The 284,279-nt window shown below is 40.3% G+C and overlaps 37 protein-coding genes and 2 long non-coding RNA genes across 48 annotated transcripts in view; 16 read left to right on the top strand and 23 right to left on the bottom strand.

Moving 5' to 3' along the window:
- Positions 1 to 4,856, bottom strand: part of LOC311272445 (centrosomal protein of 95 kDa-like) — a 13,624-nt gene extending 8,768 nt beyond the window's left edge. For both annotated transcript variants that reach the window (XM_084378853.1, XM_084378854.1), the window contains exons 1-5: positions 4,663 to 4,856; positions 3,798 to 3,926; positions 2,611 to 2,718; positions 2,262 to 2,372; positions 1,120 to 1,240 (exon numbers count right to left, since the gene is read on the bottom strand). In XM_084378853.1, coding sequence (XP_084234979.1) covers positions 1,120 to 1,240; positions 2,262 to 2,372; positions 2,611 to 2,718; positions 3,798 to 3,926; positions 4,663 to 4,687 — 494 coding nt within the window. In that variant the 5' untranslated portion in view covers positions 4,688 to 4,856. The remainder of the gene's footprint in view (positions 1 to 1,119; positions 1,241 to 2,261; positions 2,373 to 2,610; positions 2,719 to 3,797; positions 3,927 to 4,662) is intronic.
- A 3,086-nt stretch (positions 4,857 to 7,942) lies between these two features.
- Positions 7,943 to 35,596, bottom strand: LOC311249917 (uncharacterized protein). 8 transcript variants are annotated; one of them, XM_084341327.1, is made up of 11 exons: positions 23,154 to 23,838; positions 22,619 to 22,636; positions 19,835 to 19,874; positions 18,921 to 18,996; positions 16,544 to 18,730; positions 11,271 to 11,339; positions 11,008 to 11,119; positions 10,818 to 10,874; positions 10,137 to 10,227; positions 8,842 to 8,920; positions 7,943 to 8,708 (listed from the first exon to the last, which is right to left on the bottom strand). In XM_084341327.1, exons 1-5 carry the CDS (start codon positions 23,535 to 23,537, stop codon positions 18,412 to 18,414), a joined length of 837 nt encoding a protein of 278 aa, XP_084197453.1. In that variant the 5' UTR covers positions 23,538 to 23,838; the 3' UTR covers positions 7,943 to 8,708; positions 8,842 to 8,920; positions 10,137 to 10,227; positions 10,818 to 10,874; positions 11,008 to 11,119; positions 11,271 to 11,339; positions 16,544 to 18,411. The 8 variants fall into 8 exon arrangements, with proteins under 8 accessions (XP_084197453.1, XP_084197452.1, XP_084197457.1 ...); XM_084341326.1 differs by lacking the exon at positions 10,818 to 10,874; XM_084341331.1 differs by lacking the exons at positions 10,818 to 10,874; positions 22,619 to 22,636; positions 23,154 to 23,838 and adding an exon at positions 24,225 to 24,638 and having other exon boundaries at positions 19,835 to 19,871.
- Positions 35,597 to 45,842: 10,246 nt separating this feature from the next.
- LOC311249310 (CD209 antigen-like protein C) lies at positions 45,843 to 51,594 on the bottom strand (the record flags this gene model as incomplete). The annotated part of the gene is made up of 5 exons (XM_084340240.1): positions 45,843 to 46,123; positions 46,219 to 46,319; positions 46,460 to 46,584; positions 46,777 to 46,845; positions 51,387 to 51,594. The coding sequence occupies 5 exons, from the start codon at positions 51,592 to 51,594 to the stop codon at positions 45,973 to 45,975; spliced, it is 654 nt and encodes a 217-aa protein (XP_084196366.1). The 3' UTR covers positions 45,843 to 45,972.
- A 5,186-nt stretch (positions 51,595 to 56,780) lies between these two features.
- LOC311249302 (uncharacterized protein) lies at positions 56,781 to 58,384 on the bottom strand (the record flags this gene model as incomplete). Its single annotated transcript, XM_084340227.1, has 5 exons — positions 56,781 to 56,922; positions 57,069 to 57,169; positions 57,331 to 57,452; positions 57,617 to 57,685; positions 57,988 to 58,384. The coding sequence occupies 5 exons, from the start codon at positions 58,382 to 58,384 to the stop codon at positions 56,781 to 56,783; spliced, it is 831 nt and encodes a 276-aa protein (XP_084196353.1).
- Positions 58,385 to 65,141: 6,757 nt separating this feature from the next.
- On the bottom strand, positions 65,142 to 68,656 carry LOC311249292 (uncharacterized protein; the record flags this gene model as incomplete). Its single annotated transcript, XM_084340218.1, has 4 exons — positions 65,142 to 65,886; positions 66,361 to 66,453; positions 67,723 to 67,812; positions 68,626 to 68,656. The coding sequence occupies 4 exons, from the start codon at positions 68,654 to 68,656 to the stop codon at positions 65,633 to 65,635; spliced, it is 468 nt and encodes a 155-aa protein (XP_084196344.1). The 3' UTR covers positions 65,142 to 65,632.
- Positions 68,657 to 68,987: 331 nt separating this feature from the next.
- On the bottom strand, positions 68,988 to 73,212 carry LOC311249284 (CD209 antigen-like protein A; the record flags this gene model as incomplete). Its single annotated transcript, XM_084340206.1, has 7 exons — positions 68,988 to 69,688; positions 69,900 to 70,000; positions 70,313 to 70,455; positions 71,844 to 71,912; positions 72,027 to 72,101; positions 72,283 to 72,372; positions 73,032 to 73,212. 7 exons carry the CDS (start codon positions 73,210 to 73,212, stop codon positions 69,541 to 69,543), a joined length of 807 nt encoding a protein of 268 aa, XP_084196332.1. The 3' UTR covers positions 68,988 to 69,540.
- A 4,168-nt stretch (positions 73,213 to 77,380) lies between these two features.
- Positions 77,381 to 104,488, bottom strand: LOC311271271 (CD209 antigen-like protein A; the record flags this gene model as incomplete). The annotated part of the gene is made up of 5 exons (XM_084376873.1): positions 77,381 to 77,603; positions 77,745 to 77,845; positions 77,989 to 78,131; positions 102,731 to 102,814; positions 104,371 to 104,488. The coding sequence occupies 5 exons, from the start codon at positions 104,486 to 104,488 to the stop codon at positions 77,453 to 77,455; spliced, it is 597 nt and encodes a 198-aa protein (XP_084232999.1). The 3' UTR covers positions 77,381 to 77,452.
- Positions 87,694 to 93,277, bottom strand: LOC311269150. Its single transcript, XR_014624047.1, has 2 exons — positions 93,014 to 93,277; positions 87,694 to 88,161 (listed from the first exon to the last, which is right to left on the bottom strand). It is a non-coding gene; the product is annotated as an uncharacterized lncRNA (long non-coding RNA).
- Positions 104,489 to 111,699: 7,211 nt separating the features above from the next.
- LOC311268899 lies at positions 111,700 to 113,008 on the bottom strand. Its single transcript, XR_014624028.1, has 3 exons — positions 112,919 to 113,008; positions 112,635 to 112,748; positions 111,700 to 111,772 (listed from the first exon to the last, which is right to left on the bottom strand). It is a non-coding gene; the product is annotated as an uncharacterized lncRNA (long non-coding RNA).
- A 4,719-nt stretch (positions 113,009 to 117,727) lies between these two features.
- LOC311251223 (CD209 antigen-like) lies at positions 117,728 to 120,938 on the bottom strand. Its single transcript, XM_084343589.1, has 6 exons — positions 120,903 to 120,938; positions 120,620 to 120,733; positions 118,715 to 118,783; positions 118,398 to 118,522; positions 118,130 to 118,230; positions 117,728 to 118,004 (listed from the first exon to the last, which is right to left on the bottom strand). Exons 1-6 carry the CDS (start codon positions 120,904 to 120,906, stop codon positions 117,863 to 117,865), a joined length of 555 nt encoding a protein of 184 aa, XP_084199715.1. The 5' UTR covers positions 120,907 to 120,938; the 3' UTR covers positions 117,728 to 117,862.
- A 19,249-nt stretch (positions 120,939 to 140,187) lies between these two features.
- Positions 140,188 to 143,625, bottom strand: LOC311249269 (CD209 antigen-like protein C; the record flags this gene model as incomplete). Its single annotated transcript, XM_084340177.1, has 6 exons — positions 140,188 to 141,332; positions 141,526 to 141,626; positions 141,752 to 141,894; positions 142,224 to 142,310; positions 142,959 to 143,048; positions 143,532 to 143,625. The coding sequence occupies 6 exons, from the start codon at positions 143,623 to 143,625 to the stop codon at positions 141,185 to 141,187; spliced, it is 663 nt and encodes a 220-aa protein (XP_084196303.1). The 3' UTR covers positions 140,188 to 141,184.
- Positions 143,626 to 145,031: 1,406 nt separating this feature from the next.
- On the top strand, positions 145,032 to 148,601 carry LOC311249249 (C-type lectin domain family 10 member A-like; the record flags this gene model as incomplete). The annotated part of the gene is made up of 6 exons (XM_084340141.1): positions 145,032 to 145,113; positions 146,506 to 146,592; positions 146,814 to 147,062; positions 147,471 to 147,634; positions 147,745 to 147,851; positions 148,298 to 148,601. 6 exons carry the CDS (start codon positions 145,032 to 145,034, stop codon positions 148,452 to 148,454), a joined length of 846 nt encoding a protein of 281 aa, XP_084196267.1. The 3' UTR covers positions 148,455 to 148,601.
- A 1,217-nt stretch (positions 148,602 to 149,818) lies between these two features.
- LOC311264411 (histone H3.2) lies at positions 149,819 to 150,289 on the bottom strand (the record flags this gene model as incomplete). Its single annotated transcript, XM_084365258.1, has 1 exon — positions 149,819 to 150,289. One exon carries the CDS (start codon positions 150,287 to 150,289, stop codon positions 149,879 to 149,881), a length of 411 nt encoding a protein of 136 aa, XP_084221384.1. The 3' UTR covers positions 149,819 to 149,878.
- A 365-nt stretch (positions 150,290 to 150,654) lies between these two features.
- LOC311249220 (histone H2A-like) lies at positions 150,655 to 154,955 on the top strand. The gene is made up of 2 exons (XM_084340096.1): positions 150,655 to 150,860; positions 154,670 to 154,955. The coding sequence occupies exons 1-2, from the start codon at positions 150,657 to 150,659 to the stop codon at positions 154,937 to 154,939; spliced, it is 474 nt and encodes a 157-aa protein (XP_084196222.1). The 5' UTR covers positions 150,655 to 150,656; the 3' UTR covers positions 154,940 to 154,955.
- Positions 154,956 to 156,450: 1,495 nt separating this feature from the next.
- On the bottom strand, positions 156,451 to 157,269 carry LOC311249386 (histone H1-like). The gene has a single exon (XM_084340392.1). The coding sequence runs from the start codon at positions 157,259 to 157,261 to the stop codon at positions 156,662 to 156,664; it is 600 nt and encodes a 199-aa protein (XP_084196518.1). The 5' UTR covers positions 157,262 to 157,269; the 3' UTR covers positions 156,451 to 156,661.
- Positions 157,270 to 159,094: 1,825 nt separating this feature from the next.
- LOC311249511 (histone H4) lies at positions 159,095 to 159,461 on the bottom strand. The gene has a single exon (XM_084340584.1). It carries the CDS (start codon positions 159,421 to 159,423, stop codon positions 159,112 to 159,114), a length of 312 nt encoding a protein of 103 aa, XP_084196710.1. The 5' UTR covers positions 159,424 to 159,461; the 3' UTR covers positions 159,095 to 159,111.
- Positions 159,462 to 167,710: 8,249 nt separating this feature from the next.
- LOC311249401 (histone H1-like) lies at positions 167,711 to 169,943 on the top strand. Its single transcript, XM_084340413.1, has one exon. It carries the CDS (start codon positions 169,217 to 169,219, stop codon positions 169,814 to 169,816), a length of 600 nt encoding a protein of 199 aa, XP_084196539.1. The 5' UTR covers positions 167,711 to 169,216; the 3' UTR covers positions 169,817 to 169,943.
- A 544-nt stretch (positions 169,944 to 170,487) lies between these two features.
- On the bottom strand, positions 170,488 to 171,311 carry LOC311249443 (histone H2A-like). The gene has a single exon (XM_084340479.1). It carries the CDS (start codon positions 171,151 to 171,153, stop codon positions 170,770 to 170,772), a length of 384 nt encoding a protein of 127 aa, XP_084196605.1. The 5' UTR covers positions 171,154 to 171,311; the 3' UTR covers positions 170,488 to 170,769.
- Positions 171,312 to 171,423: 112 nt separating this feature from the next.
- LOC311251159 (histone H3.2) lies at positions 171,424 to 172,396 on the top strand. The gene has a single exon (XM_084343493.1). The coding sequence runs from the start codon at positions 171,510 to 171,512 to the stop codon at positions 171,918 to 171,920; it is 411 nt and encodes a 136-aa protein (XP_084199619.1). The 5' UTR covers positions 171,424 to 171,509; the 3' UTR covers positions 171,921 to 172,396.
- Positions 172,397 to 174,429: 2,033 nt separating this feature from the next.
- LOC311270354 (histone H4) lies at positions 174,430 to 175,154 on the top strand (the record flags this gene model as incomplete). The annotated part of the gene is made up of 1 exon (XM_084375168.1): positions 174,430 to 175,154. The coding sequence occupies one exon, from the start codon at positions 174,430 to 174,432 to the stop codon at positions 174,739 to 174,741; it is 312 nt and encodes a 103-aa protein (XP_084231294.1). The 3' UTR covers positions 174,742 to 175,154.
- Positions 175,155 to 178,632: 3,478 nt separating this feature from the next.
- On the top strand, positions 178,633 to 179,171 carry LOC311249495 (histone H2B 3-like). Its single transcript, XM_084340558.1, has one exon. The coding sequence runs from the start codon at positions 178,645 to 178,647 to the stop codon at positions 179,011 to 179,013; it is 369 nt and encodes a 122-aa protein (XP_084196684.1). The 5' UTR covers positions 178,633 to 178,644; the 3' UTR covers positions 179,014 to 179,171.
- A 1,011-nt stretch (positions 179,172 to 180,182) lies between these two features.
- Positions 180,183 to 180,502, top strand: LOC311264971 (histone H4; the record flags this gene model as incomplete). Its single annotated transcript, XM_084366239.1, has 1 exon — positions 180,183 to 180,502. The coding sequence occupies exon 1, from the start codon at positions 180,191 to 180,193 to the stop codon at positions 180,500 to 180,502; it is 312 nt and encodes a 103-aa protein (XP_084222365.1). The 5' UTR covers positions 180,183 to 180,190.
- An 11,561-nt stretch (positions 180,503 to 192,063) lies between these two features.
- LOC311249465 (histone H2B 1/2) lies at positions 192,064 to 192,578 on the bottom strand (the record flags this gene model as incomplete). Its single annotated transcript, XM_084340529.1, has 1 exon — positions 192,064 to 192,578. One exon carries the CDS (start codon positions 192,576 to 192,578, stop codon positions 192,204 to 192,206), a length of 375 nt encoding a protein of 124 aa, XP_084196655.1. The 3' UTR covers positions 192,064 to 192,203.
- Positions 192,579 to 194,389: 1,811 nt separating this feature from the next.
- On the bottom strand, positions 194,390 to 194,868 carry LOC311269389 (histone H2A-like). Its single transcript, XM_084373521.1, has one exon. It carries the CDS (start codon positions 194,848 to 194,850, stop codon positions 194,467 to 194,469), a length of 384 nt encoding a protein of 127 aa, XP_084229647.1. The 5' UTR covers positions 194,851 to 194,868; the 3' UTR covers positions 194,390 to 194,466.
- Positions 194,869 to 195,188: 320 nt separating this feature from the next.
- On the top strand, positions 195,189 to 195,659 carry LOC311269239 (histone H3.2). Its single transcript, XM_084373290.1, has one exon. The coding sequence runs from the start codon at positions 195,207 to 195,209 to the stop codon at positions 195,615 to 195,617; it is 411 nt and encodes a 136-aa protein (XP_084229416.1). The 5' UTR covers positions 195,189 to 195,206; the 3' UTR covers positions 195,618 to 195,659.
- An 11,191-nt stretch (positions 195,660 to 206,850) lies between these two features.
- LOC311249530 (histone H4) lies at positions 206,851 to 207,330 on the top strand. The gene has a single exon (XM_084340623.1). The coding sequence runs from the start codon at positions 206,864 to 206,866 to the stop codon at positions 207,173 to 207,175; it is 312 nt and encodes a 103-aa protein (XP_084196749.1). The 5' UTR covers positions 206,851 to 206,863; the 3' UTR covers positions 207,176 to 207,330.
- A 343-nt stretch (positions 207,331 to 207,673) lies between these two features.
- On the bottom strand, positions 207,674 to 208,394 carry LOC311249451 (histone H2B 1/2). Its single transcript, XM_084340503.1, has one exon. The coding sequence runs from the start codon at positions 208,259 to 208,261 to the stop codon at positions 207,887 to 207,889; it is 375 nt and encodes a 124-aa protein (XP_084196629.1). The 5' UTR covers positions 208,262 to 208,394; the 3' UTR covers positions 207,674 to 207,886.
- Positions 208,395 to 210,701: 2,307 nt separating this feature from the next.
- Positions 210,702 to 211,317, top strand: LOC311249430 (histone H1-like; the record flags this gene model as incomplete). Its single annotated transcript, XM_084340450.1, has 1 exon — positions 210,702 to 211,317. The coding sequence occupies one exon, from the start codon at positions 210,702 to 210,704 to the stop codon at positions 211,299 to 211,301; it is 600 nt and encodes a 199-aa protein (XP_084196576.1). The 3' UTR covers positions 211,302 to 211,317.
- A 5,567-nt stretch (positions 211,318 to 216,884) lies between these two features.
- Positions 216,885 to 217,364, bottom strand: LOC311269503 (histone H3.2). Its single transcript, XM_084373688.1, has one exon. The coding sequence runs from the start codon at positions 217,353 to 217,355 to the stop codon at positions 216,945 to 216,947; it is 411 nt and encodes a 136-aa protein (XP_084229814.1). The 5' UTR covers positions 217,356 to 217,364; the 3' UTR covers positions 216,885 to 216,944.
- Positions 217,365 to 217,703: 339 nt separating this feature from the next.
- Positions 217,704 to 218,106, top strand: LOC311266160 (histone H2A-like). The gene has a single exon (XM_084368365.1). It carries the CDS (start codon positions 217,712 to 217,714, stop codon positions 218,093 to 218,095), a length of 384 nt encoding a protein of 127 aa, XP_084224491.1. The 5' UTR covers positions 217,704 to 217,711; the 3' UTR covers positions 218,096 to 218,106.
- A 5,219-nt stretch (positions 218,107 to 223,325) lies between these two features.
- LOC311266154 (histone H2A-like) lies at positions 223,326 to 223,737 on the bottom strand. The gene has a single exon (XM_084368355.1). It carries the CDS (start codon positions 223,723 to 223,725, stop codon positions 223,342 to 223,344), a length of 384 nt encoding a protein of 127 aa, XP_084224481.1. The 5' UTR covers positions 223,726 to 223,737; the 3' UTR covers positions 223,326 to 223,341.
- A 348-nt stretch (positions 223,738 to 224,085) lies between these two features.
- LOC311267515 (histone H3.2) lies at positions 224,086 to 224,801 on the top strand. Its single transcript, XM_084370608.1, has one exon. It carries the CDS (start codon positions 224,093 to 224,095, stop codon positions 224,501 to 224,503), a length of 411 nt encoding a protein of 136 aa, XP_084226734.1. The 5' UTR covers positions 224,086 to 224,092; the 3' UTR covers positions 224,504 to 224,801.
- A 2,009-nt stretch (positions 224,802 to 226,810) lies between these two features.
- On the bottom strand, positions 226,811 to 227,432 carry LOC311249394 (histone H1-like; the record flags this gene model as incomplete). The annotated part of the gene is made up of 1 exon (XM_084340404.1): positions 226,811 to 227,432. One exon carries the CDS (start codon positions 227,430 to 227,432, stop codon positions 226,833 to 226,835), a length of 600 nt encoding a protein of 199 aa, XP_084196530.1. The 3' UTR covers positions 226,811 to 226,832.
- Positions 227,433 to 229,072: 1,640 nt separating this feature from the next.
- On the top strand, positions 229,073 to 229,629 carry LOC311249474 (histone H2B 1/2). Its single transcript, XM_084340539.1, has one exon. The coding sequence runs from the start codon at positions 229,079 to 229,081 to the stop codon at positions 229,451 to 229,453; it is 375 nt and encodes a 124-aa protein (XP_084196665.1). The 5' UTR covers positions 229,073 to 229,078; the 3' UTR covers positions 229,454 to 229,629.
- A 184-nt stretch (positions 229,630 to 229,813) lies between these two features.
- Positions 229,814 to 230,934, bottom strand: LOC311249521 (histone H4). Its single transcript, XM_084340609.1, has one exon. The coding sequence runs from the start codon at positions 230,474 to 230,476 to the stop codon at positions 230,165 to 230,167; it is 312 nt and encodes a 103-aa protein (XP_084196735.1). The 5' UTR covers positions 230,477 to 230,934; the 3' UTR covers positions 229,814 to 230,164.
- Positions 230,935 to 234,084: 3,150 nt separating this feature from the next.
- Positions 234,085 to 242,539, top strand: LOC311271123 (mitochondrial glycine transporter B-like). Of its 2 annotated transcripts, XM_084376618.1 has the most exons (9): positions 234,085 to 234,561; positions 234,922 to 235,020; positions 235,793 to 235,876; positions 237,064 to 237,188; positions 237,571 to 237,655; positions 238,423 to 238,602; positions 239,424 to 239,592; positions 240,540 to 240,703; positions 240,800 to 242,539. In XM_084376618.1, the coding sequence occupies exons 2-9, from the start codon at positions 235,009 to 235,011 to the stop codon at positions 240,920 to 240,922; spliced, it is 942 nt and encodes a 313-aa protein (XP_084232744.1). In that variant the 5' UTR covers positions 234,085 to 234,561; positions 234,922 to 235,008; the 3' UTR covers positions 240,923 to 242,539. The 2 variants fall into 2 exon arrangements, with proteins under 2 accessions (XP_084232744.1, XP_084232745.1); XM_084376619.1 differs by lacking the exon at positions 235,793 to 235,876 and having other exon boundaries at positions 234,090 to 234,561.
- Positions 242,540 to 244,683: 2,144 nt separating this feature from the next.
- On the bottom strand, positions 244,684 to 245,013 carry LOC311249122 (snaclec VP12 subunit B-like; the record flags this gene model as incomplete). The annotated part of the gene is made up of 1 exon (XM_084339875.1): positions 244,684 to 245,013. The coding sequence occupies one exon, from the start codon at positions 245,011 to 245,013 to the stop codon at positions 244,684 to 244,686; it is 330 nt and encodes a 109-aa protein (XP_084196001.1).
- A 3,196-nt stretch (positions 245,014 to 248,209) lies between these two features.
- On the top strand, positions 248,210 to 259,042 carry ift56 (intraflagellar transport 56). The gene is made up of 18 exons (XM_084379344.1): positions 248,210 to 248,653; positions 248,817 to 248,960; positions 250,071 to 250,163; positions 250,331 to 250,445; positions 251,288 to 251,337; positions 251,635 to 251,780; positions 253,107 to 253,278; positions 253,791 to 253,865; positions 253,986 to 254,088; positions 254,934 to 254,989; positions 255,612 to 255,665; positions 255,759 to 255,822; positions 255,908 to 255,996; positions 256,294 to 256,377; positions 257,276 to 257,345; positions 257,655 to 257,761; positions 258,349 to 258,482; positions 258,695 to 259,042. Exons 1-18 carry the CDS (start codon positions 248,651 to 248,653, stop codon positions 258,807 to 258,809), a joined length of 1,674 nt encoding a protein of 557 aa, XP_084235470.1. The 5' UTR covers positions 248,210 to 248,650; the 3' UTR covers positions 258,810 to 259,042.
- A 1,645-nt stretch (positions 259,043 to 260,687) lies between these two features.
- On the top strand, positions 260,688 to 283,338 carry LOC311274594 (uncharacterized protein). The gene is made up of 17 exons (XM_084382399.1): positions 260,688 to 261,264; positions 262,171 to 262,305; positions 263,240 to 263,341; positions 264,153 to 264,263; positions 265,881 to 265,984; positions 267,079 to 267,664; positions 269,449 to 269,519; positions 269,907 to 270,036; positions 272,406 to 272,512; positions 272,643 to 272,753; positions 274,047 to 274,190; positions 274,573 to 274,623; positions 274,746 to 274,788; positions 274,976 to 276,691; positions 276,781 to 276,988; positions 279,893 to 279,961; positions 280,696 to 283,338. Exons 1-17 carry the CDS (start codon positions 260,962 to 260,964, stop codon positions 280,740 to 280,742), a joined length of 4,038 nt encoding a protein of 1,345 aa, XP_084238525.1. The 5' UTR covers positions 260,688 to 260,961; the 3' UTR covers positions 280,743 to 283,338.
- Positions 283,339 to 284,279: the final 941 nt, after the last annotated feature.

Here is a 284,279-nt window from a genome sequence, read left to right as displayed (position 1 = left end):
TTGTTAATAACTCGCAGTTTTCCTCGTACACAGGAACGTCATATTGTTGAAATAATCACAGCAAGAGTCGACTCCCTGATTACACAAAAGCTACAAAGACACAGGCTGTAGCAGTGGACCTTCTGGTACTTACAGCACCACCACAATACAAAATGTATTTATACATTAGAGTTGCTTTAAGTGCCTCCAAGATGTAAATGTTAACAGATATTTTCAAAAATTCACTTTTAATAGTATGACTTCGCACACCAGCAGTGCCACAACCTACACCCATACAAACAAATAATAAAATGTTATTTGGAAGCACACCCAGCTGCAGGAGCCTGTGTCACTCCTGAGTTAATGTGTTTGACACACACCTCAACACACCTTTTTACTATTTACACTCCTGCTGGGAAATTAGCCTGGCTAGCTGTTGTTCCAGCAGGATGTACAGGCCGGACCTGCACTACAGTTGAATGATATAGTCAACAAACGGGTTGATTTGTTTTGGTCTATGGGAAAGAAAGCAGAGTTGGTATTCTTTTATTTTGAGGTTTCTATTCATTCTACAATGTGGTGTGTTCTCATGATAAAAGAGCAATGGGTGTGTGACTGATGTCTCCTGTTTTATTTGTCATACACCGTTTATCACATATCATTCCCCCATTATTGCTTTGTCAGTGAAGTTTTAAACACTCTGGTGCAGTCCTCCACTTTCAAAATAATAAATATGACACAGACTTAAACCAGCTGGAGTAAAAAAATGACCGTATGGCCTTTTGCTATCGGAAACACCTGTTGTCTGTCATGTCTTCCCAAAGAAAATGTTCTTGTACACAGGAATTAGTGGATTTTTACATTTTAAGGAGTCACAACAGTACCATGTTTAGAACTAACAGAATAACTGCACAGCTGGCACAAACTGTGACAACCTAAGCAGAAATAAAAAAATAAATAAAATATCAAACTTTATCAAGAAGATCTCTGGGGAGAGAATTGCAAAATCACCACTGCAATTAAAAGGATAGCATCCAAGTTATAACCATGATTACAACATTAAAAAAAGTTCCAATGTGACCAATATGTGTTTTTTAGTTTTGGGAGAGTATGTGAAGTGCATCTAGTAGAAAATCTTACTCTCCACTGGAGGACGAAGATGCTCCATCCAGTTCAGCTGCCTTGTTATCTGTGGCATCGCAATTTGCCGTCTCCTTGGTTTCACCAGGCGCATCCTCATTCGGACTGTCATTCAGATCCTCTGCAAAAAGTCATGAACAGTACAAATGACCCAGAGGAAGTGACAAAAAAAAAAAAACTTTAGAAGAATTATGAGAAAACAGAACTGGTGACAAAGAGAAAGCAACAATTGTGATTACAACATGAAATGACCTCCGTGGAATTTAAAGAGGAACAAAATCATATGAACTCATCAATTGCAATTCTCTGTTTGAAAAGATAGAGACAAACCTAAAAGACTCACAGCCGAAAAAAGTCGGACAAACAGCCATTTTGTAGCTTTTAGCACAGACATAAACTCGGACCAGTACAGCAACTACTAACTAAACTAAGTACTAACAGCAGACGCACAACTTGTACAGTGTCACCACAGCTCAGATTAATGAACCTTTCAGCCCCAACGATCTGTATTCACAGCAAACAGACCACTGTTAGCTTCTATTGTACTCGTTACCAATTTCATTATTGTACATGCAGGAAGTTTGATTAAGCCTTTTAGAAACTCTCATCATTGTGGAGACACAGTCATTAACTACTAATTGGTGTTTGGCAGCAGTATGAGGGACGGCCCACTGACACAAAGGCATGCTCAGTTCTGCCCAACGAAGAGGCCCGACTGTTCTCTATACAGTCCTGCACCAGCTGGTCTTAAACTGGGTTTAGGACACATTATGTCCAGTTCACGGTGAGGGACAGACACGCAATATCACCTCAATGAGCACTTATGTCTCAGTCAGTAAAAAAAAGAAAGAAAAAAAAGAAGTAGTAGTAGTGGATTCAGGCCCTCTGGAAACTGCTCTAATATTCTGGCTTTTGGAGTGACTAAAGCAGAAATCTTCCTGAAAAATCTGTCTGGCAGTTTTGATAAACGATGAAGCTTTAAATTATGTGGTTAAACATGAGAATGGGCCAATTTGTCACATGAAACACAGATAGTGTGTGTAAAAGTACAGTTCAAAATCTATATCTTCACAAATACCTAATAATATAAAAGGCATATCTGGAAAGTTGATGAGGAAAAAGTGACTAATGAATCTGCCTACCACCATTCTGTGACTCCTCATTTATCTCCTCCTTGAGATATTCCAGGAGGCCATCAAAGATTTCCAGGAGGTTGTTGATAGACTCTTTGTCCCCTCTGACAACATTTTCTCCTGCGAACACACAGCCATCCTCAGCATTACACTCGGTACTCATTAATTTTACTGCTGAATAAAAAAGGGGGATTGTTTTGCCCTCGTGTTTCAGCAAACCCCCCCAGGAAGTGAAGAAATTGGGCCATGAAGCCCAAAATAAAGTGATTTGGTGGAGAAATTTTCCAACATCTCCAGTTGGTCCAAGTGAAAGTTAAGTTTACCTTCTCTTACACAAGCAATGTGTTAATTATTATACCTGTAATGTGTGAGAGACTGATCTGAAGGTAATCCAGAGAGAGGGAATCGATCACAGACTGAACGTTATGGACGTCATCTTCTTGACTGCATGGTGCTGCGATGTAATCTAGGAACACACAGAGCACGTATGGGACCACAGAATCAGTGAAATGCACACATCACAAACTTAAAAAAACATGTGTTCACAGACTTCCTGCAACATTTTGGAACTTCACTTAACAAACATGCCATCACGAGGCTGTTAATGTCGCTGAGCTCTTTCCTGCTCTGTTAAGTACAGGAAAAGGCTCAGCGACATTAACAGTCTTGTGATGGCATGTTTGATGGTCTTAGGAAGCATTCCTGACATACTAAGCACACTCATGAGATCATACTCTGAACTAAAACCTCACAGCTTGTTAACCATCAGCATTTGTGGCCCTACGATTAAAGTTTAAGCAACCTTGTTAGGGCTAAAAATAATGGCTATTTTCATAATCAATTTTTCACTGATCATTTGCTGAATGGATTAATTAACCACGCAGTCTATAAATGTCTGGTGATGAAACTTTAAAAAGCTGTTATTGCTCATACAATAAAACATTTGTTTTTGATCTGTCTGACTTTGAAATCTTAAGATGTTCAGTTCATTATTTCATAAAACAAGAAAAGCAGCCAATCATCACAAGGTAGAAGCTGAAACTACAGAATATTTATTATTTTTGCTTGAAAAATAATCTAAAAGATACATTTCTCATTAAAGTAGTTGCCTGTAGTTGCTATTGTTGATCGACTAATCTGGAGCTGCAATGATTGCATTTCTTTGTCATTTTTGACAGCTTTTTTTTGTCCAACCAATTGTTCAAAACTGAAAGCCTCTTCATTTACTGTCACACTTTGGGATAATATTTGTGATGAGCATTGTTCACAATTTTTGGGGGGACATTCTATAAACTAAACAATTCATCGGTTAATTGAGAAATAATCTGCATATTAATGAATAATTACAAGTACACTCGTCTGAAAATCTTTTGCTTCGAGACTCCACTAAAGAAATGGTAGATATTCATTTGTAAATAAAACATATAGAACAACAATAAAATACATAATAATTAAGTTAAACAAAAACAGAGCATGCAGAGCAACAATATGGACAGCAGGGATACGGCGGATGACTTTCGTATGATCTCCAGTTTGTTTCCTTACCTGGAACTTTCTCCCCCAGGATGTTCTCATACAGGGAAATGAAAACATTTGCATCACAGTCCGTCAGTTTCCTCAGCCTCAAGTTTATGTGACACTTGCTGAGTAGATCATTTGCCACATCTACCCAATCTGTACAAAAGAAGGGAAATGGTTCATGTAAAGTCCTTAAGTGGAAATGTCTATAGAGTGATACAGGCAGAGAGTCGTGAAAGAGTTAAACAAGCAAAATTTTGCATCTTTGGCATGTTGACTTAATGAATACAGTCAGGGGACATTGTACCGTGAATTAATTCACATTTAGGGTTCTCATAGTGTGACATCCACTTGCTATTCATTCACAAGTCAGTTTCAGTACCTCCTCTCAGTGTGATAATGTTAATTCAATCATGAATACCCATCCGCGGCAAACTTCAGTTAGAGAGCGGGGAGTCATCTCTCCCTCATACACACTGCACTACTACACAAGCTACTGTTACAGACCACCCCTCCGGATCACATACATTACGCTTTTAACAAGTAATACCGGTGGCCATGGATTTGAGAAGAATAAACAGCAAGCAAACGTGTGTCTTAAGTTACCTGCCACCTTGACGTCAGCTCTAACGTGTTGTGACACAACTTTACCGGTTAACTCAAATGTAGCTAGCTAACGTTGCTAATTCTGCGTGCTTGCTAACGGGAACATGATAAGAGGACGTTGTACTGTGAGCTGTCATACTTCAATTAAAACGTGTCTCTAAAATGTATAATTAACGTCAAAAGCTGTGGTAACAGGAAAGCGACAACAGCTAACGTTAGCAGTTCACTATTAACGTTACGTGTCGTTAGCTTTCTCAGGACAGGAGCGCAGTATCGGCTGTCTTACCTCTCTCTCCCTCCTGGGTTCCCATGAAACAGCTGTCGACGAGAGGCGGCTGGAGCTCAAAATCCACTAAATAGCAACAAAAGGGTCTCGTATAACCCGGAACCCCGAGCCTGGCCTGAGAATGTGGGTCCGTTTTGTTGTTGTGGGTTTCAGTACCAGGGAGAAGGAACTATCGGCTCTTATTTAAAATTGAAGTCTTGTTTGATTGGACGATACGCTCGCTCTTTGTTTCCGGAAGTTCACGTTGATGGGTGCGTACCGCCCTCTGCTGGTCACTGTGTGCAATGCAGGCAATAATAATGTGTACAGCGTCAACCACAACTGGATGTGTGCTATAAATACTAAGGTCTCCCAGCATGTATGGCTATTTTATCCTTGCTAAAACCCACATATATTTTAAAATGATTGTATTCTCTCTCTCTCTCTCTCTCTCCCGTACACAAAATAAGAAATGTGTATTTATTCTTTGAAATGTATGTAGCCCTTTATATACTAATGGGTACAAACATGGCTTAAGATAAAGTAGAAAATGTAGATTTAAATATAAATACAAATAAGTGAGAACTGTATAGACACTGCAGTCTCCCTCTCTCTCTTTGCAGCTTTTTAATCAAAGTTACTGAACTCTTTTTTCAATCAACTCAAGAGATAATACAATGGTGCCCAAACTTTTTTTCCCTTGGATTGCCAAAACTGAAAGGAAGCACATGTGTACTGTATTGTTAATGCATAATGGTGCTAGGAACCCAAGTTTCCTTAATTGTCTGATTTCCTGTGCAAAGGGTCACTGTAAATCGCCGTGCTCAGATTACAATGAATAAATAATAATTATGGATCCTACATATTCAAAGAGCACTTGTACCTCACAGAAATAAAACAACACAACAAATGTTACTTTTTTTTTTTTTTATTCTTCACATCTGGAGGACCAAATTGAACCTAATGGTGGTCCAACTTTGGCAACCCTGAGAAAATATCAAGGCTGGAAAGCTTCACACCCACTGCTCAGTTCATCTCCAGAGGGTTAAGGGGTATTACAAATATATTATAGCCCAACACCACCAGGATGAGCAACACCTGCTGAACTCCTTACCTCCACCCTAATTTTGTATTCATTTATCTATTGTCTATAGATGATAATTTTATCAAATAAAACCTTTAACTCTTTTGAGTAAATAAGAAAACAGTGTGTAGAATTATTTTCAGCTTTAAGGTAAATTAAATTTATGTTTCAATGTTATCCTTTGAGAGGGGATTTTTCATTTGCATTAGCCCAGCATAAATTTGTACTTCCCCTCCACATTGTCTTCTATATTAGTTTTACTACAACTCATACACCACAATATTCAGGGATTAAATGTGGAGTTCTCATTGCTGTACAGTGCACACAGCAAACTACACATGGTGGCTCAGCAGGCCTTTTTGACTTGTCATTGTAGGAAAAAAACATTGGTGTTACTACTAACATTAACAATATATGTGTTCTGATAAGTGTCCCAGTAAGTAAAGACAGTGTGACAGTGAGTGAGCATGAGCAATACCCTGAAACTAAAGCAGCGAAAAGGAATTCAGCCATCATCAATAATATATTTACACCTTCTCCACTGCCCTTGACTTATTAAATAAAAACCCTTTGAGGTCCATTTGAATAAGCCTGAAGAGATATAGCAGGTAAAGCTGTAATAGTGTGAACAGTTTCTCAATAAACATCCATTTCCCTAAAGCAGAGGTGAGATTATAAGATCATGACTGTAGCTCTACATACAGGATATCTAATTAAAGGCTAACTACACCTAGCTCTTGCACTTATCAGATATACATTTGTGTGCAAGCAGTTTTCTCTTAGCAACAACAACACAGCAACAAAAAGTGCTGAAGATGTTAGAGAAGGTATAAAACAGCGGCCCAGTAGGCCTACAGTAAATGTGATGTACATGACAGATAATAACCTGTTGATACTCATCTAGCATCAGAAACAAAGCTGGATGTGAAACTGTTGTTTAGATGAGGAACATATATAAATAGAAATAAGCAACAACATGAAATAGGGAAGCTGAAATGAGATGAATCTACGCTTTAGTGTTTTTACAGTGAACTCCAAATACAGCAGCCTTGTCAGTGGCTTAACGACAAGTTTGAATCCCACCCCACTCTCCCCATTTCCTGTCACTCTTTGCCTGTCCTACACAAATAAAGCCATCAAAAGACAAAAAAATAAATCCCAACAGGTGATATGGGGTTAGAATGTTTTAAAGTGGCTCCCTCTTCCTGTTCTTCCTTTTGCCAGAGTCCACAGATGCAAAGTTAATAGGTATCAATGTCACACTGACTGATTCTTAACCTCCTTTTGTCCCTTATATGTGCTTTGTCTTTCTTTAATATTTTAACCATTCTAGTGGATTATTTATTTTTTAACTTTTAACCTGGTGTCCTGCTGTCTGATCACCAGGGGCGATGATAATCAGTCTGTCACGACTTCTTTCAGGCAGAACTTAAGACATGGTTGTTTTAAACCAATACACAAAGAGCTGCAATGTTGAAACACTGTGTACTGATATTGTGCATTTTATGTAATGACCACACACATGCCCCACCATCATCACAAATTAACATGAAGGACAAAGGCTTACATTTGTATCAAAAAATACTCTGATTAGATAATGGATGATAAGGACAGGAGCAACAAAATGGTTATCCTATTTTTTTTTTTTTTAAAACATTATTTTCTTGGCTCACATGTGGCGTATTTGTGGTTTAACTGGAATCTTGAACTTTGAGCCCCTAGCATTAAGATCCTTCCAGAGAGATCTGATCAAAAGTTGACATCTCTTAGTACAGGTGTTAAGGCCTCAAGACACATTTGAGATTTGATCACTAAATTTATGAAAGAAGACAGAATGTCAGATTTTACAAATAGAAAATAGTAGCCAATATAGGTAACTTCTTTGTTGCCTGTAGAAATACACTCCAGACTCCCGTAAAAAAAAAAAGTGCAATTTTGTGTGAGTTAGAAGTAACTATTAACTGTGTGATCACTGTCTGAAAGATTCTCAATTATTTGGGCCTTCTTGCAACTTCTGCAAATGTTATATATAAAGTTCTCTTTGTGCAAAACACATTGTGCCTGTCATAATGTAAGTGTTTATTTGTGGAAGGAGTTGGCACAACGCGACAACAGCACCACTGAGCATCTAGCTGAGATCCAATCATAATGCATCCTGATAGCATGTTAACAGGGAGGTGTACGTGTGGTCTTGAAATTTACTGCCAACAGTGAAAAGAGTCACTTTAACATCGTTTATTACTTGAAAACATGACAACAAATCTTGTTTGAGTGAATTGAGTGCATTTTGAAAATACATATTGGCACAAGGATGGCACAGCATCATAAGATTAATGAGTTCAGGCATCTGAACAAAATAAAATCACACGTTTTTCCTGGAAAGTGAAAAGGACTTTCGTTACCTTCTTTCCTTTACTTACCTGCCAATCAAAACCAAGCATTCTCCCTCCCGCTCACTTTGCTGTATGCATATTAACAGACAAATGTGGCAAGCTGAGAAAACCACCCTCTCGCTTGCATCAGGAAAAACTGAACACATACAGAGAAGTTGATGACTTCATGATATTCTGGAGACGAATAACCAAACTCCACAGAGGCAGCATAGTAGCCTCAAGTCCAGCAGCCCAGTCTAACATCTCACAGATAAGTAAATGGGACATATTCATCGTTTATCGAAATCTCCATACAATCACTGTCCACTTGAAGCGTCATTTAAGACATGATGCTACCTAAAATGGTAGTACTGCTTTGTGACATCGCCGAGTTGGTCCATGGTGCATCTTTTACTTTCGCCTAGGAACAATCATCGTCTTCATCTGGCAGGTTAGTCCATTTACTGCTGCTTTCACAGAAACAGCACTTCTGGGAGACCACAAGTTTTAGTCCTTTGACTTGTTTTCTAACTGTACATTGTCTGTTGCATTCCCGACATGACTTGAACAGCTGAAGGATGCACTCTTCATCAATGATGAACTCTGATGAGCTGAGGGAATCAGAAAAGATGCATGAATAGAATGATGACTTCTTGTTGTGACTTGCGTATATGTTCAGATGGGGGTAGTATTTAACGACGGAAGCCTCAACCTGGATTGCGATTATTGATAATAACAACATACCTCCCCAAATCCACCAGATGGCGTCCGTCCCCCACACTTAATGAGACGCTGACTTCGTCATCCTCATCTTCTGGCATATCTGTGTGTGGATCCATTTTAGCGTATCAGTCATTACTTCACTTATCCTGTAAACAATTAGCTTGCAATCTTAAAGGAGCAAAAAGCGAAATCATTTCACCGCTAGGTTTGCTGTTGAGCACTGCCTGTAGACCAAAACAAAGTGTGCCATTAGCCACACCTCCCTCTGCCTCTGCTCGACAATGACAAATGACAATGACAATATTTCCTTCTTAGCAACGACTTTTTAGCAAACCCCCAGCTGGATTGGAGGTTCAGTGATCAAGTTGTTAGAGCTGGTAGAAGCACTGCATAGCTGTGAGTTGCTCCAGTTGCCGATCGCAGCTGACTGCTATCGGCTGATTGGGCTAGAGCCATGGCCGGATCCTGGCTAGTGCTAGCACCGGGAGCTAATGCTAACGTTCCTACTCTTCTCCGTGAGTGAGACCGATGTTTCAGCCTGGTGTGACAGCCCGTGAGCCCCCCAGGTTGTCCGCCAGGCAAAATTTTACAATGCTAATTGAAATGTTAGCTGCCTGTCGGGCTACTCACCAAACACAACCGTAACGCCTGACCCATTGCTGAGGACCGAGCTGGTAACAACTCCAGCTCCGGACATTAACCCATGCTACATACTCATGCAATATAGCGGCAAGTGTGTAAAGTTACTGTAACACAGACAATAAAACAGACATTTGACTTTATGGTGTTACTTGCCTGTCAAGAAGAAGAAGAGCCAGCTCCGAGTCCGACTGTAGCCCCATTAGCTCTCGTAGCTCCCTCCACCTCGGAAACGCCAGGCCAATGTTAATTCTGGTTTTATCCCTTTCTTTATCGGACAATTTCTTTGCCAATGACCATTTTTTTTTTTTAGTCTGCTCCTGCTCGTCTTCATTGGAAGGTTTTGTTCCGCTGTCTGCCACTGCAGTTCGAAAATGCTGCCGCTGTCCCTGTCACTACTCACTGGCTGTCGCGTTTGATAGGGAGGGAGGAGGAGAGGAGGGAGGAGGCGGAGTTTCACATGAACGCACATGAACGCGCGGCCAGACCGGCTTGTAAACCTGAGGCTGGAGATCAACACAGAGAGAGGGTGTGTGACGTCATCCTATACTCCAGATGAAATTACACCTCTCGTTCTCCATGTAGCGATTTTTTAATTCCTTCAGTCTTAAATAATGCATTTCCGCTTATTGCTCCTTTAAGGATTTGTTTTCTCTGCTAATGTGAAGAAGACTCACCACTATCTTCATTATTTTCTGTCCGGTTGATTATCATCGACTCGTCTTGACTGTTCAATATTTGAGAAGCAGCATCTTCTGTCTGTGGTTCCTTTAAATAGGACAAGAAACAGCAACCCGTCAGCACAAAGCTTAGTTAAAACAGGCAACATCATTTAATTTATTGAGCACATTTCATAAACTGCAGCTCAACAAATACAGGTTAATATAGTTTAAAGATAATACATTTAAATCTGTAACAAAAGAACCAGTTTGTATTATAAATGCATGCAGTAAATTGTAAAACTAAAGCAGATTGCAGCTGGAATGTTGAAAGAGATGGAAGCAGAACCTGCAGCTCAAATCTTTTGTTAGTGTAACACAAGACCAAAAACATTTTCAATGGTATTTTTTATGTGTCTGCAGGAGAAACGCTCTGAAAACTGTAAATCAAAGCCCACAAATGCCCCTGACATTTACTTAAATTACAAGGCCAGTGCTGTTAGGTTGTTATGTTTAACTGCTTTATTGCTTTGGAGCTGGAGACAATACATGAATCATTTTCAGTCAGAACAACTGCTTTTATCAATCTTCAGGATTTTATCAATGATATTTATACTGTCACTTCGCAAATGATTTTCATGATTGAAATGTTTTTCAGATGAATGGGTAAGACTGTAAAATATCAGAAAATGGTTTCACCAGGAGGTAAGGAGATGTATTCAAACTTCTTGTTTTACGGCAGGTCCAGAACCAAAGCTTTTTAGTTTACAAAGATAACAAAGACAGACGATAAAGTGAGTGTCAAAATAGTTGCTGATTGATTTTCTGTCAGTTTTATTAAGTGGCTTATTGTTTCAGCTCTTGTGGGAGATGTGTCAGTCACATTTACCTTGCAGTTTTCAGATGACTGGACAGAAGGAGAAGGAGGAGGAGAATCTTCCTGCTTCACTTCAATTGGTGAATTCATCATCATCATTGGATATTCATCACCCATGCTTGCCCTAAATATACAAAACAAGAAGCACAAGAGTGTAAATTAACGTCACCTTTGTGCAAGTCTTTTTCAGTGGGTTGTGTGATTAACATGTTATACTATTATTCATCATTACTTCATGGTTTAAAAAGACAGCAGTAACACTCAGGCCTTCTCACCTGGATTCAGATGAACTTGTTTCACAGGCTGGTGGATCCGCTTGATTCTCTGACTTGGTCTGAAGATAACTACAGTTATAACACATGGCAATTAGCTTGCTGGTCAGTCAGTAAGGACTCAAACAGTTGTATTTATGGAACCACTGACGGAGAATAACAACACGTTTGCACTACATTAACGCAAGTGGTGTTACATACGACAGTATGTCAAGATGATACACACCTAACCTACCTGTCCAGTAGTATAAAAGCCATCTTTGAGTCCATTTTAATACCACATTTTTTCTTAACTTGTTGCCACTTCGTAGTTGCAGCGCCGATAGTTATTCTCGCCTTACTGCGCCGTTTATCACTGTCTCTTTTTGCTCGCTGGCCTTTCTCAGATCTAACCCTCTTCTTCTTACCGGTAGAGTCTGCAACAGCTGTTTTTTGAGGCTCTTTAGGCGCCATATTTGTTCATCACTGATTCATGACATCACGTCCAGTGCGCTGGGTCACAGAATATGGTGCAATACCTGTGCACTGGTTTATTAATGATAACTAAATATATTATTTAGCGTCATTTAATTAACACGAATTAATTCTGATGCATGAATTATAATTAATTCATTCTGTGAAACAGCAACACTGTCCATAGACATACATATGCTCATGTCAACCACAGCGGAACTTCGACAACAATAACCGCTTTATGGTAGCCCTACGGCAACTTTCAGGGGACACACTACGTCAAATAGATAAACACAGGGCAGTCTGTTCTACTAGTTATGTGCTAAAGCCGTTAGAGGAGGTGTCGGAGATGTAGCAAAAGTTGCACTTATATATAACGGGAAAAAGGTGTAAATGCTAAGAATAATAAAACAACGTATAACGCTAAAGTAAACAATTACCCCCACATGCATGGGCTATCAGAGACAACCACTTTATTCAGACACTTTCCTTTCACCGTAACCTGAAAATAAATAATAACTGTCACATCCATATTTACACGACACGCATCCTCTGTATGTCGTGTATATATAACGGTATTGACAATACATTTGACGTTGACTTTGGCTCTGACTTGCTTGTAGCCAGAGCCGGCTGGAGGCATAAGCCGAAATTCTTTTTTATTTAAAAAAAAAAAAAGTATTTATTTTTTACTTTACATTTTTACAGGTGAACAAGAGACCACGACTGTTTTCAGACTGTTAAGACAGTGTTTTATTATTCTGTAGGGAATTATTACTGTATTAGCAGTTTCTTTTTGTTTAAGTGACACTGTCACTTTGAGAGCGTTGCAGCGGTAGGTTGCGCAAGATCGCGGGAAATCATGGGAGATCACTGCGTTCCGTGCAGAATTAGTTACACGGAAGTAGCAGTAGTGGGAGTGAAAGACGGACTGCTGAGGTGTGTATTTTGATGTCGCTTGTGAAAAATATCCCCATAGATAAAGCACAAGAATAACTGTTTGCATAAACTGTGTCCATTTTTATGTGTTTGATGAATTTAGAGGGGAGATAGAGCGCATTGAGGTCAAGGTATGTGACTTGGCGCACGAGCTGCACACAGGAGTGAGAGTGAGTTTAAAACTATTCATAAAATCTGTTTTAAGCTCATGCAAGAATGTTTACTTGAAAATGTATTTTTGTTCATTAGTGTAATTTATTTACAGTATGTTTTCTGTGAACTTAAGAATATGCTGTAATGTGACTATGAGTTATGTAGCTGGGGAAATGTATTTATTTGTTTTTCTGTTTTTTATTTTATTTATTCAGAAAGAGCCACTACTGTTTTCTAGTCAAGTCTAGAGTCACTTTTAACTAGAGCAAATGTCTAGGACACAGAGATAAGTGTTTGAAGTTCATAAGCTAACTGAGGTTTACCGTCAGTGTGACGTAGCCTACAGTGAGGAAAAATATTTTGTTTGTTTGATATTGATTACCTCAAATCCTCAAAATTGCAGTGTTAATGCTGTTTCTTTTATAAATTGCAGTCGGGGAATAAAAGACCCACAATAATTATTCTACCGTGTCCGGTCTCCTCATGCAATCTCTGCTGTTGTATTTTGTTATTTTTCAATTCAAGTTCAATAAACCACACTTAGTGCTTCACTTTGAATATGAAAGTTAAAAATACATTTGTGATTTTAGTACCCTCTAAGGTTAAAAGGTGACTGATTTGGTGTAAATAACAACTATATTAATACAGGGGTCTACCAAGCCCAGGGGGCCAGAGGTCTAGAGGAGCCAGGAGCCCCAAAACATTTGTGGCATGTGAGCAAGGATGGATTACTGAATAAGCCTACCGGGCCCAAGAGGTCAAGGGGCCCTGAAGCCCAAGTTGTTGCATGAAGTAACTACCTCAATAAGTCAAAAAGCAAAAGGCTATGAATCTGAACAAATTTAGGTATTGGCCTTCTCCAGCTGGCCATCCCAAAAATGCACCAGAATACAGGAAATCACATCTACCAAATTCAGAATTTTCTGGGGGAGGACCCCCAGACCCCCCTTCCCCCATTTGCACCCACTTTCATACAAATAAGGTGGTGGTGGGGGGGTCCTTATGCATCTGTGCCCAGGAGGACAGTAGTTCATAATCCGTCACTGTATTAATACAATTTATAATGTGACATTATAGTGTGAGATTTGTGTCAATAATTGTCAAGCACAGGTGACTCTGCAGAGGTGGGAGGAGGGCCCCAAATCAAATTCTGCTTAGGGCCCCCAAAAGGCTTGGGCCGGCACTGCCTGTAGCTGTTGTGAGCCTTTGGCTACAGTTAGCATAAAGCTAATCAACTCACAACATTACTCGTCAATTGTGACCACAAACCGCCTGCTTTATTAGATTCACGGTCATTTCAACTACACAGCCAATTACTACCACACCTTTAGATTGTCAGCTAAGTAAAACTTACATTGGAGGCTCACCTGTCCAGGAGAAGAACAGCAAGCTCAGAGTCCAACTTCAGCCCGATGCTATCGCGAAGCTCTCTCCACCTCGGATATGCTTGTCCAATGTTTACACGCGATTTATTCCGTCTATTATCACTCTCCCTCTTAGACTCTCGTTTATCTACATCGGTCTTCCTTTTTTTGGCTTGCTTAGCCGTGTATACTTTTGCTGGTAATGCCGGGATAGCGACTTTTCCTGCCGGGACATCCGCCATTGCACCTTCACGGAACGTGAACGCGCATCGACTTTGGTCGAGCAACCAATAGGAACGCCCAAAACAGCTTGCTCTGTAAAATGAGCTGTGATTGGCTGAACGCTGCCGTCACGGCACTGATTTTTTAAGGCCTGAATACAGAGGCAAGAGGAGACACACAAGTCCAGTGTTCTGTCATAACACTGTGAATTACAATATGCTAAAAGGTTGTTATTGATTTTTGACCAAATGACGCCAGAAATAACTTACACGCTCCAGCTCCAGGAAGGATGGTCCTTGTTCTTTTGATTGACTTGCTCTACGCGTTAGCCAGCTTTGTTTTAGCCACCAACGATAAACGTTATTACATATATCAAATGTAAACCGACATCTCGCAGTGGGTTTCATAAATAACACATTACATACCCCTCAATGAGAAAGTGGGCGAACTGAGGGTCAGATTTGAATCCCTTTAATTCCCGCAATTCTCTCCATTTGTGAAATGACCGACCGATGTTCACTTGTGTTTTCGACCGTCTTCTATCACATTCCCTTTTCGCCTGCTGTTACTCGAATAATGACCGTACTCTCCTTTTTCTCTTTGCCAATAATGTATCAGTATCAGCCATAACCATAAAATAACGACAAATCCCCTCCTACATCCTTATAACTGGAGAATGTACTCACTGTCCAACTTTCTTCTTCTCTTCTTTTTGTTTAATGGCGGCCGACAGCCGACGTTTAGGTGCAACACCGCCACCCACTGTGTCCTTTCCGACTGGACGGAAAAAACGAAACTATTTGGTATTTAACTAAAATTCAAATAGGTTCAGTTATTGAAAATATCCTCAAGCATAGGTCCGGAACATCATAATGTCTAACTTGCGTCATGATTTAGTGCGATATATATTGAAGTAGCCTAATAGCTGTATCAACGTCAGCATGTAATCAACACCTGACTGTCAAATCAAATAAAGAAAGAACAATTCAAAAACATTTTGACAATATTTATTGTCACTTAACATTTAATTATACAGATATATAATAGGCTACTGTAGATATGTATCATTTGCTTCTCTCTAAGGAAAAGAAGGGCTGCATTTAAAAATAAAATGGTCAAAATAAATAAAATAGCTTTTTAAAAATTGTTCATCTTAAAATAAAGCACTTAATTTTAAAAAAAATAAAATAAAGTGCAGCAGCAGCTTGAGTTTCCCTTTTTCTTTGTTAATGTTTCACATCTTAACAGTCTCAACCAATTTTACAACAGATAGATACTGCATTGCTACATACCATCCTTACCATTGATCACTACTACTGTTATCACTAGTAATCACATTTCCATGTGCATTTCATCATTATTGCTGTAATACATCTTTGTGTACTTTCACTCCTGTCAACCATCGCTTATAATTGAATACATTGTGATCTCGTTGATCTGCTCTGTACATGCGACATCTATTGCACGTCTGTCCGTCCTGGGAGAGGGATCCCTCCTCTGTGGCTCTCCCTGAGGTTTCTTCCGCATTTTTTTTCCCTGTTAAAAGGGCCTTTTTTGGGGGGCAAGTTTTTCCTCACTCGAATCGAGGGTCGAAGGACAGAGGGTGTCGTCTCTGTACAGATTGTAAAGCCCTCTGAGGCAAACTGTGATTTGTGAATTTGGGCTATACAAATAAAATTTGATTTGATTTGATTTGATTTGATTCTCAACACATCTAAACAATTGAACAGTTTTACAGTTTCTCTTTCATTGAGCTCTAGCTTGTCCTGCCAGGATTTTAAATCTGGGCTGGAATAGTGTCAGGGCCATTCTCATACACATGTGCAGGTGCTCATTGGTGAGCCTGGAACGATATTTAGTTTGAAAAATGTTCATTGTGGAGAATGAATGAGTCCATTCTGGGTTGAAAGCTCTGTTTTCGCTGTCCACTTTTCGCCATGTGTGGTTATTTGTCTCTGTTGTCTCCGGCTACTCGTCTCTCTGTATCGCTCACTCGTCTGTCTGTATTCAGAGTCGCAATGTTTATCGCCTGGAATGCACATATTTGATTGGCTGAGTAGCATCACGTGGGATGGCTTAAAGAATAACTACCGTTTTTTACAACCTGGACCTTATTTCTAGCATAAAATATTATCATTTACTCACCCAGATAACTTTGGTGTCATTTGAAGTCGTTAGGACGAAATTAGATCCAGTGTAGCGCCGGTATATCCATATAATGCGAGTGACAGGGCACTGAAGCACAGCCTCTATATAACGCATTATCTGCCACGAAACTAGTTCATTTCACCAATATTTTGTCATGATACGCTAGCGCCATTCCCCTCTGAGTCCGGGCTTGTCTGTTATCAACATCCGAGTTCAAACTAGCAGTAGCAGCCACAGGTAAACAAGCCGTCTGGGTCCGGACTCGGACTGCGGTCCATCTGTGAGTGACCCATGATACCCATGTTTATTCAGTTCTTGAGATTAATTTTTATTCATTATTTTTCTCTATCCAATGCAATGCCATTGCAATAGCTAACATCTAAACTTAAACGTATACTGTTTGGAGATCTGGTCCAATCACTGCTCACTGCTGGGTGAACGCATCACTAACTGTGCGTGGCTTGTGATTTTTTCTGCGAAAGTTGCCACGACACCCAGTGTGCATCTTTGCTATTACAGCCAATGCAAGGGCTTTCTTCATTGGGCCCAATCATCATTGCCATTACCTCATTCAGCGATAGTCACTTAAATATGCAGTCTGGAGTTTTGAGAAAAGAGGGGACTTGGCAAGAATATTTGAATGATACAGCTCCCAGGTCCCTCCTTCTTCCTCTGTGCTGGGCTGCAGCCCTGCTTTCAAAGCCCCTCCCCACAGAGGAGCCTGCTGTGCACGAGCACGCCTGTAACGATGGTAATGGAGGACGCGAGATAACCAAGATGCCGCCACCATAGCCTTGTGGTAAAAACATAGAATGAAACATGTATCAAGCAATGGTACTTACTTATCCAGCAGAAAAGCGGCTAACTCTGCGTCGCTCTTCAGTCTTTTTAAATCCCGCAGCTCCCTCCACCTCTGAAAAGACTCTCCGATGTTGATCCTACTTTTATTTCGGGCACAGTCCCCTTTCCTTTTACAACGTTTTTATTCCTCAGCCTTCTTATTTTTTCCCTGTGATGTGAACAATGGTGGAGCCAACCGTGGGATAGGCATTTTTCCGAGCTGTTTTCTCTCTGCCATTATTCTCTGCCTTTGAACTAGCGATATCGGACTGGGAGTTAAAAACACAAACTTTAGGACACATTCTACAAATATGCATTTCAAAAATATTTTAATTTCAACTCATTCTTTTGTATGATGTCCTGGAAACTGAAGGAGAACTTGTCTCTAATCTGTAAACACCAATTTAACCCCAAAAGTTGGTATAAACGTGGTATCAAGTATCAAGTGGTGATTTCCAGACAACTATTTTAAAGTAGTCACTCTGGGTGGATTTGGTGACACCTGTTGTTACGGGGTAAAAAATAAATAAATAAAAACAAAACCTGTTGTTACTTGAGGTAACAGCAAATGCAGTTTAATACTACAGGTCACACAGTTCTGGGGGGAAAACAAACTATTTGTCATTTTAATAAAAAAAAAAATCAAGCAATAATTGGCCTTGTAACATCTTTCTGTTTATCGGATTGTACACTGAACATGGCAGGAGTCTGCAAATAGCACATCATGGTGAAAGTAGTGGGTTAGCTCCCCAAGAGGTCAGGGGGTGTGCAGCCTGGTGCCCACAGCTGCTCCTCCTTGTTCCATTAATCCCTGCAATATTTCAGATTGATCAGCTGTCCGAAAATGCATTAAATCACTGTTGTCTTGTTTTGTAGACACATCGCTGATAGATGACAGCAGCATATCCATCATTAAGCATATCCAGCTGCCTAATAATGCTCCACTTTAAGGCACATCTGACACTGGTTCTGCACCCAAATTCAGATTCATGTAAGCCAGAGTTAACACTGGGCTCCTCAAGTCTCTAATGGGTCGTGTAACTCTGAGACTGAAGATCGCCAATCTTATTTAGCTGCGATGACTGAGTCTTGGCATTTAGACACACCTTCTCCTTTGGCTGACGTTTCCTCTTGGGCGCTCTGTGTGCTTTATGAATGTTAATGTTTAGAGCTTCAGGCTGGCTGGCCCACTTGCGTTGATAATGGCAGAAGTAGCAGCTCTGGTAGACTATGAAGTAAGGACCTCGAGTGAATTTGGAGCAGCGGCACGCTCTGTCGCACATCGGGCAGTTCTTCATCAGCTGCAGGATGGCCTCCTTGTCAACAATGTGCTGCAGAGGTTCTCTGTTACAGGACAGGAAAGATATGACACACAGGTTATATGGAGCCGGCAAGAGGTGGAAACTTAAATCTCACCATGGATACATTTTTGCAGGTGGTAAACAATACGCTGTATCACAGAGTTCTCACTTTAAGCTACATAATTTACTTGGTACATTGGAAAGAATATGACAAATGTTATTTAAAGACTTACTTCTCCACTGTTGCAGTGGACGTCTCAGGTGTATTATTGGACAAACTGTCTTCAGCAGGCTGGACAACATCAGAAACTTAAGGGAAGAAAAATTACTTTCAAGCTGGATTCATGAACTGCATTATTTATATCATAGTAAAATAGCAAAGATGGAGACATTGACATTTACTCCTTCCAGTTGTATATAGTCTTTCCTATAAAGACTAATATATTTGCGTCGTTGAGGCGGCGATGAGGGAGAACTCTTTGTTCGGATGCGTGTTCTTGAAAAACAATAAACCAATGTCCAGTTGTTCTGTAACTTTCAGTGCAGTGACCCGTTTATTCATTTACCATTCATGCCAAAAAATTTAACTCAAAACGTTAATAATTTTTCTAATTTCTATATTAACACACTCTCTCTCTAACACGGTCAAAAAACTATATGCGGTTCCCTCTCACACACCTGCCGCTCATTACCTGGCGCATACCTACATGCCTTTTCTGGTGCTTGTGACACCTTGTGTTGGGACCAAAAACTACAAGTAAAATAAAAATAGAACAAACCAAAATATTGTTATATGGCTCCAACAAGTTGTTTCTTTGTTTTTTACCTTTCCCATCTACTTGTTTATGAGAATGCTGCAAAGCTAATTTGTCGGCATTTCCAGTAATTTTTTCCGGACCGCCCAACTTTCCATGGACATGGAGGCAAATAGAATTGAATTTTCGTTTTTGGGTGAACTTATCCTTTAACAACGTGGTTTACTGATCATCAGTGTTGCATCAACAATGTCCCAAACGGATAGCATAGCAGTCATCTTTACACACGACCATCACACACAGGTGTAGCTACTTGTAACACATATGTCATTAATGAATGCCACATGCACCTGTAAACTTAACTTGATAGTGAAAATCATTCACTGACTCACCTGTGTCTCCGATCTGGCCTGGTGGTTTGGTGTCCTGCTGCTGTAAAATAACACACAACACAGTCACACTCTTAACAGCTGATGGCAGACATGAGTTAAAGTATTTAGTATGACTAAAATAAACTATCCAACCAATCTACTCCGTGTTCCTCAGGACAGACATTACACACCCAGTGTGTAATCCTGTGTCATCGTCTGCCTACACAGTTTTAACACTTTGTGCCAGCCAAGCTAGCAGCTAACATTAGCTAGCCAGCACTGTCATAGAGAAAGCAACTGCCAAATTAATGGTAATACATCACCGCCTCATCAATCCGACTGAATGATGCATCTACTGTCACCTCCTGAATATCAGGATTTCCATGTCCTATAACACAACATCATGTTTTTTCTTCATATCACTTGCTGACACCCCGTTTGTTTATCCTCAGTGACTTAAAACCACAATCTCTATACCACATGAGCAAGAAAAAGTCCACAAGCTCACAAAGGTAACTTTAAAACTCACACACATAAGGAGCTTTAATCTCTGTGTTGAGCCACTTGTCTAGATTGTGGGAAAAGATATAATCAAAACACTGATCTTCATCAAGTGATTCTCTTACTTCGACCATATTTAAAGACCCAAAACATAGTCTTGACTAACATTTCTGAAACTACTTTGCACCAAAAATTGTATGTCTAGGTAGTGCTAGTAGTGGCATTAGTAGTAGTGATCAACCAATTTCACAACATGCTGAGCTTTGTGTAATCAAAATTACATTACTACTCTCCTTTTTGGCATCATGGGAATCCTGGTCAGCCGTCCCACATTGTTGGGCTCAGCATGGTCAAGAATAAGCACAGCCATACATCCCCCATCCCATTTCTAGAAGCTGTCGTCACTAACATTTCGGTAGAAGATAACCAGAAGTGCATCACCTCCACTCTTTCTGCAGCCACTTGTACAGCTCTTGGAGTAGCATTCTCCCTCATATACACTCTCTTTCGTTTTCCGCTTGTTGTAGGCACCCTGAAGGCGTCATGGTCAAAGTGCTCACTACAAACTCGGTAGTCCTTCTGCCTTAGCGTCTCGGTCGGCGTGTTGATGACGAGTTGCAAAACAATTAGCCACTGATTAAGGGTATCCCTACTGTACCGGAACGGCAGTCTGTGAAAAGTTTCTGTAATGTTACTTTTCATCTTCTTCTCACATCCGGGAAAAGCACAAAAACGAACCATCTTCATTTACGCTGTGACCGCTTAGGTGTCTCTTCTCTTCACTCAGGTCCATGGCATCCATGCTCAGGTCACCGATACCTACGTCTTCCGGCAACAACTATCCACGCGATATCTTACGTGACTTTTCCGGCTTTTGGTATGGATTTTGATGATTGGTCTCCGGTTGATGGAGGAAGTAAAACAAATGCGAGGCGAAGTATGGATGCAAGAGCATCTGCCATCCAAAATAATTAAAGAAGTTTAGAGGGAAATAGTTCAGAGGAGGATAACCGGATGGTTCATGGGAAGGTAGAAAGGGAGGAATTTAAAACAATAATTAAGTTCAGGAAGGAAGGTGAGCAGATCAAAGGAGAATTCCAATTATTTGACACCTGGACCTTATTTATAGGGGTGTGTGTGCTGGTATACTCACACAGACAATTGTAGCGCAGCTCGGAGTCCTTCGGAAGTTATTTACATCCAACCGATCGTGACCGCAGCTCACCGGGGCCACGGCAACGGAGCTTTTAAATATGAGTTATCTGCCGCGAAACTCGCTCATTTCACCTACATTTTTTCATGAATGGTCAGTGTTATCATCATGTTAGCTCAGCTAGCTTGTTGTCGTCTTCACCCAAACAAACTTTTGATGACGTCATAGGCATGCGCCGCCAAAACTCAGCTGTTTCACTTTGTTTTTGTCGGCTATTTCTGTGCAACATGGCAGAATATTTATCTGATGTAGAGGTGTCGGACGACGACGACTTTGAGTATGATGGGTGTCCGTACCGTTTTGAGCCAGAATACACCGACGAGGATTTCCATGAAAGGAGGACGCAGAGGCAGCGAGCCGAACAGCTGGCCCAAGAACAAGAAGCCGCTGCACGTCCACGAATAGCTGCTAACTGGTGGTGCGCGTGCGGACATTGCTCGCCGATGACAACAGAAGAGGAATGTATTTGCTGCTCAGAGTGGGACTTGAGACCAGGGGATACACGTATTGATGTCTCCATAAATATATGTCTGACTACTCTGGAGGATTTCTCGGCGATGATAAACCGGGCTGTGGTAGAGACTTTTTTCCGTGTCCCGAAAGTAAATTGGAAGACCCAGCCAAAGCCAGCAGGACCGAGCGGCCAACTTTCGATTGAGTAAGTACTCTATACATGCATAAAGGGTCTATTTTCCATGAATTTGTTTGCTTTATAAGTAAATAACTTGGCGAATTTGGATATCTGTACTTTATAGTAATGGCTTGTGTAGAATACAGACCACCGACTGAAGCTATTAGCTAGGAGAAATTAAAGAGAAACAGGGTTGACAGTTTCAGAGATATTATAAGGAGGTTGGCGTTTACGAAATTCCGTTTAGTGTGCGGGTCATTCTACAAAATCCATTTGATATTCATTCCTGAATATCTTTTCTAACTTCTCCATTTACTTTTTGCTAATCCTCTGTCCTATAGGCAGTACAGACTGCCAAATGATATCCAGACAATCCTGTTGGCTCCTTATCTGCTCTGTGTTGGGTTTTGATTGGAGTGGATTGTGGGAGTGCTTCAAACTGAACTTCTGGAAGATATACCTCACCACTGGCACTTCCCTAAAAAAAAAAAAAAAAAAAAAAAAAAAAAAATAATTATGTTACCCAGCATCATAACAAAAGCAGTCTTTACCGTACCAATGTACCCACATTTCGAATAAATAATATTAAAATTGCAGTGCAGTTTATTATACATTTTTGATTTTTCAGATGGTCATATAAGCACAATTGAGTGACGAACAGGGACTAAATCAGGTCCATACAACAGACTTATTAGTTTTTGAGTAAGCATATGAATTACTTGTAAATGTGGGGAAATAGTGCAGACCCCTAGTTACTGGACCCAGATTCACATGTTATTGTCTGCAGAGTAACATTTCAACAACGAGCATGGACTCGTGGGTTGAGTTACAGCACAGTATTATTTGCAGGAATGTATTTATAGTAGGCTACTCCCGCTTAGACATGGGCCGTGCAGATAATTATTCAAATGTTATTGTACTGTTTTTATACACTGGTCGACGTGCACTGGTTATAGCATAATAATATCATTATATCTTCAAAAGAAATGAATTACCTCCGCTGCATCTGTTTTCCCCTCCGAAACAATTGGGATGGCAGTCCTCTTGAGGTTCTGACGCTGGGGTTGCTTGCCTTTTTTCTTTGGCTTCGTGGGAATAAAGTCCTCCGCAGCGAAGTGAGCACTGCAGACCCGATGACTCGCCCGCTTCAATTCTTCCACTTCAATATTCGTATCCATTTTGAGCGCAACAAGCCAGAGCTTTAGTAACTCCGGGTAGTCCAAAGGAGGCCGGTGGAAGCTGAACTTTGACGAACTAGTCATTTTGTTTGGACAAAGTGGAAATACACAATGGCGAACCATGTTTGTAGCAGTGCAGCCGAGCGTAAAACAGCGTGGACGGCACGGTACAAGAGTATCAGCTGAGTTTTGGCGGCGCATGCCTATGACGTCATCAAAAGTTTGTTTGGGTGAAGACGACAACAAGCTAGCTGAGCTAACATGATGATAACACTGACCATTTATGACAAAATGTAGGTAAAATGAGCGAGTTTCGCGGCAGATAACTCATATTTAAAAGCTCCGTTGCCGTGGCCCCAGTGAGCTGCGGTCACGATCGGTTGGATGTAAATAACTTCCGAAGGACTCCGAGCTGCGCTACAATCGTCTGTGTGAGTATACCAGCACACACACCCCTATAAATAAGGTCCAGGTGTCAAATAACCGGAATTCTCCTTTAAATGGGAATTGCCGTTTTTTACAACCTTGACCTTATTTCTAGCATAACATATTATCATTTACTCACCCAGATAACTTTGGTGTCATTTGGAGTCGTTCGGACGAAATTAGATCCAGTGTAGCGCCGGTATATCCATATAATGCGAGTGATTGGGGCACTGAAGCGCAGCCTCTATGAGCATTATCTGTCATGAAACTAGTTCATTTCACCAATATTTTGTTACGATACGCTAGTGCTATTCCCCTCTGAGTCCGGGGTTGCCTGTTGCACTGAAATTTCCCAGCTTGGGATGTATAAAGTCTATCTATTTATCTATATTACACCGATCCATGTGCACAGGTTATAGCCTAATAAAATCATTACCCAAACCTGCATTAGAAATGCATTACCTCCGTTGTGTCTGTTGTGTCTTCTGCGACCATCGGGACAGCATTCTTCCTGAGGTTCAGACGCTGAATTTTCTGTCCTTCTTTCTTTGGCTTTGGAGGGAAAAAGTCATCCGGCGTGAAGTGAGCACTGCAAACCCGATTATTCCCACCTCTCAATGCTTCCACTTTAGTATTCGGGTCCATTTTCAGCGCAACTAGCCAGAGCTTGAGTAAGTCCAGGTCGCGGAGAGGAAGCCCGTGGAAGCTGAACCTCGTCCAACTGGTCATTTTGTTCGGACAATTTGGAAATACGCAGAAACGAACCATTGCAGTGCCAAACGAGCTAAACGAGCCGACCGCCGAAGAGTGGCTGTGTTGTGGCTGCGCGCGGCGCTCAGAGATGACATCATCCAGGCCAGAGGTTAGTAGGTCAACCTACAGAGACCCCGGATGTTGATAATAGGCAACTCAGAGGGAAATAGCACTAGCGTATCATAAAAACATATTGGTGAAATGACCTAGTTTCGTGGCAGATGATGCAATATTTAGAGGCTGCGCTTCGGTGCCCTAATCACTCGCATTATATGGATGCGAGATGAGGAAACTAAACAGATTGTTACAAACAGTAAATGGTGAGAGAGTAGAAAGTTTGTCAATCCTTCTTGAGTTCCAGGACTTGGTGCTCCTGGATAAAATAAAGATAGGATGTATGTATTTCCCAGTCAGGCCTTATAATTATGTTCCTTCTCCGCTTCGGTGTTACAAATGCCAGAGGTATGGGCATATAGCCATGGCTTTCAAAGGAAAGCAAAGGTGTGGTAAATGTGGAGGGGATCATAGATTCGAGGACTGTGGAGATAATGTGCAGGCTAAGTGTTGTAATTGTGGTGGCCAGCATAATGTGACATATGGGGGTTGTGAAGTCAGGAAAAAAGCAGTGGAAATGAGTGACGCCGAGATCGAAAAGTGGCCAAAGGTATGTCGATTGCTGCTCAGCGGCTTATACCGATCCCCAGACTCTTATACCGTTCCTCGGAGTGGTGTGCCGCTGTTATGCCGCTGATATTCCACCGACACATGACGGTGTGTGTCGTTAGAGACTGTTATGCTTCTGAGAGACTGTTGGATGAGTACCGTCCCCTGATGGATATGGTTTTACGACAAGTGCTGCCGTAAATGTATACTTTGTTTTAGTCTTTTTTGACAATGCTAACTTAACACATTGCCGTAAATAAAGGAACGTAGGCTATGTGTTTCTTTTGAATACATTGCCGGATATGAAAGATTTATCCTGGGAACAAATCAACAGAAGACTTGAGGAAGTTGGGAAACCAAGGGTTCCTAGGGACAAGACTTAGACTTAATAATTATTCTTCAATGGAACGCAAGGAGTTCAATAACAAATGGTCAGGAAATTAAAGGATTTATTAAAGGTCTTAGAAATAAACCAGAAATTATATGCATTCAAGAAACTTGGCTAAAAACAGCATTAGATTTTGTAATTAAAGGATATGATAGCATATGCAGAGATAGGGTGGAGGGAAGTGGAGGAGGCTGTATAATATTTATGAAACAGGAAATGCAATATAGAGTATTAAAGAAAGGAAAAGAGTGGGAAATTATAGTGATTGAAGTTTGGACAAAAGATGGTTTGGAAATTTAAAACCTAGTATGCCTCAATGATGGAAATGGTACGAGAATTGATGTTAGAAAGGGTACAGAATCTGCCATCTTACTTTATTGTCAGAAACAGTGGCAGGTATTTGTACTTGGGAAATTGGAAAAGAAACAACAGTGGGAAGTGACCATTATCCTATGATAACAGAAGTAGGAGTGAGATTGGAAGAGTATGATACTGGAGGAGTAGATACAGTAGATGGGTTTTCAGTAGGGGAAAATTTAAGCAGATTAGTGATAAGGACCACCATAGCCTTGTTGTTAAAACAGAATGAAACATGTATCAAGCAATGGTACTTACTTGTCCAGCAGAAAAGCGACTAACTCTGAGTCACTCTTCAGTCTTTTCAAATCCCGCAGCTCCCTCCACCTCTGAAAAGACTCTCCGATGTTGATCCTACTTTTATTTCGGGCACGGTCACCTCTCCTTTACAGCGTTTTTGTTTGTCAGCCTTCCTATTTTTCCCTGTGATGTGGGCAATGGTGGAGCCAACTGTGGGATAGGCATTTTTCCGAGCTGTTTTCTCTCTGCCATTGTTCTCTGCCTTTGATAGATGACAGCAGTGAATTAAAGTGTTAAGCTTACTAACAAATGCATTTCTTGTTAATTCTTCAAGATAAAAACGCTACTCATGAGTCGTCAGTTAAATGCATTTAATATAAAGCTGAGCAGTAGTAAATGCTTAAAAGACATTTATTTAAAGCAAAATTTACAGAGATTGTCACTTTAACAACCAAGGATATAAGGGTATTAACCTTAACAATAATGCGTCCTGCCCAGACAAAAGTGGGCATAAACATATCAAAGTGAAATACTAAGTGCTTGTGAATGTTAAACAATTCCTCCCAGTTTACTTAAGGTCCTGATACACAAGGACAACAGTCGGCTGTCAGTCAACATCATGGCCATCACTGAGCGTCTGTGGCCCCTCTGTTTGCTGTGTGTCTGCACTGTTGGCACCAGCTGGCAGCTTTTTGTCCAACTGAGTAAGTAGACTCAGGGGCGATTCTATGGGCGGAAATATGTGCCACTAGAAACTGAATTTAAACCATTTATATTGAATTTGAATTGCTAAACTTGAATAATTGCATTAAAAAACTGAATTTCAATCACATAATTTGAATTTGTATTGTTTAATTTGAATCATTGCATTGAAAAACTGAATCTGAATATTATAATTTCAAATCGAATTTATTAGTTTGGAACTGAATTCCAATAAACTTGAAACTGAATGTAAGATTATGAAATTTAATTCAGTTTTTTCTGAATCTATATTTGATCCTCACTGAAAATTCAACGCTATATACAGACCCTTTCCAAAAATTTAGAATATCATGGACAAGTTTATTTATTTCCATAATTCCATTCAAAAAGTTAAACTTTCATAGATTATAGATTCAGGGCCCACAATTTAAACGGTTTCAAGTATTTATTTGTTTATTTGTACATAATTTGGGCTTCCAGCTCATAAAACCCACGAAAACAGGAATTCAAAAAATTAGAATACTGTGAAGAAATCAGCCCAAATTTTGCAGGGCATGAATGTTTTAAACTGAGTGTCACACACTAATCATCTACTAAACTCAAAGCACCTGCACATTGCAGGGGGACAGTGAGAGAAGCTCACATTTGTTCAAATTTAAACCCAAACCAGATGCTCTGGAGAATATGGAGATTACGTTTAAGGCTTTTTCAATTATAGATTTATCTCGTAGAAAAAAAATACTGTATCATCAGCAAACTGACTGATGCAAATTCATAGTCAAAGAAGGTAATCTCTTTCATTTCCGAATGATTTACAATCAAATATGCCAGTATTTGAGTACGCAAAATGAAAAGTTTGGGTGATATGGGACAGCCTTGTCTAATTCCTCGATGAATTTTTTTTCCTTTCCATTCCTGGATTAAGAGAGATGTAGCTTCTCATGTCATTATAGAACATTTTAATGATCGCGCAGAATTTAACTCGAAACCCAAATTTTTCAAGTTTTTTGATCAGAAATGTATGTTCTTTGGAGTCAAATGCTTTGTTTCAGGGAGGGATTGATAGTCTAGCATATCTAATATAAGTCTGACTTTGTTATGAATATTCCTACCTTTAATGAAAGCAGACCGGTACTCATCCACTAATTCAGCCAAAACCTGTTTGAGTCAATTAGCGTTAACAAGAGCTAGTATTTTATAATCATTGCAAAGCCGAGTTATTGGTCTCCAATTGTCAAGTTTCAGTAGATCCTTATTTGATTTAGATAGTAGAGTTATCAACCCTGTTTTCATTGTTGGGGGTAAGCATCCTTTTCCTATGCATCCAATGAAGATGATGTCTTTGATGTCATTCCAAACATGTTTGTAGAAATCTATTGTTATACCATCAATTCCTGTTTGTGCTTTTCTAATCCAAAGAAGTAAGCTGATTTTTTTTTCTCCATGTTCGAGCCACCTGGCTCTTGATCTTACATACCGTTTGCCTTTTCCAAGTAGAGCTCATCTAACTGAACTTGAAGGGCATGTAATTGAGCCTTTTCCTCCACTAAAGGTTCTGATTTATTACATATTCTATTTATGTTTTCAATTAACTGTTTCTGTTTACATTTTCTTTTTTGTGATAATTCTTTTCCAGTTTCTATTGCTGTCTGTTTAAGTTTGAATTTGAACCATTCCCATTTATTTAGGTCTGACATTTCGAGCATGAGAACACTTTGATATAAGGCTTTGACCTGACTACAGAAACCCCTATTAAGTAGCAAACTGTTGTTAAATTTCCATATATTGTCTGATTTCCTATTTTGTTGAATAGTCACAACATGTATGTTAATCATACAGTGATCTGTGAGCGGGGATGCTGATATTTCACACTTCAAGAAATCTTTACGTAACATTTGAGAAATAAGCCAGTAGTCTAATCTTGAATAGTGCGTGTTGTTTGAAGAGCTGATCCATGTGTACTTTAAGGAGGTAGGATTTGACATTGTCCAGTAATCAACTGTGTTAGTTGTTACACATAAATTGGACAAGGTGTCATCATATTCTGGTTGTGGAACTCTATGAGGTATTCGATCCATCCAGGAGTTTGGTGCTATATTAAAATCTCCTCTTAATATCGTCTTTTCTGTCACAAATTTAGTTTTCCATTCATTTATGAGTATTCCCAAACTTTCCATCATGGCTCCGTTGTTAGTTCGATTATTGTAACCATATACACGTTAAAGTGAATCTTTGGTCATGAATCTCTACCACCACCATAAGCCAGTGTCCAACCGTATCACTTTTGTGCTCAATTATCTTACCAGGTAATCTGTTGAACAATATCATAACCCCTGCAGAGTGAGAAGTTCCATGTGAAAACAGTATTTTATCTCCCCACTGTTGTCTCCATAGTTTTTCATCTGTTGTTCCCGAATGAGTCTCTTAAAGGAAAATGCAATTTGCCTTCTGTTCTTTACAAAATAAAAAAATAGCTGTGTGTTTAACAATATTTTTCAATCCTCTAACATTAACAGAAACAAATAAAACAGACATTGTACTTTCAAAAGTCCTTGAATGCGCTTTATGTATTAACTGAGCGCAGGAATGAGCGTGTTGTCCTAAAATATTAGTTCCAATGATTCAACTTATTAGTGTTAGATAACTCTCTTAACAACCCACTTAACTTTTTTTTTCCTTTACCTCTAATTAGGTTCTCTCTTAAGGTGTACAAAAACATATTTCACCTCTTTATCCAACACAATAACTGACTCAAATTTATTTTCTTCTTCTATTTCTAAAGGTCTAACAGTTTAACCTGAGTTCTGTGTTGCCTCAAAATAAAAGACAATTTGACTTTTATCATGTCCACTTATTAAGGCTCAATTCTCTGTCCATCGATTACCGCATATCTCTCTTTTAGGAAGGCCTTTCTGCCGTTGCGTTGAGCTTCCTCCACTTTTGGCCACAGCTTTGCCCGAGCCTCTCTGTCCTCCTTTGAAAAGTCCCCCTTGAAGTGGATGTTAATTTCTTTGCAAACTCTTGCCTCTTTGGATTTCCTCCAGACTGCGTTTCAGGCCATCCGCGTTGCAAACTGTATGATGATGGGCCCTGGCATCTTGTTCTGTGCAGCATCATTTTTTTCCCCCAGGCGATGGATCGTGTCGACCATTTCTCTGAGTTTGTCAACCGCCGCTGGGATCACCCTTGTGAGAATGCAGACCACCGCGTCTTTTGTGTCCTTGTTTTCTCTTTCTTTCAAACCCCGAAAGTCTGAGATCCCACCGTCTTTTATATCTCGCATTTTCAAGGCACATTTCTTTGAGGGAGCGGTTTTCATTTGTCAGAGCTTCAATTTGTTTCTGTTTTTTTCCAATATTCTCCTTGTTCTCTTCGACTGATTTTGAATTGGCCTCTATGTGGGATTCAAAGATTTTGAGCCCTGCTCGTCAAATCTCATGAGAACTGCTTGAACAGCTTCGAAAATACTTTTATTGCTCACCTCCATTTCTTTTTCTTTCGTGTCGTTCTTCTTGATTTTCTTTGGGTTCGGACTCGGCAGTGGCGTGTGATCTTTAGTAGTCTCTTTTTTGTCTCTCCATCTCTTCTATCATGTCTTCATCGCATGCCTCTTGCAGAGCTAACATGTCATAGTTGTGGTCCAGCATGCTAATGTTTTTAGCGTTAGCCATTAGCCTTTTTCAGTTGATGCAAAGTTCAAAACTTCCTGGTGTAACTTAGTTGGAGGTGACATGGATGTGTTTTTTCCACTCACGCGTGCGATTTACTATCTCGCATGCGCAAGATACAGTAGGTCTCGCGCAATAGATACACATAGATGAACGCATCTATGTGAAATGGACTAAAAGAGCGGTCATGAGTCATGTCTAAGTATATTTGGCCTATACTTGTACTTAATGTTTTGATCGAGATATACTTAAGAAAAGTATTCTTGCCTTATATAGAAAGTTAAAGTATACTTGGCTTGTAGTTGTGCTTACTCTTATGATAGAGCCTATTTAATACTTTTGCACGCATATTGGCTTCTTTGAGGTAGTACTCCAGCATGTTTTACATACTATCTTATGACTCACATGTTAAAGTTTATAGTAACACATCAGCTTTGGGGTGGAATAGCTGAGAGTAAACAGTACACAAGTGGAACTGAAACTGATCCAGCGCTTTCCTGTTAAGGCGGCCGCCTTAACAACAAAGGGCTGCCGCCTAAACTAACGTCTTCAAAAAAAAAAAAAAAAATCTATATACTAGCGATATTCGCCGTGTTACTCTGTTATGTTTTCTCCCTTTCATTCCAAACCGTGTCCGACACTAGTCTCCCTTCTCTGCAGAACGTATTAAAATAATAATAATAAAAATAAAATAAACTTTTTAAAATGGGCCTATGCGTCCGAATGCCTCTGAATCGCGCGATGCGTCCGAACAGCGGCATTTGACGTTTCTTCTTCTTCTTCATGCGACAAAGCCGGCCTACTTCACCCTCTGCATCGCATGTATAAAGTGACTTAGTGTGACGTATTAGTTAACGGGGCAGAGCTGCCACCTCCAATATGGCGGTGACGTCGAGGTTTCGCAGCAGCGGGCCAACCTGCTCAATGAGGTGTCTATCAAAATATAGCCGTTTCTCAATATGCGTTCTTCTCTGTACTTCTGTTCTTGTGGACTTGAGAAACGTCATCAGCGCTGGACCAAGTACTGTTCCAATTCAAAGTTCGCATCTGGCCAAGTACGGTCGAATACCCCGGATGTGTTCTTGCCCCGCCCATTTCATCGAGGATGCATCGGTGGAGACTTGTGTGGACTTTGGAAAGTTACGTATCCCAGAATGCATTTCGTGATAGCAATGGCCGAGGAGCGGAGCGGACCGTCCTCCGGGAGTTCGTTCTTCCAACTGAACTCCGCAAGTCCAGACTCCCGGAGTTCACAAGTTCGAACTTGGCGTACTGGGTATTGAGAAACGGCTTATGTCTATGCTTCTTCCTCCGTTTCATGGCGGGTGGCAACCAGCCAGCGTAAATTTACCACTATGTTACGTGCTCAAAAACGTAGGTGCTGATTGGCCAAAGAGGAGTCCTGTGTATCTGCGCTCGATTGCTCTTCCTCAACTACCCAGATGTCTGTCACAGTAAATTGAAATTGAATTTTGAGAACTGAATGTGAAAATATATATAGAGTTGAATTTTCAGTAAGGATCAAATATAGTTTCAGAGAAACTGAATTAAATTTCATAATCTTACATTCAGTTTCAAGTTTATTGGAATTTAGTTCCAAACTAATAAATTAAATTTCAAATTATAATATTCAGATTCAGTTTTTCAATGCAATGATTCAAATTAATCAATACAAATTCAAATTATGTGATTCAAATCTAGTTTTTTAATGCAATTATTCGATTCTTCTTTAAAGAATTGTTTGTCATCATTAAGCATATCCAGCTGCCTAATAATGCTCCACTTTAAGGCACATCTGACACTGGTTCTGTGCCCAAATTCAGATTCATGTAAGCCAGAGTTAACACTGGGCTTCTCAAGTCTCTAATGGGTCGTGTAACTCTGAGACTGAAGATCGCCAATCTTATTTAGCTGCGATGACTAAGCCTTGGCATTTACACACACCTTCTCCTTTAGCCGATGTTTCCTCTTGGGTGCGGTGAATGCTTTATTAATGTTCATGTTTAGAGCTTCAGGCTGGCTGGCCCACTTGCGTTGATAATGGCAGAAGTAGCAGCTCTGGTAGACTATGAAGTAAGGACCTCGATTGCGTTTGGCACAGCGGCACTCTCTGTCGCACATCGGGCAGTTCTTCATCAGCTGCAGGATGGCCTCCTCGTCAACAATGTGCTGCAGAGGTGCTCTGTTACAGGACAGGAAAGATATGACACACAGGTTATATGGAGCCGGCAAGAAGTGGAAACTTAAATCTCAACATGGATACATTTTTGCAGGTGGTAAACAATACGCTGTATCACAGAGTTCTCACTTTAAGCTACATAATTTTCTTGGTACATTGGAAAGAATATGACAAATGTTATTTAAAGACTTACTTCTCCACTGTTGCAGTGGACGTCTCAGGTGTATTATTGGACAAACTGTCTTCACCAGGCTGGACAACATCAGAAACTTAAGGGAAGAAAAAATTTTTTCAAGCTGGATACACAAACTGCATTATTTATATCATAGTAAAATAGCAAAGATGGAGACTTTGAGCAATCCCAATTGATGCCAGTTAAAAGTTCAAGACACACAGTAAATGTGGCAGATTTGTGTCACATCTGTTTTGGGGTAAAAATGTCCTTTTTACTCCTTCCAGTTGTTTCTTTGTTTTTTACCTTTCCCATCTACTTGTTTATGAGAATGCTGCAACGCTAATTTGTCGGCATCTCCAGTAATATTTTCTGGACCGCCCAACTTTCCATCGGCATGGAGGCAAGTAGAATTGAATTTTCGTTTTTGGGTGAACTGGTTTACTGATCATCAGTGTTGCATCAACAATGTCCCAAATGGACACCATAGCAGTCATCTTTACACACAACCATCTCACACAGATATGGCTACTTGTAAGACATATGTCATTAACGAATGCCACATGCACCTGTAAACTTCACTTGATAGTGAAAATCATTCACTGACTCACCTGTGTCTCCGATCCGGCCTGGTGGTTTGGTGTCCTGCTGCTGTAAAATAACACACAACACAGACACACTCTTAACAGCTGATGGCAGACATGAGTTAAAGTATTTAGTATGACTAAAATAAACTATCCAACCAATCTACTCCGTGTTCCTCAGGACAGACATTACACACCCAGAGTGTAATCCTGTGTCATCATCTGCCCACACATAGTTTTAACACTTTGTGCCAGCCAAGCTAGCAGCTAACATTAGCTAGCCAGCACTGTCATAGAGAAAGCAACTGCCAAATTAATGGTAATACATCACCGCCTCATCAATCCGACTGAATGAAGCATCTACTGTCACCTCCTGAATATCAGGATTTCCATGTCCTATAACACAACATCATGTTTTTACTTCATATCACTTGCTGACACCCCGTTTGTTTATCCTCAGTGACTTAAAACCTCTTAAAATCTCTATACCACATGAGCAAGAAAAAGTCCACACACTCACAAAGGTAACTTTAAAACTCACACACATAATTAATCACTACTACTGTTATCACTAGTAATCACATTTCCATGTGCATTTCATTATTATTGCTGTAATACATCTTTATGTACTTTCACTCCTGTCAACCATCGCTTATAATTGAATACATTGTGATCTCGTTGATCTGCTCTGTACATGCGACATCTATTGCACGTCGTTCCGTCCTGGGAGAGGGATCCCTCCTCTGTGGCTCTCCCTGAGGTTTCTTCCGCATTTTTTTTCCCTGTTAAAAGGGCCTTTTTTGGGGCAAGTTTTTCCTCACTCGAATCGAGGGTCGAAGGACAGAGGGTGTCGTCTCTGTACAGATTGTAAAGCCCTCTGAGGCAAACTGTGATTTGTGAATTTGGGCTATACAAATAAAATTTGATTTGTATTGGATTTGATAAGGAGCTTTAATCTTTGTGTCAGAGCCACTTGTCTAGATTGTGGGAAAAGATATAATCAAAACACTGATCTTCATCAAGTGATTCTCTTACTTCGACCATATTTAAAGACCCAAAACATAGTCTTGACTAACATTTCTGAAACTACTTTGCACCAAAAATGGTATGTCTAAGTAGTGCTAGTAGTGGCATTAATTGTAGTGTTCAACCAGTTTCACAACATGCTGAGCTTTCTGTAATCAAAATTACATTACTACTCTTCTTTTTGGCATCATGGGAATCCTGGTCAGCCGTCCCACATTGTTGGGCTCAGCATGGTCAAGAATAAGCACAGCCATACATCCCCATCCCATTTCTAGAAGCTGGCGTCACTAACATTTCGGTAGAAGATAACCAGAGGTGCATCACCTCCACTCTTTCTGCAGCCACTTGTACAGCTCTTGGAGTAGCATTCTCCCTCATATACACTCTCTTTCGTTTTCCGCTTGTTGTAGGCACCCTGAAGGCGTCATGGTCAAAGTGCTCACTACAAACTCAGTTCACGAAGGTAACGTCAAAACTCGCACACGTAAGGAGCTTTAAAATGAAACTGCAACCTTGGCAGGTATACTAGCCTATGGAAGTGCATAGTTTTTAGTCAAGTAACATCAAACATCCTGTAACGTTAACACTTTTGTGAAAAAGGTATATAAATATACCAATAAGTTATATAAAAGGTCTGTAAAGTACATACCTCTGTCTTTTGTTGTGACTCGGTCGGCACAGCTGTAGTCTTCAACAAAGCTCTTCCTTTAGAAAATTTGAAATCCTCCGGTGAAAAGTGTTCACTACAGACCCGGAGTCCATCGACGTTGGCGGTGTTGATATCGCGACGAAGAGCATTCAGCCACAGCTGTAGTCTTTCAGGGTCCTGAAGTGGTAGTTTATGGAAAGTCACGGATCTCCTGTACGAAACCTTCATTTGATTGAAGCATCCAGGAAAGGAACACACTCGAACCATCTTCTTATATTAATTTACTCTGAAAAAAGAGTCAACCCTTGAGTGACAGGGAAAATAACAAAACATGTTGTTATACATCCAACTCGGAGAGAGAGGCTGACTTCGCTGTCGTGCATGGCTGTGCTCTCGTGTCTCTCACCAGCAGGATGTAAACACCGGTGTGTATTTATCGCGAGTTCTCGTTGATCTTGTCTGTGTCATCATATGTCTATGAAAACTACCCCTGACTGCAGTACGCAGATGGGGGCGGGGCTCAACGTGGGCGGATTTAAATATTTTAAATATTGCACGGGCGCCATCTGGTGGCCGAGACCAGGCAGCACATTCTCAAACGTCAATGCAGCAGCTACGGACAGAGCGGCGTAAACCCACGTATTTGATTGCATATGTGGAATAATGATACAATTTCAAATTCACCTGTTAGCTGGATTTCATTAAAATACACAGAGAGAGCCGATAATTAAGTTAAATGTATTAGGTGCCATTGTTTGATCATCTCTGTCCTGATATGTTCAGCTTATAATTAAATAAAAAGCTTTTGTATGGGGCATCTTTAATTATTATTTAAATCAGGATCAGGTCTGGTGCCAAAATGAAGTTCTTTGGGAAAACATGTTTCTTTTCATATCTTAAATGTAAATACCAGCCTACATTATAATAGTAATAATACATAATATTCAATATACATTCTTGTCTCATCCTAATAAAAAAAAGAATGGTATTACGTTTACATTTTCATGAGCCCTCACAACTTCACACACAACTTCTTACTGAGGTTCAGCTCCCACTGAACTCGAAACCTGTGTAACTAGGGCCAGCTGAACAGGAGTGAAATCAAGACTTAATATTAATCCGGGTACACGGACCTTTCTTTCATTTTCTTTCAAAAGCAGAAAACACCTGCCTTTTTCCTTGTGTCCATAATTACTTTACAACATGCTTCATAATCTTCCTGCAAACTAAAAAGGAACATGAACGATTCCCTTAGTTCATTCGTCTCCTCTTCATCCAGGCCATCAGACATACATAGCAGTTCCACTGCCCTCAAGCGATCTTCCTTGTCCATGGTGATGACTTGGGGAAGGGAAAGTTTTCCCTTGAATGTTTCTGTGCCACACCACCTTGCTGCCTCAATGGTGTCCCTAACCAGAGCATCCTCCTAATCAAAAATAAAGAGAACAATTATTAAAATGAAGGTTGGAGAAGGCATAAACAGTGAAATAAGAAAAGCCCACAGCAGGCAACATACCCCGTTCCCTGTTCCCAGTTCTGGCAAGTTCTCAGCTTCCTCTAGAAAGGAAACAGATTGTGGTTCTTATAGGCACAATAACAATGTAAAACAGATCAGTAGCTGATTTTAAGTATACTGGTTTAATGAAAATGGAGAAATGACTGCAAAACCAACTCTGTGACATCCCACCTCTACAACCTTGATGGATGTGTGTACAATAATACCGCTTTGAACAATACCTGATGCTTCAAGGACCGATTCTGACTGCAAGAACTTTTTTGGAGGGACCACTTCCAGATCCTGAACTAAGTGGAGGGATTATGCTTTAGTCTGCAAGCAATAGTTTGACTACAAGACTAAGTAATCACATGACCTCTCACCTGTTGTCCTTTTTGCTCTCGTTGCCTTTTTCTTCCCTGCAATCTGTCTTCTTCAGACCTTTGTGATTTAATGACAACATTCACTATGAAAACATTCATGTTGGTCTGTTGACAGTGAGTAAAACAGGTTATTTAAAAGGATGTATGAGGATGCATGTGCACAAAAGTGTGATATTGAGGGCACTTACAGCATGGGGAAGTTCTGCAGGAGAACAAGACACCACCATCTCCTAAAATGCAGCATGTTTTCCTTTGAAGAAGGAAATGCAGGAAGATTCAAATATGTTTCGATAAAATAATACCTTGTATACTAAGCGTAATGTGTCACAATTTAACCATACCTCTCTGAAATCGCAATTGGCCCCCATTACAATGCACAGAGCGTACTGTAAGTCAAGAGGTACTGGTAAATGTAATGTCATGCATATTCCCCCAGGATACAATTTTTTAATACAAATGTGTTTTGAATGTAGCAAGCAAACATTTTACAGATAACAGCAATGATATAACATACTGAATAGGTCTTACCATCAAAACAAACACGCTTTGTTAGGCCCTGAGGTGTGAACAAGGTATTTTAATAAAAGAATGGCAAGTAAATAGTAAATGTTAGCAAAAGCTATAAAGTAGTGTCTCACCTGAACATCATTAACGCCAAGCTTCCTCCAGGGGCCAGGGGCTATCACAAAAATGTAACAAAACACTGACAAATAAGTCGGATATAAATATTAATCTAAATCTCTCGGAAAAGGAGATTTGAAGTCCAGGTTTATATTCATGAAATGCACGTGAAAACTAAAAAAATAAAATGGTGTTACGTCCTTCCTTGTCTGTCACAAATATTGCAAAGTAGCACGTTAAAACAAAATAAAAAACCTTGCTTACTGTTATGCTTTACTGTCCAAAATATGATGCTGAGAGAAGGGAACTGATATTGAATCTTAAAGAAATTAAGTTGAATTATGATTTACGGGATCTTTTACAAAGAAGTTCTGGGGAGAAGTGTTATCCTTTTTTGTTTCAGTATCGTAGGAGAACAAACTTGATAGAGAGAATATAATTTTATCCATTATTATTTATTTATTTTCTTTCTTTTTTACATTTTTATTTTTTACATTCCTTTTTATTAATAGAAATCAGTAATGTATAAAGTCCCGATCCACACTCCATGCACCAAAGCGTTATTTGTCAACTGCCATAAAACATCAAGAAGACGAAGAAGAAGAAGAAGAAGAAGAAGAAGAGCTTTCCATCTTTACTCTCCTCCATGTTACGTCGCACTCGGGGATCGACGCTTCTCGACTGGCAGAACGGCGGCGAGCGGAACAAGCTACTGCTAGTGTGAGTTGTTCAAAAACCTTCTTTTTAGTTAACTCTGTGTACACAAACTGTTCTCAATGCTTGTCTTCATGTGTAGAGACCCTGGTGATACTACGAGCAAAGTTTCATGTTGTGTCGAGTCTTCTTAGTGTTTTAAAAATAGCGATTTTGATGCTACCGTAATGTTGCCCCTTGCACGCCACTGAAAATGATTTTGACCCGAAAACGAAAATAAGGTAAATCTGTGGCTTTTTCGTCGTAATTATGCTTTTACAAGAAGGTTTGACTCGGGTTCCTTCACAAAAAAAGCCTAGGTTGCATTTTGGTGAGAGTTACACTTTAAAGCAACCTTTTATTGGTGCAAAGCAATATTTTTGTTTCTTGTAATCAAAAAATAATAGGTGACATAATGAATTAAAGCAACATTATGTAACTGTTTTACCTTAAAATCACAGCTCAAAATCATTTTGATGGCACAGTGTCTTGTTATAGGGTGAATGGTGTCTCTGTCTCAGCCACTCTGCCCCCCTATCACTTGTTTCTGCACTATGTAACTTAAGTGAGAGGCTAGTATCACAGCGTTACATACATGTTTACTTAAACATACAAGTTTTCAACACATAACATTGTTATGATGTAATGAGTTTTGTCCGTAGTTAGCACCTACATTATGTCTGACACATTGTTACAGACCTGGGATTTGTATTTATGACAGTGGTGTTACACTCAGAAACTGTGGGGGGTGCCAAATCACACAAAATGCCCATTTCTACATAATGATGTTTTGACAGTGGAAATCCTCTGAGAAAGCGTCTGAGGTCTGGGACCACTATTTTATACTACAATGCAAGAATTAAAGGAGACACTCGTAGATTTTGAATTCAGTCAGTGCATGATGTCATTATTTTTTTGCAACTAAAACAGTAATTGGATTTTTGTCTCTTCCCTGCAGTGCAGCAATAACCAGGTTTAAATTATATCCACACTAAACTGAAAAATCTGAATAATTCTGTCTACACCTGAAAATAATGTGCATATAAACAAAACTGCAGAAACAGCTAAATGGCTTCTTCTTTTCAGCTGAAACTGAGAAAGGCAGTCCAGTGGGTTTGGATGCAGGGTCATGGAAACAGTTTCTTTTCACAGATCCAGAACAAAAAGGTGTCACAGGCAGCATCATTCCAGCTGTTTAGAGCATCATATTTCATTATTTGCCCACAGTTTTCTTGTCTCCCACCGTTGGGCTCCCCAGAATCCCAGTAGCTGAAATGAAAAATAAAAAAAACCTTTCACTGGAGAACACAACCCAAGAAGCATGAGGCAGTGATTTAATTTGAATTAAAGTCCCATCCACCCATTTCCATGTCCCCTCTGTCTCTGAGTCAGTCAGGCCAATCCACATTGGCTGCTTGAACTCGTTTACAAAGTTCTTGTTTAAAGAGAGAGACACAAACTAAAAACAGCACAATCAGAAATATAAGCTTTTTAATTGAAGTCATACCAATGTATCCTCCACCCTGATGTTTGCATACATTCAATTACTTTTAACTCGTTATTCTATAATACTTTGGTCCTACGTCTGTTTTACACACAGATACATGTATGCAGACCTGTTCTCCTTCGCTGTCGATAATCATCAGGTCTGCTCCTTTGTTACGACAGTCATCTCGACTTGATTTCCAGGTGCGTCTGAAAATGGAAACTTGATAGAAACTACGGCTATAGTACACCCAACCCTGTTGTGCATAGTGAGAAACAGAGAGAACGTTAGTATCTCATTCACAAGAATTAATAAATGATTCAGCTACAACACAAAAGGCCAGGATGGTTTCTATGAGAATTATGAATGTTTGCATTATCAAAATTACCGCTATCCATCGGCATCAGCTCCAGCTTAGCTCTCTCATCAATCAGCTTTTTCAGACTGGCTTCTGTATCTGAAACAGAATTCCGTGTGTGTGTTTCATTAATCTCTCAATGATACAGTGTTTGATGACTCTCTGTACACAGAAGATCATTTCAGTCCTTACGCTAAAATTCTAGTTTCAACACTTTTCATTGCTTACACTAAATTTTGCACCCTTATCTCTTTCCTACAATTTCAACTCTACATAAAGGAGTATGAAGAGCTGCTTCTTCAAATAAAGTTAAGCCATCTATGCAGTTCAGCTCCCAGCTCTTCATCATATTAAATGCCTTAACTAGCATGCTTCTACATTGCATCATGTTTGAAATTATACTTCCATTTTAGAGTGTTCAGATTATTGTACTTATTAGTATATGTGTGTGCGTCATGGCGAAATGTGTTCCTGGAGACACTAATGTAGTGAGAACTAACTGTAGCCCCATTCACACTGTCTTTTCAAGGCGGGAATCTTACGCCGCTATTCCACCTCGCCGCCTGTGTGAAAGTTACAGAGGCGTAATGGGGGACAGTTTCGTTTCGCCTCTGTGACGGTCTGATGGCGTTCACAGTCTGACAACTAAACAGATACTCCATTCATCAAATAAAAGAGAAATGTCCCACATTTCAATCCACAAAGCAAGGTTACAAGACCAAACATCAGTAATGTGGTCGCCAGGCAGCTCCTGCAGTTGACTGGTGGTGACAACTTGACGTGATTTAGCGCAAAAAACTTTAACTCACCATGTCTTTGTCTCCTTCCTGTAACTGTTGTAGTTACTGTCTCTGGCAACTTGTATGAAAGAAGTTAGTCGCGAGAGAGAGTCAGATGGGGCCTGCTATTTACTGATGGTGATTGTATATTATGTAATTTAGAGCAAAAAACATAACTCAATCAAGCTCAACCACAACACATAATAACAGCATCCATATGGTTATAAGCAGTCGGCCGATACATGTTTAGATTTACAGGTGGAAACCAGGGGAAACATAGATCGCAACGTCATGATGTGTACCGTCGCACCTCTTTTGGTTTCGGAATGCCGAACAAACAAATTTGACGTAAAAGCAAGCCTTCATTCTGCAAATAACGCGGAGTGTCTGTGTGAAAAGGGATACTGAAGCAGTTTTAAGTAGTTTTCCAGGTGTTTCGATCTCTGTCAGATTTTGTCTGGGGGTGGACAGAGCAAGGGGTCCAAATTAAGGGGGAGGCCCCCTCACACTTTACACACTTGCTCACATTCGTTTCAATGCAGTCATGAAACTTCACAGGTGTGTAATTCACATAAAAATGCAGGCTAACTTATAGAAGATGGATGTAGTTCGACCCACTGGAGTGCTGCTAAACCTAGTCTGATCACTGCAGTGTAGCAGCTGCACGTTCACAAAATATTATATATTATAATATAAGTTCACACACTTTTGACAAGATCAATAGCTTGCAAACTATTTTAGCACTTAAGGGGAAGAATGAATACAATTATGTTTGAACTGGAAGAGAAGTAAAGGTTGGGGCGGCATAAGTTGAAGACATGAAGCAAAACAGCTCAGAGTCAACTTTTTAAAAGCCAGAAAAGCCACTACAATCTCTTCACAAAGTTTGTCCTCTGGTTACCTTGAAGCTTCCTCTGATGATCATTTCTGCCTCTGGTCAAGGTGTCAAATCTTTCTTGCAGCCGGTTCTTCTCAGTAGCCAGATGGTTGTAACTGGTCTGTAACTGGTCTCTTTCTTTAGTCAGCATGTTGTAACTGGTCTGTAACTGGTCTCTTTCTGTAGTTAGCATGTTGTAACTGGTCTGTAACTGGTCTCTTTCTTTAGTCAGGTTGTTGTAACTGGTCTGTAACTGGTCTCTTTCTTTAGTCAGGTTGTTGTAACTGGTCTGTAGCTGGTCTCTTTCTTTAGTCAGCATGTTGTAACTGGTCTGTAACTGGTCTCTTTCTTTAGTTAGCATGTTGTAACTGGTCTGTAACTGGTCTCTTTCTTTAGTCAGGTTGTTGTAACTGGTCTGTAACTGGTCTCTTTCTTGAGTCAGGTTGTTGAAACTGGTGTGTAACAGGAACATATCCATTTCCCCAACTGTGTTTGACACATAAACAAACAAAGACTGTCAACCATTATTATCATTTAAGGTCTCAATGCAACTGTGTATTCCTACTCAAAATGAGCACACTTAAAGTAGCGTGCTCTGTTCTTACGGCCAGACAAAGCTGCCTATTCATGTAATTTTGAATGGAGAGGGAGGTGCATTACTCTGTCTCCACTCTCTGCTGTTTCACCCAAGTGAGAGAGCAACATGGGTTGACATTAGCTGACATTGACATAGCATTGCTTTCTAAATATAAGCTACATTACTTTATCAGCATGCTAACAAAGTACTCAAACATGACAACCAGAGTTATGAGTCCAGTCAGGAGGAGAAGACACAGCAGACCCAGAATCACTGCAGCAGCTCTGAGTGAGCTCTTCTGAACTCGTTCACTATCTCCAGCAGCTGGAATTAGAAGACAATATTTGTAATCTCCTTATTTTTCATTATCAATTCATAACTTTAAACAGATTTGGATGGCAGTCAGATGGAGCGAGACTGACAACTTCACCAGCTTCATGCTCTCATCAGTCAGCCTGAAGTGAGAACATCGAGTGGGTCTGAACTTCTCTTTCAAATTCACTTTTTTCATTCTGTGCAGAATTTCTCTCACATTTATTGCAACACTGTGCACTGTGAAGACCAGGAAATCCTCTCTCAATATGTGTGCTGTACCATATTTAAATGACTACTGCGTCTTTTTATGACAGCCATCTTTCACTTTGCCTTTGAGCGTAGCCTTTCTGAACAGTAACAAATACTTTCAAGAAGGCATAACCTGACCATGACATGACCTAGCCCTTAATTCTGTTTTGAAAGCTACTGACTGGCCACTGTCAGAGAACTACGGAAGTGTATTGAATTCACTTGGGATGAAAAAAAAATCTGCTCTGTTGTTAAGAATTAATAAGATAATGATCTTTGATAGGTGATAGGATGTGGGTGTGAAATAATTCATCTTTAATGAGGAAACAATTAATCACATAACCTGCAATGTTCCCCTGCCTTTTGTGTGTTTGCATGTGTTCATTACCAGAGAATGCAAGTTCAGGTCTCTTTTGCTCCGGAGTGTGGATCTTGTCTTCATTAGCATAAATATTTTTTGAACATTTTACCAAACTCTTCTGACAAGGCTTGCCTGATGGACTCTCTACATAGATATCCATTTGCTCCATGACGCTCAGCAGTATTGACAGTTCAGTTTGGTCCTGAGGGGCCTGAGGGCATCAGAGTCTGGAGAGTGAGCTTCTGAAATGATAAATGATAAACTATTGTGCTGACCTCCCTGAAATAGAAGGAGTTTCGACTCCAATTAACAGGAACCTGAATATTTTGGGTAGGTTACTTCTGCAAAATATGTTTAGAATATCACACTGCAGCCTCCAAAAAGGCTGTTAACCACCATAAAATGTATGACATTCACACAACTTAAACCTTTCTTCAATACAACTGACAATTCTCTGACAGCAGCACACTATTTTTAACACACACACACACACGCACGCACGCACGCGCACACACACACACACACACACACACACACACACACACACACACGCACACACACACACACACACACACCTTTACAAATAAGATAAACGGCAGATGATAACTGTTGAAGTGAAACACTTCTTCATTTGTACAACCATTTATAGTATATCAGAGGCCTCTATCACAGAGCAGCTTTTTAGTTAGCGAGGCAACTTCAGGGCAAACTCTAACTTTTCAGTGTTATAATGGTGGTTCACTTCTTACCAGGATATTTTGTTATGCTGCACACATAAAACATTACTGGAGCAGGCTATGTTTCATTAAAAGCACCACCTTCTGACCAATCAATTTTCTGGAAAATGGCATTATTATTGATAGAAGATCATGAGAGGTGTCACCTGTTGCCTGCATGTAATGTCACAGCCATTTCATTGTGCTTTTTATACAACAGTCATTTTATTACAGAGAAACAGATTGAAGCAATAAAGCCTTGTTAGAAGATATGAAAGAACTGCTTTGAATTTTGTTTCTATATCTATTTAATAATTTCCTCCCAAGTCCGTTTGACACCATGGGGGTTGCAGCTGAAAGAATAAGGCTAAAATTGTAATACACCGTATAAAAACACATCAGAGGAACATATTCATTTAATGCAATGCACAAATGTAATTATAATCAGATTATCTACTCGTGCCCTAATGATGGGGCAGTGACATTACTGTATAAGCCTGTTGATTTACACATTTACACAGTCGGCAGTGTTTGTGTCAGCTGTCCGTCCTGCATTTGTCGGCTGTAACTGTGTTGCTGTCCTTTAAGTCCTTTAAAGGAATAGTTCACTCTAAAACAAAATTCAGTCATTATCGACTCACCCAAATGCTGATGAGAAGTCCGGTGTAGTTTCTTATTCCTCAAAGTGCAGCTGGAGACCCGCGAGGGTACCCTCCAGCAACAATAATCCATATAACGAGCGTAAGTGGCGCCCGAGAGGAAAAGGTCCATAAAACTACACAAAAACGTTGTAATATTCCTCCATACTGCTCGTCCGCTGCAATCCAAGTGTCCTGAAGTGGCGACATCCAGAGATGAATGAGAATCGCGATAGATACACACCGGTATTTACTTCCTGCTTTGAGCGACCGAGCGACACACAAACACAAGAGGGATCTGCCTGACTAGTGATTTGAAACTTTGACACTCACAGCAGGATGTAAATACCGGTGTGTATCTATCGCAAGTCTCGTTGGTCTTGTCTGGCACGGCTTCCGTAGTGCAAACGGCTGTGAGAGAAACTCACGTGAACGCGGGAGCGTGCCTCTAGGCAAATGTAGTATAGTGACTGTTTAGAGTAAACTCTGGATGTCGCCACTTCAGGACACTTGGATTGCAGCGGACGAGCAGTATGGAGGAATATTACAACGTTTTTGTGTAGTTTTATGGACCTTTTCCTCCGCCACTTACGCTCGTTATATGGATTATTGTTGCTGGAGGGTACCCTCGCGGGTCTCCAGCTGCACTTTGAGGAATAAGAAACTACACCGGACTTCTCATCAGCATGTGGGTGAGTCGATAATGACTGAATTTCATTCTAGAGTGAACTATTCCTTTAACTCATGTCACCCTTGTCTTTGACAAAATCATGTATTACCGTAAAGTCACATAATGTGGAAATTAGCATTTTGTGTGATTTGGCGCCCCCCACAGTTTCTGAGTGCCACACCACTGTTGTAAATACAAATCCCAGGTCTGTAACAACTTGTCAGATGTAATATAGGTGCCAACTACAAACAAAACTCATTATGCCATAACAATGTTATTTGTTGATCACTTGTATCTTGAAGTAAAGGCTGTGATCCTACCCTCTCACTGAAGTTACATAGTGCAGAAACTCTATCTATCTATCTATCTATCTATATATCTATCTGAATTTGAATTAAAATAAAATAGATAAAAGAGCAATTGTTGGCTATATATTGTAAAGTAATATAATGCATTGTTCACCATAACATGAAAGCAACGTTTTAATGGTGCAGAGGCACCATGTTGTGGTGTCTAAATGCAATAAAAAAAACCAGGTAACATAACTGAATGGTGATCAAACACACAGTATTGAGGCTGTAATGACTTATTAAAACAACAACAAGGCCTCCTCAACTGTCACTTTTCACAAGTTTCTTTTCACAGACCCAGTAGAGTGAATGGGAACAGCTTTCATCATTCCAACTTTTTTCAGCATCATAATTCTTCATATCCCCGCAGTTTTCACGTGTTTCACCGTTAGGCTCCCCAGAAGACCAGAAGCTGCAATTTAAAAAAAATAAACTTTCATCAGAGAATGCAATCCAAGAATCACAAGGAAGTGACTTAATTACAAACAAACAAACAAACAAACAAACCTTTTGGTCAGCAGTGTCCCATCCACCCATTTCCAAGTCCCCTCTGTCTGTGAGTCAGTCAGGCCGATCCACATGTACTTCTGGAACTTGTTCGCGAAATCCTTTTTTAAAAAGAGAGACACAAACTTTAAACAACTTAACTGAAATTGAAATTCCATTAAACTCATTTCAGTGTCCACCTGATATAGACTTTAACTTCAAGCTTTAACACACACACACACACACACACACACACACACACCTGTTCTTCTTTGCTGTTGATAATCATCAGGTCTGCACCTTTTTGAAGACAGTCATCTCGACTCTGTTGCCAGGTTTTCTTGGTAGATGACACGTAATAGAAACTACCTCTAAAATATTCCCATCCTTGTTGAGCATGGTGAGAAACAGAAAGAACCTTAATATCTCAGCAACAACGAGAATTAAGACATGATTCAGCTACAAAACAAAGAGCCAAGATTTTATCTGTCAGAAATATGTATGTTTGCTGTATCATGGCTCACAGGCTGAGAACTGTGATGAGGGTTAATTTTTTCTTCACTGATTTAATCAGCTTACCACCGTCTTTCAGAATGCTCTTCAGGACCTCTTTCTCATTAGTCAGATCTTTCAGACTGGCCTCAGTATCTGAAACAGAATGACCATCATCTGTCGCGTTAGTCTATACAGTGTTTGTTTCAACCTAAAACAGAATCATTAGCTTTCTTGTAACGAGAATGAGAAACAGAGAGAATGTTAGTATCTCCTTCACAGCAAAAATGATAAAAGAGACAAAATGGTATCTAAGAAATTTACATGTTTGCTGTATCATGGCTCAAGAGTTTTATTTCACTTTAAAAATGTATTTGATCATCCCACTTACCAAAGTTTTCCAGAGACCTCTAAAGGGGAATCTTTCTATTATCTATTTCACAAATCTATCAGTGATGCAGTGTTTGCTTACTCTATCTTGGCCAGGGGCGGTTTCTCATATGGGCAGTATGGGCAGCCCTCCAGGGCGGCATTTGTGGAGGGTCGGCATGAGCGCCCGCAAAAAAAAAAATACTGAGCGGACAGTCGCCCACAGTAGGGCATTAATGACTTCAGATTTTTTCAAGTCGACTTATCTGTCAATAAAGTCGAAGTCGAGTCGACATGTCGTTTGATGACGTCATCACATTGACACAGCAGAGGAACACCTCCATACATGGGATGTGTGTCTGGCCCACAGCCAGAGAGTTTTAAAACCAGGAAACAGCTGATCACAGCAATCAGTCCATCACTTCAGCCGCGGACGTCAAGATGAGCAACTGGAAAGCCGCTGAGATCCAGGAGGTGCTAGCGTCTCCTCAGGCTGCCTTAAATATGTTTGCATTCATTTCATCCGGTTTTTGTAATGGTCATTTACACGTCAAGTCAACTATGTCATGTTGCCCTGTGGGGAGTGGACGGCTGGGCACCCTCTGTTTTGTAAAGGTGCGTCTGCTGCTGCTGAGAAAGTCTCATATACAGAGGTTGTAGAAGAAGGGGGAGGGTGATAGGTTCACCTCTGGACCTCAGCTCTCCCTACTGGTGCGGGGGAGCAGTGAGGCAGGGGATTCAGAATCAGAATTCCTTTATTAGTCCCGCAAACGGAGAAATTTGTGCATCACAGCAGCCAAAGGACAATTCAATATAACAATAAGCAATAACAATAGGAAAAAATAAACAATATAATAAAAAGGTAAGAAATAGAAATAGAATTGTATATACATAATATGTACAATATAAACAGTGTGTTGTTATTAATAAATAATAAATGAGTATGAAAATTGCCCAGTTAGTGCAAACCAAAATGACAAATGAGTTATGTATACATTCATATTAGATTCATCTTATAGTGCACAACTAAGGCAATTAGTAGGCTAAAGTCAATCACAGCAGGAATTGCTTCCAAATAAGCACATTTCAGTCATAATGATATTGTGAATATTAGTTTATAAAAAGGGTTGGGAGGGGGGTGAAGGTGAGGTTTGCCCAGGGTCATGCAAGCTAGGACCGCCACTGATCTTGGCCCTGACGCACCAGGCTGATGGTCGGCCGTTGGCTAATGTCGGAGCCATTCATGAGCGTCTGTGGCCCTGTTGTTGAAGCGTGTACCGCACCGTTGGCATTAGTCGGCCCTTGTCAAAGCTTTTAAGCAACTGAGCGTGTGAAATTGGTGGCGGAGCCCATCAGCGACAGAAATCACTCTGACTGGCTGCCCAGCTAAGTAAATCAGTGCATGAGAAGAGAAATGGAAAAAGGAAAAGGAAAGCTGCTTTATAATGTCGCTGTGTTATTATTTTTATCAGACATATTCTTGATTAGAAGTGGTTACGTTAGCAAGTGGTGTGAAAAAATCATCATGCTTTTCATGCTTCATCATCTTCGCTTTTTTAATGACAAATAGACTATTGCCACCTGGTGGTCTTGAACAGTATTTCCTCTTGGCTGTAGTCCTGGTTGTGGTGTGTTCAAGTGCAGCTTTTTGGATGGGACACAAGTGATGTGAGGGGACGCAAATGTCAGCCTTCATCGCCACTGCTCTTTGAAGTTGGTTTGGTGTGTCTGGGCTCATATTCTCCGTACACAGAAGCTCATTTAAGTCCTTATACTAAAGTCTCATTTTAACACTTTATGGAGTTATAATAACTAAGGTTCAGGAACTGGACCACGCCACTTCTCCTCGCTGATCTGCCACCCAGGCCCAGCCAATCAAACCACCTGTTCTCATCAACCTAACCACCTGTGCCGCATTAACTCAACCACCTTTGTCGCCCTGATTCAATCACCTGTGAAATCTATATATGCAAGCCTAACCATTTCTCTCCCGTTTGTCTCCAGTTCTGACATTCGTTTGAACTAAGACAAGCATTTTGAAAGCTAAAAAATTGAAAACCTTACCACCTTCCCGATGAACAAAGCTGTTTCTTAATCCTCCTGGCATAGATTTTTTTCGACGATCGTTCCGTCATCTCCGAATCTCTTCCACCTGTAATCACCTCCACTCCGGCACAGCCAGCCAGGCAGCCACCACGCCTGTGCTCCACCATCCACGTTGCCCGGCAGCGCATCGTCCACTACTCTGCATCCAGCGGCTCCAGCCAGATGGAGGTCGCGGTCTTCCACGCCGTACTCCAGGTGATAGCCGGTCTCCCAGACACCGCGTGTCCTACCGGCTGCCTCCTGGCGCCCAACCCGCAGCCACATCCCATTCCGTCGGACCGACAACAAAGTCTGGCTTTTCCCACCGCTCACGGCCTCCACCACCACCTCCACTCACGGTTGCCAACTCCTCAGTAAGGGAAGTTGCTATTGGCTGTCCTAAAAGTCGCTAGAAGTCACTAAATGACATCATCACCTAATTTGCATAACTGGCCATATGCATTTAACTGTAATGGATGCTGTAGGAGAGAGGAATAGCGTCGTGGGAGCGACAAAAAGTGAATAAAAAACACCCTTAAAGGAATAGTTCACTCTAAAACAAAATTCAGTCATTATCGACTCACCCTCATGCTGATGAGATCTCAAGTGTAGTTTCTTATTCCTCAAAGTGCAGCTGGAGACCCGCGGGTACCCTCTGGCTGGAATAATCCATATAACGAGCATAAGTGGCGACCGAGAGGAAAAGGTCCATAAAACTACACAAAAACTTTGTAATATTCCTCCATACTGCTCGTCCGCTGCAATCCAAGTGTCCTGAAGTGGTGACATCCAGAGTTTACTCGAAACGGGTAATTTAGTACATTTTTCTATGCTACATATGCCTGGAGGCACGCTCCGCGTTCACGCAAGTCTCCCTCACAGCCGATTGCAGTACGGAAGCAACGCCAGACAAGATGAACGAGACTCGCGATAGATACACACGGGTATTTACATCCCGCTGTGAGTGTCAAAGTTTCAAATCACGAGTGCAGGCAGATCCCTCTTGTGTTTGTGTGTCCCGCGGTCGCTCAAAGCAGGAAGAACATTTTTATCCCTCTCCCTCTTCCCGGTCGTCCGGACCCCCCTTTCCATTTTGTGCAACGCACTCAAATCCCCCTCTCCTACATCCACCTACCTTGAATCCCCCTCTCCTACATCCACCTACCTCGACCCCCCTCTCCTACATCCACCTACCTCGACCCCCCTCTCCTACATCCACCTATCTCGACCCCTCTGTCTTACATCCACCTACTTCGACCCCTCTCTCTTACATTCATCTACCTCAACCCCTCTCTCCTACCCTCATCAAGCCTTCTATCAATTCAAATCAAATTACCCTTGCGCTAAACCAAAACCCTTTCATCTTACTACACTGTCATTCCATACCCTTCACAACCTCCCTTTCCCCTCCATCGACATCGTGACAATAACCAGCTTCATCACATGTGCCCATACGGTTCTCAAACTGCTCTCCGGAGCTCCAGCCCCCTCCATGCTTATCAAAGGCCTACGTAAGGCAGAACCCCAGCTTGCACCGAAACTCTGATTCAATCACCTGTGAAATCTATCTATGCAGGCCTAAACATTTCTCTCCTGTTCGTCTCAGGTTCTTATAACCCTCCCCCCCAGACCCTCTCTGTCTCCACTATCCTCTCACACAGCATCAACGGCAGCCCAGCCTTTTACATCGCCATCCCATGGCAAGAAGATCCCACAGAAGAGGGACCCAGGCCATTCAAGCACAGGAACCACAGGGGGGATGATGAAGCCACGCCGATCAAGACGTGCGCCCATCGAGACGTACCCCCATTCCGAGTCTCAACCTCCCTGGTTGCTAGACGGTCCAGCCAATCTGCAACCCTACTCAAACCCCTCTCTTCATCCACCAACCTCAACCCCCTTTCCTTCATCCACCAACCTCGAAGCCCCTTTCCTTCATCCACCAACCTCGAAGCCCCCCATTTGTGCGTTGCACAAATCCAACAACCCAACCCCCTATCCTTTCCAAAATCTTCTACCAATTTGAATAAACTACCTTAATGTTAAACTGTGGCGTGGTCTTCTTAGTGAAACATTGCGTACACGGTATTTTGCACTCTTGATACCTTTCCTACTATTCTAAGTCTTCATAAAGTCAAAAAGACAGATGTACTGTTTAGCTCCCAGCTAAACATTAAAGCAATACAGCTATAGCAGCCAGCAATTGCATCACAGTCTCTTCAGTAATTGCATTCTCTGGTTACCTTCAACCTTTCTCTGAAGATCATTTCTCTCATTGGTCAGGGCTGTAATCAGTTGGTTGTAACTGGTCTGTAGCTGGTCTCTTTCTTCAGTCAGGTTGTTGAAATTGGTCTGTAGCTGGTTTCTTTCTTTAGTCAGGTTGTTGAAACTGGTCTGTAGCTGGTCTCTTTCTTCAGTCAGGTTGTTGTAACTAGTCTGTAACCTGACCATCTTCATTTCATGCATTTCATTGCTCCTGGTTACTGTGTTTAACATAAAAACAGATTTTAAAAAATTTGCCGAGAGAATTTAATTTTGGGTGATGTAATCATATGTGAACACATATGAACATAGACCACAATTAATAATAACAAACAAATACTGTTAGCCAGTATCACCTGTTGCTTCATCAGCATGTTAACAAAGTACTCACACATGAAAACCAGAGTTATGAGTCCAGTCAGGAGGAGAAGACACAGCAGACCCAGAATCACTGCAGCAGCTCTGAGTGAGCTCTTCTGAACTCGTGTATCTACAGCAGCTGGAATAAGAAGACAATATTTGTAATTTGTTTGTATTTCAATATCATTTCAAATATAGTAAATCAAGCCTTGTATTTGTGGTTTACACTCAATAGATTGCAATCATGAAGCAAGAAATAAAAAGACAAAACAGAGATTAATCCTAACATTTTTCTTATGAACTTTAAACAGATACAGATGCCTTTAGATGGAGTGAAACACCAACCTCACTCTGTGATCACTCACCAATCTAATGCTCTGAGTCAGCAGAAGATTCAGCAGGTCTGAACTTCTTTTTCAAACTCTTTTTTAAATGTATTTGTTTATTTTTTCAGAATTTCTCTCACATTTCTTGCAACACTGTGAAGACCTATCAGGATATCTTTTTCAAAGTGTGCACTGTTGCACGCTCCGGTTTGTTCTCTTTTCACACATTGCACCTCACAACAACAGCAAATTTAAAAGTTTAAATGTAAAATTTTGTCGAAGTGAAAAACTGAAGAGTCCCACCAAGAAAATTGAAAGTGAAATCCTCTCATCAGATGATATGGAAAAGTATTTCTGTGTGTCATCAGCACAATAATGAACAATCTAAAGATTGACTGGCACTATTTTCAGATTCAGTATTAGGTCTGATCTGCAGCATGTTGAAGCCAAATAAAAGTTTCCTCCAGAGGGATCAATAAAGTATATCAGAGAGTTGGTAGGCTCAGTGCTGTGGTTAACTTCTTTCCTCTCTGCCTCCTTCACATTATGGTTTCTCAAACACGTCATGTAAGTCTTTGTTTTACTTCAGACGTGTTCTTTCAGAACATGTAATATAATGTTTGTGTGTGGTGTTATGTAAGAAATGCAGTCAACCTCCGTTTTAGAGTGTTTACATGTTTGTGTTCATTACCTGAGAGTGCAGGTTCAGGTCTCTTTGGCTCCAGGGTGTGGATCCTGTTTTCATTTGCATAAATATTTTCTGAACATTTTCCCAAAGTCCTCCTCTTACCAGGATTACCTGATGGTCTCTCTACATTAGCATAGATATCGAATTCATCCATGACACTCAGCTGTATTGACGCTTCAGTTTGGTCCTGAGGGGCCTGAGGGCATCAAAGTCTGGAGAGTGAGCTTCTGAAATGATAAATGATAAACTATTGGGCTGATCTCTCTGAAATAGAAGGCGTTCCTAACACCTGTCAAATAGTCTGCAACATATTCACACACAAGACTGCATTTAACAGGAAACTGAATTATCTTAGGTAGGTTACTTCTGCAAAATATATTTAGAATATCATACTGCAGCCTCCAAAAAGGCTGTGTACTACCATAAAATGTAAAACTGACAATTCTCTGACAGCAGCACACTATTTTTAACACACACGCACGCACGCACGCACACACACACACACACACACACACACACACACACACACACACACACACCTTTTTTTCACTTCTGTTAACTCTGGCACTCTGTGATGTACAAATTACGTAAACAGCAGATGATAACTGTTGAAGTGAAACACTTCTTCATTTGTACAAACATTTATAGTATATCAGAGGCCTCTATCACAAAGCAGCTTTTTAGTTAGCGAGGCAACTTCAGGGTAAACTCTAACTTTTCAGTGTTATAATGGTGGTTCACTTCTTACCAGGATATATTGTTTTGCTGCACACATAAAACATTACTGGAGCAGGTTACATTTCATTAAAAGCACCACCTTCTGACCAATCCATTTTCTGGAAAAGGGCATTATTATTGATAGAAGTTCATGAGAGGTGTCACCTGTTGCCTGCATGCAATGTCACAGCCATTTCATTGTGCTTTTTATACAACAGAGAAACAGATTGAAGCAATAAAGCCTTGTTAGAAGATATGAAAGAACTGCATTGAATTACGTTTCTATATTTTTTTCGTAATTTGCTCCCTAGTCCGTTTGACACCATGGGGGTTGCGGCTGAAAGAATAAGGCTAAAATTTTCATACACGTCATAAAAATACATCAGAGGAACATATTCATTTAATGCAATGCACAAATGTAATTATAATCAGATTATCTACTCGTGCCCTAATGATGGGGCAGTGACATTACTGTATAAGCCTGTTGATTTACACATTTACACAGTTGGCAGTGTTTGTGTCAGCTGTCCGTCCTGCATTCGTCGGCTGTAACTGTGTTGCTTTAAGCCTGGATTATGTGTGTAACATTGTGTATTTGTCTAAAGGTTTGCACTTCTTTAATAACATATTCCTTCTCTCCTGCCAGAAGACTTTTCCATGTTTGTGGAAAACCTGGGCTGACTTATAGACATGATCACCTTCATGTGACCACTTAGGTATGTATGTATGTATGTATGTATGTATGTATCTATGTCTGTATATATGTACATACTTGGAGTGGTCACTGTACACAAGGGCGAAACTTTAGTTTCAGAAGTGGGGGGGACACAAGTAGGAACGGCAAATTTGTGCGCGCATGGTGCGCCTGATTTCTGCCTGCGTAGAGCTTAAATCATGCCATTTCTATTTAACCCTAGCCTACTATTTTGTCATTAGCCATACTGCCAGTGGCCAAGCGTGGGTCTCAGCACAGAGAGGGCGAAGCATTCTCGAAGGGCCCTTGTGATAGTTATTTAACATTGCATTTCTTCCATTATTTAAACATGCCAGTCACACTAAATATTTCTGCAGAAGACAATGCCACAGATCACCCCCTCTGACACACACACACACACACACACACACACACGCACACACACACACACACACACACACACACACACACACACACACACACACACACACACACACACACACACCTTTTTTCACTTCTGTTAACTCTAGCACTCTGTGATGTACAAATACATAAACAGCAGATGATAACTGTTGAAGTGAAACACTTCTTCATTTGTACAACCATTTATAGTATATCAGAGGCCTCTATCACAAAGCAGCTTTTTAGTTAGCGAGGCAACTTCAGGGCAAACTCTAACTTTTCAGTGTTATAATGGTGGTTCACTTCTTACCAGGATATATTGTTTTGCTGCACACATAAAACATAACTGGAGCATGTTTTGTTTCATTAAAAGCACCACCTTCTGACCAATCCATTTTCTGGAAAATGGCATTATTATTGATAGAAGATCATGAGAGGTGTCACCTGTTGCCTTTATGCAATGTCACAGCCATTTCAGTCATTTTATAACAGAGAAAAAGATTGAAGCAATAAAGCCTTGTTAGAAGATATGAAAGAACTGCTTTAATCATGTTTCTATATTTTTTTTGTAATTTGCTCCCTAGTCCGTTTGACACCATGGGGGTTGCAGCTGAAAGAATCAGGCTAAAATTTTCATACACTACATAAAAATACATCAGAGGAACATATTCATTTAATGCAATGCACAAATGTAATTATAATCAGATTATCTACTCGTGCCCTAATGATGGGGCAGTGACATTACTGTATAAGCCTGTTGATTTACACATTTACACAGTTGGCAGTGTTTGTGTCAGCTGTCCGTCCTGCATTTGTTGGCTGTAACTGTGTTGCTTTAAGCCTGGATTATGTGTGTAACATTGTGTATTTGTCTAAAGGTTTGCACTTCTTTAATAACATATTCCTTCTCTCCTGCCAGAAGACTTTTCCATGTTTGTGGAAAACCTGGGCTGACTTATAGACATGATCACCTTCATGTGACCACTTAGGCATGTATGTCTGTATGTATGTACGTATGTATATATATATACAAATCCCAGGTCTGTAACAACTTCTCAGATGTAACATATAGGTGCCAACCACAAACAAAACTCATTATGCCATAACAGTGTTATTTGTTGAACACTTGATCCTACCCTCTCATTGAAGTCACATAGTGCAGAAACAAGTGATAGTCATCAATATGATCTATCTAGGGCTATTCAATTGTTACAATGATTGTTGGTTGAAATGATATATATCAGATATGCAGGTATGATATCAGTGATAGATAGTTACAGGGTTTGCCAGTGATTTAAGTACATTAAGTACATTTCCTCAAGTACTTAAGTCCAAATTCAGGGAACTTGAGCTTTAGTTTAGTATTTACATTTTAAATGTTATACTTCTACTCCACTACATATCAGAGGCAAATATAATTTTTTATTCTTTTACTTTGTAAATTTGTCTAACAGCTTGAGTTACTACTTACTACTTTTAGATTAGTTGTTCGCTCCTATCCAGTGAGAACAATGTATCTCCAAATGTAGTAATTTTGGGTGTTTATGATAAATTGCAGGATGAAGGGTTCCTCTATGTGTTTTGAAAATGTTCCTACTTCTCAAGAAAACAAACTGTTTTTTCTGAGCTCATGAAAAGTTGACATTTGTGTGTCTCACAGGTTAGTGATGCCTCAAATATGATCTTCTGGATTATGATGCATTTCTATAGATTTAACTATCCAACAGTACATAAAGAGGTTAAAATGAGCTCAACCTTAAACATCTACAGCAGTAAAATGCAACATATTAATCCTAAAACAACTAAATATATAAATCACTTACAGGGACAATTCTACTGCAGAATATGTACTTTTACTTTTTAACTTTAATTAAAGTTGCTGATGATGATTTTGAAGACACATTTTGCATAAAAAGTGATTTAAATGAGTGCTTTGAAATAAAATAAAATAGATAAAAGAGCAGTTGTTGGCTATATATTGTAAAGTAATATAATGCATTGTTCACCATGTCATGAAAGCAACATTTTAATGTCGCAGAGGCACCATTTTGTGGTGTCTAAATGCTATAAAAAATAACAGGTAACATAACTGAATGGTGATCAAACACACAGTATTGAGGCTGTAATGACTTTAAAACAACAGCAAGGCCTCCTCAACTGTCACTTTGCTTTGCCTGTGCCAAAGCATTTATAGTAGGAGTTTCTTTTCACAGACCCAGTAGAGTGAATGGGAACAGCTTTCATCATTCCAACTTTTTTCAGCATCATAATTCTTTATATCTCCACAGTTTTCTTGTGTTCTACCGTTAGGCTCCCCAGAAGCCCAGTAGCTGAAATATGAAAAAATAAACTTCTATCAGAGAGTGCAATCCAAGAATCACAAGGAGATTGTTCAATTTGAAACAAACAAACAAGCAAGCAAACATTCAAACAAACAAACAAACAAACAAACAAACAAACAAACAAAAGCCTGAACCTTTTGGTCAGCAGAGTCCCATCCACCCATTTCCATGTCCCCTCTCTCTGTGAGTCAGTCAGGCCGATCCACATGTACTTCTTGAACCGGTTTGCAAAATCCTTTTTTAAAAAGAGACACAAACTTTAAACAACTTAATTGAAATTTAAGTTTCATTAAACTGATCTCATTGTCCACCTGATGTAGACTTGTACAATACTTCTCTGTGTTTAACACACACACACACACACACACACACACACACACACACACGCACACACACCTGTTCTTCTTTGCTGTTGATAATCATCAGGTCTGCACCTTTTTGAAGACAGTCATCTCGACTCTGTTGCCAGGTTTTCTTGGTAGTAGAAACATAATAGAAACTACCTCTGAAATATACCCCTTGTTGTTGAGCATGGTGAGAAACAGAAAAAAAAATGTCAGTGTCTCATTTACAACAACAAATAGCAAATGATTCACACAAAGAGAGGAGACAAGACGGTATTTTGAGAATTTTAAGGGGGGTTTAATTTCATTTTAACAATTTATTGTATCGTCTTGCTTACCAAAGATATTCAGAGTTCTCTTCAGGTTAGCCCTCTCATCAGTCAAGTTTTTCAGACTGGCCTCAGTATCTGAAAAGAGTGGTCACCATTATTTAAGCAATCAACACACTAATAAGAATAGATTTTGACAGACACATATTTAGAGAGAAGTCAGAGCAAATATTTAAGATGAGTGAGTGCACATTTGCAACAAATCCAAAATCTTATGTGCATAATCATATCTTCCATGTGGTTCCTAAATGGATATGATAATGTGGTACCATATGTGCAAAAACACATTTGGTCACTTGACCACATGTGTTTTGCACATGTGAAATTCATGTGGTTTTTCTGTAACAGGTTTTTCTCTTCAGAAATTTTATTTTACTTACCTTGAAGCTTTCCCTGAAGATTATTTCGGTCTTTGGTCAGGACTTCAGATCTTTCTTGCAGCTGGTCTTTCTCTGTAGTTAGGTTGTTGTAACTGGTCTGTAGCTGGTCTCTTTCTTTAGTCAGGTTGTTGTAACTGGTCTGTAGCTGGTCTCTGTCTTTAGTCAGGTTGTTGTAACTGGTCTGTAGCTGGTCTCTGTCTTTAGTCAGGTTGTTGTAACTAGTCTGTAACTGGTCTCTTTCTTCAGTCAGGTTGTTGTTACTGGTCTGTAACTGGTCTTTCTGTCTTGTCAGCTTGTCCGCAAACTGGTGTCTCTCACTGATGAGGTTGTCGTAACTGGTCTGTAACTGGTCTCTTTCTTTAGTCAGGTTGTTATATCTGGTCTGTAACAGGAACATATCCCTTTCCTGCTCAGATTTGCTTTTGTTATCTGTTTAAAACATAAACAAATAAACACTGTCAACCAGCATTATCTTCCTGGAGGTTATCAACATGCTAATAAAGTACTCACATTGGGAAACCAGAATTTTGAACCCAATCAGAAGGAGAAGACACAGCGCACCCAGGCACAATGCAGCCACACCGCAAGAACTGTTCTTTCCATCACCAGCACCTGAAACTAAAATGCAGGAGTCCATAGTCAACAAAAAACAGTAATGCAATATCAAAACCTACCTATTCACTACCTGTAGAGGGACATCCACAGATATTTTGAGCAGTTGTTGCTGTAGTCTGAAAAAAGTAAACCTAACCCTGCTGCTGCCTATACTGTATGTAAGCCAGCAGCACTCAGCTTGCTAAGCTGGTTCATAGGGTAGTTGAAATAGTTTTCAAAAATATTGAAGCTATTATACGAAAACACAACATTTGGTTCCATTCCTATGCTGATGAGACACAACTCTATCCACCCATCAAACCTAGTGATAAAACCTCCCTTCAACACCTCTGCAGACATTAAAAACTGGATGGCTGAAGACTGTCTCAAGCACAATGACACCAAAGCTGAAGTCGTCCTACCCCTCCCCACCAACCATATCAGGACTCATTTTGATAGTCACCTCCTCCACTGTCCACTGGCCTCTAACTCAAAGCACTCAGCCATAGATTTTAGAGTTTTATTTGACTGAGTTTTTAAATTAGACTTACACATGAAAATGGTTGTCCAACCTTGAAAGGTCATCCACACACCTCAATCACTGCATCTCCCTTAATACATGTCTCTCTCAAAAGTCCCTCCATTAGAATCTCTCCCTCCAACTTATACAATTGTGTCCACATCACACCATCACGTTTTGACATTTTTACATTGGTTACGAGGGTATTTTTGAATTGATTTAAAAATACTTTTAAGGCCCTCTCTGGTTTGGCACCTCCTTACATCTCAGACCTCTTCTCCTATGGCTAAACGCGCTGACTGAGATCATCAGAAAAAACTCTGCTCTTGCAGCTTAAAACCAAAGGTAATTACGCATTTGCTGTCAGAGCCCTCAATCTCAAGCTTGCTGAATCAGTGCCCCATTTTAAGTCACTTCTTAAAACACACTTGTATAAACTGAGTACACTTGTACTAAACCAAAGATATCTTTCTCACCAGGCACTGCAGCAGTCTTTTCATTTATTTCTTCATCAGAGTGGCTCTGTAATGAAACATCCTTCACTGAAGCCTCATTTACTATAGCGATGTCATCTTCCTCTTCAAAGAATACCATCTCCATATTTTATCCACTGAGAGTGATGACCTTGCTGGTCAAAGTGTTTTCTTTAAATGGTGCTGGTCTGTGATGTGATTCTTCTTTTATATCTCTCTCTGCTCATACAGCAACTCTCTCTGTCTCTTCTTCCTCATTTTTCACTAAGTTGTGTTTCTTTGTAAACTTACACTGCAGTAATCTTTATCCTCCAGGTTTATCATTCCTTAAGCTTTTATTGACATATACTGCATGATCATATGAGTTTGTCTACTTTGATCACAATAAACAATCTTGCAATACATTACAAGAGAATTCAACACCATAAACAAGAGTATCTTAAGTTGATGTAATGTTTAATCTGCATAGTGTGAACAATTTAATTTAAATATCTTCTTTAGTACATCAGCATTCTTATATCTTATACTAACTTTTTCTACAAATGCCGTACCAGAAGGTGATGAAGCCAGGAGTCAGGATGCAGGAGTCAGGATACTCCCATTAGTGCATCAGCGCTGTCTTTGTTATGTGTTGGTGAAGTGAGTTTAGGTCCTTAAATGTTGAACTCAAACATGATGGCATTTAAAAATTGACTATGTGGAGAATAAAAAAGCTGCAAAGACTTTCAGTATTTTTAAGGGAATCAATTTTATTTGAACTCTTTAAAGGCTCATAATGTAGGAGCTCCCTTGGCTCATACAAAATGTATCAGTAATTTTCGGTATTTTGGGACTTTTTTCAATGGCAATTGTTCTATGTCTTTGTTGTAAATAAGAAAAGTATTTTTTTTTTTTAAAAAGTCGAGGTCAGGTCCTCACTAATTTGAACCCCAGAGGATTTATCGTGAACTCATACTGGCCAAAAAATTTGATCTGAAATGTTCCCAGGGATCTGAAACTTGGAAATTGCTGACTAAAATATCAATAAAGCAAAGTTGAGTATTTCAAATGAGGAACTGAAACGGGCCAGCTTAAACTTGCAATGGACAAGTTTTCTGATTCAACGTTTAATTATTAAGTAAATGTTGATTGTGCAATGTAATGGAAACAGAAAAATGTAACCATCGGTTAACATTGGTTCCCTATAAACCTTGTCTTTACACTGGCACACGGTCACCCAGTTAAAGGAAGAATTACTGTGGATCCATTTCTATTATAGACTAGTGAACACGGTTTTATTTGTTTGACGTTATAAACAAGTCTGTTGTCTTGAACTGGACAGGAAAGCTATGTATTATAAGCTCATCAACTGCGTTAACCTGTTTGTTTAGCTAACTGTTTAATATCACCATATGGATGTTTCGGGCAAAACTCTCTTATTTAGCCTGTAGCCATATTGTGTCAATTTCCCAATCAACAGGTGGGATTAATTATACAGGTGTTTATGGTCACTTGTAATTAACCCCACCTGTGTATACTGACAGTGAATTGCCAGGATATACGCTGAAGAGTGCGTTTTTACAAGATGTCCTTGTGCCAAGTATTAAAAAGTTAAATTTGACTATTGTCCTCGTCTTCGTTTGAGGTCTAATTCACTAAGAAGACCACGCCAAATTTTAATGTTACGGTAGTTTACTTAAATTGGTAGAAGATTTTGGGAGGATGGGAAAGGAGGGGTTGAGGTTGGTGGATGAAGAAAAGGGGCTTCGAGGTAGGGTTGCAGATAGGCTGGACCGTCTAGGTACGCCTCGATGGGCGCACGTCTTGTCAGCGTGGCTTCAGCGTCCCCCCCATGGTTCCTGTTCTGGAGGATATTCCTGTCATGGGATGCCAATGGCTAAGGCTGGGCTGCCAGTGATCCTATGAGAGAGGATGGTGGAGAAGGAGAGGGTCTTGGGGGGAGGGTTGTAAGAACTTGAGACGAACGGGAGAGAAATGGTTAGGCTTGCATATATAGATTTCGCAGGTGATGAATCAAGGCGACGTAGGTGGTTGAGTTAATGCGGCACAGGTGGTTAGGTTGACGAGACGCAGGTGGTTTGATTGGCTCGGCCTGGGTGGCAGATCAGCGAGGAGGAGTGGCGTGGTCCAGTTCCTGAACCTTAGTTATATTAACTCCATTTATGATTTTAGCGCAATAATTTGTTTAACGTTTGTGTTTTGAAACCATAGCGCGATTTGGCGAGCCTAACTGTGTGTCTTATTTTAATTGCTGACTTAATGACTACTATAATGAATTCTAGCCAACTCCAAAGAATGATAAAAGCATGTCGATATGATCTGTGTCAGTCAACTATGTTTAATCAGAGGTAGCCTATTGTCGTCAGTGTTTTACCATTTTTATATATTATGAATAATCTGGTTTTCTCTTTCTCGCTCTCCCTCTCGCTCTAAGAGTCGTTGAGGCCTGATGGACTGGAAAATAGAGGAGACCAGACTTACAACTTCTGTTCATATTGTTTTCTCTAATCCCTAAGCATTGTTAATTTTTTCTATCATTGTTTATTTTTGCTTATTGTTTTTTGGCTGTGCATATACATTTTTAATCTGCCCCCACACAAAGCCCTATACTTGCTAGTTGGAAGAGGGTCACTATCAAGAGGACTGTTAGCCATTTAAAGTTTTTGAAGAAATTACCAATACTGCTGTTTTCTGTTGTGAACAGTCTCATATTTTGACTTGATGGTGTCGACATCACCAGGGAGCACCAACATTAAAATTAATCTTCTGGGGACCCCATTATATTAAAGATGTGGAGATGATTTTGATGATGGAGAACTTTTTATTCAAGCAAATTTGACACAATGTTCAAAAGGACAAATTAATATATGCTCATGATTTATGTGAGATAAACATTACACTGCAAATAACATGATTGGTTGTTAACAACAGCCATTCTCTTCTTTATTGCAAAGCCAGAACAGTCTCTTAGTCTCGAGACTTGAATTGTAATCTCCAGTCATGGAATGCACCTTAGTAAATTTACCAAACTACTGTAGGCCTACTTAAGTATAATTTTGAGGTATTTTTACCTTACTTGAATATTTCCATTTTCTGCTACTTTATACTTCCACTCCACTACAATTTGGAGGTGAGTAGTGTACCTTTAAGTCCCTACGTTTACTTTAGTTAACTTTTGTTAGTTAGTTGCTTTTCAGATTACATGCTGCATTTAATATTATAGTTATTTTTTTCTCAATTGACAATCAGATTTGAAAGAACAAACAAAAGAAAACACATTCTGATAATCAGAAAAATGCTGAATATTTGATTCAATGACCGTCCAGGCGGGAAATCAGTTGACCCAAAGTGTATCGTATCTCCAGTAAATATTGTAAATATTAATTACTTTTACTTGTACTCTTGTTATTTAATTACATCTGATATCAGATACTTTTACTCAAGTACTTTCATATTGGTGACTTTTACTTTTACTAAAGTAATATTTTATCACAATATCTTTACCTCTACTCAAGTATGACTATGGAGTAGTTTTAACAACACTGTCACATGCATTCATAGCTATGATATCATCAACCTATAATAAACAATATCAAATTATAAAAGCCTTGGTGTCATAACTCAATGAATTTGCCATTATCCGCAAACAAACAAGCATCTTTTGCCTAAAGCAGAGCAGTATATGTGTAGTCACAACTCCTCACTGGTTCACAGCTCCAGTTCGACACTGTTATTGTAATTTAACAAAGAAAATATATTTATACTGAAACTGTGCCAAAAAAATAAGGTTTTGCGTAATTTTAGCAGTATTTCGGTTACGATTTATCCATGTTCATGTATACTGTATTAAAAACAAGTATTCTTATGATGAAACCTCACAGGAACTGAATTTGAGTAGGAATACATTATATACTTTTACTTTTAGCAACCAGAGCAGTGAAACTGGTGGTAAATTAAGATACTTTGTAAAGGTGTATCTGTTTGTGTCCATGTCAATGAGTCACTTAATCTGCAGCTTGGGCATAATCAATGTTTCAGTTATGAGAGATTTGGTGCAGAGTTACAGAGCCACCGTCTTTTCACAGATCCAGATATGTCGAATTCCACACGGTGAATCATTCCAGCTGTTTTCATCATCAAAGAACATTATTTCTCCACAGTCTTCATCTCTGCCTTCATGACTGTTGGGCTCCTTGGCACCCCAGTAGCTGAAAACCCCAAAACAAAGAATATGCATTGTTACTTTTTGATATTGATGTAGATTTTTCAGAGCATGATTAAAATAATGTGTGTGAACCTTGTGGTGAGCGGAGTCCCATCCACCCATTTCCATGTTCCCTCTGTCTCCTGGTCCGTCAGTCCAATCCACATGTGCCTCCGAAAATGTTGTGTGAATTCCTTTTTACAGAGAGAAACAAACTGTCATCAGCATAAATAAAGCAGACAGTAACTGTAATCCTCCAGCTTGGTTACCTGACATTTAACTATGAAGCAAGGAATCTCTGTACGTCCATCTGTATGTTATCTGCATATCATGAAAACCGTTCTTGTGGTCGACTTCACACATGGCAGATTTATTGCTGTTGACCTAGGGAAGTGCAGTGTAAAATTTGGTGCAATATAAACATACGACATTTTTGAATATACAATGAACACCTCTTTATGCCTCTACAGACTGAAGCTGGGCTCACACGAGATCCCTCTCAAGTGATCTCATGAGGAAGCATTCTGGATGAGTGAGTAGATGTAGTCAACACAAGTTTTAAGTTTTATTCTTCCGCGAGAACTGTGGTTGAGATTTTAAGTTTCTGTCAACATGCTAGTGTAGGTTAGCACTCTATCTTGCGTTGTGTAGTTGAAATAATGGCGCGCACACAGCCACTGTCCAGCTCGACCCGCATTTAATGCTGATGAGAAACACAGAAAAATACAGTTCTTCACAGCCAGCTCTCAGCACAGTTCAGTACAGCAACGCTGAAATAAAACGACATGAAATAAATTCATCTTGCTGCTCAAACAGTTACACCACGAGGATTAGCCATGACGACATTAAGCTAACAAAGTTACCAACATGTACAGCAACTTGCTCTACATACATTTCAATCATCCAACATCATCACAAACACTAGCCTAGTTGTTGTCGCTGGGAACTTATCTCTACATGTACAGCTAACAAAACACACTTTTGTCGTAAAATTAGTAGTATTTTGGCAGAGTTCTGTACAACACAACCTACCACGGGGTCCGGTGGTCCGAGTGTGGCGTTCAAATACCATAGTAAATCTCACTGGCATGATACAAAATAATAGAAACAGTAATGGAGACAGCAAGACAGGTAATGGCAAGTTAGATCATTAACTATACTAACTCCGTTACACTAGCTAATGTTAGCCTCAAGGGCAACAATGTTTACCATTGCTTGGCAGCACTGTCAGAGAATAAACACCTGGATGTGGATTCTGTTTTGATCCAGAACCATTGACTGGCAGGAGGACAGCTCAGAGATTATTTTTAAACTTTTGGGATTAAAAAGTGGATTTATCTTCACTCCTGTTTGTCAACCTGACTCCAGCAGTGATCTGCAGAGCTGACCTCCATCTTCGGGTGTTTACGCTGTGTAATGTTGACTGCCGAATGGAGCTGGGGTAGAAATGTACTTTACTTAATGAACAACATTACAGAAAGGAGAGGGTAAAATAAGTACCGTGTGCCAGACTCTCCTGTGAGAACCAGTATTCACCAAGAGTTGTCCTGAATTCAACCACACAGACACACACCTATAGCGTGTGCTGCTAATGTTAGCTTATGGCTAGTGTACAGTGAAGTAAGCCGGCTGTTAAAGACTGCATGGGTAATGCAAACAAACAAATGTAAATCTATCTGAAGTCACTCACGCAGAAATGTTCACAGATGAGATAATGTTTTCAAGTTATTCATGTTAAGAAAGCATGACCTTTTTGAATTCCTACATAGTATATCTTTAAGACTGTCCGCAAACCCCTCACATTGCCAGATAACATTTACTGCACTAGTTTATAAATGTTTTCTCTATTTCTCTCTATCCCTCACACACATATTGATATGCATAAACACACACACACACACACACACACACACACACACACACACACACACACACACACACACACACCTGTTCTTCTTTGCTGTTGATAATCACCAGATCTGCACCTCTCTGCAGACAGTCACTTCTGCTCTCCTGCCAGGATTTCTCCCATGTAGAAATGTAATAGAAACTGTTGTTGAAATACATCCATCCTCGACGAGAATATTCATCTGTTAAGATAAAACATCAAAAGCATCTCAATAATGAAGTATGTACGTTTTCAGTCATTTGTCAATTGTGAATATGCTGCGTGTAAATGCTGAACAGGGGAACTGTGAGTGTATTACACACCGCAGTGTTTCAGGATAATTTCAGGAAAGATTTAGTTTGAACTAAATATGTGTATAATGTATAAAACATGTAATCTGTTTCTGTTTTTTCCCCTATTTTATTTTTTAAGTAATAGCTCTGATGTACAGGATGTGGTTGCTATCTATGTTGCACAACCGTAATTAGAGTTAATAATTTGATAAAAGTCTCAGTTTGCATGGTAACTTCCTTTCATCCACTCCTGATGTTATCACAGCAAGTCAGTACTTCCTTCTCTCGCTCTTAGTCACTGACAACTACATACACACCTCTCAGGGGCTTAAAGGAAAAGAAACGGTGTATGTCAAATAGTCTTTAATAAAGTCCATATCATTAGTTTCATCCTTACTCACCAAAGATGGTCAGCTTCCTCTTTAATTCATCTCTCTCTTTAGTCAACATTTTGAAATTAGTGTCGGTATCTGTTGTTTTGTCTTCAGAACCATCTGAGAGAGCACAAAGATTTACACATTTTATAACTGTAGTTCAACCCTGAGGTTTTCTCAGGTCGCCAGTGGAGATGTTAGCGTACAGCAGAGGAGGTCAATAGACACCCCGGTATCATTCAACTGTTTGACACCAATATAAAATAATATATAACAAAATCTAGTTGAGACATGAGACATGACAGCACTCTTTTTTTAATACTAACATTTTCTTTAAATTTCCCAATATACAATGCAAACTAAAACATAAAAAACAAAGACTCACAAGTTTAATGTCAAAGTAAAGACAAACAAACAAATAAATAACATCATCATCATCAACAATGACGACGACAACGACAACACACATTTCTACCACACATCAAACTAATAGGCTTCGCTCAACATCAATATGTCATATCTGGTCAACATTAATTAAATGTGTTCAAGATAAAATAAATAAATAAATATTAAAATAAAAAAATACATACTTTGTAGTTTTTTTCACCAATTAAAAATCAACCAGGTATTAAACAATCCTCTACACATTTCTTTTGTATTATTTAGAAATTATTTAACAAAAGCTCCTTTGAGGGAAGAGGATTTATTTCTATCAAGAGTGTTAGATATTAGTGTATTTAAAAAACTGTATTTCTAGAAACATTTTTAATGAAATTATGGGATTATTTGGAAGATTTTTTTCTATATTTAACCCCTTGTATTGGCTTAATCTTATATTTGTTTGAATTTGTTCCTGGGACAGAAAATGCCTCATTTTCAGAAAAATACAAATCCATTTATAAAATCATTTGAATGATTGCTAGTCATATTTATTATGCAAACACATTTTTTATATCTTTAAATTATAATAAAGTATGATGAAAGTAAATGTATGATTTTAACTTTGCTTGTCGGCCTATATTTTTTCTCAGTTTGACTTTGTTTTGTAATGAAGTGTTTCATGGCCAACTTGTGACAGGCAATTTATAACAGCCTGGCCTTTAACTATCATTCTTATCGATAATTAATATGTTGATAATAGCGTTGCATTGAATATAAATGTAATTTCATATTTAGTTGTAGAATGATAAGTTACAGAACAGTACTGTAGACTACTATGAGGGTTAGAAGGCAAACAGAATAATCTGATAATCTGTACAATGAGTCATAGCTCTTTTATTAAGCGAACTTCATACTGGTGAGAATATTTATACAAATCTCTGAGAATAGTAATGAGATAGCAACGTTTAGTGTTTGGGGAAACACAAGTTGAAACCAAACTAAACTTACAGAGAGCCAGGCGCAGTGAAATGTTGAGACCAGCTTGTAAGATACACAGGAGTCCAAAGCTCACAGCAACAAGTCTGTAGAGATGTCTCCCTGTGTGCAGAAATCATTTATATTATAAATTATTGACATTATTTATATTATAGGCAGTCAGGCCTGATGGTTGTTATGTGATGCAAGACAGATGACAAAAAGTAATAACTTCATCTTTGTAGTAAGTGTTATTTTAATTTGCACTTGATAAAAATGACTAAAATCAATCAGACAAATTATCCAGCACTGTGTTTATCTTGTGTAAATCCATACAAGTGGCATTTTTTTAAGGCTGTGACAAAAACACATGTAGAGTTCTGGAGCCTTGACAGAAATCCGGAAACTCAGCAAGATGATATTCACAATAATGATGAGGTAATAATATAAACTCAGAAATATGTATTATTTGCATAACTGAATAAACAAGCTGTTCTCAGAGGAAAAAAAAGGTCCTCAAAACTATGTTTAAAGCTACAAAGGTGGCAGGGTCTGCCAAATGTAAACAAACTAAAATCTGGTTGTCACTTAGAGTTTGTTTATTCAGTCAATTCAGTCATGAAAAAAAGCATGCTTTTTTTATTCTGATTAAAAATTCTTCCCAAAAACTACATAGTGCACCTTTAATGGTTTTTATCTTAGATACTGTGTTGTAACGATATTGCTCAATACAGTATGCAGCTCTTAAACGATGCGGTTACAGGTTACTTTGCATCAAACCTGACTTAGCTGATAAATATCTCTACATAAGACCAATCTTGTCTCTTAAAGAGAAAAATGTTGAGGGTTCAACAGAACAAAAAAAATCAGTACAACATGAAATTAAAGCATCACTGAGCCTTTTTTAAAGTCATTGTACTTCATGTATATCCTTACCTAAAGGTCTTTTTTGACTGTTGTTGAACATTCCAACGTTGTCACGAAAAGTCACAGCCGTATATTTCTGAAGTGACGGAGTGAACGAAACAATTTAATTTGTCTACACGCTTAAAATATTTCAGAAGATTTCCTGCCTTGTTACATTTGTTATGATGGACGTCTCTTCCTCACACTTTCAAAGGGGAGTGAACTCCAATCAACATTATCTTTGTGGCATCCTCCGTGGTTTACAGTCTTTAATCAGATAGCTTGTAGGTTGAGTCACGTGTATGTACATTTGAAACCTTCACTTCTGTTTTTTTTAAGAAATGGAGGTCATAAACTGGTTTGTCAATCTTGTACAATCTGTATGTTTTTAACATTTTTGCAAGTGTTTTAGTTAAGATTCTTCATAACTGATGGTTAGTTAAACAGAAAAAACAGGATTTCTGTATATAAACGATGCAGTTTTTAAAAGAAGAATAAAAGTGACAACGATGATAAAATACTTTTGACTTTTCAAGCCAGAAATGCAAAATGCTTAAAGATAGAAGAAACATCAAATGCAAAAACCAGACGTATACAACACAAAAGTAATAAACACAACAATATTTAGACCCAAATAATAAAACTACATCTGTATTTGCAGATTAAAAATGAAAGGAGAGAAAAGGGGGTTCTCTGACCACTCTTTGATTTTAACCGTGAGAGGAAATATAATTACCCAAAGAAACGTCTAAATTAATTTGTTTAAATTTTGTCATGCCCAAAAGCTACAAAAGTAGCAAGGTTTTAAATATGCTGCTGAAAATGTCTGCCTGTCAACATTTCCTGCTTATAAAATCTGACCCAATGTGCCACTTTGTTAAACATGTTTCAGTGTTGTCTTCACAGTCAATGTACAGTAGCTGTCATGGTGGTGTCAATGCTGAGTTACAGGGTAATTTTCTTTTCGCACATCCAGAAGTTTTCATATTCACATGTTTCATCATTCCAGTTGTTTACATCGCTAAAGTAATATATTATTACACAATCCTCATTTCTGCTTCCATAACTGTTTGGTTCCCCGGAGCCCCAGAAGCTGAAACCAAAGACAAATAAGCTTTAAACATAGAACACAAACCAACAAGCTCAAACAACAATTAAAATTCAACCAATGTGATTAGTCATTTCACAGAATTCCAGGATCTTTTCAGGTACTATGCACTTTAAGAAGAAGAGAAAGAGGCTTAAAGACCACGAGTTTCAACACTATGATTCATTTATTTTGAATAAAAGAGTAATGTGTGTACCTTGTTGTCAGATGAGTGCCATCCACCCATCTCCACACCCCCTCCATCCCTCTGTCCGTCAGTCCAATCCACATTACCTTCTGGTGCTGTGTTATGAAGTCCTTGTTTTTAAAGAGAAACATAAAGTAATTATTAAAGGTCATGTTGATAATATCTGTATGTAAACAAATTAAAAACAAAAAACATCTACAGAGCTTGTAAGGTGCTGAATAAAACATCTCTTTTCCTTAAAAACATGATTATGATTGTGAATTAATATTTCTAAAATGTTTGTCTGGTCCAAAATGATCGTTTTGTTTATCTCTGTGTAAGAATTCTGACGTTTGTCTCCAGCTTCTACCAACAGTCATGGTAGTTACACACACACACACACACACACACACACACACACACACACACACACACACACACACCTGTTCTTCTTTGCTGTTGATAATCACCAGGTCTGCATCTCTCTGCTGACAGTCATTTCTACTGTCTTGCCAGGTCTTCTTGGTTGTAGAAATGTAATAGACGCTGTCATTGAAATACAGCCATCCTTGTTGCAAGTAGTGTCCTGTTGAAAAAACAAAGAACCAAAATATTTCAATCCAAGACAGAAGGACATTTAAAACCTGCTGGTGATCATGGATTTATTAACAAGATTTTCGCTCATAAACTACTGTCGCAATAACTACTTTATTAATTATTAATTATATAGTAACTCAAAACATTGCATTGAATATTCCACTCCACATATTCGTATAATGAAACACATTTGGAGCAACAACTGCCATGGTTCAGTGTCCGTTTGTTCCTGTTTTACTTTTAAGTTTTACCCTTGTGTGTCTCATCGTGCTTGTCAGTTCCTCCTGTGTGTTTTTCCGTTAATTCCCTCGCCTGTCCGTGTCCCTCCTCACTGCACCTGTTACTCGTCCCGTCATTAGTGTGTATGTCTTTGTCTTTTGTCAGATCGTTTTCGTTTCCCTCTGTCTTGGTCCGTGTTCCGTATTCTGTGTTACTCCGTCATTCCTCTGTGATGTCCCGTTCCCGACCTTCTCCGTGTTAGCCTGTGTCCGTCTTGGTCTGTCTTCCTCTGTGTTCGTGAGTGTTTCCCCGTGACGTCACCCTGTGTTCTCCACCAGCTTCTTCCCATGCAGTGTCTCCTCCAGTGACTCCTCCTGTCTCCCGTTTTGGTATGTTTGTAGTTTTGGTTTCTGGTTTCTCTTTTGATTTGTACTTTGCTTTTGTTTGCACTTTGTTTTAGCCTTTAGTTGTTACTTTCTTTGTGTCTACTTGTCTCATTTTAGTCTTTCTGTATTTCCTCATTTTTTTTGTATTCAGCTTTAGTTATTAAAAACTCGCCCTTTGTTTCCCCCAATACTGCCTCCTGTGTGTGTGCCTGTGTGTCTGCACTTGGGTCCTCATTGAGCTAAAAACCACAACGTAACAACAACAGCATCACTACTTGTAATAAATTATATCGGTCATTTTAGATGCAACTGTTTTTTCTCTTAATTTGGCTATTAGAAACGAACAGTCAGGTTTTGATACATCAGACCTCTCTCATGCAACTTAAGCTTGTTTTAATTGTTGGATACAATGGAATGAGTTATAAACATTTTTTCATTTCTTTTGAACATTTTAGGGTGTTTATACTTGAGCATTTTGAATGCCACCTAAATGGTAAATGGAGATATTATCCAAAGCGCTTTACAAGATGCTTGTCATTCGTCTCTCATTTGAAATTGAGTGTGTTGCTGCAAGAACACATTGACAGATGGCAAAGCTGGGAATCAAACCCTCTCTACCCTCAGAGCCACGACCAAGGGCCGGTAATATATACACTGATACAATATATACAAAGCATGTATCAAATTGTCTAGATATAGTTTGACAAATATTTCACTTACACTCCATTTAATAACTGACTACTGGTATAAATATATTTATTCTCATACTTACTGAGAACATTCAGCTCTCTCTTCAGCTTGTCTCTCTCTTCAGTCAGGATTTTATAACGCTCCTCAATATCTAGTGGAGAAGTCAACATTATTTGCAACAGAATCAGATTATGTTCACAATGAAAGAGACAGTTCACTTTAAAACTAAATTAACACATTAGGTAATGGACTTTTCATCCCTTACCCAAGTTAATCCTCCTCAAGTTGTCCCTCTCATCTGTCAGATTTTTACAACTGCAGTCAATACCTGGTGGAGAGGCTTACATCATAAAAGATTTGGATTATGTCAACAACTGAAGGGACGAATACTTTAACACAGAATTTCCAAATTACATTGATATATTCTTAAAACTGCAGGTATTTTCAGAAGTTGAATATTGGTTAGTTAGAAAATTAATATATGATTATATAAAATAATGTAACAATTCAAGACAACTCACAGAGAGCAAGACGCAGGCAAATATTCAGACTGGCTTGTAGGATACACAAGAGACAAAAACTCAAAGCAATGCATCCATGCAGTTTTCCTCCTGTGTGCAGAAAACACACGCATGCATGTACGCGCGCGCGCGCACACACACACACACACACACACACACACACACACACACACACACACACACACACACACACACACACAAACACTGTATTTGTACAGTAATACTGTATACAACTTGCACTAAAGGGCGGGAAGATAAATGAGGCCATCTGTTGGTTGTCAGGCCCTTTTTTGACTTCATCAGATCAAACAGGTCACTTGAGTGATTGTGTTGGGACAAGGTGCCATGCAAGTATGTGATGGAAATTACAGTATTAAAAAACATTTTTTTTATGTCAGATATAATAAATTAAAACATTTGACTTAACAGTCAAATAAAAATAAATAATCACAATAATACGTAATAAATTAAATCAAGTAAAATGAGAAGATTACAAAAATGCTGAGATGTATACATGTAATTACATTAATAGATGTAATTAAACAAAAAATGTCAACCTAAAAAAAAAAAGACACTTTCACTTCTGCACTTACAAAATGCAGATTCCTTGGATTTCATTGTCTTAAACTTTTAGACAACAACATGTCTTCCAGGACCTTATACTTTACAATTCAATGCAAGATCATTTATTTAATTCTGGTTGCTTTTATGGTTAAAACAACGTAACAGAGAAAGCATTTCTGTCTCACCCGTTGCTGTAGTAGTCACCTCACTGCCTTCACCAGTGTAACTCATCCCGGCTGAAGTAGCAGGGAGGTTTACAATCTGGATAGTGATCTCTGATTCACCTTTGTGGACCACCATATTTGACCCGTGAGTGTGAAAGTCGTGTCGAGTGGTGGTTTCTTCTAAGAATGGTGCGGTCTGCATCTTTTCTGTTGCTTACTCAGCACAGCCCTCTTGTTCTTCCTTTTTCTTTAATAAACTGTGTTACTTCCTTGATTCAAACAGTTTAGTCGTGATACAGATTATGAATGCTGCTGCAGCTATAACATGTAACATGTTTTGAACCTTGACAAAATAAAATTAAAGTCACTTCCCAAGGTGGGTTGAGCTATAGGTTGATATTAGAACTGCTCAAGTGTTGACAGGGTAAAATTTAGACTGTTTATTATTTCATTTGATCTATTCTGCAAGCTGTTTAGATCCAATTAAACAAGGAGAAAGACACCAAAACAGACTGATCCTACAAACTAAATTTAACAAAAACAATATCATTGTACTCTAAGTACATTTATACTACTCTACAAAATACTTCATATTTCAAACTTCCTTTTGAACAGACCTCTCACACTCTTAACTTGTCTTCAGTATTGTTGCTTACAAGCCAGTCTGAAAATTACAAGCAGTCGTACACAATATGGCTATAACCACACATAGATACCAATACAAACTTAACTGATACGGGCTCAGTGAACACTAACTCAACATTCAGATGTACATATTAAAAGCACAGTTTCCTACAGAAGTGATAAGATGTGGTCACTCTGATAGTTGAGGAACCAAAATACACTTCCTGCTTCACTGTGAGAAGTGTTTTTCCCCGAAAGGACTGTGTCGATATCTGCTACTGAAAGACAAAATTAGTCGTCGCTGGTAAAGTTAGAGGTGTGAAATACCCTAAAACACAACAAATCTGTCTTTCATGTTTACAACACTGCTTTTAAAAAATATCATCATGAAATTGAAATGCCCCCGTTTAATTTATTCCTGCTACAGGACTGACCCTACGGTGGCCCTGAAGTGCAAATCAAAAAACACAATGGCAAATCAGAAAACACAACAACAAATCAAAAAACACAATGGCAAATCAGAAAACACAACAACAAATCAGAAAACACAACGGCAAATCTGCGCCTCTGATACTACCTCTGGAGGCGCATCAGAGGCGCAGGATCCCCGCATGCAAACGGCAGTGTGAATGGGGATAATGTGGCATCTCTGTGTGATTTCAGAGCTTCCCTGCTGGACGCCCGTTTCTCACAACTTTTCTGAGATCTCATGATATGTCACTCCATTCATAAACATTGATTATTGATCACTAATTAGAGACATGTATGGCTGGAGTGAGGCCATTAGAACTGGGACTCCAGTGGTCTACTGGGACTGGACCATAGACTGTACACTGTCAGTGGACTGGACCGCGGGACTTTTGGCGCTCAGACCGGTGTGTTGTTGCTCACCATGGATACCGAGCCACTATACATTGTGCATGCGCAAAGCGTGGCCACACAGCAGAAATGTACTGTGGGAAATGGTATAACAATAACGGAAAATGTAAATTAGATTCATTGTTTCGTTTTGGTTTCCTTGTTTATTATATTTTCCGTTTTGGGCTGAAAATAGGAAAACAAACAGCAGTTTTCAATGTTTGGTGCACACAGAAAAGCTAAATATTGACTTGTTTTTTCATTTTTCATTTGCCAGATTAAATGGAATAATTGAATGATCAGATGATACGAGGACCCATATCCATGTCCTACATCAAAATATTCTTTAATAGCAGCGCGTACGTCGTCACTGGCGGCGTTCTTGTTTTGAAAACATGTAAACCATGTCCTTCTGGTTCAAAGGACGGACGAGTCCAATCACTACGATTCATCTTGCCCGAGGGTACCTACCTTTTCCGGTTTGGTTAATGTAGTGTTTTCTGTTTTGTTGTTGTGTTTTCTGATTTGCCGTTGTGTTTTGCACTTCAGGGCCACCGTACTGACCAGACTAAAAAAGTATTTAAAAAAAAAAAAGAAAAAAAAGTGTAATGTGGGCAGATGTAAGACCAAAGTAGAAAATAAAGTTAGTTCACTTGTTGGCTTTTTGTGGGAGTCGTTCAGCTCATACTTGTATTGTCCTGAGTTAGACATCTGTTAGATGTGGAGTTATACAAGCAATTTCTTTTCACAGATCCCAAAACTTTTTAAATGACATGTAAACCGTCTGGCATCGCGCGCGGCGACGCTGTTGGTTCGCAGCGAGAATGTGCTGTATTGCAGCCATGGTTTCTCACACGCGCGGACCTTGGCAACGCCTTTATATAGAGTAGCAGGTGAAGCCTCTCTGGATGAGGTTCAGCTGAGTTTAATTACATCTGTTCCCTTGTTGTTTTTTTATGTGTAGTACTATAAACTCACATATGCAGATGTGTGTGGAAAACTTAAACGTGTAATTCAATAAAAAGTTTTTTTTTCTTCTACTATTAACCTATGTTTCTTGCACCAGTGGTCCGCAGCTATGAGCGCATTTCAACATTGAGCATTGTTTTATTATTTCGAAAAGTGGAGGATATAAATTTCCCTGACGCGGCTTGATCACTGAGCATTCGGTCGCTAAGAAGGCTGTTAAGAGTGGGTCAGATCGATCTTACATTTCCTTCTTATTGAAAGATCTTCTTAAGCTAAGAGCGACTCTGGGAAACACATCCTTCTTTCACAGCGTTCTTAAAGGATAATTACCGTTTTTTACAACCTGGACCTTATTTCTCGAAAAAAATATGATCGTTTACTCACCCAGATAACTTCGGGTCGTACGGATGAAAATCGATCCAGTTTGGCGCTGCAATATCCATATAATGGGAGTAAACGGGGCACCGAAGCGCAGCGTCTATATAACGTATTATCTGCCGCGAAAATTGTTTATTTCACCAATATTTTGTTACGATATGCTAGTGCTATTCCCCTCTGAGTCCGGGCTCGTCTATTGTCAACATCCGGGGTCTGTAGGTTGAGCTACTACCTCTGACCTGGAAGATGTCGTCTCTGAGCTGCGCACGCACCCGCGACAGCCCGGCTTGTTTACCTGTAGCTGCTACTGCTAGTTTGACCCCGGATGTTGATAACGGACGAGCCCGGACTCAGAGGGGAATAGCGCTAGCATTTCATAACAAAATATTAGTGAAATGAGCTAGTTTCGTGGCAGATAATGCGTTATATAGAGGCTGTGGAAATCTGGGAAACGCGGCCAATGTCTGTACAATTTTTTTTCCAAAACACGGAAACATATCTGGGGTATGTTGAACTTTCTTCATAGTACAGGCCTCTGGTGTTTTGACCATGTCGCTATTCTCTATATTGTGTTACAACTCCCCAAGTCCTTTAACTCATGTCACCCTTGCTTTTGACAAAATCATGTATTACCGTAAAGTCACATTATGTGGAAATTATCATTTTGTGTGATTTGGTGCCCCCCACAGTTTCTGAGTGCAACACCACTGTTGTAAATACAAATCCCAGGTCTGTAACAACTTGTCTGTTGAATATAGGTGCCAACTACAAACAAAACTCATTATGCCATAACAATGTTATTTGTTGAACACTTGTATCTTGAAGTAAACATGTATGTAACAGCAGTTCAAATGTCATTCCTCTTCCCTTCTTCTGCTTCCTCCTTTATATGGTCCGGGTTTGAAACCAAGAAAAGAATATCGGGTTGACACAGAGTTAAAGTGAGTGAAACTAAGGATAAGTTAAAGTTTATGAGACGTGAAAACATGGGGAACACATGCACCCACATTTTTGAGTCAGACTTTAATGCACAAACAAGTGTGATTCAGTTTGCTGTTCTAGTGCTTTATTACAATTATGACAGAAAAGACAATAAAAGATAAGCTATTTGCTATTTGTATTAATTCTGCAGTATACAGTATTCTCAAAAAGAGCCAGGTTGGAAGACGCATGCATGAAATGATGTATAATATTTTACAGTATTTCCCCTGAGCCCAGTCATATCCTGTGTCTCAGACTGGATCCACACTAAGCCAGCAAATCTGAAAATGCTGTTTGAACCTGAAAATGATGTGTCCATAAGATTTAGGCATCTGTGGTTAAGATGCAAGTCCATGTAACTCTAAAAATACATGTTTTTAATGCATATCTAAAATTCGGCCCATGAATTCCCCCGTTTAATTTATTCTTGCTTCAGGACTGGCCAGACTCTTCCGACTTATCTAATCTGAAAAGTATTTAAAAAAATAAATAAATAAATAAATGTGGGCGCAGTGTGGATGTAAGGCCAAAGTAGAAAATAAAGTTAGTTCACTAGTTGGCTTTGTGTGGGAGTCGTCCGGCTCATACTGGTATTGTCCTGAGTTAGACATCTGTTAAATATAGATGTGGAGTTATACAAGCACTTTCTTTTCACAGATCCAAAAACTTTTCACATCACATGATTTATCATTCCAGCTGTTTTCCTTTTCATGGAGTTTCACTTCACTCACTCCACAGTCTTCTGCTTGTCGAGCATTGTTAGGCTCCCCATCCAACCAGTAGCTGAAACCCAAAACCAAACAATATGTTTTTTGTAAAGAACACAAGAAATACTTTAACTGAAACATGCAGGATATTGTTGATTTCTTTATTCTAACAATGCAGTCTAAATCTAATATATGAGAAATATGAAGCTGTGTGAACCTTGTTTTGAGTGGAGTCCCATCAACCCATTTCCATGTCCCCTCTGTCTCTGTGTCAGTCAGTCCAATCCACAAGTCATCCTTCAATTGTCTTGTGAAACTCTTTATACAGAGACAAATATCATCAACATAACTGTGAAATTTAACTAATTTGAATCCAACTACTTCCTCATTGCATTCAATCTTTTTTTGTGTGTGTCATGTTTCTGTCTCACACATAGTTAAATATACATAAATACACCCACCTGTTCTTCTTTGCTGTTAATAATCATGAGGTCTGCACCTCTTTGCAGACAATCATCTCTACTCTCTTGCCAGGTTTTGGTGATAGAAGAAATGTAATAGAAACTGCCGCTGAAATACATCCATCCTTGTTGGGAATAATTAGCTTTAATTGAGGACAAAAACAGAGAGAAATCCTTAATATCTAAAAAAAAAACATTATGAATTAAATGAATCCCAACTTCACTCACTCACTCACTCACTCACTCACTCACTCACTCACTCACATTTAGTTTAATTTGCTAATATCAGTGTATAACTTGAACAACAAAAGTGCATAATTTTAGGTCATCTTAACACTTAATAATAAATAATAGGTTTAAAGAGAATCAAAGAGCTCTTCATTATAGTCACTTAATTATCAGATATATACAGCAGGCGATTTGTCCCCTTGTTAACCTGCCATCACGTCATCTGTGTGCTTCCTGGTTGGGCAACTACGGCTCACTATCTGCTGCATCAGCTCCACTGCTGGCTGTTTATCAAAAACCAACCGCAAGAAAAACACAAGCACAACCCATTAACACCCAGACAACCACTGAACATATTGAGGAAATAATAATGTGTCAGTTACGCCGACGGATATTTTCATGGCTCTGGTAAAGTCAGTCCACCGGACAACAAGAGGGGGAGAGATTAGTGGGACCTGCGCCAAAGCCTGAGTGCCTGTTCTCAGCTGTCTGTGCCACACTCTGCCACCTGGGTGCCCTGATAGTCTGCTAGACATCCAGCAATGAGACAAGAATTAGATATCTGGGGAAAATCTGAAGCCCCTCTAGTAGAGAAAGCACAGAAAATGTTTTGAGGAAACATATATCTAATCAATCAATCAATCAATCAATCAATCAAACCTCAAGGTGGCGCTAACAGAAAAGTTGGGATTTACCTCTTGGAACCATAAATGTCTGTACAAAATTTTGAGTCAAGTCACTCAGTGGATGTTGAAATATTTCACTGGATAAGTGAAAACTTTGACCTGCAGGTGGTGCTACAGGGAAAAGTAAGGGGATCACAGAAGTCATTAGGATTCATCATCTGAGCACTATGAATCCTCACACTTACCAAAGTCAACCAGCTTCGTCTTCAGTTCATCCCGCTCCTCTATTTACAGTTAGATTACAAAACAACAAGGAGCAAACTTTGCGTTTCGCATGTTGCTCCATCAGATCCGGATATGGAAATTGTGTTTTAATCCAGGGTTGCACGGAGCAGTAGTTGGCACTGTAGCCACAACCAAGTGATTGTCATAGCTTTAATTGTCATTATTCAGAATATGTTAGTAGACTGTTTGTCTTTCAGGTCCAACAATCACACATTGTACACAGAAGCTCATTTAAGTCCTCATACTAAAGTCACATACACTCTAGACATCTTTCATTGCGTACATGATAATTTTCACCGTACAAATTTTATACTGTACCTACTTTTCTAATTCTCCATTAAGTAAAAAAGACAGATGTACTGTTTAGCTCCCAGCTATACATTGAAACAATACAGCTCAGCATCACCTATAGCAGCCAGCAATCACATCACAGTCTCTTCAGAAATTGCATTCTCTGGTTACCTTCAACCAGTTGGTTGAACCAGAGCCCATCAGCGAGAGAAATCACTCTGACTGGCTGCCCAGCTAAATAAATCAGTGCATGAGAAGAGAAATGGAAAAGGAAAAGGAAGGCCGCTTCATAATTTCGCTGTGGTATTATTTTTATCAGACATATTCTTGATTAGAAGTGGCTATGTAAGCAAGTGGTGTGAAAAAAATCATCGTGCTTTATCATAACAGTTTGTTTATCCGCATTCCCATATCTTCTGTTTTCACTTTTTTTAATGACAAATACAGACTACTGCCACCTGGTGGTTTAGAGCAGTATTTCCTCTCGGCTGTAGTCTTAGCTGTGGTGTGTTCAAGTGCTTTTTGGCTGGGACACAGAGGCGACGCAACTGTCAACCTTCATCGCCACTGCTCTTTGAAGTGGGTTTGGTGTGTCTGGGCCTTTATTGACCGTACACAGAAGCTCATTTAAGTCCTCATACTAAAGTCTCATACACTCTCAACACCTTTCATTGCGTACACAATGTTTTGCACCCTTTATACTGTACCTACTCCACCTAAGTATTCATGAAGTAAAAAAGACAGATGTACTATTTAGCTCCCAGCTATACATTAAAGCAATACAGCTCAGCATCACCTATAGCAGCCAGCAATCACATCACAGTCTCTTCAGAAATTGCATTCTCTGGTTACCTAGTTGGTTGTAACTGGTCTGTAGCTGGTCTCTTTCTTTAGTCAGGTTGTTGTAACTGGTCTGTAGCTGGTCTCTTTCTTCAGTCAGGTTGTTGTAACTAGCCTGTAACCTGACCATCTTCATTTCATGCATTTCATTGCTCCTGGTTACTGTGTTTGACACAAAAACAAATACATAAAAAACATTGCTTTGAGAATTTAAATTTGGGTGATGAAATGAAATATAAACACATATGAACTTAGATTACAATTAATAATAACAAACAAATACTGTTAACCAGTATCACCTGTTGCTTCATCAGCATGCTAACAAAGTACTCACACATGACAACCAGAGTTATGAGTCCAGTCAGGAGGAGAAGACACAGCAGACCCAGAATCACTGCAGCAGCTCTGAGTGAGCTCTTCTGAACTCGTGTATCTACAGCAGCTGGAATAAGAAGACAATATTTGTAATTTGTTTGTGTTTCAATATCATTTCAAATATAGTAAATCAAGCCTCGTATTTGTGGTTTACACTCAATAGATTACACACATGAAGCGAGAAATAAAAAGACAAAACAGAGATTAATCATAGCATTTCTTATGAACTTTAAACAGACGCAGATGCCTTTAGATGGAGTGAAACACCAACCTCACTCTGTGCTCACTCACCAATCTAATGATCTGAGTCAGCAGAAGTGAGAAAATTCAGCAAGTCTGAATTTCTCTGAATTTCTCTCAAATTTCTTGCAACACTGTGAAGGCCTTCTAGGAAATCCTCTCTCAAAGTGTGCACTGTTGCACCCACATTAAAATGATTACTCAGTCTTTGTATGACTGAAAGCTTACTTCTATAGATGAGAGAGAGAGCATAGAACTGCAGCCCTCAGAGCACACACAGATAACATTATAAACATTTGTGGCCATCAACTGCAATTTGCCACATTGTAACTCACTCAAAACACTGAAGCTGCTGTCACAACTGTGGGAGCGCTTGAGTAAAAACACATAAATAATAACATAAACCCCCTTGAGACCATTAAACTTCTGGCCAACACTCGATAACCCAGCACCCTGCACATCTCGTTCCTGCTCTATCGACAGCACACATCTGAGCACAGACCCCACAAGTCTGCGCAAAACCCAATGAGCCATGCCACCAGCCCTCCTGGCCTCCAAGCAGCAGCCACAAAGCTCTTGGGAACCCCCGGTCCAGCCATGAAACAACCCGACTAATCAGCACATCCCTGCCACCAGTGATTCGAGGCAGTAGAATGACTCAGGAGTTGAGATCTGTAACATTTCTCTATTTCATCTCTCATTGAGAGAGTCGACCAAGTGTAAAGTCAAATATCATCTACAGCTGACAGAACAAAAAGCAATTAACGTTTTATTCATAATTCTTTGCGTCTGTGGCCAAGGCTTCAGTTTGTTCTCTTTTCACACATTGCACCTCACAACAACAGCAAATTTAAAAGTGCAAATGTAAAACTTTTGTTGAAGTGAAAAACTGAAGTCCCACCAAGAAAATTGAAAGTGAAATCCTCTCATCAGATGATATGGAAAAGTATTTCTGTGTGTCATCAGCACAATAATGAACAATCTAAAGATTGAGTGGCACTATTTTCAGATTCAGTACAATTAGGTCTGATCTACAGTTTGTTGAAGTCAAATAAAAGTTTCCTCCAGAGGGATCAATAAAGTATATCAGAGAGTTGGTAGGCTCAGTGCTGTGGTTAACTTCTTTCCTCTCTGCCTCCTTCACATTATGGTTTCTCAAACACGTCATGCAAGTCTTTGTTTTACTTCAGATGTGTTCTTTGAGAATATAGAATATAATGTTTGTGTGTGGTGTTATGTAAGAAATGCAGTCAACATCCTTTTAGAGTGTTTACATGTTTGTGTTCATTACCTGAGAGTGCAGGTTCAGGTCTCTCTGGCTCCAGAGTCTGGATCTTGTCTTCATTTGTATTAATATTTTCTGAATATTTTCCCAAAGTCTTCCTCTTACCAGGGTTACCTGATGGTCTCTCTACATTAACATATATATCGAATTGATCCATGACACTCAGCTGTATTGACAGTTCAGTTTGGTCCTGAGGGGCCTGAGGCCATCAAAGTCTGGAGAGTGAGCTTCTGAAATGATAAATGATAAACTATCGTGCTGATCTCTCTGAAATAGAAGGCGTTCCGACCCCAATGAACAGGAAACTGAATCTTTTGGGTAGGTTACTTCTGCAAAATATATTTAGAATATCACACTGCAGCCTCCAAAGAGGCTGTTTACTATCATAAAATCTATGCCATTCACACAACTTAAACCTTTGTTCAATGCAACTGACAACTCTCTGACAGCAGCACACTATTTTTAACACACACACACACACACACACACACACACACTTTTTCTCACTTCTGTTAACTCTGGCACTCTGTGGTGTACAAATAAGATAAACAGCAGATGATAACTGTTGAAGTGAAACACTTCTTCATTTGTACAACCATTTATGAAATATCAGAGGCCTCTATCACAGAGCAGCTTTTTAATTAGCGAGGCAACTTCAGGGTAAACTAACTTTTCAGTGTTATAATGGCGGTTCATTTCTTACCAGGATATATTGTTATGCTGCACACTTAAAACATAACTGGAGCAGGTTACATTTCATTAAAAGCACCACCTTCTGACCAATCAATTTTCTGGAAAATGGCATTATTATTGATAGAAGATCATGAGAGGTGTCACCTGTTGCCTGCATGCAGTGTCACAGCCATTTCATTGTGCTTTTTTATACAACAGTCATTTTATTAAATTTTTATTATTTTTTATTTTATTTATTTTTTTATTTTTTTAAGGCTAAAATTTTCATACACGTCATAAAAATACATCAGAGAAACATATTCATTTAATGCAATGCACAAGTGTAATTATAATCACATTATCTACTCGTGCCCTAATGATGGGGCAGTGACATTACTGTATAAGCCTGTTAATTTACACATTTACACAGTCGGCAGTGTTTGTGTCAGCTGTCCGTCCTGCATTTGTTGGCTGTAACTGTGTTGCTTTAAGCCTGGATTATGTGTGTAACATTGTGTATTCGTAGAATAGAAGTTTGCTCTTCTTTATTAACATATTCCTTCTCTCCTGCCAGAAGACTTTTCCATGTTTATGGAAAACCTGGGCTGACTTATAGACATGATCACCTTCATGTGACCACTTAGCATGATTGCAAGTGTGAAGCTTAGTGAAGCCAGATCACAGAAACATGTCTGGGGTATGTTGAACTTTCTTCATAGTACAGGCCTCTGGTGTTTTGACCATCTCGCTATTCTCTATATTTTGTTACAACTCCCCAAGTCCTTTAACTCATGTCACCCTTGCTTTTGACAAAATCATGTATTACCGTAAAGTCACATTATGTGGAAATTAGCATTTTGTGTGATTTGGTGCCCCCCACAGTTTCTGAGTGCAACACCACTGTTGTTAATACAAATCCCAGGTCTGTAACAACTTGTCTGTTGAATATAGGTGCCAACTACAAACAAAACTCATTACGCCATAACAATGTTAATTGTTGAAAACTTGTATCTTGAAGTAAACATGTATGTAACGCTGTGATCCTACCCTCTCACTGAAGTCACACGCGGACAGTTACTGTATATAGTATGTTTATTTTTATTCAAATAGTTTTTAATATATTTTTATTCAGCTTATTTTAATCTTTGCTACTTATTTCCCTCTTTACCGCTGTGTTACCCGTGAATTTCTTCCGAGGGGGATCAATAAAGGAACATATTATCTTATCTTATCTTATCTTATTTTAAGTTACATAGTGCAGAAACAATTGATTGGGGGGCAACGTGGCAGAGACACCATTCAAGACACTGTACCATCAACATGATTTTGAAGCTATTATTTTTAGCTAAAAGTTAGACAATGTTGCTTTAAACACAAACACAACAATCAGTCTTAGAAAATGTGCTGTATGTAAGAATTTCAGGAACATTTGCTCATATATGTATGTATATATATATATATATATATAACAGGTAAATGGACTGTATTTGTATCACACTTTTCTAGTCTATTCTCTCTCTCTCTCTCTCTCTCTCTCTCTCTATATATATATATATATATATATATATATAGTCTATATCTAGGGCTATTCAATTGTTACAATGACTGATGATAGATATCAGATCTGATGTCAGTGATAGATAGTTACAGGGTTTCTTTTCACAGACTCAGTAGAATGTTGTCTGTTGACTGTCTAGAGCTGGACTGCAGCTCTGTTCACTGCATGCTGCTGTAACATGTACGTCAAAATACAAAAGAAATATAAATTGTGGAAATAATGTATTCTGTGGGTAACGGGGGCGGGACTAGATAAGCATCTGCTTCTCCCGCTTTCCCTTTCGGCCATGTGTACTACCTGATTTTAACTAAGATGATGTGTGATGATGACTGTCTAATAACATGCCGAAATAAATAAATAAATAAATAAATAAATAAATAAATAAATAATGAATGGGAACAGCTTTCAATCATTCCAACTTTTTTCAGCATCATATTTCTTTATATCCCTGCAATTTTCAAGTGTTCCACTGTTCAGCTCCCGAGAGCTCTAGTAGCTGCAATTGAAAAAGACAACTTTTATCAGAGATTGCAATCCAAGAAGCACAAGGAAGTGATTTAATATGAAACAAACAAACAAACAAACAAACAAACAAACAACAGCCTGAAGCTTTTGGTCAGCAGTGTCCCATCCATCCATTTCGACGTCCCCTCTCTCTGTGAGTCAGTCAGGCCGATCCACATGTACTTCTGGAACCGGTTTGCAAAATCCTTTTTTAAAAAGAGGGACACAAAGTATAAACAACTCAATTGAAATTGAAGTTTTATTGAACTGATTTCACTGTCCACCTGATGTAGACTCGTACAGTACTTCAATATATATAACTCCAAACTTTAACACACACACACACACACACACACACACACACACACACACACACACAGATACAAAACAAACTTAACTGATACAGGCTCAGTGAACACTAACTCAACACTCAGACGTACATATTAAAAGCATAGTTTCCTACAGAAGTGATAAGATGTGGTCACTCTGAAAGTTGAGGTGCCAAAATACACTTCCTGCTTCACTGTGAGAAGTGTGACTGGCTGCTACTACAGAGAGAAATGAAGAGAGTAAGACAGAAATGAAAATAACAAAACCAATAGGCTACATGTCCAAGACACGTCATAACGTCCTCTTGAGGGTGAGGTGGTCTGGTTATATAAGGTTTTTTTTTTGTTTGTTTGTTTATTTATAATACATTAATTGATTATTAATTGTGGTAATTCGATTAGAATCGAGCGGGAGTCCTCATGCACCTACGAAGTGATCACGAGCAGAGCATGACCTGAGCAACTGATTAATACCAATAAAAAATCACCAAAAATATGCAAAAGCCTATCTATCCAAAACAGCTGTTGTAGTATGACCATGAGGAGACCCTTGGTGTGTGTGGTGATTTTGGAGTCTCAATACTGTATAAAAGTGCAGCTATTGATTAATATTGGTAGATATTAATGATTAATACCAATAAAAAATCACCAAAATTATGCAAAAGGCACATTTATCTAAAACAGCTGTTGTAGTATGACCATGAGGAGACCCTTGATGTGTGTAGTGATTTTGGAGTCTCAATACTGTATAACAGTGGAGTTATTGATTTTTGTTTGCAGCGTCTTGCTCTTGTATTGCAATTTGCAGACGGTCCCTGCGCACTCGCCCGGCGGCCGGCTGCGCATAGCGATCAGTGTTCTCCGTCCAGCTCGGAGGACGGCTTATTTTTGTAAAAAATCGGGGTTTTGGTCCTTGTAGCTCGTAGTCTATGCTATCACGGTGGGATAGAGGACTTCCAAGGGTCCCTTCTTCTGTCTCTGACAGGATGTAAAGTTGGCGGCCGACTTCTTCCAGACCGTCTAACACTGCTAGCTCAGTTTGCACATCCATATCCGCGTTGAGCTGAGCCAAGTCATCCATCAATCTATCCAGACGAAACTGAACGTAGTCGTTGGTTGCATGGTTCTCTAAATCGTTCGCTAATGATCGTAATTCATTCGCAATCGCTCGTACAAAAACTGCCATTACTAAACCAGAACTGCAGCTAAGGGTTAGCTGAGCGGGCGGGCTGGTAGCCAACAACATCAGCGCCGCTAGTAAGGCAGAAGTAGTCGACCGGCATCGAGCACACTCCTGTAACCAATCATGCTGTTGACTGAGGTTAGGACCTCCTACTTCATTAACATATGGACACAGAAATACAGAAATAAATAAATGTAGGTGAACAGAAATGTAGAAATAAATATAAAGCATTTATATATTTGTTTATTCTTTTATTTATTTATTTATTTATTTATTTATTTATACATTTATTTCAGCATTTATTTATTTATTTATTTATTTATGCATTTATTTATTTATTCCTGTATTTATTTATACATTTAGCCTAGCTATTTATGCATTTATTTATTTATACTTAAGTCATGTTTAGTCCTCCATAGAGCGCAGGGGATATGTTTCTTATTTAAGCAGCAGGAAGGTAACGTGCGGGGAGAGAACGAAGGCAGGGGACCCCAGTGGAGAGCCAGACGCGGAAAGAGACCACCACAAGCGGACAACCACACGACGACGCGAAGCAGTCTGTGTCCGTTGGCTATAACTCCAGCCCGGCGAGTAACGAGTGGTGGACCGCGGGACCGGAGGGTGGACAGCTGGCGGAAGCAGGTCATCGTCCGCAGTTGAGGGGAAGCAACGTGGAGAAGCAGAGGGGTGTAGTCACGATGCACCCCTCTTGCAGCTAAGTACCCTCTCTGTCTGTTTTAACCCATTTTTAATCGGGATTTTAACTGGCATTTTATACGATTTTAGTCTGCCTATTTACCTATTTTCCTTCTCTCTCTTTTATGTGTCTCCCACCCAGGAGTGGACTGGGACAAAAATTCAGCCCTGGCATTTTCTGTCCAGACCAGCCCACTACATTATCAGCGGACACCACGTAGAAGTCGGCTACACCCAGCTTTCCGAAACCCCGCTGTTCCGAAAATAGACTTCCATTCTTCGTAATGTTGTGGTTTCCCATTTTTTCTAAAGACCCCGCTATTCCGACAAGGCTGTGGGGGAACCCCTGACCCTAACTCTAACCCTATTGGGAAGTAATTGGAACTTGAAAGTCGGATTCGGAACAGCGGTGTTTCAGAGTGAAGGTGTTTCGGAATGGAGGGTTTTCGGAATGAAAAGGCCGTCCTGTAGAAGTCCACAAATCTCGCGGCGTCTTCTCTCACACATACTACAAAGGAGAGTCATATTCTTTGATAGCAGTTAACAAATAAAGCACGTAGCTATGAATTCAAGGACGAAAATTGACAGCTATAGCAATCAACCAATCAATCTTTATTCATTATAGTGTCAAATCACAACAGAAGTTATGTCATGACAAGGGGTGGGACGAGACTAACGGGAAGAACCCAAAACCAGACTCTGGGTGGGCGCTACCTCTACCAGTTGGGTGGAGGGGGGAGAAAGAGTGAGAGCGACAAAGAGACAGAGACAGGGCAATCAGGACAAACGGGGACAATAATAACAAAATATCCTGACAAATAATCTAAATAAAAACATATTACAGACAGTAGCAGCATTAGAGCTGGAACTCATTTGTATTAACGGTGACTCAGTCATTATGAAACCATAAGTACAGAATTGAAAAAAAAAAAATTATCTATAGCTGTGTGAAAAAGTCTAAGAATTACAGGTCTGAATAGATATGCATTCTCATATACGTGTATGTGCACAAGTATGTATTGCCCTACTTCCTCGTCCGCAGCCAGCTCCACTCTCGTGACCTGCAAGAAACGGCAAACAGAACTTGTACTCAGTATCTGTGTACTGACAAGTATATGTAGCCAAGTAGCCTTTTTGTGACGTGGTGACACCTTTAGTACAAACTGCAAAACCTTGTTGATAACCTGCAAAAGCATGTCACATGCTCAAAATAGAGGTCATTCCTCAAAACCAAGTATTCATATCAATGAAAGTGTGTGTCTCATAAAAAAAAAAAGTCCTGACACCATCATTTATGAACAAGATAGTCAAATGGCTTTGTCGTGTTTTCATTAGGACACTTTACTAGTGTTTTCCAATGCAAAAAAGCCAGATCTTTGTGACCTGAAAATGCTCAAGACAACACTATACACAGCCATTTGAAAACTACAGTAAAGGTAACACATTTACACACAAATTAAAGTTACACACAAATTATACCTATTAAATAGTTATCACCTCAGCAGTGATGGGCAAATTACTTTGAAAAAGTAACTAATTACAATTACAAATTACTTCTTAAAAAAGTAATTGAGTTAGTAACTCAATTACTCTATTATAAAAGTAACTAATTACTAGGAAAAGTAATTTTTGCGTTACTAAAACAAAGTAATATGTCAAAGAATTCGGCTTTTTAGAAGCATGTTTCACACGCCAGTTTCATAGAGTAGAACAGCATAGAGAGATAATTAACCTTAAACAAATATCCTTTGCCATGGGGGGGGGATATGAACTTCACTAATTCAATTTATTGCTCATCAACATAATATTTATTGAAACTGACACATCAGCAACTGGCATAACAATCCCTTTCAGACCTGATATCAAATGTAGCTACAGTAGAAATGTCTACTAAATCCTGACTGTTTTCTAAACACATACAGTATGGTTCTAAGTCAGTGGTGCTCAATCTTTTCACCTGGCTGTCAAGGACCCCAAAAGGTATTTAGTCTCTGACCCACATCTGAAAATATTATGTTTCAGTGCAAACAGTGCAAATTAAAGAAGAAACAAAAAGGCTTACATGTTCAGACAACTGTCTTCTATACATACAGTGAGTAGCCTACTTCAAGTACTTTCTTTGCACAAAACTAAACAGTTAAACAACATAAAGTGATTTAAATACTAGCATAAATTAAACAAATCAGCACTTTATCAGAACAATAACTGTTAGCTGGTGTATGCTAGACATAGTACAGCCTACTTCAAGGTGTTCCTTCATGAACAAAAATACAATTATGGTGCATTTAGAAGCAATAGGCATATTGGCCTGCAATGCTTTTAACACTAGTGCAAATGAAAGAAAACAATTTGTCTTGCAATTTCAGACAACTGATCTGGTAGACATACAGTAGCCTCCTTCAAGTATTTTCTTTAAGCAAAGTAAACCATTAATCAAAATAAAGTGCTGTTAACACTAGCATAAATAATAATAATAATAATAATAAAAAAATCCAACTGTCTGGTAGACATACTGAAGCCTCTTACAAGTTTTTCATGCATGTACAAAAAGTACAGTGAAACAAAATATGAGGTATTTGTAGTACTGAAAATGTAAACTCAAATTTTAGCAACTAGACATTCATCTTTGCATCCATGCACACTTATGTATTCCTTCATCTATCCAGGCAACCCAGTGATCTAACCATTCTACTCATTAAACCAGTGATTGTACCTTAGAAGCACAAGCTTTTCAAACTTCTGGTCTGACAACCTGTTTCTCTTTGGAGTAAAGACCAGCTTCCCTAGGCTAAACAGACGCTCTACGGGGGCACTGGACGGAGTTGCTGCATTGTATTTTAGTGAGAGGTGCTTTATCAGAGGAAATCTATTCAGATCCGCCATGCCTTTACCCGTCGATTTGACATAATCCAAAATTTGGGATTCGGCAGTATCAGTGGTATCATCCTCCTCTACAAAGCAGTAGAACGCATCGTCCTCATCCTCTTTGGCAGAGTCAGTGGCAGTGCTGAGGTCGTGTGTTGATGTGCTGGTACCTTGAAGCAGGACTTCATCTTGGACTTTACGGCACTCTGCCAGCAGACTTGCCTTGGCCTTGTCCCTTCTGTCCTCTGTCCGCAGCCAACGTAGTTTAAACCTGGGCAGCGTCACAGCAGCTAGTATGGCACTCTCGCTTTCCAGAATCTCTGCAAATCTGGTTTTCACTGCCTGAAATTAAACATGATTCAAATGACATTATTACACTGACTAACACACATGTGAGTGTGCATAGTGCACATTCACACTCACTCTCTCTCTCTCTCACACACACACACACACACACACACACACACACACACACACACACACACACACACTCTATTATATGCTAAAAATCCATTTGATGTAGCTTTTTTCAAAATGTAAGAACATATTTAAAGTTAGTAGGCTATTTCTTACCATGACAACTGCCGCTGGAAGGTGGACAAGGATTTGCAGGCCCCCCGTGTTTTCAGGGTCCAGGGTTTGGGAGATCATTGACTCCAGCGTGGGTAGGAGTGTGCCATGGAAGCACCTGTCTTCACCCTGAAGTTTGTCTAAGGCTACTGTCAGTGGTTTCATAACTTTGCAGTATTCCTTGAGGAGCAGAAGCTCCCGCTCTGTGATTGCTTTCACTCCAAACTTGGAGGAGAGCGTGGTCAGCTCGGTGATGGGGATCTCGCAGATTCGAGCTACAGCATCATAGAATGAGTTCCATCTGGTCGAACAAGGAACAAGCAGCTTCTTCTTGAGGACTTCATCAACGGTCTCCGCAGCCACTGTGGAACGACTAGCCTTGTTCCACAACGCTGTGCATTTTGCTGTTGCACTTCTGTAGGTAGATTTCACATCTGATGACTGTAGCCACTTCTCAACATCAGTACATGAAACCAGATTTAATGTGTGCGATGCACACCTGTGATGTGGTGGCAATGTCACCATCACAGCATCATCAACATCATCAACATCATCACCTCTGTTTTGTAAGACATTATCAACATCCACAAAAGACACAGCATCATCTGCACCGTCTTCATCATCTTCAGACTCGTCATCCTCAACAATGGGCTGGTAGACTTTAAATGATTTTCACAAAATTGGAACCATTGTCTGTGACTGTAGCTGTTGTTTTGTGTGAAATGCCAAATGAAGAATGAATATCGTCTAGTTCGGTTGCTATACTGTCATATGTATGACGGCCCATAAATCTTCTGCATGCCAGGGCAGCTTTTTTTCTTTTCAGGCTAGGTGGATGGATCCAGTGGGCAGTTACACCAAGATAACTTTTGTTATGTGCAGTCCAAATATCTGCAGTCGTAGACACATATTCTATCTCTTCAAAAGCCTTCAGTAGCTCTCTGTGCATATTGGCATACTCGTCATCCAGATATTTAGAGAAGGTCTTTCAGCATGGAATTTTGACATTTTCTCTGACGGGTATTTTTTTAATGATGGCTTTGAAGGAGTCTGACTCAACTGTTTTTATGGGCAACATGTTTTCAACGACATACCTGCCGATCAGCCCATTCAGTTCACGCTGTGTGACAGCAGGTTTTTGTGGGAGATCAAAATCCAGCTTTTGCTGCTTAGCCGCCGTGGCCCCGTCATGCCCTTCTTTGCTGGAGCTAGCTACTGATGTATTATTGCTGTCGTCGGTGTTTTTTGCCACTAGTTTTGTTGCTGCATGTGTTGTGGTCAGATGCTTCATTAGATTTGAGTTGCTCGCGGCCGATGTGGACAAACGCTTTCCTCCCGGGCATAACGTGCACTTCAAATAAAAGTTCTTCCCCTTTCTCTCAACGATGGTGAAGTAGTGTTTATATTTCCACTTGCTAAACGCCGACTTTCCCACTTTATCCTCCTCTTCTGTACTCGCCATTTCTTCTCTGTCTATCACTTTGGTTTTACCGGTCGAAAGTTGTGTGTGTGCGCCGCACAGAAGCTACGTCGGTTTGTGTGTAAAATAAACTCCTACAAGGATTCGTCAATGATGTCACGCAGCTATACATCGTCAAGTCAGTTACTTCCTTGTTCCATATCCGCAAAACATGACCTGTCTTATCCTTGGTATTTATCGAAACCGTGTTGTACTAGTGTGCTCTCTACTCTGCAGCCCGCTTATGAAGTGAGGAGGAGGAAAGGAAGAAAAGAAAAAACAATAGCCTAGAACTCATGCTGGCTGCAGGCTTTTTTTTTTTTTTACCATGATCGCGCTGGGGCCCCGATTTTAGTAACGGCAAAACAAGTCATGTTAGTAACGGAAACGGCGTTAGTAACGCTGGATAAAGTAATTAATTAGATTACAAATTACAGAGGAATGTAACGGCGTTACGTAATCGCGTTTATTCTAACGGCGTTAGTCTCAACACTGCACCTCAGTAAACAATAAATGAATTGAAAGACTACAATAAATTCAATATTGCAAAATTGCAAATTAAACTTATTATTTCCTATAGGTTTACTTGTATTTTGTGCTAAAATTCAAAGTATCTCAGCTTGATTCTGCATCTCTATTTACAGCTCATCAGTCCACATGAATGTTTACTGTTGCTATGGTAACAAGAGACCGCTGACGTTAGCATCTGTTAGCTAGCATAGCTAAATCATCTGAACAATAATAACCCATAATATCACAATTCGGCATATTTGAACAAAATAAACCACAACTACCAACAGTCACAGCCCCTCAACTCTGGGCTAATGTGCTGTCACATGTTAGATTGTCAAAGTTAGAAAAATAATGGCTTCAATCCCTGAGGAGCTACGTTAGCATTAGCGGCAGCTGCATTCATCAGTATGCAGTTAGTTAGGTCACATCACATTCAATGTAAAAACGTTGTTTACTTTGTTTTTGACATGTCTCAAAAATTTAGCCTATAGGCTAATGTTACTTACCATGTCTGCCTCCACTCGCTCATCATCATTAGGTCCTCCTCCTTCGTCTCCCGGCGCAGCAGCACCTGTGGCTGCTGGCTGGTTGGTGTCACTGGTCCTGGTGTTGTGCCAGAAAACGACTGCCTGCCAGAAAACGACTGCTTGCTTGAAAACGACTGACGACTAACTAACTCACGAGTAACCCTAACCCTAACCCCAACCCCATGGGGGTTCCCGTTGGGGAGTCGTTTTCTGGCACAACACCGGTATGCCAGATGGCCAGTCCACCCCTGCTCCCACCAGTAAATCACTGCTTGCCTGTCGTCGTCGTCGTCGTCAAGGCCTGGGGTCTGCCACTCTCAGCTTAGAGTAAACCAGTCCAGAGGAGGAGTGGACTGTTGGAAGAGACTTTGGGCTGGGGTTTTTATTTATTTTTTTTTAACAATTAAATACATTTACAACACAGCTTTTAAATCTGTTTTTCAGAACATGAACAGGAACCTAGTGCAGTTCAAATGTCATTCATCTTCCCTTCTTCTGCTTCCTCCTTTATATGGTCCGGGTTTGAAACCAAGAAAAGAATATCGGGTTGACAGAGTTTAAGGAAGTGAAACTAAGGATAAGTTAAAGCTTATGAGACGTGAAAACATGGGGAACACATGCACCCACATTTTTGAGTCAGACTTTAATGCACAAACAAGTGTGATTCAGTTTGCTGTTATAGTGCTTTATTACAATTATGACAGAAAAGACAATGAAAGATAAGCTATCAGATATTTGTATTAATTCTGCAGTAACCAGTATTCTCAAAAAGAGCCAGGTTGGAAGATGCATGCTTGTGAAGATGTATAATATTTTACAGTCTTTTCATTATTTTTCTGCAACCAAAGCAGTAGCTGGATATTTGTTTCTCTGTTAATGGCCCACCTTCCCCTCAGCCCAGTAATATCATGTGTCTCAGACTGGATCCACACTAAGCCAGCAAATCTGAAAATGATGTGTCCATATGATTTAGGCATCTTTAGTTAAGATGCAAGTCCACATGTAAGTCTAAAAATACACACACAAAAAAAAATTAAGGGTGGGCTCAGTGTGGATGTAAGGCCAAAGTAGAAAATAAAGTTAGTTCACTAGTTGGCTTTGTGTGGGAGTCGTCCGGCTCATACTGGTATTGTCCTGAGTTAGACATCTGTTAAATATAGATGTGGAGTTATACAAGCACTTTCTTTTCACAGATCCAAAAACTTTTCACATCACATGATTTATCATTCCAGCTGTTTTCCTTTTCATGGAGTTTCACTTCACTCACTCCACAGTCTTCTGCTTGTCGAGCGTTGTTAGGCTCACCATCCAACCAGTAGCTGAAACCCAAAACCAAACAATATGTTTTTTGTAAAGAACACAAGAAATACTTTAACTGAAACATGCAGGATATTGTTGATTTCTTTATTCTAACAATGTAGTCTAAATCTAATATATGAGAAATATGAAGCTGTGTGAACCTTGTTTTGAGTGGAGTCCCATCAACCCATTTCCATGTCCCCTCTGTCTCTGTGTCAGTCAGTCCAATCCACAAGTAATCCTTCAATTGTCTTGTGAAACTCTTTATACAGAGACAAATATCATCAACATAACTGTGAAATTTAACTAATTTGAATCCAACTACTTCCTCATTGCATTCAATCTTTTTTTGTGTGTTTCATGTTTCTGTCTCACACATAGTTAAACATACATAAATACACCCACCTGTTCTTCTTTGCTGTTAATAATCATGAGGTCTGCACCTCTTTGCAGACAATCATCTCTACTCTCTTGCCAGGTTTTGGTGGTAGAAGAAATGTAATAGAAACTGCCGCTGAAATACATCCATCCTTGTTGGGAATAGTTAGCTTTAATTGAGGACAAAAACAGAGAGAAATCCTCAATATTTCAAAAAACAATATTGATTAAATGAATCCCAACTTCACTCAATCACTCACATTTAGTTGAATTTGCTAATATCAGTGTATAACTTGAACAACAAAAGTGCATAATTTTAGGTCATCTTAACACTTCATAATAAATAATAAGTTTAAAGATAATCAAAGAGCTCTTCATTATAGTCACTTAATTATCAGGTATATACAGCAGGCGATTTGTCCCCTTGTTAACCTGCCATCACGTCGTCTGTGTGCTTCCTGGTTGGGCAACTACAGCTCACTATCTGCTGCATCAGCTCCACTGCTGGCTGTTTATCAAAAACCAACCACAACAAAAACACAAGCACAACCCATTAACACCCAGACAACCACTGAACATATTGAGGAAATAATAATGTGTCAGTCACGCTGACAGATATTTTCATGGCTCTGGTAAAGTCAGTCCACCGGACAACAAGAGGGGGAGATTAGTGGGACCTGCGCCAAAGCCTGAGTGCCTGTTCTCAGCTGTCTGTGCCACACTCTGCCACCTGGGTGCCCTGATAGTCTGCTAGACATCCAGCAATGACACAAGAATTAGATATCTGGGGAAAATGTGAAGTCCCTCTAGTAGAGAAAGCACAGAAAATGTTTTGAGGAAACGTAAATCTGATCAATCAATCAATCAATCAATCAATCAATCAATCAAACCTCAAGGTGGCGCTAACAGAAAAGTTGTGATTTACCTCTTGGAACCATAAATGTCTCTACAAAATTTTGAGTCAAGTCTTCAGTGGATGTTGAAATATTTCACTGGATAAGTGAAAACTTTGACCTGCAGGTGGTGCTACAGGGAAAAGTAAGGGGATCACAGAAGTCATTAGGATTCATCATCTGAGCACTATGAATCCTCACACTTACCAAAGTCAACCAGCTTCGTCTTCAGTTCATCCCGCTCCTCTATTTACAGTTAGATTACAAAACAACAAGGAGCAAACTTTGCGTTTCGCATGTTGCTCCATCAGATCCGGATATGGAAATTGTGTTTTAATCCAGGGTTGCACGGAGCAGTAGTTGGCACTGTAGCCACAACCAAGTGATTGTCATAGCTTTAATTGTCATTATTCAGAATATGTTAGTAGACTGTTTGTCTTTCAGGTCCAACAATCACACATTGTACACAGAAGCTCATTTAAGTCCTCATAATAAAGTCACATACACTCAGTAGTGACAACGGCAGCGGCAGCATTTTCGAACTGCAATGGCAGACAGCGGAACAAAACTTTCCAATGAAGACGAGCAGGAGCAGACTAAAAAAAAAAAACGGTCATTGGCAAAGAAATTGTCCGATAAAGAAAGGGATAAAACCAGAATTAACATTGGCCTGGCGTTTCCGAGGTGGAGGGAGCTACGAGAGCTAAAGGGGCTACAGTCGGACTCGGAGCTGGCCCTTCTTCTTCTTGACAGGCAAGTAACACCATAAAGTCAAATGTCTGTTTTATTGTCTGTGTTACAGTAACTTTACACACTTGCCGCTATATTGCATGAGTATGTAGCATAGGTTAATGTCCGGAGCTGGAGTTGTTACCAGCTCGGTCCTCAGCAATGGGTCAGGCGTTACAAGAGTTGGAACGTTAGTATTAGCTCCCGGTGCTAGCACTAGCCAGGATCCGGCCATGGCTCTAGCCCAATCACCCTAATGGGACACTTTGTTTTGGTCTACAGGCAGTGCTCAACAGCAAACCTAGCGGTGAAATGATTTCGCTTCTTGCTCCTTTAAGTAAAAAAGACAGATGTACTGTTTAGCTCCCAGCTATACATTGGAACAATACAGCATCACCTATAGCAGCCGGCAATCACATCACAGTCTCTTCAGAAATTGCATTCTCTGGTTACCTTCAACCAGTTGGTTGAACCAGAGCCCATCAGCGAGGGAAATCACTCTGACTGGCTGCCCAGCTAAGTAAATCAGTGCATGAGAAGAGAAATGGAAAAGGAAAAGGAAGGCCGCTTCATAATTCCGCTGTGGTATTATTTTTATCAGACATATTCTTGATTCGAAGTGGCTATGTTAGCAAGTGGTGTGAAAAAAATCATCGTGCTTTATCATAACAGTTTGTTTATCCGCATTCCCATATCTTCTGTTTTCACTTTTTTTAATGACAAATACAGACTACTGCCACCTGGTGGTTTAGAGCAGTATTTCCTCTCGGCTGTAGTCTTGGCTGTGGTGTGTTCAAGTGCTTTTTGGCTGGGACACAGAGGCGACCCAACTGTCAACCTTCATCGCCACTGCTCTTTGAAGTGGGTTTGGTGTGTCTGGGCCCTTATTCTCCGTACACAAGCTCATTTAAGTCCTCATACTAAAGTCTCATACACTCTCAACACCTTTCATTGCGTACACAATGTTTTGCACCCTTTATACTGTACCTACCCCACCTAAGTATTCATGAAGTAAAAAAGACAAATGTACTATTTAGCTCCCAGCTATACATTAAAGCAATACAGCTCAGCATCACCTATAGCAGCCAGCAATCACATCACAGTCTCTTCAGAAATTGCATTCTCTGGTTACCTAGTTGGTTGTAACTGGTCTGTAGCTGGTCTCTTTCTTCAGTCAGGTTGTTGTAACTGGTCTGTAGCTGGTCTCTCTCTTTAGTCAGGTTGTTGTAACTGGTCTGTAGCTGGTCTCTTTCTCCAGTCAGGATGTTGTAACTGGTCTGTAGCTGGTCTCTTTCTTCAGTCAGGATGTTGTTACTAGCCTGTAACCTGACCACCTTCATTTCATGCATTTCATTGCTCCTGGTTACTGTGTTTGACACAAAAACAAATACATAAAAAAAATTGCTTTGAGAATTTAATTTTGGGTGATGTAATCATATGTGAACACATATGAACATAGACCACAATTAATAATAACAAACAAATACTGTTAACCAGTATCACCTGTTGCTTCATCAGCATGCTAACAAAGTACTCACACATGACAACCAGAGTTATGAGTCCAGTCAGGAGGAGAAGACACAGCAGACCCAGAATCACTGCAGCAGCTCTGAGTGAGCTCTTCTGAACTCGTGTATCTACAGCAGCTGGAATAAGAAGACAATATTTGTAATTTGTTTGTGTTTCAATATCATTTCAAATATAGTAAATCAAGCCTTGTATTTGTGGTTTACACTCAATAGATTGCAACCATGAAGCAAGAAATTAAAAGACAAAACAGAGATTAATCATAACATTTTTCTTATGAACTTTAAACAGACACAGATGCCTTTAGATGGAGTGAAACACCAACCTCACTCTGTGCTCACTCACCAATCTAATGATCTGAGTCAGCAGAAGTGAGAAAATTCAGCAAGTCTGAATTTCTTTGAATTTCTCTCACATTTCTTGCAACACTGTGAAGACCTTCCGGGAAATCCTCTCTCAAAATGTGCACTGTTGCAAACACATTAAAATGATTATTCAGTCTTTGTATGACTGAAAGCTTACTTGTATAGATGAGAGAAGAGACTATAGAACTGCACCCCTCAGAGCACACACAGATAACATTATAAACATTTGTGGCCATCAACTACAATTTGCCACATTGTAACTCACTCAAAACACTTAAGCTGCTGTCACAACTGTGGGAGCGCTTGACTAAAACCCATAGATAATAACATAAACCCCCTGAGACCATTAAACTTCCGGCCAACACTCGATTACCCAGGACCCTGCACATCTCGTTCCTGCTCTATCGATAGCACACATCTGAGCACAGACCCCACAAGTCTGTGCAAAACCCAATGAGCCATGCCACCAGCCCTCCTGGCCTCCAAGCAGCAGCCACAAAGCTCTTGGGAATCCCCGGTCCAGCCATGAAACAACCCGACTAATCAGCAAATCCCTGCCACCAGTGATTCGAGGCAGTAGAATGACTCAGGAGTTGAGATTTGCAACATTTCTCTATTTCATCATCATTGAGAGAGTCGACCAAGTGTAAAGTCAAATATCATCTACAGCTGACAGAACAAGAAGCAATTAAAGTTTTATTCATAATTCTTTGCGTCTGTGGCCAAGGCTTCAGTTTGTTCTCTTTTCACACATTGAACCTCACAACAGCACATTTAAAAGTGTAAATGTAAAACTTTTGTTGAAGTGAAAAACTGAAGAGTCCCACCAAGAAAATTAAAATTGAAATCCATTCATCAGATGATATGGAAAAGTTTTTCTGTGTGTCATCAGCACAATAATGAACAATCTTTAACCCCTGGTATTATGGCAGAGGTTAAGATTGACTGGCACTATTTTCAGATTCAGTATTAGGTCTGATCTGCAGTTTGTTGAAGCCAAATAAAAGTTTCCTCCAGAGGGATCAATAAAGTATATCAGAGAGTTGGTAGGCTCAGTGCTGTGGTTAACTTCTTTCCTCTCTGCCTCCTTCACATTATGGTTTCTCAAACACGTCATGTAAGTCTTTGTTTTACTTCAGACGTGTTCTTTGAGAATATAGAATATAATGTTTGTGTGTGGTGTTATGTAAGAAATGCAGTCAACATCCTTTTAAAATGTGCTTACATGTTTGTGTTCATTACCTGAGAGTGCAGGTTCAGGTCTCTCTGGCTCCAGAGTCTGGATCTTGTCTTCATCTGCATTCATTTTTTCTGAACATTTTCCCAAAGTCCTCCTCTTACCAGGGTTACCTGAGGGTCCCTCTACATTAACATTGATATTGAATTGATCCATGACACTCAGCTGTATTGGCAGTTCAGTTTGGTCCTGAGGGGCCTGAGGCCATCGAAGTCTGGAGAGTGAGCTTCTGAAATAATAAATGATAAAGTATTTTGCTGACCTCTCTGAAATAGAAGGAGTTTCGACTTCAATTAACGGGAAACTGAATATTTTGGGTAGGTTGCTTCTGCAAAATATATTTAGAATATCATCCAGCAGTTAACTATCATAAAATGTATGCCATTCACACAACTTAACCTTTGTTTAATACCACTGACAATTCTCTGACAGCAGCACACTATTTTTAACACACACACACACACACACACACACACACACACACACGCACAGATACAATACAAACTTAACTGATACAGGCTCAGTGAACACTAACTCAACACTCAGACGTACATATTGAAAGCATAGTTTCCTGCAGAAGTGATAAGATGTGGTCACTCTGAGAGTTGAGGTAGCAAAATACACTTCCTGCTTCACTGTGAGAAGTGTTTTTCCCCCAAAGGACCGAGTCAATGATATCTGCTATTGGTAAAACACAACAAATCTGTCTTTCATGTTTACAACACTGCTTTTACATTTAATTTAGTCACATCTGTTATTCAGAACATGAACAGGAACCCAGTGCAGTTCAAATGTCATTCCTCTTCCCTTCTTCCGCTCACTCCTTTATATGGTCCGGGTTTGAAACCAAGAAAAGTGTGTGTAGTGTTATGTAAGAAACCTTAAACTCTGTGTTGGGTTGACACAGAGTTTAAGGAAGTGAAACTACAGATAAGTTAAAGCTTGGGGAACACATGCACCCACATTTTTGAGTCAGACTTTAATGCACAAACAAAGTGTGATTCAGTTTGCTGTTATAGTGCTTTATTACAATTATGTCAGAAGCGACAATAAAAGATAAGCTATCAGATATTTGTATTAATTCTGCAGTATACAGTATTCTCAAAAAGAGCCAGGTTGGAAGACGCATGCTTGAAATGATGTATAATATTTTAGTCTTTTCATTATTTTTCTGCAACTAAAGCAGTAGCTGGACTTTTCTTTCCCTGTTAATGGCCCGCCTTCCCCTCAGCCCAGTAATATCCTGTGTCTCAGACTAGATCAACACTCAGCCAGCAAATCTCAAAAATGCTGTTTAAACCTGAAAATGATGTGTCCATATGATTTAGGCATCTTTAGTTAAGATGCAAGTCCACATGTAAGTCTAAAAATACATGTTTTTAATGCATATCTAAAATTCAGACCTATGAATTCCCCCGTTTAATTTATTCTTGCTTCAGGACTGGCCAGACTCTTCTGACTTATCTAATCTGAAAAGTAGTTTAAAAAAAAAAAAAAAAAAATTAAGGGTGGGCTCAGTGTGGATGTAAGGCCAAAGTAGAAAATAAAGTTAGTTCACTAGTTGGCTTTGTGTGGGAGTCGTCCGGCTCATACTGGTATTGTCCTGAGTTAGACATCTGTTAAATATAGATGTGGAGTTATACAAGCACTTTCTTTTCACAGATCCAAAAACTTTTCACATCACATGATTTATCATTCCAGCTGTTTTCCTTTTCATGGTATCTCACTTCTCCACAGTCTTCTGCTTGTCGACCGTTGTTAGGCTCACCATCCAACCAGTAGCTGAAACCCAAAACCAAACAATAGGTTTTTTGCAAAGAACACAATAAATACTTCAGCTGAAACATGCAGGATATTGTTGATTTCTTTATTCTAACAATGTAGTCTGAATCTAATATATGAGAAATATGAAGCTGTGTGAACCTTGTTTTGAGTGGAGTCCCATCAACCCATTTCCATGTCCCCTCTGTCTCTGTGTCAGTCAGTCCAATCCACAAGTCATCCTTCAATTGTCTTGTGAAACTCTTTATACAGAGACAAATATCATCAATATAACTGTGAAATTTAACAAATTTGAATCCAACTACTTCCTCATTGCATTCATTATTTTTGTGTGTGTGTCATGTTTCTGTCTCACACATAGTTAAATATACATAAATACACCCACCTGTTCTTCTTTGCTGTTAATAATCATGAGGTCTGCACCTCTTTGCAGACAATCATCTCTACTCTCTTGCCAGGTTTTGGTGATAGAAGAAATGTAATAGAAACTGCCGCTGAAATACATCCATCCTTGTTGGGAATAGTTAGCTTTAATTGAGGACAAAAACAGAGAGAAATCCTTAATATCTAAAAAAAAAAATATTATGAATTAAATGAATCCCAACTTCACTCACTCACTCACTCACATTGAGTTTAATTTGCTAATTTCAGTGTATAACTTGAACAACAAAAGTGCGTAATTTTAGGTCATCTTAACACTTAATAATAAATAATAGGTTTAAAGAGAATCAAAGAGCTCTTCATTATAGTCACTTAATTATCCCTTATATACAGCAGGCGATTTGTCCCCTTGTTAACCTGCCATCACGTCGTCTGTGTGCTTCCTGGTTGGGCAACTACAGCTCACTATCTGCTGCATCAGCTCCACTGCTGGCTGTTTATCAAAAACCAACCGCAAGAAAAACACAAGCACAACCCATTAACACCCAGACAACCACTGAACATATTGAGGAAATAATAATGTGTCAGTTACGCCGACGGATATTTTCATGGCTCTGGTGAAGTCAGTCCACCGGACAACAAGAGGGGGAGATTAGTGGGACCTGCGCCAAAGCCTGAGTGCCTGTTCTCAGCTGTCTGTGCCACACTCTGCCACCTGGGTGCCCTGATAGTCTGCTAGACATCCAGCAATGACACAAGAATTAGATATCTGGGGAGAATCTGAAGCCCCTCTAGTAACGAAAAGCACAGAAAATGTTTTGAGTTAACGTAAATCTGATCAATCAATCAATCAATCAATCAATCAATCAATCAATCAATCAATCAAACAATCAATCCTCAAGGTGGCGCTAACAGAAAAGTTGTGATTTACCTCTTGGAACCATAAATGTCTGTACAAAATTTTGAGTCAAGTCACAGTGGATGTTGAAATATTTCACTGGATAAGTGAAAACTTTGACCTGCAGGTGGTGCTACAGGGAAAAGTAAGGGGATCACAGAAGTCATTAGGATTCATCATCTGAGCACTATGAATCCTCACACTTACCAAAGTCAACCAGCTTCGTCTTCAGTTCATCCCGCTCCTCAGTAAGGGCTTTAAATCTGGCCTCAATGTCGAGTGACTTCCTATCTGAGAAAGCAGAAAGACTAAATCATGGGAATATTCTGCAATTAAGCTGAAATGTTGATGGAAGGGCAAAAGAACATGCAAGTTAAGAGATATTCAATACAAACAATATGGAAATTGTAAAAAAAATTGAAGACACCCCGTGCACAGTCGTGCTTCTCTTCTGGGTGCAGCCGGTGGTTAAAAAATATCAATATTCCAGTGCACACCAGGTTACTATTGACACTACTCTATTAACAGTTACATTAAAAACAACAAGGAGCAAACTCTGTGTTATGAATGTTGCTTCATCAGATCCGGATATGGAAATTGTGTTTTCATCCAGGGTTGCACGGTGGGGCAGTAGTTGGCACTGTAGCCTCCCGTTTCCTCCCACAGTCCAAAGACAATGGATGGAAAAATGTCTTAATCTTTTGATAAAAGGTTTGAGTTTGTTCATTACTGGCATAAACCATTTCCTCATACAAAGCCATCACATTACATCCTCATCTCACTTGATCACATAGCATCACATTAACTTTGCTGCGATTACAGCAGTCAGACCAAGTGATTGTCATAGCTTTAATTGTCATTATTCAGAATATGTTAGTAGACTGTTTGTCTTTCAGGTCCAACAATCACACATTGTACACAGAAGCTCATTTAAGTCCTCATACTAAAGTCACATACACTCTCAACACCTTTCATTGCGTAGCCTACATGATATTTTTCACCGTACAAATTTTATACTGTGCCTACTTTTCTAATTCTCCATTAAGTAAAAAAGACAGATGTACTGTTTAGCTCCCAGCTATACATTGAAACAATACAGCTCAGCATCAGCTATAGCAGCCGGCAATCACATCACAGTCTCTTCAGAAATTGCATTCTCTGGTTACCTTCAACCAGTTGGTTGAACCAGAGCCCATCAGCGAGGGAAATCACTCTGACTGGCTGCCCAGCTAAGTAAATCAGTGCATGAGAAGAGAAATGGAAAAGGAAAAGGAAGACCGCTTCATAATTTCGCTGTGGTATTGATTTTATCAGACATATTCTTGATTAGAAGTGGCTGTATTAGCAAGTGGTGTGAAAAAAATCATCGTGCTTTATCGTAACAGTTTGTTTATCTGCATTCCCATATCTTCTGTTTTCACTTTTTTAAATGACAAATACAGACTACTGCCACCTGGTGGTTTAGAGCAGTATTTCCTCTCGGCTGTAGTCTTAGCTGTGGTGTGTTCAAGTGCTTTTTGGCTGGGACACAGAGTCTACGCAACTGTCAACCTTCATCGCCACTGCTCTTTGAAGTGGGTTTGGTGTGTCTGGGCCCTTATTCTCCGTACACAGGAGCTCATTTAAGTCCTCATACTAAAGTCTCATACACTCTCAACACCTTTCATTGCGTACACAATGTTTTGCACCCTTTATACCATACCTACCCCACCTAAGTATTCATGAAGTAAAAAAGACAGATGTACTGTTTAGCTCCCAGCTATACATTAAAGCAATACAGCTCAGCATCACCTATAGCAGCCAGCAATCACATCACAGTCTCTTCAGAAATTGCATTCTCTGGTTACCTAGTTGGTTGTAACTGGTCTGTAGCTGGTCTCTTTCTTTAGTCAGGATGTTGTAACTGGTCTGTAGCTGGTCTCTTTCTTCAGTCAGGTTGTTGTAACTAGCCTGTAACCTGACCATCTTCATTTCATGCATTTCATTGCTCCTGGTTACTGTGTTTGACACAAAAACAAATACATAAAAAACATTGCTTTGAGAATTTAAATTTGGGTGATGAAATGAAATATAAACACATATGAACTTAGATCACAATTAATAATAACAAACAAATACTGTTAACGAGTATCACCTGTTGCTTCATCAGCATGCTAACAAAGTACTCACACATGACAACCAGAGTTATGAGTCCAGTCAGGAGGAGAAGACACAGCAGACCCAGAATCACTGCAGCAGCTCTGAGTGAGCTCTTCTGAACTCGTGTATCTACAGCAGCTGGAATAAGAAGACAATATTTGTAATTTATTTGTGTTTCAATATCATTTCAAATATAGTAAATCAAGCCTCGTATTTGTGGTTTACACTCAATAGATTACAATCATGAAGCGAGAAATAAAAAGACAAAACAGAGATGAATCAAAACATTTTTCTCATGAACTTTAAACAGACACAGATGCCTTTAGATGGAGTGAAACACCAACCTCACTCTGTGCTCACTCACCAATCTAATGCTCTGAGTCAGCAGAAGTGAGAAAATTCAGCAAGTCTGAATTTCTCTGAATTTCTCTCAAATTTCTTGCAACACTGTGAAGACCTTCTAGGAAATCCTCTCTCAAAGTGTGCACTGTTGCACCCACATTAAAATGATTATTCAGTCTTTGTATGACTGAAAGCTTACTTGTATAGATGAGAGAAGAGAGCATACAACTGCAGCCCTCAGAGCACACAGATGCAAAATTATAAACATTTGTGGCCATCAACTGCAATTTGCCACATTGTAACTCACTCAAAACACTGAAGCTGCTGTCACAACTGTGGGAGCGCTTGAGTAAAACACATAAATAATAACATAAACCCCCTTGAGACCATTAAACTTCTGGCCAACACTCGATAACCCAGCACCCTGCACATCTCGTTCCTGCTCTATCGACAGCACACATCTGAGCATTGCCATCTGAGCTGGCACAGACCCCACAAGTCTGCGCAAAACCATGCCACCAGCCCTCCTGGCCCCAAGCAGCAGCCACAAAGCTCTTGGGAACCCCCGGTCCAGCCATGAAACAACCCGACTAATCAGCACATCCCAGCCACCAGTGATTCGAGGCAGTAGAATGACTCAGGAGTTGAGATCTGTAACAGTTCTCTATTTCATCTCTCATTGAGAGAGTCGACCAAGTGTAAAGTCAAATATCATCTACAGCTGACAGAACAAAAAGCAATTAACGTTTTATTCATAATTCTTTGCGTCTGTGGCCAAGGCTTCAGTTTGTTCTCTTTTCACACATTGCACCTCAAAACAACCGCAAATTTAAAAGTGGTAATGTAAAACTTTTGTTGAAGTGAAAAACTGAAGAGTCCCACCAAGAAAATTGAAAGTGAAATCCTCTCATCAGATGATATGGAAAAGTATTTCTGTGTGTCATCAGCACAATAATGAACAATCTAAAGATTGAGTGGCACTATTTTCAGATTCAGTACAATTAGGTCTGATCTACAGTTTGTTGAAGTCAAATTAAAGTTTCCTCCAGAGGGATCAATAAAGTATATCAGAGAGTTGGTAGGCTCAGTGCTGTGGTTAACTTCTTTCCTCTCTGCCTCCTTCACATTATGATTTCTCAAACACGTCATGTAAGTCTTTGTTTTACTTCAGATGAGTTCTTTGAGAATATAGAATGTAGTGTTTGTGTGTGGTGTTATGTAAGAAATGCAGTCAACATCCTTTTAGAGTGTTTACATGTTTGTGTTCATTACCTGAGAGTGCAGGTTCAGGTCTCTCTGGCTCCAGAGTGTGGATCTTGTCTTCATTTGTATTAATATTTTCTGAACATTTTCCCATTTTCTTCCTCTTACCAGGGTTACCTGATGGTCTCTCTACATTAACATATATATCGAATTGATCCATGACACTCAGCTGTATTGACAGTTCAGTTTGGTCCTGAGGGGCCTGAGGGCATCAAAGTCTGAAGAGTGAGCTTCTGAAATGATAAATGATAAACTATTGTGCTGACCTCTCTGAAATAGAAGGCGTTCCGACCTCAATTAACAGGAACCTGAATATTTTGGGTAGGTTACTTCTGCAAAATATATTTAGAATATCATACTGCAGCCTCCAAAAAGGCTGTTAACTACCATAAAATGTATGCCATTCACACAACTTAAACCTTTGTTTAATACAACTGACAATTCTCTGACAGCAGCACACTATTTTTAACACACACACACACAGAGCAGCTTTTTAGTTAGCGAGGCAATTTCAGGGTAAACTCTAACTTTTCAGTGTCATAATGGGTTTTTCACTTCCTACCAGGATATATTGTTATGCTGCACACATAAAACATAACTGGAGCAGGCTATGTTTCATTAAAAGCACCACCTTCTGACCAATCCATTTTCTGGAAAATGGCATTATTATTGATAGAAGATCATGAGAGGTGTCACCAGTTGCCTGCATGCAATGTCACAGCCATTTCAGTCATTTTATAACAGAGAAACAGATTGAAGCAATAAAGCCTTGTTAGAAGATATGAAAGAACTGCTTTGAATTATGTTTCTACATTTATTTTGTAATTTGCTCCCAAGTCCGTTTGACACCATGGGGGTTGCAGCTGAAAGAATAAGGCTAAAATTTTCATACACTGCATAAAAATACATCAGAGGAACATATTCATTTAATGCAATGCACAAATGTAATTATATTCAGATTTTCTACTCGTGTCCTAATGATGGGGCAGTGACATTACTGTATAAGCCTGTTGATTTACACATTTACACAGTCGGCAGTGTTTGTGTCAGCTGTCCGTCCTGCATTTGTTGGCTGTAACTGTGTTGCTTTAAGCCTGGATTATGTGTGTAACATTGTGTATTTGTATAAAAGTTTGCTCTTCTTTATTAACATATTCCTTCTCTCCTGCCAGAAGACTTTTCCATGTTTGTGGAAAACCTGGGCTGACTTTTAGACATGATCGCCTTCGTGTGACCCCACAGTTTCTGCGTGCAACACCACTGTTGTAAATACAAATCCCAGGTCTGTAACAACTTGTCAGATGTAATATAGGTGCCAACTACAAACAAAACTCATTATGCCATAACAATGTTATTTGTTGAAAACTTGTATCTTGAAGTAAACATGTATGTTACGCTGTGATCCTACCCTCTCACTGAAGTCACACAAGGACAGTTACTGTATATAGTATGTTTATTTTTATTCAAATAGTTTTTATTATATTTTTATTCAGATTGTTATTTTATTCTTTGCTACTTATTTCCCTCTTTACCGCTGTGTTACCTGTGAATTTCTTCCGAGGGGGATCAATAAAGGAACATATTATCTTATCTTATCTTATCTTATTTTAAGTTACATAGTGCAGAAACAAGTGATTGGGGGGCAACGTGGCAGAGACACCATTCAAGACACTGTACTATCAACATGATTTTGAAGCTGTTATTTTTTATTAAGTTAAAAGTTACAAAATGTTGCTTTCATCACAAACACAACAATCAGTCTTATAAATTGTGCTATCTATCTATCTATCTATCTATCTATCTATCTATAGCAGGCAAATGGACTGTACTTGTATCACACTTTTCTAGTCTATTCTCTCTCTCTCTCTCTCTCTCTCTCTCTCTCTATATATATATATATACACACACACACATATATAATTAAAAAACTAAAAAAAACCCTATACAACAAAAAACTTTTATCAGAGAATGCAATCCAAGAAGCACAAGGAAGTGATTTGATTTGAAACAAACAAACAAACAAACAAACAAACAAACAAACAAACAAACACAAGCCTGAACCTTTTGGTCAGCAGTGTCCCATCCACCCATTTCCACGTCCCCTCTCTCTGTGAGTCAGTCAGGCCGATCCACATGTACTTGAACCAGTTTCCAAAATCCTTTTTTAAAAAGAGACACACAAAGTATAAACAACTCAATTGAAATTTAAGTTTCATTGAACTGTTTTCACTGTCCACCTGATGTAGACTCGTACAGTACTTCAATATACATATATAACTCCGAACTTTAACACACACACACACACACACACACACACAGATACAATACAAACTTAACTGATACAGGCTCAGTGAATACTAACTCAACACTCAGACGTACATATTCGTACATATTCGACTCCAATTAACGGGAAACTGAATATTTTGGGTAGGTTGCTTCTGCAAAATATATTTAGAATATCATCCAGCAGTTAACTATCATAAAATGTATGCCATTCACACAACTTAACCTTTGTTTAATACCACTGACAATTCTCTGACAGCAGCACACTATTTTTAACACACACACACACACACACACACACACACACACGCACAGATACAATACAAACTTAACTGATACAGGCTCAGTGAACACTAACTCAACACTCAGACGTACATATTGAAAGCATAGTTTCCTGCAGAAGTGATAAGATGTGGTCACTCTGAGAGTTGAGGTAGCAAAATACACTTCCTGCTTCACTGTGAGAAGTGTTTTTCCCCCAAAGGACCGAGTCAATGATATCTGCTATTGGTAAAACACAACAAATCTGTCTTTCATGTTTACAACACTGCTTTTACATTTAATTTAGTCACATCTGTTATTCAGAACATGAACAGGAACCCAGTGCAGTTCAAATGTCATTCCTCTTCCCTTCTTCCGCTCACTCCTTTATATGGTCCGGGTTTGAAACCAAGAAAAGTGTGTGTAGTGTTATGTAAGAAACCTTAAACTCTGTGTTGGGTTGACACAGAGTTTAAGGAAGTGAAACTACAGATAAGTTAAAGCTTGGGGAACACATGCACCCACATTTTTGAGTCAGACTTTAATGCACAAACAAAGTGTGATTCAGTTTGCTGTTATAGTGCTTTATTACAATTATGTCAGAAGCGACAATAAAAGATAAGCTATCAGATATTTGTATTAATTCTGCAGTATACAGTATTCTCAAAAAGAGCCAGGTTGGAAGACGCATGCTTGAAATGATGTATAATATTTTACAGTCTTTTCATTATTTTTCTGCAACTAAAGCAGTAGCTGGACTTTTCTTTCCCTGTTAATGGCCCGCCTTCCCCTCAGCCCAGTAATATCCTGTGTCTCAGACTGGATCCACACTAAGCCAGCAAATCTCAAAAATGCTGTTTAAACCTGAAAATGATGTGTCCATATGATTTAGGCATCTTTAGTTAGGATGCAAGTCCACATGTAAGTCTAAAAATACATGTTTTTAATGCATGTCTAAAATTCAGACCTATGAATTCCCCCGTTTAATTTATTCTTGCTTCAGGACTGGCCAGACTCTTCTGACTTATCTAATCTGAAAAGTATTTAAAAAAAAAAAAAAAAAAAATTAAGGGTGGGCTCAGTGTGGATGTAAGGCCAAAGTAGAAAATAAAGTTAGTTCACTAGTTGGCTTTGTGTGGGAGTCGTCCGGCTCATACTGGTATTGTCCTGAGTTAGACATCTGTTAAATATAGATGTGGAGTTATACAAGCACTTTCTTTTCACAGATCCAAAAACTTTTCACATCACATGATTTATCATTCCAGCTGTTTTCCTTTTCATGGAGTTTCACTTCACTCACTCCACAGTCTTCTGCTTGTCGAGCATTGTTAGGCTCCCCATCCAACCAGTAGCTGAAACCCAAAACCAAACAATATGTTTTTTGTAAAGAACACAAGAAATACTTTAACTGAAACATGCAGGATATTGTTGATTTCTTTATTCTAACAATGCAGTCTAAATCTAATATATGAGAAATATGAAGCTGTGTGAACCTTGTTTTGAGTGGAGTCCCATCAACCCATTTCCATGTCCCCTCTGTCTCTGTGTCAGTCAGTCCAATCCACAAGTCATCCTTCAATTGTCTTGTGAAACTCTTTATACAGAGACAAATATCATCAACATAACTGTGAAATTTAACTAATTTGAATCCAACTACTTCCTCATTGCATTCAATCTTTTTTTGTGTGTGTCATGTTTCTGTCTCACACATAGTTAAATATACATAAATACACCCACCTGTTCTTCTTTGCTGTTAATAATCATGAGGTCTGCACCTCTTTGCAGACAATCATCTCTACTCTCTTGCCAGGTTTTGGTGATAGAAGAAATGTAATAGAAACTGCCGCTGAAATACATCCATCCTTGTTGGGAATAATTAGCTTTAATTGAGGACAAAAACAGAGAGAAATCCTTAATATCTAAAAAAAAAACATTATGAATTAAATGAATCCCAACTTCACTCACTCACTCACTCACTCACTCACTCACTCACTCACTCACTCACTCACTCACATTTAGTTTAATTTGCTAATATCAGTGTATAACTTGAACAACAAAAGTGCGTAATTTTAGGTCATCTTAACACTTAATAATAAATAATAGGTTTAAAGAGAATCAAAGAGCTCTTCATTATAGTCACTTAATTATCAGATATATACAGCAGGCGATTTGTCTCCTTGTTAACCTGCCATCACGTCGTCTGTGTGCTTCCTGGTTGGGCAACTACGGCTCACTATCTGCTGCATCAGCTCCACTGCTGGCTGTTTATCAAAAACCAACCACAACAAAAACACAAGCACAACCCATTAACACCCAGACAACCACTGAACATACTGAGGAAATAATAATGTGTCAGTTACGCCGACGGATATTTTCATGGCTCTGGTGAAGTCAGTCCACCGGACAACAAGAGGGGGAGATTAGTGGGACCTGCGCCAAAGCCTGAGTGCCTGTTCTCAGCTGTCTGTGCCACACTCTGCCACCTGGGTGCCCTGATAGTCTGCTAGACATCCAGCAATGAGACAAGAATTAGATATCTGGGGAAAATCTGAAGCCCCTCTAGTAACGAAAGCACAGAAAATGTTTTGAGTTAACGTAAATCTGATCAATCAATCAATCAATCAATCAATCAATCAATCAATCAATCAATCAAACAATCAATCAAACAATCAATCCTCAAGGTGGCGCTAACAGAAAAGTTGTGATTTACCTCTTGGAACCATAAATGTCTGTACAAAATTTTGAGTCAAGTCACTCAGTGGATGTTGAAATATTTCACTGGATAAGCGAAAACTTTGACCTGCAGGTGGTGCTACAGGGAAAAGTAAGGGGATCACAGAAGTCATTAGGATTCATCATCTGAGCACTATGAATCCTCACACTTACCAAAGTCAACCAGCTTCGTCTTCAGTTCATCAGTAAGGGCTTTAAATCTGGCCTCAATGTCGAGTGACTTCCTATCTGAGAAAGCAGAAAGACTAAATCATGGGAATAATCTGCAATAAAGCTGAAATGTTGATGGAAGGGCAAAAGAACATGCAAGTTAAGAGATATTCAATACAAACAATATGGAAATTGTAAAAAATGGAAGACACCCCGTGCACAGTCGTGCTTCTCTTCCGGGTGCAGCCGGTGGTTAAAATATATCAATATTCCAGTGCACACCAGGATACTATTGACACTACTCTATTACCAGTTACATTAAAAACAACAAGGAGCAAACTCTGTGTTATGAATGTTGCTTCATCAGATCCGGATATGGAAATTGTGTTTTAATCCAGGGTTGCACGGTGGGGCAGTAGCTGGCACTGTGGCCTCACAGCAAAAAATTTTGCTCCCGCTTCTTCCCACAGTCCAAAGACAATAGACAGATAAATGTCTTAATCTTTTGATAAAAGGTTTGAGTTTGTTTATTACCATTTCCTCATAAAAAGGAAACATCACATCCTCAGCTCACTTGATCACATAGCATCACATTATCTTTGCTGCGATAACTACAGCAGTCAGACAAAGTGATTGTCATAGTTGTAATTGTCATTATTCAGAATATGTTAGTAGACTGTTTGTCTTTCAGGTCCAACAATCACACATTGTACACAGAAGCTCATTTAAGTCCTCATACTAAAGTCACATACACTCTCAACATCTTTCATTGCGTACACGATATTTTGCACTGTACCTACTTTTCTAATTCTCCATTAAGTAAAAAAGACAGATGTACGGTTTAGCTCCCAGCTATACATTAAAGTAATACAGCTCAGCATCACCTATAGCAGCCAGCAATCACATCACAGTCTCTTCAGAATTTGCATTCTCTGGTTACCTTCAACCAGTTGGTTGAAACTGGTCTGTAGCTGGTCTCTTTCTTCAGTCAGGATGTTGTTACTAGCCTGTAACCTGACCATCTTCATTTCATGCATTTCATTGCTCCTGGTTACTGTGTTTGACACAAAAACAGATTAAAAAAAATTTCCGGAGAGAATTTAGTTTTGAGTGATGAAATCAAATATAAACACATATGAAATTAGGCCACAATTAATAATAACAAACAAATACTGTTAACCAGTATCACCTGTTGCTTCATCAGCATGCTAACAAAGTACTCACACATGACAACCAGAGTTATGAGTCCAGTCAGGAGGAGAAGACACAGCAGACCCAGAATCACTGCAGCAGCTCTGAGTGAGCTCTTCTGAACTCGTGTATCTACAGCAGCTGGAATAAGAAGACAATATTTGTAATTTGTTTGTGTTTCAATATCATTTCAAATATAGTAAATCAAGCCTTGTATTGGTGGTTTACACTCAATAGATTACAATCATGAAGCGAGAAATAAAAAGACAAAACAGATTAATCATAACATTTTTCTTATGAAGTTTAAACGGATACAGATGCCTTTAGATGGAGTGAAACACCAACCTCACTCTGTGATCACTCACCAATCTAATGCTCTGAGTCAGTAGAAGTGAGAAGATTCAGCAGGTCTGAACTTCTCTTTCAAACTGATAAATAATAACATGTAATCTTTAATAGATATACAGGGTTAAGACATTGTCATTAAAGAAATATTACGAGCAGCAGCCACAAAGCTCTTGGGAACCCCCGGTCCAGCCATGAAACAACCCGACTAATCAGCACATCCCTGCCACCAGTGATTCGAGGCAGTAGAATGACTCAGGAGTTGAGATCTGTAACAGTTCTCTATTTCATCTCTCATTGAGAGAGTCGACTAAGTGTAAAGTCAAATGTCATCTACAGCTGACAGAACAAGAAGCAATTAACGTTTTATTCATAATTCTTTGCGTCTGTGGCCAAGGCTTCAGTTTGTTCTCTTTTCACACATTGAACCTCACAACAACAGCAAATTAAAAGGGGAAATGTAAAACTTTTGTAGAAGTGAAAAACTGTTGAAACAAAAACCTTTAGAGTCCCACCAAGAAAGTTAAATTGAAATCCTCATCAGATGATATGGAAAAGTATTTATGTGTGTTATTCGTGTCAGCATGTTGAAGCCAAATAAAAGTTTCCTCCAGAGGGATCAATAAAGTATATCAGAGAGTTGGTAGGCTCAGTGCTGTGGTTAACTTCGTTCCTCTCTGCCTCCTTCACATTATGGTTTCTCAAACACGTCATGTAAGTCTTTGTTTTACTTCAGACGAGTTCTTAATGAGGAGGACGAGAATATAATGTTTGTGTGTGGTGTTATGTAAGAAATGCAGTCAACATCCTTTTAGAGTGTTTACATGTTTGTGCTCATTACCTGAGAGTGCAGGTTCAGGTCTCTCTGGCTCCAGAGTCTGGATCTTTTCTTCATTAGCATAAATATTTTCTGAACATTTTACCAAACTCTTCTGACAAGGCTTGCCTGATGGACTCTCTACATGGATATCCATTTGCTCCATGACGCTCAGCAGTATTGACAATTCAGTTTGGTCCTGAGGGGCCTGAGGGCATCAGAGTCTGGAGACAGAGCTTCTGAAATGATAAAAGATTGTAGTGAACTGTTTTGAATTGGTGTTCCTAACATCTGTCAAATAGTCAGCAGCATATACACACAGGTGCCTACATTTAACAGGAAACTGAATCATTTCGGGTAAATTATGTTATGTTATGTGTCCGATGAGCAAACTTGTAATTTTGCATTGGTGTCTCGTCACTTGCAATGCATGGATGTAACAATTCATATCTGGATACAGCACTGAAGATGGTGCCCTCGACTTTGCGGGTATAAAAATACCAGATGCTGGTATTGTGAAGCTCCAAAAAACGTATCCACAGTTTTACAGCCACTTCTTTCACAATGTAAGCTAATGGCAAGCTGCTGAGGTATCTAAGAGTATAGGTAAGAGGAACATAAGGTGCGAGAAGATAAGGTGCAGTATTTACAGTAATAATAATTTAAAGAGCATTATTTGTGTGTTATGGAGTGAGCTTTGTAAAGTCTGATGGCACCAGGTAGGAATGATTTCCTGTGCCGTTGCTTTAGGCAGCGGGGTTGAATGAGTCTGTGGCTGAAGCTGCTCTTAAGCTTGTCCAGAGTTTTGTGGAGGGGGTGAGAGACATTGTCCATGATAGCCAGCAGTTTTGCCAGCATCCTGTCCTCCGCCACCTCCTCCAGGTTGACAAGCTTAGAGCCAACAACTCTGCCTTCTTGAAGAGTTTGTCCAGTCTGTTGGCGTCCTTCGCTTTGATGCCTGCACCCCAGGACACCACAGCGAAGAAGATGGTGCTTGCAACTACAGACTGATATTATACAATATTATTGTGAATATTAGTTTAGCAAAAAGTTATTTTGGTGCTCAAGGTGAGGTTCGCCCAGGGCGTCATGCAAGCTTGGACCGCCACTGCTAATAAGAAGCAGGATGCATACTCTGGTAGGCATTTTCCACCTGGCCAGGTTATTATTCTGGTTTTTCACTAATTTCTAGTTTTTATACATTACTGACGCCTATGACGACTATCACCTTTTATGCACATGCATGAGGTTAAAAACACAAATTATTTTAAAACAATACACTGAAAAATGCTGAAGTGTGAACCGCTACATCCTGTTAAACCACAACCCATCCGGCCGAAGTGTCCATCAGGAAATACCAAACCGGTGTGCTGCCAAAAAGTGATCGTCCGCCAGAAGCTGATTCGCCCAGTTTATATGTCTACAGCTGCTTTACAATTGTGGCCAAGTGTTTGCAGTTTATATCGTAATCAGGGCATGACATTGACGTGATCACAGGCGATAGTATAGTATTGTTTCCAGCGGTAATATGTGTCTGTATGTCTAATATCCTTGATTAGGCCTGTATTTATTAACATGATTTACGGATGGGTTATGTATAAAATAAAGAATTGATCTCTATTGCAATTATCCTTATGACTCTCCATTATTTTACCTGCTCTGTGCCCTAGATTATAACCAATCCAGTCCTTTTTACCTGGTGAAATACCTTTAAAGGGCCAATACAACTCATAGAAGGCAATATCTCACCTGCCGAAAAGACGGAAATCAGTTTCTGGCGGACGGGACAAACTAACACAATATTTCTTTTTATATATACAGAGGAGGGAATTAATTAATAAAGCATGTTACATTTGCCGAATTTACAGGATAGGATAAGCGTCCAAAGTTTTGGCGACACAGCTCTATGATTTTCTTATCTCAGTGTCAAATAAAATGTTCTTTTTCCTCGATCGTCCACAATTAAATGATCTCCTACACATCAATAAGATTGTAAACAGTGTCCTCACTCTGCACTTCACATTTACTATTGTTAAAATGACAACTTACCGCTAACTTTCCCTCTCTGCTCCGCTTGTATCCACTTTCACTTTATCTGTCTCTCTCTCTCTCTCTCTCTCTCTCCACGCTCTCACACTCATTCATTCCTGCTCGATTCTTTAAAGGAGCCACTCTCAGAACAAATGTATCACTGTCCTCCATTTTGTGTCATTAGTCGTCATTATTCACTGGGTCCATGCACTACCATCTCGTGGGTGGACATTAATGCTATTTAAGATAATTTGACACAATGATACGGGTTGGTTGAAAGGACTAGATATCAGATATGTGCACATATGATGTCACTCATTTGTAGTTTGTGTTTGTCATTGGTGGAAAGTCCCAAGCAGCCTACATTTACTCAAGTGATGTTCAGTACAAATTCAAGGAGTAACATCTTTATACTTCTACTCCACTACATCTCACAGGCAAATGCTGTGCTTGTTACTCTTTTACATTCCTCCTATCCAACGAGAACAATGTATCTCCAAATGTAGTAATTTTGAGTATTTATGACAAACTGCAGGATGAAGGCTTCCTCTATGGATGTAGAAAAATGTCCTACTCTGTAAGAAAACAGACTGTTTTTCTGAGCTCATGAAAACGGACTCATCAGGACACATAGTTCTCGGAGGAAAGTGACACCTCAGATGTATGATGATCTTACACAATATGGTGCATTTCTGTAGATTAAACTATCCAACAGCAAATAAAGTAGTTGCATTGAACCCAACCCTTAAGCATACACAAATAAAATGCAACATCAATGCAGCAGTAATATTAATCCTATCATTTAACATTGACAGGGACCATTTTACTGCAGAATGAGTACTTTTACTTTAATACTTTTAGTACATTTAGCTGATGATAATTTTGCAGGCAATTTTTGAGCGCAAAAAGTGATTGAATTGCCATTACAATGGTGTAATGTAATTACAATAGAAAAGAGAATAATATCTAAATCAAACTTCAAATCTAACTTTAAAATGCAAATCAAAGAGCCGTGCTGCACCACGGGCTTGTGTTGTACAGTTCAATGTCCATTCAAAGTTCCTTTGGTTTTGATAGTTTATTTCTCAAAAAAGCAAGCAAGCAAAGAACAAAGGAATCCGGCATGCCTCTCCTGCTCTGGTAAAAAAAAACCATAGGCCCACCCAGGTGCATCATGGTCTTACGCCTATCCTTCTACCTATAAAATCCAGGGTGCCCTCAGTGTTGCCAAAATTCCCAAACTAAACAAAATACTAACTAGACAAAACTAAACAAAACAAAAGAAATAACTAGAAAAAAAATGCTATTAAACTCTTATCTGATTAACCTAAACATTTATAGTAATAATAATAATAATAATAATAATAACAACAATACCAATAATAATAATAATAATAATAACAATGATAAAAATAACAACAAACAAAACGCTCCAAATGCAATTGTGGGTTATATATTGTACAGTCATATAATGTATTGTTCACTATGTCATTAAAGCAAAGTTTTAATGTTGCCGAGGTGCCATTTTCTTATATTTAAATTGATAATTTCACAAAAATTAGCAGGTAACATAACATACAGATTAAGCGCACACTTTAACGGAAATCTGGAAATGCTGTCTACACTTGAAAATAATAAGCATGCTTTTGTGAAGGTCTGAGTTCATAATGAAATGTCACAACAACAACAACAAAAAAAACAGATACACCTTTTGTTCTGTTCAGATGAAACTGAGAGATGCATTTATTAATCTGAGTTTTCTGTAATGTCTGATGGGTTCTGGGTTATTGTGGGAGTTTCTTTTCACAGACCCAGTAGAGTGAATGGGAACAGCCTTCATCATTCCAACTGTTTTCAGCATCATATTTCTTTATATCCCCGCAGTTTTCTTTTTTTTCACCGTTAGGCTCCTTAGAGGCCCAGTAGCTGTAATTGAAACAAATGAACTTTTATCAGAGAATGTAATCCAAGAAGCACAAGGAAGTGATTTAATTTGAAACAAACAAACAAACAAACAAACAAACTAACAAACAAACAAACAAAGTCTGAACCTTTTGGTCAGCAGAGTCCCATCCACCCATTTCCACGTCCCCTCTGTCTGTGAGTCAGTCAGGCCGATCCACATGTACTTCTTGAACCGGTTTGCAAAATCCTTTTTTAAAAAGAGAGACACAAACTTTAAACAACTTAATTGAAATTTAAGTTGAATTTTTCCATCAAACGTATTTCAATGTCCACCTCACTGACTTTTACAGTACTTCAATATTTTAACTCCAAGCTTGAACACACACACACACACACACACACACACACACACACCTGTTCTTCTTTGCTGTTGATAATCATCAGGTCTGCACCTTTTTGAAGACAGTCATCTCGACTCTGTTGCCAGGTTTTGTTGGTAGATGACACGTAATAGGCATTACCTCTGAAATATACCCATCCTTGTTGAGCATGGTGAGAAACAGAAAGAACCTTAATATCTCAGCAACAACGAGAATTAAGACATGATTCAGCTACAAAACAAAGAGCCAAGATTTGATCTGTCAGAAATATGTATGTGTGCTGTATCATGGCTCACAGGCTGAGAACTGTGATGAGGGTTCATTTTTTCTTCACTGATTTAATCAGCTTACCAACGTCTTTCAGAATGCTCTTCAGGACCTCTTTCTCATTAGTCAGATTTTTCAGACTGGCCTCAGTATCTGAAACAGAATGACCATCATCTGTCGCGTTAGTCTATACAGTGTTTGTTTCAACCTAAAACAGAATCATTAGCTTTCTTGTAACGAGAATGAGAAACAGAGAGAATGTTAGTATCTCCTTCACAGCAAAAATGATAAAAGAGACAAAATGGTATCTAAGAAATGTACATGTTTGCTGTATCATGGCTCAAGAGTTTTATTTCACTTTAAAAATGTATTTGATCATTCCACTTACCAAAGTTTTTCAGAGACCTCTACAGGGGAATCTTTCTATTATCTATTTCACAAATCTATCAATGATGCAGTGTTTGCTTCCTGTATCTTGGCCCTGACGCACCAGGCCGATGGCCAGCCGTTGGCTAATGTCAAAGTCACTCTTGAGCGTCTGTGGCCCTGTTGTTGAAGCGTGTCCCGCACCGTTGGCTTTAGGCTGTGTCCAAATTCAGGGGCTGCAGCCTTCAATGACCTAGCCTTTGCGGTCCACGAGGGCCGGGTCCTTCGAACAGGTCTTTGAAAGCCTCGTCCACCGTTGTTAAATGGGACGGTCTAGCCTTCAGAGTTTTTCCTGGTTGCCTCACCAGATGGTCCCGCCCCTTACCCTTACGCCACGATTGTGAATGAAGAGATGCATTAAAGTCTGTTTTGGTTCAAATCTATCAAACGTATACATTTATTTGTGTGTGTACAAAAATTAACGACAAAATGTGTCAAATCTAAATTGAATCATCAACATTACAAAATAAACATTGGTGAATAACAACTATATTTACCATAGCATTACCAGCGTCACGTATTTTAACTGAAAGTTAACATCTGGAAGTTTTATAGTCCCGTAAAGTTTAACATGGCGTTGGATGTTCAGATGAGCCAGGCGCATGGATGTATGGTCTGCGCCACTTGATGTCGCCATTTTCTCTTGCTTCGTCTTCTGTTTCGGGACTTAGCAGCGGTTGCGCAAAGGATCTTGGGATATGGCAGGCCGCAAGGATAGTAGCGGTGCGTCCTCCAAAAAGAGGGAAGGCCAGGCTGCATTTGTGGGCTGCGTTTGGAGGAGCCTTTGAATTTGGACAGCCTTCGCGCAGCGTTGTGACGTAATTGGCCTTCAAATGCGCCCTTCGTGGGCTGCAGCCCCTGAATTTGGACACAGCCTTAGTCGGCCCTTGTCAAAGCTTTTAAGCTAACTGAGCGTGTGAAATTGGTGGGAGAGCCCATCAGTGAGAGAAATCACTCTGACTGGCTGCCCAGCTAAGTAAATCAGTGCATGAGAAGAGAAATGGAAAAGGAAAAGGAAGGCCGCTTCATAATTTCGCTGTGGTATTATTTTTATCAGACATATTCTTGATTAGAATTGGTTATGTTAGCAAGTGGTGTGAAAAAAATCATCATGCTTTATCATAACAGTTTGTTTATCCGCATTCCCATATCTTCTGTTTTCGCTTTTTTTAATGACAAATACAGACTACTGCCACCTGGTGGTATCGAGCAGTATTTCCTCTCGGCTGTAGTCTTGGCTGTGGTGTGTTCAAGTGCAGCTTTTTGGCTGGGACACAGGTGATGTGAGGCAACGCAACTGTCAACCTATCGCCACTGCTCTTTGAAGCCTGTTTGGTGTGTCTGGGCCCTTATGCTCCGTACACATAAGCTCATCTAAGTCCTCATACTAAAGTCTCATACACTTTCAACACCTTTCATTGCGTACACAATATTTTGCACCCTTTATACCATACCTAAAAAATGACAGATGTACTGTTTAGCTATACATTAAAGCATTACAGCTCAGCATCAGCTATAGCAGCCAGCAATCACATCACAGTCTCTTTCGCATTCTCTGGTTACCTTCAACCAGTTGGTTGTAACTGGTCTGTAGCTGGTCTCTTTCTTCAGTCAGGTTGTTGTTACTAGCCTGTAACCTGACCATCTTCATTTCCTGCATTTCATTGCTCCTGGTTACTGTGTTTGACACAAAAACAGATTTAAAAAATTTGCTGTGAGAATTTACTTTTGGGTGATGAAATCAAATACAAACACATATGAACATAGACCACAATTAATAATAACAAACAAATACTGTTAACCAGTATCACCTGTTGCTTCATCAGCATGCTAACAAAGTACTCACACATGACAACCAGAGTTATGAGTCCAGTCAGGAGGAGAAGACACAGCAGACCCAGAATCACTGCAGCAGCTCTGAGTGAGCTCTTCTGAACTCGTGTATCTACAGCAGCTGGAATAAGAAGACAATATTGTAATTTGTTTGTGTTTCAATATCATTTCAAATATAGTAAATCAAGCCTTGTATTTGTGGTTTACACTCAATAGATTACAATCATGAAGCAAGAAATAAAAAGACAAAACAGAGATTAATCCTAACATTTTTCTTATGAACTTTAAACAGACGCAGATGCCTTTAGATGGAGTGAAACACCAACCTCACTCTGTGATCACTCACCAATCTAATGCTCTGAGTCAGCAGAAGTGAGAAAATTCAGCAGGTCTGAACTTCTTTTTCAAACTCTTTATTTATTTATTTATCTATCTATTTATTTATTTGTTTTTTGTTGTTCCAGAATTTCTCTCACATTTCTTGCAACACTGTAAAGACCTTCCAGGATATCCTCTTTCAAAGTGTGCACTGTTGCACCCACATTAAAATGATTACTCAGTCTTTGTATGACTGAAAGCTTACTTGTATAGATGAGAGAAGAGAGTATAGAACTGCAGCCCTCAGAGCACACACAGACAACATTTTAAACATTAGCGGCCATCAACTACAATTTGTCACATTGTAACTCACTCAAAACACTTAAGCTGCTGTCACACCTGGGGGAGCGCTTGAGTAAAACACATAAATAATAACATGTAATCATTAATAGATATACAGGGATAAAACATTATCATTAAAGAAATATTACGAGCAGCAGCCACAAAGCTCTTGGGAACCCCCGGTCCAGCCATGAAACAACTCGACTAATCAGCACATCCCTGCCACCAGGCATTCGAGGCAGTAGAATGACTCAGGAGTTGAGTTCTATAACAGTTCTCTATTTCATCATCATTGAGAGAGTCGACCAAGTGTAAAGTCAAATATCATCTACAGCTGACAGAACAAAAAGCAATTAACGTTTTATTCATAATTCTTTGCGTCTGTGGCCAAGGCTTCAGTTTGTTCTCTTTTCACACATTGCACCTCACAACAACCACAAATTTAAAAGTGTAAATGTAAAACGTTTGTCGAGTGAAAAACTGTACAAGCAAAAACCAGAAGAGTCCCACCCTGAAAATTAAATTGAAATCCTCTCAGATGACATGGAAAAGTATTTATGTGTGTCATCAGCACAATAATGAACAATCTTTAACCCCTGATATTATGGCAGAGGCTAAAGATTGAGTGGCACTTTTTTCAGATTCAGTACAATTAGGTCTGATCTGCAGCATGTTGAAGCCAAATAAAAGTTTCCTCCAGAGGCATCAATAAAGTATATCAGAGAGTTGGTAGGCTCAGTGCTGTGGTTAACTTCTTTCCTCTCTGCCTCCTTCACATTATGGTTTCTCAAACATGTCATGTAAGTCTTTGTTTTACTTCAGACGAGTTCTTTGAGAATATAGAATATAATGTTTGTGTGTGATGTTATGTAAGAAATGCAGTCAACATCCTTTTAGAGTGTTTACATGTTTGTGTTCATTACCTGAGAGTGCAGGTTCAGGTCTCTCTGGCTCCAGAGGGTGGATCTTGTCTTCATTTGTATTAATATTTTCTGAACATTTTCCCATTTTCTTCCTCTTACCAGGGTTACCTGATGGTCTCTCTACATTAACATATATATCGAATTGATCCATGACACTCAGCTGTATTGACAGTTCAGTTTGGTCCTGAGGGGCCTGAGGGCATCAAAGTCTGGAGAGTGAGCTTCTGAAATGATAAATGATAAACTATTGTGCTAACCTCTCTGAAATAGAAGGCGTTCCGACCCCAATGAACAGGAACCGGAATCTTTTGGGTAGGTTACTTCTGCAAAATATATTTAGAATATCACACTGCAGCCTTCAGAAAGGCTGTTAACTATCATAAAATGTATGACATTCACACAACTTAAACCTTTGTTCAATGCAACTGACAATTCTCTGACAGCAGCACACTATTTTTAACACACACACACACACACACACACACACACACAAACACACACACACACACACACACGCACACACACACACACACACACACACACACACATAGCAGCTTTTTAGTTAGCGAGGCAACTTCAGGGTAAACTCTAACTTTTCAGTGTTATAATGGTGGTTCACTTCTTACCAGGATATTTTGTTATGCTGCACACATAAAACATTACTGGAGCAGGCTATGTTTCATTAAAAGCACCACCTTCTGACCAATCCATTTTCTGGAAAATGGCATTATTATTGATAGAAGATCATGAGAGGTGTCACCTGTTGCCTGTATGCAATGTCACAGCCATTTCATTGTGCTTTTTATACAACAGAGAAACAGATTGAAGCAATAAAGCCTTGTTAGAAGATATGAAAGAACTGCTTTGAATTATGCTTCTATATATTTTTCGTAATTTTCTCCCAAGTACGTTTGACACCATGGGGGTTGCAGCTGAAAGAATGAGGCTAAAATTTTCATACACTGCACAAAAATACATCAGAGGAACATATTCATTTAATGCAATGCACAAATATAATTATAATCAGATTATCTACTCGTGCCCTAATGATGGGGCAGTGACATTACTGTATAAGCCTGTTGATTTACACATTTACACAGTCGGCAGTGTTTGTGTCAGCTGTCCGTCCTGCATTTGTTGGCTGTAACTGTGTTGCTTTAAGCCTGGATTATGTGTGTAACATTGTGTATTTATCTAAAAGTTTGCTCTTCTTTAATAACATATTCCTTCTCTCCTGCCAGAAGACTTTTCCATGTTTGTGGAAAACCTGGGCTGACTTATAGACATGATCACCTTCATGTGACCACTTACCATGATTGCAATTGTGAAGCTTAGTGAAGCCAGATCACGGAAACATATCTGGGGTATGTTGAACTTTCTTCATAGTACAGGCCTCTGGTGTTTTGACCATCTAGCTATTCTCTATATTGTGTTACAACTCCCCAAGTCCTTTAACTCATGTCACCCTTGCCTTTGACAAAATCATGTATTACCGTAAAGTCACATTATGTGGAAATTAGCATTTTGTGTGATTTGGTGCCCCCCACAATTTCTGAGTGCAACACCACTGTTGTAAATACAAATCCCAGGTCTGTAACAACAATGTTATGTGTTGAAAACTTGTATCTTGAAGTAAACATGTATGTAACGCTGTGATCCTACCCTTTCACTGAAGTCACACAAGGACAGTTACTGTATATAGTATGTTTATTTTTATTCAAATAGTTTTTATTATATTTTTATTCAAATTGTTATTTTAATCTTTGCTCTGTACTGCTGTGTGATCTGTGAATTTCTCCCAAGGGGGATCAATAAAGGAACATCTTATCATATCTTATCCTATCTTATCTTAAGTCACACAGTGCAGAAACAAGTGATTGGGGGGCAGAGTGGCAGAACAGAGACATTCACTCTATTACAAGACACTGTACCATCAACATGATTTTGAAGCTGTTATTTTTTATTAAGTTAAAAGTTACATAATGTTGCTTCAAACACAAACACAACAATCAGTCCAAATTCAGGGAACTTGAGCTTTAGTTTAGTATTTACATTTTAAACAACGTTATACATCTACTCCACTACATATCAGAGGCAAATATTATTTTTTATTCTTTTACTTTTTAAGTTTGTCTAACAGCTTTAGTTACTACTTACTATTTCAAGATTAGTTTTTTACATCCCTCCTATCCAGTGAGAGCAATGTATCTCCAAATGTAGTAATTTTGAGTGTTTCCTACTTCTTGAGAAAACAAACTGTTTTTTCTGAGCTCATGAAAAGTTGACATTTGTGTGTCTCACAGGTTAGTGATGCCTCAAATATGATCTTATAGATTATGATGCATTTCTATAGATTACTATCCAACAGTACATAAAGAGGTTAAAATGAGCTCAACCTTAAACATCTACTGCAGTAAAATGCAACATATATGCAGAAGTGATATTAATCCTAAAACAACAAAATATATAAATCACTTACAGGGACAATTCTACTGCAGAATATGTACTTTTACTTTCTACTTTAATTAAAGTTGCTGATGATAATTTTGAAGACAAATTTAGCAAAAAAAAGGTGATTTAAATTAGTGCTTTGAAATAAAATAAAATAGATAAAAGAGCAGTTGTTGGCTATATATTGTAAAGTAATATAATGCATTGTTCACCATGTCATGAAAGCAACGTTTTAATGTCGCAGAGGAACCATTTTGTGGTGTCTAAATGCAAAAAAAAGTAACAGGTAACATAAATGGTGATCAAACACACAGTATTGAGGCTGTAATGACTTATTAAAACAACAACAAGGCCTCCTCAACTGTCACTTTGCTTTGCCTGTGCCAAAGCATTTATGGTAGGACTTTCTTTTCACAGACCCAGTAGAGTGAATGGGAACAACTTTCATCATTCCAAGTGTTTTCAGCACCATTATTCTTGATATCCCCGCAGTTTTCATGTGTTCCACCGTTAGGCTCCTTAGAGATCCAGTAGCTGCAATCAAACAAAAAAACTTTTATCAGAAGAAGCATAAGGAAGTGATTTAATTTGAAACAAACAAACAAACAAACAAACAAACAAACAAACAAACAAAAGCCAGAACCTTTTGGTCAGCAGAGTCCCATCCACCCATTTCCATGTCCCCTCTGTCTGTGAGTCAGTCAGGCCGATCCACATGTACTTCTGGAAGTGGTTTGCAAAATCCCTTTTTAAAGAGACACGCAAATTATAAACAACTTAATGGAAATTTAAGTTTCATTAAACTGATGTCAATGTCCACCTGATGTCTAACTCCAAGTTTTAACACATACACATACATACACACACACACACACACACACACACACACACACACACACACACACACACACACACGCGCGCACACACACACACACACACACACACACACACACACACACACACACACACACACACACACACACAATGGGTGCACATGGTGGAAAGTAAGCTGCACTGGACCTGCAGCACCTGCTGAGGGCTCCGGTGTGTAGGATTTATCGGCATCCAGCAGTTTAAAAGGCCGTCTCTAGAGCCAGTGTTGGGTTTGTCCATTCTAGTTCAAAGCTCAGACTGATCAGGGCTACTGGCAGAGGAGGTTAGACATGTATACTGTATTCGTACAGTAATACTGTATACAACTTGCACAAAAGGGCGGGAAGATAAATGAGGCCATCTGTTGGTTGTCAGGCTCTTTTTTGACTTCATCAGATCAAACAGATCACTTGAGTGTTTGTGTTGCGACAAGGTGCCATGTAAGTATGTGATGGAAATTACAGTATTAAATATCATCTTTGTTTGTCAGATATAATAAATTAAAACAAGTGACTTAACAGTCAAATAACAGTAAATAATCACAATAATACATACAAATTAAATCAAGTAAAATGAGAAGATTACAAAAATACTGAGATGTATACATGTAATTACATTAATAGATGTAATTAAACAAAAAAATGTCAACCTAAAAAACAAAAAGACACTTTCACTTCTGCACTTACAAAACTTTCAAACGCAGATTCCTTGGATTTTATTTTCTTAAACTTTTAGACAACAACATTTCTTCCATGACCTTATACTTATATAACTTATATACTTATACTTCTTATACAATTCAATGCAAAATAATTGATTTAATTCTGGTTGCTTTTACGGTTAAAACAACGTAACAGTGAAAGCATTTTTGTCTTATTGAGAATTCTGGCCTGACTAGATGATTAGTATTGACCTGTGAATGAATGTGTTATTCTGCTTTGGGGTCTGAGATAAACAATAGATTGGGAAATATGACTGACATCACACTTGATAAGAACACACACACATAACCGTATGGACACTCCAAATCAACACATAGGGCCAAGTCAACCAGGATAAACACACACACACACATGCACGAGCACACACGCACTCTCTCACACAAGACTCGGGAGTTCTTGGAAAGTACATGAAATACTAGGAAAGATATAGAACAATGGGACAAGGGTCATCGTGACATTTTGAAAATGGTGTAGGACATCACTACGCAAGTGTGATTGTAGAAGCAGATTTCGAAGCACATAAATGTCTGGTCAGTCCAGGAATAAACAGAACCCACTTTCTACAAACCTTGCCTCTGTGTCGTCTTTCTGAGAGTTTCGGCTTCAACAGATATTATTGTTGTATACACTCTCCACAACAGTCTCACCCGTTGCTGCAGTAGTCACCTCACCGCCTTCACCAGTGTAACTCATCCCGGCTGAAGTAGCAGGGAGGTTTACAATCTGGATAGTGATCTCTGATTCATCTTTGTGGACCACCATATTTTACCCGTGAATGTGAAAGTCGTGTCGAGTGGTGGTTTCTTCTTAGAATGGTGCGGTCTGCACTATTCTAAGAAGTTGCTTGCACAGCACAGCCCTCTTGTTCTTCCTTGTTCTCTAATAAACTGTGTTACTTCCTTGATTCAAACAGTTTAGTTGTGATACAGATTATGAATGCTGCTGCAGCTATAACATGTAACATGTTTTGAAACTTGACAAAATAAAATTAAAGTCACTTCCCAAGGTGGTTTGGGCTATAGGTTGATATCAGAACTGCTCAGGTGTTGACAGGGTAACATTTAGACTGTTTATTATTTCATTTAATCTATTCTGTAAGCTGTTTAGATACAATTGAACAAGGAGAAAGACACAACAGCCTGATCCTACAAACTAAATTTAACAAAAACAATATCATTGTACTCTACGTACATTTATACCACTCTACAAAATACTTCATATTTCAAACTTTCTTTTGAACAGACCTCTCACACTCTTAACTTGTCTTCAGTATTGTTGCTTACAAGCCAGTCTGAAAATTACAAGCAATCGTACACAATATGGCTATAACCACACATAGATACAATACAAACTTAACTGATACAGGCTCAGTGAACGCTAACTCGACATTCAGATGTACATATTAAAAGCATAGTTTCCTACAGAAGTGATAAGATGTGGTCACTCTGAGAGTTGAAGTGCCAAAATACACTTCCTGCTTCACTGTGAGAAGTGTTTTTCCCTGAAAGGACTGTGTTGATATCTGCTATTGAAAGAAAAAATGAGTCGTCGCTGGGAAAGTTAGAGGTGTGAAATACCCTAAAACACAACAAATCTGTCTTTCATATTTACAACAGTGCTTTTCCCGTTTAATTTATTCCTGCTACAGGACTGACCCTACGGTGGCCCTGAAGTGCAAATCAGAAAACACAACAACAAATCAAAAAACACAACGGCAAATCAGAAAACACAACAGCAAATCAGAAAACACAACAACAAATCAGAAAACACAATGGCAAACCTGCGCCTCCTCTGGAGGCGCATCAGAGGCGCAGGATCCCCGCATGCAAACGGCAGTGTGAATGGGGTTAATGCGGCGTCTCTGTGTGATTTGTGTCTTCTCCTCCTGACTGGACTCATAACTCTGGTTGTCATGTGTGAGTACTTTGTTAGCATGCTGATGAAGCAACAGGTGATACTGGTTAACAGTATTTGTTTGTTATTATTAATTGTGGTCTATGTTCATATGTGTTTATATTTGATTTCATCACTCAAAACTAAATTCTCTCCGCAGCTTCCCTGCTGGACGCCCGTTTCTCACAACTTTTCTGAGATCTCATGATACGTCACTCCATTCATAAACATTGATTATTGATCATTAATTAGAGACATGTATGACTCGAGTGAGGCCATTAGAACTGGGACTCCAGTGGTCTACTGGGACTGGACCATAGACTGTACACTGTCAACGGACTGGACCGCGGGACTTTTGGCGATCAGACCGGTGTGTTGTTGCTCACCATGGATGCCAAGCGACTATACATTGCATGCGCAAAGCGTGGCCACACAGCAGAAATGTACCGTGGGAAATGGTATAACAATAATGGAAAATGTAAATTAGATTTATTGTTTTGTGTTGGTTTCCTTGTTTATTATATTTTCCGTTTTGGGCTGAAAATAGGAAAACAAACACCATTTTTCAATGTTTGGTGCACATAGAAAAACAAAATATTGACTTGTTTTTTCATTTTTCGTTTGCCAGATTAAATGGAATAATTGAATGATCAGATGATACACGGACCCATATCCATGTCCTGCATCAAAATATTCTTTAATAGCAGCGCATACGTCGTCACTGGCGGCGTTCTTGTTTTGAAAACATGTAAACCATGTCCTTCCGGTACAAAGGACGGACGAGTCCAATCACTACGATTCATGTCGCCCGAGGGTACCTACCTTTTCCGGTTTGGTTAATGTAGTGTTTTCTGTTTTGTTGTTGTGTTTTCTGAATTGCTGTTGTGTTTTCTGATTTGCCATTGTGATTTGCACTTCAGGGCCACCGTACTGACCAGACTCTTCTGACTGATCCAATCTGAAAAGTATTTAAAAAAAAAAAAAAAAAAAAAAAAAAAAAAAAAAGTTTAATGTGGGCAGATGTAAGGCCAAAGTAGAAAATAAAGTTAGTTCACTAGTTGGCTTTGTGTGGGAGTCGTTCGGCTCATACTTGTATTGTCCTGAGTTGGACATCTGTTAAATATAGATGTGGAGTTATACAAGCAATTTCTTTTCACAGATCCAAAAACTTTTTAAATGACATGGTTTATCATTCCAGCTGTTTTCCATTCCATGGTATCTCACTTCTCCACAGTCTTCTTCTGCTTGTTCAAAGCTGTTAGGCTCACCATCCAACCAGTAGCTGAAACAAGAAATACTTGCAGGATATTGTTGATTTCTTTATTCTAACAATGCAGTCTAAATCTAATATATGAGAAATATGAAGCTGTGTGAACCTTGTTTTGAGTGGAGTCCCATCAACCCATTTCCATGTCCCCTCTGTCTCTGTGTCGGTCAGTCCAATCCACAAGTCATCCTTCAATTGTCTTGTGAAACTCTTTATACAGAGACAAATATCATCAACATAACTGTGAAATTTAACAAATTTGAATCCAACTACTACCTCATTGCATTCATTCTTTTTTTTTTTTTTTGGTCATGTTTCTGTCTCACACATAGTTAAATATACATAAATACAACTACCTGTTCTTCTTTGCTGTTAATAATCATGAGGTCTGCACCTCTTTGCAGACAATCATCTCTACTCTCTTGCCAGGTTTTGGTGATAGAAGAAATGTAATAGAAACTGCCGCTGAAATACATCCATCCTTGTTGGGAATAGTTAGCTTTAACTGAGGAGAAAAACAGAGAGAAATCCTCAATATGTCAAAAAACAATATTAATTAAATGAAACCCAACTTCACTCACTCACTCACATTTAGTTTAATTTGCTAATATCAGTGTATAACTTGAACAACAAAAGTGCGTAATTTTAGGTCATCTTAACACTTAATAATTAATAATAGGTTTAAAGAGAATCAAAGAGCTCTTCATTATAGTCACTTAATTATCCCTTATATACAGCAGGCGATTTGTCCCCTTGTTAACCTGCCATCACATCGTCTGTGTGCTTCCTGGTTGGGCAACTACGGCTCACTATCTGCTGCATCAGCTCCACTGCTGGCTGTTTATCAAAAACCAACCGCAAGAAAAACACAAGCACAACCCATTAACACCCAGACAACCACTGAACATACTGAGGAAATAATAATGTGTCAGTTATGCTGACGGATATTTTCATGGCTCTGGTAAAGTCAGTCCACCGGACAACAAGAGGGAGAGATTAGTGGGACCTGCGCCAAAGCCTGAGTGCCTGTTCTCAGCTGTCCTCCTGTGCCACACTCTGCCACCTGGGTGCCCTGATAGTCTACTAGACATCCAGCAATGACACAAGAATTAGATATCTGGGGAAAATCTGAAGCCCCTCTAGTAAGGAAAGCACAGAAAATGTTTTGAGTAAACGTAAATCTGATCAATCAATCAATCAATCAATCAATCCTCAAGGTGGCGCTAACAGAAAAGTTGTGATTTACCTCTTGGAACCATAAATGTCTGTACAAAATTTTGAATCAAGTCACTCAGTGGATTTTGAAATATTTCACTGTATAAGTGAAAACTTTGACCTGCAGGTGGTGCTACAGGGAAAAGTAAGGGGATCACAGAAGTCATTAGGATTCATCTGAGCACTATGAATTCTCACACTTACCAAAGTCAACCAGCTTCGTCTTCAGTTCATCCCGCTCCTCAGTAAGGGCTTTAAATCTGGCCTCAATGTCGAGTGACTTCCTATCTGAGAAAGCAGAAAGACTAAATCATGGGAATAATCTGCAATTAAGCTGAAATGTTGATGGAAGGGCAAAAGAACATGCAAGTTAAGAGATATTCAATACAAACAATATGGAAATTGTAAAAAAAATGGAAGACACCCCGTGCACAGTCGTGCTTCTCCTCTGGGTGCAGCCGGTGGTTAAAAAATATCAATATTCCAGTGCATACCAGGATACTATTGACACTACTGACAGTTACATTAAAAACAACAAGGAGCAAACTTTCCATTTCGCATGTTGCTTCATCAGATTCAGATATGGAAATTGTGTTTTAATCCAGGGTTGCACGGTGGGGCAGTAGTTGGCACTGTAGCCTCACAGCAAAAAAGTTTTGCTCCCGCTTCCTCCCAAAGTCCGAAGACAATGGACGGATAAATATCTTAATCTTTTGATAAAAGGTTTGAGTTTTTTTATTACTGGCATAAACCATTTCCTCATACAAAGCCATCACATCACATCACATCCTCATCTCACTTGATCTCATAGCATCACATTAACTTTGCTGCGATAACTACAGCAGTCAGACCAAGTGATTGTCATAGCTTTAATTTTCATTGGTCAGAATATGTTTGTAGACGCTTTGTCTTTCAGGTCCAACAATCACATGCTGTTGATCTTCAGGCATAAAGTAATTGCGCTTAACCAACCAGCAGTGTTGTTTTCAAAATGTTGCACATGCTCTGTCAAATTGATAGAGATGTTTTCTCCGTTCGCTTGTGATTTCTTAAGTTGCAGCATGTGTTTCATGGCCACCATATATAATAACCAGATAGGGAAGTTAAACAGAGGTCAGTCAACACAAGTTTAAAGTTCAAAGACAATTTAAAAGGACTCACAGAGGGTAAGACGCAGTGAAATGTTGACAGCAGCTTGGAGGACACACAGGAGGCCAAAACTCAGAACAACCAGTCTGTAGAGTCTGTAGAGTTTTCTCTCTGTGTGCAGAATCCAAACACATACGTGCAAAATCAGTACTATTAACAGAAAGGCCTGATACTGAATTCTTTGAAACAGGAAACTGGTAAGCTATTTTTTATTTCACCTCTGGTACTGTTTATAGACAAGACAAAATGAACCTTATGATGTCGAATTAAGTTATTACTAAAGCAAAGCCCTCACGGTTCTGACAAAAGCAATGCCTTCCATGTTGGGTCATCCCAAACTCATGGTTTGCACACAAACAGAACAAGATACATCATATTGTCAGACAACCTTAAAGTTACTTACTCCTGGATGAAGCATCGGGCAGGTCTTCATCGTCCAAAGTCATCTCAGACTCCTTTTTCCAACAGAAAATGACAGAATTATGTGATGGTGTTTCCGAGAACTGGACTGGTTAATAGCTGCCTCTTCTTTTCTGCTCACCACATGAACTCACTTCTCTTTCTTGTCTTTCAGCAACTTATCACCATCCCCCCTCGCTCTTATTTGACTATGCTCTCTGTCTCATCCATATCATGGCTGTTGTAATATTGTACCATTAAACACTGAAAGCTGTTGCAGTGCCATGACTTAGAAATCTTCAATACAAAATTACATCCGATGTTTTTACAAAACACATACAATTTATCAGCAATAGAGATGATGAATGGAAAACCCCAGTTAGTACAGATAATTGCTAATTCATCAAAATCAGTCTCAAATCAATTTTGTTGTTGGGTTAGGGTTGCTTTTACATATACTGTTGAAGGGGACCAATATAAACGCTGATAGTCTGTTTATTCTGTAACCACTATATTGTGTATTACTTTATAATAATAAGTGAAAGCAAACAACTTGTCTATTGCCAGTTTAATGTCCATTATAATAAAAAAACTACTTTAACTACAACACACCAGTGTCCCTAGCATGGCATCACTCTTTTATTAAGTAAGAGACATGATGCTTTTGTTCTGACATTGGTTTGAACTAAGATTGAATCATTAAGAGAGCGTTAACTGATCATTGAACAGTAGCATGTATTGACTGTATGTGCAGCCAAATGGAAATAATTGAAACTCAAGTAGGAATAACTACTGTTTAATAATCCCTCAACCCCTAATATGACCCCCATCTTTTATAACTACATCACATAGCACTGCCACATTCAGCCATTTCTGCTCTGCTGGTAGATTCAGATGCACAAATACTTTACACAAATTGGCATTGTAGTATACTTTAGTGTATCTGAAACATTATTTCAAGATTAGGTCAATAATTAGCTGACATATAATATACCAAATAAGATTGAGGTCATACAATATGTTTTACACCAAGTCAACAAAGCCAAGCTGTAAATACTTATTCAGAGCCTCCGCTCTCAGAGTTGGGGTGTGTGTCAGATGCTGTTACATGCTGTCATTTCCTTCAGAAGTGTTGTTTGAAACGTGGGCCGTGGCAGGCTACCAAAGAAGGGAAGGAGGAAATGTGAACAGACCTGACAAAAACAGGATCTCAATATGAACTGCACCTCTGTATGTTTGCTACAAAGATGGTTGTGGTTTGAGCAAGGGAGAGTTAAGTAGGGGCATGTACTGTGAGTACTCGTGTAATTATATAGTAAATACTGCTCTTGGGTCTCATGGGCTGTTGTGATCCTATCGCAAGCTGGTCTTAGTTAATCTGTAGTTTTTAGAGGTGAATTTCCAGTCAACAAATTGTTAAATAAAGTTTAAAAAGTGACAGCACCTGAGACCATAAGACTTTATTTCATTTGATGAGAACATTATAAAATGGCCAATTGCTGACCAATATACAGTATACTCAAAAAAGATTAAGGTCATGCAATGTGTTTTCCACCATGTCAGGAAAAACAAGTTGCACAAACTTTTCTTTTTACAGCCATTATAAAACAAAAGTAGGGTAGGTGATGGTTTAAGACTGCAAATTACTATTACTTTTGAAATGTAAAAATCATGAACTTATTAACATTGACCTCTAGATCTTCTAAATGAATTCTGGGCTTAAGCATGGTCCCTATTGAGGAATTAAATAAACCTGGTGACATGAAGCTTATTTCACACGGAACAATTCAGATTTGTGTCAAGTAGTCAAAAGTAACATAGCAGACGTGATTGCTAATCTTTGTTGCCCTGACCTCTACTGGCCAGATGTTTCCACACTACTGTAATACACAGTTGACTGCACTTAATTTTGAAAAGTATGAATCACCAAGCAGGCCTGAAAACAGTCTAATACTAAGGGACCTCTTATTTGATATTGTCATATTTACATTTGACATTTTTTGTTATTGTTAGAAACAAAACACAACAACATAAAAATGGATTTTATTATTTTTTTCAGAAAGTACAGAGAAGATATTTGCCTTTAAGAACACAAGTTTTATGACAAGGGAGAACATTTGACCTCAAACAATAATGTCTCTGCAGTAAGGTGTAAATATTGAGAAGATCAGTGTTGTTGTCACTATTTTGATTTAAGATGGTGTGACTGTTCTCTGGAGGAAACAAGGCTGTTAAACCGACAAAAACAGCATGACTCAGTGACAAATTTCACACAACAATGACATTAACTATAAAAGATGTTTGACATACAGAAATCATGCAAGCATAGACTTCTTTGTTGCAAGATTATATAAACATGCTCCTTAATATTTCATCGTCTTACATAATACATTAATAACATTTTGTTAGAACAAATGGGAGTCCTACTGCAGAACTTGAGCGCATCAGAGGCCTAATCTACGAAACACTGCAGACTTTAATTACACATTCGACAGTCTATAAATGATAAATCGATTCCCTGACATCATTACTCACATCTTTTTTTTTAATATAGCAAACACCTGTTTCCATTTGAATGCTCCAAAAGGTGTTGTTTTCTCCAAACTCTTCATACAATCAGCAAAAATCACATACTGGTGGCTAAATAGAAAATAGTGCAACAAAGAAATTAAATGCAGTGCTGTAGAAATTAGTCCTAAAACCTAGAAATCAGTCACCATATTTCCACTTCCGGGTCCCTTGAATGGGTTTTCGGTTAAATGCCTGAAATAAGGCCTGTGGTTACCACAGGCTTAAGATATTAACACATTTTGTTCTAGGACATAAAAAAAAAAATGTCACAAAATGTCCCACGATTGAATTATAAAGCACTTGCCTGTCTTGAAAACCTACCAAATAGTCTGTCTTTACAGGTTGACTCACTAACTTTACAACTTGTAGACTGATCAATTTATAGAAAATGTGTATAGCAATTGTGAAGTAAGATGCTTAGTGGTGGTGACGTTTAAGTCATGTGACCACGAAGTAGTCTGTTTGTAGCCTCACATTAGCTTTTTACTTCTAGCGATTTAATTTACGCTTCAAAAATCACAAAAGTGGTGTTCATCTGTGAAGTTTACCTTGATAAACAAAGTGTGTTAGTATCATAAATATACGTTTGCCACAGAGCTTATGTTCGGCAATAATCTAAAATCCAATTGAAATTGTTGTTGAAGGAACTAGGGTGATGCTCACTCCCAGGTTAGCCTACAAAAATATGTCATCCATAGACCACTCTATAGGAGGGATAGCAATTATACAAAGACGGGGCTAAACGCTTCAGTGCCACCTGCTGGACATGAATTACAATAAAACAACTGAGCAACCAGCTAGTTATGATGATGTAACATGGCTGGAAAGTATGTTTTAAAAGGTTTAGACAAACTAAAGTCCTTTAATGCTACTTTTAAAAGTTCTGCAAGAGAGCTGGTTTAGCTACCATTAACGTAAGCTTCAAAGACTAACTGGACAAGCTATAGTTTGCAGCTCTGAATCCCGGATGTCTTAAATTCAGAGCTTTTACAATGATGATATGTGTTTAAAAGTTTAACTTTTCTTTTTCCTGATGACTCTCTTCTTCACTTGTCTAAAATACATGAAGTAATGAGCAAAACTGTTTTTAGTCTTTCAACCAAAAAAATCTCAATGGAAGGTGCAGCTTATTGTTTCTAAAGCTTTTACCCCCCATCTTGTCACTTTTCTCTACAGAGGAGGATTTAGTTGTTATCATGTGGCCAAAATATGAGATTCTGGTCATGTGATAACAGCTGGTTGTGCGGGGGTGGGACATGATTACTCCTGTCTATTCCAAAATGGCATCTGTCTCGGATGTGATGTCTTCCCTGATCCATCTCCAGCAGTCCGCTATCTCCTTGTTGTTGACTTCTGATCCCCTCCCTGTTGACTGGTTTTAACTGTTGAGAGTTGAGAATAAAAGATTATTGGATCAATTCTCCATCTCTGTTCTTATCCGTTACTCTTTTCATTCATCAGCGCGAACGCTGATTCTTAATCCTGTTTAATTTTGGCAGGTAACGACTTCAGCACTGTTCAACATAGAAAATGAAATCATTTTCAAAGTGCTCAGTTCATTACTCAGCTCAAATGTTCAGGACATTACTGTTTGTGTTTGAATCTTTCAGTTAAAGCTGGTGACATCACAGTGGGGTTAATCTGTTAGATTCTTCTTTAAAATTTCTCTCCATCCTCCCCAAACTCACACAATTGCCACTTGTCATTGATCATTTTTCTTCAAAAAATGTGCGCTTTTTCAAACAATGAAACTATATCCAAGCAAACAGACTTGGCAATATGGCCCTCAAAGTGAAGTAATGTCCAGGAGCAAGCTAGGGCCCATCAACATAGCGGGACTAGGGCCCCTTCAAACCCACAACTGATTGATATGAACTGATTAGACTGCTTGTCTGATCTCTGTGGTGTCACAGTAGCTTTATTACGGATAACAAGTCAACTCCATCTAGCACACTGTAGCTTATTGCTGTGCTTAAAGGGCTTTGACATCAGCTGCTAAAACCTTATTTCCTTATCATTTTCAGCTTTTCAGCAGCCAGCGATCTTTTCAGAAATTCCATTCCCAACTTACCTTGAGGCTTTATCCAAAGATTATTTCTGTCTTTTGTCAGGGTTTCCAATCTTTTTTGCTGCTGGTTTTTTTCCTGTGGCCACTTGGTTGTAACTGGTCTGCAACTGGTCTCTTTCTTGAGTCAGGTTGTTGTTACTGATTTGTAACTGATCTCTCTCTTCAGTCAGGAGGTTGCAACTGGTCTGTAACTGGTCTCTTTCTTGTTTCAGGTTGTTGTAATTGGTCTGTAACTGGTCTCTTTCTTCAGTCAGGTTGTTGTAACTGGTCTGTAACTGGTCTCTTTCTTCAGTCAGGTTTTTGCAACTGGTCTGTAACTGGTCTCTTTCTTCAGTCAGGTTGTTGTAACCGGTCTGTAAATGGGCCATCTTCTTTTCTCTCTCAGAGTTGCTCTGAGAGTTGCTGAAAACTGTGTTTGACACAAAAACAAACAAATAAACAAACACTGGCAACCATTAATATATTTCTTAGTGCATTATCAGCATACTAACAAAGTACTCACCTATGAACACCAGAGTTATGAGTCCAATCAGAAGAAGACACAGCAGACATAGTGCAGCAGCTCTGCAGGAAGTCCTCTTTTCATGTTTAACACCTGAAATTGAGTGCAATGTTTGTCACTTCTTTCTTTGAATTTCAATTTCAAATGAAATAAAATCTAGCCAGCATTATCATTATCATATGTTTTAAAACTCTGAAAATACAACTTATTACAGACAGTCAAATGACCTGTGTACTAGAAGTGCAAGCCGCTGCGATGCTTGGGGTGCTTGGATAGTGTTATCACAACTATGAACGTTTATTGCTAATTTTAATTATATTCGAAGGAGCAGCTGTCACCCATTGAAGCCATTAAAAAGTATGGAACATGAAATCATTTTTGTATGAGTCAATATCAATTTATATTCGTTTGCACAACTTTGTATGTAATTTCCTCAACCAGCAAAACTGTTAAAAGTCTTTGTCAGTTAGTGTTTGATTCTTTCTACTAATTAAGTTGTTTTTTTCCTGAAGACAAGCTGTAAAACTATAGTCTATTCTCTGTGTGTGTGTCTGTGCGTAGAACATGTAGTGTACATGTAATCTTGTGTGCATGTGTTTATTACCTGAGAGCGCAGGTCCAGTTCTGTTTGGCTCCAGAGTGTGAATCAACACATTTTCATAAATATCTTCTGAACTTGACATCTCCCTTTTCCTTCCATCAAAGGGACTCTCTATGTTACCATAGATATTCAGTAGTTGAGCCATGATGATCCAGCTGTACTAACAATATGGTTTGATCCTCTGGTGCCTGAAACCATCGAAGTCTGATCAAAGTGTCCTTTGATGATGTATTTTTCTGAACTGTGTTCAGAGTAACATCTTCTAAAAGAGGGCATTGTCTATTTACACACCTGACTCAATACTTCACAGGAAACTGAGGGCTGGAGGTGTAAAATGTGTTAGGGGACCACATTCACCATTCGCTTTCCGTTTTGTTCAGTGCTATGTTGCAAATTATCTTGAATGTCACACTTCAAACTTCTATTTCTCTGTCTGCAGACTTAAAGATAGATGTCAGTACATTTTTATATGGATAAAAATATTCAACTCTGTTTTCCAAAACCAAACTTTACTAGGTGTACCTTCACAAATTTAAATCTTTCCATGACAGCTCATTGATATACATAAATAATTTCTTCAGCACAAGTAGCAGGATGCACCAGAGGTTATTTAAGCAATTAAGGCCGCCAAAAAGGTGCAAACTGTTACGGTTAACACAAAAAGGGACTGTTATGACCAGGGCATAGGAGAAACCCTGGTGCAACATGAAAATGAGACTCCCCTCTTCCCATCCCCCAAGCACCACCAGCAGCAAAGTATTTTTCAAGGTTTTATTTAAAAACACATCTAGAACACAAACAGACATGCTCGCAGTCTGGCCCTCAGGAACTGGGAAGAGCTGGCCTTTAAACTTCTGGCTTCAAGGCAGGAACCAATCAGCTCCCTGGACAACCTACACTCACCCAAACACACCTGCAACCAATCACACACATACTCAGGTAACAGAGAGGGGTATTTTAGCACAGAGGCAATTAAAACACATACAATAGAAATGTTTATACTACCTCTGGGGTCGTAACACCTCTCCCCTTAAAACTGAAAGTTTCTCCCCTAACGAAATGTTCAATTTCAGAGATGCAATAGGGTGTTTAGCTATCACAAGTCCGACCCCCTCTGTCATGCTGAACCACACAGTCTACATAAAAGCGATACTTCATCTTCTGCACAGGATGAAAATCAGTGGGTGCCACTCCCACTAACAAAATGGCTACCACCAGGAGGAGAGAACACAAAACCAAATGCATAATTACTGTGTTAAAACACACAACAAAAAAGCTACAGGTGACCAACACAACAGTGGAGTGCAACCAAACAAAACAAAAGGGTAACAACAAGTAGTTAAACTACAGAATTTCTGCCATCCACTAACAGCAGCACACAGATCCAACACAAGTGAACTGCCACTACCACGACACAAAATGGACACCTTGTAGTATCCAACCGCACGTTACTATAATGGAGACAGAAACCCAGAAACAAAATGACCGGACAAACTGGGAAGCCACACCCGTCAAAACACAAGACACACAGACAGGAAGGTTGAAGTCTAAAAGCCAGATTTAATAACAGCTCTGCAGTACAAAAACACAAAATCGAAAAAGCAAGTGCATCAGGCCGTCAATGAAAAGCTGGCAACAAAAACAAAAGGAGAGGGCAGGGGCAAATCTGAGAATAAAAGAAGTACAAAAACCACCTAAAGTAAATGCAAAAGAAGCACGGGGACCAAAGGCAGGAACATAACAACTGCAGGAGACACAGGACTGAGTTTGGGAAACAGAATAGACAAACTGACAAAATAAGAGAGGAAGACGAGGACCTTACTGTAAATACACAGGTAGTGATTAACTAACGAGACACATGTTTACAGGAGAAAAGAGGAAATGAGAAGCAAAACATGACACATGAGGAGTGAGTTACAAATTAAAATAGGAAATCACAAAACTAAAAACCCCCACCATGACATAAACATCCTCACACTGATGGGTTTGAGTTAACATTTTATTATCATTTCACCTTTCTTCAGTTGACATCGTGTCAGCAATCATCTCACTCATGTTCAAAGAAAGCTTATCAATTATATGTTGACAGTAAATTAATTAGTCATCAGCTTCTTCTTCAGTACATCTGTTAATTGCCTGAGCAGGTGACGTTCAGAGCATTCTTGTTATGATGAAAGACAATAATGACAACAAGTTACCAGCTCAGGGATGAATATACATGTATTGGTCAAGAAATATCACTCCCAGCTCTACCCTATCGTGTCAGCTTTGGCCTCCGTCATTAAGTTAGCAATACCCGCGATACTCTGCCTCTGATTGACCTGAAAGACTAACCTTGACCCGAACCAGTCTCGGCCCTTATGCCCTAATCTAAACAACCCAACCAATAAAGGCAACCGATCAGAGGCAGAGTGGGAGTCTGAGCTAGAAAAGCAGTGGGATCCATAATAACACACCTCTGGTTAGTTAAAACAAAAGCTTGTTGAGAAAGATTTCAGATTTTAAGAGTTTGATAGTCAGGTGACCTTCATTGTCATGACAACAATATTAAACATGCAGTTAATGTTTGGGTTTGGGTTGGGTTTCAGGTTTGGGTTAAAATACGTACATTTGTAAGTTAAGTCACGTAAGTGATGTAACAGAAATTAAAAATGAAGTCAACGTTGACTATTAGTTTTCATCCCACTGCTGTCTCAACGGACTTCAACAGCACATCCAAACATTTGGCTATATGGGTGCTTTCAGGAATAACGCTAGTGGGTTATCTACAGCAGCATACTTTGAAGTGCAGGGCGACCAAGCTGACATAATTGTCATGTTGAGAGTGACAACAGGCTGATATAGCTCAATGGCTATTTTGCCCATAAAGACATGGGTACAGCTTCATCATTCACATGTACACAGTCACAGGATTGTGAAATATTTTTGGGAAAGTGGAATTTCTGCACCCAGACTCACCATAAAGTGCAATACAGCTTTTCAGGGTTTTATATATGCTGAGTTATAAAGCTATCATCTTTTCACAGATCCAGAAATTGTGTTCTTCACACGATAAATCATTCCAGTTGCTTTCAAAATCATGGGACTTGAATACTACACAGTCTTCTCTTTTGCCTCTATAAGCGTTGGGCTCTCCAGGGCTCCAGTAGCTGAAACAAAGAAACAAATAATCTTGAAACAAAGAGCACAAGCCAAGAAGCATTTGAAGGACAGCAACATGTGTCCAGGTTTAAGTTAAATTAAAATGTTCCCTATGATTCAGTATGGAGCCAGTTATCACTCCAACAAAAGGCATTCAGTTTCAGCATTGATGTATTTCGATTAAAAAGCTAACGTGTGAACCTTTCGGTCAGCGGCGTGCCATCCACCCATTTCCACATCCCTTCGGTTCCTCTGTCTGTCAGTCCGATCCATGGGAGCTTGTGGAAATTTCTCGTGAACTCCTTGTTTACAGAGAAAAACAGTAATCAATATAAATAGAACTAGTTTAAATCAATCTTACCCCTAGATGACCTCACATTCAGTGCATTTTTCACTCTTTCTCTTGCTATTGCCTCTTCAAACACACCTGTTCTACTTTGCTTTTGATGATAATCAGGTCGGCTCCTCTTTGCAGACAGTCATCTCTGCTGTCTTTCCAGGATTTCTTGATAGAAGAAATGTAATAGAAACTGGTATGGAAATACACCCATCCTTGTTGGAAATAGTGATCTGTTATGCAAAGACATAAGATAACAAGATGTGAACATTTTGACAACAAAAAGAGCTTAGAGTTTGACTCTGCAATGCTAAATTATTTACCTACTTTAACAGTTAGTTCATTTAACAAGTGATAATGAATAAATTAGATGGGTAAGTAAAAAGAGCATGGCTTTGAGGACAGACATTTGTTTTCTCTTCCTGTGCGTAGGAGTATGCTCATGGGGGCCCGTTAGTGTAAGCTGGGCTAGGTACTGACATTTTTTGTTTGCGGCCTATCCTGTTTTCCCAAAGAGTCCACCGAATGCCCCTTTAGATGCAAGCTTTATCCTCCTACTTACCAAAGTTAATCAGTTTTCTCTTCAGCTCGTCCTCTGTCAGGTTTTTGCAGCTGGCCTCTTTAGCTGGTGTCTTACTGCCAGAACTGTCTGAAAGAGCAGAAACACTTCATTGAGAATTCATGTGTCAAACATTACATTAAACCAGCAGTTCTGCCAAAATGCACTCAGATCAAATTGGTTGACTATTATAATGCTCAAGGTTACTTTGACACGTAGACAGGAGAACATTCAGGAACAAAATGTAGAGCTGACAGTTGTGACTCATTGGTTTCGTTTTTATTTCAATAGCAAAAATATGAAGCAAGATCTGGAAAGTCCCATCCTCTTCTGAGGAATCTAACAGTAATACATGAGCTTAGTACTGCTATTATGCTTTGTTTTGGTTCTGATTCTAAACTTCCCCAAACTTGTTTCCTTGTTGTCAGCCACCCACAAATATTAATGCATTTATGAACAGGTATGGGAAACTGCATTTTTACGGAATATTATTAAATTGGACCAAAACTGTGAGAGAGCCTGGGCGCACAGGAATTATCAGGAGTTGTTATTGTCATAAGTCATTGTCAATCAAGTGATCTGCACACATAGAAACCCCTCAGAGAAACTGATGGTCATATCTTGTAATTTCAAGTAACCAGATCTATTTTTCTAGTCTTATATTAATAGGAAAAAATAAATAAAAGTCTGTGGAAATAAAAAAAAAAGAAAAAAAAGAAAGAAATTAAAATGACTCACAGAGAGCGTGACGCAATGAAATGTTGAGAACAGCTTGTAGGATACACAAAAGTCCAAAGCTCACGGCAACACATTTGTAGAGTTTTCTCCCTGAGTGCACAAATCAGACAAACAGTAATCACAAATTAAGTGTCTGATGACCTGCTCCATGAAGCAGGTGTACAGAGTTATCTGAGAAATGTTCTGTGTCGCCATTTGGGGAGGAATGAATGTGGGACAGAGATTGAGATTAACACATTTTACAACCACAGAATTTTAGAAGAAGTCAAGAAGAAATCGGAAAATCCCAGGTTTACTAAATCAGTCAATGTGTAGTCAGGCAGTTTCATAAACCATTATGTGTACTTTTCAAGTGTAATACAAGAACATAACTTGTCAGTGGTCCTCAATGCAAAATGACTGAATAATCTCACATCACATGAAAGCAGATCAATATTTTCTCATGTACACTAAAAACTTCTTCCTTAGCCTTTCTTCCTATAATGTTTCTTGATATGTTTTATCTTTTAAATCCATATTTTGTGAAAGGTTAAAACTCAAAGTATTTGTTAACCTGTATGTTTTCTGACTCACCGGGAACTGCAGCAGTCACTCCACCATCCTGTCCAGAACAGCTCTTCAGGGCATCACACCTGGCTGATGCATCGGGTATGTTTACATAGTCCATAGTGATCTCTGACTGCACCTTATGGACAAACCTCACCGTGTTTTAACAACTGAGTGACAATGGTGATGTTTTCTAAGTGGTGGGAGTTTTTTCTAAGAATGACACTGATGTGGGATCCACTTCTGTGTGACCTTACAAGGACACTCCCAGACAGAGTGTAAAAGCTGTACTTCTTCAACAAAATCACAACCATATGTGGTATGTTGAGACATGTGAAACAATGTCATCACTGGTTGAGCTAATCTGTTCCAAGATAGAAAGAACACTAGACTAGACTTGCAATTTGGAAGAAAGAAGAAGAGGAAGTTCTCAAAACAAATTTTTAGAGTTAGATGTCAGACTACCACAGAAATGAAATCATATTTATCTAAAGCATGTGAGACCATGAGAACATCTACGCAACACAACCAACTGCTATCTATCTATCTATCTATCTATCTATTGTAATGATACATATTGTAGCCTTCTCAGGCTGTAAACAGGAAAGCCATGCTTACATCATTTCCGACACATGAACTGACACGTGTAAAGACAAAACCAAAAAACCCAAATATAACCTTCACACCTACCTCACCTTCAGACAACATGCACACTCAGTTTTCTCCAGTGAGCTGAGGGTAATATGATTAAATGGAAATTAAAAATAAATTAAGAGATGTTTAATAATTATATAACTGTTTATTTAGGTTGTTGGCCAGTTTTTCCACCATCCATCAGACTCCTTCCAATTCCTTCTCCTATCCCAGCCTTAGCAACCTGAACACTGGAACTTGTACCTGAACCCTTATGTGTACCCACTTGACTGTCTGCACCTTTTCTTGCCCCATTCCTGTTTACCCATGCACTCTCAGTTACTTCTGTTTGGACTTGCTACCCATTTTGCTGCTCACTTTTTGCAATAAATCACTCAACTGTTTCTGTCTGTCTCACGCTCACCGGCCTGATACAATGACCTGTAAAATGCCAATCCATGGTGCATTTATATACTGTAATTAATGCGATCAGTTATTTTTAATAACTCATAATAAGTTCATTCAAGTCCGCACAGATGTTCAAGATTCTCAAAATGGCACAAAATTGTGGTTTATATTGTTCAGTTTTTTCAGTTGAACTTTTATTGTAAAGAAGTCTGACATTGTTTGCATGTATATAACATGAATTCAGGGTAGTACAGCCGCTGTAACTTGCGACAGATGTGTAATGGTGTAATGCGATGGGCTACTTTTAGTGTGTCATGTTCTACTTCCACATAAACGGTTCTTCCTCTATTTGGCACCTCTTCTCAATGTCTTAACCACGATGTAAAGAGTGTATAAGCTCAGTCTTGCACCAAAAGAGGGAACAGAAAGTTCACAAATCAGACTATTCTGCAGTACTTATTACCAAATATTAAAACAACCAGGGTGATGCAGCCACTGGAGATACAAGATTATATCAATGAGCGACCAGGGCGTTGGCGGAAAGGCACTGCGGATGCAAATCAAACAGGTAATAACACAATGTTATTCTGTATGTACTGTTAAACAACACAGGTTGTTTTTAGTGTTTTCAGTGCACAGTAACGTGGTGCTACAACCCTGTCTCAGAGAAATTTTATGAAAAGCATTACACTACCCGTATTACGCCAAACATGCTGCGCTCCAGTTGTGTCGGCAGCGTAGGAAAATGTACATTGATGACCTGTTACTGTTTGTTATACAGAGAGAAGATGAAATGTGTTAGGACAATCCAACACTCTATACAAGAGTTGTTGTCTTTCAAAGACAATTCATACTTTTGTATGAGTCAGCATCAATTTGATGATTGCTGAGGGGCATCGGTGAAGACAAAACCAATTTCAGTATGTCTCAAATAAAATTAGGTTTTCTGATTTGTCATCTTTAGCCTGATATATGTTAATCTAAGCATTTACAGCAGACCATTTAAAAAGTGTTTCCTGAATGCCATAAATTAGCCTACATTAAAGAGGTGGGCTACAATTACAAACCGATATTCTGAGCACTGTCGGCGTGTTCGTTTGTTTGAGTGAAGACACACAACGATGTTCTGTTTAACTATTTATTTAGAATTGTATCATTAAGCAAGCATGATCATGGACCTTTCTCTGTTAGACAAATCACAGTCAGCGGATTGCTGTTACTCTGTAACCCATCGCCCAGCATCGCTCTGCACTACTTTGAGTTCCTCTAAGTCACACTATGCAATCATTCCACAGACAGATACCGCTCACTACAAGGTCATCGTGAGCAGGCAACTTTGTTACAGTGACAAAGGCAGCTGTGTTCTCGCTCTTATCCTGGCTTGTTTCTCCAATGTCTTAACCCTTCATAACATGCGGTCAATGCTTGTATCAATCTCATCAATCAACAGGATAAGTACAGCTCTATATGGGGACATCATTAAGTGAACATGTGAAGTAGCATATGACTGGTTGAGAAAAAAAACTATTGTATCTCAACAGCACTCCTGCAATATTATTTTGTAGAAAAATGTCCCCCAAATCAGGCTAATTGATGGCCTTGTAAATTCAGATGGATTTTCATTGGCGTCAGTGTCTTTCGTCAAATCGCTCTGAACGTGATCCCAACGATATTGTTTACCGCTGTCGTTGTTTTTAAAATTTCCAAGTGGTAACTGACAGAAACGATGGACAAAGCTACAAAAATAAGACCCAAGTTGCGATGAAATGTAACTATACATTAAGGCAAATATTAGCATGCTAATGGGTGATTTTTAGTCTGGTAAACTAACTTTACAAACTGTATATTGTAGAACTCAAAGGAAAAAAGAATGTCTCTTCAATAATGATATATCAATAAGACATTACAGCCTCACATGGTGCTACTCAAACTTTTATTGCTGTTCGTCTTCATTTTACAGAGAGAAGACTCTGTCGGCTGCTTTTCATCAGCTTTGGCATTCTGTGCATCATTCAAGCCACTCTCAATGTTGCCCTACGTCTAACCTGTGAGTATGAGGGGGGTTTTGGTGTTGTGTAACTTCAAATTTTGTAAGACAGCATAGACAAAACCACAATATTGCAAACACACACACACGTTGAGTAGTTTGGCACGTTGCTGTCAAACGTATTCACAATTCACTGTCAAAAAACACCTGAGAAATATTTTCTATTTCAAATTCATTTGAAAAATTATCTTAAATGTAACCTTTTGTTTTGATACAATCAGTGTACTCAAGCAAGGAACCAACCGACTCAGACTGCAACGCAACTCATTCACGTGATTACCAAAATCAGGTGACGGTGGTGCAGGACTGTGAGCGAAGGATTCCTTGTCACTGCAACAAATTACAAGAAAGATTCAACGCCTTGACCAGAGAGAGAGACCAGCTTAGAAATGAGAAGAGTCATCTCACCAACACGATAAGGAAGCTGGTGGAGGAGAGGGACAGACTGTCGAGGGCTGAGAACAAGTCAGGCAAGTCATCTGCCCTTAAGTTCAGTTTCTCCCCATTTCTTTCTCTTTCATTCTGATATAAAGGAATCTATCCACCATTTACACACAATCTGTAATTCATCCACACACAAATGCCGTAAGCATTTTGCAACATCTGAGTGCGGCATGACTGTTGTTTTGGCATATTGTTGTATTTGGCATATTCATCTATTTTTGGTAACAGTGAGGTGCTAACTACTCAGCGCTTCTTGTGGTTACAATGAAGAAACCCTTGCTGGCAAAGTTATGGTCACAGATACAGAATACAATATTTATTTTCATTGTCCTAAAGATCAAGTGACAAAGTTTGGTTATATTTTTACTTACAGATCCCCATCCAAGTGTCAGAGTCTAATCTGTGATGTGTCGTTTGTTTATTTCATCCTCCAGAGCTGAGTTTTTGTGCTCCCTCTCAGCGGTGTCCTCCAGATTGGAGGGAGATCAACTCCAGATGTTACTTCCTCTCCACTGAGCAAAAAACGTGGGAGGGCAGCAGGAAATACTGTCAGAGTAAAGGTGCTGACCTGGTGGTGATCAACAGCGAAGAGGAACAGGTAAAGTTCACTAAATCTGCGTCTGGGCCTACAGTATGTGTGCGCCATTCTTGATGGTGGATAAGATGTTTTGAAGTCATAGTTATATTTTCTATGATCTCAATTAACAGAGGGCCTTGTACCGTATGGATGGGAATCAATATCTCTTGTTCTGGATTGGTCTACATGACACCGCTGGGACTTTTAAATGGGTTGATGGATCTGCACTGACCAAAACGTAAGAGCTTCAGAATAACCCTGAACAAGAACCTGGTATCACAGAAATGAGTGCTACAGTATGTGGGCAGCACTTGGCTCTGGATCAGAAACCGGTCAACTGAAAACCAACTTAAAAGAACAGTCATTAACTGCCTTTCCATCGACGTGGGAGTTGGTAGATAATGACTAAATTTTCATTTTTTGGTGAACTGATCCTTTAAACCCAACGTGTATCACAAAAGTTTTTTGTAATTTTTTTTTTTTAATGAGACCTTAGAAATAGTGAAAAGTGTTGTCTAAGTTTGGCATGGACTAATAAGATTGCATTGCGTTTAATATTGGCTGGTCCATACTGCTCTATGATGGACAACAATGAAAAGCAGTGCACCTCTTTACATTGTTTTCTGTGTTGTGATTTGATTGTAATGTGTTTATGTCTCTGGCCTCCATCTCTATCTCATTTAGATTTTGGCAATCTGGTCAGCCTGGTGATGGTCCCAACAACAAAGAGGAGTGTGTGGAGATGTATCACTTCAACCCAGTCTTGGCCAACTGGAATGATGCCCCCTGTGGGCACAATCTGCATTGGCTGTGTGAGAAGGCTCCATGTTTCATTCTATAGTACATTGAAATATTTTGAAAATAACATCAAACTGAAATATGGAAAACAATAGGATAAGCACATCCTAATGAAAATAAAAAACAACAACAATGTATTGGACTCATGTTACTTGAAGGTATTTAGTGGTAAACTTTGTTCTACTTTGTATCTTTCTAATGTGTATTTTTGGGGAGAAATGTTTGTATTAATAGCTTTTAGTGGGAACATCCAATTGTTATTGATAACCAGCATAATATTTAAATGAATAAAAATAGAATGACCAGTTAAGAATCAATAATACAGACTATTGTAATGAAGTTGAGTCCTCCTGCATGTGTGTTTGTTTATGACGGTAAGATGTTAACAACTACCTGATCAAGATGCCCTCCTGGAGATGCCAAAGCATCAACTAAAACACAACTGTTGTCATCGTGTGTAAGCAAGACAAGACATACTAAATAAAATGATTTGTAAATCATTAGTGTTATTACAGAAACCCCAACACATAGCTAAATGATAAAAACAATAAACAGGAGTACACATGTACACATATAAACATATTCATTCAGAGGTATCAGGGGGAAAAGTTCCATTATAATTCAAAAGCTTTTTACATTTTTGATGTTTAATAAAGTGAGTGAGAGAATCACTTCTAGGAGAATATATGTCAGATGTTAGGCAGTGATTTAGAGAGTGTCTGTTTGTGAATAAATGATCTTGCTACATTGCTAATAGAATGATGAAAGGCTCTGGATTATTACTATTTTTACATTGATAGGCAAATTATAGAGTAATGCATACTATTGAAAGTGGCTATAAAGGGCTCAAAATGTCTGTAAGCCCTCATGCCCTTAACATGTCACTGTGAGACAGCCCTAAAACTGGTATACTGGCTATGTGCCTCAAAGTCGGAGTCTGGACACTGCATTATATGTCCCATAATGACAGAGGGATAACCAGGGGGTTAAAATAAGATGAATGATTGCAGTGAGTCACCGAAGGATGGCAGCAATGCACTGACCCTGTGCGACACCTTGGGTGAAAAACAGATAAGCAGAATGACTGAGTAGAGTAATTAAACAGACTGCGAACGAGTGGAGGAGGAAACTGACACACGGGACTAGGGATATTGAAAATCACCTGTCCACTTAATATTGTTAGTTTCCATCAATAAATCAATTTATTAAGCTTCGACCTCAATGGGCTAGCCTACAAAATAAGTAGCGTCAGTCTAAATGCGAGAGCAGTCGATAAACCATGAAACCCAATTATATTCGTTTCAATATACCGTGTAAAATAAGTAATTTGTTTCAGTATTGTGATTTCCGAAGACATGCAGAGTAGGTCAAATGTAAACCAAATGTGAGCAACGAAGGAAGCAGCTCTGTAGAAGAAGTGAGGGGGCTCTGAAAAGAGCCGTTGTGGTTTGTGGAGCAGCAGACAAGTTAAGCGCGCTCTCCGCGGATGCGGCGGGCCAGCTGGATGTCCTTGGGCATGATGGTGACCCTCTTGGCGTGGATGGCGCACAGGTTGGTGTCCTCGAACAGACCGACCAGGTAAGCCTCGCTGGACTCCTGCAGAGCCATGACAGCGGAGCTCTGGAAGCGCAGGTCGGTCTTGAAGTCCTGAGCGATTTCTCTGACCAGGCGCTGGAAGGGCAGCTTGCGGATGAGCAGCTCGGTGGATTTCTGGTAGCGACGGATCTCTCTCAGAGCCACGGTACCGGGCCTGTAACGGTGAGGCTTCTTCACACCGCCGGTGGCCGGGGCGCTCTTACGGGCAGCCTTAGTGGCCAGCTGCTTCCTGGGAGCTTTGCCTCCGGTGGACTTACGAGCGGTCTGCTTGGTTCTTGCCATTGCTTCTTCTTCCTCTGAACAAACAGGAGAAAAGTGTAGTGAAGAGAGGAGACCGGCTGCTCTTAAACTGTGGGACCGGCTGTGAAAGGGTGATGCTGCTTCAGACCTCCGGCTCCTGATTGGTTAGCGGCTCCTCTCGGAGCTCAGCGCCGCCTGGAGGAGTCGCCCCCGCCTGAATCTCCGCTGCTTATTGGCGAGAAATCTGTTCAAAAAGACCGCCTTAATTCAGCCAGGGGCCCCTCTGCTGAAAGCCTCTTCTCTGGTTGGTCTGTTGGAGACCCGCACACGCTCCGCGGAGATAAAAAGGAGGATTGTGAGTGTCAGCAGCACATTTTCTTCTAGTCGAGACTCTAGAAAGACCTGAAACATGAGCGGAAGAGGCAAAACCGGCGGCAAAGCCAGAGCAAAGGCAAAGACCCGCTCCTCCCGTGCCGGGCTCCAGTTCCCAGTCGGCCGTGTCCACAGGCTGCTGCGTAAAGGTAACTATGCGCAGCGTGTGGGTGCCGGTGTCGTGCCAAAAAGTGATCGTCTGCCAGAATCTGATTTCCGGCCGCGGGAGCGCGCACAGCAGCCCGTTGAGCGGTAGCGTTTAAACGTCTGGTTTTCTCTGGATGAAACGGTCATGATATGCAGATACACACAACTGTACGTCCGCAATTATAGTAAAGGTATGTGTCTTAGAAAGTTTAACGTTTGTTGTTACGTAATTATCACAACTGTGGCCAAAAGAAGTGGAGTTTGTAGCGAAATCAGGCCTGACAATTACGTGATAGACATGTCCCTATGTGCTTGGTATGTATGATGCCTTTTCTTTAGCCCTGTCTTATGAATTAGACTGTAATGAATGTGATTTATAGGTGTGGATTTTCAATAAAGAAATGATCACTTTTGCAATTATCCTCGTGACTCTGCATTATCTTTTATCTGATCTGGGCTCTACATTTGCTTCCCATGTTGGGATGTGTCTTGTACATGTTTATGCCTACTATTTGGAGACAATACTATGAAAGACATGATTCGGGAGGGTTAAAAGCCTATAAAATAACAGTTTTCACCTGCCAAAAAGTGATTGAAGGACATATACAGTTATTGAAAAGTTATTTCTGCCTAAATATGACTTGATCTCATTCTTGAGCTTCATAATATGAAGATCTGAGCTCACAGGACAGCTTGAAAATCTTTTAAAGGACCATTACAACAGAAAATGTGCCTTTTCAGCTGCCAAAAAGTGATTGAAGGACATATACAGTTATTGAAAAGTTATTTCTGCCTAAATATGACTTGATCTCTTTCTTGAGCTTCATAATATAAAGATCTGAGCTCACAGGACAGCTTGAAATTCTTTTAAAGGACCATTACAACAGAAAATGTGCCTTTTCACCTGCCAAAAAGTGATTGAAGGACATATACAGTTACTGAGAGGTTATTTCTGCCTAAATATGACTTGATCTCATTCTTAAGCTTCATAATATGAAGGTCTGAGCTCACAGGACAGCTTGAAAATCTTGTAAAGGACAATTACAACAGAAAATGTGCCTTTTCACCTGCCAAAAAGTGATTGAAGGACATATACAGTTACTCAAATGTTATTTCTGCCTAAATATGACTTGATCTCATTCTTAAGCTTCATAATATAAAGATCTGAGCTCAAGAGACAGCTTGAAAATCTTTTAAAGGACCATTACAACAGAAAATGTGCCTTTTCACCTGCCAAAAAGTGATTGAAGGCCAAATACAGTTACTGAGAGGTTATTTCTGCCTAAATATGACTTGATCTCATTCTTAAGCTTCATAATGTAAAGATCTGAGCTCACAGTATGCTCCTGATGTTGGACTGAAAGGGATGCTCTGCCTCAAAGTCACTTCATATCACTCATCAGTTATATTCTGAAGAATATATCTTAACCACTACTTTTCACTACTTTAAACTGTGGAAAGGGCCAGTGTGAGGTGGTAATCTGTCACATATGATGCTTCAGGATAAAGATCAGTCATTTTGAGGCAGAAAACATCTTCAAGTTACAAGGAAGGAGCTGCAATCACTTTTTGGCAGGTGAAAAGGCCCATTTTCTGTTGTAATTGTCCTTTACAAGATTTTCAAGCTGTCTTGTGAGCTCAGATCTTCATATTATGAAGCTTAAGAATGAGATCAAGTCATATTTAGGCAGAAATAACATTTGAGTAACTGTATTTGGCCTTCAATCACTTTTTGGCAGGTGAAAAGGCCCATTTTCTGTTGTAATGGTCCTTTACAAGATTTTCAAGCTGTCCTGTGAGCTCAGATCTTCATATTATGAAGCTTAAGAATGAGATCAAGTCATATTTAGGCAGAAATAACCTCTCAGTAACTGCATATGTCCTTCAATCACTTTTTGGCAGCTGAAAAGGCACATTTTCTGTTGTAATGGTCCTTTAAAAGATTTTCAAGCTGTCTCTTGAGCTCAGATCTTCATATTATGAAGCTCAAGAAAGAGATCAAGTCATATTTAGGCAGAAATAACTTTTCAATAACTGTATATGTCCTTCAATCACTTTTTGGCAGCTGAAAAGGCACATTTTCTGTTGTAATGGTCCTTTAAAAGATTTTCAAGCTGTCCTGTGAGCTCAGATCTTGATATTATGAAGCTTAAGAATGAGATCAAGTCATATTCAGGCAGAAATAACATTTGAGTAACTGTATTTGGCCTTCAATCACTTTTTGGCAGGTGAAAAGGCACATTTTCTGTTGTAATGGTCCTTTAAAAGAATTTCAAACTGTCTCTTGAGCTCAGATCTTCATATTATGAAGCTCAAGAATAAGATCAAGTCATATTTAGGCAGAAATAACCTCTCAGTAACTGTATATGTCCTTCAATCACTTTTTGGCAGGTGAAAAGGCACATTTTCTGTTGTAATTGTCCTTTACAAGATTTCAAGCTGTCCTGTGAGCTCAGATCTTTATATTATGAAGCTCAATAATGAGATCAAGTCATATTTAGGCAGAAATAACATTTGAGTAACTGTATTTGGCCTTCAATCACTTTTTGGCAGGTGAAAAGGCACATTTTCTGTTGTAATGGTCCTTTAAAAGAATTTCAAACTGTCTCTTGAGCTCAGATCTTCATATTATGAAGCTCAAGAATAAGATCAAGTCATATTTAGGCAGAAATAACCTCTCAGTAACTGTATATGTCCTTCAATCACTTTTTGGCAGGTGAAAAGGCACATTTTCTGTTGTAATTGTCCTTTACAAGATTTCAAGCTGTCTCTTGAGCTCAGATCTTTATATTATGAAGCTCAATAATGAGATCAAGTCATATTTAGGCAGAAATAACATTTGAGTAACTGTATTTGGCCTTCAATCACTTTTTGGCAGGTGAAAAGGCACATTTTCTGTTGTAATGGTCCTTTACAAGATTTTCAAGCTGTCCTGTGAGCTCAGATCTTTATATTATGAAGCTTAAGAATGAGATCAAGTCATATTTAGGCAGAAATAACATTTGAGTAACTGTATTTGGCCTTCAATCACTTTTTGGCAGGTGAAAAGGCACATTTTCTGTTGTAATGGTCCTTTACAAGATTTTCAAGCTGTCCTGTGAGCTCAGATCTTTATATTATGAAGCTCAAGAAAGAGATCAAGTCATATTTAGGCAGAAATAACTTTTCAATAACTGTATATGTCCTTCAATCACTTTTTGGCAGCTGAAAAGGCACATTTTCTGTTGTAATGGTCCTTTAAAAGATTTTCAAGCTGTCCTGTGAGCTCAGATCTTCATATTATGAAGCTCAAGAATGAGATCAAGTCATATTTAGGCAGAAATAACTTTTCAATAACTGTATATGTCCTTCAATCACTTTTTGGCAGGTGAAAACTGTTATTTTATAGGCTTTTAACCCTCCCGAATCATGTCTTTCATAGTATTGTCTCCAAAGAGTAGGCATAAACAAGAATATTAGATGTACAAGACACATCCAAACATGGGAAGCAAATGTAGAGCCCAGATCAGATAAAAGATAATGCAGAGTCACGAGGATAATTGCAAAAGTGATCATTTCTTTATTGAAAATCCACACCTATAAATCACATTCATTACAGTCTAATTCATAAGACAGGGCTAAACAAAGGCATCATACATACCAAGCACATAGGGACATGTCTATCACGTAATTGTCAGGCCTGATTTCGCTACAAACTCCACTTCTTTTGGCCACAGTTGTGATAATTACGTAACAACAAACGTTAAACTTTCTAAGACACATACCTTTGCTATAATTGCGGACGTACAGTTGTGTGTATCTGCATATCATGACCGTTTCATCCAGAGAAAACCAGACGTTTAAACGCTACCGCTCAACGGGCTGCTGTGCGCGCTCCCGCGGCCGGAAATCAGATTCTGGCAGACGATCACTTTTTGGCACGACACCGGCGCCCCCGTCTACCTGGCGGCCGTGCTGGAGTACCTGACCGCTGAGATCCTGGAGTTGGCTGGAAACGCTGCCCGCGACAACAAGAAGACTCGTATCATCCCCCGTCATCTGCAGCTGGCTGTCCGCAACGACGAGGAGCTCAACAAGCTCCTGGGTGGAGTGACCATCGCTCAGGGCGGCGTGCTGCCCAACATCCAGGCTGTCCTGCTGCCCAAGAAGACCGAGAAGGCCGCCAAGAAGTAAATGATCCTGCTTGAGACCAACAACACAAAGGCTCTTTTAAGAGCCACACACTCACTTCTGATAAAGAGCAGTGTTTCTCATGTCTGTCTCAAGAATACAATACTCACACGATACTCACTCTACCAAATCAATGTATTTTGATAAATATACGATGGATATTGCATCAGAGGGTGAATGAACGCGTAATTTACACCAGGTTTTGCTTGTAGCGGCTTATTAGGTCCAATCTATCCTCATTCGGGTAGGGTGAGGTGTACCTATAGGCTATTTCCCTCGCCTTCTGTAAGTTTTTATTTTAAGTCACTTAATACATCACTAATGTCGCATTAATTAAGGTTAATATTGTGGCTATCTGGTCTCAGCATGTAAAGACAAGTGGATTCAATAAAACTAGTCGCCTGTTCATGGCAGGATAATTGAGCTCAGGGCTGTAGCCAGGATGTTAGAAGTACTGAGGTCCTGACCTCACACATGCATCAAGAACATTTTGAAGACTATATTATCAATCCGCGAATTTCTCTGCATTTTGACAGGACCAGTAATCGCTTAGGAAATATCAGTACCAGCAAATGAATGGCATATTCTCAACTTCCGACAGAAGATGAGACAAATATGGCCAGTTTTGACTTGGTGATCAAACTTATTTACATGCTGAAGATAGATTTCTTTATTAATCCACAATCGAAATTACACTGTTGCAGTAACAATTCACATAAAATCACAAAACTCACAATAACACACTATAAAAACACACAATAGTAAAAGTAGCAAAAATATTTACAAATATATACTGTACATAGTGCGAGATTTAAAAAAAAGTAAAGATAGAATGAATAGGACATTCACATGGGTAACACTATAACAACTATCAGTAATAAATGGTACATGTAGGCTATAGTTTTACTGTTAAGAAAATGTTCATAAAACATTCATCAAGTAATTGTAAAGGTTGAAGGCATCAGTTGCAACACATCCAAATAATGCTTAAAAATGAACCACACAGTAGCCTAATAATATATTATTATTATGAACATCAATTGCAACTTTCCAATAAACTCATTAATAATTCGTTTATAAAGCATTTCATTGCTTGTTAACAGTGACATAGAGCTTAATTAACTATGCCGCTGATCTTATCTGGACTTAAATTCCCTCTTATTATTTATCCCACCGACTGTTCCAAGAAACATATAATGAGGCATTATGAAGTGTAGGCCTTCATCTCTTCAGGGCAGCCCTTCCCTTTCCCGCGCGCGCTGTGTGCCGCTCACCCTCTCATCCTGCCACAGAGTCACTTTAGAGTAGATTGGACGCACTGTGGAGTAGAAGTGCAGTCATATGCAGCATTAAATCATGAAACCCGGAATCTGCGCTTTCCAGATATGAATAGTTAGATGTTTCACTTCCAGAGAGAGGAATCTCAGTTGTATCGTCTACAACGTCACAATTTATTAACAATTGTAAAATTATTGATCGAGTTAAGATTAGCAGAAGACTTTGGGTGTCGTGTGTCAATGCCCAGTCTCATAAAACTAGTTTAAGAGAAGTGAGAGGAGGGGTTATCCGATTGTACAGGGTGCAGTTACAGTGGCAGTGCCATTGAAATGTTATATATTTAATATCGATTGTCAACAATGATGAACAGGACTGAGCTCTTTAAGGATGGAGTGGGTGGCTCTTAAAAGAGCCTTTAATCGGGACGTGTGATGTTGTAGTGACAGCTCACTTCTTCTTGGGTGCTGCCTTCTTGGCTTTGGGCTTGGCAACCTTCTTTGCGGGAGCCTTCTTGGGTGCAGGGGCCTTCTTAACCACTTTCTTGGGGCTCTTGGTGGCCTTCTTGGGGCTCTTGGCTGGTTTCTTGGCCGCCACAGGTTTCTTGGCCTTCTTCGGGGACTTCTTGGCGGCTGCTGGCTTCTTGGCCGCAGCTTTGGGCTTCTTAGCCGCTGCGGGTTTCTTGGCTGCGGGCTTCTTGGCTTTAGCAGGAGCCTTCTTAACCGGCTTCTTGGCTTTGGGCTCAGCCACCTTCTTGCTCATCTTGAAGGAGCCGGATGCTCCGGTCCCCTTGGTCTGGACCAGAGTCCCCTTGAGCACCAGAGCCTTGACGGCGGTCTTGACGCGGGCCTTGTTCTTGTCCACATCGTAGCCTCCGGCGGACAGAGCCTTCTTGAGAGCGGCGAGAGACACGCCGCTTCTCTCCTTGGATGCGGACACAGCCTTCACGATGAGGTCTCTGACGCTGGGGCCAGCCTTCTTCGGCTTGGTAACCTTCTTCTTGGCGGCTTTAGCCGGAGCGGCGGCGGGAGCTGGAGCTACTTCTGCCATTTTGTGTCAAAGTTCTGATCCTACTCACGACAACACGAGGGTCTGACTGGACGAATGGAGATTCCAGAGCAGGAGGCTGTCCTTAAACACACCATGAGAACCGTGGAGACTCAACCCAGGCCGTGTCTCCTCTGGGCAGTCTGAATGCCGGGCCACTTGTGTTTTCTCTTCATCGATAAAAGACTCCAGACTAAATGTGGGAGAAGTGTTGGAGGCTGACAGTGAAGGAGCCGATAGCGGACTTGTTTCTCTTCATATTGAAGTCATGTAGAGCTCTGATGCTCTCTGCATTTTGTTGGAGGAGCCTCCAAACCTCACACTTTCACCGTCGTGACCAGCACTGCTCCCCGACTTTTCCCACTCATTTCTCTCCTAAAATGTTTTAAAATGCATCAGAGCTCCGTCAAAAGCAGTTTTCCAGCTGGTCAACGTGTTTGTTCAGGGACTCAAAGTAAAAACAACCATCTGTGAGTGATCATTTTGTAATAAATTCAAGTTATTCTGGCAGCAGCAAACACACTGATGATGGCAGAGGGTTGTGGTGTTAGACAGAGCAGCTCACTGTGGCTGTCAACATTTCTTTCTGCATTCTTTTACATTCTGTTAAAAAGAACACAGACGTTGAATTGGCAGCAAAGTAGGCTAAGTAAGTGCAAAATAACACAATATATTTTATTGAAATTAAACACATCACACATTTTGGGTGGATTTTAAAAGGCACTGATATGATATAGTAGGCTATAGTTTACAATATGCAATATGCAATCTGAAACATTTTCCCATTTGTTACCAAAAAAAAAGAGTAATTACTGATAGGCTATGTAATAAAAATATACACTCAGTAACTGGAATGCCACCTTTCAGTGTGAACAAGCACTGGAAAGCTCCCTCATCTGTCACCTCCACTCTCCTCATCTCTACCACCCTGTCCTTCTGACTGTTTCTACATTGAACTTAATGTCAACACGCTGCCTCTTAAAAAATGTAGCTTTTCACCCTGACTTTCTGTGTTTGCAGGTATAGCTAATCACTTATAAAATATCTTAGCTTGATGTTGAGCAGACAGCTGTGTGCCAGTATAATACTCTAATAACAACAGAGTTGTCTTCCAGGAGAGAAATGAAAAGGGCTTTATTTCGTCTTTCAAATGTATTAAAGTGTGTCAATTATACTATGCATATAACATATAAGCATATTGAATATGTAAGTACGCCTACTGTATAACCTAGTGTGTAATCAGTATAGGCCTATAGTTCTATCCCCGACCCTCATCTCAATTTTGGACATCATTTTACATGTACTGCAAACATGTAGGCTATAGCGCAGCAGTGAAGACACAGTTTCAGGGAAGGAGTTGAGTGTTTCAGTCTGATTGTATCACTAAGTTTGAGCTTTGCATGAGGGCTTCAACTGTAAATGAAAGCTATATTCAGAAATCACTGAATGTAAGTCTAGATGAGAAGGAAGCTCATATCTTCTAACAATGTTAACCCAGCCATGCGTGTGATTGTGTCAGTGGATTACATAATGTGGAGTTGAACGTATAAGGACATACACCAGAGCAGTTTGATCAGGGGATCGGGACTGATATACATAACGACTTAGTTTTTCAGAGTAGTAGCCGACTCTTTATCATCCACACAGTGATGTAATTTGAGACATTAACATGCATCTATAACAAATCATTGATAATGTTAATTCACATAGACATAGTGAAAGAAATATAAACACAAAGGATGTAAATTATCAATCACTGATCTTAATACGAAAGTTCGAGGAAGTGAGCGCTTCTAGTTTGAGGTGCGTGGCCCTTAAAAAGGCCTTTGATTTGGATTAGGGACAAAAACAGCTTAACCTCCGAAGCCATACAGGGTGCGTCCCTGCCTCTTCAGAGCATACACCACATCCATGGCAGTCACGGTCTTTCTCTTGGCGTGCTCGGTGTAGGTGACGGCATCACGGATCACGTTCTCCAGGAAAACCTTGAGCACACCGCGGGTCTCCTCGTAGATCAGACCGGAGATACGCTTGACTCCACCGCGGCGAGCCAGACGGCGGATAGCGGGCTTGGTGATTCCCTGGATGTTATCACGGAGAACTTTACGGTGACGCTTGGCGCCTCCTTTACCGAGTCCTTTACCTCCCTTGCCTCTTCCGCTCATTGTCGCTGGTCAGAGAAATGATACTGAATAATTGTCGAGTCGAGAGCTCTTGAGCCTGGTGGGATGGCTCAGGGCGTCTGCCCTTTTCTACCCATTGTTGTGGGTGGAGCTTGATGAGCAGCAAGAGGTGGGAGGAGCAGGACTCTGGAGGAAGGAGGACGTAAGTGAACCAAGGCAGGAGAGAGAGAGAGAGAGAGAGAGAGAGAGAGAAGAGGGGGCTCAGGGAATGGAGGGGGGGGGCTTCAGCTGGAGGATGAATGACAGGGGGGTGTTGACAGTTTGTTTGGCTTCTTGGATGGTTCTCTGGAGGGCAGGGTTGTTTAATGCTGTACTTAAATATCTTGGGGCTATTGTTTGGTGTCTCTGTCTGATGGTCTGGATGCCGGTTATTCTGTGAATGTAGTGGTTGCTGATATAGTTTGGGAGACGGTGAGCCAGTTTTAGTGCTTTATTTTGTATGACTTGGAGGCGTTGTATCTGGTTGTCGGTGAGGGTGATCCAGGCGGGGATGGAGTATTCAAACAGGGGTCGGATGTAGGCTAGATAGACTTTGATTATTGTTGAGGGTGATGCGCCATGCTTTCCGCGGAGGGCTTTGAGGTGGTTTAGTCTGTTGTTTCCTTTTTTGTTCCAGTTTTGTGATGAATTTGGTCCAGGTCATGTTGCTTTGAAAAGGTAACTCAGAGGAAAGTTGCTTCGTTGCTGATACTGATTTGCTGGTTGAATAATGAGAGGTTGATGTTGTTGAGCTGTAGGTGTTGATTTTTGGTGAAGATGACACATTGGGTTTTGACTGGGTTGAGTTTGATACGCCACATGCTTGACCAGGTTTCTATTTCTGATATGCATTGTTGGAGTTTATTAGTTGCTAGTTGTAGAGATTTTGAGCTGGACCAGTAGCAGAGATTGTTGGCAAACTGTGAGACTTTGGCTATGGTGGCTTGGGGGTAGTAGATGTCTGAGGTGTAGATGAGAAATAGAAGTGGACTGAGAACTGCGCCTTGCGGTACTCCTGCTTGGGGGGTGAATGGTGTTGAGATGGCTGAGTTAACTTTGACCTTGATGTGGTGGTTGTTGAGGAAGCTGGAGATGATGGATTGGATGGGTTTGGGGAGTTTGAGGTTGGTGTCCAGTTATCTGTAAATGAGACCGTTATGCCATACTTTGTCAAATGCTTTTTCAATGTCGAAGAATATTGCCAGAGTAATTGGTTTTTTATTGAAGTTTCTGTAGATGTCTTTGGATAAACGGAGGATGTTGTCTGTTGTTGCTCTGCCTTTTCTGAAACCTGCTTGATGGATACCGATTAGACCTATTGATTCAATGTGATTACTGAGTCGGGAGGTGATGATTCTTTCAAAAAGTTTGCCAATGTGGCTGAGGAGGCTAATGGGGTGGTAGCTGATGACGTCGTGGGGGTCTTTTCCGGGTTTGTGGATCATGGTGACGAGTGCAGTCTTCCAGGGTGAAGGGAAGTGGCCAGTGGTGAGGCAAGTAGTGTAGAGCTGTCCAAGGTGCTGGAGGTAGGTGATTGGTGCTTGTTTGATAAGAATGGTGTGGATGGTGTCTTCTCCCGGTGCTTTATTTTTCATCTTTTTTAGTTGCAGTTGTATTTCTTTGGTGGTGACAGGCCTTGTGAGGGGGTGGTGCTCTGTGGGGGGGTCGGTTCTATTTGTCTGTGATGATTTGTGTTTTGTGATTTCCTTGTCCACCAGGTCTTTCCATGCGTTGTCAAAGTGAGTGTCGTTGGGGCATGAGTGGATATTTTCAAGATGGTTACGGAAGAGTGTGTCCTTTTCTTTGTTGTCTGTAATGATTGTGCCAGAGGATTTGAGTGGGGGGTGGTGTTGGTTTGTGGATCTCCGTTTATACTCTTGATTTTCTGCCAGAAGTTTCGGGGGTTTGTGTCCTGGTCCAGTTTCTTGTAAAAGGTTTTCCAGGTGTTTTGTTTGTGGAGGCTGAGTTGTAGTTTGATAGTGGTTTGGAGTCTGTTTATTTCTCTTTTGGTTTGAGGTGATCGGGACTGGATGTAATTACGTCGTAGTTTTCTCTTCTGTTTGATGAGTTGGAGGATGTGATGGGGGAGTGACTGTGTTGGAGTTTTGTTGGTGTTTTTGGGTATCGTTTCCTCTCTGGCTTGGGTGACTATTTGACTTAACAGGATTGCTTGGTGGTCCAGATCGTCAGGGGTGGTGTTGGGAGTGAGGGGGGTGTGTTTTAGTTTTCCTTCGATGTGTGTTCTGTAGATTTACCAGTCTGCTTTTCTGTAGTTGTATTTATTGTTTGGGGTGGCTTGTAGGTGGAAGGTGAAAGTGGTGAGGACAGGTAGGTGGTCTCTGCTGAGATGGGTTGAGGTGGAAAACTGGAGAAGTTTTGAGGCCAGGTCGGGGGTGCAGAGAATCAGGTCCAGGATGTCCGAGTTGCCTGTTGCCAGGGAGATGTAGGTGGGTTCGTTGGTGTTGATTACTGATAAGTTGGTGTTGTTTAGAATCTGTTTGAGTGCATTTCCATTTGTGTTTGTTTTATTGCAGTAGAAGTTGGTGTGTTTTGCATTGAAGTCTCCCATGATGAGGGTGTGGTCAGAGGTGGTGATGGCTTGAAACAGTTCTGCTGAAGGTCTTGTTCCAGGGGGACAGTAGATACTGATGATTGTGATAAGATGGTGCAGGTGATTTTTGATTCTTATTGCGACATATTCATTTCCTTTGAGTTGTTGTGATGAGAGACTATAATCCATTTCACTGTATTCAATGTTTTTCCTGATTGAAATTGCTACTCCTCCTCCTTGTCTAGACTGTCTTTCTTTCCTGATGATGTTGTATCCGGGGATGTTGATGCGTGATTTGTTTGTTAAGAATGTTTCATTTGCTGCAGAGATGTTCTTTTAATTTAGCAGTTGGATTAATTCATCTTTCTATCCTCTTATCCTTCCGATGTTTATATGGAGAAAAGTACTGATGGCCATTAAGAAAAAAAAATGTAAGAGAAATATCTTTATTGACTGATTGTTTAATGTCTAAACAAACAAACAAACAAACAATCTTTGTTTTCATGACTGAATAAGCTGAATAAACAAACTGACCTTAAAGGACAACACAATTTATATTGTTTTACTTTGTTTATATGTGGTGGACCCTGCCACCTTTCTAGCTTCAAACAGTGTTCTGGCACCTTATTTTCCTCTGAGAGCAGCTTGTTTATTCACTTATGGAAAAAATACATGTATAGAGTTAATATAGAATTTGTATTATTACCTCATTATATTGTAAATATTAAAATTCTGAGTTGGAATTTCTTCTTTAAAATTACAGTGCCCCTTTAATATTGGATCCAATAATCAGTCGAGCCATAGTATATGGTATACAATCACGTAAGTACAATTTGACTTTTACTTAAAGGGACATGGGGCAGGATCAAAAAATAAGACTCAATAGTGACACCACGGTTGTTACGACTGTTGGGGTAACTGCAGCCATCAGCCAAGCCAGAGCGGGAGTGTGCATGAACTCTTCACAGCAGTGCAGCCGATGCTTTATCCCCTACACATATGAAGCAGCCGGGAAGCCGGCTCGCTGTGTGTAGCGACACACAAGCGCGGCAATTAATGTTACGGTTGATGCAGTCTGAAAGGCACAGGCGAAAGCAAAGACGGCATATTGGGGGACAAAAATAACGTCTCTGATATGGGATTGCTGTGTGTAAGCGGCTAATGTTGCTACACAGACACAAACAAACCGTTAGCCTGTGGCTACAGCCAGCCGCTAACATCACCTCCCGGATAACAGGTTGGGCTTTCGGTCCCCTATATAAAGGGACATATTTCTAACTATTCGTTTCAGACTAAAGGACCGTGGAAAATGTGCAGTCTGTAACTTTAAAGTGTTTCACAGCGGTGGACTAAGTTACATGTTTACAGCTAACGCTACTTTGCATGTTAGGTCACTCCAAATCCTCGGTGATCTCATATGATTTTCAAATCAAGCTCTAAACATGACATGCAATGTTTTCTTACCTGGTTACTAGGAAATGAGCCATGTCAGCTATTTTCAGTCCCAATTCCAGTTGAAGCTGCCTCCATGAGTCGAGCATGCATCCAATGTATATTCGGGTGCCAGCCCGGCTTTGCTCGTAATTTTGTTTCGACTCACGACATGCTGCTGATAAAACCTTCTTTTTCTTCTGAGTATGACTTTTTAGTGGACTTTGTGTGGTGGTGGGTCGTTTGCTGGCCGTAGCAGACTCCATTACTACCCAAACACTAGTTTGGGTCCACCGTGCTCGTCTTCTTCCCGTATCCAAGTCGAAAGCCGTCGAGGACGTGCATTCAGCGTCATCTGATGTCACGTCCGCAGGACTGCGCGGGAAATTCAGGCCCAAATTGCATCCCATTATGCAGCACACAGCCTGTTCAAGGCAATGGAGAGATACGTGGATGGGCTCATTCTTTTTGGTTTTTAACTCTTCATCACCCATTAGCATTAAAAAACTTAAAATGCATGTTTATTTTTTCACAAATCCTGCCCCATGTCTCTTTAAGTACATTTATAGCCAGAAAATGACTTCTGATACTTGAGGTCATTTATTTTCAGAATGATTTCATTCATATATTCAAACAGCTGGTATCCAATAGACCCCATGACATGACGTCACTCTAGTCTCTTCCGGTTGACTTTCAGTTGATTTGCATTATGGAGATATGTGAAAACAGCAAACTTGTTTATTTCTGCTCTGATTTTCAGCTGTAACTTTAACATTTAAAGATTTATAGTTAAACACGATGGTGTGAACTTTCTGACGTCTCTGCGCTGTTTGTTACTTTAGGTCTCAAACCTGAGGTTAGTTAAATTGTTTAATAATGAGAAATGACATCACCAGACATGCACTTTAGATTATTTAAATGTATACACTTTTAAATAAACATATAAGGAAACGACGTCATTAAGAATAAGAATAACAATATCAAAAGCATTCTACAATAAGAATGCTTGGTGTTTTTGTTGCTATAGCAACAACATGAAGAAGATCAAATGAAGATCAAAGGCAAATGTATCAAAGACACATGAAATGTTATAAGTAGAAGAAATTACTTTATATTTGCCATTTGAGCTCAGACTACAGTTTAGTTCAGACACATATCTCTTTGTCGCAATGGATCGTACACAGAATAACAAAAAACAAGGTAGGAGAAGGAGAACAACAAAGAAGGAAGATACTTCACAGGTTAAGAAAGTATTAATAAACCCCAAGAGAGATCGTTCTCAGGCCAGGAGAAGACATAGAAGCCCCAGCATAGAAAACAAAGCGGCCCAGCAGAGGACGGAGCCGGAAGACATGGAAAACAACTGTGAGAAGGCTCGACCTCCACCAGTTTCGTTTTCCCATTATGGATACTTGCTCCTCTGCGATGAACCTGAAGAGCAGACTGAAGTGCAGACTTCTCCCAGCATGTCCTCTCAAGACACATCGCAGGAGATGATTGAGTTGAAGAATCTGAAGTTAGAGGAGGTCGAGGATCTGAAACCACAGCTCCAAGCGGTCTCTGAGACGCTGCACAACACTCAGACTGACCGTGAGCGCCAGATTTCCAACACTCAGATCAAATTGGAGGAAGCGAAGGCCGAGAATGCAGGCCTTAAAAAGGAAGTGGAGGACATGAAATTAGAAGTCCATGCTGAAAAGCAGTTGCGTACACTGGCTGAACACAACACTGGGACAGCTACTCAAAGCCTGAAGGTGCAGCTCCTTGACATAGAAAGGGCAGCGCTTGAGGCTCGCACAAAAGCCGAACAACTGGAGGCTGATCTTGTATTTGAGAGGGCTCAAGTTCGGATGCTGTCCAAGAAAGAGGAAATGGCTGGGAAGATTGTAGAAAGATCCCAGGCTTCCCATCAAGCCCAGTTTGAGAAGCACAGAGAGGAGACCAGGAAGATCACATCTGCCCTTAAAAAGGCAGAGGATCTGCTGGAGACTAAGCACCTCTGCTGGCAGCAGGAGAAAACATCCCTGCTGGAGAAGATGGAGAAATCCAGAGCTCTCTATGAGGATCAGCTGGAAGAGCAGAAACACGAGAAAAGCACCCTCGTTGCTGCTCTGAGTAATGTTGAGCAGAAGCTGGAGAGTCATCAGGTGGAGTGGCAGGAGGAAAGGACATCCCTCATTCAGGCCACAGAAAGCTTCAAGAAGACTGTGCAGGATATGCAACAGGAAGCAACGGAGGCTTTGGAAAGATCCCAGGCTTCCCATCAAGTCCAGCTTGAGGAGCACAGAGAGGAGACCAGGAAGATCACATCTGCCCTTAAAAAGGCAGAGGATCTGCTGGAGACTCAGCACCTCTGCTGGCAGCAGGAGAAAACATCCCTGCTGGAGAAGATGGAGAAATCCAGAGCTCTCTATGAGGATCAGCTGGAAGAGCAGAAACACGAGAAAAGCACCCTCATTGCTGGTCTGAGGAATGTTGAGCAGAAGCTGGAGAGTCATCAGGTGGAGTGGCAGGAGGAAAGGACATCCCTCATTCAGGCCACAGAAAGCTTCAAGAAGACTGTGCAGGATATGCAACAGGAAGCAAAGGAGGCTTTGGAAAGATCCACCAGACATCAGGCGGAGTTGCAGACATCCCTCATGCAGTCCACACACATTATTGAGAAGATACTGCAAGAAAAGGAGCGGGAGGAGAAAGAAAGCTCCATGAAGTCCCAGGTAGAAGAGCTTGTGAGCAAGAAGAAAAAGAAGAAGAAATGGTATAGGAGATTCTTCCAGTTCATATGTCCATGCTTATTTACCGAGAAAGACAACTAAAAACTCTCCCTGAGCTACAACTGGTTTTCTCCGGGTGCTCCGGTTAGCCAACTTTAATTGAAAAAGAAATTCTTCAATTAAAAAAAAAAAGTTACATTAGTTCAGGCGTGTAAAACTGACCATTCACAAATATAGAGGAACAAATGCGTGTACACACCCAGCCGTCCAAGGAGAGGGGATCTCTCTCTGAATTGCCTTTCCCGAGGTTTCTTCCTGTGTCCTTTCAATGTTGTTCTGAGGTTCATGGGGAGTTTAGCCTCGTCTTCTTAGAGAGCTTGGGCTGGGTACCTGTTCCTGATCTGGATCTGCAAGGCCCACTGTCACACTGGTTTTCTCCGGGTGCTCCGGTTAACCAACTTAATTGAAGAAATAATTCTTCAATTAAAAAAAAAAAGTTACATTAGTTCAGGCGTGTAAAACTGACCAATCACAAATATAAAAGAACAAATGCGTGTACACACCCAGCCGTCCGAGGAGAGGGGATCTCTCTCTGAATTGCCTTTCCCGAGGTTTCTTCCTGTGTCCTTTCAAGGTTGTTCTGAGGTTCATGGGGAGTTTTTCCTCGTCTTCTTAGAGAGCTTGGGCTGGGTACCTGTTCCTGATCTGGATCTGCAAGGCACACTGTCACACTGGTTTTCTCCGGGTGCTCCGGTTAACCAACTTTAATCGAATACATAATTCTTCAATTAAAAAAAATAAACAAATGTTGAATTAGTTCAGGCGTATAAAACTGACCCTGCTCCTCACAAATATACAAGAACAAATGCGTGTACACACCCAGCAGTCTGAGGAAAGCATGAAAATCAGATCAAATAAAAAATTTGCCTTAAAATTAATTTTTCAAAATAATGTCACGTTTGTCATTCAGCTGTTCTTGAGAATTTAAAGTTTTTTGTAAAGCTTTAACCACACAAAGGTCATTTCACTGCATAACTCGTGCTTTTACTTTGGATACTTCAAGTACCTTCAGCAGATTATACCTTTACTTAATTAATGTTTGGAATGCAGGACTTGTACTAAAGTGTTACATAGTTGTATGTATTTGTACATAAATGAAGGCTCTGAGTACTTCCTCCACCACTCATCTAATAGTGACTATTGAAAAATGACATGTCATCATAAAAATCAATCATTTCTTTCAGATTTCAACAGTATTTGTCCTTTGCCACTAAAATGTTGAGCTTTTAAGGCTTTTTTTTTGTGTGCTGGTCATGTAACCATAGCAACTCCAGGAGCCACACCACCCCACAGCGACGAAACGATAAGATAGCTAACCACTTAGAGGACTCTGAATCATACAGCTTATAATAGTTATCAAATATCTTTAGATTTTAATCCATGTAGCTACATTTCTGTTGGCTCTAAAGCTCTGCATTCAGAGTCAAATGAGTAAAAATCATTTCTGTTAAATAAAATAAAACAACCCAAATGAGTTTCTTAATCGATCAGCATTGTATATTATATGATTGAGTTATTCCATCGAAGGGCAATAATGAAATAAGATTGTGTGAAGGCATTCAGCCAGACCTCCAACCTCTTCACCCACAGCCGTAAACACAGGGACGACCGGCCCCACCGCTGTCCTCGCTGCCTCAAAGGCTTCCAACACAGAGTAGACATGCAGCAGCACCAGGAGCACCACTGCGCCGATGGCGATGGCTCCATCTCTGAAAATGTTCAAACTGTACCAACGATTCACCTTAAATGTGTCGCATCTCATCTGGACTATTTGTCCAGGGTAGAAGTACTGTGTACTACATTTTAGACACTTATCCACTGATAACCACTGGTCCAAAGTTACTGGAGTAAAAAAGGATTTTTAAAAAAAAATCCCATTAAGTCTCCATTTAAATTTCATAATCAGCTCCATCAGCAGGCCTAATGCTTCCAGGGGTCATTTTTGCTAAAAGTTTTGCAAAGCCAGATAGCCTAGTTTATTTTAGCTCTGTATAATCCTCACTTCCAGCAACAGAAGAATAAACCTAACTGTTGTGTGACACAATGTTTCTAAAGGTTTGAATTTTCACCAATGATAACTCTACGAAATGAGTCCAGCAGAAGAAATGTTCACAGCCAGAGTGATTAGCTGACAGAAAGCCTCAGCCATCGTCAGTGTGTTTGCTGCTGCCAGAATATCTTGAGTTTATTACAAAATGATCACTAACAGATGGTTGTTTTTACATTGAGTCCCTGAACAAACACGTTGACCAGCTGGAAAACTGCTTTTGATGGAGCTCTGATGCATTTTAAAACATTTTAGGAGAGAAATGAGTGGGAAAAGTCAAGGAGCAGTGCTGGTCACGACGGTGAAAGTGTGAGGTTTGGAGGCTCCTCCAACAAAATGCAGAGAGCATCAGAGCTCTACATGACTTCAATATGAAGAGAAACAAGTCCGCTATCGGCTCCTTCACTGTCAGCCTCCAACACTTCTCCCACATTTAGTCTGGAGTCTTTTATCGATGAAGAGAAAACACAAGTGGCCCGGCATTCAGACTGCCCAGAGCAGACACAGCCTGGGTTGAGTCTCCATGGTTCTCATGGTGTGTTTAAGGACAGCCTCCTGCTCTGGATACTCCATACGTCCAGTCAGACTCTCGTGTTGTCGTGAGTAGAGCCGTTTCTCAATACCCAGTACGCCAAGTTCGAACTTGTGAACTCTGGGAGTCTGGACTTGCGAAGTTCAGTTGGAAGAACGAACTCCAGGGGGACGGGAGGACGGGAGGACGGTCCGCTCCGCTCCTCGGCCATTGCTATCACGAAATGCATTCTGGGATACGTAACTTCCCAAAGTCCACACAAGTCTCCACTGATGCATCCTCGATGAAATGGGTGGGGCGAGAACACATCCGGGGTACTCGACCGTACTTGGCCAGATGCAAACTTCGAATTGGAACAGTACTTGGTCCGGCGCTGATGACGTTTCTCAAGTCCACAAGAACAGAAGTACAGAGAAGAACGCATATTGAGAAACGGTCTAGGACCAGAACTTTGACACAAAATGGCAGAAGTAGCTCCAGCTCTCGCTGCCGCTCCGGCTAAAGCCCCCAAGAAGAAGGTTACCAAGCCGAAGAAGGCTGGCCCCAGCGTCAGAGACCTTAACGTGAAGGCTGTGTCCGCATCCAAGGAGAGAAGCGGCGTGTCTCTCGCCACCCTCAAGAAGGCTCTGTCCACCGGAGGCTACGATGTGGACAAGAACAAGGCCCGCGTCAAGACCGCTGTCAAGGCTCTGGTGCTCAAGGGGACACTGGTCCAGACCAAGGGGACCGGAGCATCCGGCTCTTTCAAGATGAGCAAGAAGGTGGCTGAGCCCAAAGCCAAGAAGCCGGTTAAGAAGGCTCCTACTAAAGCCAAGAAGCCCGCAGCCAAGAAACCCGCAGCGGCTAAGAAGCCCAAAGCTGCGGCCAAGAAGCCAGCAGCCGCCAAGAAGTCCCCGAAGAAGGCCAAGAAACCTGTGGCGGCCAAGAAACCAGCCAAGAGCCCCAAGAAGGCCACCAAGGGCCCCAAGAAAGTGGTTAAGAAGGCCCCTGCAACCAAGAAGGCTCCCGCAAAGAAGGTTGCCAAGCCCAAAGCCAAGAAGGCAGCACCCAAGAAGAAGTGAGACGTCACTACAACATCACACGTCCCGATTAAAGGCTCTTTTAAGAGCCACCCACACCAACCTTAAAGAGCTCAGTCCTGTTCCTGTACTGTTTGTCATATCAATAAATAATCATCTAGAACACATTAACTTTATAACTAAACATAGGAGGAAAACAAAGCTTAGGTCATCAATAACTGCACTAATAGACTAACAGACGAACACAATTCAGCCATCAGTGTAATACCCGACAAATGACTACGTGAATCTACTGCACCTTCATTTTAGATTATACTTGAAAAAAAGAGAGAATAATAGTGGGCCTACTGTTGATAATGCTTATTAAGAATGCTGGGGGAAAAGTAAACAAACATTAAACTAGTAAACGATTAATGTTCACAACATTTTGCATAGCCTATATCTATATTGTTAATGTTTTACCGTTAAAATTGCTTTTGCGCAGTTTGTTACACTTGTATTTCTTACGTAATTAAGCCATTATCATTTTCAGCTTATTCATGGTGTTTCCATATAGCCTAGTCTATTTTTATTTATCTTTATACACTAACGCTAAAGAATTTAAAATTTGTGCACTTGAGTGGATTGACATGTTGGCCTTTTTCTGATGGATACAGAATGAATAATGGACCTACTGATCTGACGACCCATTCCGGTTACTATGAGAGTTGTAATGTGCATTTATTAGACAGTTAATTTCATTTGAACAGCTCAGTATGTTTGTATGGACCGGTTCTTGTTTTGTTACTGACATTTGTGATCAGTCAGATTTTCTGCAATGAGGTTATTTGGTATCGTTTACTTGTGTGTTTTTGTTAAAACCCATTAGGCCTAATTGAAAATTTATTAAGTTGGCCCGCTAAATCAGTGCATCCTCACGAAACACTGCTCTTTATCAGAAGTGAGTGTGTGGCTCTTAAAAGAGCCTTTGTGTTGTTGGTCTCAAGCAGGATCATTTACTTCTTGGCGGCCTTCTCGGTCTTCTTGGGCAGCAGGACAGCCTGGATGTTGGGCAGCACGCCGCCCTGAGCGATGGTCACTCCACCCAGGAGCTTGTTGAGCTCCTCGTCGTTGCGGACAGCCAGCTGCAGATGACGGGGGATGATACGAGTCTTCTTGTTGTCGCGGGCAGCGTTTCCAGCCAACTCCAGGATCTCAGCGGTCAGGTACTCCAGCACGGCCGCCAGGTAGACGGGGGCGCCGGCACCCACACGCTGCGCATAGTTACCTTTACGCAGCAGCCTGTGGACACGGCCGACTGGGAACTGGAGCCCGGCACGAGAGGAGCGGGTCTTTGCCTTTGCTCTGGCTTTGCCGCCGGTTTTGCCTCTTCCGCTCATGATTCAGGTCTTTCTAGAGTCTCGACTCAAAGAAAATGTGCTGCTGACACTCACAACCCTCCTTTTTATCTCCGCGGAGCGTGTGCGGGTCTCCAACAGACCAACCAGAGAAGAGGCTTTCAGCAGAGGGGCCCCTGGCTGAATTAAGGCGGTCTTTCTGAACAATAAGCAGCGGAGATTCAGGCGGGGGTCGATTCTACCAGGCGGCGCTGAGCTCCGAGAGGAGCCGCTAACCAATCAGGAGCCGGAGGTCTGAAGCAGCGTCACCGTTTCACAGCCGGTCCCACAGTTTAAGAGCAGCCAGTCTCTTCTCTTCACTACACTTTTCTCCTGTTTGTTCAGAGGAAGAAGAAGCAATGGCAAGAACCAAGCAGACCGCTCGTAAGTCCACCGGAGGCAAAGCTCCCAGGAAGCAGCTGGCCACCAAGGCTGCCCGTAAGAGCGCCCCGGCCACCGGCGGTGTGAAGAAGCCTCACCGTTACAGGCCCGGTACCGTGGCCCTGAGAGAGATCCGTCGCTACCAGAAATCCACCGAGCTGCTCATCCGCAAGCTGCCCTTCCAGCGCCTGGTCAGAGAAATCGCTCAGGACTTCAAGACCGACTTGCGCTTCCAGAGCTCCGCCGTCATGGCTCTGCAGGAGTCCAGCGAGGCTTATCTGGTCGGCCTGTTCGAGGACACCAACCTGTGCGCCATCCACGCCAAGAGAGTCACCATCATGCCCAAGGACATCCAGCTGGCCCGCCGCATCCGCGGAGAGCGCGCTTAACTTGTCTGCTGCTCCACAAACCACAACGGCTCTTTTCAGAGCCCCCTCACTTCTTCTACAGAGCTGCTTCCTTCACTGATCCTGTGAAATCATCCTCTAGATACAACTGTTTTTTCTGATATTTTTATGAATAGAAGTGACTAATTTGTCATACATAACATGTCGGTCAATATTTAAGCTATTTGCTCTGAAGACTCCAACCTAATATAATCATAGTGCACCCACACCAGCAGGTTGCAAATCTGGTCGGGTCAGTACAAAAGCATTGTAACATAACGTTAATGATGAGGACACATCTCAGTCTCGAAAAAGTCTCTGAGCAGCAGCCTGATACTTCTCCTTCAGTAATCACTGCTGATCAAATACCTTTTGGGTCATTATACTAAAACGTGCCCACTGTCTGGCTCCCACAAAATTCCTCCGTAAATCTGAATAAACAAAGATTATTCAGATATATAGTTTCCGTGATATGTCTCATAACATCAAAACAATCGTTGTCTCCCCCCCCCTTTCTTTCAAGAATAATGATGGGGAAATACATAATTTAAATGATTTTTGCATAGGGCTGCAACAAAACCAAATGTGAAAGAAGTGAAGGGGTCTGAATACCTTAATGTTGAAAGAAAGATTTATGAATGTCCCATTATAACTTGATTTCAGCTATAACTGTAACTTAAACCAGTTATGGCTGTAGTCAAGTATAACCAGTACGGTAACTGTGGTCGACCCTGTTACTGAGGTGTCAGCCCTGTTACCAGTAATCAACTCAAAGAAATTGGGGTATTATTTTGTTGTCATAACCTTTTCTTAAAAACAGGAGATGCTGTGAAGGTGTCCGTTGTAAATGAGCATATTCACCCATGGAAAAAAAGTCATATTCTCACTTTACAAACACATTTATTGTAAGAAGGGGCATTTTGTCTTTCATATCATATCATATTTGTTTTGAATTTTAATTTAAAACTTTCAAACAGTAATTCATATGTGGGTAACAGGGTTAACAAAACACAGATACGCATGTTGATTATGTGAAGAAAAAAAAAAGAGATTGAAAAGAGACTGAGATGGCACGGCACATTGTTCTGAGAGGTAAGAATCTACTTCATACAAAAATGGGCTTAAAGACTTTTTAAAAAGTACTTTGAAAATCAAACATTAAGGATGGGAAATTGCATGTTTTCGTATAATGACCTTTTTAGTACACTTGTCAATTTAACAACAAAGCTCCGCACTTATAGAGGCACCAACTGCAGACATGTTTCTCTTTGTATCTCACAGAATCCAGTGACAGAGCATCAAATAGTCCAGATGCAACATACAAACACTGCAGGAAGACAAAGGGGGGATGAGGACGAGAGTGTGTAGTTGACGTTCACAGGCAGGAAGATGGACATTACAGTGCTGTGAAGAATAAGAAAAGAGCTGAGCTGCTGTGAGCACTATTCCCATCCCAAAGCACCTTAGTGAAAGGTTAAAGTGCATAATAAACATTAAGTGGTACAGATCTGTTGTAGGTTTAGGGGATTTTTGTTTTGTATAACCAATCAATTATAACATGTAGCCCTACGTGTATAGAGCAGTATGCATGCACTAGCCAGTTATTAATGCTTCATAGATGGTTAGAAATTTATTGATGAAGATAATCCTTTATTGATCCTCAGAGGGCAAATTCAAGTGTAACATGAGTAAACAGCTAAAATGTTACGTCTCACATCTACATTATAGTACAATAAAAGCATTTAATTCTTTGCTTATAGGCTTAAATGCTGATAGCATGGAATTGATTTAAGAGCCTTCAAATCAAATGTGCAGCATGGTTCAAAGAGGGCTATGATTTTTATCTAAAGTTCTCCTCTGAGGCCGTAAACACTAACTGAACATCACTATTGATAACGATTCAATTTATAGATATGTCTGCTGATCATTGATACAAAAGAGGTAAAAGAGAGAGCAAATGTATCATTCTTTAAATCAAATGAATGAAATAAGATATTGTGGTTGTGGTTGTGACTTGTAGATAAAGGGCCTCTCAGTCAGGATGCAGCTTCGTGGCTGCTCCTCAGAGCTCAGCAGCAGCTCAGCTTCATCAGCCTGGACAGAGACAGCAGGTAGCAGCTCTGCTGGTGTCAGTTCAGCACCTCGGACAGCGACTGACACACAAGACTCCCAGGAGAAGAGGACAGGAAGCTCCACCTGCACTCACCTGAGAGACCTGAGACACAGCTGCAGCCACACACACACACACGCACGCACGCACACACACACACACACACACACACACACACACACACACACACACACACACACACACACACACACACACACACACACACAAACATCCATGCTGTTGGTCAGTAGGTGGCGCTCATGCACCAAATAACTAACTTTCATGAAACACCACAGAGGAAGAATAGGCCCGCCTCTGTTTTCAATTACGTCCTCAGATAAGATGTAAATATCTGGGACGCAGGGCCGAAATTATTCATTTTCTTTTCACAGACCAGCGACAATGAGCGGAAGAGGCAAGGGAGGTAAAGGACTCGGTAAAGGAGGCGCCAAGCGTCACCGTAAAGTTCTCCGTGATAACATCCAGGGAATTACGAAGCCCGCTATCCGCCGTCTGGCTCGCCGCGGTGGAGTCAAGCGTATCTCCGGTCTGATCTACGAGGAGACCCGCGGTGTGCTCAAGGTTTTCCTGGAGAACGTGATCCGTGATGCCGTCACCTACACCGAGCACGCCAAGAGAAAGACCGTGACTGCCATGGATGTGGTGTATGCTCTGAAGAGGCAGGGACGCACTCTGTACGGCTTCGGAGGTTAAACCGATTCATCAAGTCTACAACAACAAAGGTCCTTTTAAGGGCCACACACTTTCTAAGTTTAAAGAGTTGATTTTCAAATTTTGTATGAGAGAAATACAATGCTTACTCAATATTGCAGCCTACTTCACAACTTCGACATCAACTTTCACCTAACTGTTAATTAAAAGTAGGTGCGATGTTTTACTTTAACTAGGCTTACTCCTGAGTTGCAGAAAAAAGGCAGAGGATCTACCTTTTTGGTCCTCCCCCTGTTGCACTGTTGTTGGGGTGAGACGCCTTCAAGAAACTGACACGTCCAGTTACACATTTTTTGTAAATGTGAAAACCGGTCCAATATTTTTTTGTATCCATTTCTGATTTATATATATTTTAAATTAACACATAATTGAGTGTCTTTGTCTTAGTTTTTAACTGTTTTCATTACACCTGTAGCCTAGTTGATCTTTGTTTAATCTGTTTTATATAAACAAATACATTAGTGCATCTTACTCTGTATTCTTGAATCTGTTTAATTCTTTGCTTTTATATTTTCAGTTCTATTAAATTCTATATTTTAATATTTCCCATGATTTAGTGTCAGATTTAACTAGAATGTTGAGTTGGATCAGTATATATATTTTACATTCAGTCATCAAATCGTTATCTTTCTAATTACTGTGTATTTTTTAAACCAATAAACAGAAAAAATCAATTCAAACTGTTCCATGATGGACGACTTTATAATTGGACGACATATATTTGTGGAATTTTCAATCAAACCTAGTAAACTCGCTTCCTAAGGGGCAAATGACTCAACAAATATCAATTTGCTTTGCATCTTTCGATAGTTTAACCTCCGGACTCAGTTTGAACAATTTCTTGAGTTATTGTATTGAAATCTCTACATAAAATGAAACCAGAACCTATCATAGTTCACTCTTCAAGTCTTTTAAATAATTGACACTTCTTACATTTATCTGGAGCAGTATGAAGCATTATAATGATATTTTTCACTGTGATAAAAACCCAATCAAGTAAAGGAAGTCTGCCAGTGATATCTCTTAAAATATGCCAACACTATCAACCTTAGTATTGCCTATGGAAATTACACTTTTTGCACAATCACTCTTGTTGAAGATGTCGAAGTCCTTGTCAAACAGATATTTTATTTTTTCTTTCCTGAAATTATGGAACTGGATTCCACAAGTGTTCCAGGTGCCCGCTTTTAGAGAATATTGTGTGTCCGTCGCTGTCGGAGATGCTGAACTGATATCAACAGAGCTGCTAACAGCTGTCTCTATCTAGTAGTCGATGTTTTCTTGTGTAAATGTACCAGACTGTGAACCTATACATTCCAGGAGGCCACTTTTAAAGTGAGACAGTGCAGGTGCATAGGGTCAAACACTGAACTATGTCACCATGAAACTTCCCCAGCTGATCACCTGCATAAAGAATTTTACCTTAGAAACCACAATTTTGTCACAGTTATTTGAGAAGAAACTGGTCTGTTTTCTTTACATATCTGCCAGTGTTTACTTTCTTGTGAACAAAAAAACAAACAAAATAAATATTTATGTATTTATCTGTCAAGGTGAAATAAAGGGAGCTGATAACTGAAGGATTCACAGGAAGCGGTTGTCAATTTAAAGTAACAGGCCTTGGAGGCCGGACGTGTATATTAGAGAAACTGTTGACTCGGTTTGCAGTAACAACAGTCTCAATTATGGCTGCTGGTGTGTCTGTTTGACCCAGCTGGAGGTGGTGACGGTCCAGTAGAGGTCCTCAGGTCACCCAGAGACCCTCTCCACCTCTGCTCGGTTGATGTCTGCTCAGCTGATGTCATCACCATGGTGTCATCTGAACTCTCGATTGTGACCTTTGGAAGCGAACTATTACAAGCTTTAATGAAGCTGAAATATCTGGTGTTGGAGGCTGAAGGAGGTCTCAACGAGGTTTAGTCATTTCAAGGATGGTTCGATCTGTCATATCCACGGTGCAGTAAGGCCTCGGTCCAGTTTGGTCACACATGTATCAGCAGACCAGAAGGACTTGAGTGGGGTCTAGGACAGTGTGGACAGAGAGGACAGCAGAGGAGGACTACATGAATATCACATGTGTTAGCAGGCTCAGAGGACGGCAGCTTTAGTGGCTGCGAAAGGAGGAACTCAAGGAGGTCAAGAACCGGTTGTGGCAAACAGCTCCCTGATGTCGTCCACGCTGATCTAACTGTCAGCGTGGAGGAGGAAGTGCTGGAGGACTCAGGGGAGACTCTGCCCTCTGTCCCGCAGAGGTTACTGAGGTAGTGAACAGTGGAAAGGTGCCTTACAACCACTTCCATGTAGCAACCACCTATAGAAACCGCCTGAACACTGTCACACACCAGTGCTGTTTCTTTTAAACCCTGACCTGACCTAACCTGTTTTTTATGACCTTTACTGAACCTCTTACTTTAACCTAAATATTTAATTATTATTTTAATATGTTTGTATTCTTCTATCTATCAATCTGCAACACAGTCTGTCATTAGATCTTCAGCTTAGCTGAGCTTAATCATTTGTAACTATAATTCTCATTCAGGTGTCATGCAGTTTAGTCTCAGGTCCAGTCATTATCAATGTTTTCAACATACTACTTTCAGAGGGGCATCAGACGATAAAGAAAATGTGTTGGAGATCAGTGATAGGGTGTCCCCCCCAGTCGCAGTTATCAATAACAAGCACCACTGAAAGTCAAAGCACACACTACACCTTCCTCAATACTGCATCATTCTGCTCTGTGGGATTTTATACTGTTCTGAATCAAGTCTCTTTTTCTCGTGAAAGAACATGAGATAGTGTGTTGCACATTGTGGGTTCTCCAACGGCAGACATGCCAAGTTTCTGTGCCTGTCTTAGGTTGTCCCGAGGGTTCACAGGGGGATCTTACCCATCATCAGTTAACCAGTCCCCCACAGTTTAACCTTTATCATGTGTGATATAACTCTGTTCGGTTTACTGTTAACAACTGGGAAAATATCAACAGTGAGACTGTGAACCGCATGCAAGTAAGACAACAAAACATGAAAATGATCAATGTGGGTCATTGTGCATTAGTTGTAATGTATTAGGATGATGCATATTCAGGTGCAGATGCATTGATTTTGACGATGAACACTTGAGATTGTCTATTTTATTAGTTTATTTTGTTGTCTACTTTACTATTTTATTTATATCCTTATCTCTTGTGTCCATTCATGCTACATTACTATTTCTACTTTGCACAGAGCATCTGGAACAAAACAATTTCTCCCCGGGATTAATAAAGTATTCTGATTCTGATTCTGATTCTGATGGTGAAGAGCAGCGAGCTACAATGCATCACTTAACAATTAAGAGAAATATGTGACATCCATTAATGTAGAAGAAATAAATGTGCAGCACTTAAAAGTGCTGCCCTTAGTTTTGATACTAAAGAGATTGATTGCTTAGTGTTATCTAAGTATATGTATTTATTTAATATTGACTTAAATGCTATTCCATAAAAGTAAGGCTGAGTTAATTACTGTAATCGAAGGGTTCATAGCTGAAGGGTATAAAGCAGCACTCCAGGGAGACTCCTGAAACAGATTATCCCACATTTTTTCTTTCATGTATTATTTTGTGAAGTATTTTATAGTCTGTGATCGTAATAGTCAGATGTCTGAATGATCTAAATCATCTCCTTTGTTATCATAAAGCGCCACAAAACACGTCCCACATTAAAAACATCTGCTCAGACCCCCCCTCTGGTTTGGGATGGTAACTTGTGCGACGCATGCTCAGTCTGGAGCACAACCCAGCCAATCCTGTGTGAGCAACGGGACAGTGCAATTTGCAGCAGGCGCATATATATACCGCGTTCACAGCAGTAAGATTACGTGAGTTGTTCTCGAAACTGCAGTAAACATGCCTGATCCCGTTAAGGCGCCCAAGAAGGGTTCTAAGAAAGCCGTGTCTAAAGCCACCAAGACCGGAAAGAAGAGGAGAAAGACCAGGAAGGAGAGCTACGCCATCTACGTGTACAAGGTGCTGAAGCAGGTCCATCCTGACACCGGCATCTCCTCCAAGGCTATGGGCATCATGAACTCCTTTGTGAGCGACATCTTCGAGCGCATCGCCGGTGAGGCCTCCCGCCTGGCTCACTACAACAAGCGCTCCACCATCACCTCCAGGGAGATCCAGACCGCCGTCCGCCTGCTGCTGCCCGGTGAGCTGGCCAAGCACGCTGTGTCTGAGGGAACAAAGGCCGTGACCAAGTACACCAGCTCCAAGTAAACTCATCCTGACATCAACAACCCAAAGGCTCTTCTAAGAGCCACCACTTCCTCTGAAAAGCTTAATTCCACATGAATTTGTTGTGTTTAACTGCTGTTCAACATGGAAATCATGACGAAATCAACTGTCCTTTAAACGAGTTATATTGTATGCATCTGTTAAACTAACCATTTGAACAATGAAATTTTCGATCTGAATACCAGGCACTGGCTTCTGTTTCCCCCCCCGAACTTCAACTGGGTTGAAATGCAATTTGTAAACCCGCTATCCAGAAACAAAGGTTTAGCAACACACTGCTTCATAAAGGGTCTTTATCCTACACAATTGTGTAAACGCCCGTAATTTTGATTCAAGGTAGTGATTTATTAATTTCCGTTTAATAATAGGCTACTAGGCTACAGCGCTATTGTGCCGTTACTTACTGCTCCACTTGAGCTCATTTTAATGACTTTCCATACTGTATTACTTCCACAACAATACATCACATTCTACGAGAGGGATACCCACCTGCCTGAAGGAACATTTTCAACTCTGATAATGTCCCGAATGTATAAAAACCATCAGTGTGAAACTATTTTCTACCCCTATCGTACTGGAAACATAACAGTTCTATGTTACATAATAGGGGTCGCGTGAAAATATGTCCCTGCGCATGTTTGTCGTGCCTAGCTGTGTTATCCCGACCCCCCGCACAGACATGTTGGAGCCACTCACATTTACTTCGGATCGGATTTGATGGAAACAAACCAATCCTGTCGGCAAATGAAAAGTAAGCAAAGAGTTTTAATTCTCTGCGAGCAGAACTTTCCACAGTCAATAAAAAATCATCTTAGCAAATGATCCACGAGGAGAAATGGACAAAATGTTCCAGTCTCTCAACCACATAGGGACAGTTCACCATATGTGAGACAGGGGAGGGATTCAGGTTGTTCTCCCCACACAGCAACACATAACGAAAGGTTCATCAGTTCATATATTTTAAAATCTATTATTAATTTTCAAAGATAATGAAAAAGGAGCAGTATCCTTTCAGCTGCGAAGATGTGGGAATGACCACTGAAGCACCGCCCAGTGAAGCTCGCGCCATGTCTTCTCTATTACGTCCGCAGATAAGGTTTATATTGCGCATGCCTGCCTCTTTGCAACAGACTTGAAGCAGTAAACTACAAGCTACAAGATGAGCGGAAGAGGCAAGGGAGGTAAAGGACTCGGTAAAGGAGGCGCCAAGCGTCACCGTAAAGTTCTCCGTGATAACATCCAGGGAATCACCAAGCCCGCTATCCGCCGTCTGGCTCGCCGCGGTGGAGTCAAGCGTATCTCCGGTCTGATCTACGAGGAGACCCGCGGTGTGCTCAAGGTTTTCCTGGAGAACGTGATCCGCGATGCCGTCACCTATACTGAGCACGCCAAGAGAAAGACCGTGACCGCCATGGATGTGGTGTATGCTCTGAAGAGGCAGGGACGCACTCTGTACGGTTTCGGAGGTTAAACCGATCATTCATCAAATCTACAACAACAAAGGTCCTTTTAAGGGCCACCCACCTCAAACTAGAAGTGCTCCCTTCCTCTTATCTTCCCATTGAACTCAGTAATAACCCACACCATACACTTACAAGTTCATATTTGTTAATGTTTCATATATGGCCTTCTCTTAATTGATGGTACTGTTTCTCAAGACAACTACTCCCATATGTAACTCGATCAATGTAAAATCTTGTTCATTCACATGCCTGAACACAGTCATATATATATATATATATATATATATATATATACACACACACACACACACACACACACACACATATATATATATATATATATATATATATATATATATATATATATATATATCTCACAAAAGTGAGTACACCCCTCACATTTTTGTAAATATTTTATTATATCTTTTCATGGGACAACACTGAAGAAATGAAACTTTGCTACAATGTAAAGTAGTCAGTGTACAGCTTGTATAACAGTGTAAATTTACTGTCCCCTCAAAATAACTCAACACACTCACACAGCAATTAATGTCTGAACTGCTGGCAACAAAAGTGAGTACACCCCTGAGTGAAAATGTCCAAATTGGGCCCAAAGTGTCAATATTTTGTGTGGCCACCATTATTTTCCAGCACTGCCTTAACCCTCTTGGGCATGGAGTTCATCAGAGCTTTACAGGTTGCAACTGGCATCCTCTTCCACTCCTCCATGACGATATCACGGAGCTGGTGGATGTTAGAGACCTTGCGCTCCTCCACCTTCCGTTTGAGGATGCCCCACAGATGCTCAATAGGATTTCGGTCTGGAGACATGCTTCAGTATGTCACAGTACATGTTGGCATTCACGGTTCCCTCAATGAACTGTAGCTCCCCAGTGCCGGCAGCACTCATGCAGCCCCAGACCATGACACTCCACTATGCTTGACTGTAGTTATTTTGAGGGGACAGTACATTTACACTGTTATACAAGCTGTACACTGACTACTTTACATTGTAGCAAAGTTTCATTTCTTCAGTGTTGTCCCATGAAATGATATAATAAAATATTTACAAAAATGTGAGGGGTGTACTCACTTTTGTGAGATACTGTGCATATATGTATATATATATATATATATATATATATATATATTTCCCCCACTTTTCTTAAACTTTGTACACAAGACATGAAAGAGAGTGGCTAATAAATTGTTTATAATATGTTTTAAATGTTCATAAATGAAATATTTAAAGAATTGGTAAATGGTAAATTTATACCCTAAACGGGCAATGTATCTTGGGAGATACAAACTGTAAAATTAAAAATAAAGGTCATATTTTGAAAAAAATCATGAAATTGTGTTATTCTACCCTAGAAACATTAGAAAATAGCAATTTATTATTTTTCCAAAATTTTTATATGTGCTTGCCCATTTAAGGGTTACAAGTTGTTATATATAATGAAAAATATATATACAGTTCATATTAAATGATGATGATAATAATAATGATACATCAAATAAAGAAATGGAAAACAACAACAATATTATATCATTGCAATAAAGGTTGTGTCTGTCTCTCTCCTGCCGAATGTTGACCTTGGTATTTCAAAAACCCTGGCTACGGCCCTGAATGTGAGTGTGTCAATGTATGAGTGAGTGTGTGTGTGTGTGTGTGTGTGTGTGTGTGTTTGTCCGTGAAGGGAATATTGTTTTATACACCTAATTTATCAATTTCTAGAGCATGTGTGAATCAAAGTAAAACATGGAGACATGGACAACAATACAATGACAAAAAAGCAACTACAAAACACAGTAAAATTATCTTTTCAGTTTCTTTTGTGGCATTTTATAGAGGAACAGTTTTTTGCAGAATGGGAAAAGCCATTCCATAATTTGGTACCCCTAAATCTTTTGACCTGATCTTTGACCTCTGCAAGTAAGAAATTTAGGAGGATGAAGATCAGAAGATTGACAAGTTGAATAGGAATGGACCTGTGAATTTGTTTTAAAGTAAGTCTTGAAATGATCAGGAATATTCCCTTCACTTGAATGTATCTTATAAATAAAAATACATATTTGAGAAATATTGATATCGTAAATAGTAAAAATTTGCAGTTTTTGAAATAGAGGAGCAGGTGAGGTGTGTGACTCTGATCGAGTTGCAATTCTAACAAAACGTTTCTGGAGGACCAAGATTTTGTAGAGAGTAGTAGGAAAAGTACTCGCCCAAACTATATTACAATATGAAAGATAGGGATAAATTAAACTGTAATAAAGACTAAGGAGACAGTTTGTGGTGACAAGATGACTGACCCTCCTTATTATACCAATAGATTTATTTATTTTTCTGCTAACCCAGTCAGTTTGTGCTCTCCAACTCAAATCTTCATCAACAATAATTCCTAGGAATCTTGTAGATGACTCTTGAGGCATCTCAACAGACTCAATTGTAATTTTAGATAAATCCTTAGAATATGATTTTTTGCCACTGAAAATGATAGTTAGATTATCACCATCCAAAAAGACTGAAGGTAGCTCTGGGACAGTTTTTTCTCTTTGCAACAACTGATTTATTACTACCCATGTTGTTTTAATATTCTTTGAACACCTCTTAAATTTTTCACTGAAATATTTCTTTTTTGCAGATCTAGTGGAATGAATATATTTATTTCTATAGGATTTATAAATACCATGGATAAGAGGAGTAGGATTTGAGACATATTTTCTGTATAGTTTATTCTTTTTCCTCAACAGCTTCAACAAATCTACTGTAAACCAAGGCTTTTTGAAGTCTTGACTGTAGAACTTGGTAGAACTTAAAGCTAATAACTTTCATAAAATGTTGATTTGCAAACTCAGCATTATTTTCCTCATATAGGTAATCCCAAGAAATACTGCCAAGCTTGTCTTTAAATTTTGAAATATTTGACTTGCTCATAATTCTTCTGTGCATTGTTTTCTTGCTATGTTTAGCTCTATTAACCTTGATTAGAGAGTACTGGAATATGGGAAAATGGTCTGACAAGTCCAAATACAAGACCCCAGATTTCATTCCTTCACTCAAAGAGTTAGTTAAGATGTTATCAATCAAAGTTGCTGAATTGTCTTTAACTCGTGTAGATTTATAAATAAGAGGGAAAAAGTAACTAGAATAGAGAATATTGAGAAAATCCCCAGTAAGGGTATCTGATTTATATTTAAAGAGATCTATATTGAAATCTCCTAAAATGTAACAGAGTTTATCCTCATTGTTTATCAGATCAAGAGAATTTGACAAACATTCATTAAAATCTTTGATGATAGAGTCAGGTGGGTGATGAATAACACCAACAACAACATTTTTTCCACCAGAGAGCTCTACAAAAACAGATTCCACCTCAGCCCCATCAGACTTTAGAGAGAGATCATCCCTAATTTTAAATTCATAGTCACCATTGACAAACAGAGATACTCCGCCTCCAGATCTATTCTCTCTTACGTAGTGAACCTAATTATATTTAGGTAATTTAAAAATGTCTCTAGAGTCCTCTGTAAGCCATGTTTCTGATAAAGCAGTAACAGAAAAATTGTGTTTAATTGAAGATAGATAATGAATGAATTTATCATAGTTGCTGGAAATACTTCTTAAATTCAGATGAAAAGTAGAGAATATATTAGGAGGCATAGAAACACACAAGTCATTAAACTGAGTGTCATGATAAAAAGTACAAATGTTAGAGGCATCAAATGATGAAAAGAAATGTAGGTCTGGGTCAACGTCAAAATTGCAAGGGTCAATAGTAGAGGGATCAAAGGGCTTAAAAATCTGGCCTCGAAAATCAGGTTTGTTGTAGTCCATAGTGTGTGTAAGGAATAATGTGCTGTTGGTATATAGTTAAATAATCAAAAATAGTTTTATAATTGCTTGTTTTATTTTTCCATTTATGTAGTTCTTGCATTTCTTTTTCCTTCACTTCACAGTTAGTTTTAAGCTGCCATGTCAGAGGGACAAAACCACTACATCAAAACAGATTATTCTGAACTCAAAGATGGAGGACAGGAATGATACTAGAGTCAGGGTGTAGTGTTGTTCAATGACTGCAGCTTTACATAGATTAGTAGATCTATCCAGTCATCCATATGTGTCATACGGGTGGACAATCACAGATACACAGCAGGTAAATAGGTGGCTGCTCCTCAGAGCTCAGCAGCAGCACAGCTTCATCAGCCTGGACAGAGACAGCAGGTAGCAGCTCTGCTGGTGTCAGTTCAGCACCTCGGACAGCGACGGACACACAAGACTCCCAGGAGAAGAGGACAGGAAGCTCCACCTGCACTCACCTGAGAGACCTGAGACACAGCTGCAGCCAGTCAGAGAGCAAGGCAAGCGCGCGCACACATACACTCACACACAGTTGTTCATGTTGTTGTCATTTTATTTTATTTAACAGAAATGATTTTTGCTCATTTGACTCTGAATGCAGAGCTTTAGAACCAACAGAAATGTAGCTACATGGATTAAAATCTAAAGATATTTGATAACTAGTATTATAAGCTGTGTGATTCAGAGTCCTCTAAGTGGTTAGCTATCTTATCGTTTCATCGCTGTGGGGTGGTGTGGCTCCTGGAGTTGCCATGGTTGCATGACCAGCACACAAACAAAAGCCTTAAAAGCTCAACATTTTAGTGGCAAAGGACAAATACTGTTGAAATCTGAAAGAAATGATTGATTTTTATGATGACATGTCATTTTTCAATAGTCAGTATTAGATGAGTGGTGGAGGAAGTACTCAGAGCCTTCATCTATGTACAAATACATACAACTATGTAACACTTTAGTACAAGTCCTGCATTTCAAACCTTAATTAAGTAAAGGTATAATCTGCTGAAGGTACTTGAAGTATCCAAAGTAAAAGCACGAGTTATGCAGTGAAATGACCTGTGTGTGGTTAAAGCTTTACAACAAACTCTAAATTCTCAAGAACAGCTGAATGACAAACGTGACATTATTTTGAAAAATTACTTTTTAAGGCAAATTTTTTATTTGATCTGATTTTCATGCTCTCCTCGGAGAGACATTTTTTTATTATTGTTAATTGAAGAATTATTTATTTGATTAAAGTTGGTTAACCGGAGCACCCGGAGAAAACCAGTGTGACAGTGGGCCTTGCAGATCCAGATCAGGAACAGGTACCCAGCCCAAGCTCTCTAAGAGAACGAGGAAAAACTCCCTGTGAACATCAGAACAACATTGAAAGGACACAGGAAGAAACCTCGGGAAAGGCAATTCAGAGAGAGATCCCCTCTCCTCGGACGGCTGGGTGTGTACATGCATTTGTTCTTTTATATTTGTGATTGGTCAGTTTTACACGCCTGAACTAATGTAACTTTTTTTTTTTAATTGAAGAATTATTTCTTCAATTAAAGTTGGTTAACCGGAGCACCCGGAGAAAACCAGTGTGACAGTGGGCCTTGCAGATCCAGATCAGGAACAGGTACCCAGCCCGAGCTCTCTAAGAAGACGAGGAAAAACTCCCTATGAACCTCAGAACAACATTGAAAGGACACAGGAAGAAACCTCGGGAAAGGCAATTCAGAGAGAGATCCCCTCTCCTCGGACGGCTGGGTGTGTACACGCATTTGTTCCTGTATGTTTGTGAATGGTCAGTTTTACACGCCTGAACTAATGTAACTTTTTTTTCTTAATTGAAGAATTTCTTTTTCAATTAAAGTTGGCTAACCGGAGCACCCGGAGAAAACCAGTTGTAGCTCAGGGAGAGTTTTTAGTTGTCTTTCTCGGTAAATAAGCATGGACATATGAACTGGAAGAACCTCCTATACCATTTCTTCTTCTTTTTCTTCTTGCTCACAAGCTCTTCCACCTGGGACTTCATGGAGCTTTCTTTCTCCTCCCGCTCCTTTTCCTGCAGCATCTTCTCAATAATGTGTGTGGACTGCATGAGGGATGTCTGCAACTCCACCTGATGTCTGGTGGATCTTTCCGAAGCCTCCTTTGCTTCCTGTTGCATATCCTGCACAGTCTTCTTGAAGCTTTCTGTGGCCTGAATGAGGGATGTCCTTTCCTCCTGCCACTCCACCTGATGACTCTCCAGCTTCTGCTCAACATTACTCAGAGCAGCAACGAGGGTGCTTTTCTCGTGTTTCTGCTCTTCCAGCTGATCCTCATAGAAAGCTCTGGATTTCTCCATCTTCTCCAGCAGGTATGTTTGCTCCTGCTGCCAGCAGAGGTGCTGAGTCTCCAGCAGATCCTCTGCCTTTTTAAGGGCAGATGTGATCTTCCTGGTCTCCTCTCTGTGCTCCTCAAGCTGGGCTTGATGGGAAGCCTGGGATCTTTCCAAAGCCTCCGTTGCTTCCTGTTGCATATCCTGCGCAGTCTTCTTGAAGCTTTCTGTGGCCTGAATGAGGGATGTCCTTTCCTCCTGCCACTCCACCTGATGACTCTCCAGCTTCTGCTCAACATTACTCAGAGCAGCAACGAGGGTGCTATTCTCGTGTTTCTGCTCTTCCAGCTGATCCTCATAGAGAGCTCTGGATTTCTCCATCTCCTCCAGCAGGTATGTTTGCTCCTGCTGCCAGCAGAGGTGCTTAGTCTCCAGCAGATCCTCTGCCTTTTTAAGGGCAGATGTGATCTTCCTGGTCTCCTCTCTGTGCTCCTCAAGCAGGACTTGATGGGAAGCCTGGGTTCTTTCTACAATCTTCCCAGCCATTTCCTCTTTCTTGGCCAGCATCCGAACTTGAGCCCTCTCAAATACAAGATTGGCCTCCAGTTGTTCGGCTTTTGTGCGAGCCTCAAGCTCTGCTCTTTTTATGTCAAGGAGCTGCACCTTCAGGCTTTGAGTAGTTGTCCCGGTGTTGTGTTCAGCCAGTGCACACAGCTGCTTTTTAGCATGGACTTCTAATTTCATGTCCTCCACTTCCTTTTTAAGGCCTGCATTCTCGGCCTTCGCTTCCTCCAATTTGATCTGAATGTTGGAAATCTGGCGCTCACGGTCAGTCTGAGTGTTGTGCAGCGTCTCAGAGATCGCTTGGAGCTGTGGTTTCAGATCCTCAATCTCCTCTAACTTCAGATTCTTCAACTCATTCATCTCCTGCGATGTGTCTTGAGAGGACATGCTGGGAGAAGTCTGCACTTCAGTCTGCTCTTCAGGTTCATCGCAGAGGAGCAAGTATCCATAATGGGAAAACGAAACTGGTGGAGGTCGAGCCTTCTCAGAGTTGTTTTCCATGTCTTCCGGCTCCGTCCTCTGCTGGGCCGCTTTGTTTTCTATGCTGGGGCTTCTATGTCTTCTCCTGGCCTGAGAACGATCTCTCTTGGGGTTTATTAATACTTTCTTAACCTGTGAAGTATCTTCCTTCTTTGCTGTTCTCCTTCTCCTACCTTGTTTTTTGTTATTCTGTGTACGATCCATTGCGACAAAGAGATATGTGTCTGAACTAAACTGTAGTCTGAGCACAAATGGCAAATATAAAGTAATTTCTTCTACTTATAACATTTCATGTGTCTTTGATACATTTGCCTTTGATCTTCATTTGATCTTCTTCATGTTGTTGCTATAGCAACAAAAACACCAAGCATTCTTATTGTAGAATGCTTTTGATATTGTTATTGTTATTCTTAATTCTCTATGTTATTTAAAAGTGTATACATTTAAATAATCTAAAGTGCATGTCTGGTGATGTCATTTCTCATTATTAAACAATTTAACTAACCTCAGGTTTGAGACCTAAAGTAACAAACAGCGCAGAGACGTCAGAAAGTTCAGACCATCGTGTTTAACTATAAATCTTTAAATGTTAAAGTTACAGCTGAAAATCAGAGCAGAAATAAACAAGTTTGCTGTTTTCACATAGCTCCATAATGCAAATCAACTGAAAGTCATCCGGAAGAGACCAGAGCGACGTCATGTCATCGGGTCTAATGGATACCAGTTGTTTGAATATATGAATGAAATCATTCTGAAAATAAATGAACTCAAGTATCAGAAGTCATTTTCTGGCTATAAATGTATTTAAAGGGACATGGGGCAGGATTTGTGAAAAAATAAACATGCATTTTAAGTTTTTTAATGCTAATGGGTGATGATGCGTTCAAAACCAAAAAGAATGAGCCCACCCATGTATCTCTCCATTGCCTTGAACAGGCTGTGTCCTGCATAATGTACTGCAATTCGGTGAATTGCGCGTCCTCGACGGCTTTCGACTTGGATACGGGAAGAAGACGAGCGCGGTGGACCCAAACTAGTGTTTGGGTAGTAATGGAGTCTGCTACGGCCAGCAAACGACCTGCCACCACACAAAGTCCACTAAAAAGTCATACTAGGAAGAAAAAGAAGGTTTTATCAGCGGCATGTCGTGAGTCGAAACAAAATTACGAGCAAAGACGGGATGGCACCCGAATATACATTGGATACGTGCTCGACTCATGGAGGCAGCTTCAACTGGAATTGGGACTGAAAACAGATGCTGACATGGCTCATTTCCTAGTAACCAGGTAAGAAAACATTACAGGTCATGTTTAGAGCTTGATTTGAAAATCATATGAGATCACCGAGGACTCGGAGTGACCTAACGTGCAAAGCAGCGTTAGCTGCAAACATGTAACTTAATCCACCGCTGTGTAACACTTAATAGTTACAGACTGCGCATTTTCCACGGCCCTTTAGTCTTAAACCGAATAGTTAGAAATATGTCCCTTTATATATGGGACCGAAAGCCCAACCTGTTATCCTGTTATTAGCGGCTGGCTGTAGCCACAGGCTAACGGTTTGTTTGTGTCACAGCAATCCCATATCAGAGACAATATTTTTGCCCCTCAATATGACGTCTTTGATTTCGCCTGTGCCTTTCAGACTGCATCAACCATAACGGTAAATCACTGCGCTTGTGTGTCGCTACACACAGCGAGCCGGCTTCTCATTAACATTTTGTCCCCAAAACTACAGAGTTCAGCTTTAAAGTCTCATTAAAGACTTCATCAGCTCATCACTACCCGGATCATTGGACTCCATTCAGTTCGCCTATCGTCCCAATAGGAGTACTGATGACGCCATCTCACACGTCCTCCATTCCACCCTCTCCCACCTGGACATCGGTAAGGGGAACTACGCACGTTTGCTGTTTATTGATTTCAGCTCGGTGTTTAACACCATAGTTCCCCTCAGATTGGTCACCAAGCTCAGGGATCTGGGGCTGAGCTCTTCACTCTGCTCCTGGGTCTTGAACTTTCTGACTGGCAGAACACAGGTGGTGAAGATCGGGAATTGCAGCTCCAGCACCCGCACCCTCAACACCAGCGCCCCCCAAGGCTGCGTCCTGAGCCACCTGCTCTACTCCCTGTACAGCCATGATTGTACAGCCACACACAGCACCAACACCATTGTGAAATTGGTGGATGACACAGTGGTGATTGGCCTGATCTCCAACAACATGGAGACAGCTTACTTGGAAGAGGTGGAGTTGCTAACATCATGGTGCAAGACCAACAACCTGGACCTGAACGTCACCAAGACCAAGGAGATGGTGGTAGATTTCAGGAGGGAGAAGCAGAGGTCCCATTACGCACCACTACAGATCTACGGGACCCCGGTGGAGAAGGTGTCCAGCTATAGGTACCTCGGAGTTCATATCTGTGAGGACCTAACATGGACAACCCACATCATCTCACTGGTGAAGAAGGCTAGGCAGCGCCTGTATCAACTCAGACGGCTGAGGAAATTTAAGATCTCCACAGGGCTGCAGAAACCTTCTTCTCTGCCACCATCCAGTCTGTCATCTCTGGAAGCATCACCGCCTGGTACGGCAACTGCTGCGCCCAGGACCGGAAATCTCTCCATAGAGTGATCCGATGTGCTGAGCGCATCACTAGAACTGCATTGCCCTGCCTTCAGGACATTTACACCAGGTGGTGCAGGTCCAGAGCGACCAGGATCATGATGACATTCACCAGCCCAACCATGACCTGTTTGTGAAACTGCAGTGTCATGGCCAGGACTGAGCATCTGAGGAGGATCTTCTTGTGACAGTTGGCAGAGCAGCAGTCTGAGCTGTGGTTAAATTGAGCTGCTTTGTTAAAACTTCAGGTTCCCTGTTGACAACTGTGAGGATGAAACTATTGAACATTTACTTTTAAAATGTCAAAGGTCAAAAGATGTGTGGGAGGGATGTCACATGTTGGTTTTAATATTAATATCAACTCTAATGCTGTTATGTATGGTATAACCATATAAATCCATGTGATATGTGTTAAATTTAGGCGTGATGTCAGGGTTAGGGTCTGTGTGACCAGATGTGTCCTCATGACTTATTCAAAATGTTCTCTTCTTTTGTCTTGTGAAATAACCAGATTAAGGTCTAATCAAATATTATTATTAAACGTCTCTGACAACTGAGTCAACTGAATCAGGTGAGGCCACTTGAACTATATTTCGCATATAGCGAATAAAACCATTACGAATGTAATTATTTTCTTTTTGTTATTCTATTTCTTGTTATGTATTTGTACCATTTTGATTTACTGATTTAGTTTATGATTTGCTATGTGATTTGAAATGCTCCCGCTAATAAAGCTACATTGAATTTGACTTTTTAGCTCAACTATGTGGTTAGCACATTGTCTGCATCCACTGATTTATTTCATCACAAAAAAGCAAACTCAGCTAAAACCTAAGGTAAATAAACTCTTTATGGCCAAGTTACCTGGAAACATACAGACCTTTTAAAAGGACGCCATTTCACACAGTTTTACTCTATTCAACCTATAAGAAAGGTCAGAGCAGACTCCATCTGCCGAGGAAACTCAGGTGCAGGGGGCACTCCTGAGGACTTTCTATGACTCTCTGGTGGCATCAGCCATTTTCTTTGGAGTAGTCTGCTGGAGCAGCAGCAGATAGGAAGATATTTGATAAAATGATCAAGGCCAGTTTCATCCTGGGATGCCCTCTTGACCCAGTGCAGGTGGTGGGAGAGAGCAGGATGATGGATACGCTGTCATCGCTGCTGGTGAAGGAGTCCCACCCCCTGCAGGACACTATCACAGCACTGGGCAGGTCCTTCAGTAATAGACTGATACACCCCAAGTGTTTGAAGGAGGTATCGCAGGTCCTTCCTTCCTGCTGCTGTCAGACTCTACAATCAGCACTGCTCCCAATAGACCTCACTGTGCAATAAAAAACTCATTTATAACCCATTTCTCCTTTGGGCAATTTTCATACTCATTTGTTTATGACAATACACTGTTTATATTTGTACATATTATGTAAATATATGTATGTATGTATGTCTATTTGTATTTCTTACCTTTTTATTGTTATTTTTTACCGTTATTGTTTGTTATATTGAACTGTCCTTTGGCTGCTGTGACACACAAATTTCCCTGTTTTTGGGACTAATAAAGGAATTTTGATTCTTATTGATGGACCCTGCCACCTTTGAAGCTTCAAGTGATCTGGGGACCATATTTTTCTCAGCCTATGTATTTAATGGGAGAGATACATGTTTACATTATTGCCTCTGAAATATTGTAGATGGCAATCACTGATTTCATTATAACACATCATTTATTGTGGTTTATTTTAAATATGATGCATTATTAAAAAAAGTAGCACAACAATAGCACATCATGAACAAGTCCTAAAAGCAGGAATATTGCACCTATTGATAGGTTTGGGTGGTCCTAAAAAGGACCTTTGGGTTATTGATGTCAGGATGAGTTTACTTGGAGCTGGTGTACTTGGTAACGGCCTTTGTTCCCTCAGACACAGCGTGCTTGGCCAGCTCACCGGGCAGCAGCAGGCGGACGGCGGTCTGGATCTCCCTGGAGGTGATGGTGGAGCGCTTGTTGTAGTGAGCCAGACGGGAGGCCTCACCGGCGATGCGCTCGAAGATGTCGCTCACAAAGGAGTTCATGATGCCCATGGCCTTGGAGGAGATGCCGGTGTCGGGGTGGACCTGCTTCAGCACCTTGTACACGTAGATGGCGTAGCTCTCCTTCCTGGTCTTTCTCCTCTTCTTACCTCCCTTTCCAGCGGTCTTTGTCACCGCTTTCTTGGAGCCCTTCTTGGGCGCAGACTTTGCTGGTTCAGGCATTCTTGTCTCTTCGCTCAGTTCAGCGACGAATGTGTTTGACTACTGAGAGCAACTCTTTTGTGTAGACTCCATGCAAATAGTACTGTGTGATTTCCCTCCTGTGATTGGTTGAGCTGCTCACTGTGGCCTCGCTGTGAGAGCTGACATGCAGAAGGACGTGGTGAAACTATCTGTGACCAACACAAAGGAAACACTTTGGGAAAGACTCTTACTAAAAGTGTTCGGTGTGACCACAGACCACACAGCCTGAGTCTTCTACATTCTTTGTTTCAAAAACTTAAAGTGTATGGAGGACCACAAGTGTCACGGAAATAGTAACAAAGCATTTAACTAATTGCACAATAAATACAGGCATTAATAAATTCGTTTACAATTTAATTTAGTAATCTATCAATAGACTAAATTACAACGTAATTAATTATTTGATATTTGAATGGGGCATAAAAAGAGGAATTATGAATAGAATTTACAAATGAAATATTAATCCATCAATAAATAGTTCAAATTAAAAAGAGATCTACAACAACAACATTTAAAAGACACACCATAGTACATTATTTAAATATTAATTAATTAATTCATAAATAAATATTGGAATTTAAAAATCTATTTGAAAAGACAGTTTAAAAAAACAAATAAATAGCACGATCAATGTACACGCTACTTCTCCTTTTCCTAGCTATTCCATTTGTGGAGTCATTTAGCTTCTCTATTTAACCTCTCCATGACACTTTTAAATTCAATTATTTATTCATGAATACATAAATGCATTTTAAAATGTTCTACTTATTGACTGTTAAATGTTTTTACTGTAAATCCCTTTTTTTGAATCATTCATTGATGGATTAATATTTCATTTGTAACTTCTATTTATAATTCCTCTTCTTATTTCCCATCAAAATATTAAATAATTAATTTACATTTTAACTTAGTGTATTTATTAATATATTAATTCGTACAATGGGTTAAATGCCTTATTACTATTTCCGTGACACTTGCGGTCCCCCATCAAACTGTGTCCCAGTGTAGTCTCAGTGAAGACGCTACACTTTATTACCAGATGTTACAAATATGATGTTAGGTGTTGCTTCTTGTGTTGTTGTTTTTTGTTTGTTTGTTTTCCCCCAGAAAGAAATAGTAAGGTAGTGAGGCAGCATCCTTAAAGAGCACAGTCCTGTCCCTGTAATGTTAGTTGTATCATTATGAGCACGCATCAAAAAATAATAATAGGCCTAATAATACTGATAAGTAGAAAATAAGATGAAAGCAAGGGTTGCCTCATCAGGTCATAAGATAACTTCTTCACTAACACAGAGACGATCACAATCCAACTATCAAATATCCAACACATGACTACATTAATCTACTGCCATCATCTCTGCTGCATCTTTATTTAAAAAAAATACTTGATTAACACTCAGGAAGATAAAAATCAGTTAAACGTACTGTTACACGTATTACACCCCTTTTTAAATAATAGGCCTACTGGTCCCGACAGTGAATGAATTATGAACCTGATCATCCGCTGCCCCGTCCCAGTTTTTTATGTGCATTGTCTTTTGATAGCAAAGTGTAGCCTATTGATCTGCAATACATTTACGTTCATTCAACATTTGTTATCAGCTCAAGGAATCTTATTCCAACAGCCAAAGAAGTGTTGGACCTTTACTAGTTATTTGCGATGCAAAGAAGTCTTGGTTTTCTCAGCTACGCATCCATTTTGTGTGAGTTAGCCCACTTCTTTGTTTTGGCGTCCCATTACTTGTGGTAGATTTACAACGCTGACTTAATTATTGTTTATCAGTAGACATAACACAGCTCTTTATCAGAAATGAGTGGGTGGCTCTTAAAAGAGCCGTTGTGTTGGTAGTCTCCGGCAGGCTACAGTTTACTTCTTGGCGGCCTTCTCGGTCTTCTTGGGCAGCAGGACAGCCTGGATGTTGGGCAGCACGCCGCCCTGAGCGATGGTCACTCCACCCAGGAGCTTGTTGAGCTCCTCGTCGTTGCGGACAGCCAGCTGCAGATGACGGGGGATGATACGAGTCTTCTTGTTGTCGCGGGCAGCGTTTCCAGCCAACTCCAGGATCTCAGCGGTCAGGTACTCCAGCACAGCCGCCAGGTAGACGGGGGCGCCGGCACCCACACGCTGTGCATAGTTACCTTTACGCAGCAGCCTGTGGACACGACCGACTGGGAACTGGAGCCCGGCACGGGAGGAGCGGGTCTTTGCCTTTGCTCTGGCTTTGCCGCCGGTTTTGCCTCTTCCGCTCATGTTTCAGGTCTTTCTAGAGTCTCGACTCAAAGAAAATGTGCTGCTGACACTCACAACCCTCCTTTTTATGTCCGCGGAGCGTGTGCGGGTCTCCAACAGACCAACCAGAGAAGAGGCTTTCAGCAGAGGGGCCCCTGGCTGAATTAAGGCGGTCTTTCTGAACAATAAGCAGCGGAGATTCAGGCGGGGGTCGATTCTACCAGGCGGCGCTGAGCTCCGAGAGGAGCCGCTAACCAATCAGGAGCCGGAGGTCTGAAGCAGCGTCACCGTTTCACAGCCGGTCCCACAGCTTAAGAGCAGCCGGTCTCCTCTCTTCACTACACTTTTCTCCTGTTTGTTCAGAGGAAGAAGAAGCAATGGCAAGAACCAAGCAGACCGCTCGTAAGTCCACCGGAGGCAAAGCTCCCAGGAAGCAGCTGGCCACCAAGGCTGCCCGTAAGAGCGCCCCGGCCACCGGCGGTGTGAAGAAGCCTCACCGTTACAGGCCCGGTACCGTGGCTCTGAGAGAGATCCGTCGCTACCAGAAATCCACCGAGTTGCTCATCCGCAAGCTGCCCTTCCAGCGCCTGGTCAGAGAAATCGCTCAGGACTTCAAGACCGACTTGCGCTTCCAGAGCTCCGCCGTCATGGCTCTGCAGGAGTCCAGCGAGGCTTACCTGGTCGGCCTGTTCGAGGACACCAACCTGTGCGCCATCCACGCCAAGAGGGTCACCATCATGCCCAAGGACATCCAGCTGGCCCGCCGCATCCGCGGAGAGCGCGCTTAACTTGTCTGCTGCTCCACAAACCACAACGGCTCTTTTCAGAGCCCCCTCACTACTTCTACTGAGCTGCTTCCTTCACTGATCTGTAATTGGATATGAACGTTACTGCAACTTAATTAAATTAACGTATGACTATTGGTAATCAAGATAATGACATTTAATGATTTTCTCTCATTACCTAATTAGCTACTTAGTATAAACCGTTAATGATCAGTCTGGTGTTTTCTCCAGACAATTTTCAGACAACTTTGTTCTTTCTCCCCCCCCCCCCCCCCCCCCCAAAAAAAAAGTGACTGCCATACTGTGGTGACTTACTGTAGCCACACTTTATTTGAATCCCTTTTTAGAATATGAAAATGTGAATGACACATGTGAATCCCCGTCTCAACTGATGCTACACACCCCTCCGCATCTCTAGCCAAATCGGGGCCAAAACGCTGAAACTGGGGGCGACATTTTCCCCATCTACACCAAATTGGTCACACATGTAGAGGGTTTTGCCCTGATTACGTCTATGCATCAATACTGTCATATCCATAGCGCCACCCTCTGGACACAGGAAGTCAGCCTCATATCAATCAATCAGACTTTATATAACACATGCATACATTTTTGAAAGAAGGCAACTGCAGCACTATCTTACTCTCAGCAATTTGCAGTGAGGACAAACATCATCCGATTTACATGACATTTACAGATTGTTGCTCTACATCATACACATGTTTATGACTGCCATGACTTTCCCCTTGATAATTATTATTAGATATTGTATTTTGTTTCCATGTGTACAGTAGAAGTACTTTAAAAACATCTTCGCACATTGTTTAATTCATGGTTAAGTGTGGATGTAAGTTTAATTGGTGAAGGTTGTGTGTATATTTTGTAAAATGTAAATAAAAAGGTAATTTTTGTTAAGTATCTGGATGCGTGTTAGTTTCCTTTTTTATAAATGTTCTATGGTATTGAGGGTGTTTGAAAATTGTCATAAGTTTTCAAACATAAAACAATCGTCATCTTACAGTATGGCAAAAAAATAAAGTATCCCACGTGTTAGTGTTAGACATTAGTTATTTTTGTGTTTCTAAAAGATGGAACTTAATTTTTATGATGTTTGACTGTAGCATGTGAGAGGTGGTTTGTTTTTGAATCAAGAAGTTAAGATTATTGATGGAGGGAAGTAAGCATTATTATAAGTATAAAGTTAACACACAACAATGTGGAGAATATCTTGTGTTACATGACTGTAGTGTTTTCGGTATAGTAGTAGTTGGTAGAGCTATGTTTGGCCAGAAAAAGGGCAAAAGTCGTGAGTCGAGGTTTATGTTGGTGAATTTCCTATTGCATGATGGTTTATAGTGAGGTGTTTTGTTTGTATTTGGCAGTAACAAACGCGTGAAAAAGTGCATAGTTAAGGAGATGAGTATTTGAACATTATTATGACAGAGTTGTGATATGTAGAGGCAGTGACATAAAAAGTTTGGTTAGGTACTGGGTTTGTAACTATTAATATGATTTGTGATAAAAGTAACTTTGGAAAACTGTCTGTTGATATTGAAACTGATGGTTTTAAAGTCATTGTTGGTTTGCCTCTTAGGGAGATATTTAATGAAGAATCAATCAAGTGAATCACATATTATGGACAGAACAAAAAAACAAAAACAAATTTCTGATGTGAGGTGGTTGCAATTGTTGATGCTTACACACTTGGGACTTGAGCAGGGCATTTTTTTTGTATTTAATGGGAGAGATTATGTTGTATTGGTCTGCTAATGAGCATTCAGGATGAATGACTGATGGGCAATTCTGATGGAATGCAGAAGACAATAACAGAGCATTTAGTATGGTGATGGGCTTTAGTGATGTGTTGTGGTCTGATTGGTTGTTTTGACATGGCTCCACCCATACACAAGCAAGGTATAAAGCTAGCAATGTAACAAATTATTTTACCAATTCACTTGGTACCTTTGCTTTGCTGGTATAACCTGCACAGTTGTTTCAGTGAACTGCATTGATCTATCAATCTTGCAAGGTAAGCACTATGTTAGCTTTTGTAAGAGCAGAGTATACATTTCTTGTACACTGTAGCCTACCTATCAATGGAAGAAATACTGAGTATTGCATATTATAAATAATATAAGAATAATGTGGAAGGGAGCATTGTTTTATGTTTCTTGTTTTGTAGTTTCATATGTATAAAATAGCAAATTTATTCTGGTAAAATGCAACAGTTATTTTATTGTTACAATTGTACATCATTCATGTGTGCAAGTTTGGAACACTTGGAATAGCATTTTCTAGAGACAGATAAAGAATTCAACACGCACAATGTGATGTTATATGTAATAGGTATAGCTATAGTTTGCTAAGTAGTATTTATGTTGTTGTGGTATGACCATGAGAAACAACCTCCATGAAAAAGAGTACAGGATATCATACAATAGTGCTGTAATTTAAAGCTGATTTTATTTTGATGTGTTAGTATTGCTATTAATGTTATATGAGGATATTTAGTAGAGAGTGGAAGGCACAGTCATGGCATCATTTTTTTTTTTATATTGCAGATTACACTGCCTAAAGTATATCTTGTTGGAAATAATGGGAATATGTTATTGTGTTTTTTAAATGTTGCTGTTACAGTTGGTTGGAAAGAGTTTTGAACAGAGCATGCATTTATAAGTAATACATTGTTTTGGACATTTTCAGATGCCTCATTTAAAGTCTTACAAGCGTTCCCAGGCTGCTAAACGGAGGATGATGGAGCGTCGTTGGCTTGTGAAGGAACCTCAACGACCTGCCGACGACTGTTCTGCATGTAAGTGGCGCCTCATTTTGTCTTTCAAATTTCTGTGTGCACTCTAACCGTGCATTACAAATATGTTTTGTCATGTTTTTGTGTTGTATTTGAGTGAGAGTTTTTGTGTTTCTTGTAGAAACATCAGGTATGGTTTGTACTGTGTCAGTAATGGTTCTTGTTTGTTCTTGTTTGTTTTTTAAATAGGTGTCAGGCATTGTGTGAACGAATGTCCAACCTCTTCTACGGGACGCCCCCACAAGTTGGTCATTCCAGCTTTGTCTCCTGATAAGAAGGTGTGGATTATTTCAAAACTGTGAACATAATCTTTCGTGAATGATCCATGATGGCAATGTTAATAGTTTTGTGTTGTGTTAGTTTGTGATGGTTGTTGGTGACTCCCATCTGCAAAGCTGTGTGGATGGCATTGTGGAGCTTCCAGAGGGTCGTGTTGCCTTTGGTTTCATGTCGACAACAGGGGGCAGTGCAGCTGACTTGAGGACCGAGATGGAGCAAGCAATTGTGCCTATGGTCCGTGACTCAGTTTGTGTTTTGGCTCCAAGCAACAACCTGACAGCGAGCAGGACCATCTTCGAGGCAGGGGAGGATTATGGTAGGCTCCTGGCCAGTGTCTGCAGTCTGTGGCCCAAGGTAGCCCTTTGTGACCTATATTTACTCTTTATTATTTGAAAAAAATATTTGTATGACTCTGTATTGTAGGTGATTTGGATGTATGATTTGTAGCTGTTTATATTTTTTCATTAATTAATACATTGTAGCAGAAGTGTAGTTTTGTAATAATTTTCTGTGTTTTGTAGGTCTATGTTGTCGACTTTCCATGACGTCTGAATATTGACCTGAAGCGGCGGGACCACCTTAGCGATGTTTATCGTAGCCAGGCTCATACTTGGGGTATGTGTATAAGAGAACCATCTGTTGCATGTAGATCAAGTGATGTTGTAGACAATCTGAGTTGAAGAAAAAATGTAATTACTATAAAATCGCTTACTATTTTATATCTACAAGGTGACATAATTGCCATGGCTTTGTCATTGTCTACTTTCAACATGAGCAATGTAATGAATATGCTGGTTTTCTTGTGTAGGAGTGAAGTACTTTGATATTGCAGCACACTACCCTACTAGCGAGCCTGACCTATGGAGCAGAGATGGTGTAAGTACAGAACATGTTAATGAGAGACATATGTGGAAGAGGGATTATACTTGTTGTTATAATTAATATCACAAGATAAATTCATGACACATCACATTGATAGGACATCATTTTTAAAAGTCTGTTGAAATGTGTTGTCTTTGCAGGTCCACCTGAGTGACAATGAGGGGATACCGAGACTTGTGTCTTTGCTGGATTATTCTGCAGATTTACAGTTGCTGGAACCTGCACCTAAGGCAGAGGTGTCTCCCAGGCCATCAGCACCCATTAGACATGTCTGGCCAAAACTCGTTCTGACTGGGGAAGTCAAGGTGTCACGTCAACGAGACCCTTCTAAGTGGATGCTTGTTGGAGGCAACAAAAAGGTAATAAAATGTGTGCTGTAATTCTTGAAGTTGATGTTGATGAATTGATGAAAAAGTGTTTTTTGTAGACAGTTTGACTAGTATTAGTACGTATTCATTAAGACATACTTTACTATTTCTCTTTAAAGGGTACCCAGTTTGGGGAACCTGAACAATCCAGCGCCGCACCCAAAAGGCTGGCCCAGCATCAGGTTAGTGTTGTTTGTTTTGTGTAAAGTAGCATTGTGATATGTTGACTGATTAATGTGTACATTTTTGGGGGGGAAATTACATTGTTAGTAATAGTTGTCCTTGTGATTTGTCTCACAGGTTGACTGATTAATGTGTACATTTTTGGGGGGGAAATTACATTGTTAGTAATAGTTGTCCTTGTGATTTGTCTCACAGGTGGACTTGTCGCAAGTGGTTTTGAAAGTGTGCTTCGTTCGGCTATCACCTGTGAGATTTGACAGTGCAATTTTGGATGCAGCTTATGAGGATGTTGCATCACCTTCCTCTGAGCCTGTGGTGGGCCCTGCTGGCCCTCGAAGGAAAAGGGTAAGTTTTATTTAAATTATTTCTACAGGTTGAAGTCTTTGTGGCTTTTCCAGATCATAATGAATAGTCAATACGTTTAAAACGTCCAGTCACTCACAATCCCAGCCCCTCTCACCTGATGCTACGCACCCCTAGCCAAATCGGGGCCAAAACGCTGAAACTGGAAAAATAAAAGAAGAAAAAAAAATCGATTTGAATACAAATCAGATCAAAACTATTGTATTTATATAGCCCAAAATCACAATCACATTGCCTCAATGGGTTTTACAATCTGTGCAGTGAATGACATCCACTGTCCTTAGACCCTCGATTCGAGTGAGGAAATACTTGACATGTCGAGGAAAAAAAGAAAAACCTTTAACAGGGGGGAAAGAAAGAAGATGGAAGAAACCTTAGGAAGAGCCACAGAGGAGGGCTCCCTCTCCCAGGATGGACATTCATGCAATAGATGTCGCATGTACAGAACAGAACAACAAAATCACAGTTTATAAGTTGCATTGACAGAATATCTGATACAATTTATAATATATACAAAGTGTGTGGATCCAGGAGACGACTGAGCAGACCACATCGCCAAGTTGTGCCCAAGCCACAGGACCCCTCTCCACCGTTGTGATCTGGAGGAGGGCAGGTAATAATTAGCAGTAAAACAGAGAGATCCGAGTGAAGAGGCATCACATTTTACATAAATACAGAAGGAGATAGTAAAAAAGAGGAGAGCAATGCCCAGCGGAGCCCGGGGTATGACAATCCATATCCATCAATATGTGAGGCAGCAGGAGCCAGGAGAGGAAGATGGTCCCAAGGGCCAGAGGCCCATCAGAAGGGAACCTGAATAAAAAGAGAGGAAGAGGAAAATACAAAAAAAATAAGATCTTAATCTGAAAACATAAAATCTGCAACTGAAAAAAATGAGACCTCACATAAAAAATTCAAAAATAAATAACTTAAAAGAATATTGAAAAGAATATTAGAATTAAACCTAAATTATATTTAAATTAAATTTGCCTAGACTTATTTTAATTTTGAAAATGTTTTTGATTTTTTGTACTAATAGATCAACTCTTGAAGTTTCAGTTCCAAATTTGATTTTCTTTAAATCTTTTTTGTGGCCTTGATTTGGCTCCACATTCAGACAGCCTGAGTCCACCCCTATCCAAAGAGCATATATCATGTTGTACTTTATCTTAAATGTATCTGTAAATACCGCTCCAAGTTATTTGTCTCTGGTTCTACCTGACATGTTATTAAGGCCAACACCACTTGATATTTTCCTCAATTCGTCAAATAACCCCTCCAGTTCTACCACGTATCTGCTCAGAAACAGCTGCAGAGCATCCAGACCAACATCTGTTTGCAACATGACAACCGACTTAATCAGAGACATTTTGGTGTGTCAATAATAAGATGAATCGAGGCTCACTGTCACTCTGTCATGTTTCACCAGGACACTTGACATTAACAGAGACATTGTCAGTGTTATCATCAACACCTGTGTTTTCCTTCTATGACAAGTCAACATGTGTGCTGACAAAAGGGATACTTTCACAGAGGTCCACTAACATGTCCAGTGTTTTCTTAATTTCCAACATCCTGAAGGATCACAGCTCCCCTGTACAAATAGCACATAAAGCTCATGCAAATATGATCAGGTTTGTGTTTGTAAACCTGCTGCCTCCAAGTTTTCATCAAGAACAGAGCACACAGCTGTTAGAGCAGTTCATTATTTGTCCTCACACCCAGAAACAAAATGGTCTCCTACTACACTAACACTGTGCTGTGTCCAGGTTTTCACAGTGTCAGTCTGATTGAGATTGTTTGATTCAACATAACTTTATTTAGAAATATGAAGACGATTTCAAGTACAGTAACTAAGTTAAATCATCATTAAACATTAGCAAAATCTCTGAAGCTGAAGGAAAGCTTTTCTACGAGTTTCACTTGACAATATCTGTTCAATTGTCGCATCAACTGAATACTTTTCACATCCTGACGACTCACAAAGACTCACAAAGACCAACGAAAGTGACACAACCTACTTCCGAAATGTGAGATTTGAGCTCTTGTAAGTCTGCTGTGTTTTCTGTGTGTTTTATTATCACTAAAAGGGTTACATTGCTAACAGACTCTGGAATTAACACGCCAACACACAGTGTGAAGCTTATAATATAGAAATATTTGTCATTTACTCACCTAGACTAATGATAAATGTCATCTTATTAAATTCAATTCAATTTAACAAAACAATGGCTTGAGAAACTCCTCTGAAAGGACTGACGGGTTTTTTTTAAATGAATAATCTAGTCTCGCAAGTTTACCTAAATGTTGTTGCAGGATCAATCTAAAAAAATATTTCTTATACATTTTAGCACATTTTTAAAGCGAAATATCAAAGTTTAGGTCCATTTTCCATAAATTATTAAGAAGAAATAGAAGTCTGTCAACAAGTTATTGAAAAATAATTCAAAAGAAGATATCTCTCATAACGAATCAATATTAAATCTCAACCGGCTGAATCACATAGCCTATGAGAAGAAATAGCTAAGAGGAACTGCTATTATGTGTACTGTGAAAGAGGTCTATTGTGCTTTTCTCTACATGTAAAACCTCATTCTGACATAAGAGTGTATTATTGCAGGGTGATGTTGCCTACAAGTGTCCGTGCTGCAGGGACCAGAACCCAGAGTGTCAGCAAACTGCTGCTCCTGCCAGCCCTCCCAGGTAGAGGAAGCGGACCTCCTTTCGGACCTCCTTTCAGAACTTCTTGTGATGTGGAGAATTTGGTTTCCGCTCCTCAGCCCTCCACCTCAGATGCAGACATTCTTACATTTGCGGAGTTACTGGATTTGCTTCCAAGGCCTCAGGCCACCATCCCACCTGCCAGTGGTCTCCAATGTGGCGCCCAGACCATCCCATGTATGATGTAATAAAATGTTAGTTTCACTCCTCAGAGGGTTAGGCTTAGAATGGTTGTGTTCATCTGTACAATTTAGGCCCTGGATGTTGTATTGTCTGAAGATCAGGCCGCCTCAATCGACTCAGCCACCAGCCAAACCACCTCACAGAACCCGCTCTTCGCCACGCGCTTACCTGAGCCACCAGCAGAGCCAACCGGCAGAGCCACCTCATGGCTAAGTCAGCCGCCCAGCTACACGCCAGCCTCTGCTCCTACTACTTCCTTTGTTGCAACATAAAGTCCTTTAAACCTTCCCCAGCCTTGGTTTTCGCTTTTGGGTCCAACAATTACCTACACGAACCTTAAGTTATAAAAACACAGTGAACTATTAACCAATAAACGATTTATAGCAACAGAGGCCAGGTGTAGAGGCGCTACTATGGTGCTGCTTTATGTTTTATCTACGATAGAGGGCACTAGATCACATTTTCTTGCGCACCGGGCCACCGTACAGAGCACTAGATGTTAAGTTTTTACAGTTAGCAGACACTCATACTGTTGATGACTTGAAGACTTAATTTAGTTTCAGCTCTCCCTCTTTGCAGCAGAATCATTTGAAATGTAAAGTTATAATATTTTTACTCCATAGAAGTGGACAGCTCGTCTGAACTGAACAAAAAAGTATGTGTAGTATCTTCTTTTAAGTAAATCATCATATATGACAATAAACAATCTGAACAAGATGGTTATTTTGAAAAAAATTAAAATAAAAGTACAACACAAAGAGAGAAGTTTGTAGTTAAAAGCAGTGATGGAATTTAACTAATTACAAATACTCAAGTACTGTACTTAAGTACAATTTTGAGGCATTTGTAGTTTGAGTATTTCCATTTTCAGGACCCATAGTACACAATATTTACATACGTGTAAGTAGATGTATAATTTTGATACTTTAGAACATTTAATATCAGATATTTTCAGACTTTAAGTTCTCAAGTTCTATTTGTATATTTGACTTTCACTTTTGCCAAAGTAATATTTTAACAGGATATCTTTACTTTACTCAACTATGACTTTTTGATACTTTTTACAACACTGCTAAAAAGATCAGCCTCAGAGGGTACTCATTATTTATCCAACTTTTACTGCTATAGCCTGATAAAAGCTTTTGTTGAACCCACAGAAAGGATTGTGGAATTTGTTTTACAATCACTTAAAGAAATCTTTAGACATGATTCTTTTCAGCCACATGGACAGAAGGAAAGATAACTATGGTCGATAAGATAACTCACACAAGGGACAAGGAAGTCCAAATGCATTTGATAGTTTATCAATTTATTGCTGTTAGGCATTTGATAAAAAAAAGCCTTCAAATATTGGCATCATATGACATGTTATTAGTTTGATAATACAGTGTAAGGGTATCATACTCAATCTAAAAATATGCAGGATTTATCTCCATCAAAACATTCAAAAGTTAATTTGCTAATAGAAACCCCCTCTGCTTTGCTAAGCATAGCAAACAGAGCACAGTGAACACTAGCAATCAATGAAGTGTAAAAACAGTGAGAAATTACACATCAACCAAGCTTTAGAGATGATTGTACAACATGTATATTTATATTTATAGTGACACTAGCAAATGTGAACCACAGTTTGGAAATAAATCAAAACTTCCCAAAAGACCCATATTTTTGTGTGCAAAACGAGCATAAGATGAAATTGTGTTTTCCAAAAAACCTGTACAGTAACAGCACATGAACCTCCTGCACAGATAAAATTAAACTGAAATGGCTTGTGACAAGAGGAATGTTTGATGATATATCCATTAAATAGAAAAACAGACCAAGAAAAGTATGTGAAAGTATTTGTAGAAAAAAAAAAAAATCAGATTCACTGAGATGAATATATAATATGATTATTTGGCCATATATAAATGCATTACATGGAAAGTAACAGTAACACCATGGCCAGCTCCCTCATTTGTCACCTTGTACAAACCTTAAACACTGCACTCTCCTACCGTTACCAGCCACTCCTCAGTCTGACTGTTTCCACTGAGGTTATCACAACATGTCACAGTAGCTGTGATTAAGAGGACAACATTTCTTCAATCTGATTGAAATAATTCCTTTCAGAGATATTAGAGATCCATGCACCACAGCAAAGTCTGTGTCTCAAGGCTCCACACACACTTTGTGAGATTGCCAACTGTATGAAAATAACCACAAAACATGATAATGATCAATGTGGTACATTGTGCATTTGTTGAAATTATTGAGTAGCTGCAACAATGGTGAAGTGCAGCATCCTACAATGCATCTCTTAACAATTAAGGGAATTATGTGAGGTTCATTAATATAGTGATACAGAACTGGGTTATATGGAGAATTGCAACAAACGGCTCAATAAAATAGATAAAAGGAAGTCAACTCTCTAAGGGATTAAGGACCTTTTTGATAAATGCAGAGCGTTAGCGTTATCTGAGTACATATTCATTCAATATTGACTTGAATGGCATTCCATAGAAATAGGGCTGAGTTACTTATTTTAATTAAAGAGATTACAGCTAGAGGTTGCAAAGCAGGGACTCCAGGGAGACCTGTGAAATATAGAAAAGCCAACATTTATTATTTTGTGAAGTATTTTATAGTCTGTGTTTGTAATAGTCAGATGTCCGAATGATCTAAATCAGAGTTGTCACTTTTGTTAACATAAAACACCATAAAAACACGTCCCACACCTAAAACATCTACTCAGATGCACTTTCTTATTAAGGATGGTTACTTTGTTGCACTTACATACTGCTCTAGATGTTTGAAGTTGAGCTCATTTTAATTAGGCTACTTTTGATAGTGTATGATCTCCACAACAATGCATCACATTCTATGAATAAACTGACCTGCCTGCAGGAGAAATTCCAACTCAATCTGAATTCCTGAAGCCCTGTGTTAATATGAAATTGTCCATATCATCACCTCTATCCTAACTTTTAACTGCCGCAACAATCAAAGAACTAGGCTACAGTTAATCAACAAACAATGCTGTGGATCACCTGTGTGTTAGATGTTCAAGTAAAGTTAATGAGCAGAACTTTCCACAGTAGATAAAAGATCAACTCAGCAACAGATCCACGAGGAGAAATGGATAAAATGTTCCAGTCTCTCAACCACATGAGGACAGTTCACCATATGTGAGACAGGGGAGTGATTCAGGTTGTTCTCCCCACACAGCAACACATAACGAAAAGTTCAGTTCATCTCTACAATCTGTTAAAGTTTGTTTTAAACTGTATTATTAATTTCAAATAAAGATAATGAAAATGAACAATGGTCTCTTTCAGCTGCTAAGATGTGGGAATGACCACTGAAGCACCGCCCAGTGAAGCTCGCGCCATGTCTTCTCTACTACGTCCGCAGATAAGATTTATATTGCGCATGCCTGTCTCTTTGCAACAGACTTGAAGCGGTAAACTCCAAGTTACAAGATGAGTGGAAGAGGCAAGGGAGGTAAAGGACTCGGTAAAGGAGGCGCTAAGCGTCATCGTAAAGTCCTCCGAGATAACATCCAGGGAATCACCAAGCCCGCTATCCGCCGTCTGGCTCGCCGCGGTGGAGTCAAGCGTATCTCCGGTCTGATCTACGAGGAGACCCGCGGTGTGCTCAAGGTTTTCCTGGAGAACGTGATCCGCGATGCCGTCACCTACACCGAGCACGCCAAGAGAAAGACTGTGACCGCCATGGATGTGGTGTATGCGCTGAAGAGGCAGGGACGCACCCTGTACGGCTTCGGAGGTTAAACCGATAATTCATCAGATCTACAACAACAAAGGTCCTTTTAAGGGCCGCCCACACATCCAAAAGAGAGCGTTTGTTTTCTCCTGTTAACGTATTTTATTTATCTGTAGAAAAACATATCATTGACATTACCCAACGATCCCTACCTCTTCCCAGATCTGTAATGCCCATATAGCTACCAAATAGTCAGGTCAGTCAGTTGGAGAAACTTTGGTACAACTGTTGAATTGAGTGTGGCTGAACCGTCACAACCCATTCGGTTTACTACCCTGTATGAGCTCCAATTTTTATTTTATACAAATTGTTGCAATAATGGTCACTGGTGATTAAAATGGCATGAATTACGAGATTAAATTTGTCTCCAACCAATAGCATCATTTAATCTCCTGATCGGTAACTACTCCACTTCTGTCATCGACGTACTATTGTGAGAATAATTATACATTTCATAATTGCATTTAAAAATCAGTTCGAGGAATACCAGAAATGACACGGGTGAGTTTAGGTAATCAAATAATTTAATTGTTCGAATGTTAAAGTTAAACAGATGCAGACAATGTAACTCTTAAATATAACACGTTAAATGACAGTTGATTTCTTCATGATTAACATTTTTAATAACAGTTGACACAACAAATCCATGTGGAACGAAGCTTTTCAGAGGAAGTGGTGGCTCTTAGAAGAGCCTTTGGGTTGTTGATGTCAGGTTGAGTTTACTTGGAGCTGGTGTACTTGGTCACGGCCTTTGTTCCCTCAGACACAGCGTGCTTGGCCAGCTCACCGGGCAGCAGCAGGCGGACGGCGGTCTGGATCTCCCTAGAGGTGATGGTGGAGCGCTTGTTGTAGTGAGCCAGACGGGAGGCCTCACCGGCGATGCGCTCGAAGATGTCGCTCACAAAGGAGTTCATGATGCCCATGGCCTTGGAGGAGATGCCGGTGTCGGGGTGGACCTGCTTCAGCACCTTGTACACGTAGATGGCGTAGCTCTCCTTCCTGGTCTTTCGCCTCTTCTTGCCTCCCTTTCCAGCGGTCTTTGTCACCGCTTTCTTGGAGCCCTTCTTGGGCGCAGACTTTGCTGGTTCAGGCATTCTTGTTTCTTCGCTTAGTTCAGCGACGAATGTGTTTGACTACTGAGAGCAACTCTTTTGTATAGACTCCATGCAAATAGTACTGTGTGATTTCCCTCCTGTGATTGGTTGAGCTGCTCACTGTGGCCTCGCTGTGAGAGCTGACATGCAGAAGGACGTGGTGAAACTATCTGTGACCAACACAAAGGAAACACCTTGGGAAAGACTCTTACTAAAAGTGTTCGGTGTGACCACAGACCACACAGCCTGAGTCTTCTACATTTAATAAGTCTTTGTTACAAAATCATAAACTGTTCTCAGTGAAGACGCTACATTTTAATGCTAGATGTTACAATGTGATGTTAGGTGTTGCAGCTTTTTTCAGGATGAAAGAGTTAGAAATAGTGAAAGCAGGCTTCATTTACAGTGCATGATAAATGAGTAAATAACTGATGATAAATATAAAAATTTAAGTTTTTGTTTTTTTTAACATTGTCTCTACACAGATCGCCAAACATAGGTATAGATGAGATTAAAGATGAGGGAATACAGGCCATCCATCAGTTAAAAGCCCTGGTCCAGACTGTCTGCCACTGAGTTTTATTAGTAGCTAAGTCTTAAACCTCCTCACGTTGATGTATAATGAAGGTCTGCACACGTTGTGATATGTTTATCGTATAGAAGTGGTGATGACACTAATATAATTAATTACAGACATCTGACCATTGGGACTACAGACTGAAATAATGATGAACTGATTGAATGATATATTGGATGAAATTACACATTGATAGCCACCCTTGTTTAAAGGGGCACTATGTCGTTTTAGAAAACAATTTTGAACTCAGAATTTTTTTTTTATATTTACACCATTAATGAGGGTTTTTTTCATCAACTGAATAAACAGGCTCTTCTCAGAGAAAATAAGGTTCCCAGAATACTGTCTGTTTGGTGGACCACCTTTCTGGCTACAAACAAAGTAAAATAGTGTAGAATTGTCTTGTCCTTTAAAGTTAGTTTGTGTATTCAGTGACAAAAACAAAGTTAGTTTATTTAGTTTTGGATAGATTCTCTATTCTTCTTGGAGCATTCGTAATTTTTTAGATTTTTTTTCTTTCAGTGTCCACCTTATCAGTCATATCTTAAACAGAAAGTCAAAAAGTGAAAAAGTTTAATTTTCAAAACGAGGACAATAAGTTTGATAACAGATGATGGAGCTGTCCATGGTGCTTGTGCATGCTGACAGGTGGCATTCCTGCTACGGCAGATATAGTATATTTATTTTCATTTAATTTTTTGAAAGATTTATATTTTGTTACATAGCATGTGTAACAAAAGCAAAATGTGTTTCAGGAAATAATGTAAACTATTCCTTTTCACATTCCATCATGTCAATTAAAAAACATTTGTAGCCTGATTTTTGTCATTTATTGTATTATTAAACACTGCTAATGCAAAACACTTTTTAACCCCAGGTAGTGTGTGGTATGCGATACGTTTTGTACACTGATCTACTGATACAACAGGTCCAACGGTTGGTTCTGACTCTTTTAAAATCCTCATAATCATCTCAATCAGTGATTCGTTTTGATTAAACTGTTTTTATAATGCTCTCAGAAGAAAACGTCAATAAGTTTATCTGAACTGCCAAATCACTGTGAGACCTTGAAGGAAGTCCAAATCCTTAATTTCAGTCTCAGCAGAATACAAGTGTGAAAATTAAGTCTTTCAATATCCAGCAATGATACAGGCTATAGGTCTACATTACCAAAGCAGTGTCGCTGTTACAATTTAAAGATACTTCAGCTCCTATGATGTCATTAATTGTTCACAGTAGATCTATTGAGAGTTTATTTATATTAAAACGAGTCCTCAGCAGGAGAAATGTTGACAGCCACAGTGAGCTGCTCTGTCTAACACCACAACCCTCGGCCATCTTCAGTGTGTTTGCTGCTGCCAGAATAACTTGAATTTATTACAAAATGATCACCGACAGATGGTTGTTTTTACTTTGAGTCCCTGAACAAACACGTTGACCAGCTGGAAAACTGCTTTTGACGGAGCTCTGATGCATTTTAAAACATTTTAGGAGGGAAATGAGTGGGAAAAGTCGCTGAGCAGTGCTGGTCACGACGGTGAAAGTGTGAGGTTTGGAGGCTCCTCCAACAAAATGCAGAGAGCATCAGAGCTCTACATGACTTCAATATGAAGAGACACAAGTCCGCTATCGGCTCCTTCACTGTCAGCCTCCAACACTTCTCCCACATTTAGTCTGGAGTCTTTTATCGATGAAGAGAAAGCACAAGTGGCCCGGCATTCAGACTGCCCAGAGGAGACACGGCCTGGGTTGAGTCTCAACGGTTCTCATGGTGTGTTTAAGGACAGCCTCCTGCTCTGCATTCTCCATTCGTCCAGTCAGACTCTCGTGTTGTCGTGAGTAGGATCAGAACTTTGACACAAAATGGCAGAAGTAGCTCCAGCTCCCGCCGCCGCCCCGGCTAAAGCCGCCAAGAAGAAGGTTACCAAGCCGAAGACGGCTGGCCCCAGCGTCAGAGACCTCATCGTGAAGGCTGTGTCCGCATCCAAGGAGAGAAGCGGCGTGTCTCTCGCCGCTCTCAAGAAGGCTCTTTCCGCCGGAGGCTACGATGTGGACAAGAACAAGGCCCGCGTCAAGACCGCCGTCAAGGCTCTGGTGCTCAAGGGGACTCTGGTCCAGACCAAGGGGACCGGAGCATCCGGCTCCTTCAAGATGAGCAAGAAGGTGGCTGAGCCCAAAGCCAAGAAGCCGGTTAAGAAGGCTCCTGCTAAAGCCAAGAAGCCCGCAGCCAAGAAACCCGCAGCGGCTAAGAAGCCCAAAGCTGCGGCCAAGAAGCCAGCAGCCGCCAAGAAGTCCCCGAAGAAGGCCAAGAAACCTGTGGCGGCCAAGAAACCAGCCAAGAGCCCCAAGAAGGCCACCAAGAGCCCCAAGAAAGTGGTTAAGAAGGCCCCTGCAACCAAGAAGGCTCCCGCAAAGAAGGTTGCCAAGCCCAAAGCCAAGAAGGCAGCACCCAAGAAGAAGTGAGCTGTCACTACAACATCACACGTCCCGGTTAAAGGCTCTTTTAAGAGCCACCCACACCATCCTTAAAGAGCTCAGTCCTGTTCCTGTAGCCTACTGTTTGTCATATCCATGAATATAACATTTATTTAGTAATGCAGAGAACCAAAACAAACATACGAGCAAAACAAAGCTTCCCTCATCTCAGGTACGATAACGATCACAGTCCACCATCAGTGTAGGCTAATATCTGACAGAGTGTAGCCTACATACATATAGCCTATACCGCCATCCGCTCCGCTGCACCTTAGCACTCAGGGAATCACATACATTTAAGCCTGTAAACTATAGCCTACTGCTTTTACACCCTCATTTTTTTATACACACTTATATATAATATGTAAATATTTATAGGAACATTTTTAATGTCATTGTATTATTGCATGTTTTTCCTTTATACATAGGCTACTTATCGCTTTTGTGCAAAATATTTGCTCTACACTTTATTTCTATTGCATTGTGTTATAAGCCTTTGTTGTTTTCAGATATCCACCCTATTCATGGTGTTTCTTTAGCCTTTCCCTCTCATACATTATATTGTCTCATATCTTCATAGTTTATTTTTACTGCTATTGTTTTTATCTATTCCTTCATACACTAAACTTACTTATTACCATTTGTGTAGTAAAGCATCTCTCAGCTGAAGAATTTCAAATGTGTACTTGAGTGACCGCAGTGACATGTTGACACTTAAATGTTGAATACAGAACAATGAATCCAACAATCAGTGCTGAATAATGGCCCTGATCATGTCAATCAGTTTTTATTATTTTTAATATTCTTTATTAGAAAATGACAAAAAAGTGTTATATCCTACTACAATAATAAGATGTAATAAGCCAAATTAGACAAAACCTAGAAATAATATGGTCTTTATTAGATATTAAACATATAAACATATATTAGGCATTGATTTATTATCCAGTTGTTTTTAGTTCTTTTTAAATTGGTTTAAGATAAGTATTTCAACGGTTAACATTCCTTTATCCTTTTCCTCCCTGCAAAATATACTGAAATAAACCTGAAAAACAATTTGAAATTGAAAAACATATGACAATCTGTTACTTCATGTGTTACCTATATATTACATTACAATGTTACTGTCTGTGTACAGAAATACATGACTTATTACACTACTTTTTTGTTACTTTCAACAGAATGCTTAAATAACCAAGATAGAATAACTAAGTAGCCTAGACAGGGTCAGTGCATTGCTACCATCCTGTGGTGACTCACTGAGCTCAGTTCATCTGGATCCCCTGCATTGATGGATGGGCAGGCTCAATTTGAGTTTAAAGTCTTTTAAAGGATATTTGGGTTGTTGACAAATAAGAAGCAAAAAATCATTCTTTTGTAAAACACATTTTTTGAAGAAAAAATGTATAAATATATATATATATATATATATATATTCAAGTAGTTTGAAATCTGAAATTTGAGAATATATAAGTGATCACTAACTTTTTCAATTATTTCACAGTTTTTTTAACATCTTCTCTGACCATAAATATGTCCTATGGTGTGACGTAAAAAAAATTAAGGAAAACAACCTTAAATACTACACAAATAGCATGAGACAGATTCATCTTAATTGTGAGATACTTATTTTCATATAGTGTTATTTATTTGATGAGAAATTATGAATAACATTATTTTTTCCCCATGACTTGTTGAACATTTTCAATAAATGCAATAAATGCGAGTCTAACTTTGATGTCAAGGTTGAAATGATAATAATTCAAGGTGAATGATGATTATATATCCCCTAATGCAATACTCAACCTTTTTTAAAGCTATTTTTGACATACAAAGACATTTTTGGTTCTTTTATGTGTGTTACACCATACGACATTATGTCACACTAAAGGACAAAACAGAAAATATTTTAATTAATGTAGCTATTGCATTTAAAAACACTGAAAATGGTCAAGGGAATAACAATTGTTTTAAAAAAAAATCTTATTTAATTGTTTAAAATACACCGAAGGACAAATATGTCAGGACAAGAGACCTTGTCCTGACATATTTGTCCTTCGGTGTGACAGCTAAAGGTGTCACACCGAAGAACATTTCTGTCACACTAAAGGACATTTCAGCCTTTTGTGTGAGTTAATTACCATGATATTCCTAGCTAACCTGTCTTTAGCAGTTAGCAGTTAGCATTTGTATAATTTTCCATAATTATGTAGTTTAACCAACAGTTTTTAATTGAAAAATAACTGAACTGAACTGAACTGAACTCAGTTGATCTGGACCTCATGCATTGATGGATGGATACACAGGCTCAATTAGAGTTTAAAGTCTTTTAAAGGATATTTACGTAGAAATCATCTTTAAACAGTCTGACTACAACGTTGTTGATGTTTTAACAGAACATCCCATCTTACTGCGTTCACCCCATAGTGAAATTAAAGCTTGACAAAATGTTTTTATTCTTTTTCTTACTTTCAATACACCACGTTTCATTCCTTTAGGTTTTATACCTAAAACATACAATTATTCACTTGTCATTTTCTGCATTTGCTGTCTCAATAATTACTAATTTCTTTTTTTAATGCATGAACATGCATAAAACTTTTTTTTTCACAACAATGAAACATTATGATGAAGCATGCAGTACTATAGATGTAAAGATATCTACTTCTACTTTACTTAACAATACAATTCCTCATGATACAGCATGAACTACTACAGCACAAGCATACCATCAATCCTTACTGCAGGTGATTGTTGAAGTGTGTGTAGGTGAACAGTCATCAGCTATTATAAGGCCCGTCAGTCAATCTCAAGTTTATAACTAGTATCCTAAGACACTTTAATTATAATTCACATGTTTATTGTTGACAGTGTATCAGAACAAATAATTACTGATAAGTGAGGCCATTTGACAGTCTGAAGATTGTCTCAAGAAATCAACAGCCAGGTCATTAAGACTGTTTAAGCTGAGTAATTGTTGGAAGAGAGGAAAGAGAAAAAAAATATAATATATATATATGTAGGAGACACACTAGTAGGCCTAATAATTGTAATTTTTTAATCACTGGCGATTAATAAAACACTCGTTAATGGGGCACCACCTCCGATGTTTTGTCTATTTGAATAATCCGGAGGTAATTAATCAAATCCGACTAAACAAGGTTAACTTGTAGCCTATCAATTCTAATCAATTTTAGATCAATTTATTCAATCTCATAAATGAAGTAGTGAATTCTACACAGTTTCCATCGGTTCTCCACATTAAAAACAAACCTGCACAGACAATGACATACGGTTAAATATGTTTATTGACTAAATAATTCAGATTAAATAAATGAAATGGCAATTTAAATGAATAACAACAGGTAACAGGACATGTGAATAACTAAGTCATGGGTTATTAGTGGAATATGGGCTGATGGTGAGATCACGAGTTAGGTTGAAACATTTAAATATTACGAGAGTAATTTTAATACTAACAAATCCTAACTGAATTTCTCTTAAACTAAAAGATCAGAACCCTAAGACACCAACTCATCATGTGTGAATCCAGCTGTTATGGGTGATGGAGAGCCTACTTTCTTAGCAGAGTGGCGGAGTCAGCGGCGGAGGGTTTCTCTCCGGTGGTTTGCGACTCTAGCCGGAAGTCCCGGTCCAATGGCCGAGTGTCAGCTCGTCCGATATCAGCTGGTTGGGGACCACGGTCCGATGTCTTAGGAAGAGTGTGGCTGGTCCAGTACCGAGCCGGTGACGATTCTGGCTCACTGCCCAGCGGGGAGTTGCCACTTGAGAGCGTGGTGGGTCAGAGTCGTTCTGGCTTGTCAAAGTCTGTCTTTCGTTGGAAACCACTTGCACGGTTTCAGACACAGCAAGTTGCTGTAGTGTCGTGATGATGATTTTAATAAAGATGTTCTTCTTCGTTGCTTCGAGTGGTGGTTCTCAGGCTCTGACTTTGTAAACTAAATTTAACTTCTTGGATAAAATAACGGAGGATGATACGTTGATCAGGCGGATCTTCCGTTGTTACTTAATACAAGATAATCTAAATTAAGTTCACTTCCTCTAAATCAGGTTACGATACTTAACTGTATAATAAAATTAAAACAGAACTTCGTTCTGGTACAAACTTAATAAAAAGAAGCTAATCAATAGGCTACTGCGAAAAATATAAAAATGAGGAAAAATCAACACGTGAGCGCTTCTGCTGATATCGCTGTCTTGCGTGTTTCAAAGTAAAAGTAAAGAAAAATTCAAGACGAGAGTTTCAAAAATAAGAGTGAGACTAAAAATAACTAACACAAAACAAAAGCTTAAAACAAAAACTGTAAAACACTGAAAACAACTGAAACAACTAAACAACTTGAAACTGAGGAGAGAAGTGATGTCTCTGTTTTGTTGTCTCCAAAAGGCGGGCGGGCCTGGGGGCAGGACTGCCAGCTTTTTGTCTCCAAGTAGATAGTGGTGAGTGTGAAGATTCACAGGAACTCACTAAAACTAAACGATAGTTTTAAACGTTTCAAAACCGTGCTTCACCTTTCACAGAATCTCACCATGGCTCAATAGATGGACTTTGTCTATCGTGAAAAAGGATTATGTCATGATTAAAAATCACTGAACAATTAAAGGAAATTAAAACTGGATCAAAATAAAAACACACTTGAATATACCGTAGAACTGGTAGAATGTATCACTTATACTTATTCCTCCTAGTTCTAGCTTAATACTTGTTAAAACAAAACATATCAGAAACATTTACTGGTTATCAAGGAACTTATTACACAAAAGATCTCCTGAAGGTCTGTCCCAATCGTACCAAGGCTTATCATCAGGAGGTGCTGTGGTTTCACCGAACACAGGACACATTAAACATTAAATCTTGATTTCAGTCAAATTTCATCACAGAGACACGGGGAAAAGTTCAGTGTTATCAACTTCTTTAGCTGTTTCTTAATCTGTTAAACTTAAGAGCATAAGTTCCTGGTTTAATGAGGGCTGGGAAAACAGAGGAGAGGCCCACAGTGCTTTTACTCTGGAGGGTGTACTTGATAATCCTTGTCACAAGGAGACAAGAAGACACAGAACATCAGAGTCGTTACCTAATTTACAATTGCAAAGAAATAAGTTATAACACATGATTATGACAGTTCTTCTGTTCCTCTTCATCTCTGAAGGAGATTCATTTCATGATGAACTCGACCGACCTGAGAGACAAAGGAGTGTTCATCTTGAGTGGGGGAAAAGGGCAAAAGGGGTTATTCAAGCTGTAAATAAAGAAGAGGGGTTTTTCCTGTGATGCGTCAATCTGACGGTTTCATTGGAAGCAAAACAAGTCAGGTGAAGAGGTGAGAGACTTCATGGCGTCGCTTTCCTGAAAACAGTCAGCTTGCAGATGAGGAGTAATTAATGCAAGAGCAGAACCTCAATGGAATGTAGAGGCGATGGACATGTGTTACACATATATATATATATATAAATAAGCCTATTATTATGCTACCTGTAGTCATTCATATGTTGTATTCAATCAAGTTGCAACGATCATATCTAATTACAGATCAGTGAAGGAAGCAGCTCTGTAGAAGAAGTGAGGGGGCTCTGAAAAGAGCCGTTGTGGTTTGTGGAGCAGCAGACAAGTTAAGCGCGCTCTCCGCGGATGCGGCGGGCCAGCTGGATGTCCTTGGGCATGATGGTGACCCTCTTGGCGTGGATGGCGCACAGGTTGGTGTCCTCGAACAGTCCGACCAGGTAAGCCTCGCTGGACTCCTGCAGAGCCATGACAGCTGAGCTCTGGAAGCGCAAGTCGGTCTTGAAGTCCTGAGCGATTTCTCTGACCAGGCGCTGGAAGGGCAGCTTGCGGATGAGCAGCTCGGTGGATTTCTGGTAGCGACGGATCTCTCTCAGAGCCACGGTACCGGGCCTGTAACGGTGAGGCTTCTTCACACCGCCGGTGGCCGGGGCGCTCTTACGGGCAGCCTTGGTGGCCAGCTGCTTCCTGGGAGCTTTGCCTCCGGTGGACTTACGAGCGGTCTGCTTGGTTCTTGCCATTGCTTCTTCTTCCTCTGAACAAACAGGAGAAACGTGTAGTGAAGAGAGGAGACCGGCTGCTCTTAAACTGTGGGACCGGTTGTGAAACGGTGACGCTGCTTCAGACCTCCGGCTCCTGATTGGTTAGCGGCTCCTCTCGGAGCTCTGCGCCGCCTGGAGGAGTCGAGCCCCGCCTGAATCTCCGCTGCTTATTGTTCAAAAAGACCGCCTTAATTCAGCCAGGGGCCCCTCTGCTGAAAGCCTCTTCTCTGGTTGGTCTGTTGGAGACCCGCACACGCTCCGCGGACATAAAAAGGAGGGTTGTGAGTGTCAGCAGCAAATTTTCTCTGAGTCGAGACTCTAGAAAGACCTGAATCATGAGCGGAAGAGGCAAAACCGGCGGCAAAGCCAGAGCAAAGGCAAAGACCCGCTCCTCCCGTGCCGGGCTCCAGTTCCCAGTCGGCCGTGTCCACAGGCTGCTGCGTAAAGGTAACTATGCACAGCGTGTGGGTGCCGGCGCCCCCGTCTACCTGGCGGCCGTGCTGGAGTACCTGACCGCTGAGATCCTGGAGTTGGCTGGAAACGCTGCCCGCGACAATAAGAAGACTCGTATCATCCCCCGTCATCTGCAGCTGGCTGTCCGCAACGACGAGGAGCTCAACAAGCTCCTGGGTGGAGTGACCATCGCTCAGGGCGGCGTGCTGCCCAACATCCAGGCTGTCCTGCTGCCCAAGAAGACCGAGAAGGCCGCCAAGAAGTAAATGATCCTGCTTGAGACCAACAACACAAAGGCTCTTTTAAGAGCCACACACTCACTTCTGATAAAGAGCAGTGTTATGTCTACGTGATGATCCAGTAGTTCATAGTGGTCCGACTCGATCACTGTCGCACAGAAAATGCTTATCTTTTCAACAAAAATTGCAGTAGTTACGATATCATTATAATGCATTATTACAGCTAAAATGTACAACTTACACGCTACTATACCTAATTATACTCTAATTACACACCAAATGGGACCTCCTCATACACTATTACATGCAATTTCACAAAAATATGCAATAACAAATCAAATACCAAGACCGTATCACATCCAAAATACTAGCCTACTTACTCCTTAGATGCAATTGTACCCTTTCTACAAAATAATCCTGTAGACACCACACTTAATTATACCAACGATGGCTTTAATTTGACAGCAATTTGGAACTTCTTCATCCATGTGTCGTCTAAAAATCAAATTACACTAAATATCTCAGCTGTAAGCGGAGGCGACTGTTACTTACCACATGCGGTTCAGGCCTCAGATGTCGAAGACTGCCTGTCAATTTCCCTGAGGACGTCACAGTGATGAACACAGAAGTTAGACTGCTGTTCCTGTTATCATCACGTCTTAACGCTGCAACTAGTGTGTGGATTCTATTTGGAAGTGAGTGAGAGGCAACAGATTTTGATACTATTTTTCATCATCTCACCTAACTGCATTCTCCTGATCTTCAAGCAACACACACACACACACACACACACACACACACACACACACACACACACACACACACACACACACACACACACACACACACACACACACACACACACACACTTCAGGTAGTCCTCAGTGATGAATGGATGAGTGAGGATTTCACTGAGAGTAATATTCTCATTCGGATCAATTTTCAGCATGCTGGTCGGCCTCAGCTTCATTGTTTTCCTCCTCACACATCTAGTTGAGGAAAGAATGGTCAAATAAATCCATGATCAGTCAAGTCATCCTCATGATCATGAAAAGACAATCGATCATAGTGACTGTAAATAATTGTGAAGAAGGCTTCTCTAGTTTAGCTGAAGCTTTATTGAACATCCGTCAACACGTAGGTATAAACAGAACTGGCCTCCTCGCGGGCACCCGTCACATTACCGTAAAACACCTAGTATATGCGCAAGCACATTTCTACTAAATTATACTGCCGTATATGACAGTGACGATGAAAGTTACTTCACACTTAGTCTTTCAGATCATCCAGACAATGTCGAGTCTCTCAAAGTTTTGAGCACAACATTCCACAGGTGTCTAAAAGAAGGTCCAAAATGTTTGTATACTCTAAGTCAATCCGAATGATTAACTGTTAAATGTTGGGAAATGTTAACATGTTATCCGAACAAGAAAATATTCTGATAAAAGATTAAATAACTGCATTGTGGTACCTTGAGCTGCCAGCTGTTGGACACACTTGTTGAAGCAATAGTTTGTCTTTAGACCATCATTAAGAAGATGGACTGCTGGCTAACCCAGGGATTCAACAATGCACTGCATCTGGGGATTAAACACAGCGTTACATCAAAATATGCAAGAGGAAGGAAAGTATTTTTCCCAGGAGGGCAGAGTAATGACCCGCCTGTATCTGAATTTGGTTGGTTAGCATTAGCATGCTGTGTCTTTTTGACAACATGCTAATGCTAAGACCTCCCATCATAGCTAGAGTACAAAGTTGTTTGAACCACTAAACATACAATTACTTCTCTCTGCCATACTCAAAGTAAATTCAGAGCATTTTCATCTATTTGAAAAGACCAAGACGGTTTTTCATTCCCTATATTCTTAAAATGTATTTCTGATTAGCTTTAGAATTCTCATCATACATGTGGGATGTACATGGAGCACTAATTTCATTTCTTTTAAAAGCACAAGTGAAGAAATGCAAGTAGTTGACAAATTGTCTGACTATAGTAGATGACTTACTATTTCATATTCAGAATGTCCTACGAATGGTAGATAGCCACAGACAATCATGTACATCACACAGCCCAGGGCCCACATATCAATGGCCTCAGAAAATGGAAGGGCCAAAATAGTTTCTGGAGGACTAAATGTGGAATAGAAACATTACACAGGATGTTTTGGAAAGTGAGCACATGGAATGAACATGTCACAGGCAGGAAGCACACAGCTGTTTCTTCATAATAAAACTGGTCAACTACTAACTCACTCCAGTACAATAATAACCAAATAATAATTATAATTATAATTATGATAATAACCAAATATGGAATGCTTGCAGAATCTCTCCTTTCCTGGCTTCTGATCTGGAAATGGCTACACCCAAATCTATCAGCTTAATTTTGAAGGGTCGTATTTGGTGATTCACCATCATTATGTTGTCAGACAAGTGCTATGGCCAACTGAAAGTACATGGTCAGTAAGAATTTAACAAAGCCTTAAACTGACAGGGTGTTTGTTGCTTTGCTTTCCATCTAATGGTGCTGTGTTCAAACCTGTTTGGCGATGGTTCTGATGTCACTCAGACATCATGGGTCTAAACTCTATTTGGTTGGGAAAGAATTGCTAAACTTGACAATGTTGTATTTCTCAATATTGTGGTGCTTGATCCTCCTCATCGTGGAAACCTGGAGACACATGGCAAGTTGGACATAGTTTTTTACAGTTAGTTAATGTGTTAACATGTGTGAAGTCAGGGGAAACTGTTGAAGTTGAAAGTCTTGAGAGAGTGCTGAAAGGCAGAGCTTCATATTGTGGTGCCTAAAACTGTGTACATACTGTGTTACAACAGTGTACAATTGTACCTTTATATAGTAATGTTTGTAGATAGCTTTACCTGTTACAGTCATTGTAATTGCACTAAGTAAAAGGAATTGCCTTTTTGCACTAGGCACTTACTGCACCTTTGACTATACAATAACTTTTACAACTGTGAACATCAAAATCAACAAAGTTTCCCACCTTGTCAATGGCTTCTTTGCAGGGGAATTTAGGGATCAAGTTCATGAAAGTTATGGGAGAGGGCACCTTTGGAGAGGTCCGGAAATGTGTGAAATGGGACACCCATCAGATGGTGACTGTATATTTGCTGGGGAGTTGAGATTAAAAGTGATTCATAAAATGTCATTTTTCTCTCAGAATGCTGGAACAAAATGGGTAAAAACAAGATAAAGGAGAAGTTACTTTAATTCCCTTTGAAGGAAGGTAACAATGTTTTAGATATTGTGCTACAGAGAGTGTAAATTTATTTTTGCTACAATCCACTACTCTGTCAACAATTAGATTACACAAAACATGTTTAACTACTGCTTTAGGTTTTTACAATCATGTATTTATTTCCTATTCCACGTTTCAGTGGTCAAAGGATTTTCCGAGGTCTTATCAAAACTTAACTTAACAAACATTTTACACCCTGTACCACCTCAGAAAATAGCCGGCTCTCCAAGTACCACCCTATGACCCATATAAAAATACAGTAGTAGAATTAGGCAACCCTATTCAGCTAAATGTAGTTCAAACAGGAGTCAAAGTTATTCCCAATAGGAATATTATTTATTGTTGACTTGTCAGCCACAATCACACTGTGCAAAGGACTTGCACTAAAACTGGCACTTAATCTATGGCGTGATATTTGTGCCACATTTGTGAAGGAGCAATGGGAGATTTTGAGCACAGACAAATATATCTTGCAAGCACATGAATTATATTTTGAAGAGAAATTATGTATGAGCAAAACATAATTCCATTTGAGCAAACAAAATATATTTGCTCAATACATTTATTTGCTTGTAGCCAGCAAGAGTTTGAGAGCACAGAGGTTATTATTGTGCGTTAAAATAGATAAAAGCAAACGTGCAAATACATTTATTTAAAAAATATTTTTAAAACCAAATTGTAGCGAAAGTTTGATGACATTACATTTGTAACATAAAAAAAAGCTAACCATTCAAGGCAGCAGTGCCCTCTTTTTTTCAGACTCCCTGTGTCGGTGTGTGTGTTTACCCTGGGTGCTCCTGTTTCCTCCGACCGTTTCCTGTAATGCTGTTTCATAATAAAATGTAATCTTGTAAATGACTGAATAACAGGTGGCTTTTATTGTGAAGAAGTTATAATAAAATGAAATGTGTTTGTAACTGAATTAGCAGAGCCAATTTTTTAGCGGTGATTCTTAGACAGCGCTGCAGGGATCGGGGCAAGCGCATCAGAAGTTTAAGACACACCTTCAAGCAGGTAGCCCAGGTGTGGTGGAAATGCCGCACCGGGCTACTGAGCTGAGTCAAACTGAGTAGAGCCAGGCCGGCAGATGTCATGGAAAAATGGCACAAGGCTGCAAGTTTATCTCTAATAGACATTGCGTTTCTCTTTAGACACTTAACATATATAGTTACCGTATCAGATTTCTGCAATGCAATTTGTAAATTGTGATTTTGTTATGTAGCCTACATGCGACATCTACTATTGCATGCCTGTCCAACCTGGGAGAGGGATCCCTCTCCTAACGTGGCTGAGGTTTCTTCCATCTTTTTTTGTTCCACTGTTAAAAGTTGTTTTTTTCATTTCTGTATTTCCTCAATTCAATATTTTTGTCACTCCTGTGGAGGGTCTAAGGACAGAGGATGTTGCTCACTGTAAAGATTGTAAAGCCCACTGAGTCAATGTGATTGTGTTTTGGGGCTATATAAATAAAATGTATTTGATTTGAAGAGGGCAGTTTCTGTGCTATGTAAGGACCTAAAACCCGATTGGAATTTCTGAAAGACGGCATGATATGGCATTACATTTGTCAAATTAAAGCCTGGGTTTAGCCATCGTTGGTATAATTAAGTGTGGTGTCTACAGGATTATTTTGTAGAAAGGGTACAATTGCATCTAAGGAGTAAGTAGGCTAGTATTTTGGATGTGATGTGGTCTTGCATTTGTTTTGTTATTGCATAATTTTGTGAAATTGCATGTAATAGTGTATGAGGAGGTCCTATTTGGTGTGTAATTATGAGTATAATTAGGTATAGTAGCGTGTAAGTTGTACATTTTAGCTGTAATAATGCATTATAATGATATCGTAACTACTGCAATTTTTGTTGAAAAGATAAGCATTTTCTGTGCGACAGTGATCGAGTTGGACCACTATGAACTACTGGATCATCACGTAGACATAACACTGCTCTTTATCAGAAGTGAGTGTGTGGCTCTTAAAAGAGCCGTTGTGTTGTTGGTCTCAAGCAGGATCATTTACTTCTTGGCGGCCTTCTCGGTCTTCTTGGGCAGCAGGACAGCCTGGATGTTGGGCAGCACGCCGCCCTGAGCGATGGTCACTCCACCCAGGAGCTTGTTGAGCTCCTCGTCGTTGCGGACAGCCAGCTGCAGATGACGGGGGATGATACGAGTCTTCTTGTTGTCGCGGGCAGCGTTTCCAGCCAACTCCAGGATCTCAGCGGTCAGGTACTCCAGCACGGCCGCCAGGTAGACGGGGGCGCCGGCACCCACACGCTGTGCATAGTTACCTTTACGCAGCAGCCTGTGGACACGGCCGACTGGGAACTGGAGCCCGGCACGGGAGGAGCGAGTCTTTGCCTTTGCTCTGGCTTTGCCGCCGGTTTTGCCTCTTCCGCTCATGATTCAGGTCTTTCTAGAGTCTCGACTAGAAGAAAATGTGCTGCTGACACTCACAACCCTCCTTTTTATGTCCGCGGAGCGAGTGCGGGTCTCCAACAGACCAACCAGAGAAGAGGCTTTCAGCAGAGGGGCCCCTGGCTGAATTAAGGCGGTCTTTTTGAACAGATTTCTCGCCAATAAGCAGCGGAGATTCAGGCGGGGGCGACTCCTCCAGGCGGCGCTGAGCTCCGAGAGGAGCCGCTAACCAATCAGGAGCCGGAGGTCTGAAGCAGCGTCACCGTTTCACAGCCGGTCCCACAGTTTAAGAGCAGCCGGTCTCCTCTCTTCACTACACGTTTCTCCAGTTTGTTCAGAGGAAGAAGAAGCAATGGCAAGAACCAAGCAGACCGCTCGTAAGTCCACCGGAGGCAAAGCTCCCAGGAAGCAGCTGGCCACCAAGGCTGCCCGTAAGAGCGCCCCGGCCACCGGCGGTGTGAAGAAGCCTCACCGTTACAGGCCCGGTACCGTGGCTCTGAGAGAGATCCGTCGCTACCAGAAATCCACCGAGCTGCTCATCCGCAAGCTGCCCTTCCAGCGCCTGGTCAGAGAAATCGCTCAGGACTTCAAGACCGACTTGCGCTTCCAGAGCTCCGCTGTCATGGCTCTGCAGGAGTCCAGCGAGGCTTACCTGGTCGGTCTGTTCGAGGACACCAACCTGTGCGCCATCCACGCCAAGAGGGTCACCATCATGCCCAAGGACATCCAGCTGGCCCGCCGCATCCGCGGAGAGCGCGCTTAACTTGTCTGCTGCTCCACAAACCACAACGGCTCTTTTCAGAGCCACCTCACTTCTTCTACAGAGCTGCTTCCTTCACTGTTTCTGTAATAAGATATGGTCGTTGCAATTTGAATTAATAGCCTACAAAGTATGAATGACTAAAATGACAGTTAATTCTTACTTTCCTCTCTACCAACAATTACTCAGCTTAACCAGTCTTAATGACCAGGCTGTTGATTTCTCGAGACAATCTTCAGACTGTCAAATGGCCTCACGTATCAGTAATTATTTGTTCTGATACACTGTCGACAATAAACATGTGAATTATAATTAAAGTGTCTTAGGATACTAGTTATAAACTTGAGATTGACTGACGGGCCTTATAATACTTTGACTGCTCACCTACACACACTTCAACAATCACCTGCAGTAAGGATTCATGGTATGCTTGTGCTGTAGTAGTTCATGCTGTATCATGAGAACTGTATTGTTAAGTAAAGTGAAGTAACTATCTTTACATCTTAAGTAATGCATGCATCATAATGTGTCATTGTTGTGAAAAAAAGTCTTATGCATTTTCATGCATTAAAGAAATAAGTAATTATTGAGATGGCAAATGCAGAAAATGACATGTGAATAATTGTATATTTTAGGTATAAAACCTAAAGGAATGAAACATGTGGAGTATTGAAAGTAAGAAAAAGAATAAAAACATTTTGTCAAGCTTTATTTTCACTATGGGGTGAATGCAGTAAGATGGGATGTTCTGTTAAAACATCAACAACGTTGTAGTCAGACTGTTTAAGGTTGATTTCTACATAAATATCCTTTAAAAGACTTTAAACTCTAATTGAGCCTGTGTATCCATCCATCAATGCAGGAGGTCCAGATGAACTGAGTTCAGTGAGTCACCACAGGATGGTAGCAATGCACTGACCCTGTCTAGGCTATTTAGTTATTCTATATTGGTTATTTAAGCACTCTGTTGAAAGTAACAAAAAAGTAGTGTAATAAGTCATTTATTACTGTACACAGACAGTAACATTGTAATGTAATATATAGGTAACACATGAAGTAACAGATTGTCAAATGTTTTTCAATTTCACACACTGTTTTTCAGGTTTATTTCAGTATATTTTGAAGGGAGGAAAAGGATAAAGGAATGTTAACCGTTGAAATACTTATAAAAAATAAAATAAAAACTGGATAAATAAATCAATGTCTAATATATGTTTAATATCTAATAAAGACCAAACTATTTTTAGATTTTGTCTAATTTGAAATATATTACATAGGCTATTAGCCTATTGTAGTAGGATATAACACCTTTTTTGTAATTTTCTAATAAATAATATATATCTACTTTTATACAAATGATGGATTATAACCTCTTATTAGTGTTCTTATCTTTGTTTAATGGTTAATAAAGACCATATTATTCCTAGTTCTTGCCTAATTTGGTACAAATGATGGCTGATTACATAATTATTAGATCACTTGGGGTAAAACTGTGTTTGTTTACTGTCTAAGAAAGACCACCTTGTTTCTAGTTTTTGTCTAATTTGACAAAAAAGTACAGCTTATTGAAAGCAATTTTGTGTCAATAAATGCACTTGACTTTCAAAACAAAACAAAACGCATAATAACTGATTGACATGATCAGGGCCATTATTCAGCACTGATTGTTGGATTCATTGTTCTGTATTCAACATTTAAGTGTCAACATGTCACTGCGGTCACTCAAGTACACATTTGAAATTCTTCAGCTGAGAGATGCTTTACTACACAAATGGTAATAAGTAAGTTTAGTGTATGAAGGAATAAATAAAAACAGCAGTAAAAATAGACTATGGAGATCTGAGACAATATAATGTATGAGAGGGAAAGGATATAGTTAAATACAGTGGATATCTGAAAATAACAAAGGCGTATATATTATTAAACACAATGCAATAGAAATAAAGTGTAGAGCAAATATTTGCACAAAAGCAGTAAGTAGCCTATGTATAAAGTATAAAGTGTGTATAAAAAAATGTGAGTGTGTAAAAGCAGCATCGTTTACTGGCTTAAATGTATGGGACTCCCTGCGTGCTAAAGTGCAGCAGAGCAGATGGCAGTATATGCATGTATTGTACACGCATTACACTGATGGTGGACTGTGATCGTTATCGTACCTGATGAGGGAAGCTTTGTTTTGCTCGTATGTTTGTTTTGGTTCTCTGCATTACTAAATAAATGTTATATTCATGGATATGACAAACAGTACAGGAACAGGCTGAGCTCTTTAAGGATGGTGTGGGTGGCTCTTAAAAGAGCCTTTAACCGGGACGTGTGATGTTGTAGTGACAGCTCACTTCTTCTTGGGTGCTGCCTTCTTGGCTTTGGGCTTGGCAACCTTCTTTGCGGGAGCCTTCTTGGGTGCAGGGGCCTTCTTAACCACTTTCTTGGGGCTCTTGGTGGCCTTCTTGGGGCTCTTGGCTGGTTTCTTGGCCGCCACAGGTTTCTTGGCCTTCTTCGGGGACTTCTTGGCGGCTGCTGGCTTCTTGGCCGCAGCTTTGGGCTTCTTAGCCGCTGCGGGTTTCTTGGCTGCGGGCTTCTTGGCTTTAGCAGGAGCCTTCTTGACCGGCTTCTTGGCTTTGGGCTCAGCCACCTTCTTGCTCATCTTGAAGGAGCCGGATGCTCCGGTCCCCTTGGTCTGGACCAGAGTCCCCTTGAGCACCAGAGCCTTGACGGCGGTCTTGACGCGGACCTTGTTCTTGTCCACATCGTAGCCTCCGGCGGCCAGAGCCTTCTTGAGAGCGGCGAGAGACACGCCGCTTCTTTCCTTGGATGCGGACACAGCCTTCACGATGAGGTCTCTGACGCTGGGGCCAGCCGTCTTCGGCTTGGTAACCTTCTTCTTGGCGGCTTTAGCCGGAGCGGCGGCGGGAGCTGGAGCTACTTCTGCCATTTTGAGTTAAAGTTCTGATCCTATTCACGACAACACGAGAGTCTGACTGGACGAATGGAGAATCCAGAGCAGGAGGCTGTCCTTAAACACACCATGAGAACCGTGGAGACTCAACCCAGGCCGTGTCTCCTCTGGGCAGTCTGAATGCCGGGCCACTTGTGCTTTCTCTTCATCGATAAAAGACTCCAGACTAAATGTGGGAGAAGTGTTGGAGGCTGACAGTGAAGGAGCCGATAGCGGACTTGTGTCTCTTCATATTGAAGTCATGTAGAGCTCTGATGCTCTCTGCATTTTGTTGGAGGAGCCTCCAAACCTCACACTTTCACCGTCGTGACCAGCACTGCTCAGCGACTTTTCCCACTCATTTCTCTCCTAAAATGTTTTAAAATGCATCAGAGCTCCGTCAAAAGCAGTTTTCCAGCTGGTCAACGTGTTTGTCCAGGGACTCAAAGTAAAAACAACCATCTGTTGGTGATCATTTTGTAATAAACTCAAGTTATTCTGGCGGCAGCAAACACACTGAAGATGGCCGAGGGTTGTGGTGTCAGACAGAGCAGCTCACTGTGGCTGTCAACATTTCTCCTGCTGAGGACTCGTTTTAATATAAATAAACTCTTAATAGATCTACTGTGAACAATTAATGACATCATAGGAGCTGAAGTGTCTTTAAATTGTAACAGCGACACTGCTTTGGTAATGTAGGCCTATATCTGCTGGATATTGAAAGACCTAATTTTCACACTTGTATTCTGCTGAGACTGAAATTAAAGATTTGGACTTCCTTCAAGGTCTCACGGTGATTTGGCAGTTCAGATAAACTTATTGACTTTTTCTTCTGATAGCATTATAAAAACAGTTTAATCAAAACGAATCACTGATTGAGATGATTATGAGGATTTTAGAAAAGTCAGATCCAACCTTTGGACCTGTTGTATCAGTAGATCAGTGTACAAAACGTATCGCATACTACACTATTATTACCTCATTAATATTGTAAATATTAAAATTCTGAGTTTGAAATTCTTTTCCAAAACGACATAGTGCCCCTTTAAACTCTGGTGGCTATCAGTGTGTATTTTCATCCAATATGTAATTCAATCAATTCATTATTATTTCAATCTGTAGTCCCAATGGTCAGATGTCTGTAAATAATTATATTAGTGTCATCACCACTTCTATACGATAAACATATCAAAACTTTTTCAGACCTTAGTTAGGCTACACATCAACGTGAGGAGGTTTAAGACTGTCAGTCTGCTTCACTCTCTCTAGCTCGTTCATCCTGAAAAAAGCTGCAACACCTAACATCACATTGTAACATCTAGCATTAAAATGTAGCGTCTTCACTGAGAACAGTTTATGATTTTGTAACAAAGACTTATTAAATGTAGAAGACTCGGGCTGTGTGGTCTGTGGTCACACCGAACACTTTTAGTAAGAGTCTTTCCCAAAGTGTTTCCTTTGTGTTGGTCACAGATAGTTTCACCACGTCCTTTTGCATGTCAGCTCTCACAGCGAGGCCACAGTGAGCAGCTCAACCAATCACAGGAGGGAAATCACACAGTAGCATTTGCATGGAGTCTACACAAAAGAGTTGCTCTCAGAAGTCAAACACATTCGTCGTTGAACTCAGCGAAGAAACAAGAATGCCTGAACCAGCAAAGTCTGCGCCCAAGAAGGGCTCCAAGAAAGCGGTGACAAAGACCGCTGGGAAGGGAGGCAAGAAGAGGAGAAAGACCAGGAAGGAGAGCTACGCCATCTACGTGTACAAGGTGCTGAAGCAGGTCCACCCTGACACCGGCATCTCCTCCAAGGCCATGGGCATCATGAACTCCTTTGTGAGTGACATCTTCGAGCGCATCGCCGGTGAGGCCTCCCGCCTGGCTCACTACAACAAGCGCTCCACCATCACCTCCAGGGAGATCCAGACCGCCGTCCGCCTGCTGCTGCCCGGTGAGCTGGCCAAGCACGCTGTGTCTGAGGGAACAAAGGCCGTGACCAAGTACACCAGCTCCAAGTAAACCAGTCCTGACATCAACAACCCAAAGGCTCTTCTAAGAGCCACCACTTCCTCTGAAAAGCTTCATTCCACGTTGATCTGTTGTCTTAACTGTTCAACATTTGAATCCTGACGAAATCAACTGTCATTTAACGTGTTATATTTATGAAATTTCGAACAAGGAAATGATTGATTTGATTACCAGAGCGCTCGCGCTACAGTTATGGTCGGCCTTTGAACTACTAATTTGAAAGATTTAATGTATGGATAGAACGATCTTGCACAAGAAAGACACAGGAAAAGGGGGGGAAAAAAACGGCCCCTCGTAAATTTCCTTTGTATGTTAGGGTGGTATTCTATTTTAATAAACATTAACTGCAGATCACCGTCCAGGCGACCGATCAGCCACATATTGGGAACAGCCATCCCAAGGTATCACCATCTAACAATGCCTAACCACTTGGCCATGGCAGACGATGGGCATGCGGACATTAGAAATCTGGGAGGCGGTGGGAATTGTTGGGCAATGTTTATTTTCTACAGATAGTGATGGCTCATTGTAGTCAGTGTTGTCATCAAAAGCGAATAATATTAAACAGAATAATATCAACGTGATAATATCAATACATGCATAATCCAATAAAATACATAACAGGAGAAAACAAACGCTCTCTTTTGGATGTGTGGGCGGCCCTTAAAAGGACCTTTGTTGTTAAAGACTTGATGAATCGATTTAACCTCCGAAGCCGTACAGGGTGCGTCCCTGCCTCTTCAGCGCATACACCACATCCATGGCGGTCACGGTCTTTCTCTTGGCGTGCTCGGTGTAGGTGACGGCATCGCGGATCACGTTCTCCAGGAAAACCTTGAGCACACCGCGGGTCTCCTCGTAGATCAGACCGGAGATACGCTTGACTCCACCGCGGCGAGCCAGACGGCGGATAGCGGGCTTGGTGATTCCCTGGATGTTATCACGGAGAACTTTACGATGACGCTTAGCGCCTCCTTTACCGAGTCCTTTACCTCCCTTGCCTCTTCCGCTCATTGTCGCTGTTCAGAGAAAAGATACTGAATAATTTTCGACTCTGCGTCCCAGATATTTACATCTTATCTGAGGACGTAGTTGAAAACAGAGGCGGGCCTATTCTTCCTCTGTGGTGTTTCATGAAAGTTAATTATTTGGTGCATGAGCGCCACCTACTGATCAACAGCATGGATGTTTGTGTGTGTGTGGCTGCAGCTGTGTCTCAGGTCTCTCAGGTGAGTGCAGGTGGAGCTTCCTGTCCTCTTCTCCTGGGAGTCTTGTGTGTCCGTCGCTGTCCGAGGTGCTGAACTGACACCAGCAGAGCTGCTACCTGCTGTCTCTGTCCAGGCTGATGAAGCTGTGCTGCTGCTGAGCTCCGAGGAGCAGCCACGAAGCTGCATCCTGACTGAGGGGCCCTTGTAACTGTGCAGGCCTTTCCATGATTGATGAACTGTAAAACACGTATCTATGCCATGAGACATTAAACTAATCTGTGTAAAGCTGCAACATCACTGTGTATCACTGGGACTTTGAGATCCTACCCTTTATTATCTTGTTTGCACATTCCCAGACATTGTTGTCACTCATTTTGGAGAGCTGCAAAATCTAAAATCATAAAATGTGTGAAAAATGTTTCTTAAAGAGGAAGACTTATCAATTTCCTCTCCCTAGCATTTCCCTGTGGTATTAATGTTGGTACCACTGTCAAGTTTTAGGAAGAAAAACAACAACAACTGATATTTGTTACTTACAGATCTAGTAGAAAGTTTGTTGGTTTTGTACAGTCTCATATCCTGGTGATGAGAGAAAACAAATATCAGCGGGGGAACAGACTTTGACACAACAACATTCCCCATCGAGTGAATGCCCGTCCGTCTTCACCTTCTTCACCTCCTCCATCACTAGGGTCCTTTATCTCCTGCAGTGTAGACTTTCCAGTTATTCCACTTGTTCTGCTGTTACCTGAAGTAACTGAAGTGCCTCTTCCTGTAGTGGTTGCACAATGACAGGTACTTTTTCTTTGTGCCGCAACACAAAACACCCAGGCATAAACAGAGTAATGTAGTTTCTGCTGTTCAATGCAGACAAAACAACCTCTGCATGAACGAATGGCACAACACAGAACCAATATGTGAAGTGTAGCACCAGGAATAATAACATACTGGACATGCTTATACTGCTAGAGCCAGACCTCCACTTAAAAATTCTGACCATAATGTAATCCAGCTGCTTCCCACATATCGGTCAGTTTTTAAATCTATTGTATGGTATGGTCTGATGACAAATTGGAGGAGTTGAAGGGATGCTTTCTTTGCACAGACTGGGATATTTTTCTCAAGGATACAGACATAGACAATGTCACAGAAGCAATCACTGACTACATTAACTTTTACATTGACTCTGTCATACCCTTGAAAATTGTCAAACGGTATCCCAACAACAAACCCTACTTTACCACTGACATTAAGGAATTTATTAAAAGGAAAAAGACTGCTTTTAAGATGGGGGATAAAGCAGCGGTTCGAGCGGCCCAAAAGGACCTGAACCTACAGATAATAACAGGGCGGCAGCAACATAAGGAACGGGCAGAACAAGACCTGGCGGAATGCAATGCAAAGAAACTATGGGACTCAATCAGACATATGACTAACATGGACGCTAAAAGGAAGCCTCTGTTCGCCCATAATGCAACTGCTAGGGCAAACAAACTGAACAATTTCTATATGCGTTTTGATGCTGATAACAGTGCAGAATGTGCGGATGTCTTAGAAAATGTGATCTGTGATTTTAATGTAGATAGAATTGAAATTGTTCTCGAAACAATCACTAAAGTTTTTAAAACAACTCATACTAAAAAAGCAACAGGCCCAGACAGTATGTCAGCTTTTATTTCGAAATCTTTCGCTGAAGAACTGTCTCCGGCCTGGCAGAAACTATTCCAGCTCTCCATAGACACTTACACAGTGCCAAGGCTGGAAGACATTGAGCAGGTGAAAACCTTTAAGTACCTGGGAGTGTATGTTGACAGCGACTTGAGCTGGCGCACACAGGTGGCCAATGTCTGTGCCAGAATCCATCAGCGTCTTCATTTCTTACGTAGGCTCAGAGTATTTGGAGTCTGTAAAAATATTATGTTAATTTTCTACAGAGCAACAATTGAGTCAGTCCTCCGTTATGGTATCACCAGCTGGTTTGGTAATCTAACAGTTAAATCTAGAGCCGAGATTTCAAGCCTAGTTAGAACTGCGGGCAAGATTATGGGAATACCCCCCCTTAATCCACAGGACCTTTTTGAGTAGGCGACTATAAGACAGGCAAATGCCATTTTATCAGACAGTGCTCATGTATTGAATTGTGAATATGCTCTCCTGAATTCTGGGAGGAGATATAGGCTCCCGTTGTGCAGGCACAATCGATACAAACATTCTTTTGTTCCTGTATCAACTAAGCTTCTTAACAGCCTGAAATGAATGCGATGGTTCTGCATATGGAAATGAACGTACATTCATGACACAACATGGATCGATGAATGAAGGCTGTGATAGAGTGCTGGGATGTGTGACTGAACCTATATTTATGACAGAATGAATGTTTTGGTAGGTTGACATGGTGTTATGGTGAGGTGATGTGATGCGAATGCTTATGTGAATGCTTGTGTGGATGTATATTTACGGCAGTATATGTGTAGGTTCATCCAGTGTTTGTTCGTGTCTATTCCACCACTGTCTTAACCTGATGTATGTTGTACTGCATGTTGTTTTTTATGGATTTTATGTATTCTATGTCCGTTTTTGTGCTGCAACTTCTCCCTATCTCCGAGACAAATTTCTCCCTGGTGGAGACCAATAAAACAACCTTAACCTTAACACAGGAGGGCCAACTCCTCGACCTCACACGTGTCCTTAACAACTCTCTAAGTACACCCACACAGAGTTTAAAAGCCTGTAACTCCCCTCCAGTTAGTTAGAACTGAAGAAGCCTCTTGGACGAGAGGTGAGACGTCTTCAAGAAACTGAAACACGTCCAGCTGCCTACGATACAATACTTAGCTGTAAAGCTCACAATGGATACAGAACACCAACCAATCCCTGGTTAGTTCATCAGTCAGATGGCCACAGCTTTTACCCAGCAGTCTTAACGTAGACTCATAATTATTATTTGCTTTTATCTCATAATTTTGCCCTTTTTTCCTCATAATCTTTCGACTTCTTGCCCCATAATTTTTAATGTATATGTAATGTAATATATTATTGTGACTTACCATGGAGATGATTTCCATATATGTCTGTTTTTATTCATACTGTTATTTCTTTCACAATGTCATACTGTAACAAACTGGACAGACAATAATCATATGTTGAAAACAAAACAAAAACAAAAACAACAACAACATGCTCCTACTTTTCCACTCAAGTCTGACACATGAGACAACAGCGACACCCTGAGGCCACTGTGAGAAATGCATTGAACTACAACATAACCGGCTTGTTTTCAAAGAAATTCTGACTAAAACAGCAGAATATCTACTAAAAACTCCCTATTTAAGATACATTTGTGCCATATCATGCAGATTTCGCACCCATCGCTTCCTTTTTCATCTCTGACCACACTAACAGACTAAATACTCGCTGCTCAGTACTGTGGTGTTGGTGCTCTCGAGTTGTGTGTGACAGCGACATGGTGTGTGTCAACGCTGCACTGGAGGTGAACTTTGCTAGCCAGATGCTAACAGTCGCAGCAGCTCAGCAAGAAGCGATAACATCTGTCCGTTTTGTAGGAGACCTGCTACTGCCGATGCATTTTTCTCTCTGACTAAACAGCTTATGGGACACGATCCATGTCAAGGCTTTAGCAGCGTTACATATTTTTATAGACGGGAGCCAGACTGAAGTTTAATAACTCCCTGCAGTGAGCTAACACTTGCGTTAGCTGGCGGACGAGCCTTTCCAGAAAGTTCTGTATTCAGCCTGGCATTTTAAGTGTTTACCAACGTTAGACTTTTCCGAAACATTCGCAGGTCGTCACAAAAATACAAAACATGGTGTTCTTGAAGCTGGATAAGGTGACCATCACCTTCACCAGTCCTTAACAGACTTCAAAGTCAGGTAAGAGGAGCTAACTGTTACCATGCTAAGTTAGCTAGCTCATGTACTGTAGCTTGCTGGTTAACTGGTGTATCTGCTGACTGAAGCTTCGGCGAACTATTCCCCCCAAAACTGTGTGCCATGTTTTACGTTTGCCTTCACAGTAGCGTTATTTGTTGTAACCAGCACTTGACGCTTTATCTAGCTAACTGTGAAGCACCCGGCCTGTCAATGTTGGTCTGTCCTGAGGAAGATGAAACCTTCGCATACTCTGACAGCTAGCGCTAACCTAGCTTGATGCTACCGGCTTCTTAGAGACCTTGCAGACGTCCGTTTTGCTTTGAAATGTGTCTCATGGCTTTCATCTGATCTTTCCAACAGAAGTGAGGTTGGCTGAAATTTAACAGCAGCAAAACGGCAGCAGAAGGAGAGAAACTGGACTCATCCGGCTCCGCATCCAGGTCTAAAATGGAGTTAGCGGTGAGTACAGCTGCTGTTATGGTCACCATTCATCACACAGCCACTGCACTGAATGTGATAGAGAGTTAATTACTCTTCGTTTAATTAGTATTTAGGTTCTCAAATTACACAGTTGGAATTGAATGTCGGGGTAACCAATTACAACAATGTGTGTGTGTGTTTGTTGTGACATTAAAATAATAAATGCTGGAATCATCAAGCACCAATCAGATAATTTATATATTAAATCATAAATGGCAAGCAACTTCTGTAACTTCAGGCACATCATTAACACAACATCCAGTCAGTGTTAGCAGTATACAGCTTAGGGATGCACGATATGGATTTGTTCAGCCGATACTGATAATAATTTCACATTTGAAAAAAAAAAAAATTGTATGATTTATTATGGAAATGTATTTCCTTGCCACCTCACAGGGATACATGGTTGCTGGAAGATCTGTATGCAGCCATTAAATACACACAAAGCCACTTCATGACTCATGCGTTTGACCAAGATGCAGTTCAACAGTGAGCTTTGCAGAGGGGGGGGGCAACTGAAATACAGATGTGTGAGTGTGTCCCTGAAAGATAAAGATAGAAACCCATAGAAAAAAGTAGGCTGGTTTAAGCTTCTGCTTTGGCTGTGAAACGGGGGGGAGGGAGGACGAGAAGCAGGAGACAGCCATTGTGGGTCGCGAGGAAGACAGAGAGAGAGAGGGAGGAAGAGGGGGAAACAGGGTTTGTGAGAGAGATGGAGGTTTATTTTATAATATGCTGTTTGTAACCGCAGCATCACAGGGAGAGAGAGGTGACAGAGGGCAAAATGCAGGAAAAACAGGATTCTCAGAGCCGAGACCCAGGCATCCTGGGGAAGGTAGGAGAGTGTGTTTGTGCATGATGTGTGCATTTAAGTGGCGTGTGTGTGTGTGTGTGTGTGTGTGTGTGTGTAGAAGCTAAGTGTAGTCTGTATTAAATGAGACTGTTTACGTCCGGTGCAGAAATTAATTAAAATTGTTGTTGCTGTAATTGCTGTAAAACGTTTTCTTTACATGTTCTTCTGTTTACGTGTTGTTTTCTTAAATTTGTTTTGTCGTTTTTCGGTGTAACTACAGCTAAATTCAGTGTGTGTGTGTTTAGTGACAGTATTTTATGTCCGTCTGTCTGTCCGTGTCTGCGTCTCATGCCCTCGCTGGCTGTTTGTCCATGAGGCGTGTAAGCACAGATAATGTTTAGTCTCAGTTCAATTCTACCCAACAGCGCCTGTGTGTGTGTGTGTGTGTGTGTGTGTGTGTGGACTGTCTCTGTACATCTCAATCATCTATCTCCAGTGTGTGGGAACCCGGCCTCTGCTCTGTGCTACAGGCTTGTTATGGCAGTGTCACATGAGCATATTCTCAAATTAAAGTCAGTTCCTCTTGTTGGAGATAATAATTCTGCAGCTGACTTTTAGTTTCATTGTCAATTCATCTTTTGATTATTTTCACGATTAATCAATTTACCATTTAGTCTACAAAATGTCAAATAATTATCAAAAAAGCCGTCTTCACAGTGCTTCTTCTTTCTAACCAACAGTCCAAACCCCAAAGACTCTTCATTTACCATCATACACAACAAAGAAAAAATTCATTACATTTACTGGGCTCCGCTTTTTTGGCGCTTGTGCAACCAAAACAGTTGCACCCTTTTTAATGTAAGAATGATAGATTACCCCTATCATCTGTTTTCTGCATTAAGTTCTGTTATAAATAAAAGTTGTCCTACCAGACAACATGCCGATACCGATATACGTCCGTCATATCTGTGACAGGCAAACATCTGATCTATCGCTCTGTGGAATTCAACAAGAGGTGACGATGCTGAGAGAGATTTTGAATTTTCACGTGATGATTTTTACACTGTGGCTAATCCTTGGTGTCTCTCTTTGCTCTTCAACCTCCTTCGTCTTCTCTCCACTCTCTGCGCTCCCTGTCCGCCATTTCTCTCTCCTGTCTCTTCCCTCCCTTGTTGCCCCATTTCCATCCCCCTCTCTATCCCTGCCTGTCTGTCTGTGTTTGTCCTCAGGCTCACCCGGCTCTCAAAGCCTTTATGTGTGGCTCTCTCAGCGGCACCTGCTCGACGCTGCTCTTCCAGCCTTTGGATCTGGTTAAGACCCGGCTGCAGACCCTGCAGAACAATGCCAAGCCGGGGTGCGTTTGCAAAACATAACACGCACGCACATCTCATTTTCTCAATGTGTAAACACACATGCGCTGCACATTTCGCCTGGTTTTACTTCTTTTCTCTCTGACTTTTACTCACACACACTCTCCAACAAGCTCTCCGGGCACAGAGACACAGGCACTGCATGGTAGGACAACATTTGCAGGCAGTGCCAGCCTGACTGCTGTTATGACCCATATAGGCCAATTAGTCACACCAGCACCATCTAATCATCCAGTCAAGCTGCTTGGATGCAATTATTTCGACTGAAGACAGGAACAGGAAACGTTAGCAGCCAATAATTTATTTTAACTTTAAATGTTCTCGTCAGTGTGTTTTTACATGTTTGAATTCCCAACCGTCCTGCAGTGCACCGAAGGTGGGGATGGTTACTGTTCTCATCAATGTCATCAGGACAGAGAAGTTCTTCAGTCTGTGGAAGGGAGTTTCACCGGTGAGTGACTGACCTTGTTTGTTCTTTTCAACATTTCCAACAATTCCTGCGGTTATAAATCCCTTTGTAGTCAGTGAGGGTATTTGTTCTCCAGCAATCTTTCTGCCTTTCAGCTTACATTAGCATCACCTCCTGCTTGAAGAACACAACAGACGCACAGCCGCATTGAGTCTGCTGTTCCTGTCATGTGTGTAAATATCACTTGCCTGTTCATAGGAACAATCCATATTGATCCCGCACAATATCTTAGACGGATAGGAAAGGCCATCGCTTCGGTTTTAAGCCGAACAAATAAAGCGCAAGAAAAGTCACATGGATGGCACGCACTTGTGACATTTCTTTATATTTTAAACACTATAGCTTGACTGTGAATATGACACGTGTTTTCAGATTGGCCCCGTCATAGTCCGATGTATATATTGCACTTTATCGACTCACAAAATACAAGAAAACACATTTTTCTAACACCGTCTAAACCAACTCAAAAAATCCAAGCCAACCCTTCACACTTTTCAAGTGCACCCCTCAAACAGTATCAATTGTATTTATTTTTTTATATTTCAGTTTTCAATGTGCTCTCACCTTACAGCACGTATAATGTGAAGACCTGAAGAACAGCGCTCACTCCTCTCCTCCTCTCTCTTTCTCTCCTTATCTTCCCTTACAGTGACTTTTCCTCTGGGGCCCATGTTTCAGTCTAAATGCTCCCTTTTCCAACTTAATTAAGGATATGAGAAATGTTTATTGCCTCTGTTTCTCCCTTGCAGTCGTTTGTGCGTTGCATCCCCGGCGTGGGAATCTACTTCAGCACCTTCTACTCCCTGAAGCAGCACTTCTTCCTGGACAGGGCGCCCAACGCTGGCGAGGCTGTTCTGCTTGGAGCGGGTGCCAGAGCTGTGGCTGGTGTCTGCATGCTGCCATTCACAGTCATCAAGACCCGCTTCGAGGTGAGCCGCCATTTTGTTTTCTCTTTGAGCTGACCTGACATGTGGCGTATCATTTTGTGGCTGATCATTATTTCATGTTGTTAACTTGTTAAAAGGTCAGTTCATAGTTCAAGACAGTTGTTAACATGTGATTGCATTATATGATTTGTCTTGGTCATCTTTTTATGACCTGCTTCTTTATTCTTATTTCGTTATGAGAATAATAGGCCTTAAGCACATGACACGTTTACAAAAAAAGATGACAACAAATTTAACTTTACTGATCCGGCAAACACATTTTATGAGAACACAAGCAACAAGAAATCAAGCTGCTTTCTGTGGAGCTGTTTGCTCACCAATATGTCCTCATACTTGACTTGTGTGTAAGGAGCAGTCTTTTAGTCAAAAATAAAGCTGCAGAAGACATCCCCATTCTTAATCTGGCCTACAAAGCTCTGATTGGTCGGTTGGATACCAAATGGGGAAACAGACATCAGTGAGAACAACAGCAGACCTGAAAAAAAGGTCTGCAACCAGGCAAACGCAGCTCCTTAAGCTGCAGAGGAGGATATTTTTGTTTGTTAATTTATCTTAGGTCTCTTTTAAATGCACGACACACATGTTGAAGAGTGAGAATGTCCTTACAGAAATGTTAACCTCCAGTTTCTCATTAATCTTGATTTCTGCTAATGAACATGGTGACGAGTACGCCAATGAGCGACCGTTCATAAATCCATACATTAATGATCACAATCTACAACAGGTGGTCCACAGCAGCGAGAGAAGAGAAGAGAGAATGTCATAAATAATGGTGTTAATTTCACGTTTATATGTTATTTCAGAGCGGCTGTTACAACTATGTGAGCGTGGCCGGGGCTCTGAGGAGTGTGTATGAGACGGAGGGAGTCAGAGCTCTGTTCTCTGGGCTGACCGCCACGCTGCTCCGAGACGCTCCCTTCTCCGGCATCTACGTCATGTTCTACAGCCAGGCCAAGAAGGCGCTGCCTCAAGGTGAGAGCCACACTGCATCAGCTAATCGAAGTGGAGGTCATTAAAATGTGGTGCACCGCTTTCTATAGATCTGATGAGAAGAGGGTTGTGTAAGTGGTGTCCCTGTATTAAAGAAGATCAATCAAGTGTAGTGAATCGTTTACTGCTTTTTAATCTTTAGCCTTCAGAAAGAGCTTTTAAGTGCTTTTACCATGTGTCTTAAATCTAAAAGTATTTTTAATGCATCATTTTGCACATTTGCAAATCAATAAAAACAGACATTGTAGCCACCAGATATTTTGATGGGGAAAAAGTACAAATATGACACGGCTGATGTAGAAAAGTCAGCGTATTGATTCAAACAAAATGCAGCTAAATTCAATACAAAAAGTACTGACACATAAATCATAATGTACATGCAGCATGTGACTTAAATGTTACCTGTCACTGGAGAGACAAAATGTTGTGGAAGAGAAAACATTGTAGCTGTTTTACATCATTTGCAGTTTTACTGGCGCTCTTTTCATTGCAGCCCTAATTCCGAAAAAGTCGGGACGCTGTGTAGAACAAGAAAGAAGAACGAAACGCTTTGCAAAACCTTATCGACCTGTGTTCAATTCAATTGAATGTTTTGTTTTTGAAGATGAGATTATTTCCGTCCATCACCTGCTTATTCCTGTGTTTTTTCTTTTTGCAGTAGAGCCCAACAGACACACTGGCCAGGCCTGATAATATCTTAAATTTACCAATAAGTTTATCTTAAAAGATGTCCTAATCAGTCTCAAAACCTAAAAAATCCTGCAATGGTCAGGTTGTTATTAGCAGTGCACCTGAAACACCACTGTCGTAAAAATACAAATGCCAGGTCTGTCAACTACATACAATAACTACTGTTGTTTTACTGTAAAAAGTTACATCATGTAAATTTAATATACTCCGATGCTTTTTCCTGATGCCTGGTCTCTCAGAGGTGGCTTCGTCAGCCTACGCCCCACTGGTGAACTTCGGCTGTGGGGTGGTGGCAGGCGTCATGGCGTCGCTGGCCACACAGCCTGCTGACGTGGTGAAGACCCACATTCAGATCAGCCCATCCCATTGGAGTACGACAGATGCAATCCGCTACATCTACGCGGTGTGTGCTTGTTCAATCCCAGCAGTCAGTTTTTGTCTTATTCTTATTAACAGTAACATATCATACTGACCTTTCCTGCTCTGCTCTCTCCCTCAGGAGCATGGCACGGGTGGGTTTTTCCGCGGGGCCGTACCCAGGTCTCTGCGACGCACTCTGATGGCTGCCATGGCTTGGACTGTCTACGAACAGCTGATGGCTCGAATGGGCCTCAAATCCTGAAGAGCACCAGTGTTGAGCCGCGGTAAAACAGGACGACATACGAGGGGATAATGATAAACGGCATTTTCTCACTGAAAGCTGCATGAAAGAAGAGAAGGGAGCCGTGGAGCTGGTAGAGACAGAGAACGAGCACTATCAAGAGTTTGAAAAGAGGAACCAGGTGGATAACTGACTTAAAAGAGAGAGTGAGAATTGTGCGAGTGTGTGTGTGCGTTTCTTTGTTGATATTTAAATGTTTCTGAAAATGTGCCTGTCTGTGGGTGTGGGTGTGTGACTTTGAGACTGTTGATGCTATACCTGACACACTCTTCTATCAATCTTGGACTGAAGTGACACTCTCTGCTGTGAAGTGAACTTATTCCTCCTCTCACTACTTAAAAAGATGCCCTTGACAGAGGGCCTGTAGCTGTGCTTGGCAGCATAGTCGCCTTTATGAAATGCTGTCGAGACAAACGGGACACTCAGCAAGCTGGTGTACCATACATCTGCTGAGGTAACCAAAAACAAAGCACTGCAGAGAGAGGAGCTCTGGTTTCTGCCATATTTATGAAACGTACATACAATTGGTCCCTGTTTCTTACTTGCCAATTATCAAGCAGACTTACATATTTAATATGTTACAGGCTCAGACAATCAGAGTCACTCACACAGCTGCATTATGGGAAGAATATCTCAGTAAAGCCTTTGTTGCCACACTGCTCAAATCTATGCTAATTTACAGTTTATATGCAACTGTGGTGCACTTCTGCCTCAACAAAATGAAACCAGATGTGCTTTTTAAAGGATTAAGTAGCATCTGGTCTTAAGAAATATAGCTGAAAATATTTAGACCTGTGATGACATCAGATCAGGATTTAAATGCTTTTTTTATGGACAAAAACAACAATGTTATTTGCATTGTTTTCCTGTGTTTTTTAAGGTATACTATGCAGGATTTGTTGTTGCTGTTTGTAAACACACCATTCAGAGCTGGCCCCTCATCACCGGCATAAACAGGCAAGACCAAGAAAGAGAGAGTGCAGCGTTAGTCGAGCAAGCTAGAGAGTGAATAAAGAGAGGGAGAACAAAGCAGAGAATCAGATAATTAAAGTGTTATTTTCCTATTTACAAAATGCAAAATAATACCTCCACATAACCCCTCAAGATTGTGTGCGAATGCAGCCGCAGTGCACAATTCATTCTGTCTGCTGTTTGTCTCTTTGCTCTGCCTGTGTGTGTAGCTCAGCAGCCCCAACCTTGGTCAAACAGACACACAGACCTGCAGCTCTTTGTGGGAGACCGAGAGCAGAAGAGAGAGATAGAGGCAGTGATGTAACCTGGTTGACAGTTTATATAGATTCCTGCCCCCACGCTGTTATTGGCTGCAACATACAAAGGAAAAAAGAGGGCAGGTTCTCTGTAAGTGGATCATAAGTGATGATTGAGAAAGATTATTTTTGTATGAGTCCTATACATTGCATTTGAAGAAAATTCTGCATAGTATATCTTCAAGTTAGCACTTTCATCATTTGACTTTTTTCTACACATTAAACATTTTAATGACAGGGTTCAATTGTAAGATAATATTCAAATATTTTGGACATTGTTGGAGTGAGTTACCTGCTGTGATGAAATGAAATGAGTAGCCTGTGAGTGTATTTCCACAACATTAAGCGAGTGAAGCATTGTTTGATCATTGTTCAACTGTGTTTATGAAACAGAATCCATGTAGCTGCTGGAGAGATCCGGATGTTGACATTTTCCAGCTTCTTCCTGGTTTTGACTTAATACAGAACTACTAGTTGTAACAAATGGAGGCAATATTTTTATGTTTCTTGTACAGTGTGCCCTTAGTTATAAATGGTATTTATTGTTGTTGATATGAAAAAGAGGTGATATATTGATACATATATACATGTTTAAAGATATAATGCCAAATGGAAGATCTCATCGGTGGAGAAGATTGGGAGACTTGATCATTCTGCATCCTAAGTGTAAACACACTGAAGAGTGTTTGGAGTCTTGGTTACATGACACTACTGTCCACCCTGATCTGTGATATAACTGGAAGGTTGTGTAGCAAAAATAGAAATGTATTGACCCAAGTTGGTTTCTAAATGCCTCAGTGTTTGTTGTGTAACACAAACTGTGTATCTAACCGTGCCGTAACTCACACCAGGAAGTTTTACCTCGTCCATTACCTTCATCATCACACCAGTCCTGTAATCCTCATAGATCCTGTGGCGACTATATTGTATATGGTCATTGTTGTTGTAGATATGTGGTTTGTGCTCAGACAGAAGCTGTGCCTGCCTGGTTTTTAATGTCAATAAATTTGTCTCTTTTTAAAAAAAAATATTTTGCCTTTATTAATTAAGAAGAGCTTGACTTTAAATTGTTGTTAATTTAGCATATTTCCTTCATCTAAATAAATAAATATAGAATCATCCTTGTTATCTACAATCCAGAGCTGCTGTATATGGTCAGAGAGCCATTAGATACCACCACCACTATGTCACCTTATGTTTTAAACAGCCAAAGCATTTCATGAATGTTTGATTTAACAGACATGATTTCATTTTTTTCTGCAGATCTGGGTCAGATTTTTCTGACAATATATACTTTATATGTTTTTGCTGAAATACATAACACACACACACACACACACACACACACACACACACACACAGAGACACTTTAATAACATGAAACAATAATGAAATGCTCTCTTATTGTTTACCAGCAGACCATCATAGGGCTGGGCAACATGGACAAAATCAAATATCCCAGTATGCATATTTGAGCAAATACCTAAAAAAAAAAAAAAAAAAGATTTTGGACAATATCATAAGGATGACTATTGGTACCTTGACAAAATATCAACACAGTGAGGTTTTTGATAAGTGAAATCCAAAAAGTGGGTAAAGACAAGCATTAGAACAAGTAGAACAGTTTGATAAGTTCAGAAAATTACATCACTTTACTATAATGCAGCCTTTGAAACCTAGAAAAGACAACATTTATGTCATATCACGGTCCAAGACGTCTAATTTCATATGACAATAGAGATATAATAGATATATTGCCCTGTCCTAATATTAATATATTATATAAGCACACTCCATGGTTATTTAAAGCAACGTTATAAAACTGATAAATGTAAATAAATGTTGCATTAACTCTAAAAATGTATTCTACACTACAGGAAGGTTGTGACTAAAGATACAGTTTGAAGTCTAATCTTAAACATTTGCACAATTTCTCAACATTGTATTACATACAGCACATAAAGCAACATTACCAAGAAATTGGCATTGTGTGCCCCCCACAGTTTCTGAGTGCAACACCACTATTTGTCAGACATAATGTAGGTGCAAACTACAAACAAAACTCATTACATCATAAACTTGCTGTGTTGTTGTGTTATGTGTTGAAAACGTGTATGCTGAAGTAAACATGTGTTAGACTGTTAGACACCATTCACCCTGACACTGTACTATCATATGGATTTAAAAGCTGTTATTATAAGATGAAAAAGTTACATAAATATGCTGTAAATAATGTTATAAAAGAGATAATTGTTAGGTATTGGTTATTTGTGGCTCTTCTGGCCTTAAGCTGACAATAATATTCATAAAAGTACAATAGTCTAAAATATTTCAAACACGACTTAAAGCTTTTCTATGAAAAGAGGTGAATAACATTTACTAAGCATTTTAAAACTTAATTTAACCTTACCAGCAAGAGTGATATGTTGCAAAGCTAAATAACATGAATGATCTTTAATAGCAGATGAAGTTGAGTCTCTCGCTGCAGTCCCAGTTCTCCCATCGTCCCTCTTTGGTTAAAGCTCCACAGCGTTTCCATGTTGGACACAGGTGGTCCTGATCTCCTTCTTGGGGCCAGGCCTGATAATCCAGAGGGTCTTTGTTCACCCACAGCCATCTGTCATGCAAGTAACGCAGACCGATCCACACCCGCTTAGTGACATGGTCTTGCTGGATCTCGCTCACAGCCAGGATGTGCTCGGTCTCAGAGGGCAGGCTAATGAGTGCAGTGTGTTTCTCTTTGCATCGCACCATCGCCTGCTGCCAGGTCATTTTGGTCTCCATCACGATCAGGTTGATGCAGAAAAAGTGAAACTCTCTCTGTCCATAATTGTGCCATCCTTTCCAGCTGCAACCGCCCCAACAAGCACTACCATATTTCTGGTCAAGTCTGTCATCTGGTTCGCCCACATCCCACCGTGTATATGTTGCGTGTCCTCCTCCTGACCACTTCCAGTCTGTTCCATCTCTGTAGAGACCGATCCAGAACTTCCAAACTTTCCCAGTTGTTGCATTTTTCAGTCTCATTTCTTCCCTCCGTGAAGTGATGGGGGAAAGATCAGTGTAATGATCTCTGCAGTACTTTTGAGCTTCAGGCCATTCGTATTTATGTTCCACATAAACATGCTTTCCAAACTGGGCAGACACACTTGTAATAAAGAGCATCTTCAAAACCACAAACTCCATGGTGGAGAAGTTTAAAGATAATTGTCGGGATGAGCATGCGTGTTGTGTTCAAGGTGTGATCCCTCCTCTGCTGTGACGTGACTAATGAAGGGATTGTAGCCTTCCGACTGTTCCCCAATTTTGACTTGGAAATGTATTTTCATTTGACCTTGTGAAAGGTTGAAGCATCTTCTGTTTAAACTCAACACTTGGTCATTTAAAGATGTAATATGTAACATTTCTGCATTAAAACACACTTAAAAACAGGAAAGTATGAGTGAAGTAGCTAATCGGCATGTCACTGAAGTTTAATGTTTATGAATGAAGGTTTGTATCAAATGCTAAAATATTCAAGGTGATGCAAGCAATTCAAAGTGTGACCTCCGCGGGTGCTTCAGTAGTTTCTAACAAAAGCCAGGGGTTGCCTCTAATTCATCATTTAACTGTGAGGTACCTGGTATTGAAATCATCAGGAGCAAGAACGAGCAAGCGCTACAGCTACACCTCATTTCCACCCAAATCCTCATAACTGAGTGGATTCTCACTATCTGGATAGCAGGATGAACTGGGGACATACGTAATGCATTGAACCAGACAAAGCTGGCAGCTTCACCAGTGATCACAAACCACTGGAGTCCCAAAGGTTCCAGATGCATTGTGTGTCAAAGGTCTAACAAAAAGAAGCTTGATGTCACAATGTAGTTTTATTACAAATTGAGTTTGGATAGGGATAAATGACACACATCTCAAGAAGGTTCAAGGCACTCCCATTTTAAACAATTAAAATGCCTTTGATGTCGTGGCACGTTCAGGTTAGACTGTAAAAACAAACTCTAACGAGTTTCAGCATCAAGCCTTCGTCAGGAAGTCAAGAAGTACCAATAGTGGAGGCTACACATTGGTTCATGCTAGCTGTGCTTGACTGCCAAAAGTAATATGAACCACGACACTGGTTTTACTAAGGATGCACCGGATCAGCTGAAGTCACTGAAGCCTCCACACATTTTCCTACAAAATTTGCTGCAGAAATTGATTTCCATTTGACCTTGAGAAACAACGAGAGCAGGCTTTGTTTGAGCACAGAATATCCTGGTTTGTCTTTTGAGTCTGCACAACTTAAAGTGAAATGTCCTGTGTGGTTGTAGGCAGAACAGGGAATTCTTGTGCTGCAAGAAATCTGTGATCCACCAGATTATGTCATGTCAGAGGATCAACTACAGCTAAAAATCTTATGGATTGATTAGCTGTATGCCAGCCTGTCACAATTTGTGTTAACAGCAGTCAAAATCTAATTTTCCTTATGTTGCCACAGAATCTGATGGGTCATGTGTTCTAACATCGGAAACAAAAGGCACATAAGTTAACATGACAAAGAGTCCTGAAGCATGCTAGCGCAGCTCTGAATGCTGTACTTAGGCATAAACAGACTCTTTGTTTTCATGACTGAATAAACTGAATAAACAAACTGATCTTAAAGGACAACACAGTTTCATACTGTTTTACTTTGTTTATATGTGGCGGACCATCTTGGAAATCTCTATAACAATTGTACAAATGTCATCTGCTAAAGAAGAAGTTATGCATTTTGCGTGTTATTTTATGTGACTGCTGTATATGTTGACTGTTCTCTGCACACATTTTCTACAGGTCTCTATTTCAAAAGAGATTGTGTATCTCAACAGACTGTTCTTCAGTATTTTTTCCCCCCATTGATCATAACAAGAGCCTGCTATTGAGAATATTTGTTCTGTTGTGGTTTATTTGTTGCTTGCCACAACCCCCTCTAGCTCTCCCACTAAATTCGCAGGGAAGGTGTTCATGATGGCCAGAGGTCTGGATGTGCTGCGGATGAAGAAGGAGGATGTGTTCAAGTTCCTTGCAGTCCCCACCTGCGACGAACCTGGACTTCAAGATGGAGCAGCACACTCACCGACAGTGAGTTAAACTTTTCATCTGTTTCTTCATTTTTTCCTCACTAGTGTCAACATGAATAATAAAAAGTAATGTTTCTCTGCTCATGTCCATTTTCATGTAGGTTTCCGTATTTGTTTTAAAAGTTGGTTTCAGTAATTTAAGGCTTTAAACATTGCAATGTAATCTGACAGTTAAGGTTAAACATGAATATCTGCTGCAAAACCCAACAGGAAAACACGAAGAATACTTTTTTTTTTTTTTTATAATTTATAATTTATAATTTATTTTGAGTTCTTACGTGATTGCTGATTTTTTGTGCATGATGAGATTCACGATTGTTGTGAACAGGTCATTCACAACACACAAATTAACAGAAACTCTTGTTGAGGTCTAGAAGAATTATTGATATTACAATACAGTATTTGAACGAATGTCAGGAAACATTATCAAATGGCGTTTTTCTAAGTAATCGGGATGTTTTGAGGATGTCAGGTGATCAAGTCATTGCATTAACCCCAAAAGGTACCACCCCAGATGGGACTCGAACCCACAATCCCTGGCTTAGGAGGCCAGTGCCTTATCCATTAGGCCACTGGGGCAACGATGGCACCAGTTAGATGTATTATGTATTTGTACAAAGGTTCACGGACGGATGTCTCTTCTGTGAACAGTTTTGTCATAATCCTTCGCGACGAGCGCCGCGATAGCGCTCTGTACCGTCGCTAGGCAACAAAGAACACATCAATGAATCAAGTTCATGACAGAAGAGCCGAGCTATTTCCTGTTCAGCCCCAAACTCTGACTGACTACAAAATAAAAGTCACTCGAGACCCGTTGTCCAAAACTCTTCCAATTTCCGCGCTTTTTCTTCGATTCGCATGTCGCACCTGAGGTTTGTCCCCCTCAGAAGTTTTCAAAGGAGAGCCATAATACCAGTCACATCCACACCGGACGCTTTAACTGCCTCACTACATTGTGAAGAACTTTACGTCTGCTTTTAATTTGAAAATACGAGTGCGGAAGAAGTTATCTATGCTGCATTTAAGTTTTAGGTCGCTAACGTTAAGCAAGAGCTAACACATCCACGAGATGGTGAAAAACTTGTTAAACTATGATTTTATTGCGACCATGTTCGTCGTAAGAGAATTGAGTTAACGTTGGCGGCGTTATCTCGTTGGTTTCCACGAAAAATTAACCGTGCGCTAGCTAAAATCTAACGTTAGGGAAGCTAGCGAAGTGTCAGCTAACAGTTTGTGTTTTCATAAATAAGGAGAGCCACCGTTACCTAGGTTAGTGATAAACAAGTCTTTGCTAGGTACGTCTTCAAGAAAGACTCGTCAACATGGTGAGTTACCGTTTTTACATACCTCATGCCAGCATCATTATGGTACGCCTATAACAGTCTCATAAGTTATCCTGTCAGTGCAATTGTTCTGGATGCTGGCCCCAACCCACTCAAAGCTACAGTATGAGATAACTTGGGAAAATCAAATGTTGTACCTTGGCAGATCCTCTCTCGCATAAAGCCAGCCGTGGGAGGAGAGACACCTGCGACCATCAGTGAGAAGAAGAAGAAAAACAAGACAAAGGTTCCCCGGTTGGAGGAATACCTGCAGCAGAGAGACTACCTTGGGGCCTTGACACTATTAGAGGTACAGACATACACATAACTTAACTCAATCCAAATGGGCTAATAAGATTAATAATCACGTGCCAAGGTCATTTGCAGAGTTAGAAAAAAATGCAAAAAATCCCAAAAACGGGCTAAGAAAGTGTATAAAAGGAATAAATACATAACCTTTAAAAAGTCAGATAAATGGGTTCAGAGAACTTCATCCAATGAATTTAGTCCAGTCTGTTATCAACTTATTATATCACTGGAGACACAGGAGCAGGAGGCAGGGAAACATGGAGGATGTGTGGTGTAGCAGATGAGCTCTGAGTGGGCACACTATGGAGAGACAAGTGCAGTGTAAGTGTAGTTCTGAACTAAAGATAGGCAGGCAGGTATATCTGCCAGGGTTATTGTTCATATATTGATACCGATGTAGGCCAAGAAATAACAAGACATTGTAATAGAGAAGAGACAAAGTAGATTTTGAGGTAAATTAAAAACAATGTCACCATTACTTATTTTGTCCACCAGAGAGCACAGACAGGTTGATTTTTTTCATTCTTTGTCACAGACTCCTAAGGGTCCATATCAGAATGGTTTCTGTTTTAATACAATTACTATTTTAATTTGACATTTTTTTCTTATTTGATTCTTTTTTTTAAATTCCAAATATCAAAATCAGTAACGTCCTCAAATGACAAATATTAGTGGGAATATGTTCTCTACACCGGATTTCTAACAGCCCAAGAAATGGGTTTCCCTCATCTGACCTATAAGTAAGTGATCTTTTTTTTTGCCTGCTGGTGATTGTTTAGACCACAATTTTTTTCAAAATTAAGGAATAAAGCGATAATTTAATGTAATAAAAAAAATATTAATGTATGACTGTTTAATTTGAATACCTTGTATGACCTAGATGGAACTGCTGTGTTGAATTTCCTTGGAGCTGAATAAATAATGGCTGCATCTTCACAGAGGGGCTAACCGTTCTTTGTTTTTTAAATGCATTTCCTCCTGCAGAGTATCACCTGTCATGCCCTGAAATGAAAGTTTCAGAAATACCCTCGCTCCTATATCACTGCTACAGAAAGACTGTATCACTGAATGCTGCTGCTCTGCTGCTGACGTGTTGCTGTGTCATCTCTAGTTTCAGAGAAGTATTGGCGAGAAAGAGGAGCATGCGGACCTCTGGATTGGCTACTGCGCTTTTCACTTGGGTGATCACAAGAGAGCAATGGAGGTATTTTTTGTTGTGTATGTGTGTGCCTGAATGAGTGTATGTAGCTAGAAACACATTATTTCAAATGAATAAATGCTAAATGCATGGAATACAATGGATAAGGATGTGACAAACAGTTTTACAGGGTATGATCACATTTGTAATATTTCCTCATCATGTTCTGACAGGAGTACAAGTCTCTGACCAGTAAGCCTGAATGTCCTGAACAGGTGTGGGTCTATCTGGCCTGTGCCCTGTTTTTTCTGGGGCTCTATAAAGAGGCTGAGGAAGCAGCATCGAAGGGTAAACTGTCCAGAGTACATTGTACATTTTTGCAACCACTTGACCTACATTTTGTTCAGTTTTGTTAGTGAAGAGAAATCCTCTTGATTAGCAGTACACTGTGGCTCTATTGAGCATTTGATTGTCTGTAGATCATCAATACATTTTCCAGAATGTGAAATTGCCTGCTATTCCAACCAGCCCACACACTAAATTTATATTGTTTTCACATTTGAAAAATAAATCTAATGAAACATATTTTGCAATTGATTTGTATAGTTAGTAATAACACCCTGTGGTATCTAAATATCAATAATTATTGGTTATTTTTTTAAATTAAGACATACTCATTCACCTGATTTCAGTTAAAAATCAAATTAATTCAGTCCAAATGTCACAAAGTATGCACATACAGAAAGCCCGCCAGTCTTTGTGCAGAAAGTTGTCCTCATACTTTTAATCATAGATTGTATTTTTGGACAACATTTAATTGACCACAGTAATTTTGCACCAGACTTTATTCTAGAGGTGATTACTTGAAGGCTTTTGTTTGAAACAGCAAAATGTTTTATGTTGCTTGAGGTACACAGAGGAAATCAGTGGATTACAGGCTGTTGCTAAATGGGCAAAACAATTAATCAATTAATTGATTCATTGTCAACTATTAAATTAATCACCAATTATTTTGGTGATCAATTAATCAGTTTGGATAATCTTTTTTAATTCACTTCTCAGATATTGTGTACATTTGTACCAGATCACATCCAATGCTGTTCGGTCAGTTCTGTGATTACTGACAGTGAGGTTATGATGTTCATGACGATGCCTCTTACTCTAATGTGGTCTGTTTTGTCTGTCTGTAGCACCAATGTCACCTCTTCAAAACCGACTACTCTTCCACTTGGCTCACAAGGTTGGAAAACCATTATACTATAACTATTATACTGTCAAGAATTGTGTGGTATCTTGAGTACTTGAGTAATAGGTTGTGTGTGTATTTCAGCTCAACTTTCATCTCAACACAGTCCTGATAAAAAAATAAAAAAACACCTTTTTTCTCCAGAGAGAGTATTTCCACTTTTTACGACCTGTTTGTTTCGAAGAGTGATTCACGTCTTCTTGCTTTTCTCTCAGTCGCCTTGCTTCTTATGTTACCAGGATCACATTTCTGTACGATGTATTCCTCCATTGTCTTGATATTGTGTCTCAGTTCAACGATGAGAAGAAGCTGATGGGTTTCCACCAGAACCTGGAGGACGTGACGGAGGACCAGCTGAGCCTGGCATCCATCCACTACATGCGCTCCCACTACCAGGAGGCCATAGACATCTATAAACGCCTTCTACTGCAGAACAGGTCTGTGCCTTTTACTCTCTTAAATTAGTTTCACAGTCTCCTGCTGCAACTGGGCGCATGTGCCATCCTAGCAGCAACTTGTCAGGGGTGACTTGTTAATGGAGGAGTGTTAGATTTTGTGCGCCTCACGCCTTGTGGAACCATAAAGATAATTCAAGTACGGCAAGTAAGTCAGTACATCAGATCTGCTGAACTAGCTTCCTCTAACGCTGATATACTGTATCCATAGCAGCAGAGGTGAGAAAATGAAAGACTTTGATTTTACTAGATATCCTGGTTCACTTCTCTCAGAGATCTATTCATGGCTCTGTGGCGCCTGTGGGCCAAGCTGCATGTGAGGTTTTTTACTGGGTTCACAGCAGCTTTAGTTGCAGGCAGCTCTGAGCACACTTGCTGTTGTCTATTAATACTGCTACTTCCTTGGAATGTTAACAGAAAAATGCAAAAATATCGAAATGGGGTTATGCAAAAATTACATTTTTTGAGTACCATGCCATTTTATCAAGGCCTTGATGTTGCTTGTTTAGTTTTAGCTAGCCTGCAAATATTCATTCCTTTTTAAAACTCAGCTCTGACATCCAGATCTTCCGTCGTTTGTTTCTCTGATAACTTCTTGTCTCCGGCTTTTTTTGCACTAATTACGGCGACTGTGCCTCAGGAGGTGGTGCATAAAATGTACCATTCAATAACAATCGATTCTAAAAATATCTTCATTTTATAAAGATGTTTTTTATCATAATATACAATAAAAATAAGAGCTGTCTTTTGCTGAAATGCTATTTTGATTATGAACATTAACTATAAAAGAAAAAAATTGGCTTTTTATTGCTTCAGATTGTAAAAACAGTACCACAGGTAACCTAAGTATTTAGTCTCACTGAACTCTGGCCCTTGTGTCCAACATAGGGCAACAGGACAACACTCTTAAGTGAAGACAAATCTTATACATTACCATTGAGCTCTGCCCTGGAGAGTGGTCGGGACTGTAATGCAGAGTCCCATCAGATACAAACCTGCTGTAATACCTAAAACAGATCACATTTGAGTCCATGCCGTCGAAACTCCAACCACTTTTACAAGGTCATGAATTAGAAGGAAAAATGTATTTACTTATCTGATTTAAGTCATCATTTCACAACATCACGTTCAGTAATAGTATATGATAGTGAATGATGGGGTAACATTTACAAAAATAAAAACAACCTACATTTGTTCATTTAAAAAAAACATATGTATATCAGAAATATTTTGTGTCCATCTGCTACTAGAAATACATAGTCAAGTCAAAAAGCCAGCTCCACGTCCTCGTTGTATCTTGTGTTTCAGAGATTTCCTGGCCCTGAAAGTTTATGTGGCTCTGTGTTACTACAAGCTGGACTACTATGACGTCTCCCAGGAGGTGTTGGCTGTGTACCTGCAGAGCATGCCTGACTCCACTATTGCCCTCAACCTCAAGGCCTGCAACCACTTCAGACTCTACAATGGCAAGGCAGCTGAGGTACTCACTGTTTGTTTGCTGCATATCCAGGACGATATGTTGGTTGTTATTCATTTTTACGTTGTTTTATTCACATTTTCATACACACATATTTATGTTTTTTTGTTTTTTTTGTCACTTATATCTGTGAAGAATTGATTGGCCAAAGATTAAAGGCTATTTTATTTTAACAATGAAATGAAAAAGCAAGTTCTAATTTAAACATTTATTTCACTGCATTTTCATTTTCAAATCTTTATCCATGTTTGTGTCTCCATCACTAATAGTTAGATAGTTGAACATAAAAAAAACCCAACAAATATGTCAATGGCAGATACTTGAAATTATAACAACAGTTCACAGTACTGTAACTTTTAGTGAGAAGGAACTAATTAAAGATATTTCAGTGGTGTCAGTGCACAGCTATTGTGCTTTTTGATGGAAATCTCTGTTCATTAGTCATGCATGCACCACTACAGTGAGTCAGTAACTGGTGGTAGGTTTGACTCATGTGTGCACTCTCCCACTCTTAGGCTGAGTTGAAGAACCTAATCGACATCTCCTCCTGCTCCTTTGAGTTTGCTAAGGAGCTTATCCGACACAACCTGGTAAGCTCTTCACAAGCTCTAACTGCCAGTGTGTAGGTTTGTGTAACCAAGGGTGCGCATACACCAGTGACATACAAGCTACTTTTCCACATTGTGAATCTGTCCCCCTGTGTACTGCAGGTGGTGTTTCGTGGTGGGGAGGGGGCATTGCAGGTGCTGCCTCCTCTGATTGATGTGATACCTGAGGCCAGACTCAACCTGGTCATCTACTATCTCAGACAAGGTGTGCGGCCATGACAGTGCAGTTTTTTCCTGGAACAAACAAAAACATGGGAAATATTTCTATGAAAATGCATGCATGCAGGATACGACTGTAAAAAGGGTTAAAGGTTCATTTCTTTAGACCTTTATTTACAAATGCAATCAACTTTACTCATCCAAAATAAGTTATGAACACAAAAATAGAACATTTCTAATGAATAGACAGTATTATAAGTTTAAAGTAAACTACAAATGATGAAATAGAATACAACACAATAAATCCACATGCTTTCCTACTATCATATTTATCATGCAACATTTAAAGGAGACTTATAATGCATTTTTGCTTTATATAGGTTCTTGTGCATGTAAAAGATCTTGAAAGTTAAAAACATCACCAACAGCCCCCACCAACAGAAGCTCCTCTCTCCCACAGAAAGCACTGCTCCTGAAACGCCTCGTCAGTAGTCCCGCCTTTAATTCCGTGACTTTGTGACATCACACTATGTCACCATATCACACATTTGCATTATTTATGCCTAGCAACTAGTTTGGCACATAAGAATTCATTTAGCACAGCTGCTCTGTTGTTTTAGCAATGCTGGGTCAGGCTTGTGTGAGTTGACCAATCAGAGCAGACTTGGTATTCAGGAGGCGGGCCTTAAAGAGACAGGAGCTAAAACAGAGTGTTTCAGACAGAGGGAAAATACAGTGCTACTGCATTGGACAGTATGAGAAAACTGATGTGTTTTTTGCGCAGAGGAGCATGTAAACCTATTCTAGTAGTAACCCAAAACAAAATTATGAACCTGGAAATGAGTGTAATATGAAGAACAACTACATCCATGCTCCATTTTTCACTTGCAGATGATGTCCAGGAAGCCTACAACCTCATCCAAGATTTGGTGCCCTCGACACCTCAGGTAATGACTCAAAGTGACATCAAGTTTTAATTTGACATTACACTTGTTCTTTCCAGCGCTACACAATTATTTGGACTCAGTAAGTGACTCCAGATCTGCTGAATTTCACTCTAATGTGAAAAATGCCTAATACAGTGGCTGTGTTCATTACACTCATGCTCTTTAACAGGAATGAACATGTACAATGAAAACCAGAATCTTGGCAGATAAAATGAAGTCTGTTAATAGACCTCCTCTCCTCGCTCCTCTTAAGAGTTCCTGAAGAGCTTTTTCCTTTTATGTGACCAGTTTTTATCCTCAAAAGCACCTTAATGTCAGATGGATCTGAAAGCATGTGAAGTGTTTGGCTTTTGTGTCCCTTTTATGTATGTCTTTCAGCTTGTTGAAGTGGATTTTGAAGCGGCAAAGAAAAAGCAGATCCAATGGTTGATAAACTCCTGACAAAGAAATATGTTAATGATTTTATATTTTATCTACAACTGAATTTCAACAACTGAATGTTTTTCCACATTTTCTATCAAGATAATCAAGGTTGCTTTTCTCCTTTTTCAAATGCATTCACCATGAAGAGACTAGACAAGAGAACATATGATTTTTTTGACTTTGATCATTATATTCTCAGGAGTATATTTTGAAAGGAGTGGTAAATGCCGCACTGGGACAAGAAATTGGATCAGTGAGTATTTCTGTTCAAAAACTAGTTAATCACAAACAAGTGTGATAACAGTGATTCCTAGAAAACTGTTTGTATTTTTCTTTTATCTTTCAGAGGGATCACCTAAAAATTGCTCAGCAGTTCTTTCAGTTAGTCGGAGGCTCGGCTAGCGAATGCGGTACTTTGAATTTGAATTTGATCAATCTGATTCTTAAAAACTAAACTGTGCGAGCATGTGCGTCTGACACATTTTTGTCTCACAGATACTATTCCTGGCAGACAGTGCATGGCCTCCTGCTTCTTCCTCTTGAGACAGTTTGAAGATGTTCTCATATATCTGAACTCAGTCAAGGTTAGTGTTGCTCTGCACGAGGCACATGTTATATGGTATATTCCTGTGAAGAATCACAGCGATATTACTGCACTGTGGTATCAGTATGTAAGAGGGCGATGAAAAAAGACTCCCACACACTGGGTGATAGGTGTCACTTCAGATGACAAGTGGTGCTTTACAGATGCAGTACATCTATTCAGGTGTGTTTTCTCTTTATCACGATGAGTTTCACTACCAATAAAATGCTTGCAGTTGGTATGCACTTATGTTTGAATCTTAACCTTTTTGTTTATATCTGTGCTTTTCTTCTCGCAGGGTTACTTCTATAATGACGATACATTCAACTTCAACTATGCTCAGGCTAAAGCAGCACTTGGCAACTACAAAGAAGCAGAAGAGGTAACTTACTTAAGCCTTGAAGGTCCTGAAGGTCCAGTGTGTAAGATTAAGGGGCAGAAAAGGAATATCATATTTATAACTATGTTTTCATTAATGTTTATCACTGGAAACTAAGAATCATTGTGTTTTTGTTACCTTATAAGGAGCCTTTTATATGTACAGCATGGATCTAATAAGGGGAATCTGGATACAGCATCGGCTATAAAAGCTCCTCAGTGGCTCATGAAGCCAAAAAAAGTTTGACCTCCTGGGTGTAAAATTAACTGCATAGCTTCCACATTGTGTGGCCCATAGAGCATGTGCACTAGAGACTAGCCGAGCAGCTAACTTCTGATTTAGCCCCCAGCTAACTTGATTGGGAATAAATCACAATCAATTATTCCGTGGCTCTTCTAGACCAATCAAATGTTATAAGACCAAATGGCTCAAACTCTGATAGTAAAACAAGTCATTTCACAGGGGGTTGTGAAGCTAAAAAAAAAAAAATCCAGTGTTTTGCAGCTGCTTCTTTCACAATCTAAGCTTTTGGGAAAAAGTCGTTTTAGGCCAACGTGTATCATGTGACGTTGTAATTACACAGATTGGCCACTGTCTTATTGACTTTGAAGCCTGGTGCTGTTCCTGTGGGCTTGATCTACAGAGAGATCCTTTTCCACACAGTCCGCCATGTTGCACTGCCATGTTTCTACAGTAGCCCACAACAGACAACCAAACACTGGCTCTAGGAGGGCCTCTTCACATTTTTTAGTGGCCACTGTAGTTGAGGGCTATACGAGGGGTGTTCAGTTGGTTGCAATCTGCAGCCACGCTGCTAGATGCCACTGAATCCTTCACACTGGTTCTTTAAATCTTTAAGTTGTGGACTAATGTTTTGGACTAATTTTAATGTTTCTTTCAGGTTTTTCTGCTGATTCAAAGTGAAAAGATCAAGAATGACTACGTGTACCTCAGCTGGCTGGCACGATGCTGTATGTATAGTGTTCTCACAAAAATCTTAATGCAAGGCTAATTCATTCATGTAGCACAAGCTGCTGTCAGATGTGTAGCCTCAGGCTTGTAAAGAATTTAGGGTCACTGTTGCACTCGACTCGTGTTACACTCAACAGTTCTAAGAAATGGATATCTCCATTAAAAGATTTTTCACTCTTTTCTTTGCTTAATCCACATCAATAAATCCTGCCCACAGGCGTTTAATATTTTCCAAATCTGAATCTATGAAGGTTGCTGAAACAGCGTGTGAATGATGGATTATTCAACACTCTTCTTGTTCTTGTCAGACATAATGAACCAGAAGGGCCGGCTTGCCTGGGAGCTCTATCTGAGGATGGGCACTTCCTCTGATTCCTTCAGTCTTTTACAGCTCATCGCCAACGACTGCTACAAGGTGACATCTTCCTCTGTTTTCTGCCTCGCGTATCATCTGTTGTTCCCACTTCAGTGGGTATACATGCATGCATTATACTGAGATTAATGGATGCATTATACTAAAAGATTAGTAGCAGAATAATAAATGTTAAATAAGCTTTTCTGGCTAAATCTATTATTATTTGTGTGTAAGATGTCATCAGATGTCTTGTTTTGTCTGACCAACACTCCAAAACCAAAATGTATTCAGTTTCTAATGATATCAAACTAAGGAAAGCAGAATATACTTAAAAAAAAGATGTCACATCATATTTGGGCTTTGTTTTGTTTTTTTTGAGAAGTGATTCAAAAAATTAATTGATTGTCAAAACAGCTGCAGATTAGTTGTCTGTCAATCGACTAATTGTTTCGGCTCTAAATAAGTACCTCACATCATTGTATTAATCTGGCTGTTTCTTTGTTAAAAAACTGTAATTCATTGCTGAGGGCAGATCACTCAGTTTAATGTCTTTTCCTTGATTGTTTTTGTGAAATTTTTCTTCAAAAAGTTTGGCTGTGTTATTGGGAAGACAATATGTTGCTCATGATCACAGCCTTTTGTTTCAGATGGGCCAGTTCTACTACGCAGCCAAAGCGTTTGATGCACTGGAGAAACTGGACCCAGGCTCCAACTACTGGGAAGGCAAGAGAGGGGCATGTGTCGGCGTCTTTCAGCTCATACTGGCAAACAAAGAGTCCAAGTATGTTTGTCTTTATTCCTGTGCAATAATGTGTGTGTAGATTCTGTATGTTTCTGTTTTGTTCTTTTGTTGTTTTGTTTTTTAACTGAATAAGATCTGGACTCACTCCTAAAACTTCTGTTGTCTGTTTGAGTGGGTGTGATGTCTAATCAAGAGAAACATGACAGATGTTGCATTCTTTGATCGAATCTTATTTCCTGTTTGTGTTCTAGGGAGACACTTAAAGAGGTGGTGCTCCTGCTGCAAAATTCAGGAAACCCCCAGGTTGAATACATCCTGCGAGCTCTGAGGAAGTGGGCAAAAGACAACAGAGTCCTCCTCACATGACAGCTTTGAACTTCAGCAGGTTAAATCAAGTGAAGCTACTTTATGCACACATCAGCAGTCATTTCACTTGACTGAATTGTGTGAATGATATCTATGCTACATGAAGCGAAGAAATATTGAGCTATTATCTCTTGTAAACTGTAGTGTTTTGTATTAAAATGTGTAAGTTTTGAATTGCAATGTCTATGTACTTATATTTGTATTAAAATTGTGACTATGCATTTTAAAAATTACTTTCTTGTTGTCAGTGATTCACTGGTATGACTTTCAGTGCGGTAACTGATGTCAAGATATGAGCATATTCTTTAAAGGAGGAAAAAAACAGGAGTGAGCATGACAAAAGTAGGATTATTGAGACTAAAATAAAAGAAATAAAGTTTTAAAATTTAAAAAAAAAGATCTAAGGAAACAAACTAACAAAAACATTTGCTTTGTGAAATGTATTTGGAAATGTCATGTCAAAGTTTGTTTGACATGCATTGCTTCGTGAAATGTTCTATTTCCTGACAGTAAAATAAGGTAAAAGGTTTACGCCATTGATTCAGTATTGTAGTTTCATAAAGTTATTAGTAGAATAAGAAGTTAAAGCAGCAGAAGCCGAGAAATCCTGAACTTTAGTCCCTAGTAATTTCAGAAACGCTGGATCCAACAATTCCCAATAATGCAACTTACTAGCATCTTTTCTTATTTCTCTTTAGTGCCCTCAACTTTAAAACTGTAATGCTGGTTTTGCATCTAAATTGTGAATTCTCAAGGCCAGACTTAACTTGATGGAGCTCCTCCAGAGCCACAGAAGACATTATGCAACTGTTTTCACAGGCTGAGAGTACGTCCACATTAAGCCAGTTAAATTTGATTTGCAGCAAAGCTACGAGGACAACAAAAAGGAAACCTATTATGTTCTAACTTCTGTGATCATTTATTTTGTGTGTTATAGTAAAGCATATAACACAGCTTTTGTCATTAATCCGTATTTACATTGATTTATTCAGACGATGTCCTGACCATTAAATAATGATTTGGAAAAAGAGATTTCACAGTTTTAGATGTTGGAGTGTTTCACTGTGGACACAGGTCCTTACAAAAATGCCTTGAAATGCTAATCGGGACACAATCGTTTTCACATACTGGAAAATAAAAAAAAGGCTTCATGTACATAAAATGTACCATTAATCACGATATGTAAAAATCTCTTTCAGCTGCAAATTTGGCAACTCAGCAGGGCTCCTCATCCTAGGTTGGGGGTTGATAGGGGCCCCAACAGTAAGATTTTACCCTGAGGCTTTCTAAGGTTAATCCAGCCATGGTTTCTACCACAGAAGTACAGAAAATACGTGTGTCAATGTGAAACTTAAATGTATTCACACAGGTTATTGTGATCAGGAGCATTTCCGCTCTTAACTGTATATCAACAGGTGGTCTTGGTGCCTGTAACTAACTCAGCTGTGTTGGGGTGGTTAACCGAGACAGCCAATCATCTGTCTTGTTTTCTTCCGTTTAGGATTGTATGTTTGTGTGCTCAGTGCCATTGTAGAAAAATGCACAATTCAGCATTTTCCTGAATAGACAGGAAGAAAGGCTTGAAATGAGAGCTGTCTGTTCTATACAGCGAGATGAAGCTGTTATCTATTATGTGGATACACACAACATGTGGTGTGTGTGTGTGCCACAGCCTGTCCTTCACTCAGACACTTTATAAAGGTCATTATAGTACTGATAGTGTTGTTATTATCGCCTGTTGTGACAGAGGCGGGTTTAGGATCGGGGCACGCGGTGATTGGACGTGATGACCCCCCCTTTGTCACGGTGCTTCCGTTCTGTGCGTACGCGCATGCGCAGCGACCCCTCTCTTCTGATATTTTATTTACTCCCGAAACCCAAGATGGCTCCTGTGAATGTCTCGGTCCCATAGCAAATTGAGGATGCAAGTAGCTGCCGAAAAAACAACTTTTCCCCGACCGTCGCATCCCCTGGAGTTCAATTCGTATGGTGCGGAGGAGGCCCTGACATCCGTCTAGGCACCGAGCAGCCGTCGGAGCTCCGCGAAACCTTCTTCAAGCCACCAATTTGGAGTAGTTTCGCGAAGTAGCTCTTCTCCTCGCTGTCGCTGTCTGTCCGGAGCGAGGTTCAGACAGGCAGGCAGCTCATCCAAATGGCCGAACCGAGAAAAGTGCAATTTGTCACCCTCTCGGCCTTCGCAGCTGGAGCAGCCGCGGAGTCTAGGAAACGCCGGCTGGAGGATGAGGCCGATTTCAACTTCGGTAGAGCCGGGGAGGTCGAGGCAGCGACCGGGGCAGGGGGTGCTGCCAGCAGCGAGCCTCTCGACGAAACCGGCGACAGGGAAAAGGCTGGAGCCGAGAAGAGGGCGACGGTGCGGCTCAACCTGTCCCTCTCCGAGCCTGACGACCGCTCCTCGGTCGAGTTTAATTACGGCGAACTCGTCCAAAACCTCCAGGTAGGGTCCCCCAGTTTAACTAACAGTACCAGGCCGAGTGAGACTGGAGCGGGAGTTCATTTTATCGCTCTTGGAAGTGTTTGCGAGGACTTGTCTTTGCTAAGTGAATCGGGGCGGGGGGGGTGAGTGCACCTTGTCCTTCCGCTGGACTAGCGTGGCTGAAACTGACCATTAGTGCGACTCAACACAAAAGACAGCAGCGGTGTTTGTGGCCACGCAGCCCCGGTCCGTCCACTCTGCGTGTTTTACAACTTCAGCTGCGCTCTGTAACAAGATCGTAGCTTTTTTTTTTTTTTTCTTTTTTTTTTCTCCCCAACCTCGTCTTTCTGCACATGTAGAGATGAGGCTTATCTTGCGCTGCTACCTGTGTCCTGTTCACTCAGACTTGCCCAGCAACAGCCCAGTCACACAGCCATTACAGCACTTGGAAATGCCACATGCAGTTTGGCCCTCTGGCTGCGGGTGATAGATAGATGAGAGAGCATTGCTGATGGAAGTACCAGGATGTAGCATGGGAGCGAGGCAAATGTCAGAGCTGAGGGATCAAACGCACACACAGGCTCGCCTCGTTTTCATTCAACACACTTTTTTTGTTTTATTGGTGATTTACGTGAGTGGGGGTAAAAGTTTTCAAACCTCAAGATAATTAAATATTTCTTGTTTGGATCTAAATGTGTTCATGCCAACATTATGTTGTTGTTGTTTTTTTGCATGTGTATTTTTTTGGAGTGATTTTTGATAAATAATAAACTTTTGTGATTGATATGTCAATATTTAACTTTTTTAGTTTTTTCTTTCTCAACAGTGAGTCAGTACAAGACAGCAGACTGAAATAGCCCTAATTCTGACATTTGATCGTCCCTGTTCATAATCTTTAATATTACATTTTTACCTGTTTGCTTCCAGTCAAAGAATAAACCTCCAAGTGTGACTCCAGCCCCCAATCCCCCCATTCCCCCCAATCCCGCTAACCCCTTCAACGATGACGAGAGAGAGCGGCTCCAGGTCGAGGCCCTGGCAAAAAAGTTTGAAAATAAATATGTGAGTATTTATTAATTGATTTATTTGTTTGTTGAATTTAAAAGTGCTTCTATTCTGATCATGTTACAATTATAGCCTGACTGACGCTGTATTTTTGAAGCCGATACCAATATTGATATTTTCGAGTCCGTAGAATATAAACTTTTCAGTGTTTTCTCTGTTTCTAAGAGATTTCTGATTTCTTGTTACATTTTGACCAACATATACATCAATCTGCAATGAAATATAGGCTGGTGTGTTAATTAATATTAGTAAAACTACTGGGTTTGTTTGAGTTAGTTAACTTGTTTAAGTCACGTAATTTAATTTATTTAGTCTAAAGTCTCAAATTTGCCTGTGAGACTTAGTTTGTACAGCAGGTGACTCCCTCAACTTCAGTTCAGACAAGACAACTGAACTCCTGAACAAGGAAAAAGAGGAAAGACCTTGGGAGTAACTGAGTAGATTATACATGTAGTACAAGATATTTTAAGTCACTTATTGATGGTTTCTTTCACTCATTTGATATTGGATTTTTGAGGCTTATATTGTTGAATGAGAATTTTTATTATTTGTTTGTCTTTTAAGGAAACATGACCGGGATGGGTAGTGAGGACGTTTTACATCTAAAAAATAAACTAGTCAGTGCTCTCTGGTGGACAAACTTTTTAATGGAAAGAAATGTGTGTGTATCACCACAAACATTTCCGTAGTCCAGTTCCTTTCCACTTATCAGCCAGAAACAACACATCTGTGAGATGCCGATGTTGACTGATATATCAGCACAGTCCATTTATCAGTCAGGCTCTAGTTGTCTATCAGCAACATGAGGAAAATGAGGACATTTTGTCAGTCCTCACTCTGAAAGGGGCCATTTTAGGATCCCAAAAAAAATGTGAGGACTGTTGATGTGAATCACAACCTAAACTGTTTTCTCTCTTCTTCTTTTTTTCAGGGTAACACTGGGAAGAAGAAGAGGAAGGACCGAATGCAAGATTTGATCGATATAGGTTTTGGCTACGACGAGACGGACCCCTTTATTGACAACTCAGAAGCTGTGAGTACCCCTCGCTTTATTAATGAGGACGTGATTTTTCACTGATGTGTCTGTTTTCCAGGATGTCACTTTCATTTGGTCAGATGTCTCTCTTCAGTCTTTAGAGTAACGTTGCACAGCGGTCTCTTTTCTTCTTAAGTATTCTTGTGATTAATTTGCCGTTCCTCGTCACATTCTTGAACTGCTGCTCTCTTGTCGTGTCGAGGTAGACGTTATTCCTCTGTGGTTAAATATTTATTACCTGGCTCGATGTTTCAATACAGTACATTCAGTGGTGCTTCTAAAGATAGACGCTTGTCCCTTCTACTATGCTGTAAAATCATCCTCATGACTCATGAATATGTATGTGCTCCTTGTGTCCACACAGGGATGTGTCATTGTTTTTGTTTGACAGTGTTTGTTGCTCAGTATTCAGAGCGTCTCACTCTGTCTGACTGTAACAGCTGATAATTATTATTAATTGTTGTGTTGTTTTGATAGCTGTCCTAGCTGCACTCACACATTTGCAGCGCCCCTTGACCCCTTCTTTTCTGTTTTGAAATGCGCTGAGATGGAAAAATGTTTCATCTGTGGCCTGGAGGTGGAGGGACTGTGATTCTTTTTAGTGATTTTATTTATTTTGGCGCACAACAAGTCATCCATTTTCACTGACCGACCGAAGAGCACCGACTTCTTTTGGAAATGTTACCAAAAAAACATTATAAGTCACTCAATATGTTTGGACATCCGCTTTTTGTTATGCAAGAGGATTTATTGTTTTCCAAATTCCTGTGATCTTACAAAACAAACTGTCTTCTATTATTTCTCTCAGTATGATGAGCTGGTGCCTGCGTCTTTGACCACAAAGCTGGGGGGATTTTACATCAACACAGGCACGCTGCAGTTCAGAGCAGCCTCTGAATCGGAGGGGGAGGGAGACAAGGTAAGGCCACCTCAACATATACGTAACTGAACTTAAAGAATGTATTTATTGTTTTTGCTTTCTTTTTTTTAAATTATTTTCTAAACTCATATTATCAACATTGGGAAATTAATGTTTTGTTATTTAAATTTGGGTTGTTTATCTGACATTTAGAGAAAGTCCGTGAAATGACATACAAGTCTGATGACCTATTTTAATTCTTATTCTTGGTGTAAAACTAGCAAAGACGCAGGATTTCAGGTGACTTGGCAACATCCTACACTAACAAGCCGACACAATAAACATGTTTAGAAATACCATTACAATCACGAAGTCAAAACTTTTTGGTTTACCAAACGCTCTGGAGGTATGAGGTTATTATTTTGATATTCTAATGGTGACCTGTTCCAATTATCTGAAGCACATTACCGGAATATGTTAAGAGATACATTGTCGGCCACGCTAGTTGCATGACTCTTTTGCGGCAATGTCTGTCGGTTGGTCGGTGGGTCCACCACTTCAGCCGACAACTTTTGGACAGATTGGCACACAATTTTGTAAATATCCACTAGTTTCCTAGGGAAGTAACTGGGGAGACTATGGATATTATGGGTGATACTTTCAGTGCTCGTCGCAACTAACGTAAATCATAATAATTGACCCCACAGCACTTTAAAGGCTGTAGAAGCGTTAGCTACATGGGGTAAGCAATAATAATGATGTTAGCAGTATTTACACATAAAGTATCTAACCTAGATCTTCATGAATGAATGATATGCCGCACCAACCAATGGAATATGCTGGTTTCAATTCAGTGACTGGACACGCCAAAGTAACGCCCATAATTCATGAAAGAAGTTGGATATTCATGTTCCTCAGAGGATAAATCCCAATGATTTGGTAATCCCCTGACTTTTCCTGCCTATGCTTTTAGCATGCTAACATGCTAAACTAAAATGGTGATATGGTAAACGATACACCCGCTAAACTTCAGCTTTCTAGCATTGTGGCTGAGACCATGTGAGTACTGACGTTAGTATTTAGTTCCAATCACAGCTGTGCCAAAGGGCCCCTCACAGTGCTGATGGCACGTCCATTTTATTTTAAAATGCACTACCCAAAAAAAAATAAAAATACTTCCCTGTGCCAAATTCGATGAGTCAAAACAACACCTTTGACCCTGTGGACAAATAGCGGTCTAGGAAAGTGTACTGTGTCATAGAAATTACATGGTTTGATGGCTAACTTGGAGAAGTGTGAGCTTCACTGCCAAACCGTGCTTTATTCCACAGTAAATAAAACATGGTTTGCTGGAGAGGAGTTGTGTGACGCATTCTCATTTAGATAATGTGGTTACTAACATTTTGCGTGACACATGGTTATTGCACCGTGTGACACAGCAGGATGTCAACAGTCCTGACAAGGAGTATGAATGTCCTCCCAACAGGAGCTTGATTTTCACTGGTTTCACTGAGACGTGATGTAGACGTTATCTTTCAGCACATCAGGAGAAATCTCTGAAGGACACACACACACACACACTCTGTGTGTGTTCCTCAGACAGAATTGATCGTTTGCCACTGTGCACTGTCGTCATCTGCTCATTTGAGTTAAGGAGCGTATGTGCTCTTGTTTCAGACGCCGAATGACAACAAGGAGCAGGTGATTAAGAAGAGGAAAAAGAAGGACGTGAACAATCTGGAGGAGAAGAACCCAAAAAAGAACAGAGTACCGAAACAAGGGTGAGTATCTCTGCAGTGTAATATGTCTGTGTTTATTTCCTCCTGAAACCTAAGCTTTTAAAAAAGCACTTGATCAAAAGAATCATTACAGACAAAAAATGTCAGTTTAAAATATCAAAAACACACAGACGGACACCGTTATGTAAATGGACAAGTTCTCCACCTGTGTGTGATAAGTTGACCTTTTGGACACCCATGGATCTGTTGTCCTCTATGAATATGTGATGACGCATTTGTCCACTCCTGACCGCGCTAATAATCCCCCACCACCCTGTGTGTGACATTATACACTCCTGTGCTTTTGTGCGGATCGTCTCATACATCTATCATGAGGCGCGGATGCTGACTGTGACTTGCTCTTAGCTGCTGTGACAAGCCAGCCACCTTCCAGAAATCGCTCCATTATCTACGCTCAGATTGGCCCAATACTCACGCTGCTATTTGGAAGGCAACTTCCAAAAATAGCCGCAGCTATTGCCATTGTGCCATTATGAAACAGATGCTGTTATATATGGGCATGTGTGTGTCAGATCCTTCAGAGCAGACTGCAGGTTAATGCCTCAGAATCCCTGCAGTTCCTCACTCATCCCACGTTTCAGAGTCGTCTTTGTCAGCCTGTGTCGATGCCTCAGTTTGCCGTGAAAATTTGTTTCATGGGTCGCATTTAGTTTTCATGTTGCACTTATTACCTCCACCTACTCACTTTTCTGTCCCTCTGAAATTGTCTTTGTTTATTGTGATGCTTGTTTTTGGTCATTTTTGCCAGTAGAAGAAACAGTCGATTTTTTTTACCCACTTCTGATGGGTGACATCAGTAAGATAATTGGTAGTTAATAGTTTATTTATTTTTTAGTTCATAACTTGTAGTTTATGCACACCTGTGGGTAAGAGAGGCTAAGATCTTCTTGTTGTTCATCTAATTCTTCTTTTTTTTCTGTCTTTCTCTTTATTTTTCTCCTCCTTCTCCTCTGTCTTTATTGGTGGATCACAAACCAAATTCAAAGGTGCATACCACCACCTACTGTGTCAGAGTGTGTAGATGTATTGTCAGCATTTTGCTACAAACAAGTCATTGCTATGTTTCCCTCCAACAGAGTGACGGCTCTCAACCTCCACCGGCCAGAGAAGAAGAAGAGGAAGAAGCTGATGAAGGACTCGCTGTACCTGGCAGCAATGCTCCGCCGCTTCACCCGGGAGAAGGAGGAGATGAAGAAGAGGAATCCGAATATGGCTCACCCCAGCCTGGCAGGAGCTGTGGCGAACAAGCCCCACTCTGCCAACTCAACAAACCACGTGTTAGCCTCCAACTCCACCCACCCGCAGGGCAACACAGCCAGCAACGACCTCTCGCTGGCTGACCTCACCTCGGACCCTGCCGTGATGTCACTGCTGGGCTCGGCCAATGAGAAGGAGCTGCAGGATCTCCTAGGCGACCTGGACTTCAGCTTGTTGGACACTGACCAGCAGCACGCCATGGCGGCGGCCAGGGAGAACGGCATCCTGGGAGTCGGTGTTCCAGCTCATAAAGCAGCAGCAGCAGCGGCGGCGGCAGCAGCAGGAGGAGGAGGTGGTGGCGGCCAGGGGCGAGGTCTGGGGTCTTCCAGTGGACTGTTTTCTCCGCCCCCGTTGCCTGATGGACTGCCTGCTCCTCTTATCAAACGCATCGAGGACCTGCGGGCGGTGAGTCAGCTGTCGCCAGTCTGTGGGTGGATGCAATTACCTGCGAAGCCTCTTTACTGTAGTTAAACACAAATGCCAATCCAGCTCAGGAAGTGGCAGGAAGTGTTTGTTGTTTTTGTTTAGTGCAACAACAACAACAATAGTCTTTTCTAAAGGATTGGAGAAACACGGCTTCAGGCTGAACCCTGAGGGGGCTTTATATAACTAAAACAGCAGGGTTGGCGTCGCAGCCTTATTTTTTTGTTGCTCTTGTATCTCGGCGCCACAGAGTCAATTTGAAGCAAAGGAATGTTTTTCTAGATGTGGGTAAAAATGTAAAGCGAGGCAGAGAGAGGGATGATGCAAGTGATGGATATAGAGGTGAAGAAGAGAAGAGTGAGGAGGAGGGAGGCAGATAAATAAATAATGGAAATGTCAGATTGTTTTTGGTGCTTCTAAAGATAACGCATTATATAAGTAATATAAATATTTTCTTGAATTCATTAAAGGAAGTGTCACTTCGGTCTCTTGACCTTTTAGTTTGGTTCATTTGGTTTGAGCCAAGGACAACACTGCACATTGTTACCTTTTAGTTCTGGTTCATTTCATGTTCAAAGTGACTTTTTACAAAGTCGTACAGAGCAACAGTTGGTCTTAGTATTAAATCGTTTTTTGATGGTCATCCAGCATTATTAGGGAAACCAAATTCAAATAACAGACAGCAGATCATGCAGCACCTCTCTGCCTCTTCTGTGTTTATTTTTCTCACCTGCTGGTCTCACAAGCTTGCAAATAAATTGTTATTTATGAACGCTATTAGCTGAGACTGTAGCTGGACCTTGTATTTCATTAACGAGCAAAGCATTTCGTACCTTAATATCACAGGAGGATAGTTACTGTGTGTTTCTCTCACTTTTTATTGAAAAACTGACAAAATATGGAACAGGACACAAACACACCGCATGCTGTTGTAACGCGTTTACGCACTTCAGAGCTGCAGCGCTCTGTCGATTAATCTATCGAAATTAACAGCCAACTATTTTGATAATCAATTAATTGTTGAAGTCATTATTCTAGAAAAAATGTCAAATATTTGCTCGTTCAAGTCTCTTGGATGTGAGAACTTGCTGCTTTTCTTTGTCAGTTATAACAGTAAATGAAGAGCCTTTGGGTTTGGGGCTGTTGGTTGGACAAAAGAAGAAATTTGACGTGTGACTTTGGTCTCTGGGAAGTTGCGATGAGACATTTTGTTGACTAAAAAATCAACCGATAAATCGTAAAACCGGCAAAACGGCAAATTGGTTGATAATAAAATGTTTTATTTCATTGCAGCCCTAGATGACTTGCTGATGCACATGTGTGTTGCCATCATAGTTACAACATGATGTTGCATGGACATGTGGCTACACAGATTAGGAGATCTGTTACAGTGTTATTTAACAGTAAAAGTAACAGTCGTTTTGACAGTTGTGACTTTTGAATTCATGCTAAAATCACATATCTACAGGAACAAAATCCTTTGGTGGAATTTCGTTGTTGGTGTTAAACCACAGTCCGCCTGGAAGACCTGGTGTTTAGTGTGCACCGGAGTTTGATTGAGGGCATTCAGAAACCAAACCCATTTACTGTAAAAGAATCCACAGACACGTATGGTTAAATTTAGACTCAGGTGAAGGTTAGTCCAGGAGAAATAAGGAAATGTGTTTCTGTCAGCTGAAGCCCTCAGAGGTTCAGCGTCACAGATATATGTATATGTATTTGTACTGTATGGAGCTGGCATGCTGACTCAACCTTTTCTCCCACAGGCCTCACGGCAGTTTGATCAAGAAGGCAGGAAGAAATTTTTCACCCTGGACATGAATAACATTCTCCTGGAGTGAGTAGGACAGCTTTTAAATCACCGTCAGCCACAACCCAGCTAGCTCTCCACCTCCTCTGCTCTCTTTCAGTCCTTCTCACTCAGTTTCAGCAGATTTCCCTCGATACCTCTGCTGCTGTCTTCAAGTGTTTTCTTCTCTCTCTGTCTCTCATTGTCTGTGTTAATTAAATGCTTCTCATTTCCACACTTGAACTTTATCTTCCTCCACTCCTCTTATTCTGTTTAGCTAGTCTTTATTCTTCCACATCTATTACTTCAATCTCCCATCTCTCTCTTCTACCCCGCCATCTTTGTCTCCCTTTCTGCTTCCACCTCCATACCTCTCCCTCCCCTTTTGTTGTTTGATCTCTTTGTGTTTCTCACACTTTTTCTTCCTCCTCTCAGTATCGAGCTGCAGGTCCAGGAGCAGCCTCCTGAGGTGCGTTCAGAAATCTACTCGCACATGGAGGCATTTGTGCCCTGCAACAAAGAAGCCCTCCTCAAACGCTTGAAAAAGCTCAGTCTCAACATCCAGGTGAGTGAGGCTTATCTGTGGAGGAAATGTTAAATCCATCTAGAATCTGATTTGACAACATCGGTCCCACTGCGGCTTTTTTGGATCTTTATGGTCATTACAATGATTTTCTGTGAAATATGTCTCTCATTGACCGTCTGAAATTGCAATCGCAACAATGACGGACCCTCAGGGTGGTTTAGTGTGCTTCAGTTAACTAGATTGTATCAAGTGCGTCACACCACATCTGCAGGTGAAAGTGTTTATAGCTGCTATCGTAGAGAGGGGTGAGACGAGATAATTGTGCAATGAGGGATAACAGACAGTGTCTCACGGACGTCATTGCTTGACTTGAAAACAATGACAACAATTTAGATTTCTTTTTTTTTCCTACTACTTCCTGTTTATTGCATCACGCCAGTCCCTTGTGGCTTCTTTGCCCTCGCACACTCGTGCTCGTCGTTGACACCATAATACAATAGAAATCACTAAAAGTGATCACGGGTACAATAATCAAGGTTAAGGATCCCAGAGAGTTGAAGTCGGGCCCCTTGCAGTGGACCACCATGGGACCTTATATCAGATGTGTAATGATGATTATTATGTATAATAGTGAATGGCCTGAGACAAATACTATTTTGATCTGTGTTGAATTGTGCCATGAATTCCACAAATAAGGTTTTCAATCTTAAAGACAATTTTTCAACTTGAGAAACTTAATCAGGTTTCAGACTGTAAAAAATCCGTAATTATAAAGACTGCACATCCACATGAAGTCGTCTTGTTTGACCGTCACCAAAACCCGAAACTGAACCATTGTAGAGTCGGTCCCGTATATTAGCAGCTCACAGAACTGACTAACTCTCCTTTCACACAACTGCAGTTGTCTATATAGCTAGACTTGTTGCGATTTTCACCTTTTTTTCATACTTTTTCCCTGCCAAGGTGATGGCCTTGGTGATGTTGGTGACATACTATGAAGGAGATAATACAGTTCACTGAGCGTTTTTTGTTATGTTATGATGATTATTTCAAACTGTCTTTTAAATTGACAAACATCATGTGTGTAACTCATGGCACAGTTCAAATAGGATCACAATTGTACCTCTCCCCATTAGCTACTGTACAGTTTTTTTTCCCCTAAATAAAGTCCCATGGGACACACCAGAATGGGCGGGAATTTGCTTCTCCATTCCTACACACATGTTCTTTAAATGATTTGCTTATAGTTATGAAAAAGTCTGCTCAAAGCATTCATTTTGGGTGTTTTCATACATGATAACATGTGTGGCAAGAAAATTAAAACAACGGAAATGCAATTTTTATGTCTTGATTTATTTTTTTACTTCCTCGCGGTAACCTGTCTGCATCCAGCTGGTCACCTGAGGGATGGCGCTGCGTGCACATTGAAATCAAGACAGGAAAAGAGTTTTCTCTCAATGAAAAATGTTTCTCCTCGAAGCTTATGACAAACTGCCGAAAACGAGCCAGCAAGATGCAGCAGCGAAACCTGTTGTTCCTCAGGCTGCGACAGAAAACAAATGTGCGTGCAGAAGCACCTGTGGTTACAGCCCCTCTCGTCAAGTGGATTGATAATGTCGGCTGCTTAATGCCCTCTTGAGTAAGCGTAGGGTGAGTTGTACTGTATTTTGAACAGTCAATACAATTCAGTAAAAAATACTTTATATTAATGAAATATAGAAATTTCAATGAGATGGTAATCTGCAGGAGAAATGAAGGAAAAATACTTGGTTGTTATTAACATCAGCTTGTAGTGGTCCATTTGAACGCGATTGATGCGATCACTGTTTAAAGGTATCCACTGTACCGTCGAGTTTTTCATAACAAATGTTTTTCTTCATACTCTGTTTTCTGATTTGCATATTTCTGAGCACTCGAGCTGACTCGTTCGGCCTCTGTTGTCTAACCCCGAAACTGATCCTCTTGTTCCTCCACATTATTTGTGCCTTCTCATACAGCTTTTAATCCGCAGCCATCTTCACTGCCTCAGTTGTTAATGTGGAGGCTGACTAGTGCAGCGAGGACTGCCAAAGAAAACGGGCTTCCAAATGTCATTTGTCATGGACCATTAAAGTAGCAATGTTGACAAAATACATCAACATAGCCCCCCACTTGCTACTTCTTGAGTTTTCCTCTTGCTACCTCTGCTTGTTCTCTTTTTTCCTCTCTCCTTTCTAACTTTGCTTTGTCCATTTCTTCCTTCCCTTCTTTTTCTTCTCTGTTTCTATGCTTCCGTTGTTTTCCACTCTCCGCATTCTGATTTCAATTTCCTCCCTCACAAAAACTCTACTCCACCTTTCATTCTTGTTGTTTTCCCTACATCTGTCTTCCTCTGTCCTTAACACACCCACCTCTGTGTTCTCTCTCAGGACGATCGACTAAGGACGCCACTTTTGAAGCTGAAGCTGGCAGTGTGTAGTGTGATGCCAGAGCAGATAGCCAGATACAACATGGACTGCATGGCCAAGGTTGCAAAGTAAGTAAATCCTTCTTTTGTGTGCCAGAAGCTGATGAACTCAAACTAAAATTACTTATATAGTTTGATGTTTGTGAATGTGTGCATGTCTGTTTATATGTCACTGACTGTGTGTGCGTGTGTCCTGCAGGCAGCAGTCAGAAGAGGGCGACAGGAACGGCTCAGAGGAAGAAGATGAGGAAAAGCCTGGGAAAAGGGTGATGGGCCCACGGAAGAAGTTTGTCTGGGATGACAAACTCAGGTAACAGCTGGCAGGATGACGCACTGTGTTTGTGATGTTTGACTTTGCATCCTGACTTGATGTCTAATCCAGTAAACAGAGCTTACACAGGCTTTAAAGATTGTTTAGAGTTGCTGTGATGGAGAAAAATGAGGCGATCAAGTCATGAATATTTCTCAGCTGCTTGAAACTTTAAGCATAAAAATCGGTCCTGTGTGATTTTTGGCAAAAAATTGCAATGTAGTCCCGAACAGGACCTTTTTAAAAGAGGACTCCATTAATTTAACACTCAACAATGGACATTTAAAAAATGTGTTAAAAATGAATGCAGCAGAGCCGGAGCTATCCTCTTTTTAAATCCTTTTAAATGCAACTCAACCCCCAACAGTTGGATGTGCTAATGTGCATTAATTTCATGAACTTGAAAATTCACGTTGCAGTTGGAATAACAGCTCATTAAGTTGGAAAAATTATGGCACCTGAGTTGACGTCATGTGACGCTGAAACATGGCAGACGAAAGTAAACATTGGGTTAATGTTAAGAAACTTTTATCACATCATGTATTGCATATCTAGTTTTGGCTCATATGTAATATGGGATTTTAGGTTGTAACCGTTAGTTGCTGTCCACGTGGAGTATCCTGGATTAGTGATCAATTACAAAACCAATACATTTTGGAGACCACGTTGCTCCCACATTCCAACTTGTTGTGAGAACGACTTCCCAGCTCAGGGAGTGGTACCATCCAAGGAGCATGTGAATGCAGCATTACGCTAGTATTGGCTGATGTAGCCTCGAGTTGCTCGGCTCCAGCAGAGACGAGGAGCAAGCTACAGAGCTCTGGTAATCTCATGTCTTTCTCATCTCTCTTATATTTAAACTTGTAGTCGTCAGACCCAACCTACTCAAGTGACATCACTTGAGGTAATTCATCAGATTTCACACAGCTCCCTCTGGAGCCATAAAAGTGTTTTTATACACCCCTTTCACATGCGCAGAAGTACTCAACAAAACCTGTAAACACACTTTGAAGCTCGGAGAGAGAATTTACACCTACATGAATGTGGAAACCCCGAGTAAAGAATTAGTTTCCCAATGAAATGAGAAAAACCTTGTGACCGGCCCGCAGCTTCTTTTCAATCATCATTTATTCTCCTAACAGCTTCCACATTTTTATTTTCCACAGTCATTATTACCTCTGACTCGCTGAAGAATAACAGTCTCCTCGGTCATTATGTGCTCAATACCTGCAGCTGAATTTAGATTTTAATATTGGATGATTTGTGCTGAGTTGGATATTTGTGTTTGTGCAGGAACCTGCTGTGCAGCCTCGTGCGAGTGAAGCTGAGCTGCTACGAGATGGAGAACCAGTGCTCTCTGTCTGTGGAGGACTACCTCAAGGCCTTCTTAGAGAACGAGGTCAAACCACTATGGCCCAAGGGCTGGATGCAGGCCAGGTCTGTGTGTGTGTGTGTGTGTGTGTGTGTGTCTTTGTGTTTCTCTGTGTGTTTGTGCTCTTGTGAAATGTAGCCTTTATGTATAGCAGCCCTTTTTTACAAATTCCCTCATGGTGATGACACAATTACTGAAAATCCTCCAGGGTGAGAACAATGGAGTTGACCTTAAAACTAGAACTGGGTTAGAAACAATAAAGGTGTGTGTGACGAGCCTTTTGTGTCAGGCAGGTTCTAACTGAACAATCTTTACCTCTATGACATCACTGTCAGGATGACTGGTACCTCTGGTTAAATTTCTCAAGTAATTTCTTTAAGTCACCAGACACTAATTCATCCGGCCGCTCTTGTCCTCTGTCATTCACACTGTGTTTCCTCTGCGCAGGATTTTGTTGAAGGAGAGTATTTCTGTTCACGGTCACCTCACTGGAAACCTGTAAGTATTTACTTTATCTCATGTTTCCTCAGTAACTACACGTGGATTTATTGGAGACTGGGCTTTGAATGTAAAAATATAAATAGGAAAGGCTGAATATTTGCTGCCGTGTTTCCAAACAGAGTCAAGAGGAGAATGGTGCCTGGGCCCAAGGCCAAAGCCAAGGTGAGGACAGCTCAGATCTTTATAGTTACTAAAAATAACTTTTTTTTGTTTTACAGTACAGTTGAAAGTGTTTGAATTTTAGTTGAAGTGAAGTGGAAGTTAAAATATGAGCCTGGTTCTCTCTGCCTCTGAGAGTGTACAGTTGTCTCAGGTTGCTGACGTTGACCATGTGTCCTCTGTTTTTTAGGAGGGTCTTTGGATCCACAAACCACCTCTCACTATGACCTCCACCCCTTCTCTGTCCACCTCAACTTCCGTTCTGACCTCCAACCGCCTGCCCATCTCCTCTTCGCCCTCGGAGCCCATCTGTCTGTCCGACTCCCTGGACGAGGATCTGACTGCTCCCTCTCTGGACTCCATCTCCCACGCTCTGGCCCTCCTCAGCAATGCATCCAAGGGCCTGGGCCCCTCAGACAGCCCCTTGTCGCCTCCTCCCCTGCAAATGCCCACTTCCTCTCCTCCCCCCGTCGCCCCTCACTACCCCTCAGCCTCTCAGCTCTCTGCCTCAGTCGCATCCACGACGCAGCAACATTCCCTGTCTAAGGTGGAGACCGCTGGGAACTTGACGACGACAACGCTACCGACCTCCTCTCCTACCTCCTCTTCCTCGTCTCTCAGTGTCGCCTCCATGGCTCGTGTGCAGGCGGCAGGCCTGTCGCTGGCCTCCAGGACTGCAAATGGTCCCTACGGCTCGATCAAAGGATCCGGCACCATGGGACAAACCCAGACTCAGAGACTTGTTACTATGGCATCACCCAATCACAGGCCAACCTCGGTGATTGGCTCGGTGATTGGCGGGAGTGGCAAGATGCATCCTCACCCCTCCCCTTCGCCTCCAAAGCAGCGGCCTCCTCCCACGGCTTCCCCTCTTCTGCCCCCCCATCAGAAGGGCTTTGTTAGTCCGGCGGGGTTGCTGGGAACTATGGGGGCCCCTCAAGGACTGGTCAAGAGCAGTGCCAAAGTCAGCGGAAACGAGAACACCGTGAGCAGCAGCGCTCCACCTTCTTCCTCGCCCTCCTCACAGTCCCGCTCCATCTCCACCACCCACTCTGTCCTGCAGTCTTTCTGCTCTCCCTCCCCGGCGGCCTCGTCGCCATCCCCCACCTCCCATACCTCACACTCCTCTCAAAGTAAATCGCACACACACCACCACCACCAGCCCAACTTCATCACACCCATGCAGGCCACCCTCACCAAGTCCTCCCACAGCAGCAACTCCTCCCCCATCATCAAACTCACCCCTCGTCCTCCGGCGCCCACCCCACCCCCCTCCTCCTCCCCTTCCCCGTCATCCTCGCCCTCACACCCACTCTCCCATCAGATGACCCCCAGCCAGCAGCACCAGTACTCCCCCAAAACCGCCAAAACTTTCCGACCCCCCTTCAGCATAGCGGGTGCTGGGCAGGTGAAGCAAACGCAGGGCGCTGGGCAGGTGAAGCAGGCGCAGGGTGGTGGGCTGCTAAAGCAGGCGCAGGGTGGTGGGCTGCTGAAGCAGGTGCAGGGTGGTGGGCTGCTGAAGCAGGTGCAGGGTGGTGGGCTGCTGAAGCAGGCGCAGGGTGGTGGGCTGCTGAAGCAGGCGCAGGGTTGTGGGCTGCTGAAGCAGACGCAGGGTGGTGGGCAGCTGAAGCAGACGCAGGGCGGCTGCAGCTTCGCAGGAAGCCAGAAAACTCAGTCCACCACTAGCAACAGTAGCATAATCAACAACTCCACCAACAATAAGGGGGTGGTATTAGCTGTCAGTCACCCAGACAAGACTCCCTCGTCTTCAGCAACTTCTGTCTCAGCCAATCATGGGCAGCGGCAGAGGATGGTGGGCGGGGCTAACCAGAGCTTAAAGGCAGGAAATGGTTGGGTGCCTTCAGGAACTCTGGCCACGTCGTCCACAACATCACACCTCTCACAGGTCAGTCTCTGGGAACAGCATGTTTTACATGGAGCTTGGACAATGGAGTCACTGTTCTAAGTACCTTTTTGTTTTCATTGTTTCTTCAGGTATCAACAGCAGGCACTTCCCTCCTGGGCAGCCCCTCCACTCTGCCTCTGGGCTTTGGCATGTTGGGAGGCCTGGTGCCCGTCTCGCTGCCCTTCCAGTTCCCCCCGTTGCTCAATTTCAGCCCTCCCGGAGCCCCAGGGGCTGCTGGCATGGGCTCAGCTCCCAGCTCCAACTCAGGATACCCTCTAGCACAGAGCGACCTAATGGGTGAGTGGGCACACAACCAAAGACAAAATAATTCAGGGGGAAACGCTTGTGTTCGACCCTTTTACATAACACTTACAGCAACATTAAGAAACAGAGAACAGACTCTTTTTTTTTTTTTAAGTATAGTGTTGGTATAGTATTAGTATTTGGTATTTAGTATTAGCTATAGTTTTTTTTTTTTTACGGTCTATACATTCCATAAAAAGACCAAAACCAACAAGTGTGTAAGTCGGTCTCTCAGTACTTCTGGAATATATAGTTACAATCTTTTTAAATAGGCTAAAGTAATGTCCTAAAACAGCCAGGCACTGTAGTTTTAAGCAAGTGTTACTCAAGCAGGAGGGCGAGTGCATTTGTTGGGAACTATTTTAAGCTGTGGATTAAAACACTCGGTGCACAAGTGAGTTATTTCCAGCAGCAGGACAGTTTATGTGAGATCAGCTCTGAATAAATGACAGTGTCCACGATGGGAATAATAAACAGTTGCAATCAAAATTATTCAACCCCCGTTGCATTTAAGGTTTATTGGCAACATTTTAAATGTTTCAGGTGTTTGCAATAAACAAATTACACAAGAACAGTTTAAATAGTTAAATAAAACTAATATTACAAGGATTTTATCCAAATTTAACACTAAATCCTACTTTCAGTGACTACTGCAGTCTCAAAAATATTCAACCTCCTGAATAGAATTCCTCATAAGAGCACTCATTTGCAAATCAGGTGTGGTCTCAAGCACACCTGATGCAACCAATCAAGGGCTTCGTTACTTGCATCAGGTGTGCTTGAGATAGAACACCTCAAATACCTGGACTGTTGACGGTGACGTTTCATTGCATGTTAGAAATATGGCTGAGTCAAGAGAATTGTCCAAAACATTCAGAGAAGACATCATTGCCTTGCACAAACAAGGAAAAGGATACAAAAAGAAAGCAAAGGCACTGAATGTTCCTAGAGATACAGTTGGAAGCATAGTTCTCAAGTTTAAGGTTAAAGGAACAGTGGCTGCACTACCTGGACGTGGCAGAAAGAGGAAGCTATCAACGGCTGCCACCAGAGTCCTGAGGAGGCAGGTGGTCAAAAACCCTCGACTGACTGCAAAAGACCTGCAGGAAGAGTTGGTGGCAGCAGCCACTGAGGTTTCAGTTTCCACAGTAAGGCGCACACTAAACACTGAAGGGCTCCGGGCCTATGGATCAGCAGTATGTCTGGAGGAGGAAGAATGAAGCATACGCTGAAAAGAACACCCTGCCTACAGTGAAGCATGGCGGTGGCTCAGTGATACTCTGGGGCTGCTTCGCTTCCTCTGGCACTGGAAACCTGCAGCGTGTGGAGGGCAAGATGGATTCAATCAAGTATCAGGAAATCCTGGGAGAAAATGTCATGCCGTCTGTGAGGAAGCTGAAGCTTGGGCGTCATTGGACCTTCCAACAGGACAATGATCCCAAGTCCACCAAGGCTTGGTTTCAGAAGAAGTCCTGGAAGATACTAGAGTGGCCATTACAGTTGCCTGACTTGCCCATGCGGAATGGGCTAAGATTCCTCAGGAACGCTGCCAGAAGCTGGTGTCTGGCTGTGCATCATGTTTGCAGCAGGTCATAACAGCAAACGGGTGCTCTACTAAGTACTAAAGATGCTTGTCATGAAGGGGTTGAATAATTTTGAGACTGCAGTAGTTAATTAAAAGTGGCATTTTGTGCTGAATTTGGAGAAACGACTTATAATATTAGTTGTGCTGAGCTATTTAAATTGTTCTTGTTTGATTTGTTTATTGCAAACAGCTGCTAGTTTGTACATTTTGCCAATAAACCTAATTTGTTGTGGGGGTTGAATAATTTTGATTGCAACTGTATATCAGGCTTTTTTATACACACAAAATACTTCTTAGGAGGATGAGTTCATCGTCTGTTCGTCGTTGGCTTTGGTCTTTTGATGAGATTTGACATACCATCCTTCCATCCAACTGGTTTTTATTTCATTTAATGAAGTTTTTGTCATTTTCAAAAGAAACTTATGTAAATTTAATAGAATTTACTTTTGTACCGTTTTAGTTCAGTGATTTGTCTCATTAATTTACTTGTTTAATTATTGATTATACTGGTTAAAATATACTTGTGAAGGTGAGCCTGAAAAAGTTATGATTTTAACATCAACCTTGCAATTTGATATTACAACAATCTGTAAAAAAAAGTTTACTGAATATTAAGAAGCAAATCATCAATTCTGTGAAAACGACTATAGCCTGCAGATTTACAATGCTGGAGCTCAGCAGGCTTTACTAACTGTCTAAATTAATTTATAAATTAAAATGATGAAATGAAATGGTTTGGGGGGAAAAGCATTAGCTTGAATTCAATTAATATAAAATGCTATTTAAATCCAATCGCAACATTTGTCAGATTCATAAGCTACGACTAGATCAATAGGAAAAGTTAAATGCCATTCTTAAATAACCCAACACCAGTTCCATCGATGTGCTCATGATTTTGTAATATTAATACAAACAGAGATATCTCTCTTGTGCAAATGAACACTTCAAATAGTTTGAATGTGAAGCCAATTCACTCGGCGAGCGCGTTTGTGCGCTGCTCCTGAAGTCTACCAGCAGTACCTCCATTGTGTCTGCTGTTCTCCACATCTCTCGTCGTGACCCTCTCACCCCATGTTTTATTATTTCTTTTTATGAACCACCGTCTCCCTCCTTTGTCCTCTCCATCTTTTGTGACGGTCTCTGTCATCTCCACCTGTTGTACTCGCTGCCACTTCACTTTGATCCTGTCCTCCCTTTTGTTACTGGTCTCCCATTTTAACATGCCCCCCCCCCTCCCACATCTAACTCTGCATCATCTTTTCCATATAAGCCTTTTATTTGTTGTTGCTCATCTTGCCTCCATCTCTCCTCAGATCTGTATAAGAGTCTCCAGTCAGGGTCGCAGGCCGCCCTACCTCCTCACTTGCAGCTTGCTTTCTCAGGTAATCTGCATTCCTCCTCCTCTCTCCCTCTCGCTCTCGCTCTCTCTCCATCTGTCTGTATCAAATTGACCTGTCGTCCTCTGCTCAGCTGCGGTGTTGTTTGCTCTCTAACTTTCTGCTTGCTTCAGTATATTTGCTGTTTGGCATGCCTCTGGTTTGACCTCTGTAGTTGTAGCGCAGAAGACGCATGTGTTAAAGCTACTGAAGTTGGTTTTTTTTTTCATTAGTTTGCAGGATAGACGGTGAGGATTCACTTGTGCAGATGGTTCTTTGATATGAGAGCAGCAGTCTAATTAGCACATGAAACTGCAGTGTGTGATTTGAGTGTCTAAATTATGAAAAATGATAAACATTTGACAGCTGATATCTTGGGGAAATGAGGGTTGAACGTCTGTCAAACATAAATCTAAGTAGCTTTGTGTACTCGCAGCCCAGCCTCAGCTGGATTATTCATGGCACTCGGGTCAAAGAACCATCTGAACGTCTAAACCGAGAGAGACGAGCACAGCTCATGTTTGATGGTGTTTCCAGTGTCTGTTGCACCAGTGATGAATATTATAATTGTATCTAAATATTTTCATCTGCTGTTTATATTAAAGCCTTTCATTGACACTGGACACATTCAGATGTTAGATAATGACGGCCATCTTTACTCCACAAAGAGTGTCGGAGGTTGAAACAGGCTGCTGGTTGTCTGAAAGTTGTTAAAAATGGCTCTCCTCCTCTCCACTCAGATGCGAACCAAAGCCAGGGTGGAGACATGAAGAGGAAAACACACTGACCAATAACAGCGAGGTGACATCACAGCCTCCTGGACACATCCACCAATAGGAATCTTCACTTTGATTGACTGACAGAGTGATGTGGTATGAGGGGGCGGGGCTCCACTGCCTCTTTTAAAAAAAACGGACCTAAAGGAGAATCAGTTCAATCCTCGCTACAAGTGGCAATGATGAATTAATTTAACTGTATTTTCTAATGAACCGGGTATGAGAGCAAGACGGAGTGAATGATGAGAAAACTTATTTTTTGTTCTGCTTCTTTTTATTTTTGTCAACATGTTTACATATGACCGACCTTGATCACTGTGGAATGAGTGTGAGCGAGGTGGTGGTACAGATGAGAGTAGTGGTACGCTACGTAATATAATTTGTATTTAAGCTCATGTGGAATAACAGGACTCTTGTTTCTTGCAGTACAAAAAGGAAAAAGAAAAAAAAAAAGAAAAACAGACTGAGTAATGAATTTTTATTTTTCTGTCTTTTGTCTCAGATGTGGGAATCGTCGTGTCCGTAGAAATTTTATTGTTGGTCACCTCTGCTCCCACAAATGACTGTTAAGTAGTAGCTTAAATTAATATTGATAAATTATTTGTATTTTACACAGGGACAAAAACACATTATGATGTGTGTGTGCGTGAGAGAGAGAGAGAGAGAGAGCGCGGTGAGGTTGATTTGAATGTGTGTATGTACATAAAAGAAACACAATATACTGTTAATTTCCAGATTCTTCTGTATGAATGGATAAGGACGTGGATCCCCTTTTCACAATAATGAGCGAGTGTAAGTGTGATGCCCCTCTCTTGCTCAGTGTGTTCTTGGTGCTGTTTAATCACACTGGACCTTTCTCTGGAAAAAAGACTTGAATTGAAAAAGTTTCGGGCTCCTCTTCAGGAGAGAGGAGCCGCCTGTGAGAGAGGGGAGAAACGTCAAGATTGTAGCCTACTTGAATTGTGTTTTTTTTTTTTTATTTGTGAGTTAAGATTTTATTTACTTTATCTGCTTATTGACTCAAACCAACTTAATATAACACAACGCCTTAGTTTATATTGAAAAAGTATGAAAAAGATCTATGCAGGACTGTAAAACGCTCAATGCAAAAGTGCAAGTCGTCGCTTGGCTATCAACCTCTACTCAACTTGTCAGTGCATTTCTGGAGTTGTGAATGTTTGTAGATGATGTTATTCTGTCACACGAGACTCCTTTTCTTTCTGCTGTGTGTTCAGACAGAACGAAAAGCGAATTTTTAGAAGTCTATGAAGTTGGTGGAAAGACGATCAGACGCAAGTTTGCGCAAGGGTGGGTGCAAGATGAGCGTGATTACGAGCAGCAGAGTGAACAAAAAAAAACAAAACCTTTGCACTCAGATGTCAGTTATCGGCCAGTTCTGACACAGCCCTATATCTTCCACTCGAATCAAAGCCAATAACACCAATACAGTTAATTTAACCAATTCAATAAGACTTATACACTGTTGTTACTGCTTTTATGAACTGCTTTTAATACATAACACGATGTAATAGGCGATTTTAAGCTGGTTTTTTTGGTGGGTAAAAGCCTCCGACAGAGCCCCTAAATTCCCCTAAAGGTCAAATTTAATTACTTTACAGAATAAAAAAAACATGTGGGAACAAGTTCCATAATTTGTGTGAACAAGATTTAAAAAAACCCTCCCTACAGGACGTTAAGGGCCCTGTCCAATACAGTTGGATGTCAGGATAACCATCTAGGAATGACGCTTGTCAGAATAACTGCCGTTTTTTCCGTCAGCTTGCCGAGGCAAAATTTGCATCAAAGATAACCAAAGTCCAACTCGACACAAAGAGAAGATGCAAATTTGCTCCAGCCTTCTCTTATTTCTTGCATGTGTGACCATAGCCTTATGAATCCACTTCATAATCGTAATGAAAACCTGAGGAGACAAAGCAGAAAAGTGACCTGTAGAAAGAGACCAGCAGGAAGTGCATAACATAAACTGTTTCTGGTGAGTTCAGAGGCTGAGCTGAGCACAAACACACAGAAACAGTCTTTATGTCCGTAGCTAGCTTGTTTACAACTAACATCTGTAGAGTCAATATATTGGCTTTTTGTGGCGAATAAACACAAACAGTCAAAATGACACGAGGCTAGAGTTCGCCCGTCTGTCTGAACACACCTGTAGAGAAACCTTCCCTCTGCTGAATACCTCCGTTAACAAAAACGTTCTTCCTGAGTCTCTGGCTGTCCTCCCCCGAACAGTTCCCAGCCCTCCTCCATGTGTGTCTGACTGACCGGCGGCACCGAGAACGGCGCCAAAGACTGATCTGTAGCTCCATGTTTTAGAAGGGGTGCTGCTGGTCAGTGTGTGTATGTGAGTGTTTGACTATTCAGACATTTTCCCCCAAAATGTAAACCCATGAGTGTAAACGTGTGGTTGTTCAGGATGTCATTGTGAAGTCATGTGACTGGAGCAGTGGGTGACATCTTCTAAATTGTGCTTTCTTTGGGGGTGGGGGAGGATCAAAATGACATTTCGTGGTTAACTGGTTACTTAATTTGGTCTTTTGTAGGTTATTTTTGTGTGTCAATTATGAAATTAAACAAAACAGGTGGTTTTCAGGACGACTCTTGCAGACTTTTTTTTTTTTTTTTCTTCAGACAAACTTGTTTCTTCTTCCAACTTTAAGTGATGAACATTAATGTGATTGAGCAACATGTGCATTCTGTCAACACCAGTGACCTCATAGCCCCCTGCTGACACTCGCATGCTTTTCATTTGTTAGCTGGACCTGATGAGGAAGGCCAACCACAGCTGTGGATCAGACGACATTATACACATTTTTCTTTTTCTCAAAAAACAATGAAAGACAGTCACTTCTTAAAATAGCTGGGCACTGTAGTTTTAGCTAATGTTAGTCAGTCTGGAGTAAATGGAGGATTTGTTAGGGACTATTTTCAGCAGTGGATTAATACACGTTTGGTCGCATAGTGAGTATTTACTGCAGCACGATGATGTGTGGGACTGACTGCAGCGCCCATGTTTATGGTGATGAAACGTGCTTCAGCGTGGCTCAGTTGTTTTTTCATAGTTTTGACAGCAATACTGTATAATCAATTCATAGCTGCATTTGGTCTTTTCACGTTGAGATGCATTTGTTGAACATCAGTTACCCTTTAAGTCCAAGCTTTGAGTTTTGTACAGTCCTTTGGATTCAGAAAATGTGTCAAGAACATGAAACTAACAATTATTACTCTGCCAAGGAGGGTGTGTTCACCTGTGTCCATTTGTGTAATCCTGCTCACAAACCAACCAACCAACAAAAACCAACAAACTTGGATGAAGGATGGGTCCCGGCCCAGAATAGTCCCAATTAACTTTTTGAATTTTTTTTTCTCACTTTCTTTAACATTTAGAGAGATTTTTTAGGCATTTTTAGACATTTTCCAGGAAATAATTCATGGATGTCGATGAAAGAAATCAGGCCTATTTCTGTGGCTGGTATTTATGAATGGCCTTTAGCGGAGGTATGCGCACTACTGGGTCACATTCTGTTCATTAT

Source organism: Pagrus pagrus (genome assembly GCF_965226575.1).
Source record: "Pagrus pagrus genome assembly, chromosome: 2".
Classification (NCBI taxonomy): domain Eukaryota; kingdom Metazoa; phylum Chordata; class Actinopteri; order Spariformes; family Sparidae; genus Pagrus; species Pagrus pagrus.
Note: the sequence above shows the minus strand (reverse complement) of the source record. Positions and strands in the feature narration are given on the sequence as shown.

Coding starts and splice junctions, on each gene's coding strand:
- LOC311249917 (XM_084341327.1), bottom strand. CDS start 23,537: ATGCGCCGCCAAAACTCAGCTGATACTCTTGTACCGTGCCGTCCACGC. Junction 18,997..19,834: donor AGGCCAGATCGGAGACACAG/GTGAGTCAGTGA, acceptor TCTTCCCTTAAG/TTTCTGATGTTGTCCAGCCT. Junction 18,731..18,920: donor TCCACTGCAACAGTGGAGAA/GTAAGTCTTTAA, acceptor GTCCTGTAACAG/AGAACCTCTGCAGCACATTG.
- LOC311251223 (XM_084343589.1), bottom strand. Junction 118,523..118,714: donor GAGCATTCTGAAAGACGTTG/GTAAGCTGATTA, acceptor ATGCTCAACAAG/GATGGGTATATTTCAGAGGT. Junction 118,005..118,129: donor GGGACTCTGCTGACCAAAAG/GTTCAGACTTTG, acceptor TTTCAATTACAG/CTACTGGGCCTCTAAGGAGC.
- LOC311249220 (XM_084340096.1), top strand. CDS start 150,657: ATGAGCGGAAGAGGCAAAACCGGCGGCAAAGCCAGAGCAAAGGCAAAG. Junction 150,861..154,669: donor CGCGGGAGCGCGCACAGCAG/CCCGTTGAGCGG, acceptor AGATTCTGGCAG/ACGATCACTTTTTGGCACGA.
- LOC311249386 (XM_084340392.1), bottom strand. CDS start 157,261: ATGGCAGAAGTAGCTCCAGCTCCCGCCGCCGCTCCGGCTAAAGCCGCC.
- LOC311249511 (XM_084340584.1), bottom strand. CDS start 159,423: ATGAGCGGAAGAGGCAAGGGAGGTAAAGGACTCGGTAAAGGAGGCGCC.
- LOC311249401 (XM_084340413.1), top strand. CDS start 169,217: ATGGCAGAAGTAGCTCCAGCTCTCGCTGCCGCTCCGGCTAAAGCCCCC.
- LOC311249443 (XM_084340479.1), bottom strand. CDS start 171,153: ATGAGCGGAAGAGGCAAAACCGGCGGCAAAGCCAGAGCAAAGGCAAAG.
- LOC311251159 (XM_084343493.1), top strand. CDS start 171,510: ATGGCAAGAACCAAGCAGACCGCTCGTAAGTCCACCGGAGGCAAAGCT.
- LOC311249495 (XM_084340558.1), top strand. CDS start 178,645: ATGCCTGATCCCGTTAAGGCGCCCAAGAAGGGTTCTAAGAAAGCCGTG.
- LOC311269389 (XM_084373521.1), bottom strand. CDS start 194,850: ATGAGCGGAAGAGGCAAAACCGGCGGCAAAGCCAGAGCAAAGGCAAAG.
- LOC311269239 (XM_084373290.1), top strand. CDS start 195,207: ATGGCAAGAACCAAGCAGACCGCTCGTAAGTCCACCGGAGGCAAAGCT.
- LOC311249530 (XM_084340623.1), top strand. CDS start 206,864: ATGAGTGGAAGAGGCAAGGGAGGTAAAGGACTCGGTAAAGGAGGCGCT.
- LOC311249451 (XM_084340503.1), bottom strand. CDS start 208,261: ATGCCTGAACCAGCAAAGTCTGCGCCCAAGAAGGGCTCCAAGAAAGCG.
- LOC311269503 (XM_084373688.1), bottom strand. CDS start 217,355: ATGGCAAGAACCAAGCAGACCGCTCGTAAGTCCACCGGAGGCAAAGCT.
- LOC311266160 (XM_084368365.1), top strand. CDS start 217,712: ATGAGCGGAAGAGGCAAAACCGGCGGCAAAGCCAGAGCAAAGGCAAAG.
- LOC311266154 (XM_084368355.1), bottom strand. CDS start 223,725: ATGAGCGGAAGAGGCAAAACCGGCGGCAAAGCCAGAGCAAAGGCAAAG.
- LOC311267515 (XM_084370608.1), top strand. CDS start 224,093: ATGGCAAGAACCAAGCAGACCGCTCGTAAGTCCACCGGAGGCAAAGCT.
- LOC311249474 (XM_084340539.1), top strand. CDS start 229,079: ATGCCTGAACCAGCAAAGTCTGCGCCCAAGAAGGGCTCCAAGAAAGCG.
- LOC311249521 (XM_084340609.1), bottom strand. CDS start 230,476: ATGAGCGGAAGAGGCAAGGGAGGTAAAGGACTCGGTAAAGGAGGCGCT.
- LOC311271123 (XM_084376618.1), top strand. Junction 235,877..237,063: donor ACCCAGGCATCCTGGGGAAG/GTAGGAGAGTGT, acceptor GTTTGTCCTCAG/GCTCACCCGGCTCTCAAAGC. Junction 237,656..238,422: donor TGTGGAAGGGAGTTTCACCG/GTGAGTGACTGA, acceptor TCTCCCTTGCAG/TCGTTTGTGCGTTGCATCCC.
- ift56 (XM_084379344.1), top strand. Junction 250,164..250,330: donor ATCACAAGAGAGCAATGGAG/GTATTTTTTGTT, acceptor ATGTTCTGACAG/GAGTACAAGTCTCTGACCAG. Junction 256,378..257,275: donor ACTACAAAGAAGCAGAAGAG/GTAACTTACTTA, acceptor TGTTTCTTTCAG/GTTTTTCTGCTGATTCAAAG.
- LOC311274594 (XM_084382399.1), top strand. CDS start 260,962: ATGGCCGAACCGAGAAAAGTGCAATTTGTCACCCTCTCGGCCTTCGCA. Junction 262,306..263,239: donor AAAAGTTTGAAAATAAATAT/GTGAGTATTTAT, acceptor TCTTTTTTTCAG/GGTAACACTGGGAAGAAGAA. Junction 272,754..274,046: donor GTCTGGGATGACAAACTCAG/GTAACAGCTGGC, acceptor GTGTTTGTGCAG/GAACCTGCTGTGCAGCCTCG.